A 288,358-nucleotide genomic window follows, 5' to 3' on the forward strand; every position below is an offset into this window, starting at 1 on the left:
GGGGGGAGGGAGACCCATGACATTCCCAACCCATACATTCGCCCCCTCGACTCAAGCTCACTCGGACAAAAGCCTCGCACAAATTACACCGTGAAGGCCCAATGGCCATGTCTATGCACAAATCAAGTACATGAGCGAGTCAGGCGCACTGAATTGAAAATATATAGAACGCTCATACTCCGTGAAAAGTGAAGCTACAATATTTTTGAAAAATTTCATTGGTTGCTTGGACCAATGGATCATTTACATATCTGGAGACGGCAGCATGTAAAAACCGTTTGAATATTTGCAATACAGTTTGATCCAGAGGTAAGTGGTATGGTCTTGCTGGTTGGTGGACACGATATGTGTAAGGGAAATTATTTTGGTGTCCTGTATCTGGTCGTGCTAGTTGGTGAACACGGTACATTTAAGGGAAATGATTTTCTGTCATTCTTCTGAGTGGTTGCTTCTCCTTCCCCGTATTTTTGTTCATTTTATTGTTTTTTTCCACTCTCTTGAGTTGTGGGCCTTCCTTGAGTGGTATTACATTTATCATCATCATCATTGGAATGTCTGTTGTAAAGATATGGACATCAAGTCCGTATCTTGACGCAGAGAGCATCAAGCACCATCTTTTTATACCAGGCAACGACAACGGCAATGCACTAACGCAGACCTCGTTCCCCCCTCCCCCTCCCCCCTGTTCCCCTCCCCTCCCTCCTCTTCCCCCTCCCCCTCCTCCTCCCCCCCCTTCCCCCGCCACCTCTCCCCCCTCCCCCCTCCCCCTCCTCTCTCCCCCCCCCCGTTCCCCTCCCCTCCTTTTCCCCGTCCCCTCCTCCTCCCCCCGCCCGGCAATGCCGGGGTACTTCTGCTAGTATATATATATATATATATATATATATATATATATATATATATATATATATTGTTGCGGTTTTGAATAAAGGTTAATTTCCCCTCTTAGTTATTTACACCACAACATGTAGCCTCGCGATAGTTCAGTTATTTCTTAGTAAATGTAAGCGTAGTCCTTTCCTGTGTTTAGTTTTGCGTTGAGTAGGCTAGTGAAATTAGGTGTCCTTTTGGCGCTTTGGTTTGGTTTTGACGCTGAAATACCATGCGGCAGGCCTGAACAAGTCGACCGAGGCTGAAGGAAGGCGGGGCAGGAGGAGTAGGAGTGGCCGGTAAGCACGAGCCGCCAATCAGGGCTCGAGGGAAGTGGCTTACCACTGCGGCAGGAGGCGGGGTTTGGAACATTTGAGTCAGTCTGGGCGGAGCCATATAACCCTGCTCTGAGCCCCTCCCCCCCCCCCCCCCCCCAACTTCAGACGGCAGGAGATGGCAGAGAGTTCGAGTCGATTCTCAGTTGGGTTAAGCACCGGAGGAGGATCGAGAACGCGGCAGATCAGTACGTACGAGATCGAAGAGAACGAACGGCACGAGACGGCAGAACGAATTAAATTGCCTTGTTGGAGACGAACTTTGCCCTGTTCCCCGTGCTCTGTGCAGTATTAATCGCACGCTGTAAAGACGAACCACGCCGGGCCAGAGACGCACAATTTCCTCCTGCCTGCCTTCGCCTGGATACATGCCGTGACCGCCAGAGGGCGCCACCACGAGTGAGCTGTTCCCGGTGTGACCGAAACAGGCGCGCTTGGTGCAATGAACTCCTCTTCCTCCATCTCCCCGTGTATGTGAGTGGGCCCATTGTCTGGGCTTAAGTTAAGACTGACTAAGTTCTGCCCTGTGTCCCTTTACTCATACCAATCATTGTGCATAGTGTAAATAAATCCTGTTCTTTCTTCTGATTTGGCCGTCCTGTCCATCATTGGCTTCGCATGGTACAAATAAAAACCGCTCAATCAGGTTCCAATAGAAAAGTAACAGCACGAGTCACGTGATACGCATTCCGCTCGGGCGTACTCAATTAAGCGTGGACTCATGCGAGGCTCGATCCCCGCTTCCGCTGCGACGTGGGGTACCAAAGGTACGTGCGAAGTTGTCCTGAAACCCTCTTCCACATTTGCCCGGAAGTGGCGACTCGGTCTCGCCGGACCCGGAGACCCAAGGGGGGGGGGGGGCCTTAATCTCCCCTTTGTAACAGGAACGGGGCTTCGTGGAGATCCGGAACAATTTGGTGTCAGTGGAGTGGGATTAGAACCCTAAATTAGCACGCGTCACGTGCTCGAAAATTACGAAGCGAACGAAATTTAGTTTTAAAAGCCATATTTCTTTTCGTACCATGGCTTACCAAGGCGGTCAAATACCGGTGGGGGGTAATGGAAGATGAAATAGAAGAAGAATTAATGACCCAGGACCCACAGGAGGAGTTGGTAGACAAAGGGAGAATTGATGAGGGTGCGGTAGCTGGCGAAGAAAATGGCAATGCCTCACACGTGGCAGCAGCAGCCAAGCCCGCTGTGCAAGCCGCGTGTAACGTTGAGCTGCTCTTGGCCCAAATAAAAGCATCCCTGGAGATGCAGGGGGGCAAATCCACCCAGGAAAGGAAAGAAATGAGGGATGAAATAAAAGAATCCAGGGGTGATGTGGAAAAAATGAAAGTAGCGTCGAGAAAGGACATTTTAAAAATGGGGGAGGACATCGGGCGCAGGTTGAGCGAGGAAGTAGCAGTGGTACGCGACGGGGTGAAGCGATACGAGGAACGCGTGGGGAGCGAGCTTGAGCAAAAGACAGCCAAGTTGACCGGGGCTATGGGGGTCGCGGCGCAGGGTGTAGAAGAGCCGATGATCGGCGAATTGGACAAATAAATTCTGGGGGTGCCGGCGAGGGTTGAGTTGGAAAAGAAAATTTCATGGGCGCCGGCAATCGCCGAAGAAAAAGAAATAATTGGGGCCGAAGAGACGGTAGAAACAGAAAATAAATCACGGGAGGATATGGAGCATGAACAAAGTCTGTATTTGCACCGTGATGCCGGGCTTGCTAACTCAATGGAAAGTTTGCAGGTGCAGCCGGGAAGGAGGTCCCTGAGGTGGGTTGCGAAAATGGCACGAATGTGTTTGGCGTGAACGGGTTTTCAGCTCGCTTGCGACAAAGGCGAGACCGGGCGTCCACGGTTGGCCCATTGTGCGGTGTACGAGTGAGGGTGGCACAATTTGCGAAGGGCCCATATTGCGGTGTATGAGGGCGACTGTTACGGAGGGTGAGAGCGAGTCCGTACCCGAGTGTGTGGAGGAAAAATGCACACCTGGGTGTGTAAAAAAGAGTGTGTTACGGAGTGTGTAACGAGGGAGTGCGCACCTGGGGGTGTGGAAGAAGAGTGTGTGATGGCCAAGTGTGTTATGGAGTGTGTAATGGGAGAGTGCACACCCGAGAGTGTAGAAAAAGAGTGTGCAAGGGCCGAGTGCATAGAAGAAAAGTGTGCACCAGAAGGCACACCGGACTGTGTGCGAGAAAAGTGTGCACCAGGGTGTGCGATGATGGGGTGCGTGAAAGGTGCGAGTGCGCCTGGGTGGTGTGCACCAGAGTGTACGAGTACGGAGTACGAGAGGGAATGCACACCGGACTGTGTGCGGGAAAAGTGTGTACTGAAGTGTGTGAAAGGCATGAGTGCGCCTAGGTGTGCAGGTACGAGTACGGAGTGTGAGGGAGAATGCACAGCAGAGAATGTCGAAGGAGAGTGTGCAGTAACGGAGTGTGTGGAATGCGCGGGGGCGCCTGGGTGTGCGAGTGCAGAGTGGGTCGTGGGTGGTGAGGACGCGGCTCAAGCATCGACACCGACCGGGGGGGGGGGGGTAGCGCCTAGCGGAACGGGCAGCAGACGCGAGCCCCCGGTGAGTTGTGTGCAGCAGGGACTGGAGGGAATCCGTGCTGTGTCAGTCTCACAAGGACCGGCATGCACGATTCTTACTGGGCCCCGCACTGTATGGTTGGTGCCGTGCCATGGTGGCAAAGGCGATCGGCGAGGTTCAAGGGGAGGTGGGAGTTTTCGGAGCTGCGCACCCTATCAGGTGCGGTGCTCCGACCGTGGCCGGTTGGGTCACCATGCGTGGGACCGAGTGGCCCCGTGCCGGGATGGAGCCCTGCACCTCGACCCATTCAATCCTCCCCCCTTGGATCAAAAATGCCGGACGGACCCCATACAGGCGACCAACCACCCGCATGGATTGCTCGGCCCTTCACGGTCGGGCCGTCACAAGATACATCTACTTGGAGAGGCTCGTAGCGCAGCGAACTGCGAGAGTAGTGTACCCCACGTGGGGGAATGGTAGTGTCACCATTCCTCGCACAACATGGCCCATGAGCATTAGTTTAGGGTGATGGAAGTGATAGGAACATGGGGCTGCCAGCAATGGTTGCCTCCAAGGGGCACCGAAGCTAGCCGAGGGAGGGCTAGGATAATTGTTCGGGATTTAGAAGACCTTCGGGACAAAAGATTTAAGTAGTGACACCTGGACTGTAGAGGGGATGTAGAGAGTTTAGGTGGTTGATAAAGAAAAAAGGGAGTGCATAGTGTAAAGGAACGATGAGGGAAGCACGAGAGTACGGGAAAGTAGTCAGCTAGGTGATGCTGTGTGTGTGTGAGGAATTGAGCAAGACAAGTGGAATTGTGTTTGAGGTGTATGAGCACAAGAGGTGTGCAAGATATTTGGTGTGTGAAAGTAGTGGTGTGCAAGATATTTGGTGTGTGGATGTAATTGGTCTGGAATGATTGGTGAGGAGTGCATGGTGCGAAGGACTGAATGGGGGGAGAGTGGAGCCCATTCACGGAAGCCCGGGGTGGGTAGTGTAAAGCCAGGTAGAGGGCATAGGCAAATTGTATGGATATTGACACCTGTGGTGCGTGTAGTGGAAATAATCCGACATATCACGTGCCTTCGACACGGTCTGGCACCCCGCTCTGCTCACCAAACTCTCCTCCTTTGGTATCCATGGAAATCTCCACGCATGGCTGGCGGACTTCCTGTCTAGTCGTCGTCAACGTGTGGCCCTGAATGGGTTTCTCTCATCTCCTCTTCCTGTTCAGGCTGGAGTTCCCCAAGGCAGTGTTCTGGGCCCCGTGCTTTTTCTGGTCTTCATCAATGATCTCTCTGACTCTCTTGAAAATCCTCTCTATCTCTTTGCTGATGACTCCACTCTCTGCCGCTCCATTCCTCTTCCCTCAGATCAGCAGTCTGCAGCCTCATCAATCTCTGAAGACTTGGACAAAATCACAGACTGGTCAAACAAGTGGAACATGTCTTTCAATCCTGACAAATCTCACACTCTTACTATGTCTCTCCGAAAAGATCGACTGGACAACCCTCCCATCTACTTTCTCAACAATCCTCTCAAAGAAGTTCTGTCGCTCAAGCTTTTGGGTCTCACTATCTGCCATGATCTTTCTTGGGAAAACCAAATTTCCAAGCTGGCCTCCAAAGCCAGTCGCCGACTGGGCATCCTCCGTCATGCGAAGTCCTTCCTCGGCACACCTGAGCTCCTCACCACATACAAGGCTTTCATCCGCAGCTCAATGGAATACTGTTCTCCCCTATGGGCCGGTGCTCCTGCCTCACACCTAGCTCGGCTTCACGCTGTTGAAACCAAAGCTTTCAGAATTATTGGAATCTCCTGCGATGAAGCTATCTCTGAGGGCCTTTCACTCACTCACCGCAGGCAGGTAGGTGGTCTTTCTGTCTTCTACCGACTCCTCTCCGGCCTTGCACCCCCAGCTCTCTCTGTGCTCTGTCCCCCAAATATTCCTACAGGTCGCACAAGATCTGCCAGCAACCCTCTGATGGTTAAACTGCCGAAATCTCGGCGCTCTGCTCACCTTCACTCTTTCATTCCTCTTTTCTCCCGCCTCTGGAACAAACTCCCCCACTCCCTTCAATCCCACTCCTCCCTCCAGGTCTTTAAAACAGCTGTTCACCACCATCTCTTATCTTCCCCCATCCAAAACCTTGATCTTTTCTACCCCCGCTAATTCACCCCAGATCCACCTTGTTTGAAATTCCAACTTCTTTCCTGGAAGTCCTGGCAGTGTCCATATGTTTTATACCTCTCCCACCGCCCCCTTCCCATGCCCCCCCCCCCCCCCAAAGCCCTCGCCCTCTCTCAGATCTCTCGATGTCTCCATGTCTCTCTGTCCCTGCTCTCAAATGTTGTGTTTGTGTCCTTCCCCCTCTCTCCCCATCTTGTCTACCGCACCCGATGTTATATGTTTTATGTGTCAGTTTGTCTTTCTGTGTGATTAATGTTCGCTCTTTCACGAGCCTCGATCTTGTATACAAAAAAAAAGAAAAAAAAGAAAAAAGTGTTTTTGTTGGATGCATGAGTCAGTGACATGGCTGGGTGTGTGGCTTAATTGGTGCGTATAGTTATTGGGGCACTCCGCCACTGGAAGTTTGTCAGCCAGGTGAGGCCGCTGGTAGGCCTTGGGAGACGGTTAGTTGTAGTGTTGAGTGGGGCCCAAGGATCCAAGGAAAGGACCCGGGTTGCCCGAAGCCATGGTGGGCACAGAGGGGGTAAGCGCCAGGGAGGACCTTCCCCAGTTAGGTAGTCGCGGGAGCAGGTAAGCTCGGGTGGCGGCTTCAGTGGCGGAGGTGCGCAGGTAGTTGGACCTGCTAGTGGAGCCACACGACCCAGCCCCAATATTGTGCGAGGGCACAGTGAGAAAATTTGCGGGAGTGATACCCAAATTCGTAGGGCACCACAGAGTGGGCAATGGGAATTCGGGTTCTTAGAACCACATAGTTTAAATAGGCCGATTGGCAGGGTACGACCCCGGGTAGTTTAAAAGTAGATGCTAGTCTTGTAGTTAGGAAGAGAAACCCCTTCGCACCATCCACAGCCAGTCACCGAGGAGGACGAGCTCCACACCAAGGCTCTGTGAACCGTTTGAGTTGTAAGACGCATCACGACGTAATGTGACATTGTGTTTGTTCCATTCCTTCCTTCTTGGGAGGGATTGGGAGACAAATTTGGAATTCGAGGAGGATATGGGAGACAAGACGTAGAGACGGATTGTAAATACAAGAGGGGCGAGGGTAGTGTAGCCAACGGTGGGGGGTACGGACGGATAGGGACGAGCCTGCTCTGCTCGCTCTTCCGCATTCCTTGTGCCGCATTACCTTGTTTTCTATGTGCCACTGTGTTCTTTCCGCTTTGCTTGTTGTGCCTTGTCTCTCCCTCCGCCCCAGGACCATTTTGGAGGCTGAACTGTGCAGCACCTTGCTGCCATATCCTTTTGCTGCACCTTTGTTGCACCTGTGCAGCACTTTGCTGCCACAAACCTCTTGCTTCACCTTGTCACACTTAATGGACAACAAACCTTGTGGCCTTGTACCTCTTCTGTGCAGCATTTTGCTGCAAAATCATCTTGCACCTTCGGACCACTTGTTTGAGTGGCATTAATGCCACGTAGTCGGACCATATGAGAACGGCCCTGCGGGCAAAATAAAAACATTTTTGTGCATTTTTTATTGTGTGCTAGGCATAAGAAGATGTGCAAGTTTAGATGGCCCTGAAGTTTAAAATGGCCTGTATGCCGGTCAGGGGGCCAGCCGGTTCGATATATGCACACAGAAGAAGCAAGATGCAAGAAGCAAGCAGCAAGTGCCATTTTTGATTGTGTTTTTGCTGTGTTTTCTCTCCCCTCCAATCTTCTCTTCCAAAAAGAACAGGTCCTGGGTCATAGAATTGTAAATAAAGTTTAGTGATGTGCTTGTAAATACAAGAATGCTGCCCACCGGCTATGTGTTTAGTTTGAAAATTCCGGAAATACTCGGGTAGCTACCTAACAGAGACTGTTAGGTAGCTGCTCTACACAATAGGAGGGACATATTTAGTTCTAAAACTGTCGCACACTCGGGTCATAGTAAATGCTAGGGGGAAGCACACCTATGTGTCACATTTAAAAGTAAGGTTAATTTTGCATGTCACTCTCTACCGGTCGTTTCATTGGTGGTTTCAACTAGGGGACGAGTCTGACGAGGGAGGGGTGTAGTGTTGCGGTTTTGAATAAAGGTTAATTTCCCCTCTTAGATAGTTACACCACAACATGTAGCCTCGCGATAGTTCAGTTATTTCTTTGTAAATGTAAGCGTCGTCCTTTCCTGTGTTTAGTTTTGCGTTGAGTAGGCGAGTGGACTTAGGTGCCCTTATGGCACTTTGGTTTGGTTTTGGTGCGGCAGGCCTGAACAAGTCGACCGAGGCCGAAGGAAGGCGTGGCAGGAGGAGTAGGAGTGGCCGGTAAGCACAAGTCGCCAATCAGGGCTCGAGGGGAGTGGCCTACCACTGCGGCAGGCGGCGGAGTTTGGAACATTCGAGTCGGGCTGGGGCGGAGCCATATAACCCTTCTCCGAGCCCTCCCCCCCACCCCCACCTCAGACGGCAGGAGACGGCAGAGAGTTTGAGTCGGTTCTTAGTTGAGTTCAGCACGGGAGGAGGATCGAGAACGCGGCAGATCAGTACGTACGAGATCGAGAGAACGAACGGCATGAGAAGGCAGAACGAATTGAATTGCCTCGTTGTACATGAACTTTGCCCTGTTCCCCATGCTCTGCGCAGTATCAATCGCGCGCTGTAAAGGATGACCCGTGCCGGGCCACAGACGCGTGATTTCCTCCTGCCTGCATTCGCCTGGATACGTGCCGTGACCGCCAGAGGGCGACACCACAAGTGAGCTGTTCCCGGAGCGACCGAAGCAGGCGCGCTTGGCGCGCGAACTCCTCTTCCTCCATATCCCCGTGTATGTGAGTGGGCCCATTGTCTGGGCTTTAGTTAAGACTGACTAAGCTCTGCCCTGTGTCTCTTTCCTTCTACCAATCATTGTGCATAGTGTAAATAAATCCTGTTCTTTCTTCTGATTTGGCCATCCTGTCTTTTCCATCATTGGCTTTGCATGGTACGAATAAAACCGCTCAATCCGGTTCAAATAGAAAAGTAACAGCACGAGTCACGTGATACGCATTCCACTCGGGCATACTCAATTAAGCGTGGCTCGTGCGAGGCTCGATCCCCGCTTCCGCTGCGGCGTGGGTACCAAAGGTACGTGCGAAGTTGTCCCGAAACCCTTTTCCACGTTTGCCCGGAAGTGGCGACTCGGTCTCGCGGACCCGAAGACCCAAGGGGGGGAAAAAGGGGCTTAATCTCACCTTTGTAATGGGAACGGGCTTCGGGAGATGCGCAACTATATATATATATATATATATATATATATATATATATATATATATATATATATATATATATATATATATATATATATATATATATATATATATATATATATATATATATATATATTGTTGCGGATATGGGATTTGCATCCATCCATATCCGCTTGTAAATATTCCCCTATTTCCTCAATACTTCCCAACTATCCCCAATCCCCCATTCCCTAGTCCCATTTTCTGTAAACAACACTCTGTAGACCCGACCTCCCCCTATTTCCCCCATTAAATGTTGCATCCAGGTCCACCGCATCTCACGTAGACAACTCTAGGACATCTTGCTAGTTATTCTTAGTCTATGTCAGTTAAGGATTCGTTTCCATTAATTCTGACCCTTCGTTGCACCAGAATGTGATTGTATGGCAACGTTAGGAAGTTTAGGACCTCCCAATACCTCCCCGCAGGTCTTCCTCACGGTTCAGAAACAACAACAACAACAACGGCGGTGGCGTGCACAGGGAGTGTGCGTCCTCACTCCGGCTTGGTTGGTAGGGGGTGTTGGGAGGGCATGAGGCCTTCCCAGCGAGCCGCCATCGAACATGTGCTCGACGGGGTTACCAAATAGGGGCTCCCTGTCAGCTCCTCGTCAAGGGCGGAGCCCCGTAACCCCCGCACCCAAAGGAAGCGGCGGACCGGTCCCATCTGGGGCGGAGCCAACCAGCCGAGGGCGTGTCACTCCCCGCTGAGCATGCGCAGGAAGAGGGAGGTGACGTCAGATGCGCGCTGAGCTTGGAGAAAGAAAGACGCCACCTCCGAGCGCTGTGAGGCCTCCCTGCATCTCTTGGACCGTGCTTGATCCTGTCCCTGAGCCAAGGTGCACCTTGTGCTATCGACTGCCTGTCCCTTCCTGCCATCAATCCCTGTGTAAGTCAGCCTAGTTCCGTTTGTCTGTGGTCTGTCTGGGATAAGATAAGATTGTATTTAAGTGCCCATCTCTTCTGTGTCTTTTACCTCACTCTACCTTGTAATCTACCCCTTTTCTCCACCACTAATTATACCCTCCTCCGGAGGTCTTGAGAACTGTACCACTTGCGTCGTTTCATTTATCCCAGTCGTTGTGTCCTTTCCAATCATTGATTTAGCGTAGCGCGATTTGGCCAACGTTCGGGTGGAATCGGGTGAGTTGGGGAAGAATCGGGGGAACTGTTAGGTCGCGGCAATACCACCGCTCGGTAAATAACATCTATTCCGCGATCCGTAACAATTGGTGTCGAGGAGTGAGATACGAGGCCCGAAGCGCGCTTAACGCGCTCAAAATTACAAGCAGTTGGAAATTGTTTTGTTTTAAAAGGAAAAGCCGAATTTTGAAAGTCGCGCTATGGCAGATCAAGATGGCTGGATTCTTGTAGAGGAGAGTGAGGCAGGGTCGATCCAGGACCAAATTGAGGGACAACAGGAGAGCAAAGCAGTGAGGGCGGCAGGTTCGCAAAATGGCGTCCTCACGCACGAGGTTTCAGGCGCACAAGATGGCGTCCTCGCGCACGTGGGTGTAGCGGCACCAAATTTTGCCGCGCCCGTGACCGTAGCAGTACCAAATTGCGCTGCGCCCGTGGTCGCGGCAGCCGAGCCAGAGATGCCAGAGTACATGCGAGTCTTTATGATTCAAATGATGGCAAAAATGGATGCTCAGGGGGAGCGATTGGAGGGCCAAATGGGTGTAATGGGGAATCGGATGGATGCTCAGAGTGAGCAAATGAGGGCTGATAGTGAGCAAATAAGGGCTGATAGTGAGCGATTGGGGGGCAGAATGGGGGGCAAAATGGGAGAAATGGGGGAACGGTTAGAACAAAGGATGGGGTCCAATAGCGAGAAATTGAGGGATGACATGGGAAACCAGATCGGGGGTTTAAGGAATGACATGCGGGCCCAGATAGGAGGGTTAGGGAGTAGAATAGAGGGATTAGACAATAGATTAGGGGAAATACAGGAGGGGTTAACGGGGGTAGAAAACAGAATGGCCGCTCAAGAGAATCAAATGGAAGGGATGAAAAAGCGGTTAACGGGGGTAGAAAACAGAATGGCCGCTCAAGCGAATCAAATGGAAGGGATGAAAAAGGGGTTAGAGGGGTTAGAAAACAGTATGGAAGGCAAATTGAGGGACATGAGGGACCAAGCGGAAAGGGAAGTTTAAAAAATGGGGCAGCAGATAGAGGGGGTCAGAATGGGTGTAGAAACTAAATTGGATGCTCACAGGGAGGAAATGGAGCAGATGAGGGTGGCATCTGGGCAGGAGATGCAAGTGATGGGAGAGGAGATCAGAAGAGGTGTGAGTGAGGAGGTCGGAGGAGTGCGCGAGGAGGTGAGGCACTGTAAGGAGCGCATGGAGAAGGAGGTGAGAAAGGGGACTGTAAAATTGCAAGGTGGTATAGAGGAGTTGACGCTGGGAGTAGAACAACTGACAGTGGGACAAAAGGAGTTGGGGGACCAGGTAAAGAAGAACACAGCGGTAATAGAGGGTTTAAAATCGACACAGAAGGAGATGAAAAAGGACGTAGGGGTAATTAAAAAAGAGTGTCAGATGGTACATGAGGACCTGACGAGGAAAATGAACAAGGTGGTAGAGGTGATGGAGGTTAAAGAGCGGGAGGTGCGGGAGCACATAGAAAAAAATAAGGTGGAGTTAGAGGAAGAACTTAAGGGGGCGCACGAGGAGATGAGGGAGGTGAAGCAGAAATTAGAAGAAGTGGAAGAAGGGGTGAGCGAAATTAAGAAGCGACGGAGAGAGGATAAGAAAGAGATAAAGGAGGAAGTAAAAGAATTGGTCCAAAGTCTGTGTTCGGATCGTGATGATGTGCTCATTAACCGGATGAGGGATTCGCAGGTGATGGAGGAGAAGCGAAGAGAAAGAGGACCCGGTGTAAGTGGTGACCAATATGGTCGTGCGTATGATGCGCCAGGTGATTTAATAAGCTTGGGGGTCGAGATGGACCCGGATGTTCGTGAGAGGCCAAGAGTGAGGTGCATGGCTGGTCCGGAGGGTATGGAACGAGGGTGCGAGCGAGAGGGTCCGGTGATTGGAGAGGTGCGAGGTGTGAGTGAGCAAGGTTGTGGTGGTATGGAATGGGTAGCGGGTTGCGGAAGTGTGACCCATGCATCGACACCAACAGGGGTAGTTTTTAGAGGGACAGGGTAGGCACGGGAGCCCCTTGGGGGTAATGTACTGTGGGGGCCCGGCCGGTTCGGCCCCGCGCTGACCCCGCAAGGGGCGACGCATGGGGTCCGGCAGGCGAGCAACGACTCACATACGAGGTGGTCCCACAAGGTCCCACTCACGCCGTATGACAGTGGGTAAGGGTGGCATCCCTGCCACCATTCCCATGAAGGGGGCAAAGGAGCACTAGATTAGGGGGTGTATGGCAGTGAAAACTAGCCCGGGTGGGTTAGGATATTGTGTGTAGGGATCTAGCGAAGATGACATTAGGTAACGTTAAGGTTTAGATAGTGACTGCTACCTGTAGTGGGGACGCAGGTAGTTTAGTGTGGATGATAATGACGAGGGAGCACAATAGTTTAAAGGGACGACTGGGAAGCGCAAGTTTCAGAGGGGAGTAGTTAGATGAGATGATGCTGTGTGAGAACTGGACAGGTGTGTGGAGCAGTGTATGAGTAGTGAGTGTTGTGGATCAGCGCAAATGCGCTTGGGGGAGAGAAGGGTGCAGGCGGCACCAAGTATGAGAGCACAGGTGTGCAAGTACAGGTGTGTGGAATACATGGAGTATTGGAATGAGTGGTGTGGAGAGAGTTGGAGTAAGTGGTACGGAGTGGTGTGCATGGTGCGAAGGTGTGGATGGGGGAAGAGTGGACCCCTTTTCACGAGTACCCGGGGAGGGTAGTTTAAAGAATAGTTAGAAGGTATAGGTAAATTGTGGTTGGATATTGGCATTTGTGGTGCGGATGCAGAATGGTATTGTGGATGGGTGCATTGGTGTGGTGAAATTGGCTGGTCGTGTGGCTTGTTAGTATGAGTGTGAATGGTTGGGCACTCCGCCACTGTTAGATGTCGGCCAGGTGAGGCCGCAGGTGGGCTCTGGGAGCCGTTAGTGTCAGTGGGTGCCTGAGGATCCCGGGTGTGGATCGGGCAGGCCGTGCCAGAGAGGGCACTGAGGGGGTGAGAGTGCGAGAGGGCCTTCCCCAGTTAGTTAGGTTAGGGTGAGGAGCAGGTGAGCTCGGTAGGCAACAACAGTGGTGGAGGTGTGCAGGTGGGCGGACCAGCTGGGAGCGTCACACGACCCAGCCACCGAAATTGTGCGGGGGCACCGAGTGATGAATCGGGGGAGTGAGACCCCAACTTGAGAAGCACCACAGTTTGGTCAATGGGAATTGGTTTTTAGAACCCATAGTGTAAGTGGGCCAATGGTTTGGCAGGAGAAAGACCCCGGGTAATGTAAAGTTGTTAAAGTCATTTCGGAAATAGTTAGGATTGATGAACCTGTCGCACCATACGCAGCCACTTACCTGAGGTGATGATGATGACTCCACACCTGTGTTCCTTTGTTCTGTGTTGCAGGAAAGGAGAATTGCTGTGTGGATTTGTGAGACGCATCATGACGTGGATGAGACATTGGGGTGATTCCATCTCTCCCTCCTTAGGAGGGACTGATGATGAGTTGGTGATGGCAAATTTTGATGTTGAGTTGGAGATGGCAAATTTTGATGAGAGTTGTAAATGGCAAATTTGATTGGTTAGGAGGGAGAGAAGACGAATTTGGTTTATGGGAGGAACGGGGAAGACAGTAGGGACGTTTGTTGATGTGTAAAGTAGATGTTTATGGGTAGTGTTGTGTTTTGTGGATACAGTAAGGGGTAAGGGAGGGGCAATGTAGGTTACCTGGTGGGGGGGGGGGGCGTACGGTAGGAACGTACCTGTCTCACCTGGTTCCCATGTGCCCCCATTGTGCATTATCTTGAATTGCGTGCACTTTTGCGCCCTTACCACCTTACTCACTTGTCTTCTTTTGTCTCCCACCTCCGAGGATCTGGCTTTGGGGCAGAGAGAGAGGAGAGAGAGGTGCTGGCTCTGCAGTTGTGGGCCTGTACTTCTGCTGCTTGCTGCCTGGATCGATACACCATATGGACCGCAATTTTTGTGGCCGCCCACCATGGACCGCAGTTCTTTTGCGGGCAAGCACCACCCATGGATGGACCTCTGGGTCAACGTGACACCTATGCCATACAGGTGAACCACTTTTTGTTGGCCCCCCTGACGGCCACAATTCAGAAATGGACGCGGTTGGCGACTTTCTTTATTTCTAAAGAAGCCAGAAGGCCAAGTGCACTCCATGAAGGCAAGACCAGCGGCAGAACATCGGCCGGCTGCGACACCACCGGTGACCATGGAAACTTGATTGTGCATTTATTATTGAACACTTTATTGGTGCACCGGATGGTGCTGACTGTGCATAATGGGGTGGTGCTTTTGGTGCTTGGACGGGGTGCTCTGCACATTATTAAAGGCCGTAGGGCCACAGGGCACTCGTGGGTTGGTGTATCGATGCTGGCATGCGTGCTCTCCCTATGCATAACATCTGCATGTGTTCCTAAAAGAACAGGTCCTGGATCGTAGTGTAAATATCAGTCTTGTATAAATGATGCTCCCTACCGGCTGTATGTTTAGTTTGAGGATGCTTTCCGCGATTCGGTTATCCTGTGGGTGTGTTTCTGTTAGGAGAAGGGTGCAACGTCGCAGGGGGACATATTTACTCATTTGTGAACATCTGTAAAACTGTCGCACTCAGGGTTGAGTTAATAGTAGAGGGAACTACATCTGAGTGCCACACTAACGTAGGTAAAAATTTATCGGGTTGGGACGCCCCGAGGTAGAGAAGGGTGCAATGTTGCGGATATGGGATTTGCATCCATCCATATCCGCTTGTAAATATTCCCCTATTTCCTCAATACTTCCCAACTATCCCCAATCCCCCATGCCCTAGTCCCATTTTCTGTAAATAACACTCTGTAGACCCGACCTCCCCCTATTTCCCCCATTAAATGTCGCATCCAGGTCCACCGCATCTCACGTAGACAACTATAGGACATCTTGCTAGTTATTCTTAGTCTATGTCAGTTAAGGATTCGTTTCCATTAATTCTGACCCTTCGTTGCACCAGAATGTGATTGTATGGCACCGTTAGGAAGTTTAGAACCTCCCAATACCTCCCCGCAGCTCTTCCTCACGGTTCAGAAACAACAACAACAACAACGGCGGCGGCGTGCACAGGGAGTGCGCGTCCTCACTCCGGCTTGGTTGGTAGGGGGTGTTGGGAGGGTATGAGGCCTTCCCAGCTAGCCGCCATCGAACATGTGCTCGACGGGGTTACCAAATAGGGGCTCCCTGTCAGCTCCTCGTCAAGGGCGGAGCCCGGTAACCCCCGCACCCAATGGAAGCGGCGGACCGGTCCCATCTGGGGCGGAGCCAACCAGCCGAGGGCGTGTCACTCCCCGCTGAGCATGCGCAGGAAGAGGGAGGTGACGTCAGATGCGCGCTGAGCTTGGAGAAAGAAAGACGCCACCTCCGAGCGCTGTGAGGCCTCCCTGCATCTCTTGGACCGTGCTTGATCCTGTCCCTGAGCCAAGGTGCACCTTGTGCTATCGACTGCCTGTCCCTTCCTGCCATCAATCCCTGTGTAAGTCAGCCTAGTTCCGTTTGTCTGTGGTCTGTCTGGGATAAGATAAGATTGTATTTAAGTGCCCATCTCTTCTGTGTCTTTTACCTCACTCTACCTTGTAATCTACCCCTTTTCTCCACCACTAATTATACCCTCCTCCGGAGGTCTTGAGAACTGTACCCCTTGCGTCGTTTCATTTATCCCAGTCGTTGTGTCCTTTCCAATCATTGATTTAGCGTAGCGCGATTTGGCCAACGTTCGGGTGGAATCGGGTGAGTTGGGGAAGAATCGGGGGAACTGTTAGGTCGCGGCAATACCACCGCTCGGTAAATAACATCTAATCCGCGATCCGTAACAATATATATATATATATATATATATATACAGACTTGGCATTTAATATGGAATATTTTTTTTTTCTTGACTTGGGTTTACTTTCTTAACTCAGTATATCAATCTAGTGAGTTTCTTTTACACTTTGGTGATTTATTTGTTGAAAGAACCATGTCACTGATTGTATGTCGCAGCAAGAAGTCAACAACAGGATTATATCACAGGTGGCGTGGCAAAATGTACGGACAAGTGCATTTGATGATTGGCTTCACAGTCGGGTATACAAGGGTTGTTGCGTTCTGTATTAGTGGAAAACAACTGTTGCACATCTCCAAAAGTTATTGCCGCTTCCTCTGGAGATGGTCTGTCAAATTGACAATGCTGTTTGTCATGGAGTGGTGGCTTTACGAAATTACGGCATGAAACAGCGTGCTATTGCTCGGGAGTATGGCATCACTCAAGGTCAGGTGTCAAAGATCCTGAAACGAAATGCTCAGATGGGTGTCCCTACTCCAATACCGAGGCCAGGACGTCCCCGCAGAACCACAAGGAGGGATGATCGCCAGCTGCACCGGTTAGTCCGCAATGGCCGTACCAAGTCAGCTAATCGGCTTAGGGCTGAGTGGCAGCAACTGACAAATGTGCCTGTATCCAGAAGGCTAGTCAACAAACGACTGGTTCAAGCAGGCTATCGTGCCAGGCGTCCCCTGAGAAAGCCACGCCTGACCAGACAACACCGCCAGCGCCGATTGCAGTGGGCCAGAGAGCACCGACAATGGCAGCCAGGACACTGGAATCACGCGATCTTCAGTGACGAGTCTAGATTTCTGGTCTATCGTCAAGATGGTCGCGTCCGAGTGTGCAGACAAGTGCATGAAGCCTACAACAAAGATTGTATAGTGCCAAGAGTCCAAGCTGGAGGTGGTGGGGTGACCGTTTGGGCTGCTTTTCATGCAGGGGGCAAAACTGACCTGGTTGTTCTGAATGGAAACCTGAACCAGTTCAAGCACAGGGCCATTCTGGAAGAAACATTGCTTCCATTTGCTCGTGCAGCCTTTCGAGGAAACGTTGTCTTCCAAGATGACAATGCACGGCCTCATCGTGCTCGCATGATCCAACACTTTATTGCTGACCGTGGTGTAGAGCTTATGGAGTGGCCTGCCATGTCCCCGGATATGAATCCGATAGAGAACTTGTGGGCAGAATTAACGCGTCAAATCGACCACTTGGACCCGCAGCCGACATCTGTGCGTGAATTGCAGCAGGCTATTGTCACTGCATGGCAAGCGATTCCTGTCCAAACCTTGGCAAATCTCATGAACAGCATGCCTCAACGTGTACATGCTCTCCTGAATGCTCGTGGGGGTTACACGAAGTACTGAACATTAATTTTACTGTCCGTAATCCCAGTCGTAATTTAACTTTTGTTTTTGTTCAAAAACTTTTTGGCTAATGTGCAAAATAAAGAGATACTTCTGGAAAACGTACAGAAGTTCAACACAATGCTGTCCATGAATTGAGTTCGATATCAGTTTACATCACTTTCAAGGATCAATTTATTTGTTTCGAAATGTCAAATGTGGTTTTTGTTTCTTTTAAAGGTCACATTACCAAAATCTAGAATAATTTCAACATAATTCCAATGAACTTTTGGTTCTAAGACATCTTGAAAAGTAATTTCACCCCTACACAAAAATATGCCATATTAAATGCCAAATCTGTATATATTGTTACAGACGCGGCTTTAGATGTTATATTGACCGAGCGGTGGTGTATTTAACCGCGTCCGAACAGTTACTCCCCGATTAGAACCCGATTCCACCCGACGTTGACCAGATCGCCCCACAGATATTCAATCGGGAAATCTCTAAAGCGACCGAAAGAGAATGAAAAAGAAGAAGAAGAAGAATACGGAGGAAGAACAGATTTATTATACACACACAGCAATGGATGGAAGAAGCAGTAACACAGCGAATCGTTAACTTACACTATTCATTTTTACTTAACCCCAAGACAACGAGCAGGACAGGACGTTCACACTTACACAGGGGATAATGCAGGCAGGTAGGGCTTGAGGTGGATTGCTTGAGAGGGAGGCAAAGTCGGGAGGCCGCAGCTCGCAATTCCTCGCGGTTTTGGCGGGAAACTCCTTCGTCGCGTATCCGCTGCGGTAGACGCCACGCGCTGGTTCGGCACACCTGCTCCTCTTCTTATGGTGGAGCCGTCTCCCTCCTTTCAGCGCGTCTCTCCAAAGCTGGTTTCCTTGCCGAGTACCTCTCCTCTTTGGCTTGGAGCGTTTCGCATCTCACCGATCCTCCTGGTGCAGTCTCTTTGCTCATCTCCCAAGGCCTCTCTCAAAGCAGTCCCTTACAGTCGCTTTTATCACCTCGGGCGAAATCAAGCCGCCGGCTCCGAGGGCACGCCTACCGGGTCGCTCACCGCGGTGCTGATTGGCTGCTAGGGCTGGTTCACTCCTTCCCTCTTATGACGAGGTGGAGACACGCCTTTCTTCTCCGACTCAAAGCACATGGGCAATGGCGGTTGAAGAAAACCGCCCAAAATGCGGAAGGCAATTGGAAAGGAGGTTTTGGGGAAATTGGAAGGGCCTACGCTTATTTTGTTTGATACAATGCAAAGTCAATCTAGTGGGAAACACATATTTAGCCTACATGGAATAAGGAAATACACTATTTAAAAGATATATCGTGACCTGCGTGTAAGTTTCATGGAATTAACTAGGACGACGGCTGCGACCATTATTTACATTACGAGGATGTTACCATACTTTTGTAACGTTCACATTGTAACGTTTCCACATTCGTTACACTTCCTCCAAAACCGTTACACTTCTCAAATTCGTTACACACTTCTCAAAATCGTTACACTGCACCCTCCTTTCTTCAGGCCCGTACTCGGGCCTACTAAACTTTAACTTAGTGTGACACGTAGGTGTAATTCCCTCTACAATTAACCTGACCCTGAGTGTGACAATCTTAAAACACAAATAAGTATGTCCCCCTATTGCATTGCACCCTGTCTAACAGACTCAAGCCCACAGCTAACCGAATTACGGAATTATTCTCAAACTATACATTTACGGTGGGGAGCATTATTTACAATGACGTGATTTCTTATTTACAACGCAACCCCGGACCTGTGTTTTTTTCTTGTTTTTTTCTTTTTAGGGAACAAGAGAAAGAAATTCCTGTTGGGAGGGAGGAGACAGCACGCATTGCATCGATGCACCAGTACCAATACCACCAAAGCACCAAAAGCACCACAAAGCACCAAAAGCACCATCCGGTGCGCAGTCACCATGGTTCATAATAAACACAACAAAACAACTGGTGGTGGTCTTCTCTTTCTCTGCTGGGCCGATGTTCTTCCCGACGTCTTCTGGCTTCATGCGGCCTAGTTGGAAATAATAAAAAGCACAACTTGTGTCCATTTTTATTTAGGGCCTCAGGGGCCAACTAAGGGTGGTCCACCTGTTTGGCATAGGTGCCACCTTACCGAGGTCCGCAAGCAAGATTCCCTGGCCACTATGGCCGGTCTCCAACAGAGGTGCCCTGCCCCAGAACCTGGGGTCCATCAAGTGGTACTTGGCCGCAGAACAGCGGTCCATACAGTGGTACATCAACGCAATGCATGCTGGTTCTGGGAATCTCGGGCGCACAATGGCCACCTCACGCACGCTCCCATCGGCACCCAATGGCGCACAGGTCATGTGGGAGACAAAAGAAAGACAATTGAGCGAGGGGTAAGGTCACAAGGGTACACGTCAATAAGGCAATGCAAGGTGAAATGCGTACGGAGGGCGAAGTGAGAAAGCTCGTCCCTACCGTACGTCACCCCCCTGTCACCTACCCTACTCTTGCCCTTACCCCATATGTACAAAATCTACACATTACCAATTCGTCACTACTGTCACGTCTTCCTCATATTTCCCCTATACCAAATTCGTCACCACAATCCCTCTACCTCAAAATTTGCCATCACCAATTCATCATCAATCCTCATAAGGAGGGAGAGATGGAATTACGCACAATGTCACACCCACGTCATGATGCGTCTCACAATCCAAACATTTGCATCATAAAAAATAATCAAAACATGGCATGGTGTGGAGTACCTGTCACCTCAGGTGAGTGGATGCAGATGGTGCGAGGAGATCCTTCATCCTAACTATTTTCTAAATGACTTTAACACACTTTACACTACCCCGGGGTCTTTCCCTGCCAATCCATTGGCCAACTTACACTATGGGTTCTAAAAACCAATTCCCATTGACCAAACTGTGGTGCTTCTCAATTTGGGGTCTCACTCCCCCGATTCATCTCCCGGTGCTCTCGCACCATTTCTGGGCTGCGACGTCTAGCTCTCCCAACAGGTCTACCCACCTGCACACCTCCACCACTGTAGTTGCCACCCGAGCTTACCCAGCTCCTCACCCTAACCTAACTAACTGGGGACAGCCCCTCTACTGGCTCTGTCACCCCATGGTGCCCTCTGGCACTGGGCTACCCGGGTCCGTCCTCCGGATCCTCGGGCCCCATCCACAACAACTACTACCGGCTCCCAGAGCCCACCTGCGGTCTCACCTGGCCGACATCCTCACAGTGGTGGAGTGCCCAAACCAACTACACACACTAACAGGCTACACGCCCAGCCATTTCCACAACACTAATGCACCCATCCAAATACCATTCTTTCACCTCGCACCACAGATGCCAATATCCAACCACAATTTACCTGTACCCTCTACCTAACACTTACACTACCCGCCCCGGGTATCCGTGATGGGGGTCCACTCTTCCCCCATTCACACCTTCGCACCATCCACTCCACTCCACAATTTCCACCATTCTCACTCCACGACCATCCCTTCCACTACTCCAGATATTCCACACTACCATTTATTCCACACAGCCACATACACCTGTTGTTGCACACCTGTGCCCTCACACCTGGTGCCACCTGCACCCTCCTTTCTTCCTGGACCATTTGGTCAACACAACACGCAATCACCACTACTCCCTCATACACTGCTCCACACACCTGTTCAGTTGCACACCTGTGCAATCACACCTGTTCCATTCTCACCTGTTCAATCCTCACACACACGGCATCATCTCAGCTAACTACTCCCCTCTGAAACTTGCGCTTCCCAGTCGTCCCTTTAAACTATTGCGCTCCCACGTCATTATAATCCACACTAATCTACCTGCGTCGCCACTACAGGTATCAGTCACTAACTAAACTTAACGTTACCTAATGTCATCTTCGCTAGATCCCTACAATTATCCAAGCCCTCCCTGGCTCGGTTGTCATAGCCACCCCATAAACTATTGAGCATTTGCCCCCACGTCTGTGAGGGATGGTGGATTTGCCATCCCACCACATCGGGGGTCTCTCACTATCAATTTTGTTCGTCCAGATTCCAACCAATTCAAAAATTTTCCATTTACTGCCAATTCTACCCACTATTACAAATTTCGTATCGAATCACTACCATTATCACTATCACCCGTCTACTTATTACATCCTCTCGGTGCGCCAATTCATGTCTACAGCCCGGCTTTGTACAGCCGAGCAATGAACGCGGATTCTTTTGTGCCGGCGGCTGGATGCGTCCCGCATTCGGGGCAGGGGCGGGGGCTTACCCGGGCCGAGATCCCACGCACCACCTCGGCGTGGAGCCATCCAATCTCCCGATCTCGACCTGCCGGCACGTCTCAACAAAACGTGGTCGCCATAACGACCCTTCCTATCCAGCTGCCCGCTCCGCCTAGTGGAGCCCGGATGCGGCCGTTCCAAGCGAGGCACAGCGTGGATCGCGTACGGCGGTTCTTTCGAAACCGCCGTGGTTCGGATCCCCGCTGGTCCTCGCGGCACGCGAAGCTGCCCGACGCGCACCGAGGGCCCGATTCGGCTATAAGTCGCCCTAACCGCTAAACCGGTTACCGTCGACGCTTCACCTGGACGCTTACATGCATACGCTACCCCTTTCTTGCTCATACATGCAGCTGTTCCCATTCTCCTCGTACCTTTCCTTACACACCTCGGTACACTCATTCCGCTCACAGCCTTGGTCACACACCTGACCACCGACCACCTTGGCACACATTCGTCGCTCGCACACCTCACCAATACACCTCTTCGCGCCCCTTTCTCGGTCACCTCCTTTGTGACAATCACAGGTGTGCTCTCACCCGCACACCCAACCGCGTGCCTCACGACCAATTCCAGCGTACATTCCCACTCACGCTCTACCATTCCAGGTGTGCATCCTTCCATTCCAGGTGTACATCCTCGCTCACCTGCCATAACCAACTCACGCTCCGTGTTATTCTCACTACTTCCACCTCCATTCTCGACAGCGCACTCACCCTTCCTCTCGACAGCGCACTCTTTTCTCATGCACCCGTCCGTTACACACCTCTCTTGCGCATCCTCTCGCGCACACTTTTTCGTTACTTCCTCCGTAACACTCACCACACCGCGCTTCCCTGTGCTCCCTCGCACACGCGCTACGACCGACTCACTCCTGACGGCACACTCATTCCTTGGCGTGCACTTTTTCCTCACACACCCCATGGTCGGACATTCTCGCACACCTCTTTTTTCGCACACCAGACCTGTCGCACACTTCACCAACGGCCTTTCACGAACACCCGGATCCAAAGCAACCCCCAAGCCGACTGAAGCTTTCCTCACATCATATACATTGCCACTCACCTCCGTACTTCGTCGTCGCACCTCCTCTGCCACCTGCAAACTTTTTATTTGGTTAGTGAGCACCTCATCATGATTTGAACACAGACCTTGTACATATTCCATTACCTCCTCCTGGATTTCTCTCTTAGTTTCTGTCCGTCCCTTCTTAATTTCACTCACCTCTTCTTCCACTTCCTCTAGTTTTTGTTTAACCTCTTTTATTTCTCGGTGCGTCTCCTCAAGTTCGTCCTCTAGGGCTACCGTGACCGTCTCTATGTGCATCCTCACCTGCCGGTCCTTTGTCTCCATTATCTCTGTCACCTCGTCCACCCTCATTGTCAGTTCCTCCCGTACCATCTGACATTGCCTCTGTGTCGCTATCAAGTCATTTTTAATTTCTTTTTGTGTCGCCTTTAACCCTCCGAGTACTGCAGTGTTCCTTTGAACCTGCTCCACTAACTTCGTTTGTCCCTCTGTCAGCTGTTCCACCTCCTCCGTCAGATCTTCTATTCCCCCTTGTAACTTAGCCGTATTATTTCTCACCTCTTTCTCCATACGCTTCTCCCCTCGCTTTACCGCCTCGCGTAGCCCCGAAACCTCCTCACTTACCCCTCGTCGTATTTCCTCCATCTCTTTTGTAGATGCCACCCTCATCTGTCCCAATTCATCCCTCTGAGCATCCAGTTTGGTTTCTACCCCGATTTTCACCTCCTCTATCTGCTCTCCCATTTGTTTGATTTCCCTGGCAGATTGTTCCCCTATTTCCCGCAATTTGTCCTCCATCCTATTTTCTAACCCCATTAACCCATTTTTCACCCCCTCTGACTGATTCTCCTGGGCAGCCATTCTGTTTTCCACCCCCGTTAACCCATTCTTTACCTCTTTTATCCCGTTGTCTAACCCCTCAAAATTATTGTCTAACTTCCCAAATTTCTTGTCTAACTCCTCAAAATTATTGTCTAACTTCTCACCGGTACCCCTCGCTTCGTCCCTCATTACCCCCATTTGGTTTCCCATTACCCCCATTTGCTCACTCTTAGCCCTCGCTTCGTCCCTCATTACCCCCATTTGGCCCTCCAATCGCTCACCCAATCGCTCACAGTTAGCCCTCCTTTCGTCCCTCATTTGCTCACTATGAGCATCCATTTTTGCCATCAATTGGTCCATGAAGGCTTGCATTTGGGCCACCGTTGGTAGTACCAAGGGTGCGGCCGCAGCTGCCCCAACCTCGTGCGCAAGAGCGCCATTTTGTGCGTCTGAAACCTCCGCAACCACATTGCCATTTTTCTCCTCCCTTTCCTCCACATACATTTCCCCGAGATCCTGGGTCGATTCCACCCTGTCTATCTCTCCCACCGACATCCAATCGCCTTGATTGTCCATGGCGCGATCTCAAAATTCGGGTTTTGCTTTATAAAACAAAATAAATTTCGGCAGCTTGTAATTTTGAGCGCGTTAAGCGCGCTTCGGGTCCGATCTCCCTCCTCGACACCAATTGTTACTCTAATAGTACAATTGGTGTTCCAAAATTTGGGCCTAACAAATTTAGTCCCAGGTCCGAATCCAACTCCTCGACACCAAATGTTACAGACGCGGCTTTAGATGTTATATTGACCGAGCGGTGGTGTATTTAACCGCGTCCGAACAGTTACTCCCCGATTAGAACCCGATTCCACCCGACGTTGACCAGATCGCCCCACAGATATTCAATCGGGAAATCTCTAAAGCGACCGAAAGAGAATGAAAAAGAAGAAGAAGAAGAATACGGAGGAAGAACAGATTTATTATACACACACAGCAATGGATGGAAGAAGCAGTAACACAGCGAATCGTTAACTTACACTATTCATTTTTACTTAACCCCAAGACAACGAGCAGGACAGGACGTTCACACTTACACAGGGGATAATGCAGGCAGGTAGGGCTTGAGGTGGATTGCTTGAGAGGGAGGCAAAGTCGGGAGGCCGCAGCTCGCAATTCCTCGCGGTTTTGGCGGGAAACCCCTTCGTCGCGTATCCGCTGCGGTAGACGCCACGCGCTGGTTCGGCACACCTGCTCCTCTTCTTATGGTGGAGCCGTCTCCCTCCTTTCAGCGCGTCTCTCCAAAGCTGGTTTCCTTGCCGAGTACCTCTCCTCTTTGGCTTGGAGCGTTTCGCATCTCACCGATCCTCCTGGTGCAGTCTCTTTGCTCATCTCCCAAGGCCTCTCTCAAAGCAGTCCCTTACAGTCGCTTTTATCACCTCGGGCGAAATCAAGCCGCCGGCTCCGAGGGCACGCCTACCGGGTCGCTCACCGCGGTGCTGATTGGCTGCTAGGGCTGGTTCACTCCTTCCCTCTTATGACGAGGTGGAGACACGCCTTTCTTCTCCGACTCAAAGCACATGGGCAATGGCGGTTGAAGAAAACCGCCCAAAATGCAGAAGGCAATTGGAAAGGAGGTTTTGGGGAAATTGGAAGGGCCTACGCTTATTTTGTTTGATACAATGCAAAGTCAATCTAGTCAGGAACCTTTTTGACTGGGAGAGCCATAAAAGCCAAATATTTCTAAATATATTTCATTGAGAGCCATATAGTATTTTTAACGTATAATAAATTAAATATGTCTTACTTTTAATGCGACTTCTGGTGCTGCATGGTTTTGCTGATGGCCTTGTAGTCTGGTTCATACGTGGTGAGGTTGAGCTTCATGCAGGTGTTGAGGCTTCCATCAGTTAAACGTGAGCGTAGGTTGGTCTTAATGTTCCTCATATGCGAGAATGACTGCTCACATGCATATGTAGAGCCAAACATGGTCAATACGGCAATACTCACACGCTGCATTGTGTGGTATGTCACAGGAAGCTCGTCCTGTGACACATCTTCTTCAAAACTTCTTCAAAACTTTATCTTCAAAACTAATTTCTGTTTACTTTAAAATGACACAGTATTATTAAGAAATATCACAAGTATTTTAAAATCAGTTCCAAACTGATTTTTTTTTTTTTTTTCCAACTCAAAATTGTCTGGGAGCCATATGCCGTCACCGGAAGAGCCATATATGGCTCGCGAGCCATAGGTTCCCGACCGCTGGTGGGAAACACATATTTAGCCTACATGGAATAAGGAAATACACTATTTAAAAGATATATCGTGACCTGCGTGTAAGTTTCATGGAATTAACTAGGACGACGGCTGCGACCATTATTTACATTACGAGGATGTTACCATACTTTTGTAACGTTCACATTGTAACGTTTCCACATTCGTTACACTTCCTCCAAAACCGTTACACTTCTCAAATTCGTTACACACTTCTCAAAATCGTTACACTATATATAGATATCTTTATATATATATATATATATATATATATATATATATATATATATATATATATATATATATATATATATATATATATATATATATACAGTATATATATATATATGTATATATATATATATATATACATATATATATATATATATATATATATATATATATTGTTACGGATACGGAGTACGGCTCTTCCCCCTTAGCAAGGGGTGGTTAGTCCCTTGTCTTGTTAAGCTGACCGTCTCCGCTCCTGGCACTTGTAACGCTATCCCGCGGGATGGAACGGATCAGGGTTATGGGTCCAGGGTTTATCCCGAATACCTTTATCCGTCCCTCCGCAGACTAGGGAGACAAGTACCGCTTGAACCCCGGTTTGGATGGTCTAGTTGCCGAGCGGTTTTTAGCAACCCGATGTTCGAGTCATTCGCCTTCACTAAACCCGATCCTGAACGTTGGCCGAATCGCACCACGCACACTCAATATTGAAACCACTAAAGCGACCGAACGAGAATCAAGAAGAAGTACGGAGGAATAACAGGATTTATTAAGTATTTACACAAGCCAAAGCAAAAAGAGCAGTCAAGGTTATATACAGGGAAATGGAAGGAGCAGGAGACACAGTGAAATCATGAGCTTACCTATTAACAGTCTTAATTAATAAACCCCAGCATAACATGTACGACAGACGAACATTCACACTTACACGGGGGAATGCAGGCAGGAATGAATGGCTTGGGGTGGATGGCTTTGAGTAGCAAGGAAGGTTCAGCGGGGACTGGGCACGGTCGGGCCGGAAGGCACCGCCGTCAAAAAGCCGAGCCGCGGTCGTGCAAACTCCCGCGGTTTCAAACTGCACGGGCGAAGTTCCTTTTTCCGCACTGCTGCGTCGCGCGCTCCTTGCGTTTCCTCGGTCCGCCTTTCCTGCAGCGCGGCACGTATCACTGCTGCTTGGACTCATCTGCTCATCTCCAGTGCATCTCTGGTGGGGGCGTCTCCCGCGGGTTATATAAGCCCCACCCTTGAACCTTTGCGAACCTCCCAGATTGTTTTCTCTCCGCCCTCTCAAGCCAAATCCCTTATACTTGGTTGGTTGTTCGGGGCTGGCTCACTCCTCCCCTCTATGACGAGGTGGAGACACGCCTTTCTTCTTCCAACCGACCGCGTGCTCAATGGAGTCCATTTGCAGTGAAAACCATCCAAACCTGACACTTTGCAGATGGGACCTACTCTTATTTAATTCGGTGCAATGAAGAGTCAAACTATTGGGAAACAGTCTTAAACTACATAGAATAAGGGAATAACTATTTAAAAGGATAATTGGTGCCCTGCATGTAGGTTTATGGAATTAACTAAGAGGACAAGCTTCGACCTTTCTTTACATTACGGAGGGTGACATTTCCACACAACAAAACCATAATTCTCACATTCTTTACACTTTCTCAAATTCGTTACAATATATATATATATATTTACATATATATATATATATATATATATATATATATATATATATATATATATATATATGTATATATATATATATATATATATATATGTATATATATATATATGTATATATATATATATATATATATATATATATATATATATATATATATATATATATATACAGTCACGTGAAAAAGTAATAACACCCCATGTAAAGTTTGGACTTTTTCAACATATTTAAACATACAGCTATTTGATCTTCATTTCAACAATATTGATAGATAAAGGTGATATAATACAACAAATATCATGAAACATTTACATTTTGTAGTCCATTGTATAATTTAAATGAACATAAATGCAAATTTCTCATGTGGAAAAAGTAAGTACACCCTTGGCTCTAATAGGTGGTATTGCTCCCTTTGGCAGAAACAACCTCAAGTCGGCATTTCTTATAACTGTCTACCAGTCTCTGACATCGACTGGGAGAAATTTTTGCCCACTCCTCCATGCAGAATTCTTTCAGCTGTGCGATGTTTGAGGGGTTTCTTACATGCACAGCTCGTTTCAAATCCCCCCACAACATCTCGATGGGATTTAGATCCGGGATTTGACTTGGCCATTCCAGAACACTCCATTTCTTTCTTTTCAGCCATTCCTTGGTGGATTTACTGGTTTATTTAGGGTCATTGTCATGTTGCAAGATCCACCTTCGGTTGAGCTTCAACTTTCTGACAGATGGCCTCACATTATCCTCAAGCACCCTCTGGTATAATGAAGAATTCATAGTGGATTATATGATGGTGAGCTGCCCAGGCCCTGATGCAGCAAAGCTGCCCCAAACCATAATATTGTTGCGGAGATGAGGACTGTATTTTTTTGATTGTGTGCTGTATTATTATTATTATTGTTTATTCTGCGCCCCCCTACCTCCGGAGCTGTGTAAAGGTGAAAGGGCATCCCATAATTAGTCCACAAGCATACACATCAGCCAAATAATAGAATACCCCTGTTTGATAGTTATCTCTTATTCTGTGTTTTAGAGTAAGGCTGTGTCTCCCATTAATTGAAGTACTCCATTGCACCAGTGAAAGAGAATAGATCCCCTTTCATTCCCATCCCCAAAATCTCCATTCCCTTTTACATCCCCTCTGGTGATTGCCAACCCTCGATTGCCAATTACCTCCCCTCCAATAACCGCCATTGACCACGAGGCAGGGTCGGAGAAGAAAGGCGTGTCTCCACCTCGTCGTAGAGGGGAAGAGGGGCGTGCCCGCCCGTCGTCATCAAGGGCGGAGCGAGAGGGTCGCGTGACCAACCAGGGCCGAGGTGAGCACACCGATGGGCGTGTCAGGAAGGCCGGTGGCTTGATCGCTGGAGGCGCTATAAAAGGCGGGCACGCAAGAAGCAAGTGAGAGAGTCGTGAGGAGTCAGTCAGTGGAGTCGGTGGTCAGTTGGTTGCGTTGGTTGCGGTGAGGAGTCGGTGGTGGTGGTCAGTTGGTTGCGTTGGTTGCGGTGAGGAGTCGGTGGTAAAGAGTGAGTGGACCAAGAAAGAGTTGAGGGTTTGGACCAGACGAGTCGGACAAGGCCTGGCAAAGCACGCGACGTCCACAGCAGCCACAACAGCAGCTTGGGGGCCTGAACGGTGGTTTGGAGCAGGGCCGTGAAGGAACGGCGGCTGCTAAACGCGCCGGTTGTGCTGCAGGACCCCCTGGGACCTTCCTCTCCCTCCAGCCATCCATCTCCTGCCTTTCCACCCTTCTTGTAGTACATGAGTTTGTTTTGTTTGTTCTGTCCCTGGGTTAATTAAGTCTGTATAAGCTAATAATTGCACTGTGTCTCTGATTCTTCTGTATATTATTTTATTATCTTTCCTTCTCCTTGGTTACTTTGAGCATGTAAATAGTAGGAATAAATTTAGTAGTATTTCCAACCTTTTTGTCTTCTTCTTCTTCTTCACATCCGTGTCGCCTTTGTCTTTTCCCTATTGAATAGCTGCGGTGCGATCCGGCCAACGTTTGGGTGGAATCGGGTGAGTCGGGGATCCTGTAACGGTCGCGGTTGGACCATCCGCTCGGCCCATCATAACATCTAAAACCGCGTCTGTAACAATTGGTTGTCAGGAGTTGGGTTTCGGACCTGGGACTAAATTTGTTAGGCCCAAATTTTGGAACACCAATTGTGTTATTACAGTAACAATTGGTTGTCAGGAGTTGGATTCGGACCTGTGACTAAATTTGTTAGGCCCAAATTTTGGAACACCAATTGTGTTATTACAGTAACAATTGGTGTCTGGGAGTGAGATTCGGGGCCCGAACCAAATTTTTAAAACATCTAAAAAAAAAAAAATTTGGTCAAAATTTGGAGCGGCCCAAATTTGTTTTGTTTTACAAAACCTGAACTTTGAAATCGCGCCATGGCTGGTCAAGGCGACGGGATGCCGGTGGGAGAGATAGACGGGGTGGAATCGACCCAGGACCTAGGGGAAATGTATGTGGATGGAAAAGAGGAGGAGAACATTGGCAATGTGGTTGAGGGGGTATCAGGCGCACAAAATGGCGCTCTCGCGCACGAGGTTTCAGGCGCGCAAAAAGGCGCCTCGCACGAGCGCGCGGTAGCCGAGCCCGCTGTATCAGCGGGCTTTAACATGCAGCCGTTTGACATGCAGCAGTTCATGGCACGGTTTAGCGAATACATGGCAGAGTCGAAGTGCGACAACGAAAAAAGAGCCAGGGAAATGGAGAAAATGGAAAACAGAATGGGGGAGCGACTAGGAAATCAAATCGGGGAATTAGACAAGAAATTTGAGGGGTTAGACAATGGGATAGAAGGGATGAAACATGGGTTAACGGGGGTGGAAAATAGAATGGCTGCCCAGGAGAATCAGATAGAGGGGATGAAAAATGGGTTAATGGGGTTAGAAAATAGGATGGAGGACAAATTGCGGGAAATAGGGGAGCAATCCGCCCGAGAAATTAAACAAATGGGAGAGCAGATAGAGGAGGTAAAAATCGGGGTAGAAACCAAATTGGATGCTCAGAGGGATGAATTGGGACAGATGAGGGTGGCATCTACAAAGGAGATGGAGGAGATGAAAGAGGAGATACGACGAGGTGTGAGTGAGGAGGTTTCGGGGCTACGCGAGGAGGTAAAGCGAGGTGAGAAGTGTATGGAGAAAGAGGTGAGAAATAATACGGCTAGGTTACAGGGGGGAATAGAGGGTCTGACGGAGGAGGTGGAACAGCTGACAGAGGGACAAAAAGAACTAGTGGAGCAGGTTCAAAAGAACACTGCGGTACTAGGAGGGTTAAAGGCGACACAAAAAGAAATTAAAAACGAATTAATAGCGACACAGAGGCAATGTCAGATGGAACGTGAGGAACTGACAATGAGGGTGGACGAGGTGACAGAGATAATGGAGACGAAGGACCGAGAGGTGAGGATGCACATAGAGACGGTCACGGTAGCCTTAGAGGACGAACTTGAGGAGACGCACCGGGAAATAAAAGAGGTGAAACAAAAATTAGAGGAAGTGGAAGAAGAGGTGAGTGAAATTAAGAAGAGATGGACAGAAACTAAAAGAGAAATCCAGGAGGAGGTGATGGAATATGTGCAAGGTCGGTGCTCAACTCATAATGTGATGCTCACTAACCAAATAAAGAGTTTGCAGGTGGCAAAGGAGGTGTGGAGACGAGGTACGGAGGTGAGTGGCAATGTATATGATGTGAGGAAAGTTTCAGTCGGCTTGGGGATTGGTTTGGATCCGGGTGTTCATGAGAGGCCGTTGGTGAAGTGTGTGACAGGTCTGGTGTGCGAAAAAAGAGGTGTGCGAGAATGTCCGACCATGGGGTGTGTGAGGAAAAAGTGCACGCCGAGGAGTGAGTGTGCCGTCGAGAGTGAGTCAGTCGTAGCGCGTGTGCGAGGGAGCACATGGAAGCGCGGTGTGGCGAGTGTTACGGAGGAAGTAACGAAAGAGTGTGCGCAAGAGGATGCGCGAGAAAGGTGTGTAACGGACAGGTGCATGGGGAAAGAGTGCGCTGTCAAGAGTGAGGGAGAATGCACGCCTGTGGTGAGCGTTACAGAGGATGTAACGGGAGAGTGTGCGCAAGAGTGTGCGCGAGAAAGGTGTGCAACGGACGGGTGCATGAGGAAAGAGGGTGCTGTCGAGAGTAAGGGTGAGTGCGCGACCGAGAGTGGAGGTGAGAGTAGTGAGAGTGACACGGAGCGTGAGTTGGTTATGACAGGTGAGCGAGGATGCACACCTGGAATGGTAGAGCGTGTGTGGGAATGCACACTTGAGTTGGTCGTGAGGCACGTGGTTGGGTGTGCGGGTGAGAGCACACCTGTGGTTGTCACAGAGGAGGTGACCGAGGAAGGGGCGCGAAGAGGTGTGTTGGTGAGGTGTGCGACCAACGAATGTGTGCCAAAGTGTTCGGTGGTCAGGTGTGTGACCAAGGCTGTGAGTGGAATGAGTGTACCGAGGTGTGTAAGGAAAGGTACGAGGAGCATGGGAACAGCTGGAGGTATGAGCAAGAAAGGGGTAGCGTATGCATGTAAGCATGCAGGTGAAGCATCGACGGTAACCGGGTTAGAGGTTAGAACGACTTATAGCCGAATCGGGCCCTCGGTGCGCGTCGGGCAGCTTCGCGTGCCGCGAGAACCAGCGGGGATCCGAGCCGCGGCGGGTTCGGAAGGACCGCCGTACGCGATCCACGCTGGGCCTCGCTTGGAACGGCCGCGTCCGTGCTCCACTAGGCGGAGCGGGCAGCCCGATAGGAAGGGTCGTCATGGCGACCACTTTCTATTGAGACGTGCCGGCAGGTCGAGATCGGGACATTGGATGGCTCCACGCCGAGGTGGTGCGTGGGATCTCGGCCCGGGTAAGCCCCCGTCCCTGCCCCGAATGCGGGACGTATCCAGCCGCTGGCACAAAACGACCCGCGTTCATTGCTCGGCTGTACGAAGCCGGGCTGTAGACGTGAATTGGCGCACCGAGAGGATGTAATAAGTAGACGGGTGATGAGGATAGTGGTTTGGACTCAAAATTAGAAAAAGGTGAAATTTGTTGATTGGTACGGTGATTGGCAGATGATTGGCAAAATTTTTGATGTGTTGAAATTTGATGTGCAAAATTGGTAGTGAGAGACCCCCGATGTGGTGGGATGGCAAATCCACCATCCCTCACAGACGTGGGGCAAATGCGCTATAGTTTATGGGGTTGATGGCAGTGAAAACTAGCCCGGGTGGGTTAGGATATATATGTATCGTGTGTAGGGATCTAGCGAAGATGACATTAGGTAACGTTAAGGTTTAGTTAGTGACTGATACCTGTAGTGGGGATGCAGGTAGTTTAGTGTGGATGATAATGACGTGGGAGCGCAATAGTTTAAAGGGACGACTGGGAAGCGCAAGTTTCAGAGGGGAGTAGTTAGCTGAGATGATGCCGTGTGTGAGGATTGAACAGGTGTGATTGCACAGGTGTGCAACTGAACAGGTGTGTGGAGCAGTGTATGAGTGAGTGATGGTGATGTGTGTTGTGTTGACCAACTGGTCCAGGAAGAAAGGAGGGTGCAGGTGGCACCAGGTGTGAGGGCACAGGTGTGCAACAACAGGTGTATGTGGCTGTGTGGAATAAATGGTAGTGTGGAATAAATGGAGTATTGGAATGGATGGTCGTGGAGTGAGTATGGTGGAAATTGTGGAGTGGAGTGGATGGTGCGAAGGTGTGAATGGGGGAAGAGTGGACCCCCATCACGGATACCCGGGGCGGGTAGTGTAAGTGTTAGGTAGAGGGTACAGGTAAATTGTGGTTGGATATTGGCATCTGTGGTGCGGGTGAAAGAATGTCTTTGGATGGGTGCATTAGTGTTGTGGAAATGGCTGGGCGTGTAGCCTGTTAGTGTGTGTAGTTGGTTTGGGCACTCCACCACTGTGAGGATGTCGGCCAGGTGAGGCCGCAGGTGGGCTCTGGGAGCCGGTAGTAGTTGTTGTGGATGGGGCCCGAGGATCCGGAGGACGGACCCGGGTAGCCCAGTGCCAGAGGGCACCGAGGGGGGTGACAGAGCCAGGAGGGGCTGTCCCCAGTTAGTTAGGTTAGGGTGAGGAGCTAGGTAAGCTCGGGTGGCAACTGCAGTGGTGGAGGTGTGCAGGTGGGTAGACCTGCTGGGAGAGCTACACGTCGCAGCCCAGAAATTGTGCGAGGGCACCGGGAGATGAATCGGGGGAGTGAGACCCCAAATTGAGAAGCACCACAGTTTGGTCAATGGGAATTGGTTTTTAGAACCCATAGTGTAAGTTGGCCAATGGATTGGCAGGGAAAGACCCCGGGTAGTGTAAAGTGTGTTAAAATCATTTGGAGGATAGTTAGGATGAAGGATCTCCTCGCACCATCTGCATCCACTCACCTGAGGTGACAGGTACTCCACACCATGCCATGTTTTGATTATTTTTTACTGTGCAAATGTTTGGATTGTGAGACGCATCATGACGTGGGTGTGACATTGTGCGTAATTCCATCTCTCCCTCCTTATGAGGATTGATGATGAATTGGGTGATGGCAAATTTTGGTTAGAGGGATTGTGGTGACGAATTTGTTATAGGAGAAATATGGGGAAGACGTGACAGTAGCGACGGATTGGTAATGTGTAGATTTTGTACATATGGGGTAAGGGCAAGGGTAGTGTAGGTAACAGGGAGGTGACGTACGGTAGGGACGAGCTTTCTCACTTCGCCCTCCGTACGCATTTCGCCTTGCATTGCCTTATTGATGTGTACCCTTGTGACCTTACCCCTCGCTCAATTGTCTCTTTTTTGTCTCCCACATGACCTGTGCGCCATTGGGTGCCGAGGGGAGCGTGCGTGAGTCCTCCATTGTGCGCCCGGAATTCCCAGAACCAGCTGTCTGCATCGATGCACCACATTATGGACCACAGGTCTGTGGCCAAGCACCACTTATGGACCCCATGGGTTGGGGCATGGCCCCTCTGCTGGAACCGGCCAGGAGGGCCCGACATCTTGCTGGCGGACCTGGGCCACAGGGCACCGATGCCCCACAGGTGAACCACACGTAGTCGGCCCTGTGGGCCATAAATAAAATAAAATAAAAAGAACACATTGGGTGCAAGTTTTAATACAAATAGGCCGCCAGTAAGAACATGAAAGAAAGACAACATCTGGAAGAACAAATAATAATAATAACCAGCAGAGGGAGCTGAAGAGCAAGAGATCACCTGCAGGGTTAGGGGTTGTTGGTTTTATTTTCTTGAACAATGGTGACTGCACCGATTGGTGCTTGAGGGTGCTTGTATTGGTGCGTTTTTGGGTGCTTTAATGGTGCATTGATGCAGAGCAGACTGTCTCCCCCCCAGAGAGAACAATCACAGGTCCTGGGTTAGTTTTGTAAATAAAAATAGCGTCATTGTAAATAATGCTTCCCACCGTCAGTGTGTAGTTTGAAGACCATTCCGCAATTTGGTTAACTGTGGGCGTAAGTCTGTTAGGCAGGGTGCAATGGAGCAGCGGGACACATTTATTTATGTTTTAAAACTGTCGCACTCAGGGTCAGGTTAAAAGTAGAGGGAACTACACCTACGTGTCACACTAAATAAAAGTTGTAGGCCCGGGACGTGCCTAAGAGGAGGAGGGTGCAGTGTTGCAGAGATGAGGACTGTATTTTTTTGATTGTGTGCTGTATTATTATTATTATTGTTTATTCTGCGCCCCCCTACCTCCGGAGCTGTGTAAAGGTGAAAGGGCATCCCATAATTAGTCCACAAGCATACACATCAGCCAAATAATAGAATACCCCTGTTTGATAGTTATCTCTTATTCTGTGTTTTAGAGTAAGGCTGTGTCTCCCATTAATTGAAGTACTCCATTGCACCAGTGAAAGAGAATAGATCCCCTTTCATTCCCATCCCCAAAATCTCCATTCCCTTTTACATCCCCTCTGGTGATTGCCAACCCTCGATTGCCAATTACCTCCCCTCCAATAACCGCCATTGACCACGAGGCAGGGTCGGAGAAGAAAGGCGTGTCTCCACCTCGTCATAGAGGGGAAGAGGGGCGTGCCCGCCCGTCGTCATCAAGGGCGGAGCGAGAGGGTCGCGTGACCAACCAGGGCCGAGGTGAGCACACCGATGGGCGTGTCAGGAAGGCCGGCGGCTTGATCGCTGGAGGCGCTATAAAAGGCGCGCACGCAAGAAGCAAGTGAGAGAGTCGTGAGGAGTCAGTCAGTGGAGTCGGTGGTCAGTTGGTTGCGTTGGTTGCGGTGAGGAGTCGGTGGTGGTGGTCAGTTGGTTGCGTTGGTTGCGGTGAGGAGTCGGTGGTAAAGAGTGAGTGGACCAAGAAAGAGTTGAGGGTTTGGACCAGACGAGTCGGACAAGGCCTGGCAAAGCACGCGACGTCCACAGCAGCCACAACAGCAGCTTGGGGGCCTGAACGGCGGTTTGGAGCAGGGCCGTGAAGGAACGGCGGCTGCTAAACGCGCCGGTTGTGCTGCAGGACCCCCTGGGACCTTCCTCTCCCTCCAGCCATCCACCTCCTGCCTTTCCACCCTTCTTGTAGTACATGAGTTTGTTTTGTTTGTTCTGTCCCTGGGTTAATTAAGTCTGTATAAGCTAATAATTGCACTGTGTCTCTGATTCTTCTGTATATTATTTTATTATCTTTCCTTCTCCTTGGTTACTTTGAGCATGTAAATAGTAGGAATAAATTTAGTAGTATTTCCAACCTTTTTGTCTTCTTCTTCTTCTTCACATCCGTGTCGCCTTTGTCTTTTCCCTATTGAATAGCTGCGGTGCGATCCGGCCAACGTTTGGGTGGAATCGGGTGAGTCGGGGATCCTGTAACGGTCGCGGTTGGACCATCCGCTCGGCCCATCATAACATCTAAAACCACGTCTGTAACAATATTTCCACCACCATGCTTACAGTTGATATCAGGTTCTTGTGGTCAAATGCTGTCTTTGGTTTTTACCAAACATGTCTTCTGGTATTGTGGCCAAACAGCTTTACCTTTGACTCATCTGCCCAGAGCACATTGTTCCAGAAGTGCTGGTCTTTGCCTAGGTGTTCATTGGCAAACTTTAGGCTTGCCCTGATGTTCTTTCTGGACAGCAAAGGTTTCCTCCTGGCACACCTCCCATGTAGATCAAATTTGTGCAGCCTCTTTCTAATGGTAGACTCGTGCACTTTGACATCAACAGTGGCAAGAGCTACCTGTAGGTCCCGTGATGACATTCTGGGGTTCTTAGAGACTTCTTTCAGCATCTTGCGGTCTGCTCTCGGGCTGAACTTGCTGGGGCGGTCTGGCCTGAACAAGTTGGCAGTTGTTAGGAATCTTCTCCACTTGTAGATGATCTTCCGGACAGTTGAATGATTGATTTCACATTGTTTGGAGATCTTTTAAAACCCTTCCCAGACTCGTAGGCATCTATAACCTTCTTTCTGAAGGCCTCAGAGAGCTCTTTTTATCTAGGCATGGTGACGCCACACACTTCAACAACAAAGAGCAAACCAAACTAAATGTCTGAGGTTTACATTAGACAAGTTCCTCGAAGATCCTCTCTAACGATGTTCTAATCATTTGCACCTGAGCTGGTGCACCTGATTCTAATTTTAGGTATTTGAAGTAGTGATAAATGTAGGGGTGTACTTACTTTTTCCACATGCGAAATTTGCATTTATGTTTATTTAAATTATACAATGGACTCCAAAATGTAAATGTTTCATGATATTTGTTATATTATATCACCTTTATCTGTCAATATTGGTGAAATGAAGATCAAATAGCTGTATGTTGAAATATGTTGAAAAAGTCAAAACTTTACATGGGGTGTACTTACTTTTTCACGTGACTGTATATATATATACGTACTACACAAAAGAATTTAAGGGTCAAAAGAAATTTTTTGATAATTTTTGTAAGTCTGTCTTTTTAAGCCAGATAGGGTTAGAATATCCCCCTTTGGGTTGTCATTTGGACTATAGACATCACATTATTATGGGACATGCAATCATTGCACTTATCTTTAGAAACTTTTTAAGTTAACCCAGATTTCCTTTTCATGGATTTGAAGGACGAACTTAGTCAGACTAAACTGACAAACTGCCTCGAAACACCCATTGTGACACCTCATGCACCATTTGCACGTGTTTTGCATGAGTGTCATTCCATGCATGCCAATTTTAGCAATAAAATGGCTGAGCATTTTCCATTCATCATCACTTGAAATTTGAAGATGGTTCGACGACAACTAAGCATCCAAGACAGGGGAAGGGCCATTGGCTGGCTGCAAGATGGACAAACTCAGAGAACTGTGGCTCAGCGTCTAAATGTAAGCCAAGGCGTTATTGGCAGACCCTGGCAGAGGTTCAGGACAACTAATACTGTTCAGAATCGCCCCCGTTCTGGAAGACCCCGATCAACAACAGCACGAGAAGACCGCTTCCTGATAACGGCATTGCGACAGCGCTTTGTGACTGCATGGCATCTTCGGGATCAGCTCAGAGCTGCCAGAGACACCAACGTGTCCGACCAGACCAAGAGGAATCGTTTGCAAGACCGAGGTTTGCGATGCCGGCATCCTGCAGTCCGACCACCGCTACTTGACCGTCACAGAAGGGCTCACCGAGATTGGTGCAGATGTCATATCCAGCGGAACCGTGGTCAGTGGGCAGAGACAATGTTCACAGATGAGTCACGCTTCTCGCTCCAGTTCAATGATGGCCGGGCTCGTGTTTATCATCGTCAAGGAGAGAGATTTGCTGATCTCAACGTTGCTCAACGTCTACCATTTGGAGGAGGAAGGGTGATGGTGTGGCCGTGTGGGCAGGGATATCCATGAACCACAGAACCCCTCTGTACGTCGTCAATGGAAATTTGACTGGTCAGCGTTATCTCAATGAGATTGTTCAACCTCTGGTAATTCCACTTCTGCAGTGGATTAGACCAGGAGCTTGGTTCCAGGACGACAACGCAAGACCGCATCGTGCCAGGGTGGTGACCGACTTCCTGCAGCAGCAGAACGTTCAGCACATGGATTGGCTTGCATATTCACCCGACTTGTCACCCATTGAGCATGCGTGGGATCAACTAGGGCGGCGAGTTTGATCACATCACGTCCCTGCCGTCAACCTCTGGCAACTGGCTCAGCGATTCGTCACAGAATGGCAAGCGATCCCTCAACGTTATTTTCAAAGCCTGATGAACAGCATGCGCCAACGTTGTCAAGAATGTGTGAATGCTAACGGTGGCTACACCAGTTACTGGAGCTTCTGCGACTTGTGTGAACATCATTTTGGGGGGTGCATTACTTTTTTTCATCAGGGTAATAAACTAGTGTCTCATCAAGAGTTTTTGTTTTGTGTTTTCTGTTCTTGAGCCATCAAATAATTATTTTGTCATTAGTCGTCACCATTTTAGCTCGTTAGCTTATATTTATATGCACAAATATTTTTGACCCTTAACCTCTTTTGAGTAGTATAGATGACGGGTTGTCCCCCCCTTTGGAACTCAAGAAGAGGCACCTTCGAAGCAGCAAGTGAGGTTTAATGAAAAATCTAGCAAACACAATATTGTGGAGCACGTCTTGAAATCGCAAGGCCTTGCCACACCAGACCATGCAAGTCCAAGCTGCCCTAAAAACTCAGCAAAATACAATTTGTTATATACATGTAATAACAGAAAAAACGCTGCGCTGCAGTGTGACCTCAGACAAAAGAGATTAAGTTTAAAGGCACAGATATGTGAAAATACGATAGTTCCAGGCTATTCCTCCCAACAACCTGCGCTTTCAAGGACCAGGGATGCATTCCCATAATAAAGTTCAATGGTATTTACTTTTGGCAGTAAAATACATACAAATCAAAGGAACAAATCAAAGGATACATCTTACATCATCTCCTGTTTGAGGTTAACTTACAACTATTCCCATAACTTTCTTCCTTTAGAAGAGGTTGAAAAACGTCTCCAAGGTTGGATTTGACCGAGCCGTGAAACAACATGTTTTGCAGTTCAATCTAGCTTTTTTGAAGCAAGCAAAAGAAAGACAATTATATATATATTTCTCAGGTGCCCTGGGTCACGTGGTGCCCCCCATGGCCCCCCATGCCCTTCCCCCGACATATTTCTCCCTTTTGTCTTTACGACAACTCTTCGGAAAGACAACGTATTACCCCAACGGGTCAGCATCCCCCTCAGTCACATGCCAGGCGTGCCATGCGTCACGCATGCTCAGAGAGGAATACCGGCCCCTAATTGTGGCCGTCTGACATCAACACATGAATTGTTAGCCATAATTCGCGACGAAGACTCCTGGTTAGAAGATAGCTGCCGCCCGGCCGGGTTCTGAATCCACCCTCGCACCAGCGTAAGTGCAACCCAGTCGCCAGACAGATTAGGGGCCCTCCTTATGCAGGTGCGATCCTCGCGAATCAGGGCAAACGATACACATCCAATGCCATCAAGCCTGGCACATGTGATTGTTCTGTGGGAGAGAGGGTGGCACATCCATCATCACAAATCTCCTTCTCATTGCCTGAATCAGCGTCAGTATCCGTGGTGTTGGGTGCCTTAAGCTGAAACGACCCCAAATTGCTTACTACAGGTGGTGCAGGTGGTGGTGTAAGTGGTGGTGAAGGTGGTTCTCCCGGATATCCCGGATATTTGTTTGCCATTCACTCCTCACTACTTGCATAATAGCAATAGCTCTTAAAGGAACCTACACTACTTAAATCATGGGTAAAAGAATCCCAATCCCAATGAAGTGAACTAAAATCATAATCGTCATCAGAATCCCACGCATCAGCAGGTTCGTTGATTTCAAGCCAGGAATCGTAGACCTCTAAAGCCACATCCTCTTGCCACGAAACGTCTAGGCCGTCGACGATCCAGTCATGGGTGTCCGAATCTTGCCATGAGACGATAGAGTTGGCCGGTTATCCTGTGAAACATTTTCTCACACACACCATGATCAAATTCCTAGCCCCCCAATTATGATCAGTCAATGGAGAAACTCACTACATTTTCTCCATCCTGCTTTGTTGTCTTCCTATGTGCAACCATCATTTTTTGTAAACACATATTTGTAAACATCATCTCGTATTGCTTACATCCCAGAAGTGTCTCAAAATCTGAAGCACAATTTTCCTATACATCTCATCTCACCTGTGTAAGAAAATTATTTACATTGACCCATATCACTATTTACATTATTAGCAGCTCGTAGTTAAATATCAAAATACATCAACTGGTATTCTTCCTTTGATAACCTCTCCCTTATGAGCAATAATTCAATTGCCCAACGTACCTGGTGGAGTTTTGTTCACCTGGTCTGCAGAGCTGTGATCCAATCTGCACCAGCACCCAATCACCTCTTCGATTGGGGTCATCCTGCCTGTAGCAATCTAACGCAACGTTATTAAACGAAATTCACAACTTTACATTCATTGGTCCCCCCAGTGCAAGCCAACCCCTTGTATCACCTTCTTATCACAAAAACAACAGTCCATAACTAACCACTTTCCTTTATTTCCTGCCTTTACCATCAACTTTTTCCAACCTTCTCCCTTTTCTCAGCAAATCCTGCAGATTCACTTGTCATTGACAAATAATTCATCTGATCCGACTTTCCTTTATCATCTTTGCATTTCCAACAACCTTCTTCAACACGTCCTCCCGAACCCCTTTTCTTCAGACTCAACCCACATCAATACAATGTCCCCTTCCAGGCGCGTCTGTCTAGCCACTCACAAATTGTCCACAAGACAAAATCACCATATTTCACACTTCAGCTCCCAAGAGCTCAATTTTGAACAGGGGTAAAACTAGCAATACTCAATTACCTTCTGCCAAGCAAGAGGCCAGAGCAGTATCACTCCCTCTTCCCTCTGCCCATCATAACTGGCAGACAGACAATGGCGAGCCACAAGCCCCAACCCTACTAGGCTCCAGCTCCCATCCAAAGGATACAAACTCCCTCAGACTGGCATAATCTCTTTGCCAGCTTACGTACGAACCAAGACTGTAAACAAATAGTTTCCAATAAAAATTGTCACCCTATTTGGCAGAATTCAATTCAGCTCTCCACCACTCTTGTGTCGAGTGGTGCCCCAAACTGACATTGCACGAACCCTTTCAATACCTGTCTAAACCTACTGCCATTTAACTACTTCCCAAATGACGGTACCCCATACACTATTCTGGCACAAAATTGTTGCATCCCAAAGATGCCACGATTATTTTAACAAACCCATTTTCCTAATCCACCTTTTCAATTTTCATTTCACTTTAAAGTCAATCCAATGTCCTCTAATATCTCTTAGCATCACATGCACCTGTTGTAGGCACCTGTTTTAGCCTCTGGCCCAATAGCTGCCCAATATTATGAATATTCCCAATATCCCAATAAACAAATAATAAAAAGAAAATAACCTGATCTATTTATTGAAATAGATCGAATTCTCATGTTGGTCAATGTTCTCACCCACTGTGACTCACTCCATCAATCCTGCCATCCCAACCATTTTTCCAACGAAGATGACGTCACTATTTCACACCTTTCCTCCCTTGAACAGCTGGTGGTCCTCCAAGAGATGCATTCCGATGTAAATCACTTTAAAGTGCCTAATTGGCCCTCCCTGGAATCGCACCTTTAACATTACTGGCATTGCCCTCTCCTGGATCAAATCGTATCTCTGACAGACACAAAGTCATCTCCATCAAAACTGCAAATCCTCCACTTCTCCCCTCTATCCTGACAATCTGCATCACTGAAATAAATCCTGGCTTCAAATCAACTTTCTCAAACTTAACTATGATAAATCTGAAATAATCGTATCATCTTCCTTCGAACTCAGAGCACACCGACACAGTATACATCAAACATTGGATTCATATTTCCACCGAACTCCACCACTCTGTTAAATTTAAACATGCCCAATGGGCAATCCACTCTGCTCAGGGCTGCAAAATGCTGGATTCTAACCTTCCCAAACACAGCTCTTGTCCACCAGGCTGCAAAAATCAAAGCATTTTCAGTCCCCCTTTTTCCCATACACTAGCCAGTGTCAGCCAGCCAAACATAAACAAAGAGGTTCCAGCGAGCTGTGACCTCCATAACTCTAAAAAAATCCACTGGCACTTTTAAAACAAACTTTCCCAGTCACTTACTAAAATAAAGTGCAGCTCTTGTCCGTAGATATACGTTAACCAAGATTACATGAGACTTGACAACAATAGTACTGCCCCGTGGAGCAAGGCACCAGAGACGACTCCCCTCTCCTTCGACAAATACACTAGACAGATCACAAAGACACGAAACAGCCTTCTTTCACCTGAAAAACATCGCCCATCTCCGTCAATCCCTCTCCTCCTGTGAAACTGTAACCTTCAACCACACGTGCCAGCCACACCTCCACCATGAACAACACCATTTACACCACCTTCCAACCACTGCAGGTGCACCTGAGCTCCGTGGCACACCCGCAACTCCCTCAAAATCAGTGTTCAGAAACATGACTCCATGGACGGCCAGAAAATCAGACAGACATGGTCACACACACACACAGGGATAGACACAGGTGGGTTATCGCCTGCATTCTGTACAAACTCCCTATTCCTGCCCATAAGTCGGCCCATCAAGTGTATCCCCTTTCACGAAACCGTTTCCTCCGATCTGGTTATTCAGAATTAATTTTCACCTTACATCATATAAATAATATCATTCCAATACTCATATATACACAAGTGGCCAGTTCTCAACCGCATTGCCTAACGCCTGCAGGCAATGTAGGAAACCCCTTGTCAACTGTCAATCACACATCAATGACACACATCCATCCGCATTGCTTAACGCCTGCAGGCAATGTAGGAAACCCCTTGTCAACTGTCAATCACACGTCAATGACACACATCCATCCGCATTGCCCAATGCCTGCAGGCAATGTAGGGAACCCCTTGTCAATCATTCACACGTCAATGCGTCGGCCAAATACACACAATAAACACAGATACACACTTCAATGACAGATCATTCGTTCCCTTATACACACATACCATGTGACTGACACTTCATTCTCCATACAATACACCATAGGTTCATGCACATGGGATTATTCTTAATCTTGTTCTCATGCACACTCATGCACACTTTGTACAATCTTGTTCTCATTATTTCAAGAACCTCTCCAATCCATCCTACCTGTGAACTTACCTGGCCCCTTGCTGTGAGCCCATCCATCCCCTTCAGGCTCACCTGTCCTGTTGGTTTCTACCTGGATTTCTTTCTTCCTGTGCTTTATCTGCTTCTTCCTCTGCTCTTGAAGTCTCAGCACTTCTCCTGCCTACCAGGTTTCTCCTACCTGGTACCTGCGCTCTTCTGAATCCAGTTTAATTTATCCTTCTCCCAAAAATCACATAAGGTTCCTATTTCCAAATATAAAAATCACCGATATCTCCCTCGAAATGCAAAACAAAACAATCCCAAAATCCCAACTCTGGCATCCCACAGCCCTCCTTGGAAGCATGCTCCACAATGCAGCACCACTTCCACTCAGCACACAACATACATGTGCTCACCACAACACATCACTCCAAGCCATCTCATCACTCACGTTGTTCACAAAGGTGCAACCACCACTCCTGGCTGCATCATTTACTTTTCATGTCTCACTGTTTTCAATCATAGTCTCTGGCTTGTTATAATCCTCCCACGCCTGCCTCGGTCACCCGAATGCGTCCATGCTGTGCACAGCATGGAATATCCGCATTCCCGTCTTGCCTTTGTCCCCGCCTCGCGGTTCACCGTGGTTACCCCGTTGCCACGGCGACCTGCCTGCACGTGTCGGCTCGCGTGTTCACAGCTGGATTCCACACACCTCGTACATTATAATCCTCTGTTATTTCTCCTAACACTTGCTGCCTATAGCATATATTGTCAGAACTCCCTCCTTTGGGTGAAAACGTACTGGATGTGCATGCCTTAGATCCTGGAACAGGACAAAGAAGGCCTTAGGGGTGGGGATTTATCAGATACACACATCCAGTGCGTAGCTTAACTTACTTATCCAAGCCCATGCCAGGGTCTAGTCTTTATACCTATGACCTATTCCTATCCTTATTATTATCCTTATTCTTATCCTTATTTTTATCCTTATCCTTATCCTTATCCACCCACGCCTGGGTCTAGTCTTCTCCCCACGCCGGGGTCTAGGTACCTCCTCCCACGCCGGGGACCTGAGGGCTATCCCTCGAGGGCTATCCCTCCTAACCTAGGGCGCCCTCCTTGCTCGATTCATTAATCCAATGGTTGCTGCTTCAATTTGGTTCGAGATACATGCTCAAGTACAGTCGATAGAGGTTCCACACATCCAAAGGGAGGGAAGAGGCTTTAAATTTGGGTGTGCAAATATGCTTACCTCAGACCAAATGGTGCCAGCGCTGGCTTTTTGCCTCCCCCCCCCCGACCTGAGGAGCGTGCCCCCCCCCTGGACATGCACCTGGATGATCCCACTCCTGACACCAGATGACGGGTTGTCCCCCCCTTTGGAACTCAAGAAGAGGCACCTTCGAAGCAGCAAGTGAGGTTTAATGAAAAATCGAGCAAACACAATATTATGGAGCACGTCTTGAAATTGCAAGGCCTTGCCACACCAGACCATGCAAGTCCAAGCCGCCCTAAAAACTCAGCAAAATACAATTTGTTATATACATGTAATAACAGAAAAAACGCTGCGCTGCAGTGTGACCTCAGACAAGAGAGATTAAGTTTAAAGGCACAGATGTGTGAAAATAAGATAGTTCCAGGCTATTCCTCCCAACAACCTGGGCTTTCAAGGACCAGGGATGCATTCCCATAATAAAGTTCAATGGTATTTACTTTTGGCAGTAAAACACATACAAATCAAAGGAACAAATCAAAGGATACATCTTACATCATCCCCTGTTCGAGGTTAACTTACAACTATTCCCATAACTTTCTTCCTTTAGAAGAGGTTGAAAAACGTCTCCAAGGTTGGATTTGACCGAGCCGTGAAACAACACGTTTTGCAGTTCAATCTAGCTTTTTTGAAGCAAGCAAAAGAAAGACAATTATATATATATTTCTCAGGTGCCCTGGGTCATGTGGTGCCCCCCATGGCCCCCCATGCCCTGCCCCCGACATATATATATATATATATATATATATATATATATATATATGTATATATATATATATATATATATATATATATATATATATATACACAGTCATACCCTGTTTTACGCCATTTCGACCTACGTCAAATCCGACTTTACGCCACTCTTCTAGAGTAAATTTCAGTTCAGCGAACGTCATTATGTGCGACTTTACATCACTCCTACGGACGTGAAAAAAATTAAACAATTTAAACAATTGGATGTTTTAACGTTTTAACGATCGTTGATCGTTGTTTCAACATTGATGTTTTAACGATCGAAACAATTTAAAATACAATAAAAAGTACATTAAAAATATTTTTAAAATGTACGTACAGTATACACGTAGCTGCTGGTTCTCATTCAAAACAAAGGCGACGCCATATGCATTTTGTCCTGTGCTGCGGTCGCGTGCTTGCTTTGCCTTTCGCTGGTATTTTTGTGATTATTCCTTTACTGTGTAAAGGTTCCTTTACTGTGTAAAACAACCAATGTAACGTGGCAACGGCGAAACATGACGATGCCGGCTCGGACGTACAGTATACGTTTGTATATATATATAGGCAGGACCCAGTACCTCCAATGATGGGGGCTCATAGTGCGAGAGGACTGGGGGGTGATATTAGGAGATAGTGTCCGATGTAGAGGGATGGTAGCTCTACCATCCCTCACGTTGGGGCAAAGGAGCAATAGATTTATGGGGTTTGGCAGTGTGAACTAGCCGAGGGCGGGCTAGGATATTGTTAGGGATTTAGAAGGACGACAATAGGAGACCGAGATTTAAGTAGAGACATTGATACAGGTGGAGGGGACGTAGTCAGATTAGAAGGATGTTAATGACGAGGGAAGTGTTTAGTATAAGGGAAGACAGGGAAAGCACACGTATTAGAGGGAAGTAGTTAGTTAGATGATGGTGTGTGTGTGTAATTGTGGGTGCCTCTTGGGCTTGGTGAAATGAGGCATTGATCGAGAATGGTTGTGTGTGTGAGAATCTGGTTATCGTTGAAGTTGGTGAAATGAGGCAATGGTCTGGGATGACCGGAGAAAGTGTACGAGTGGTGTATTGAGGACAGGTGTAATGGTGTTGATTGATTGAATTGCATGGGGTGCAAGTGGACAAATGGAGAGAATACTTGGTGTGTGGGAATAAATGGTGTGTGGAGTGAGTAGTGTGGATTGAGCGGTGTGGCGTGCATGGTGTGAAGGAGTGGATGGGGGAGGATGGACCCCTTCATGAATACCCAGGGAGGGTAGTTTAAAGTTAGGTAGAGGGAGTAGGTAAATTGTTTGGAAATTGACATCTGTGGTGCAGGGAGTAGCAAGTTGTTGCTTTGAGGGGTGCATGAGTGAGTGGAATGGCTGGGCGTTTGGGCTTAATTAGTGAGTATGGTTAAATGGGCACTCCGCCACCGGTAGTCTGTTGGCCAGGTGAGGCCGCAGGTAGGCTCTGGGAGCCAGGTAGCGTTCAGTGTAGAGTTCAGTGGGGCCTGAGGACCCTAAGAGAGGACCCGGGTAGCCCAATGCCAGAGAAGGCATCAGAGGGGTGAGAGAGCCAGGAGGGCCTTCACCGAGTTAGGGTAGTTGAAGGAGCTAGGCAAGCTCGGGTGGCGACTTCAGTGGCGGAGGTGCGCAGGTAAGTAGGACCTGCTGGTAGAGCCACACGACCCAGCCCCAAAATTGTGCGAAGGCACAGATAGAAAAAAGGGGGGAGTGAGACCCCAAATTTGGTAGGGCACCACAGGGTGGGTCAATGGGAATTGGTTTTTAGAACCACATAGTGTAAAAGAGGCCAATTGATTGGCAGGGCAGGACCCCGGGTAGTTTAAAGAGTTAATGTCAATGAGAAGGATAGTTAGGATGAAATCTCTTCGCACCATCCACATCCACTCACCAAGGTGACAGGACTCCACACCCGGTTTTGCAGATGATTTGGAATGAAAGACGCATCATGACGTGGGTGAGACATTGTGTTTATTCCATCTCTTCCTTCTTGGGAGGGATTGGAAATGAATTTGGCATAAAGGGGGATAGAAGAGACAAGACGGTAGAGACGGAATTTGTAAAGTGTAAATACGGGGGTAGTGTAGGTTGACATGGGGGGGGGGGGGGGGGTGACGAACGGCTAGGGACGAGCTTTCTCCGCTCGCCTCCCCGCGCCCCTCATGTTGCATTACCTTGTTTTGACGTGTACCCTTGCGCCCTTTCCCCCGCTAACCTCTGCTTTGTCTTTCCTCCCCACCCATGGATCCATATCCTTTGTTGAGGGGAGTGTGCAGGAACCCTGAGCTGTGTGGCTGCACTTTTGTCATAGATACCAAGTAGATAGCCTTGATGCATATCCTTGTAAAGAACCGATCGACGTGTGCATATGCACATGTGCATGGATTTGCAAATGCCTGCCTGTACGTCGTCGTTTCTGCGTATATCGCATCGTCCAAAAATAAAGAAGCAAGCAACTTCGGCCGCTCGAGGAAAGACGGGGCACGCCTACGACTCGGAGGCGAGCGTCAATCCCCGGGGCGGCCAGGTTCACGGAACCCTGAACTCGTTCGTTCGTCACAGACGACAGGACACGACCACCGGTGAAACTGCTCGGACACGTTGGGTAAAGCACGCCGTGGTGAAGCGGGCCGCAGAGCCACTCGGCACACAAGCCAGCTCACGGTCGACACGTCCATGCCAGTCACCCCGTTCGAGGAGAAGACCCGACCGATAGAAAACAACGGAGGGCCTCCCGACGGGGAGCGGCAAAGATTCAGGGCGAAGCCGCAGCCTCCTCCAGTTATTTACTCTAGTTTTATGAATTACGGTGTTTGTCTTCATTTTAAGGCATTTTTAAGACATTACTCCCGGTTTACGTCAAAAACCGCGTTACGTCATGGCTTATGGAACCAATTAATGACGTAGGCCGGGGTATTACTGTATATATATATATATATATATATATATATATATATATATATATATATATATATATATATATATATATATTTACGGTTTTTAGAACCTTCACTTTGTACATTTTAGTAAATGTTCCCTTATAAATGATTCCCTGTAAATATCCCCATTATTTGGCTTTATTAAAGATCGCACCCTAGTCAGTCCATGTACAACACGTATAGCACCAAAGGACCTCTCTATAGTTATTTCATTATTATGTGTTTCAGTTAAGGATCTGTTCCCAATAGTTGAATCTGCGTTGCATTAATCAAATAAGATAGGCCCCTTCAATTTCCCCAATCATCGCTCCCTCTCTTCAAAGTGCAGAGAGAGCGGTAGGGCAGCGTTCGCTGCCCCTTGTCTTGATTCGATTGCTTGCCCCAGCCTCCATTGAACATGCGGTCTCAGGCCGAGGAAAAAGGGGGCGGGGCACAAGAACAAGGTGTGGCACGTCAACTCACCATCAGAGGTGGAGCCAGCGAGCCCTTGCCGGCCAACCAGGGCCGAGGTGAGCCGACCGGTAGGCGTGTCATCGGAGCCGGCGGCTTGATACGACAACGGCCAATAAAACGGTTGCGAGGGACTGCTTCGACAGATGAGTGAGAGGGATGAGTGCGTCGACAGATCAAAGAGAGGAGAGCATATATTCATGTTGTCAGACCGCGTGAAACTAATACGTGCAGCTGCCGCCGGGTTTCGCCTAAAGCCCGGAGCGTGGACCGGAGCGTGGACTGGAGCGGACCTCGACGCTGCGCAACGGCCTGGACCTTCCTGCCCTGCCGTCTGCCTGGACCTTCTCCTCCTTCCAGCCTTTCCTTCCTGCCATTCCCTGTTCATGTAAGTCCGTTTGTTTGTCCGGGGTTGTAAGTAAGACTGTAAAGTTAAGCTTGCCCTGTGTCCTTTTGCTCTTCTTCTTCTGTATCTTCTTTGCCTTTCATTTCCTCTTCATTTCGTGTAAATAATTAATAAATACCTGTTATTCCTTTACTTTGGTTTCTTCTTCCCCCGATCGCTTTTGTCCTGTCTCCAATTGAGTACCTGTGGCACGATTCGCCCAACGTTCGGAGTCGGGTTTCGTCCTTTGTTAACGGCTCGAGCTGCGGATTGCCAAACCGCTCGGCAATCTTCCATCTTGTCTGTGGCTCGAGCAGAAGTAGCGCCCTGCTTTGTGGCGAGGTTGGCGAAGGTATCTGGGACTCCATTGACCAGTCACCCTGGTCAAACTCACCCCCCGCAAAGGAGCGCGATACTTTCTAGGACTCGGACGGCCAGTGTGATAGACGAGGGGATTAAACCCCCCTCACCGAGATCCGCAACCTCACGAGTGCCGAAACCGAGATCCGCAACAATTGGTGTCGAGGAGTTGGGATTTTGACCCGAACCAAATTTTTAAAACATCTGAGAAATTTGGTCAAAATTTGTAGCGGCTGAAATTTTTATTAACACCACCAAATTTAAATTGTGCCATGGATGATCAAGGCGATCGGGTGCCAGTAGGGGAGAATGAGGAGGTAGAGGCGACCCAGGACCCCAGGGAGGCAGTGGGAATAGTGGAAGAGGAGAGCAATGAGGATTCGGTAGAGGGGGTTGCAGGCACACAAGATGGCGGCGCCTCGCACGTGGTCGGGGCAGCCGAGCCTGAAATACCAGGCTACATGCGATTTTTTATGGACCGATTAATGGCAAAAATGGACACCAAGGGGGATAGAGCCACCCGGGAAAGGAAAGAATTGAGAAACCAGATACAAAAATGTGGGGAGAGCATACAAAAATGTGGGGAGAGCATGGATCGCATGTTGAGCGGGAAAAGCACACAGGTATGCGATGAGGTAACGCGGCTTGAGGAGCGCAAGAAAATCGAGTTGGAGCAAGGCACAGGTAACTGGATGGGTATAGAGATCGCGACCCGGGGTATGGAAAACCTGGCGACCGCCGAAGTAGAGAATTTTATTTTATTAGAACAGGCGGCCGTCAAGGAAAAAGAAAGTGACAAAGAAACCGAACAAATAGTCGAAATTGAAATTGGAAAGACGACGGAGGTAGCCCAGGAATGGAAGGGAGAGGTGGATAATGCACAAAGTCTGGATTCGCATTGTGATGTTGTGCTTATTAACCAAATGGAAAGTTTGCAGGTGGTGTTGGAGCGAGGAGGAAGAAGCACCCAGGTGAGTAAGGTGGTATATGGTGCTAAGAGGTTTGGCGGGAAGGTGTTTGACGCAAAAAGAATTTTCGCGCGCTTGGGGTCGCGACAGCACCCGGGCGCTAGTGAAAGGTCCGTGGTGAGATGTAAGAGTGTGAATGAATGCACGACAGAGTATAGGAGTGATACCGAGTGCGAGCGAGAATGCACGTCGGAGTGTATGTGTGATGAGAGTGACACGGAGAGTGAGATGGGTGAGGAGCGGGTGCGAGGAGGCACACCTGAGTTGGTTGTGGCGCGTGTGCGGGAGGGCACATCGGAGCACGTGAGTGGGTATGTGCAGGAGTGCACACCCGTGGTGAGTGTTACGGAGGACGTAACGGAGGAGAGGTGTGGAATGGAGGTGTGCGTGATAATAGAGTGTGCGAGGAGAATGGGTGCGCAAGAATGTGCGCGAGAGTGTGTGGTGAGCGTTATGAGTAGACCTGAGTATGGAGTGAAAGAGAACGCACAAGCAAGTACAATAACGAAGTGTATGGAGACACCTGGATGTGTGAGGAGGAAAAGGAACGAGTGGTGTGAGCATGTATGGGGAGCATTGATGTTAAACGGGACAGCGTTCGGACCACCATATAGCCGACGCAAGCTCCCGGTCCGTGCCGGGCGGTGTGGGCTGCGGGAGCCGGCGGGGATCGGTGTCACGTCGCTCCTGTTCGGAGCATCGTGCACGATTCGGGCCGGGCCCTGCCCCGCACGGTCGAGTCCGCGCTTTGCCGGGCAAGGCCACCGGCCCGGTTTGAGGGGAGGTAGGAGGGGTCGGAACGCGCCCCCTTGTGGTGGCGGCGTTCCACCCGGGCAAGGCTGGCCCACCACGCATGGGAGTGAAAGGCCCCGCGTAGGGATGGTGCTTTGAACCTTGGCCCAACCAAACCTCCTCCCCTGAACCGAATGCCGGACGGACCCAACCTGCAGGCGACCAAACCACCCGTATGCATTGCGCGGCTTTGCGAAGCCGAGCTTTGAAAATGCATTGACGTACCGAGAGGCTCATAGTTCAATGGACGATTGATGGTGGCCATGAAATTGATAGTGTTATTGTTTGAAATTGATAGGGAATTGGCTTGGAATTACTAGTGATTCGAAATTGGGGATAGTGAACATGATTGGCAAATTTGATGGGCAAAAATGATTGGCAGTAATGATTGGCAAAAATTGGATGGGCAAAATTGATAATGGGAGATGCCTGATGTGGAGGGATGGCAACTCTGCCATCCCTCCCATCCTACCAGGGCACATGAGCATTAGTTTATGGGGTGGCTGTGCAAACTAGCCCGGGAGGGTTAGGATAAATTGATATGAATTTCGAAAAAAATTGACAATAGGTAACGTTAGATTTAAGTAGTGACTTTTTGTACAGGTAGTCAGGGACGTAGAGAGGTTAGAATGGTTGTTAACGACGTGGTATGTGCAATAGTGTAAGGGATGACTGGGGATGCACTAAATTAGAGGGAAACCAGGTAGCCAGATGATGCAGTTGTGTTTGTAGTGAGAGTGATGAAATGAGGAAATGGTATAAAAGTGCACGGTAGTGCTGGTTATGAAATGAGGCAATGCTCGTGAACGATGTGTGTGTGTGAAAGTGAATGAGCAGAGCATTGTGGACATGTGAGTAATTGTGATTGTGCATTGAGTTGAGTGTATTGCATTGAATGAATGAGCCTGGGAGGAAAGGAGGGTGCAAGTGCCACCAGGTGTGCAGGTGACACCAGGTGTGTGGGCACAGGTGTGCAAGCGAAGCACAGGTGTATGGAAAATGGTTGTGTGGAATAGCTCGTATGGAGTAGATGGTCTGGAGTGAATGGAGCATGGAATGTGATGGAATGGAGTATGGAATGGATGGTGTGGGGTGAGTAGTGTGGAATACGTGGAGTGGAGTGGTTGGTACGAAAGGAGTGGATGGGGAATATGGACCCCTTCACGAATACCTGGGGAGGGTAGTTTAAAAGTAGAGTAGATAGAGGGAGTAGGTAAATTGTGGTTGGATATTGGCATCTGTGGTGTGGGTAGTTGCACAGGAGTGTTGTGATTGGTGCATGAGTAAAGTGGAATGGCTGGGCGTGTGGCCTGTTAGTGAGTGTGATTGGTTGAGCACTCCGCCACTGTTAGGATGTCGGCCAGGTGAGGCCGCAGGTAGGCTCTGGCAGCCAGTAGAGTTGTTCAATGGGGCCCGAGGATCCAGAAGACAGACCCGGGTAGCCCGTCGCCAGAGAGGGCGGTAGTGGGGTGAGAGCACCAGAGGGCCTTCCCCAGGTAGGTTAGGGTAATGAGCAGGTAAGCTCGGAGAAAACTGCAGTGGCAGAGGTGTGCAGGTGAGCGGACCTGCTGGGAGTGCCACACGACCCAGCCCGGAAATTGTGCGAAGGTACAGGGTGAAGAATCGGGGGAGTGAGACCCCAAATTGGTCAGCACCACAGTTTGGTCAATGGGGGTTCAGTTCTTAGAACCACATAGTGTAAGATGGCCAATGGTTTGGCAGGGAAAGACCCTGGGTAGAGTAAAAGTGTTAAAGTCATTTAGAAGTATATTTGGATTGAAATCTCTTCGCACAATCTGCATCCACTCACCTGAGGTGATGACAGGACTCCACACCAATGATTTGTGCAAATGTTTGGAATGGTGAGACTCATCATGACGTAAGTGTGACATTGTGCTGTAATTCCATCTCTTCCTCCTTAGGAGGGATTGATGAGGAATTGGAATTGGGGGCAAATTTGGATTAGAGGGATTGGTAACCAATTTGGATTCGGGGAGATATGGGGAAGACAGGACAATAGAGATGGAATTGGTAAATGTGTAGAATTTTGTAAATACAGGGTAAGGGCAATGGTAGGGTAGGTGACAGGGGGGGTGACGTACAGTAGGGACGAACTTTCTCCGCTCGCTCCCATGCGCACCTCACCTTGCATTACCTTGTTAATGTGTACCCTTGCGACCTTGCCCCGATGCTTGCTGTGTCCTTCCTTCCCCACACACAGCTTGTTCTTTTGGGTCCGGGGGGAGTGCGCAGGTAGCCGCAGTTGTGTGCCCGAACCGCCGCTGCAGCCTGCCTGGACCGATACACCACCTTATGGACCGCACGACTTGCGGCCTAGCACCACCATATGGACCACGGTTCTGTGGCTAAGCACCACACTTATGGACCCCACGTGTTGGGGCCTGGCCCCTCTGCTGGGACCGGCCATGGTGGCCAGAGAAAAGTTTGCTTGCGGACCACGGTAAGGTGGCCCCTTTGCCATACAGGTGGACCACCCTTAGTTGGCCCCTGTTGGCCATAAATAAAAAATTGGATGCGTTGTCTGCCTTTTTATTATCCTCAAATAGGCCACAAGCAAAGAAGAGTCAACATCAAGAACAACAACATCAAGAAACATCGGCCAGCAGAGCGGGAGAAACAAGACAAGGTCATCAGTTTGTTTATTATTGAAATGTGATGACATGTGTGAAATGAGCACTGGATGGTGCTTTTCGTGCTTTTGGTGCTTATTGGTGCTTTGGTGCTTTGGTGATTTGTAATGCTCCTGTGCTCGGGGATGCACTGCAATATCAATTATGCATCCCCAGGCATGTGGGTATGGTGTATCGGTGCAGTGCAGTGTGCTCCTTCATCTTTCAAAAGATTTTTTTTTTGTCTCCCAAAATGACAGGTCCTGGGTTCGCATTGTAAATACCAATTAGTGTCTTGTAAATAATGCTCCCCACCGGCTAAATGTATAGTTTGAAGACCATTCCGCAATTCGGTTAGTCTGTGGGCATGAGTCTGTTAGGTAGGATGCAACGTAGCAGGCGGGATATACTTAGTTGTTTTAAAACGGTCACACTCAGGGTAAGGTTAATAGTAGAGGGTTACTACACCTGAGTGTCACATTAAGTAAAGTTATTTTGGGCCGGGACAGCCCTGGCGGAGAGACGGGTGCTGTGTTACGGTTTTTAGAAACTTCACTTTGTAAATTTTAGTAAATGTTCCCTTATAAATGATCCCCTGTAAATATCCCCATTATTTGGCTTTATTAAAAATCGCACCCTAGTTAGTCCATGTACAACACGTAGAGCACCCACCATAGGACCTCTCTGTCGTTATTTCATTACTATTTGTTTCAGTTAAGGATCTGTTCCCAATAGTTGAATCTGCGTTGCATTAATCAAATAAGATAGGCCCCTTCAATTTCCCCAATCATCGCTCCCTCTCTTCAACGTGCAGAGAGAGCAGTAGGGCAGCGTTCGTTGCCCCTTGTCTTGATTTGATTGCTTGCCCCAGCCGCCATTGAACATGCGGTCTCAGGCCGAGGAAAAAGGGGGCGGGACACAAGAACAAGGTGTGGCACGTCAACTCACCATCAGAGGTGGAGCCAGCGAGCCGTTGCCGGCCAACCAGGGCCGAGGTGAACCGACCGGTAGGCGTGTCATCGGAGCCGGTGGCTTGATAACTCAACGGACAATAAAAGTGGTTGCGAGGGACTGCTTCGACAGATGAGTGAGAGGGATGAGTGCGCCGACAGATGAAAGAGAGGAGAGCTGAGTGCGAAGGTCCGAGGTGCGAGAGGAGAAGACGCTGAGTGTGGGTCCGTTGGCCACGACAATCTCGCATATATTCACGTTGTCAGACCGCGTGAAACTAATGCGTGCAGCTGCCGTCGGGTTTCGCCTAAAGCCCGGAGCGTGGACTGGAGTGTGGACTGGAGCGGTCCTCGACGCTGAGCATCGGCCCAGACCTTCCTGCCCTGCCGTCTGCCTGGACCTTTTCCTCCTTCCAGCCATTCCTTCCTGCCATTCCCTGTTCATGTAAGTCCGTTTGTTTGTCTGGGGTTGTAAGTAAGACTGTATAGTTAAGCTTGCCCTGTGTCCTTTTGCTCTTCTTCTTCTTCTGTATATTCTTTGCCTTTCGTTTCCTCTGCATTTCGTGTAAATAATTAATAAATACCTGTTATTCCTTTACTTTGGTTTCTTCTTCCCCCGAACGCTTTTGTCCTGTCTCCAATTGAGTACCTGTGGCACGATTCGGCCAACATTCGGAGTCGGGTTTAGTCCTTTGTTGACGGCTCGAGCTGCGGATTTCTAAACCGCTCGGCAATCTTCCATCTTGTCCGTGGCTCGAGCAGAAGTAGCGCCCTGCTTTGCGGCGAGGTTGGCGAAGGTATCTGGGACTCCATTGATCAGTCACCCTGGTCAACCTCACCCGCGCAAGGGAGCGTGATACCTTCTAGGACTCGGACAGCCAATGTGATAGAAGAGGGGATTAAACCCCCCTCGGTAAGGGGAGTGCCGAAACCGAGATCCGTAACAATATATATATTTTGAGCTTGATTGGACAATATTTCGAGATTGGAGATCTCGCGAGATCTTGTCGGGGCGGTCACGGTTTTTCGAAGCTGTTCCACGATCTTCACGCACGCTCGAAGTTAAGTAATTGTCACATTTGTATTTTTGTCGAAACTGTATTTATCTTACGTGTGTATACCTTTTGCGTGTCCCTTGGAGGATTATCGGTGGTCATCTTTCATACCTGTAAAAAATAGTCGAGTATTTCTTGCCACGCGGCCTAGTTGTTGAAGCTTCCGACCTTGAGGCTTGGTTCTCTCCGGGCATCCAAAGCGGTTATTTTTTCATTCGTGTGTTTGTCAAATTTCAACTCATTATTTTATCGTCCATGCATTATTGTTTGTTTATAGTTAGTTTTGGTTTGAATTTCCTGTAACTCGTAATTAATTAATAGTGTTCTGCTTCTCGTGTGCGGCCTTGTACTTCCGTCGGTGTTTGTTAACTTAAGTCCCCTACATCGTGTTTTGCTTGGCTCTTACTTTTTTCCCTTCTACCCCGAACATAATACTCTTTGTCTAACGTTTTAAATCCCCACTCCCCCCCCCCCCAAAAAACAAACAAAAACAAACAAAAAACATTTATTTTCCTTTCTCCACGTGTGCTGTTGTCTCATCCTGTACTTTCTGTCCAGGTGTGCTGTTCGCCCCGCCCCCATTATCTCCTTGCCATCCACCTTTTGCCCTGTTCACGTGACCCGTGGTGGTCCCTCTCGGCTCTCCCCCCGTTGGTATTTTGTGCATATAAGATTGTTCACGGTTCTGTTTAAATATTATTTAAATATGTTTTACCTTTCCCCTTCAGTGTTTAATTCAGTGGTATATTACAACAAGCTGTTTTTCTTCCTATTTAAAAGGCTTTTCTCAATTTCCTCTCCAACTCATTCCACGTCAAAAAAAAAGAAATTCAATCTCTTATACGTCTCCCTCACTACATGGTCTAAATTCTCATTCATTCCACCCCTCCTCCATCGTTCTGAATCGGATTGCTAACTTGAAAATCACAACAAACCCAATTTGTTACCAATGTTCGTCTTTCATTAATCATCCACTTCCTAAACTCCCCTCTTGCCCCTCCCCTCCAAATCCCCCCCCTTGCACCTACACTCCTAAACTCCCCCCTTGCCCCTCCACTCCTAAACTCCCCCCTTGCCCCTCCACTCCTGAACTCCCCCCTTGCCCTTCCCCTCCTAAACTCCCCCCTTGCCCCTCCCCTCCAAATCCCCCCCCTTGCCCCTACACTCCTAAACTCCCCCCTTGCCCCTCCACTCCTAAACTCCCCTCTTGCCCCTCCCATCCTAAACTCCCCCTCACTCCTCCCCTTCAAAACTCCCCCCCAACCCCTCCCATTCAAATCTCCCCCCATAACATTCCTCTCCAATTCTCCCTCCTCCCCCCTCCTCCTGAAAGCTGCCTTATCATCACTTCATCTCCCTTCTATCTCATACCTCCACCCCCCCCCACCCTTCTACTTTCCTCTGCCCCCCCTCAACCAACCCCTCACTGTGCCTCATCCCTTCACCATCAAACCTTTCATCCTCCTCATCCTTCCCTTTCTTGGAACTCTTCTGTAATCTCCGACACACTATCAACTGCTCTCCCTACCTCCCCCTCTCATCCTTCATCTTACCCTACTCCTCCCCTCCCCTGTCCTGTACCCAATGCCCCCCCCCCCTCTCTCTTCATTAACGGTATGGACCTCAAACATCCGCGGCCTTCGCTCAAACCTGACTGATCTCTCCATACAGGTTGCTTCTGACAATCCAGACTTGATCTGCTTAACAGAGACTTTCCTCCTTCAAGATGTCCCTGATTCCTTAATATCTCTTCCTGGTTACTCCCTCCTCCGGTATGATAGACCTGAGCCTCGTCCTGGTGGTGGGGTGGCTATCTTTATCAAAAACTCTCTTCCTCACTCTCCTTGCACTGCCCTCCCGCCCCCTCACCCCCAGGAGTACCTCTGGCTACGGCTTCCTCTCCGCTCCCACCTTCTGTTCATATGTGTTCTGTACCGTCCTCCAAACAGTGATGACTCCATTTACATTTCACTGTCTGACAACATGGACCAACTTCTATCCACTCATCCCAACTCTCTCTTCCTCATATGTGGTGACTTCAACTGTTATCATCCCAGCTGGTTGGATGTGGGTTCCTCTCTCACCAGTCATGGCACCTCAGCAAAGGACTTCTGTGACTCACTGGGTGGGATTGACACAATCTGTCAATTTCCAGACCCGGATCTCAGCCAATGGAGTATCTTCTCTTCTAGACTTGGTTATGACAAACTTCCCTGCTAATGTCTGCTGCTCTTCTTCTGCTCCAATCGGTTCTTCTGATCATGTGCTTGTCAAAGTGGACAACTCTCTGGCCATTCTCAGAGAGCCTCCTCAGCGTCGGCGAGTCTGGCATTTCACTCAGGCCGACTGGGACGGTCTTCAAGCAGCAATCAATCGTCTGGATTGGTCTCCCATCTCCACTGCCTCTGACATCAATTCTTCCTGGGAATTCTTCCAAAGCAAACTGCTCTCTCTCATGCACAGATTTATCCCATCTCGTCTGCAGTTGTCTTACCCTTCCTCCCGTCCATAGTACACTGAATCTTGTGGTGAGGCAGTTGCCCTGAAACAACTTGCCTTTGCCTCTTGAAAGGCTAATCCACCTGAAGGCAATCTCAGTTCCTTCCACCAAGCTCGGAACAAGTGTGTGTCTATCCTCAGGAGTGCCAGGAAGCACTATCTCTCCACACTCAAGAATGAACTCTCAAACCTGTCTCCTTCCTCCAAATCCTGGTGGCATCTGGTCAAATCCGTTTCTGGTGTTTGTTCCTCCTCCATCCCCTCCCTTACCTCAAATGGCCACACTGTTGACATCGCATGTGACAAAGCCGAATGCCTCAACTCTGTGTTTGCATCAAAGTCTTTAGTCCCAAACCCATCTCTCTCTGTTCCCACCTTTCCCAGTCGAACCCAACTGCTCCAGGACTCTGTGTCCTTCTCTCCTGACAAGGTGGAGAAGTTTTTATCAATCCTCGACTCTGATTCTGCAACTGGACCAGACGGCATCAGCCCACAGGTCCTAAAATCCTGCTCTGTCGCTCTATCTCACCCTCTCTCTGTTCTTTTCACCCTATCTTTTGCTCAAGGTCATCTGCCAGCATCCTGGAAATCAGCAAACATTACTGCTTTACACAAAAAAGGTGCAAAAACAGATCCTTGTAACTACAGACCAATCCGCCTAGTCCCAATTATCAGCAAAGTCATGGAATGCATCATTGCTTCGGATATGAAATCTTTACTCTTCTCCAATGGCTTGATCTCTGATCATCAATTTGGTTTCAGACCAGGTCACTCTACTCTGGACATGCTGCTTCTGCTGTCTCAACGGTGGATGGAGGTCCTCAATGCCAAACAGGAAATCAGAGCTGTCTCCCTTAACATATCACGTGCCTTCGATACTGTCTGGCACCCAGCTCTGCTCACCAAACTCTCCTCCTATGGTATCCATGGAAATCTCCATGCATGGCTTGCGGACTTCCTCTCTGGTCGTAGTCAACGTGTGGCCCTGAATGGATTTCTCTCATCTCCCCTTCCTGTTCAGGCTGGAGTTCCCCAAGGCAGTGTCCTGGACCCTGTGCTTTTTCTGGTCTTTATCAATGATCTCTCCGACTGTCTGGAAAATCCTCTCTATCTCTTTGCTGATAACTCCACCCTCTGCCGCTCCATGCCTCTTCCCTCAGATCGGCAGTCTGCAGCCTCCTCACTCTCTGAAGACCTGGACAAAATCACAGACTGGTCAAACAAGTGGAACATGTCTTTCAATACTGACAAATCTCACACTCTTACTATGTCTCTCCGAAAAGATCGACTGGACAACCCTCCCATCTACTTTCTCATCAATCCTCTCCAAGAAGTTCTGTCGCTCAAGCTTTTGGGTCTCACTATCTGCCATGATCTTTCTTGGGAAAACCACATTTCCAAGCTGACCTCCAAAGCCAGTCGCCGACTGGGCATCCTCCATCGTGCGAAGTCCTTCCTAGGCACACCTGAGCTCCTCACCACATACAAGGCTTTCATCCGTAGCTCAATGGAATACTGTTCTCCCTTATGGACCGGTGCTCCTGCCTCACACCTAGCTCGGCTTCACGCTGTTGAAACCAAAGCTTTCAGAATCATTGGAATCTCCTGCGATGAAGCTATCTCTGAGGGCCTTTCACTCACTCATCGCAGGCATGTAGGTGGTCTTTCTGTCTTCTATCGACTCCTCTCCGGCCTTGCTCCCCCAGCTCTCTCTGTGCTCTGTCCCCCAAATATTCCTACAGGTCGCACAAGATCTGCCAGCAACCCTCTGATGGTTAAACTGCCAAAATCTCGGCTCTCTGCTCAACTTCACTCTTTCATTCCTCTTTTCTCCCGCCTCTGGAACAAACTCCCACACTCCCTTCAATCCCACTCCTCCCTCCAGGTCTTTAAAACAGCTGTTCACCACCATCTCTTATCTTCCCCCATCCAAAACCTTGATCTTTTCTACCCCCACTAATTCACCCCAGATCCACCTTGTTTGAAATTCCAACTTCTTTCCTGGAAGTCCTGGCAGTGTCCATATGTTTTATACCTCTCCCACCTCCCCTTCCCATGCCCCCCCCCCCCCAAAGCCCTCTCCCACCCACAGATCTCTCGATGTCTCCATGTCTCTCGGTCCCTGCTCTCAAATGTTGTGTTTGTGTCCTTCCCCCTCTCTCCCCATCTTGTCTACCGCTCCCGATGTTATATGTTTTATGTGTCGGTTTGTCTTTCTGTGTGATTAATGTTTGCTCTTTCACGAGCCTCGATCTTATGTAGAAAAAAAAAAAATTTTTTTTACAGGTTGCTCAAAATGTTGACAAATTTTAATGAATAATAAGAAACAGAATTTTTAGCATCATACATCAATTCATAGATAATTATATATGTTCAATTACTCAAATTATTTATTATTGTAATTGTTGTTGTTTGTTTGTAAACTAATAAATAATTATGTACAATGTACCATTGTACAATGTACATGTATGTTCAATTGTTCATTGCTCATTGTTCAATGTTCATTCATATAGTCAAATTAAGATTAAAAACAAAACAGTAGATTAAACATTCATGTCTTAGTTTGACAATAAATCATTTATCGGAAAAAATAAATAATCGCTCAGAAAATATAAAACAAATCTATCAGAACAATTAAAACAAAGTAAACATCAGAATACACATAATTTGAATGATTTTACATAACATTGTTTTCAGAAACTTGTGTTTCAAAACATTGCCTACTTCTGTGACAAGATGGCTTTGGTTGACACTGGAAAGTTTTCACGATGAAGTTTCACAACTCTCAACACAAATTGCTTCTTAATTGAATTAAAGTGTCAATCATTTTTCATTGGTTATGACTTTTGGCCAAACATTTTGAGTTGGTTTTCAAAATGTTAAAAGTAACGAGGTTTGAGTATCATTAAAAGTTGGAAAAACATGGGAAAATTGAATTTGGACTAAATTGGAAAAAGGGATTATGCATGTTGTCATCTAATTGGTTTAAAAGTGAATTTTTTTTTTTAAGGGAGCATTGACATACTTAAGTGGAAATCAGAAGATTGTGTTAATCAACTTGATTTGTAAAAATTTGATAGAAGAAGATGAACCATTTTGATTTTTGATTTCTGCTTTGAGTGGAAGTTAATTTGGTTGAAGAATGTGATAAATTTCAGATTGTAAAATCAATGTGGAATCCGAATATTAATGTCAATGTGAAGATACCTTGAAAAATGAGCAAGGTGGTACGTTGAAAAAGGAAGGGTCCAAATATCTGTATAATACATATGTGCTTAACATCTGGTGATTCTTCAACAGGGAACGCAATTACCTGGCCTCCACAAAGGTGTTTTGGCTTTGGAGACGAGGGACCGATAAGTGGTTCTCAGCCTATCGGTGGTGATTTATCTGCCTGATAAATCTGGGCATTGGCTGGTGTAATGGCTATAGAAAATGGAGGTGTTCCTGGAGTCAGCTGCAATCGTCAATTGAAAGCTGGAGAGACTCTTCCTGGAATCACCAGTGAAGAACGACTGTAATACCAATCTCAAAAGACGCAACATCCATGCTACGGTGTACAAGGTGGAATAAACCCCAGCAGATTTTATTTATAGTACACACAGTGGATAGTGCATTCAGGTGTACGCAGAAGTGCAGATCATAGTAGTTTACCTAGTACATTGTGTGGGTATTGTGTTATTCATACAGGCATTATGGGAAAGAGGGCCTGTAAGGGTAGAAAAGGTGAACCAGATATTCCACAAAAAGGTATTGTACATATTATATGTACAACCATTATGGTATAGAGGCCATTCAAAATGTTGAGAACTGGTATTTGTGGACAAAAGGACATGCCAAGGAGTTTCCAAGAAACGGGACATTTGAACGAAGCCTATTGGAGACATTAGGACAATAATTGGAAGCCAGGAAGAGACAGAATCTAACGGTAGACTGGCTGGAATTCCATCATTGGGATGTTGAGTCCAGGAAGTGGGAACAGCAGGAAAGGATAATGGACCTAGAACTTAAAACTAAAGGGGATACAGGATACATTGGAGGAGATACATGCGCAAATGCATTTGAACGTAGGAATGAAAGTGACATTTGCCCCACCCAATTCTAATGTCTCCCCAAATAGAAAGGTACAGAGAATCTTCTCATGATTAAGCGACACATCAGAGATCTGATCGGAAAAGTAAAGATAGAAGAAAAAAGGTGGAAAGAACAAAGGATGATTATGTCGGTATTTTAAGTGTGGAGACATGGGACACTGGAGACGACAATGTCCGTATTCCAACAGGAGACGATTTGGCAGGTAAAACCAAGATCAAGGGTACCAGTGCTCACTTGCACCTCAGAAAATGACCAGGTCTCCATTGCTGCAGACCCCAAATGATGATTGGCCTCAACCGACTAGATAACTAGACCAAGATGAGACTTTTGCACACCCAATCATGCGCTCTACAACCAACTCAGGTGTGCCTCCTCGCACACCCTCCTCATTCGACTCACACTCCTGGTCACACTCACTCCTACTTCCACACTCTGTATCGCTCTCACTCTTCAACGCACACTTTTTCCTTACACGCGTGCCATTTCCACTCACACATCGCACCACGGACCTCCCACAAACGCCTGCGGTACGCTGGGATCCCAAGCGCGCAAAAATTCTTTTTGCGCTGAACACCTTCCTGCAAAACCTCTTCGCACCATATATCACCCGGCTCACCTTGGCGCTTCTTCTTCCTACCCCGCTACAACACCTGCAAACTTTCATTGGGGTTAATGAGTACAGCATTATGATGTGGATCCAAACTTTGTACAATTCCCATCTCTTCCCTCCGCGAGTGCTCTTCTAAGTCCGTCTCTTCCGCCCCAATTTCCACTATTGGTTCGATTTGCATTAATCCTTTCTCTTTATTAAGCCCGACGACCGCTGGCATGCTTACAATTTTTCCTACTTCAGCGGTTGCCGGCTTCCACATAACCCGGGTCGCGATCTCTACCCCGGTCCACGTGACTTTGCTTTGCTCACCCTCACTCAACCTGCGCTTCTCGAGTCGCGTTACCTCGTTGCGCACAAATGCGACCTCCTCGCCCAACCTGCGGTTAACCTCCCTCTCAACTTCCCTCGTCACATACAGGGCTTGCCCCCTCGCTAGCCCCTCGTTGATTTCTCCCATCTGGCCACCCACGTCCTCCAACTGGCCCCCTAATTTGTTTTCTACCCCTCCAAATTCATTCCTCAACTCTCCAATTTGGCTTCCCAATTCATTTCTCAATCCGCCAATTTGCTTGCCCAATTGCTCCCCCATTTTGTTCATTTCCCATTTCGATTCTGTCATGCACGCCCTGATTTGTGCCATAAGCAGGTTCATATCTATTGGAGCCGCGGGCTCGACTGCTGCGGCCATGTGCGAGGCGCCGCCATTTTGTGCGCCTGAGACCACGTGCGAGATGCCGCCATTTTGCGTGCCTGCAACCCCCTCTACCCCACCTTCTTCAACCTCCTCCTCCATTACTCCCAATTGTTCCCTGGGGTCCCGGGTTGCCTCCAACCCTTCTTCTATCCCCTCATTCTCCCCCACCGGCATCCGATCGCCTTGATCATCCATGGCACGATTTACTTTGGATGTTCAATAAAAATTTCGACCGCTCAAAATTTTGACCAAATTTTTCAAGATGGATTTTAAAATTTGGTTCGGGCTTCAAATCCCACTCCCGGACACCAATTGTTGTGGATCCAGGGGTCGGCACTCCCCTTACCAAGGGGGAGTTAATCCCCTTGTCTTTTACACTGGGCGAGCCCCCAGCCCTGGAAACTATAACGCTCTTTTGCGGGGTTGAGATTGGCCAGAGTGATTGGTCAAGGTGGGCTCCCAAATACCTTTGCCAATCTCTCCACAAAACAGGGAGATAATTTCCGCTCGAACCACGGACACATGGAAATTGCCGAGCGGTTTAGCAATCCGCGATTTGAGCCGTTAGCAATCGACAAACCCGATTCAGAGCGATTGGCCAAATCGTGCCACCGGTACTCAATTGGGGAAAACACGAAAGTGATCAGATGAGAAGAAACCAAGGGGTAAAGAAAGAACAAAGATGATTTATTATACACAAGAATGAAGAGGAAATGAAAGGCAAGAGTATACAAGAAGAGGAAATGAAAGGACACAGGGCAAGCTTGCACTATACAGTCTTACTTAACACACCCAGGACAGAACAAACACACTTACACGGGAGGATGGGATGGCAGGGATGGTAGGAAGCGAAGGGTCCAGGTAGCGTTCAGCCGATGGGAAGCCGTCCAGGCTTCGGCCCCAATCCACGCTCCAGCTCTGTGGCGAAAACCTCGGCAGGCAGCTCCACGTATCGTTGGCCACGAGAGGACTTTACTTATAGCGGGGAGGAAATGCTTCGGCATACGTAATAGCTGGATCTTCCACGGAGCGCGCGCCCAACCAGTTCGTGCAACAACCACAAAGGACTCCTCGCTTCTCCGACTCTAATTATTCGGGCTCCCTCACTCATCTCTTGAAGTAGTCCCACGCGTCCGCTTATATTGGCCGCTCGCGTATTAAGCCGCCTGCTTTTAGGATACGCCCACCGGTGAGCTCTTGTCATACACTTGTCTGCGCACTCGGACGCGGCCATATTGACGATAGACCAGAAATCTAGACTTGTCACTGAAGATCACGTGATTCCAGTGTCCTGGCTGCCATTGACGGTGCCCTCTGGCCCACTGCAATTGGTGCTGGCGGTGTTGTCTGGTCAGACGTGGCTTTCTCAGGGGACGCCTGGCACGATAGCCTGGTTGAACCAGTCGTTGGTTGACTAGCCTTCTGGATACAGGCACATTTGTCAGTTGCTGCCACTCAGCCCTAAGCCGATTAGCTGACTTGGTACGGCCATTGCGGATTAACCGGTGCAGCTGGTGATCATCCTTGGAGACTTTTCCCGGATTGTTTTTTTTTTTCATCGTTCTGTTTGGATATTGTTGGAATATGTTTAAACCGCAGCCGTGATGCTGACGCCTCCCCCCCCACCCCCAGAATTTACATGTTTTAAACGTTTCCCAGTGTGTACCCTGGTCAGAATAGGTACACCGTATCCCTGCGTGTCGTAAGAGACGACTAAGAGGGTTGGCGTCAGGAAGGGCATCCGGCCATAAAAACATTGCCTCAAAAAGAGAACCATGACAATCACAAGTACATATGGGCAGGGTGCAGCCCGAAGTGGAGATCGGTTTCTGAGGTTTGGGACATGGAATGTGGGGACAATGACAGGGAGATCAGGAGAAGTGGTGGAAGTATTGGTCAGAAGAAGAGTGGACATATGTTGTGTGCAAGAGACGAGATGGAAGGGAAGTGGTGTGAGAATGGTGAAGGGTAGGCAGGGACAGAAATACAAGTTTGTGTGGCAAGGGTGCCCGGAGGGCGTGAATGGTGTTGGTGTCCTGTTTTCTGAGGAGTTTGTAGACAGTGTGGTGAGTGTGACTAGAGTGAGCGATAGGTTGATGATGGTGAAAATGATGATTGGAAAGCTCTTGGTGAACGTCATCTCGGGATATGCTCCGCAGGTTGGTCGAAGCGATGAAGAGAAGGACAAGTTCTGGTGTGCGATAGAGAAGCTGATGGAAAACGTGAAAGATGAGGAAGTTGTTGTGGTGGGAGGAGACCTGAATGGACATGTGGGAAGGAGTATGGATGGTTTTGAGGGAGTTCATGGGGGTTACGGATATGGTGTGAGAAATGGAGAAGGTGAAAGGATTTTGGAGTTTGCTGATGGAGCTGATTTGTTGATTTGTAATACTCAGTTCCAGAAAGAGGACAATAAGCTTGTTACATACACGTCAGATGGGTCGACGACAACCGTTGACTACCTGATGGTGCGTCGGCGAGATAGGGGGCACCTCCGGGACACAAAGGTGATCCCGGGGGAGGAGGCTGTTTCACAGCACCACTTGGTTGTCTGCGACATAAGGGTGAAAGGTGCGAGGAGAGCTCGGCGGGTGAAGTACCAACCGAGAATGAAGGTGTGGAGGTTGAAAGAGGTGACAGTAAGGGAGGCATTAAAAGAGAGGCTGAGTAGGGTAGAGGATGATGTGGTTGAGCTTGAAAGTGGTTGGATGTCAATGAAAGCTAGTCTGTTGGGAGCCGTTGGTGAGGTATGTGGATGGACAAAAGGACCACCGAGGCACTCGGAAACATGGTGGTGGGATGTTGAGGTTGGAAAGAGGATTGACGAGAAGAGGAAGAAGTTCAAAGAGTGGCAGAAGGCGAAGGGTACGGGAGCAGAAACAGCAGAGCATGAAAGTTATAAGGCAGCCAGGAAGGCTGCAAAGAAAGAGGTAGCAAAGGCGCAGGAGGCGTGTAGGAAAATGTTCGGAGAACGCTTGGATTCGGAAGAGGGTCAGAAAGCAGTATTCAGGATTGCAAAGCAGATAGCGAAAGAGAGGTGTGATGTAATGGGGGTGAGTTGCTTGAAGGATGAAGTGGGACAAATCGTTGTCGACCCAGATGGAATTAAAGGAAGATGGAAAAGATATATGGAAATGCTGTTGAATACAGAGAATGAATGGGATGGCAACATAGAGAGTAACCCAGTTTTAGGACCGGCAGAGAAGATAACTGAGAAGGAAGTTGAGGAAGCGATAAAAGCAATGAAGAGTGGAAAAGCGGGAGGGCCGACGGGAGTTGTGGGAGATATGTTGAAGGCAGCAGGAAGTTGGGGTGTGAAGAGAATGACAGAGATCTGTAATTTGGTGGTGAAAGAAGGCCGAATTCCAGTGGATTGGGAACTGAGTACCCTCTTCCCTCTATACAAGGGGAAAGGTGACCCTCTGGAGTGTGGCTCGTACCGAGCGATAAAGTTATTGGAGCATGGAATGAAGGTATTGGAAAGGGTGTTGGAGAGTAGGATAAGGAAGAAAGTGAAGATCGACGAAATGCAGTTTGGATTTATGCCAGGAAGAGGAACGACAGATGCGCTTTTCATTGTGAGGCAGTTGCAGGAGAAGTACATGAATAAGAGGAAGAAGTTGTTTTTTGGGTTTGTTGATCTGGAGAAAGCATTCGATAGGGTTCCACGCAAAGTATTGACATGGGCATTGAGGAAGTTAGGAGTGGAGGAATGGTTGATCAGAGTAGTGATGGCAATGTACAAAAGAGCACGCACAGCTGTAAGGACGAAGGACGGGAACAGTGGTGAGTTTGAGGTGAAGGTGGGAGTGCATCAGGGGTCGGTACTAAGTCGACTACTATTTGTAGCTGTGATGGAGGTGCTGGCTCAGACCGTAAAGGAGGGTTTACCGTGGGAGTTGTTGTATGCAGATGATCTGGTGTTGATTGCGGAAAGTATGGATGGACTGAAGGAAAAGATGAACAAGTGGAAGGAATGTAAGGAGACAAAAGGTCTGAAGGTGAATATCGGAAAGACAAAGGTGATGGCAAGTGGTAAAGCATGTGGTGAGGTGGAAAGAACTGGGAAGTGGCCGTGTGCTGTGTGTAGGAAGGGTGTCGGAGTGAACTCCATTCAATGTACAATGTGTGCTGAGTGGGTTCATCAAAAATGTAGTGGTCTGAGAGGGTCATTAACCAGTGTGGCAGCTACATTCAAATGTAAGGTGTGCACAGAGGGAGCTGAAGATGGAGGAAATGTTGAGTTGGATCTTGGAGACGGCGTGAAGCTGGAAGGTGTGAAAACATTTTGCTACCTCGGAGACATGCTGAATGGAGAAGGTGGATCAGACTCGGCAACGGTTGCTCGAGTGAGATGTGCATGGAAGAAGTTTCGGGAACTGAGTGGCGTGCTGATGAGGAGGAGAGTGTCGCTGAAGCTGAAGGGAAAGGTGTATGCTGCATGTGTGAGAAGTGTTATGATTTATGGGAGCGAGACATGGGTAATGAACGTAGAGCAGCAACGAAGGCTGGAAAGGGTGGAAATGCGAATGGTTCGATGGATGTGCGGAGTATCGTTGAGAGAGAGGAAGACAAATGATGAATTGCGAAAGATGATGGGAATATTGCCTGTGATTGATGCTGTGAAGAGGAACAGGTTGAGATGGTTTGGTCATGTATTGAGGAAGGATGAAAGTGACTGGTTGAGAAGAGTGATGGAAGTTAATGTAGAAGGAAGTAGAGGACGGGGGAAGACCGAGAAAGACTTGGCAAAAGATGGTGGAAGAAGAAATGCGGGCAAGGGGGTTAACAAGGAGAGATGCAGAAAATAGGGCAAAATGGAGAAGATTGTCATGGGGACCGCAAGGCTAACCCCCGCTCTAGCAGGGAACATAGCATTAAAATGCATGTTGTGTTGTTGTTGTTGGTGATCATCCCTCCTTGTGGTTCTGCAGGGACGTCCTGACTTCGGTATTGGAGTAGGGACACCCCTCTGAGCATTTCGTTTCAGGATCTTTGACACCTGACCTTGAGTGATGCCATACTGCCGAGCAATAGCATGCTGTTTCATGCCGGAATTTCGTAAAGCCGCCACTAAATGACAAACAGCATTGTCGAGTTGACGGACCATCTCCAGGGGAAGCGGCAATAACTTTTATAGATGTGCAGCAGTTGTTTTCCACTAATACAGAACGCAACAACCCTTATATACCCGATTGTGAAACCAATCGTCAAATGTACCTGTCCGTACATTTTGTCACGCCACCTGTGATATAATCCTGTTATTGACTTCTTGCTGCGACAGACAATCAGTGACATGGTTCTTTTAACAAAGAAATCTCCGAAGCGTAAAAGAAACTCACCAGATTGATATACCGAGTTCAGAAAGTAAACCCAAGTCAGGAAAAAAAAAATTCCATATTAAATGCCAAGTCTGCATATAAATGTTAATATATATATATTTATAAACAGGAATCAAATTCCTGTGAGGGGCTAAGTGTGCAAAAATTCTTACAACACGGGGCTCGAACCACGGACCTCCATTGATTACGCGTCAACAGCCCAATGCACAATTGAGCCAGCCGTAATCTCCTCAGAACTTTTCCACACTTAACACTGCGAGCTTTATAATGGCCGATGTCTTACATGCCTGCAGAGCAGACCCCGAATGTGAGCGTAAGTATATGTATGCATATGTATATATGCAGAAGTTCATTGAAGATTAACTCAATTTTTATAAACAGGAATTAAATTCCTGCGAGGGGCTAAGTGTGAAAAAATTCTGACTCAACACGGGGCTCCAACCACGGACCTCCATTGATTACGCGTCAACAGTCCACTGCGCTATTGAGCCAGCCGTAATCTCCTCAGAACTTTTCCACACTTAACACTGCGAGCTTCATAATGGCTGATGTCTTACGTGCCTGCTCGCAGACCCCAAATGTGAGCATATGTATATGTATGCGTATGTATGTGTGTGTATGCAGAAGTGCATTAAAGATTAACTCAATTTTTATAAACAGGAATCAAATTCCTGCGAGGGGCTAAGTGTGAAAAACTTCTGACAACACGGGGCTCCAACCACGGACCTCCATTGATTATGCGTCAACAGCCCACTGCGCTATTGAGCCAGCCGTAATCTCCTCAGAACTCGAAAATTCTATAATACTATATAAATAGGAATTTTTATTAATCTACTCTGAAGAGTAAAGCCGGCCCCATGTAGTGGAGTGGGGACCAAAAGGAGGGACTGGACTATGATTTGCTATCGGAGACGAAAAATGAATGATTCTGAAACGAGCAAAAAGAGTTGAGCTATTATGAGTTTTTAGGCTATGATACCAAATCACGGGCCAGTCCCTCCTTTTGGTCCCTACTCATGATATCTCAAAAAGATGTGGATGAGCTGTGACAAAACGAGGTGGATGAGTTGGTTCAGTGACAAGAACAAACAAACCCATTAGATTTTGATTCAGGTATGGATCCAGATCCGACCTGTCAGTGAGATACAAAATGTAAACTGTTCAGCCTGGCAGAGGTGTGCTCTCTACCGAGTGATGTTATAGTTGCCATTGGAACTGCCATTTTAACTTAAATTTGTATATTTAAATTGAAATACTGAAAAAACACTAAACCATTGCATGAATTATAAATGGTCCCTATGGATGGTCCCTGACATGCATCATGTGTGAGGAGATTTGTCCCCACTACCCTATTGGAGGAGAAGTGCTAGACGCTAAGCATATCCATACAGTGTGAAAGAAAGAAAGGGTGGCTTTTTGATATGACAAATGGTGATATGTATGTTTCGTTTGGGGTAGCTAGTTTAAGGGCTTAACCACCATTTGTATAAGTGTGTGTGTTCAAATTTAGTTGTCTTTGTACCGCCACGAGGGAATGGTTTTGTTTAATTAAGTAGTAGATAAGGGAAGACATCCTGTTCCTCTATTACAAGTCTGTGATCCGGGGACTCCTTTTCGCTCACACCTACCTGGAGTGAGGTTTTGGGGGTTGGGGGTAGGTGTCGGGTGGAAGGGGAGATTAATCCCAGCCAACTACACGGATGTCCTATGCTGCCAACGCACTCAAAGAAACTGACTCCCAACTGCACAAACCAAATGCACCAAACACGTGGCCTCATGGCATGCCCCTTTAGTTACATCTGCTTGCTTGCATGGCCCTGCGTTGGATAGTTTAGACTCATAGGAGAGTATATATCAACACTGGACCAGTGCACTCTATTCTCACTGAAACATTGGACATGGAAAACGGTTCTGCATTGCAAGTGGTCAGAATGTTGACTGCTGATCACGAGATAGCTTAACTTGATATTTTCAGGAAGCAACTGTACCTTTTCCTTGGTCATTTTGTCTTGAAGATCAATGTATGTTGTGCTGCACTCATGGAGTTGTCATTAATTATATGGTTCAAGTTTTATTTCAGAATATTTATTGCTGTGAAAGATAAACTAATTTGCTAACCCATCATCAACAACCCTCTTACACTGTATTTGGAGGTGTTTTAAGTTTTATTCATACCATTCACCTTGCATTTAATAAAATCCAAAAGCATGAATCTTCAGATATTCAATTAAAAATACCGTGCTAAAGTACACAGCACGAGTTGAATTGAAGCGACAATGCACCTGTTAAAATAGGTTTTAAAATCACAGTAAAGAAAATGCGATAAAATACTACCAAACATTCATTCCATACGAACAACCCATAGATACGAACAACCTTACATTTCCATTAAATACATTTCCCTGAAATACCTTTAAGCAATGACTTTTGACATACAAGAGGTAATAAGGCTTATTGCAAATTCCTGAGTTGCAAATATTCATGAATAAAATCACTCAATCCCTGATTATTTAATGATGCCGATCTACATCAGTGATGTGTGCATAGTAACCAAGAACCATATCACCTGTAGGTTGCTTCGGGACTTTGGCATGCCAAACCGTCGTGTTTCTTTACAAACACAATTGGAATTCCGAACTGGACATTTCACTTTGCCTCCATACAATTCCACAATAAATTTTTTATTCATATTCTTTGCTTGAGTTTTTACATTCAGTAGAACAACAAACCCTGGATTTGTGTTTATTCTTATCTTTGCTACAATTACCTCGATTTTTGTTCTCGTGATGGATACTTGTCCTGCAGGGAAAGTTTGATCATGTTAGCCATGTTAAAGCACTTCTTGGAACCCAATCGGAAAATCTGGTGTTTTGGAAACATAACCAGTTGGCAGTCCCTGTGATTAGTTCACAAGTTGGTCTATCGGGCCGAAATAGAGTAGAGGAAAGCCTCTGGGCTTGTAGCAGCAATATGTAGATATTTCATGCACCAAATATTGAGCTTGTGAAGTCGAATACACTTTGATATGTGTTTGAAATTAAAGTTGTGTGTCTTATGATTGTTTGTGGTCAAATTGCAAAATGGAGCGGTAACTCAAATTTGGTGTTCACGCATAGATACATACATGCAGCGGACAATTCTTACACCGTGAGCATATCATCATTCTTGGGATTGTGTGAACAGGTGTTTTCCCAGGCAAATTCTTACTGTAAGCTCCTGAGTATGATGATGTTTGAGGTATCCATTTCATTCCTACTCTCATTTTGAATGTACTAACCAAAATTAATTTTGGGCCCGAATTCATGTCAGTGTTTGGACACATGGTTCATTGTCACTTTGAAATTTAATAAGATAGGTATAATAGTAAAGCATAATTATAAGAGTTTTGGTGATGATAGATGTTCATTGTAACTCATTCTTGAATATTCACCAAAGCATACATGTCAATCTGTTCTTAAATGCCAAATTTTTTAGGGCTTGAGTTTTGAAACCAATATTGTTGAGAACTTGTCGGAAGGAATTGTACCTCCTTTGCATTGAGGGATTTTTTAGTTGACTTTCATGTCCTATTTTCACATAGTCGCAGGAAGCAACTTGCAGTTCACCAAGCCCATCGATGAAGAATTCTGCAGCAGCCACGCAAAACAAAATGCATGCAATTAGTGCATAATATAACAATTGTGGAGGGACTTTTACACATCTTAGAAATAATTTCAAATATTTCTGCATTTGTTTGTGATTGTATCATGGCCGAATCATTAGCACCTCGAGGCCCCCAGGTTGTGGGTGTAGATACTTCAGAATCTGCGCTTAGCACCTAGAGGCCTTATGCTACTGAATGTTGGCCTTGAAGGCCATTTTGAGACCACCATCGACCACTATAAAGTGTATATTGGGACGTGCGGTCAAGCAGTGCTTCCACCGGCTCACAGGCAAAATGTTACAACTATAAGGCCAATAACTCTAAAGCTTTCAAACATCCAACTCCTCCCGAAAGCAGTGTTGGGTAACCTTTCCCCCGCCCCTAGTATTCAATGAATTATGGATGAAGCTGCTCTCGTTCAATGCAAGAAGAGATCATTTGAATGACAGGGGTACAAAATGTAGGTTCCAGCAATTTCAATAACTCAGAGCCCAACTCAGTTGGTTACCAAACCAGGCATGCTGCGAGAGAAATTCTAACAAAGAAAAATAAATAAGTTTATTTTAAAAGCTCATTTTGACCAAAAAATTCTAAAAGTAAACAAGTCAAGAACCCAATGACCATTCTGACAGAACTACAGAGATTCCTTGGTTGAGATGGGAGAACCTCCCCGAAGGACAACAGTCTCTGCAGCAATTCACAAATCTCAGGTTTATGAGAGAGTTGTCAGACGGAAATCACTCCTGAGAAAAAGGCACATGACAGCATGCCTGGAGTTTACAAAAAGGCAAGTGAGAGAATCTGAATGAATGCATAAGACAAAAGATGCGGTGGTCTGAAGGGACGAAAATTGAACTCTTTGGCCTGAATGCAAAGCGCTTTGTGTGGCGGACACCGAGCACGGCTCACCAGCCATCTAATACCACCCCTACCGCGAAGCGAAATGGCAACGATTTACGTTCCAACAGGACAATGACTCCAATCATATCGCCAAAGCAACACTGGAATGGCTTCAGAACAAGAATGTGAAAGTGTGGCCCAGGCAGTGTGTGGCCCAGGTAAAGCTCAGACTTGAATTCCATTGACAATCCGTGGAAAGACGTGAAAGACGTCTGTGAACAGCAAAGACGTGATTGCTGTTCACAGACGATCTCAATCCAACTTGACCGAGCTTAAGCAAATCTGCAAGAAAGAATGGGAGAAACTCCCCAAATCCAGATGTGCGAATTTCTAAAAAAATATATCAGTTTGAACATTATGCGGTATTATGTGTACATCAGTGACCAAAAAATTCTGAATTTCATCCATTTTAAATTCAGGCTGTAACACAACATAATGTGAAAAAAGTGAAGGGATGTGAATACTTTCTGAAGGCACTACCTAGCCGGACCTCGCCTCTGAACCGCTGCCCTCCTGACAGCACCAGTACCATCCTGATGAGATTGGGACACTCTGGTCATCAACCAGCAGCACTGCCCAGGCTGACTGCTGGACCTACTAATTAAGCCTGTTATCATAATCAGACACTAACCTAGACTGTTATCATCATCATATGAGTGTGCACACACCCGCACCGCTCTTTCTACACTACCTCCACTCCTCCCCCTGCCTGCTCCTCTCCTTCCACATCCAACTCCTCTCCACCACCCTCGAGGCACTCATCCCTGTGGGGTTTCAGTTTCAGGTGTGGGGTTTCAGTCCACCACACTCACTCCCTCTTCTCTTTCTCCCCTCCCCCAACCCCACCCCACTCCCTCCATATTTTCTTCCTCCTCCCAACCCTCACACTCCCCTTCCTTTTTTCCACGCTCTCGTTAATACATTAAAATCGTGCCTATTCAGCTTACAACAAGTAAATGCTTTTCACAAGAATCACTCAGTTCAAAAGCTAATCAGTTGAACCCTCAGCACACTCGTGCAAATATGCTCCTCGACTCTCACGATCGGTCCTCCCGCTAGTTGGTTGGGTGCCCCGCAGTGAAAAAAGGGATCAGCTCGGATACGTGCCGACAATATTATACAACATGTGGAGAAACAAGGGATTCGGACAATATAATACAACATGTGGAGAAACAAGGGATTGGGACAATATAATACAACATGTGGAGAAACAAGGGATTGTCTCTGGTACATGCCAAAGGCATGAGGACCATGTAGAGAAACTCCGACTTCGTTCCTCAAGCAAATTTACCAACACCTTCCTCTTCTCCCGGATCCGCAACTCCCATGGTGTATACATTATCACCCTTAAACCAGGTAGACAGTTGATAGCATTGTACCTGTGTGTGCGATTCGGCTGAGCTGTGGATCAAAGCCGACAGCACGGACACGGTCTGTCTTGGCCATGAAGAAGTTGACTACAACATCGGTGATAACGCAGCCAGGGAATCCTTGAAGATCATGGTAGTAACCTTGCAGTCGTTTCACACAGAAGCCATCTTCTATTTCTGGTGATACTTTCAATTTGCGTCGGAAAGTATTGCCTGTAACTGATCCGCCAACCTGCAGGTACCACAGATCAATACAAGTTAGTCCAAACATGACAGCGGAATATTTCATCAATGTGTTTATCCAGATGCCACAGTGTATTGGCATAGGTCTTGGCTACAAGTTATTTTCAAGTTATATGCAACAGATGCCAAAACATCCTGTTGTAGGAGTCCCACAGCAGCATCAATTGAGGTCCATAACAGGGTAGTTGTTCATGGTAGCACGCTTTGAGCTGTTACAGTGCAGCTATAGAACCCATGACCTAAGGAGGAACAAGATCACAAGGCCTTATATAATAATCAAAAGATGTAATGTTCGTCTGAGTCGGTCTGAAGCTCTGCCAGACCATATGTGGCATCAGAAAAACGTTATTTCGTGTATTTTATCATTAATGGATGTTAAGGAATACATTTGTACCATCAAATAATATTTATAATCAACGTAAGCACCCAAAACCCAAAATGGTGAAAATACCTTTTCAGGTGTGGGGTGCAGGAGCTCTGCTCGTCATTTATTTTTTCAACTTTATTCGGCTCATTGTTCGCTCAGCTGGAATGTCGTTCCGGGAAGCTTATCTGATGGTGCGTTGTCAGTCCGAAAACACTTGCAACTTCTCTGAAACTGCTGATGGGATTGTGACCATTCTTGGCTAAAATGATATTTCCGATGTTGAAACTCAAGTTTGTTCACTGCATTTAATAAATCTGGATCAAACGGGGTCTACCGGTGGTCAACATGGGCCCAGGTTTTAACCTCTAAAATACGCATTTGCTTTCTTCTCAAACTGCACATGCAATTCTGATGAAACGTGACCACAACCTTCATCATCCATGACATACGCAAGTTTGTTGACGGCAATATAACAGTTGTGGTTTAAGGACATCTGCGGGGGATGGGTGAGGGGTTGGGTTCCCCCCTCCCACCAAAATATATTTTTTATGGGGTTAAAGTCTTATGATTATGTTAATATGATTATATATTCTGCCCTGTCTCATAGTCCATTGAAATTGGTTTAAATACTGTGATACCTTTTTTAATCAATTAAGTCAGTGTGGTATACTGCTTTGTTCTACCAGGTGATCGTTTTTGATCGAAAGCTGAGTCGATCACCCAGGGGCATTGCTCCTATTTTTTTTTAAATATGGTGCCACTAGTGTGTCATACTTAGCTGGTGTTCTGAGTTTGAATGTTTTGTATGGTGCAATTTTGTGTTGCTCTGTGCTGAGAATTTCCATGTTTAGGCGATGTGCAGATTTAAATGTGGGATGATTCTCAACAGATATTTCATTTTCAATATCCTTTGGTTGAATAAGCAAAATGTCAAAATATAATCAGATGTATTTGCAGCTGTAAGCGTGTCATCCTGAAGTCATCATTGCAAAGATTAAGAATACCAGTTCCTGAAAAACCTTCAGTGAGATTTTATGGGCAGATGGCATTCCTGTTAATCTCGAGTTTAGGCCACATGTCATATAGGTGAAGGACGTCACAGTAGCGAATACCAAACACAAACTTCTTCAGCAAGTCAATAACCTCAGGGCTTCTTGTTAATTCATGAAGCATCAGCGAAAGCTTAGTCTTGCAAAAACTTAGTCCAGAGAAAGTTTAGTCCAGCAAAAGCTTCGTCTCGAGAATGCTTAGTCGAGACTCCAGAGAATACTTTGTCCAGAAAAAGCTTAGTCGATTGAAAGCTTAGTCTAGCAAAAGCTTAGTCGAGAGAAAGCTTAGTCGAGAGAAAGCTTAGTCAAGAGAAAGCCTAGTCGAGAGAAAGCTTAGTCGAGAGAAAGCATAGTCGAGAGAAAGCCTAGTCTCGAGAAACCTTATTCTGGAGAAAGCTTAGTCGAGAGAAAGCTTATTCTAGAGAAAGCTTAGTCAAGTGAAAGCTTAGTCGAGATAAAGCTTATTCTAGAGAAAGCTTATTCTAGAGAAAGCTTAGTCGAAAGAAAGCTTAGTCAAGAGAAAGCTTAGTCTCAATAAAGCTTAGTCGAGAGAAAGCTTAGTCGAGAGAAAGCATGGCCGAGAGAAAGCCTAGTCTCGAGAAAGCTTATTGTGGAGAAAGCTTATTCTGGAAAAAAAAGTTTAGTCTGGAGAAAGCTTAGTCTAGAGAAAGCTTAGTCCAGCAAAAGCTTATTCTAGAGAAAGTTTAGTCTGGCAAAAGCTTAGTCTAGCGAACGCTTTGTCGAGAAAAAGCTTAGTCTAGACAAAGCTTGGTCTAGTGAGCTTAGTCGAAAGAAAGCTTAGTCGAGAGAAAGCTTAGTCGAGAGAAAGCTTAGTCGAGAGAAAGCTTAGTCGAGAGAAAGCTTATTCTAGAGAAAGCTAAGTCGAGAGAAAGCTTAGTCAAGAGAAAGCTTAGTGGAGAGAAAGCTTAGTCAATGGAAAGCTTAGTCGAGAGAAAGCTTAGTCGAGAGAACGCTTATTCTAGAGAAAGCTTTGTCGAAAGAAAGCTTAGTCTTGAGAAAGCTTAGTCGAGAGAAAGCTTTGTCGAGAGAAAGCATGGTCGAGAGAAAGCCGAGTCTCGAGAAAGCTTATTCTGGAGAAAGCTTAGTCTCGAGAAAGCTTAGTCCAGCAAAAGCTTATTCTAGAGAAAGCTTAGTCTGGCAAAAGCTTAGTCAAGAGAAAGCTTAGTCTAGGCAAAGCTTGGTCTAGTGAGCTTAGTCGAAAGAAAGCTTAGTCGAGAGAAAGCTTAGTCGAGAGAAAGCTTATTCGAGATAAAGCTTAGTCGAGAGAAAGCTTAGTCGAGAGAAAGCTTAGTGGAGAGAAAGCTTAGTCAATTGAATGCTTAGTCGAGAGAAAGCTTCGTCAATGGAAAGCTTAGTCTAGAGAAAGCGTAGTCTAGACTCTAGAGAAAGCTTAGTCAAGAGAAAGGTTAGTCCAGCAAAAACTTAATCTAGAGAAAGCTTAGTCTAGAGAAAGCTTAGTCCAGAGAAAGCTTCGTCAAGCAAAAGCTGAGTCTAGAGAAAGCTTAGCCTAGAGAAAGCTTAGTCAAGAGAAAGCTTAGTTGAGAGAAAGCTTAGTCAAGAGAAAGCTTCGTCTCGAGAAAGCTTAGTCGAGAGAAAGCATTGTCGAGAGAAAGCCTCGTCTCGAGAAAGCTTATTCTGGAGAAAGCTTAGTCCAGCAAAAGCTTAGTATAGAGAAAGCTTAGTCGAGAGAAAGCTCAGTCTAGAGGAAGCTTAGTCTAGAGAAAGCTTAGTCCAGCAAAGGCTTCATCGAGAGAAAGCTTAGTCTAGAGAAAGCTTCATCCAGCAAAAGCTTAGTCTTGAGAAAGCTTAGTCTAGAGAAAGCTTAGTTTAGAGAAAGCTTAGTCTGGAGAAAGCTTAGTCTCGAGAAAGCTTAGTCGAGAGAAAGCTTAGTCGAGAGAAAGCTTAGTCGAGAGAAAGCTTATTCTAGAGAAAGCTAAGTCGAGAGAAAGCTTAGTCAAGAGAAAGCTTAGTGGAGAGAAAGCTTAGTCAATGGAAAGCTTAGTCGAGAGAAAGCTTAGTCGAGAGAACGCTTATTCTAGAGAAAGCTTTGTCGAAAGAAAGCTTAGTCTTGAGAAAGCTTAGTCGAGAGAAAGCTTTGTCGAGAGAAAGCATGGTCGAGAGAAAGCCGAGTCTCGAGAAAGCTTATTCTGGAGAAAGCTTAGTCTCGAGAAAGCTTAGTCCAGCAAAAGCTTATTCTAGAGAAAGCTTAGTCTGGCAAAAGCTTAGTCAAGAGAAAGCTTAGTCTAGGCAAAGCTTGGTCTAGTGAGCTTAGTCGAAAGAAAGCTTAGTCGAGAGAAAGCTTAGTCGAGAGAAAGCTTATTCGAGATAAAGCTTAGTCGAGAGAAAGCTTAGTCGAGAGAAAGCTTAGTGGAGAGAAAGCTTAGTCAATTGAATGCTTAGTCGAGAGAAAGCTTCGTCAATGGAAAGCTTAGTCTAGAGAAAGCGTAGTCTAGACTCTAGAGAAAGCTTAGTCAAGAGAAAGGTTAGTCCAGCAAAAACTTAATCTAGAGAAAGCTTAGTCTAGAGAAAGCTTAGTCCAGAGAAAGCTTCGTCAAGCAAAAGCTGAGTCTAGAGAAAGCTTAGCCTAGAGAAAGCTTAGTCAAGAGAAAGCTTAGTTGAGAGAAAGCTTAGTCAAGAGAAAGCTTCGTCTCGAGAAAGCTTAGTCGAGAGAAAGCATTGTCGAGAGAAAGCCTCGTCTCGAGAAAGCTTATTCTGGAGAAAGCTTAGTCCAGCAAAAGCTTAGTATAGAGAAAGCTTAGTCGAGAGAAAGCTCAGTCTAGAGGAAGCTTAGTCTAGAGAAAGCTTAGTCCAGCAAAGGCTTCATCGAGAGAAAGCTTAGTCTAGAGAAAGCTTCATCCAGCAAAAGCTTAGTCTTGAGAAAGCTTAGTCTAGAGAAAGCTTAGTTTAGAGAAAGCTTAGTCTGGAGAAAGCTTAGTCTCGAGAAAGCTTAGTCGAGAGAAAACTTAGTCTCGAGAATGCTTAGTCCAGCAAAAGCTTAGTCTTAGTTTGGGTTTGAACGATCACTTCTGAATGGTGAACTTTATCACCCTTCTTCTGAACTTTATTACACTTCTTCTGAAATTTATTACTATTCTTCTTCTGAACGTATCACGTTCTTGAACGATCACGACAATAGGCTGTACAAAGGCATGTGTCCAGGAAATAGGAAAAGTTTGGCTTTTTAAACAAATGAGCAAGCACGGGAGCAGGTTCTGAAGCAAACTCCTTCAAGACACGAGGAGAAATGCCATCTTATCCGTATGTGTTTCCTAAGTCCAGAGAAAGAAGTATTTTTTGACTGCATGAAAAGAGATTGGTAGGGAAGGGCATAGGATTGGTAAAGGGTGCATCAGAGGGAGATGGAATGTTCGAGTCATCCAGTGCGGAATTAGAGGAAAAAAGAGAACCGAAAAGAGTTGCTTTATCAGACGGAGAAACATTAACAGTATCATTGAAATGGAACAGCGAAGGAAAGGTAGAGCAATAGAAGTTGTTGGAGATACTTTTAGCAAAGGACCAGAAAGATATATTAGTGGAAGAGGATGAGAGGTTGTCACATTTCTTTTGGATAAAGGAATGCTTTGCCTCACAAATAACATATCTGCAATGACTTCTGGTAGATGTGGAAGCTGAATGGGAGTCGGAGGAAGACGACTTTTCCCATGTCCGATATGCCACATCTCTTGTACGAATGGCTGCAGAGCAGGAATTATTGAACCAATAGTTTGTAGGAGAGATAGACTTGAAAGGGAAGGGGATATAAGCCTCCATTCCTGCAACAATAACTTCAGCTATACGTTCAGTGGAGATAGAGGCATCGCCAGAGGAGAGGCAGTAGTCTTTCCAGGGCAAATCAGAAAATAAGTTTTGTAAACCAGTTCAATTAACGCTAATGAACTGCCAATACTGGCCTTTAGTCAGAGCAGTTGGAGAGGAGTGGTGGTAAGTAAAATGATGGTCACAAGATTGTGATCAGAAGAACCAATTGGAGGTGAAATTGTGTAGCTGTAACGCAAAGGATTGGAGGTGAAGAACAAATCCAAAGTATTGGAAGAGTGGTCACGACGATCTGGGATATGGGTAGGTTGAGTGATAATTTGTTCCAAATCACTGAGAATCGAAAATGTAAGAGCTTCAACTCCCCAAACATCCGTGCGGGAAGATTTCAAACACTCCCTGTCGTGTGTACATTGAAGTCTCCTAAATAGAGTAATTCTGCTTGAGGGTGTTCGGTTGCTCATGGCAAAGTCAAAAAAGTCAAAGAAAGCTATAAAGTTGTAGAATTGGGGGAGCAGTAAGTGAAACAGAGAAAATAAGAAAAAGAGCAATCAGAGATTGCAAACCCTCGCCTGGATGTATTTTCAGTGGTTTTTAAGGCTTTTGTGTTGAAACAAATATGGCGGCCAAACCACGTAACCAATGACGTCATCATTATTTTTTTTCTAGACTAATTTATTCCTAGATTATGCTCAATAAATTTCATCTTAATCGGATGAAGTTTTGTACTTATAGAATTATGACGTCATAATGGAGGCACCTATGACATCATCATTAACATATTTTATTCCCCATGGAGAGTTCTTTACAATGAGCCATGTCTCAATTTTTCCTCTGCAGCACTTTCGGAGATATAGAGGTGCAAAGTTTTTCGGTTTTTCCAAGATGGCGGCCGAACCACGTGACCGATGACGTCATTATTCTTTTTTTTCTCCATCAGTTTATGCCTACATGATGCGAAAGAAATTTCATCTTGATAGGATGAAGTTTTGTACTTGTCGAATTATAACATCATAATGGAGGAACCTATGACATCATCATTAACATATTTTATTCCCCATGGAGAGTTCTTTACAATGAGCCATGTCTCAATTTTTTCTATTCAGCGCTTTCCAAGATATAGAGGTGCAAATTTTTTCGATTTTTCCAAGATGGCGGCAGAACCATGTGACCTACGACGTCATAATTATCATTAAAAAAATTCTACAGGTGGAGTTGCACCTATGGTGAAAATTTCCTGTCAATTGGACCAACGTTTGCAGAGAAAATCATATTTATTCTGTGCAGACAAACAGACAGACAAACAGACAAACAGACAAACAAGAAGACGTCATGCAGAGCACGATACTTGCAAAATCCACCCCACCCCCAAGAAAAAAAAATTGCCATTGACAGCAAATTGTCCATGTCATCAAGATTAAAATTGACAATCATGATCAAAGCTCGGGTCAACAGGAAGAAAAGTGATGATTTTTCAGATGAAAAATGATTTTGTAAGGTTGACCTTGAGTTGACCTTTGACCTTTTGACCTCAAAAATGTTTAGTTTCCCTATTTAGTGACTCAATGTGCAAATGCTGTTCAATTTTCAAGTCAATCGGATGAAAATTGAGGATTTAAAAAACTTGGCCTATGTTGACCTTTTGGCCTATGTTGACCTCAAAAATAGTTGGTGATTGAAATCAGTGACCATATTTGTAAATCCTCTTAGAATTTCAAGTCAATCAAATGAAAATTGGTGATTTTAGAAATTCGGCCTATGTTGACCTTTTGTCCGATGTTCACCTAAAATATAATGTGTGATTGAATTCAGCGACCAGATATGCAAGTCATCTTCAAATTTCAAGTCAATCGGATGAAAATTGAGCATTTTAGAAATTTGGCCTATGTTGACCTTTTGGCCTATGTTGACCTCAAACATACTTGGTGGTTGAATTCAGAGACCAGATGTGCAAGTCCTCTTCAAATTTCAAGTCAATCGGATGAAAATTGAGGATTTTAGAAATTTGGCAAAGTTGGTGACATTTGGCCTATGTTGACCTTTTGACCTTTTGACCCCAAAAACAATAGGCTTCTCAATTGGGACGCCCCATACAACCTGATGAAGTTTCGTGACGATCGGTTTCGAATTGTGACCTGTAGGCCGGTGACAAACAAACAGACAAACAGACAGACAGACAGACAGACAGAATGACGCACTAGACCAGGGGCGGGCAACCTTTTCAGAGTGAGGGCCAGATGAGACTTTTGGAAGGAGATCGCGGGCCGGAGTGAAAAACGAAATCTCAGAATTACTATATTTTGTTTACATGAATAGATTGTACAAAAATTGCATTGAACACTCTACAAATCAATGAGACTGCTGGTGCTGTTTGCCATGAAGAAGTATTTCCATGTCTGGCTCGATGGTTGAGGTAGACAACAGAAGAATGTCATTGAGGTGGCGGTCCGAGAGTTGGGAGCGAAGGTGAGACTTCGTGTACTTCATTTTCGAGAAGAGCTGTTCACAGCAGTAGGTGACGAAATCTCGGAAGACGAATTGTACAGATGAATGTATTTATTTTGCGCGCACGTGGCCAACGCTGAATATGACACAGTTTCACCGTAAAACTGAAATACAGGAAATGAATCAGTCTGCATACTTTTTTTTTTAAAGAGTTCGTTTTCCTTTTAAACAAAAGTTCGTCAATTTCGTTTTCCTTTTAAACAAAAGTTCGTCAATTTCTTTTTTCTTTTACAAACAGAAAGTTCGTTATATATTTTTTTTCTTTACAAATAGAAAGTTCGTTATATTTTTATTTTTACAAATAAAAAGGGAGAATAAAATTATTTAAACGCAGCAAATGAAAGATAATAACATGTTCTAACAAACAAAACAAAGCAAATTGAAAGAAAGTGAAAATTGAAATAGGTTTAGAGAACTCTGCGTCGCTTACCTCTTTGTTGCAAGTTATTTGTCCCAGACACCAACGTTTGTCGCAAGCTGACTGAATCGGAAGGACGTCCGTATCACATGCCGGCTGATTTGAAAAGACCGCCTATCAGCAAGCAGGCGGTGTCTAGGCAAGACAGTTCCCCGTGCGCATGTCTTCCGGAAGAGGACGGTGCTGAAGACAAAATGTCCCTTTCTTGAATTCAGACCGGCTAAATATAAACTCTTACATTTACAAATGATATGAGTTTTACTGGGAGGTCCGCGGGCCGGATTGCAATAATAAAGCCTAGCAGGGTGGCGGGCCGGACGCTAAGCCTTCGCGGGCCGGATGTGGCCCGCGGGCCGGGGGTTGCCCGCCCCTGCACTAGACCAACCAATACACTTGAAAATTCTTCGATTTTCACAAGTAACAAACAGACAGACAGGAGTGAAAACATAACCTCATAGAAACAACGTGGAATGGACTCAACACCTACACCGCCCAGATACACGGTTGATGGGGGATTGTGGAGGGGCGGGGAAGGGAGTGATATGTGGGGATGATGGTTGATTGGGGATCGTGGTGGAGTGCTAGAGGGGGTATGTAGGGTGGTGGGGAGGAGTGGAAGGAGTGGTTGTGGGGAAGTGTGGGTGTTTAAGATAACTGCCTTATTCGTCAGGCCTGTGCTGTGGCGTACTCTCTCGAGATCTCACTCAATCCCACTCGAGTCACAAGAGCAAATATATTATTTCACAAAACACGGAACCAAACACATGCATGGAACAGGAGAAGCATTATATTATATCTCCTATTTTTCAAAATGAAAATCAATTTAAAGATCAAGTTTCTCTGGATGTCCGTGTGGGATGGTGGTAGCTATTGTGGGGGTGATGGTTGATGGAGGATTGTGGAGGGATGGTGGAAGGGAGGGGGGTAAGAGTTGACGGGTGGCAGTTGATGGGAGATTGTGGGGGGATGGTGGAGAGGAGGGGGGGGGGAGGAGTTGTCGGGTGGTCGTGGGTATTGCTAGCTAGGGTGGCAGTTCATGGGGGATTGTGGGAGTGGGGCAGTAGAGGGGAGGGGAAGGAGTTGTCGGGTGGTCGTGGGTATTATTAGCTCGGGTGGCAGTTGATGGGGGATTGTGGTGGAGATGGTGGAGGGGAATGGGGGAGGAGTTGTGGGGTGGTCATGGGTATTGCTAGCTAGGGTGGCAGTTCATGGGGGATTGTGGGAGTGGGGTGGTAGAGGGGAGGGGAAGGAGTTGAAGGGTGGTTGTGGGTATTATTACCTAGGATGGCAGTTGATGGGGGATTGTTGGGGTGAGAGGGTGGTGGAGGAGGGGGGAGCTGTAGGGTGGCCGTGAGTTGTTAGCTAGGGTGGCAGTTGATGGGGGATTGTTGGGGTGGGAGGGTGGTGGAGAAGGGGGGAGTTGTAGGGTGGCCATTAGTATTGTTAGCTAGGATGCTATACCCACCTTCGGTGGTGGAGGTAAACAGTGATGGTGGAGCGACAAATCCTAAGACAGATGACGTCAAAGTTTGGAGATTCAAGGTCCACAGGGTGGACAGTAGGTGTGTTGATGTTGGAGTAGATACAGTACATACTCCTGTGAAGTGGAATCATGAGTGGAGGTTGTAGTTTGAAATGTAAAAGGAGTTAACAAGACCATCATGTGACAATTGGCTCTCTGAGAAAAGCAACATATTAGGAGAGGTACTTGCTCGATGATGTTCCACTGAGGAAAGATTCGAAGAAAGACCACAAATGTTGGTGAAATGAATTTGAAAAAGAGTCACGTTGATTCAACAGGCAAGGGTTTTGTGAGGGACTGACACTGCTATTGCCTGAACACATCATCCCTCCCCTTCCCTCCTACCTCCCCCCCCCCCCCCCCACACCCCCACCACGTTGGCAACAGAGACAAGCAGGTCACCCGAGGTTCTTCATACCCAATAATGCCTGGAACTGGGGGCTAATAACTTTTCGCATTTTTTCATATTCAATTGGACGTTCTGAAGAAATAAGCGGAAAGAGAAGTAAAAGAGAGAATATAAAAGTGAGGAGTGAAAAATGAGTAAGAAAAGGGCAAGAGATGATTCCAGTGAGTGTAAGATGATTCCAGGCACCAAATTAATGCTCCTAAGTCAGAACGGTAGTACTACCCTGAGCGATTGCTGTCTACAACCTACTACATAAAAAAACGGTCCAACCATATGGATGTTTTTTTAGGAGACACCATCTCCTTACCGGATGGCCGTTGGCTCCCGAAGGGATATCAATCGCCCTTTAACAGGTATTGTTTTTAGTCCTACAGGGTTTCAGAGTCACTCTCCCCACTGGCAAGCTTGTGAGGGTAGTCAGTTTAGTCGCCGACTACCCGACCATGTGGCAAGTAGCACTGGGTTACATGTTACCAGTGGCATTCAAGAGACTGACCTGACATAAAGTGTTGTTGAAGAACTTGCCACATTCTCTTCAAGAGCCATGTCCACATTGGCTGGAGTCTCTCTGCCTTTTCTCAGCTATTTTTCTTTCTTTCCTTCTTAAAGTTTGTTGAAGCTTCCGTTTACTTGCGAATTTGGACTTGTATACCTTGTGAAAGAGCGTGCCATCTTCCCAACTAATGCTGTCAAAAACATCACATTATCTATGAAATCCCCTCCAATCCAGTAGTTTTTTTTTCATGTCATTCCCCCGATCTCATGGGGACTTGCTCCTATCACTTTTGCACCCTCTATTGTAATGGATACAGACATTGTCTGGCTCATTGTCCTCACGTTTTCTCTTCCTATCCTTCTGCACTGGCAGAGGCTTTACTGGTATGGACCAGTAGCTCTGGTATGGCCGGCGAGGTTTCGTTTATTCGCAGCTCTCCACGCTCTCCATCGAAATCGAAGTTAAGTAATTGTTCCCATTTGTATTTTCGTAATAACTGTATTTATTTTATGGTGTATGTACGTATATTGTGTCCCGAGGAAGATTTTCGGTGCAAATCTTTCATACCTGTATAGAAAATCGTGTTAATTCGTGTCGTGTCTTTTGAGGCCTTGTACAGTGTACTACCTTGAGGCTTTGTTTTTCTCAGTGGTCCATCGTTTGTGCTCCAATAACTTTCGTTCTCTGCTTTTCCCAGGCTTTTCACCCCATAGCCTACTTCCTCGTTTAAAATCTCAACTAAAAAAAAACAAAAAAACAAAAAAAAACATTTCCTTCTCTGTTCTTAATCTTTGTTCTCATTCGTTTATTCATTCGTTCGTTCTTCGACCACGTGTTTCTCCCCCATTTCCCCAGATAGTTTTCACTGTTAGTAACCTCACAATGTTTACACTTTCCCCTCAAGTTCTGTATTCTGTCGTATATTATAACACCTTTTTCTTCTTCTTCTTTAAAAGGCTGCTTTCGAATTGCTCACCAAATCTATTCATCCCAAAAAAAAATTCCATCTCTTACAGTGCCTTTTTTCTACATTCCCTAAACTCTCCTGCACTCCATCCTCCATTCAGCGTCCTCAAACGTATTTTTGACTCGAAGGTCACAAGAAACTCATTTTGCAATAAATGTTCATTTCCCATTAATCGTACACTTTCTAAAATCCAATCTCACCCCTCCCCTCCAAATCTTCCCCATAACCCCTCCCCTCCAAATCTTCCCCATCACCCCTCCCCTCCAAATCCTCCCCATCACCCATCACTTTCAAATCTTCCCCCTTTCCCCTCCCCTCCTAATCCTCCCCATCACCCATCCCTTTCAAATCTCCCCCCTTGCCCCCTCCCTCCTAAACTACCCCCTCACCCCTCCCCTCCAAAACTCACCCTCGCCCCTCCCCTCCTAGACTCCTCCCTCACCCCTCCCCTCCAAATCTCCCCCATATCCCATCCCTTTCAAATCCATCCTCTTGTGCCTTCCCTCCTAAACCTCCCCCTCGCCCCTCCCCTTCAAATCTCCCCACCCTCATTTCTTCTCAATTTCCCCCCTCTCACACCCCTCCTCAAAGCGTCCTCCCCGCTTCTTCCCCCTTCCAACTCTCACCTCCATCTCCCCCAACCTTCAGCCTCGCTCTTCCCCCTCCTCAAATAACAACTCATTGTGCCTCACACAATCACCATCAAGACACACCTTCAACAGCTCTCCCTACCTCTTCCACCTCTTCCACATATTACCCTACCCCTCCTCCCCCCTGTTCTGTATCCGATGCTCCCCCTTCCTCTTCATGAACGGTATGGACCTCAAACATCCGGGGCCTTCGTTCAAACTTAACTGATCTCTCCATACAGGTTGCTTCTGTCAAACCAGACGTGATCTGCTTAACAGAAACTTTCCTCCTTCATGATGTCTCTGATTCCTTAGTATCTCTCCCGGGTTACTCCCTCCTCCGGTATGATAGACCTGAGCCTCGTCCTGGAGGTGGGGTTGCTATCTTTATCAAAAACTCTCTTCCTCACTCGCCCTGCACTGCACTCTCTCCACGTCACCCCCAGGAATACCTATGGCTACGGCTTCCCCTTCGCTCCCACCTCTTGTTCATATGTGTGTTGTACCGTCCACCAAACAGTGATGACTCCATCTACATCTCGCTGTCTGATAATATGGACCAACTTCTATCTACTCATCCCAACTCTCTCTTCCTCATATGTGGTGATTTCAATTGTCACCATGCCAGTTGGCTGGGTGTGGGTACCTCTCTCACCAGCCATGGCTCCTCAGCAAAGGACTTCTGCGACTCACTGGGTCTGACACAATCTGTCAATTTCCCGACCCAGATCTCAGTCAACGGAGCATCTTCTCTTCTGGACTTGGTTATGACTAACTTCCCTGAAAATGTCTGCTGCTCTTCTTCTGCTCCAATCGGATCATCTGATCATGTGCTTGTTAAAGTGGACATCTCTCTGACCATTCTCAGGGAGCCTGCTCAGCATCGACGAGTCTGGCATTTCACTCAGGCCAACTGGCACGGTCTTCAAGCAGCCATCAATCATCTGGACTGGTCTCCCATCTCTACCACCTCTGACGTCAACTCATCCTGGGAATTCTTCCAAAGTAAATTGCTCTCTCTCATGCACAGATTTATCCCATCTCATCTTCAGCTGTCATACCCTTCCTCCCGTCCATGGTACACGGATTCTTGTGGTGAGGCTGTTGCCAAGAACAACTTGCCTTCGTCTCCTGGAAAGCAAATCCAACGGAAGGAAATCTCATTTCCTTTCACAAAGCCCGAAACAAGTGTGTGTCCACCCTCAGGAGAGCCAGGAAACAATATCTCTCCGTTCTCAAGACCGAACTCTCTTATCTGTCTCCCTCTTCCAAATCCTGGTGGCGTCTGGTCAATTCTGTTTCTGGTGTTTGTTCCCCCTCCATCCCCTCCCTTACCTCAAACGGCTACACAGCTGACTCAGCACGTGAAAAAGCTGAATGCCTCAACTCTGTGTTTGCCTCTAAATCTTGTGTCCCAAACGCATCCCTCTCTGTATCCACCATACCCAGTCGTACCCAGCTGCTCCTGGACTCCGTGTCCTTTCCTCCTGACAAGGTGGAAAAGTTTCTGTCAACCCTCGACTCTGATTCTGCAACTGGACCTGACGGCATCAGCCCACGGGTCCTAAAATCCTGTTCTTCCGCTCTTTCACTCCCTCTCTCTGTTCTCTTCACCCTCTCTTTTGCTCAAGGTCTACTGCCATCTGCTTGGAAATCAGCCAACATCACCAATTTGCACAAAAAAGGTGCAAAAGCAGATCCTAGCAACTACAGACCAATCAGCCTTCTCCCAATTATCAGCAAAGTCATGGAATCCATCATTGCTTCGGATATGAAATCTTTCCTCTTCTCCAATGGCTTGATCTCTGATCATCAATTTGGTTTCAGACCAGGTCACTCTACTCTGGACATGCTGCTTCTGCTGTCTCAACAATGGATGGAGGTCCTCAATGCCAAACAGGAAATTAGAGCTGTCTCCCTCGACATATCACGTGCCTTCGATACGGTCTGGCACCCCACTCTGCTCACCAAACTCTCCTCCTTTGGTATCCATGGAAATCTCCACGCATGGCTGGCGGACTTCCTCTCTAGTCGTCGTCAACGTGTGGCCCTGAATGGGTTTCTCTCATCTCTTCCTGTTCAGGCTGGAGTTCCCCCAAGGCAGTGTTCTGGGCCCTGTGCTTTTTCTGGTCTTCATCAATGATATCTCTGACTCTCTTGAAAATCCTCTCTATCTCTTTGCTGATGACTCCACTCTCTGCCGCTCCATTCCTCATCCCTCAGATCGGCAGTCTGCAGCCTCCTCACTCTCTGCAGACCTGGACAAAATCACAGACTGGGCAAACAAGTGGAACATGTCTTTCAATCCTGACAAATCTCACTCTTACGATGTCTCTCCGAAAAGATCGACTGGACAACCCTCCCATCTACTTTCTGAATAATCCTCTCCAAGAAGTTCTGTCACTCATGCTTTTGGGTCTCACTATCTGCCATGATCTTTCCTGGGAAAACCACATTTCCAAGCTGGCCTCCAAAGCCAGTCGCCGACTGGGCATCCTCCGTCGTGCGAAGTCCTTCCTTGGCACACCTGAGCTCCTCACCACATACAAGGCTTTCATCCGCAGCTCAATGGAGTACTGCTCTCCCCTCTGGGCTGGTGCTCCTGCCTCACACCTAGCTCGTCTTCACGCTGTTGAAACCAAAGCGTTCAGAATCATTGGAATCTCCCGCGATGACGCTATCTCCGAGGGCCTTTCACTTAATCACCGCAGGCAGGTTGGTGGTCTTTCCGTCTTCTACTGACTCCTCTCCGACCTTGCTCCCCCAGCTCTCTCTGGGCTCTGTCCCCCAAATATTCCTGCAGGTCGCACAAGATCTGCCTGCAACCCTCTTATGGTTAAATTGCCAAAATCAAGTCTCTCTGCTCACCTTCACTCCTTCATTCCTCTTTTCTCCCACCTCTGGAACAAACTCCCTCACTCTCTTCAATCCCACTCCTCCCTCCAGGTCTTTAAAACGGCTGTTCACCACCATCTCTTATCTTCCCCAATCCAAAACCTTGATCTTTTCTACCCCCGCTAATTTCACCCCAAATCCACTTTTTTGAGGTGACTTTTGACCTCTTTCCTGGAAGTCCTTGGTGTCCTTGCGTTTTCTACGAATCCTGCCTCCCCCCAGGCCCTCTCCCTCCAAAAACATCTCCCGATGTCCCTGCTCTCAAATGTTGTGTTTGTGTGCTTCCTCCCCTTCTCTCCCCATCTTGTCGACCGCTCCCCTTTTTATATACTTTGTTTGCTTGTTTGTTTGATTTGTTTGTTTGATAAATGTTAGCTCTTTCACGAGCCTCGACTCTGTATACAAAAAAACAAAAACAAAAAAAATGGACATTGTTAACACATCACATACTTCCATCAATAATTCCCATATTAAGCATAATAGAGGTCTTCTAAAAATGTATTCTTCAAATGAAATGTGGAAATATCAAAAAGTCTGCACAATCATTCCCCAGGGAATGAAAAATGATGGCAAAATTACAATATTATATTACTAGCAAAGGTAACCATCAATGACGTTGGTTCGTAGGTGTCTGACCTGAAAGGAGCAATTTCTTTTGGAGTGTGTATTGATAGAAATGGGAATTCAGTGTAAATATTCAGTGAGCATATATCACAATGGGTGTAGCTGGTAATCTCGACAACCTCATTCCATTATATTGGCGAAGATTTCCAATCCATGCTTGTGTACATCTGAAGTACTGCTCGTGAGTGAAGGTGATATTATGAAAGCTCAGCTGGGAAACAGGTTTAGGCATGTTTTGGGCCTTCAACCTGATGGAAGATCACCAAAGTTTTTTCCATACCAACCGACCACCTCCAGGCACCGATCCCTCTCCAAATTGTTTATTCACCTCCTGACCCTCCCTCTCTCTCTATACTCCCCATGGCTTTGCTTTCCGCAATTTCCCACCGCATTTAATTTTGGTTTCCCACTTAATGATCGATAGCTCAGTAGATTCAGTTTCACTTTTCAACATCAGTTTCGCTTTTCAACATCAGTTGCATTTAGATTTGTCAATGTAACTTGTGATGCATCGCGAATAGTTCACAGAAAAGATCATCAAAATCGATTTTGAGAAGAGTTTTTTTCGAATTTTCTAAGAGGTATAAAGTGTTTTTAAGGTCATAAAGGGGAATAAAGTGTTTAAATAATCAAGGCTCTTAAAAGCGCCAAGTGGGGTCTAAAGGTGTAAAGGGTATAAAAGGGGTCGAATGGCTTTAAAGGGTTTAAAGGGGTCCAAGGGGTGTAAAGGATCAAAAGAGGTATAAAGGTGTTCGAAGGGGTGTAAATGGTCTGAGGGGTCTTAATGGGTTTAGGGGGTGTAAAGGTTTAAAGGTGTATAAAGGGTATAAAGGGCCAAAGGGGTCTAAGGGTGTAAAAGGTCTAAAGAGGTTGAAGGGTGTACAGGATTGATCACCTCCGAAGGGAATATATATATTGTAACGATTTTGAGAAGTGTGTAACGATTTTGAGAAGTGTGTAACGAATTTGAGAAGTGTAACGGTTTTTGAGAAGTGTAACAATTTTGGAGGAAGTGTAACGAATGTGAAAACGTTACAATGTGAACGTTACAAAAGGTACGGTAACACCCTGTTAATGTAAATAATGGTCGCAGTCAGCGCCCTAGTTAATTGCATGAAATATACACGCAGGTCACGATATATCTTTTAAATAGTGTATTTCCTTATTCCATGTAGGCTAAGTATGTGTTTTCCCACTAGATTGACTTTGCATTGTATCAAACAAAATAAGCGTAGGCCCTTCCAATTTCCCCAAAACCTCCCTTCCAATTGCCTTCCGCATTTTGGCTGGTTTTCTTCAAACCACCATTGGCCACGAGGTAAGGTTGGGGAAGAAAGGCGGGTCCCCACCTCGTCAGAGAGGGGAGGAGTGATCCAGCCCCACTCGACCAACCATGAACAAGGGGTTTGGCTTGAGAGGGCGGGGAGAGAACGTTTGGGGGAGGTTCGCAAAGGTTGAGGGGCGGGGCCTATATAACCCACGGCGGGGGTGTTCCCGGAGGAGATGCACTTTGAGTTGAGACAAGGAGGGACGAAACAGAGCTGGGTCATCAGAGCAAGAGCGCGTGAGGAGGAGAGAACCCGTCACGCCAGACCCCCCCCCCCCCCCCCACCAGCGCATCGGCTCCACCAAGCAGCTCCGACCCGTGATCCCGCGCACACGACAGGCCCGGGGGCATCAGCGGCCGTCGAGGTCCAGCCCGACGTCCCATGCGGGATCAAGCTCCAGCCAGCTCCGTGCCGCCCCCCCCCCCCCCTCCAGCCACACACCTCCTTCCAGCAATCCACTCTGCAATTCCCCGCGTGAGTCAGTGTCTTTGTTTGTTCTGTCCTGGGAATAAGTTAAGTCTGTATAACTATAAGCTAGTATTTGCACTGTGTCACCTGCGTCTTATGTGTTGTAAATAAACCTTGATTGCTCCGTTTTGCTTGTGTAAATAATAAATCCCATTACTCGTCTGTACGTCTTCTCGTTTTATTCCTTTTTTCCTCTTTGCATTCGTCGCCTTTGTCTTTTCCCTATTGACTAGCTGTGGTGCGACCCGGCCAACGTTTGGGTGGAATCGGGTGAGTCGGGGATCCTGTTAGGTCGCGGTTAAATACCAAACCGCTCGGTAACTAACATCCTAAACCGCGATCTGTAACAATTGGTGTCAGGAGTGGGATTCGGACCTGGGACTAAATTTGTTAGGCCCAAATTTTGGAACACCAATTGTACTATTAGAGTAACAATTGGTGTCGAGGAGGGAGATCGGACCCGAAATCGGACCCGAAGCGCGCTTAACACGCTCAAAATTACAAGCTGCCGAAATTTATTTTGTTTTATAAAGCAAAACCCGAATTTTGAGATCGCGCCATGGACAATCAAGGCGATTGGATGTCGGTGGGAGAGATAGACAGGGTGGAATCGACCCAGGACCTCGGGGAAATGTATGTGGAGGAAAGGGTGGAGGAGAGTAAAGAAGGTGTGGTTGAGGGGGTATCAGGCGCACGAAATGGCGTCCTCGCGCACGTGGGTGTAGCGGCACCAAATTTAGCCGCGGCCGTGGTCGCGGTAGCCGAACCCGAGATGCCAATGAATTGGAACCTGTTTATGAAACAGATGATGGCCTTTATGGTAAAAACAGACGATAATTTCAAAGGGATGGAAAACAGGATGGGAAACCAAATGGGGGTAATGAGGGACGAAGCGAGGGGTACCGGTGAGAAGGTAGACAAAAATTTTGAGGGGTTAGACAACGGGATAAAAGAGGTAAAGAATGGGTTAACGGGGGTGGAAAACAGAATGGCTGCCCAGGAGAATCAGTTAGAGGGGGTGAAAAATGGGTTAATGGGGTTAGAAAATAGGATGGAGGACAAATTGTGGGAAATAGGGGAACAATCTGCCAGGGAAATCAAACAAATGGGAGAGCAAATAGAGGAGGTGAAAATCGGGGTAGAAACCAAACTGGATGCTCAGAGGGATGAATTGGGACAGATGAGGGTGGCATCTACAAAAGAGATGGAGGAAATACGACGAGGGGTAAGTGAGGAGGTTTCGGGGCTGCGCGAGGAGGTAAAGCGAGGTGAGAGGCGTATGGAGAAAGAGGTGAGAAATAATACGGCTAAGTTACAAGGGGGAATAGAAGATCTGACGAAGGGAGTAGAACAGCTGACAGTCGGACAAAGGGAACTAGCGGACCAAGTGGAAAAGAACACTGCAATCATCGGGGGTTTAAAAGCGACACAAAAGGACATTAAAAACGAATTAATAGCGACACAAAAGGAATGTCAGATGGTACATGAGGGGTTGACGAAGAAGTTGGAGGAGGTGACAGAAGTGATGGAGACGAAGGACCGAGAGGTGAGGACGCACATCGAAACGGTTAAGGTGGCGTTAGAGGAAGAAATAGAGGGGGCGCACCGGGAGATGAAGGAGGTAAAGGAAAAATTAGAGGAGGTGGAAGAGGGGGTGAGCGAAATTAAGAAGAGACGGAGGGAAACTAAAAGGGAGATAAAGGAGGAAGTCATGGAATATGTACAAGGTCTGTGTTCAAATCATGATGAGGTGCTCACTAACCAAATAAAAAGTTTGCAGGTGGCAGAGGAGGTGCGACGACGAAGTACGGAGGTGAGTGGCAATGTATATGATGTGAGGGGAGATTCAGTCGGCTTGGGGGGTGGTGTAGACCCGGGTGTTCGTGAGGGACCAATGGTAAGATGTATGACTGGTCCGGAGTGGATGGACAGGGGAGGTGTGCAAGGAGGTTTGGCTATGGGGAGTGAGGGGGGTGCTGGTGAGCAAGGGTGTGGGGGTATGGAGTGGGTAGCGGGTTGCGGAGGGGCGACCCAGGCATCGACACCAGGAGGAGTAGTGTTTGGAGGGACGGGGGACGCGCGGGAGCCCCCCGGGAATAACGTACTGTGGGAGCCCGAACGGGTTGGTCCCGCGTTGATCCCGCAAGGAGTGACGCGCGGGGTCCGACCTTCGGGCGCCCACAAGGTCCCACTCGCGCCGTATGACGGCAAGAGTGATTTGAGGGCGTAGCTGGCGCAGTTTGAGTACGTGTGTAAAGACAACGGTTAGAATCCGGACGAAGGTGGAGTACACCTGGTGGGGGCACTGCGCGGTGCGGCGGCGGAGGTGCTGACGGCTTTACCACCGGGTGCTCTCACCCTGCCAGCTCTCCGTGCGGCATTAATTAATCGGTTCGGCATTGAGCAGCAAAGCGAGCTTGTTAAAGCCCAACTTGCGCAGCGAAAACGCAAGCCCCAGGAGACCATCGGGGAACTTGCTCACGATATTCGCCGCGCGGTCGGGATTGCACACGCGGACATGGCAGCGAGTTCCCAGGAAAGCCTGGCGCTGGATCACTTTATTCAGGCCCTTCCGGATCTGGAGCTCCGGCAACAGCTCGCCATGTGGCGCCCGCAAACCATGAGTCAGGCGGCCGACGCTGCAGCCCGTTGGGAAGCAGCGAGGCCCCTGACCCGGGGAGGCGAGCGCCACGCAGTGGCGTTGCGTCAGATGGGGCCCGTGATGGGGGGCGGCCCCCCAAGGGGGCCCGCCCCCGACGGGGGCCCTGACCTGGAAAGCATGGTCCGGAGGTTAGTGGATCGGCGCCTGGCGGGACCTGGACCATGGCAGGCGGCCCCAGCGGTGGCACCCGGTAGTCCCCGACAGAGTACCCCAATTCGGACATACAGGGGGGGGGGAATTTGGAATACCGGAGGCAAGCACCTTACCAGGTGAGGTGCTATAATTGTGCTCGGATGGGTCACCGTGCATGGGAGTGTCGAGCTCCGCGCCGGGACGTTTCCCACCAACCGATGCCCTCAACTCCGCCCCGTATAGATCGGCCTAGCCGACCTCAGACACCCCCCCGCCAGGACCCGGGAAACTAGAGCGTGCCGGGCATGCAGGGCGGTGTTCGGCAGTAGGGATGGGGAGAAGCCCTCGTTGACGCGACAGGTCATTTATTGTGGCCGAATTGGGACGGGTAGTTTGACAATTCGGTGCAAAATTGCCGGCGTGGGGGTAGACGCCGTGGTGGACACGGGAGCCAGCGCCACGATCATCAGCCCCGTGGTCCTTAATTCGAGTGCAGACGGCTGGGGTAAAATCCAGCGTCTGGAAAATCATAGTTTGCAGTTGGCTACCGGGGCAACGGCTCCGATCATAGGGCGTGGTTTTGTGACCCTCAAGTTGGGATCGGTAAAGGAAGAGATAGAGGTTTGGGTGGCGGAGGTGTGCGACCCGTGCTTAATAGGGTTGGATTTGTTGACTGCCAGCGGTTGTAAAATCGACTTGAGTCGGGGGATCCTGCGATGGGGAGTGGAAGAGCTACCATTGGAGGGGGTGAGCACGGCCGAGAGGGTGGAGCTGGAGGCTCCTGAGGCCGTGACCATCCCTCCGGGGGCCGAGGCCATCGTGCCGGCCCGATGGTCAGCTCGCCCGACATGGCAGGAATCCTGCGGCCTGGTCGAACCGGTGGCAGCGCTATCCATACCGGGTTTAATCGTGGGCCGTACCCTTGTAAAAACGGACGGGCCGGTGGTGGCCGTCCGAGTAATTAATAGTAGCACAGAACCACGCACTATAGTAAGGGGCACGAAGGTAGCTGGCTGCACCCCAGTTAGAGAAGTCGCGTCAGTGAGGGGCGAGAACGTCCAGCCGAGCCGGCCCCAGGGGGAGCCTTCAATAAGTAGTAGGAATTGGCCCGATCCCATTTGCGAGATGGTAAATCGTAGTAGTGTAGAGTTGGGAGGTACCCAGAGGGAGGCCTTACACAAACTGGTTGGGTCCCATTTGGACCTCTTCTCCCTGTCCACCGAGGATATTGGACGTACGGGCCTGGTGAAACATCAGATCCACACCGGTGAGGCCCGGCCTATTCGTCAGGCCGCCCGACGGCTCCCTTGGAGCAAGAGGGCGGAAGCTGACGAGCAGGTTGAAAAAATGCTTGACGCAGGTGTGATCGAGCCCTCGGGAAGTCCTTGGATGTCACCTGTTGTGCTGGTCAAAAAGAAGGATGGGACCACGCGGTTCTGCGTGGACTATCGCCAGCTGAACAACGTGACACTCAAGGACTCGTATCCCCTGCCAAGAATTGACGATACCCTCGATGCCGTTGCGGGCTCAAATTGGTTCTCGACTTTGGACCTCAAGAGTGGGTATTGGCAGGTGGAAATGGATAGGGCAGGGAAGGAGAAAACGGCATTTTCCACAGGTAAGGGACTGTATCAGTTTACTGTGATGCCGTTTGGTTTGTGTAACGCCCCCGCCACCTTTGAAAGATTGATGGAGCATGTACTAGGCGGCATGCCATGGCAATCATGCCTGGTGTACCTGGATGACGTCCTAGTACATGCCAAAACGTTCCCCCAGGCAGTAGCTAATTTGGACCAGGTGTTCGGGTGCCTCAGACAGGCAGGGTTGAAGCTGAACCCGAGTAAGTGCACTTTGTTTGCAAGAGAGGTGGCCTATCTAGGTCACGTGATCCGCCGCGAGGGGGTAAAAACGGACCCAGACAAAATTAAAGCGGTAGAGGAGTGGCCCGCACCACGTACCATCAAGGAGGTGCGGGGATTTTTGGGACTCTGCTCCTACTACCGGCGCTTTGTGGCGAAATTTGCGGAGTTGGCCCGTCCCCTCCACCGGCTTACGGAGAAGGGGACGCGATTTAATTGGACACGGGAGTGCCACGAGGCCTTCCAAAAATTGAAGGGGTGTCTAACATCCGCACCCCTTCTAGCTTACCCCACTAGTGACGGGACATTTACCCTGGACACGGATGCGAGCCAGGAATGATTGGGCGCAGTTTTGTCTCAGACACAGGAGGGCGTGGAGAGAGTGATTGGTTACTATAGTCGGGCCTTAAGTAGGCCCGAGCGAAATTATTGCGTCACTCGCAAAGAGTTATTGGCCATGCTGGCTGCCATGAACCATTTCCACCCGTACCTGTACGGGCGGAAATTTTTGGTTAGAACTGACCATTCCTCCTTGCAATGGCTCCTTCGGTTCAAGGAACCGGAGGGCCAAATTGCAAGGTGGTTGGAAAAGTTGCAGCAGTACGATTTTGATGTGGCCCATAGGGCCGGGAAGGCCCATGGTAATGCGGACGCACTCTCTCGGCGTCCTTGTCTGGGCGAAAACTGTAAATTTTGTGCGAGACACGAGGAGAGAGAGCAATTGGGCGATTCCGCCCCGATTCTCGTCGTCCGGGCAACCCGGGTGAGAGGGCCAATTTTGCCACTAACCGCGGACGAGGAATTTGGAGAGTTGGCTTGGAGCACGGCCCAGCAGGAGGATCCTGTTCTGGGGCCGGTGTTCCAATGGGTCAAATTGGGGCAAAGACCAAAGGGGGAAGAGGTCACCCCCCTCGGGGCGCAAACAAAGGCGTATTGGGCTCAGTGGCAGACCCTGGAATTGAAAGGTAACATCTTGTATCGCAAATGGGTGGAGGTTCCCTCTGATAGAACTTCCTGGCTGGTGATAGTCCCTGACAAATTCAAGAACGTCATATTGCAACAGGTGCATGGTACCCGCTCCGGCGGCCATTTGGGCAGGACAAAGACAATATCTCGGGTCCGCCGGAGGTTCTATTGGGTGAATATGGGGCGCGACATACAGGACTGGTGTCGGAGATGCGACGCCTGTTCTGCCAAAAAGGGACCAGCACGGAGGATGAGGGCCCCCCTTCAATTACATCAGGTGGGGGCCCCCCTTGAGCGGGTGGCTATGGATATTCTAGGACCGCTGCCCCGCACCCGCCAAGGTAATAAGTATATCCTCGTTGTAATGGACTATTTCACCAAGTGGCCGGAGGCCTATGCCCTCCCAAACCAAGAAGCAGGGGTGGTAGCACAGGCCTTCGTAGAAGGATTTGTATGTCGGCACGGGATTCCACAGGAGCTGCACACCGATCAGGGTCGAAATTTTGAAAGCCAATTGTTAAAAGATGTGTGCAGACTCCTGTCAATTCGAAAAACCAGGACCACGCCCTTGCGGCCACAATCTGACGGGATGGTGGAAAGGTTCAATCGAACATTGATCCAACAACTGGCATTGTTCACCACCACCCGTCAGGATGACTGGGACGAACATCTCCCGTACCTGTTGATGGCCTACCGAACTAGCCAGCACGGGGCCACCGCATGCAGTCCAGCGTTGCTTATGTATGGGCGGGAGTTACGGGCTCCCGCCGACTTGCTATGCGGTCCCGTGCCAGACACCACGGACACACCGCCGAGGGAGGGTTACGCACGTCACCTGGAGGAAGGCATGGAGCGGGTCCATGCCTTCGCCCGCCGCCAGCTCCAGCTGGCGGGGGCCAAGATGAAGCGCAGGTATGACGACCGGAGCCAGGGGAGTCAATACGCTCCGGGGATGAAGATTTGGTTCTTTAATCCCCGGAGGCGGAAGGGAAGGTGCCCAAAACTCACCTCCCCCTGGCAAGGCCCGGGAGTCGTCCTGTCGCAAATCTGTGACGTGGTCATTAAGATCAAAATGGGGCCACGGACCCCCCCTCGGATCGTCCATGCCGACCGGATAAGACCCTATGCCGGCGAGCAGGCGCCCTCATGGATCGCCTCGGCTCTAGATGCCGAGGCAGGGCCCAGTACCTCTTGCGACGGGGGCTCGTAGCGTCAGAGGACTGGGGGGATGGTAGTGAGATGCCCCGCGGTGGTGGGAGGGCAACGCTGTCATCCCTCACAGACGTGGGGCAAATGCGCAATAGCTTATGGGGTGTATGGCAGTGAAAACTAGCCCGGGTGGGTTAGGTTATATTGTAGGGATCTAGCGAAGATGACATTAGGTGACGTTAAGTTAGTTAGTGACTGATACCTGTAGTGGGGACGCAGGTAGATTAGTGTGGATTATAATGACGTGGGAGCGCAATAGTTTAAAAGGACGACTGGGAAGCGCAAGTTTCAGAGGGGAGTAGTTAGCTGAGATGATGCCGTGTGTGTGAGGATTGAACAGGTGAGAATGGAACAGGTGTGATTGCACAGGTGTGCAACTGAACAGGTGAATGGAGCAGTGTATGAGGGAGTAGTGGTGATTGCGTGTTGTGCTGACCAAATGGTCCAGGAAGAAAGGAGGGTGCAGGTGGCACCAGGTATGATTGCACAGGTGTGCAACGACAGGTGAATGGAGGACAGGTGTGTGGAATAAATGGTTGTATGGAATAAATGGTATGGAGTAGTGGAATGGATGGTCGTGGAGTGAGAATGGTGGAAATTGTGGAGTGGAGTGGATGGTGCGAAGGTGTGAATGGGGGAAGAGTGGACCCCCATCACGGATACCCGGGGCGGGTAGTGTAAGTGTTAGGTAGAGGGTACAGGTAAATTGTGGTTGGATATTGGCATCTGTGGTGCGGGTGACAGAATGGTATGTGGATGGGTGCGTTGGTGTTGTGGAAATGGCTGGGCGTGTAGCCTGTTAGTGTGAGTAGTTGGTTTGGGCACTCCACCACTGTGAGGATGTCGGCCAGGTGAGGCCGCAGGTGGGCTCTGGGAGCCGGTAGTAGTTGTTGTGAATGGGGCCCGAGGATCCGGAGGACGGACCCGGGTAGCCCAGTGCCAGAGGGCACCATGGGGTGACAGAGCCAGGAGAGGGGCTGTCCCCAGGTAGTTAGGTTAGGGTGAGGAGCTAGGTAAGCTCGGGTGGCAACTACAGTGGTGGAGGTGTGCAGGTGGGTAGACCTGTTGGGAGAGGTACACGTCGCAGCCCAGAAATTGTGCTAGAGCACCGGGAGATGAATCGGGGGAGTGAGACCCCAAATTGAGGAGCACCACAGTTTGGCCAATGGGAATTGGTTATTAGAACCCATAGTGTAAGTTGGCCAATGGATTGGCAGGGAAAGACCCCGGGTAGTGTAAAGTGTGTTAAAGTCATTTAGAGGATAGTTAGGATGAAGGATCTCCTCGCACCATCTGCATCCACTCACCTGAGGTGACAGGTACTCCACACCATGCCATGTTTTGATTATTTTTTATGATGCAAATGTTTGGATTGTGAGACGCATCATGACGTGGGTGTGACATTGTGCGTAATTCCATCTCTCCCTCCTTATGAGGATTGATGATGAATTGGTGATGGCAAATTTTGAAGTAAAGGGATTGTGGAGACGAATTTGGTATAGGGGAAATATGGGGAAGACGTGACAGTAGTGACGAATTTGTAAATGTGTAGATTTTTTGTACATATGGGGTGAGAACAAGGGTAGGGTAGGTGACAGGGGGGTGACGTACGGTAGGGACGAGCTTTCTCACTTCGGCCTCCGTACGCATTTCACCTTGCATTGCCTTATTGACGTGTACCGTGACGTGTATTGACGGGGGTTCGGTTGCGAGAGGACGCTGGCGTTGCATATTCGCCGCTTCTCCGACTGGATGGATGTACAGGGTCTGCTTCTACCTTTCTGACCTGACATCTCACACCTGTCCTGCCTTTTCACACCCGCACGTGCCGCGTGTTCTCCGGCTGGATAACGGAATCTGCTTTTGATGGTACGGAATACGGAATTCGAAAGGCCCGCTCCCGTTGATTGTGGCCGTGGCCTTGTTTGCCGGTGGCCTTGTGGCCTTGTTTGCCGCTGTGGTCTTGATTAGCGGCTGCAGTCGTTTGCCGCTGCGTTTGCCGCTGCGTTTGCCGCTGCGTTTGCCGCTTTGCCTCCTCGACCTTGGCCTCGTACTCGTCCCTTCGCTCCTGCCTGGCATGGCTCTGAAGTACTCCGCCGCAAGGCTTCTTCTGCTCAATACCCGCTCCACCCCATCATGCATCTCTGCCATCAAATCAAATGGACTCCTCCGACGACCCAGGTACATTCACCGTGGCTCCGGTCGCAAGTTTGTTTATTTGCAATCAGGTCACTCCATCCCCGTCCTCTGGTCGGCTCAGCGCACTCTCACTCTTCGTCCCAGCGCACCTGGTCACAGCAACCCACACGATCGCACCTCTTGCCTACGAACCCTGGCTAAATCACCTGAATTCATCCCTGCTGTTCAAAACAACATCAAGCTCACCCTGTTCAACACCCGGTCCCTCAACAATAAATGCCTCATCCTGAACGAATACATCCTGGATAACAAACTGGACTTTCTCTGTCTCACCGAAACCTGGCAACAACCTCTGGACTACTACACACTCAACCTCACCACACCCAATGGATATTCCTACGTCAATAAACCACGCTCGGAGGGCCGAGGTGGTGGAATTGCCGTTATCCACCGTCAAGACATCAAGACCAACCTCATCTCCATCTCATCTGCTCCATCATTTGAACACCTGGCTTTAAAACTCTCTGGTCACACGCAGTCAGTCATGGCTGTCGTCTACCGCCCTCCCAAACCACACCCATCATTCCTGTCTGACTTCTCCTACTTTCTGACCCAGCTATGTTCCCTCTCCCCCTCAATCCTCCTCCTTGGTGATTTCAATATCCACATGGACTCCACTGACTCCACAATAACCACTGACTTCACTGATTTACTCACCTGCTTTAACCTCACTCAACATGTCGACTTTCCTACCCATATCCGTGGTCACATTTTGGACCTTGTCTGCTCCACTGGATTAAATTTGCACCATCTCTATGGCTCCGACCTCACCCTCTCTGACCACTTAGCCATCACTCTGACCATCAACATCCCCGCCCCAACACCAAGGCATTATCGCACAATCAACTTCCGTAAGCTAAACGCTCTTTCACCTACCTCATTCTCATCCACCCTCTCTGAAAAAATGTCCACTTCTCCCTTCATTGACCTCCACACCCCTTCCGACCTCACTGACTACTACAACCACACTCTCTCCTCCTGCCTTGACCAGCTTGCGCCTGTAAAAACCAAAACAGTTTCTTTCACCCATTCTGCTCCCTGGTTTACCCCTGAACTCCACCTGATGAAAACTCGTGCTCGCCAACTTGAAAGACTCCGCAATAAAACGGGTCTCACAGTTCACTCCCAAGCCTACAAGGACCACATACAACACTACAAAGATGCCCTCTCCCGCGCCCGCTCTGCCTACTACTCTCAAATTATCCACTCTGGCTCCGGAAACCCAAAAGCACTCTTCTCGACAATAAACAAACTCCTCCGCCCCCTGAACACCACCACCCAGTCATTCACAGTAGACAACTGCATCTCCTTCCTCTCTTTCTTCCAACGCAAAATTGACAACATCTACAACAGCTTGACCACCGCCGCACCCGCTCCCCCTCCAACCACCTGCCCCCCCTTGTCCTGCCATCCCCTGTCTCGGTTCTCCCCAATCTCTCCTACTGACCTCTCTGAACTCCTCATAGGAATGAAAACTGCCACCTGCACTCTTGACCCCATCCCCTCCAGCTTTGTCAAAGCCTCCCTCCCTGCTCTCTCTCCACTTATCATTGCAACAATAAACTCCTCCCTGTCTACAGGCATCGTCCCACCTTCCCTCAAAATTGCTGCTGTTACCCCCATTCTAAAAAAACCTGGTCTAAACCCTGACACCCTAAACAACTTCAGACCCATCTCCAACCTACCCTTTCTGTCAAAAGTTTTGGAACGCGCTGTAGCCACTCAACTCAAACATCATCTCTCTGCCAATAACTTGTATGAAACATTCCAATCCGGATTCCGCTCCAACCACAGTACTGAAACTGCTCTCCTCAAAATCACCAACGACCTTCTCCTCTCCTCTGACGCTGGCAACCTCAACATTCTCGTCCTCCTCGACCTCAGCGCTGCCTTTGACACCATCGATCACACTATCCTCCTCACCCGACTTGAATCCACCTTTAACGTCACCGGCACTGCCCTCTCTTGGATTAAATCATACCTCTCTGACAGATGCCAGTTCATCTCCATCAATAACTGCAAATCCCCCACTGCTCCCCTCCCCCAAGGTGTCCCCCAAGGTTCAGTTCTTGGCCCCCTCCTCTTCATCCTTTACCTGTCCCCGCTCGGTCACTTAATCCGCCGTCATGGTCTCCAATTCCACTGCTTCGCCGATGACATCCAGCTTTTCATCTCCACCAAGTCCGTCTCCACCGACACCCACTCTATCCTGACAAACTGCATCACTGAAATAAAATCCTGGCTTCAAATCAACTTCCTCAAGCTTAACTGTGATAAATCTGAAATAATCATCATTGGCCCAAAAACGCTCACAAAATCCACCCATAACTTTGCCCTCAACATCGACGGTATCCCAGTATCCACCTCCCCTCACATCCGGAATCTTGGCGTCATCTTTGACCAAACCCTTTCCTTCGACAAATACACTAAACAGATCACAAAGTCAGCCTTCTTTCACCTGAAAAACATTGCCCGTCTCCACTCATCCCTCTCCTCCACGGCTGCAGAAACCCTCATCCACGCCTTCATCACCTCCCGTCTGGACTACTGCAATAGCCTCCTCTATGGTTCACCCTCAAAAATCACCAATAAACTCCAATACATTCAGAACTCCGCTGCCCGTCTACTCACTCATTCCCGGACCCGTGACCACATCACCCCCGTCCTTTACAAGCTTCACTGGCTCCCCATCCCCCAGAGAATCCAGTACAAAATCCTCCTCTTGACATACAAAGCCCTCCATAACCTGGCCCCATCCTACCTGGCTGACCTCCTCTCCAGACACACTCCCACCCGCAACCTCCGCTCTGCTGGTACCAACCTCCTGACCCCCTCCATCCGGACCAAATTCAGATCCTGGGGGGACAGGGCCTTCTCCATCGCTGCTCCCACCCTCTGGAACTCACTACCTCACACCATCAGAGACTCCTCCTCACTCACCACATTCAAAACATCACTAAAGACCCACCTGTTCAACGCTGCATTCAACATTCAACCCACAGCATTTAACCCCTGACTATCTCTTCTCCTTCTCCCTCCTTTTGCTTTAAATATTTCCCTATTGATTCTTGTCTTGTCTTTTTGATTCTTGTCTTATATATATGCCGTATATCGCTGCTGTTTGTTTTCTTGATTCTTGTCTTTTTGCAATTGTTGTTTTCATGTATTGTTATGCATTATGTTTTCCACTCTGTCAAAGCGCCTTTGGGCTTCTGGAAAAGCGCTATACAAAATAAATGAATTATTATTATTATTATTACCCTTGTGACCTTACCCCTCGCTCAATTGTCTTTCTTTTGTCTCCCACATGACCTGTGCGCCATTGGGCGCCGATGGGAGCGTGCGTGAGGTGGCCATTGTGCGCCCGAGATTCCCAGAACCAGCATGCATTGCGTTGATGTACCACTTTATGGACCGCTGTTCTGCGGCCAAGTACCACTTGATGGACCCCAGGTTCTGGGGCAGGGCACCTCTGTTGGAGACCGGCCATAGTGGCCAGGGAATCTTGCTTGCGGACCTCGGTAAGGTGGCACCTATGCCAAACAGGTGGACCACCCTTAGTTGGCCCCTGAGGCCCTAAATAAAAATGGACACAAGTTGTGCTTTTTATTATTTCCAACTAGGCCGCATGAAGCCAGAAGACGTCGGGAAGAACATCGGCCCAGCAGAGAAAGAGAAGACCACCACCAGTTGTTTTGTTGTGTTTATTATGAGCCATGGTGACTGCGCACTGGATGGTGCTTTTGGGTGCTTTGTGGTGCTTTGTGGTGTTTGGTGCTTTTGGGTGCTTTGATGGTATTGGTACTGGTGCATCGATGCAATGCGTGCTGTCTCCTCCCTCCCAACAGGAATTTCTTTCTCTTGTTCCCTAAAAAAAAACAAAAAAAAAAAACACAGGTCCTGGGTTGCGTTGTAAATAAGAAATCACGTCATTGTAAATAATGCTCCCCACCGTAAATGTATAGGTTGAGAATAATTCCGTAATTCGGTTAGCTGTGGGCTTGAGTCTGTTAGACAGGATGCAATGCAATAGGGGGACATACTTATTTGTGTTTTAAAATTGTCACACTCAGGGTCAGGTTAATTGTAGAGGGAATTACACCTACGTGTCACACTAAGTTAAAGTTTAATAGGCCCGAGGACGGACCTGAAGAAAGGGGGGTGCAGTGTAACGATTTTGAGAAGTGTGTAACGATTTTGAGAAGTGTGTAACGAATTTGAGAAGTGTAACGGTTTTTGAGAAGTGTAACAATTTTGGAGGAAGTGTAACGAATGTGATAACGTTACAATGTGAACGTTACAAAAGGTACGGTACACCCTGTTAATGTAAATAATGGTCGCAGTCAGCGCCCTAGTTAATTGCATGAAATATACACGCAGGTCACGATATATCTTTTAAATAGTGTATTTCCTTATTCCATGTAGGCTAAGTATGTGTTTTCCCACTAGATTGACTTTGCATTGTATCAAACAAAATAAGCGTAGGCCCTTCCAATTTCCCCAAAACCTCCCTTCCAATTGCCTTCCGCATTTTGGCTGGTTTTCTTCAAACCACCATTGGCCACGAGGTAAGGTTGGGGAAGAAAGGCGGGTCCCCACCTCGTCAGAGAGGGGAGGAGTGATCCAGCCCCACTCGACCAACCATGAACAAGGGGTTTGGCTTGAGAGGGCGGGGAGAGAACGTTTGGGGGAGGTTCGCAAAGGTTGAGGGGCGGGGCCTATATAACCCATGGCGGGGGTGTTCCCGGAGGAGATGCACTTTGAGTTGAGACAAGGAGGGACGAAACAGAGCTGGGTCATCAGAGCAAGAGCGCGTGAGGAGGAGAGAACCGGTCACGCCAGACCCCCCCCCACCAGCGCATCGGCTCCACCAAGCAGCTCCGACCCATGATCCCGCGCACACGACAGGCCCGGGGGCATCAGCGGCCGTCGAGGTCCAGCCCGACGTCCCGTGCGGGATCAAGCTCCAGCCAGCTCCGTGCCGCCCCCCCCCCCCCTCCAGCCACACACCTCCTTCCAGCAATCCACTCTGCAATTCCCCGCGTGAGTCAGTGTCTTTGTTTGTTCTGTCCTGGGAATAAGTTAAGTCTGTATAACTATAAGCTAGTATTTGCACTGTGTCACCTGCGTCTTAAGTGTTGTAAATAAACCTTGATTGCTCCGTTTTGCTTGTGTAAATAATAAATCCCATTACTCGTCTGTACGTCTTCTCGTTTTATTCCTTTTTTCCTCTTTGCATTCGTCGCCTTTGTCTTTTCCCTATTGACTAGCTGTGGTGCGACCCGGCCAACGTTTGGGTGGAATCGGGTGAGTCGGGGATCCTGTTAGGTCGCGGTTAAATACCAAACCGCTCGGTAACTAACATCCTAAACCGCGATCTGTAACAATATATATATATACAGACTTGGCATTTAATATGGAATATTTTTTTTGTGGGGGTGAACTTACTTTTCAAGATGACTTAGAACCAAAAGTTCATTGGAATTATGTTGAAATTATTCTAGATTTTGTTAATGTGACCTTTAAATATAACAAAAACCACATTTGACATTTCAAAGCAAATAATTTGATCCTTGAAAGTGATGTAAACTGATATTGAACTCAATTCACGGACAGTACTGTGTTAAACTTCTGTACGTTTTCCAGAAATATCTCTTTATTTTGCACATTAGCCAAAAAAATTTTTAACAAAAGCTAAATTACGACTGGGATTACGGACAGTAAAATTACAGTTCAGTACTTCGTGTAACCCCCACGAGCATTCAGGAGAGCACGTACACGTCGAGGCATGCTTTTCACGAGATTTGCCAAGGTTTGGACAGGAATCGCTTGCCATGCAGTGACAATAGCCTGCTGCAATTCACGCACAGAGGTCGGCTGCTGGTCCAAGTTGTCGATTTGACGCGTTAATTCTGCCCACAAGTTCTCTATCGGATTCATATCCGGGGACATGGCAGGCCACTCCATATGCTCTACACCACAGTCAGCAAGAAAGTGTTGGATCATGCGAGCACGATGAGGCCGTGCATTGTCATCTTGGAAGACAAAGTTTCCTCGAAAGGCTGCACGAGCAAATGGAAGCAATGTTTCTTCCAGAATGACCCTGTACCTGAACTGGTTCAGGTTTCCATTCAGAACAACCACGTCAGTTTTGCCCCGTGCATGAAAAGCAGCCGAAACGGTCACCCCACCACCTCCAGCTTTGGACTCTAGGCACTATACAATCTTCGTTGTGGGCTTCATGCACTTGTCTGCGCACTCGGATGCGGCCATCTTGACGATAGACCAGAAATCTAGACTCGTCACTGAAGGTCACGTGATTCCAGTGTCCTGGCTGCCATTGACGGTGCTCTCTGGCCCACTGCAATCGGCGCTGGCTGTGTTGTCTGGTCAGGCGTGGCTTTCTCAGGGGACGCCTGGCACGATAGCCTGCTTGAACCAGTCGTTGGTTGACTAGCCTTCTGGATACAGGCACATTTGTCAGTTGCTGCCACTCAGCCCTAAGCCGATTAGCTGACTTGGTACGGCCATTGCAGACTAACCGGTGCAGCTGGCGATCATCTCTCCTTGTGGTTCTGCGTGGACGTCCTGGCCTCGGTATTGGAGTAGGGACACCCCTCTGAGCATTTCGTTTCAGGATCTTTGACACCTGACCTTGAGTGATGCCATACTGCCGAGCAATAGCACGCTGTTTCATGCCAGAATTTCGTAAAGCCACCACTCCATGACAAACAGCATTGTCAAGTTGACGGGCCATCTCCAGAGGAAGCCGCAATAACTTTTGTAGACGTGCAGCAGTTGTTTTCCACTAATACAGAACGCAACAACCCTTATATACCCGATTGTGAAGCCAATCGTCAAATGTACCTGTCCTTACATTTTGTCACGCTACCTGTGATATAATCCTGTTATTGACTTCTTGCTGCGAAAGACAATCAGTGACATGGTTCTTTCAACAAAGACATCACCGAAGTGTAAAATAAACTCACCAGATTGATATACTGAGTTCAGAAAGTAAAACCAAGTCAAGAAAAAAAAATAATTCCATATCAAATGCCAAGTCTGTACATATATATTCTTCCACGCCTGACCAGACAACACCGCCAGCGCCGATTGCAGTGGGCCAGAGAGCAGTCAATGGCAGCCAGGACACTGGAATCACGTGATCTTCAGTGACGAGTCTAGATTTCTGGTCTATCATCAAGCTGGCCACGTCCGAGTGCGCAGACAAGTGCATGAAGCCTACAACAAGGATTGTTTCGTGCCAAGAGTCCAAGCTGGAGGTGGTGGGGTGACCGTTTGGGCTGCTTTTCATGCAGGGGGCAAAACTGACCTGGTTGTTCTGAATGGAAACCTGAACCAGTTCAAGCACAGGGCCATTCTGGAAGAAACATTGCTTCCATTTGCTTGTGCAGCCTTTCGAGGAAACTTTGTCTTCCAAGATGACAATGCATGGCCTCATCGTGCTCGCATGATCCAACACTTTCTTGCTGACCGTGGTGTAGAGCATATGGAGTGGCCTGCCATGTCCCCGGATATGAATCCGATAGAGAACTTGTGGGCAGAATTAACGCTTCAGATCGACCACTTGGTCCAGCAGCCGACCTCTGTGCGTGAATTGCAGCAGGCTGTTGTCACTGCATGGCTAGCGATTCCTGTCCAAACCTTGGCAAATCTCGTGAACAGCATGCCTCAACGTGTACGTGCTCTCCTGAATGCTCATGGGGGTTACACGAAGTACTGAACTGTAATTTTACTGTCCGTAATCCCAGTCGTAATTTAACTTTTGTTTTTGTTAAAAAAAAATTGGGCTAATGTGCAAAATAAAGAGATACTTCTGGAAAACGTACAGAAGTTTAACACAGTACTGTCCATGAATTGAGTTCGATATCAGTTTACATCACGTTCAAGGATCAATTTATTTGTTTCAAAATGTCAAATGTGGTTTTTCTTTCTTTTAAAGGTCACATTAACAAAATCTAGAATAATTTCAACATAATTCCAATGAACTTTTGGTTCTAAGACATCTTGAAAAGTAAGTTCACCCCCACAAAAAAAATATTCCATATTAAATGCCATGTCTGTATATATATATATATATATATATATATATATATATATATATATATATATATATATATATATATATATATATACATACATATATATATATATATATATATATATATATATATATATATGTATATATATATATATATATATATATATATATGTATATACAGTCACATATATACAGTCACGTGAAAAAGTAAGTACACCCCATGTAAAGTTTTGACTTTTTCAACATATTTCAACATACAGCTATTTGATCTTCATTTCAACAATATTGAAAGATAAATGTGATATAATATAACAAATATCATGAAACATTTACAATTTGTAGTCCATTGTATAATTTAAACAAACATAAATGCAAATCTCGCATGTGGAAAAAGTAAGTACACCCCTGGCTCTAATAGGTGGTATTGCCCCCTTTGGCAGAAACAACCTCAAGTAGGCGTTTCTTATAACTGTCTACCAGTCTCTGACATCGACTGGGAGAAATTTTTGCCCACTCCCCCATGCAGAATTCTTTCAGCTGTGCGATGTTTGATGGGTTTATTGCATGCACAGCTCGTATCAAATCCCCCCACAACATCTCGATGGGATTTAGATCCGGGCTTTGACTTGGCCATTCCAGAACCCTCCATTTCTTTCTTTTCAGCCATTCCTTGTAGTCAGGGCCCTTAGGCATATTTTGGTTCAAATTCTTCCAAAAGCATCAAATTTGGCGCAGATGTTGCCCATGCCATACTCTTTCGATTTTTGACAGGCGCCAAGGGCGGTATGATCCGGGGACCATACCGGTCCATCCCGCCATGTCACCTGACCTATGACATCATAATTAGGATATGCATCCAATCACATGGCATACTATAAGTGGTCAAAGATCAAAATGAATCGATCGAAAAATGAAGGCAGGGATCCATTTTTAAGGTTTTCATAAAATCCAATATGGCCGCCAGGTCACATGACCAATGACGTCATATTTATGACATGTATACAATCATGTATACATGAACCCGGATCATGATCGCACAAAAATTAAACACAAGGATATGGCATACAGTTCATAAAACATCAAAATTCCATACCTTTGTAATTAGACTGATGAACTGCATATGCCTGAAAATGAGGAAATAGACATGTAAATATTTCCTCTAATTGTCAAAAATAAGGTCAGAGTTCGATTACCCAACCCAGAAACATAAAATGGTGAACCTCGTGTAATTCTTGACAAAAAACTCAAAAACCGACATGTTTGACTCAAAATGACCTTTAAGATGACCTTGAGGGTTGACCTTGACCTCAAATCATCAAAATAACATCATAATTGGATTCCTCGACCTGGAAAACCCCTGAAAAGTGGTATCATACATGATTCCAACCGTTTTGGTTATTTGACTGATTTTCCTCTAATCCGGGTGGCAGCCATTTACTATTTCGCCAATATGGGGCCCCCGGGGGGGGGGGGGTGCCCGTCTTGGCGCCCGTCAAAAATCGAAAGAGTATGGCATGGGCAACACCTGGGCCAAATTTGGTGCTTTTGGAAGAATTTGAACCAAACGGCCCCAAAATATCCCAAAGGGCCCTGACTATTGGTGGATTTACTGGTATGTTTCGGGTCATTGTCATGTTGCAAGGTCCACCTTCTGTTGAGCTTCAACTTTCCAACAGATGGCCTCACATTATTCTCAAGCACCTATTAGGGTTCTCAAGCATTATCTATATAATAATAGCATAAGGACTCGACTTTGTTATCCCTTTTACGCCGCACCCAGTGACCCGATGCCCACGGCACTAATGGATTTACGATCTACGAACCGTGCTCTTTGTTTATCACGTACAGCCATACTCGAAAAAAATCTGAATTAGCTGACGTTGGGGCCCAAAAGCATCCGATTAACTGCCGATATGACGCCATCTTACGACGCCATCGTACAGGCGTCTGCTAGGCGAAGGCGAAGCAAGCCATCCTGCTGATTGGACAGGCGAAGGCGACAGCAAGCCGTCCACTGAGTGGACAATCCCAGAGTGGTGCTATGCCGATTCCTATTATGAATCCATTCATTTTTCAAAAGTATATCGTAGCATTGTCATTTAAGTAGATTGCAATAAATACGTTGTTCATATATGCACTCTTCATTCTCATCTTTCTTCCTCACTCTTACTCGGACAAGCAAATCCCCTATGCCATCCATAATGGTACACTCTATCCATACACCACATCCTCCCTTCCGTGGATGTTCCACGGGTTTCGGCTAGTTCTCATTATTCTTAGAGACTTCTTTCATCATCTTGCGGTCTGCTCTCGGGCTGAACTTGCTGGGGCGGCCTGGCCTGAACAAGTTGGCAGTTGTTTGGAATCTTCTCCACTTGTCGATGATCTTCCGGACAGTCGAATGATTGATTTCAAATTGTTGGAGATCTTTTTAAATCCCTTCCCAGACTCATAGGCATCTACAACCTTCTTTCTGAAGGCCTCAGAGAGCTCTTTTGATCTAGGCATAGTGATGCCGCACACTTCAACAACAAAGAGCAAACCAAACTAAATGTCTGAGGTTTAAATAAGACAGGTTCCTCCAAGATCCTCTCGAACGATGTTCTCATCTTTTGCACCTGAGCTGGTGCACCTGATTCTAATTTTAGGTATTTGAGTTGGTGATAAATGTAGGGGTGTACTTACTTTTTCCACATGCGAAATTTGCATTTATGTTTGTTTAAATTATACAATGGACTACAAAATGTAAATGTTTCATGATACTTGTTATATTATATCACATTTATCTATCAATATTAATATATTCTTGATATATTATATTAATATATATTAATATATATTATATTAATATATTAATATAATATATTGTTAGGGTTTTGAGAACCCTGCACTTGTAAATAGTTGTAAATATACCCTTTGTAAATAATTATTTTTGTAAATACCTCCATTTCTTGTAAAGGTCAAAGGTCGTCCCCTAGTTAGTCCACATTGCAACACGTAGCGAATCATCGGCCCTCTTCGTAGTTATTTCATTATTGTGTGTTCCAGGTAAGGCTGTGTTTCCAATAGTTGACTCTACGTTGCATCAATCAAATAAGATAGGCCCCCTTCGACTTCCCCAATCATCTCTTTAAAGTGCAAGTTAGGCGGCGTTCGCTGCCGTTGCATTGGGCTGTTTTGTTGGCATCACACCACCAAAACTCCATTACGCATGAGGCCAAGAACGGAGAAGAAGGGGGGAGGAGCCGCCGGATCACGGGCGTGGCACCAACTCATCATCAAAGGTGGAGTCAGAGAGCCCTTACCAACCAACCAGCGCCGAGGTGAGCCAACCGGTAGGCGTGCCCTCGTAGCCCGTGGTTTGATTTCCGGGAGGGCAATAAAAGAAGGAGTGAGGGACTGCTTACACAAATGAGTGAGGGAGCACGAACTGAGAAGTTGAGTTGGAGTAAGAGAGTGGAGGGAGAGAGGAGCGAACATCGAACATTCATTCTTGGCGCGAACATCCTGCGGCGTGTGAGAGTCGGCACGCTCGTGGGCGATACCAACCGCGTTGCCTGCCCTGTTTTTTCGCCACTGAACCGGAGCGTGGACGTTCAAGCGGGACCTTGACGTCGTGCCGCGATCCCCGGACCTCCCTGCCCGCCCGCTCTATGGACCGTCTGCCCCTCTCATCCCTCCAGCCATTCCTGCCTGCAATCCCCATTCGTGTACGTGTGTTTGTGCTGTCTGTATTGTCCTGGGTATAAGTAAGACTGTTTAAGGATTTGCGCTGTGTCTTCTTCTTCTTCATATTACTTTCGTTCCTGCTCTTCCTTTGGTTTGTGGTAAATAATTAATAAACCCCTGTTCCTCCTTATTGCTTTGGTTTCATTCTCGTCCGATCATCTTTGTCTTTTCCCAATTGAGTACCTGTGGCGCGATTTTGGCCGGACCGCTTTTAACCGCGTTTAGTCTTTGGTTAACGGCCGCGTCGCAGCTCGCTTCGCTCGGCGCAATCCATCCATTACGCTGCTGCCCGGGCGGGAGTATTTCCTCGCTTACCGGAAGGCGCTGGTACTTAGGTCATAGGAAGAATTGGCCTACTACCCTATTCAGCGCTGACCGGGAGTGGCGAGATACCCCCAGGACCGGTCGGACGGCCAGCTTAACAGGACAAGGGAATTAACCCCCCCTTGCTAACGGGAGTGCCGTCCCCCGGATCCGTAACAATATATTATATTATTTAATATATATATATTAGGGTCATATTAATATATATTAATATATTCAATATTAATATATTCAATATCAATATATTGTCTTTTTTTGGGGCAATGTTTTTTTTTTTCCTTTTTTTTTATTGTTTTTTTTTTAAACATTGCCTCAAAAAGAGAACCATGACAATTACAACTACATATGGGCAGGGTACAGCCCGAAGTGGAGATCGGTTTCTGAGGTTTGGGACGTGGAATTTAGGGACAATGACAGGGAGATCAGGAGAAGTGGTGGAAGTATTGGTCAGAAGAAGAGTGGACATATGTTGTGTGCAAGAGACGAGCTGGAAGGGAAGTGGTGTGCGAATGGTGAAGGGTAGGCAGGGACAGAAATACAAGTTTGTGTGGCAAGGGTGCCTGGAGGGCGTGAATGGTGTTGGTGTCCTGTTTTCTGAGGAGTTTGTAGACAGTGTGGTGAGTGTGACTAGAGTGAGTGATAGGTTGATGATGGTGAAAATGATGATTGGAAAGCTCTTGGTGAACGTCATCTCGGAATATGCTCCGCAAGTTGGTCAGAGCGATGAAGAGCAGGACAAGTTCTGGTGTGCGATAGAGAAGCTGATGGAAAACGTGAAAGATGAGGAAGTTGTTGTGGTAGGGGGAGACCTAAATGGACTTGGACATGTGGGAAAGAGTATGGGTGGTTTTGAGGGAGTTCATGGGGTTTACGGATATGGTGTTAGAAATGGAGAAGGTGAAAGGATTTTGGAGTTTGCTGATGGAGCTGATTTGTTGATTTGTAATACTCAGTTCCAGAAAGAGGATAATAAGCTTGTTACATACACGTCAGGTGGGTCAACGACAACCGTTGACTACCTGATGGTGCGTAGGTGAGATAGGGGGCACCTCCAGGACACAAAGGTGATCCCGGGGGAGGAGGCTGTTTCACAGCACCACTTGGTTGTCTGCGACATAAGGGTGAAAGGTGCGAGGAGAGCTCGGCGGGTGAAGTACCAACCGAGAATGAAGGTGTGGAGGTTGAAAGAGGTGACAGTAAGGGAGGCATTAAAAGAGAAGCTGAGTAGGGTAGAAGATGATGTGGTTGAGCTTGAAAGTGGTTGGATGTCAATGAAAGCTAGTCTGTTGGGAGCCGTTGGTGAGGTATGTGGATGGATAAAAGGACCACCGAGGCACTCGGAAACATGGTGGTGGGATGATGAAGTTGGAAAGAGGATTGACGAGAAGAGGAAGAAGTTCAAGGAGTGGCAGAGGGCGAAGGGTACGGGAGCAGAAACAGCAGAGCATGAAAGTTACATGGCAGCCAAGAAGGCTGCAAAGAAAGAGGTAGCAAAGGCGCAGGAGGCATTCAGGAAAATGTTCGGAGAACGCTTGGATTCGGAAGAGGGTCAGAGAGCAGTATTCAGGATTGCAAAGCAGATAGCGAAAGAGAGGTGTGATGTGATGTGGGTGAGTTGCTTGAAGGATGAAGTGGGACAAATCGTTGTCGACCCAGATGGAATTAAAGGAAGATGGAAAAGATATATGGAAATGCTGTTGAATACAGAGAATGAATGGGATGGCAACATAGAGAGTAACCCAGTTTTAGGACCGGCAGAGAAGATAACTGAGAAGGAAGTTGAGGAAGCGATAAAAGCAATGAAGAGTAGAAAAGCGGGAGGGCTGACGGGAGTTGTGGGAGATATGTTGAAGGCAGCAGGAAGTTGGGGTGTGAAGAGAATGACAGAGATCTGTAATGTGGTGGTGAAGGAAGGCCGCATTCCAGTGGATTGGGAACTGAGTACCCTCGTCCCTCTATACAAGGGGAAAGGTGACCCTCTGGAGTGTGGCTAGTACCGAGCGATAAAGTTATTGGAGCATGGAATGAAGGTATTGGAAAGGGTGTTGGAGTGGAGGATAAGTAAGAAAGTGAAGATTGACGAAATGCAGTTTGGATTTATGCCAGGAAGAGGAGCGACAGACGCACTTTTTATTGTAAGGCAGTTGCAGGAGAAGTAGATGGAGAAGAGGAAGAAGTTGTTTCTTGGGTTTGTTGATCTGGAGAAAGCATTCGATAGGGTTACACGCAAAGTAGTGACATGGCCATTGAGGAAGTTAGGAGTGGAGGAATGGTTGATCAGAGTGGTAATGCCAACGTACGAAAGAGCGTGCACAGCTGTTCCCTGGACGAAGGACGGGAACAGTGGTGAGTTTGAGGTAAAGATGGGAGTGCATCAGGGGGTCGGTACTAAGTCCACTACTATTTGTAGCTGTGATGGAGGTGCTGGCTCGGAACGTAAAGGAGGGTTTGCCGTGGGAGTTGTTGTATGCAGATGATCTGGTGTTGATTGCGGAAAGTATGGTTGGACTGAACGAAAAGATGAACACGTGGAAGGAATGTATGGAGACAAAAGGTCTGAAGATGAATATCGGAAAGACGAAGGTGATGGCAAGTGGTAAAGCATGTGGTGAGGTGGAAAGAACTGGGAAGTGGCCCTGTGCTGTGTGCAGGAAGGGTGTCGGAGTGAACTCCATTCAATGTACAATGTGCGCTGAGTGGGTTCATCAAAAATGTAGTGGTCTGAGAGGGTCATTAACCAGTGTGGCAGCTACATTCAAGTGTAAGGTGTGCACAGAGGGAGCTGCAGATGGAGGAGATGTTGAGTTGGATCTATATATTTATTTATTTATTTATGAGTAGAGCCCGTTCAAATTCTCATGTACCTTATTTGGTATTTGACGGGATTATTAATCCCTTTAAATGAGGTCAGAAAATTTGAGTCATACATCAGCCTCACTGTAAACTGGGACATGAAACCCAACTACTCAGCACTCTACCAACTGAGAACTGAGCTATCTCGCCCAATAGTGATGTCCTCCCAAATAGGAATAGATATCTGTTTCATGAAAGGTAAATGTTCAACGTTTTTTGAAATATCACGTACACAAAAGTACATATATGGATGATCGGTCAGTCGGATGGAGTTCATTTTCATGTCGCCCGTCTCCGACCTTGTCAGAGGGGCAGGGGACAAAAAGGACTCACTGATAGGTGGCCTGCTGGATTGTTGTTGAATGCTTTCCTTGATTGTGTTAATATTGTGTTGGTGTGCTTTATTAGGCATCATCCGTCTTTCCATTTAGATCCCTTGTAAATACGGAATTGGGCATATTTGAACATACAAGTCAAGGAGCTTTTCTCTGCTTAATCATTCTTGTGGTTTTAAGGGGTAACCCTATCAAAGCCTGTAAACACAACGATAAATGTCACACTTGGGTAAACAAAACAAAGATGAACGAGACTGTGTCCTCACCAAGTCCATTGTAGTCTCTTCCAATACGGTGATGAACTTTTCCAATTTGGTGTCCTTTGTGAATATAAAGTCATCATCCACCCACAAGAGGTACTTGGTGGTTACTTGTGAAACAGCCAGGTTCCTCCCAGCAAACCAACCCTGTATGGTAGATTTTATAATTATTATTATGAATTATTATTGTTATTATTATTATTATTAACAGTGCAGCATAAACACCAACACAGCACATACACCATTTGATAAGACCCTCTCATAGACTTCAATCACCACATGTTTACAATCACCCATCCTTACCCCAGCTATACTGCTATGTCCTCCCAATATCCCTGAACTACTCTATTCCAAATGCTTCACAGGTACCTATGTAATTGCACATTTGATCTATCTACCGTTTCTGCTGCTGCTACCATCCCAGAGAGACGATTCCATGTATTAGCTCCTCTCCAAGTGAAAGACCCCAGCCGGACTAAAATATATTAATTATTCGACTGTGGCTCTGTATCTGGTCACTCTTCACTCTGCTGAAAAACGTTTCCCCTCATTTTGTCGATACCCTTCATTGTCTTAAACATCTCCATCAGATCTCTTCGTAAACACCTCCTTTCCAATATATAAAGGCAGGTCTCCTTCAGCTGTTTCTCACAGTTTATCTAGCTCGGCCCAGAATAAATCTCGTCGCTGAACCCTCTCTATCGGGGCTATGTCCTTCCTTTGATGGGGTGACCAAAACTGTCGTTAATATTCCAGATTAAGTATCACTACATTCCTGTACACTATGACCATGACCTCTTTGGATTTATAATTTACGAGCAAGTGGCCTATGCCCGCACGGGATTATAAACGGGGTCGCGATGAAGCCGGAAAAATGCAAATGGCGTCTTCTGTCATCGAGCCTAGGCTCAAGGAAGAGCTAGTACACTGAACAGATCAGGACGAAACATACAAAAACATCCGTACATGGAGAGGGAAATTCCCAAGAAGGAAAAACTGGAAAATTAGGAGGCATTTGGGTGGGATTAACGAGGGTAGAAAAGATCATGGTTTTGGATTGGCGACGATCTTAGATGGGGGTGAACAGCTGGCTTGAAGACCTGGAGGGAAAAATAAGATTGAAGAGGATGTGGAAGTTCATTCCACAGGCAGGAAAAAGAGAAACAAAGGAGGCACAAATTCAAAACTTTTTTTTTTTTCAATATATGTAGCTTTTAGAATCCTTGGGTCTGTAATAAAAATTTGCTTTGGTGTCAAAGCCAGAGACTAATTTCAAATTAATAGTATAAATATCTCAGACAACCTAAACCCGATTAGCTTTACCTATAGCTACCTGCCCCTGTGCTGTAAATGCTTACCCCATGTATATATTACTACACTTACATCCTTCTTCTGTGTCATGCACGCAAAAACTGCCCCTTGCATCATGTTGTCCCGATTTTTACTTGCCGGAAAAGATTCCGGCAAGTATGTTGATCGGTTGGTTTGTCTGTTTGTCTGTTTCTCTGTTTGTTATGTGCCGGAAAAGATTCCGGCAAGTATGTTGATCGGTTGGTTTGTCTGTTTGTCTGTCTGTCTGTCTGTCTGTTTGTTTGTCTGTTCGCAGTACTACGTCTACACCGTTGCACGTATAATCGCCAAACTTTACACACATATTGTCTTGCCCTGAAATAGACTGTGCCCAATTGATGACGTCATTGGTCACGTGGTTCGGCCGCCAATTTGGAAAAACCAAAAAACTTTGCACCTCTATATCTCCGAAAGTGCTGAAGAGAAAAAATTGAGACATGGCTCATTGTAAAGAACTCTCATTCTCATTGTAAAGAAGAAAATATGTTAATGATGATGTCATAGGTGCCTCCATTATGACGTCATAATTCGCCAAGTACAAAACTTCATCCGATCAAGATGAAATTTCTTGAGCATCATCAAGGAATAAATTAGTTTATAAAACAAATAATGATGACGTCATCGGTCACGTGGTTCGACCACCATATTTGTCCAAAATGGCCGATAAAAAGTACATTCCGGCAAGTCCTCGGTCTCTGATTTTTAGAGACTGATTTTTCTGTTTGTCTGATTGTCTGTTTGATACGTGCCGGAAAGATTCCGGCAAATATGTTGTTCAGTTGGTTTGTCTGTTGGTCTGTCTGTCTGTCTGTCTGTCTGTCTGTTTGTTCGCAGTACTACGTCTACACCGTTGCACGTAGAATCGCCAAACTTTACACACATATTGTCTTGCCCTGGAATAGACTGTGCCCAATTGATGACGTCAATGGTCACGTGGTTCGGCCGCCATCTTGGAAAAACAGAAAAGCTCTTTGCACCTCAATATCTCTGAAAGTGCTGCATAGAAAAAATTGAGACATGGCTCATTGTAAAGAACTCTACATGGGGAATAAAATATGTTAATGATGATGTCATAGGTGCCTCCATTATGACGTCATAATTCGACAAGTACAAAACTTCATCCGATCAAGATGAAATTTCTTGAGCATAATCTGGGAATAAATTAGTTTCGAAAACAAATAATAATGATGTCATCAGACACGTGGTCTGGCCGCCATATTTGTCCAACATGGCCGATAAAAAAGTACATTCCAGCAAGTCCTCGGTCTCTGACCGATTTTTCATCTGTCTGTCCTTCCGTCTGTTTGTGCGCAGCACTACATCTACATCGTTGCACCGAGAATCGCCAAACTTTACACACATATTTGTCTTGCCCTGGAATAGACTGTGGCAAATTTTTAACTCTCTGGGCCCAAGGCCTACATTATGACGTCATAATTTGATGAGTCAACAAGTACAAAACTTCATCCAATCAAGATGCAATTTCTTGAGCGACATGACGACCTAAACTGGTGGAGAAAAAAATAATGATAACGTCATCGGTCACGTGGTTCGGGCGCCATCTTGGAAAAAGCAAAAAACTTTGCACCTCTATATCTCCGAAAGTGCTGAATAGAAAAAATTGAGACATGGCTCATTGTAAAGAACTCTCCATGGGGAATATAATGTTAATGATGTAATTGGTGCCTCCATTATGATGTCATAATTTGACAAGTACAAAACTTCATCCGATCAAGATGCAATTTATTGAGTGCCATGTCGGCATAAACTGGTGGAGAAAAAAAAAAAATGATGACATCATCGGTCACGTGGTTCGTCCGCCATCTTGGAAAAACGGAAAAAATTGCACCTCTGTATCTCCAAAACTGCTGAATATAAAAAATTGAGACATGGCTCATTGCAAAGAACTCTACAAGGGGAATAAAATATGTTAATGATGATGTCATAAGTGCCTCCATTATGATGTCATAATTCGACAAGTACAAAACTTCAACCGATCAAGATGAAATTTCTTGAGCATCATCACGGAATAAATTAGTTTAGAAAACAAATAATGACGTTATCGGTCATGTGGCTCAGACACCATGTTTGTCCAAAATGGCCGATAAAAAAGTGCATTCTGGCAAGTCCTCGGTCTCTGACCGATTTTTCATCTGTCTGTCTGTTTGTTCGGAGTACTACGTCTACACCATTGCACATAGAATCGCCAAACTTTACACACATATTTGTCTTGACCTGGAATAGACTCTGCCCAATTTTTAACTCTCTCGGCCCAAGGCCTCCATTATGATATCATAATTTGATAATTCGACAAAAACAAAATTTCACCCAATCAAGATGCAATTTCTTAAGCGACATGACGGCATAAACTGGTGGAGAAAAAAAATAAATGATGACGTCATCGGTCACGTGGTTCGGCCGCCATCTTGGAAAAACCAAAAAACTTTGCACCTCTATATCTCCGAAAGTGCTGAATAGAAAAAATTGAGACATGGCTCATTGTAAAGAACTCTCCATGGGGAATAAAATATGTTAATGATGATGTTGTTGGTGCCTCCATTGTGACGTCATAATTCGACAAGGACAAAATTTCATCTGATCAAGATTCGATTTCTTGAGCATCGTCAAGGAATAAATTAGTTTAGAAAACAAATAATGACGTCATTGGTCTCATGGTTCGGCCGCCATCTTGGATAAACGGAAAAACTTTGCACCTCTATATCTCTGAAAGTGCTGTATAGCAAAAATTGAAACATGGCTCATTCTAAAGAACTCTCCATGTGGAATAAAATATGTTAATGATGATGGTATAGGCGACTCCATTATGACATCACAATTCGACAAATACAAAACTTCATCCGATCAAGATGAAATTTCTTGAGCATAATCTGGGAATAAATTAGTTTCAAAAACAAATAATAATGATGTCATCAGACACGTGGTCTGGCCGCCATATTTGTCCAACATGGCCGATAAAAATGTACATTCCAGCAAGTCCTCGGTCTGACTGATTTTTCATCTGTCTGTCTTTCCGTCTGTTTGTGCGCAGCACTACATCTACATCGTTGCACTGAGAATCGCCAAACTTTACACACATATTTGTCTTGCCCTGGAATAGACTGTGGCAAATTTTTAACTCTCTGGGCCCAAGGCCTACATTATGACGTCATAATTTGATGATTCAACAAGTACAAAACTTCATCCAATCAAGATGCAATTTCTTGAGCGACATGACGACCTAAACTGGTGGAGAAAAAAATAATGATAACGTCATCGGTCACGTGGTTCGGGCGCCATCTTGGAAAAAGCAAAAAACTTTGCACCTCTATATCTCCGAAAGTGCTGAATAGAAAAAATTGAGACATGGCTCATTGTAAAGAACTCTCCATGGGGAATATAATGTTAATGATGTAATTGGTGCCTCCATTATGATGTCATAATTTGACAAGTACAAAACTTCATCCGATCAAGATGCAATTTATTGAGCGCCATGTCGGCATAAACTGGTGGAGAAAAAAAAAATGATGACATCATCGGTCACGTGGTTCGGCCGCCATCTTGGAAAAACGGAAAAAATTGCACCTCTGTATCTCCAAAACTGCTGAATATAAAAAATTGAGACATGGCTCATTGCAAAGAACTCTCCAAGGGGAATAAAATATGTTAATGATGATGTCATAAGTGCCTCCATTATGATGTCATAATTCGACAAGTACAAAACTTCAACCGATCAAGATGAAATTTCTTGAGCATCACCAAGGAATAAATTAGTTTAGAAAACAAATAATGACGTTATCGGTCACGTGGCTCGGACACCATGTTTGTCCAAAATGGCCGATAAAAAAGTACATTCAGGCAAGTCCTTGGTCTCTGACCGATTTTTCATCTGTTTGTCTGTCTGTCTGTTTGTTCGCAGTACTACGTCTACACCGTTGCACGTAGAATCGCAAAACTTTACACACATATTTGTCTTGCCCTGGAATAGACTGTGCCCAATTTTTAACTCCCTCGGCCCAAGGCCTCCATTATGACGTTATAATTTGATAATTCGACAAGAACAAAACCCCATCCAATCAAGATGAAATTTCTTGAGCGACATCATGGCATAAACTGGTGGAGAAAACAAAGAAGAATGATGATGTCATCGGTCACGTGGTTCGGCCGCCATTTTGGAAAAACCGAAAAACTTTGCACCTCTATATCTCCGAATGTGCTGAATAGACAAAATTGAGACATGGCTCATTGTAAAGAACTCTCCATGGGGAACAAAATATGTTAATGATGACGTCATTGGTGCCTCCATTATGATGTCATAATTCGACAAGTACAAGACTTCATCCGATCAAGATGCAATTTATTGAGCACCATGTCGGCATAAACTGGTGGAGAAAAAAAATAATGATGACGTCATCGGTCACGTGGTTCGGCCGCCATCTTGGGAAAACAGAAAAACTCTTTGCACCTCAATATCTCTGAAAGTGCTGCATAGAAAAAATTGAGACATGGCTCATTGTAAAGAACTCTACATGGGGAATAAAATATGTTAATGATGATGTCATAGGTGCCTCCATTATGACGTCATAATTCGACAAGTACAAAACTTCATCCGATCAAGATGAAATTTCTTGAGCATCATCAAGGAATAAATTAGTTTAGAAAACAAATAATGATGACATCATTGGTCACGTGGTTCATCCGCCATATTTGTCCAAAATGGCCAATAAAAAAGTACATTCCGTCAAGTCCTCGGTCTCTGAACGATTTTTCATCTTATTGTTACCCATCCCAGGCCTAGTTGAATGGCCTTGAGGTAATCACACTCACCTCTCCACTGTTTATCCAAGTTTGAATCTCAATTCAGGTAGAAACTGTCATCCTGGTATTTCCAAGGCAGGGCGAGCTATCCATGTTTGTGCTATCCTCTTGGAAATGCATACCATCTAGTCCTGGAGCTTTATCTTCTTTTATCTTTCCTCGCTGTTTATTCACTTCCTCTACTCCTCCTTGGAGCTCCTCAAACTGCCCTTCCTCACCTCCTATATAGATTTTTCTGGTGATCTGACTGTGTTATTTAAATGTTCATAAGAAAAATAACTCTTCATGATGTAACAAGAAATGGAATGAATGAAGACAAAAACAGACAATAGAGGAGGGAAAGAAAGTTGCATTCAAGTAAGAGGGCTGGTGAGGAAGGGTGAATAGTGGTAGAACAGTCACATTGTACGTCGGGATGGCGGATGGCAGGAGATGGAAATGTACCATGAAATTGAAGCCCTGGAGAGAAAGGGTCAGGTGGCTCCAAAATAGGAGAAAATCACAAAAGAGTGGAGGCGGGCAGTCGGCCTTGATTGTGGGTGTTGTTGTTGTTGTTATTGTTCTTGCCGTTTGCATAGCCACAGACAATTTTCTCGAACAAGCTGGCGGCACGGAGACAGCCGATCGATCACCAAGGAGCGACACAGTCTGGAGACCCATACATCCAGGAAGGTGTATCCCCGCATTCACGAAGTCAGGGCCATGACAGAGATAGAGAGAAGAGACAAGAGGAAAAGGGCCGGTCCATGGGGACTGCTCGGCACTCTGACTACACTGTCGAATCCGGGCAGCAGGGAAGAATGTGGAAGATTTGGCCCCTGACTTGCGTTGGGGGAGAGAGGAGTTGTGGTACAACCACCGTGAAGAGGCATCCTTGATAGTTGCTGATTGTTAGTTTAAGTGGGTTGTAATAACTGGAGGAACAAATGTTTCATGGAAGGAACTGGGGAGGATCAGAGGGCTGCGAGCACAGAGGGTGCAAACCAGAGGAGAGGGATTAAAAATGGCACATGATGGCTGCACAGTCCTATATGAAGACCTACTTGGTGGTCGAAACATTAGACAAGAGCATAAATTGCTTGTTCAGCAATTGTAAGAGGAGGTGGTCCACTCATTTTAAAGTATGGAGTTCTCAACTGCAGCCAGTATTTTGTGAATAATTTTTTTTCCTTCTCAATAATCATTTGTTGCAAAATCGAAGATTCCCAAGTATCTTGCTTGGTCTGGTCTGTTATTCTGACATCTGTTTCGGCTGCTGTTTGGTCTGTTTTTCTGTGAATCGCCAACAGATCACATTTTTACTCTGACCACCACAAAACTTAATCATCTGGATAGAGATAGTGAGAAAGAAGCTGGAAACCTATTTGTTTTGATGTAAATAGATCAAAAGATCAAGGTCACAAATCGTCACTTTTCATTTGATTGACTTGATATCCATATACACTACACAGTGTAATTACCTCCGCCACTTAAGGTAGGCAGAGGTTATGTTTTCACCATTGTCTGTCTGTTTGTAAACAGGGTATCTCAAAAAGTTGTGGATGTATTCAGACACATTTGGTGGAGAGGTTGGCGATGTGACAAGGACGAAATTATTTGATTTTGGTGAAGATTTGATCCGGATCCGGCTACTATAATTTTTAAGTTATTCTTCACCATTGGGAGATGGGGAAAAAACGATATACAGCATAATATTTCAAATAGTTGTGGATGAGTTATGACAAAAACAGCTGGATAAGTTGGTTATGTGCCAAGAACAAGAGCTTCGATGATTTTGGTTCAGGTCAGAATCTGGATCCGACCTGTCAGTTGTATGCAAAACAAACTGAGCCTTGCAGAGGTGTGCGCTCTACTGGGGGCTTTTTTTTTTTCTTCTTTTTTTTTGTATACAAGATCGAGGCTCGTGAAAGAGCTGACATTAATCACACAAAAAGACAAATCGACACAAAAACACAAAAAACAAGGGGAGCGGCAGACAAGATGGGGAGAGAGGGGGAAGGACACAAACACAACATTTGAGAGCAGGGACATCGGGAGGACTTGGGGGGAGGTGGGAGAGGAATAAAACATATGAACACTGCAAGGACTCTGGGGTGAATTACCGGGGGTAGAAAAGATCAAGGTTTTCGATGGGGGAAGATAAGAGATGGTGGTGAACAGCTGTTTTAAAGACCTGGAGGGAGGAGTGGGATTGAAGGGAGTGGGGGAGTTTGTTCCAGAGGCGGGAGAAAAGGGGAATGAAAGAGTGAAGGTGAGCAGAGAGCCTAGACTTTGGCAGTTTAACCATAAGAGGGTTGCAGGCAGATCTTGTGCGACCTGAAGGAATATTGGGGGGACATAGCACAGAGAGAGCTGGGGGAGCAAGGCCGGAGAGGAGTCGGTAGAAGACAGAAAGACCACCAACCTGCCTGCGGTGAGTGAGTGAAAGGCCCTCGGAGTTGACTTCATCGCAGGAGATTTTTCTGGTTGTTGGTGTGTGTTTGGCAGGTTCTTCATTGACAAAGGCTGCAGAAATTGCTAACATGTCATGAGGAACTGTCTCGAAGGTGATGTCAGTCAGAAAAAGAAAAAAAACATCATCATCAAATAGCAACAGTGGGCGGAAGTGCATACTTGAGAAGAGTGATGCAAGGGCATTATTCTGGACAGAGGCGAAACAGAAGAGCAATAGCAGATAAACTGTATGCAGAGGTAAACGTGGGTCCTGGGTATCCTGTGTCATCAAAAACGGTCAGAAGTGAACTTCACATGGCAGGATACCATAGCCGGGCTGTTCTGCACAAACCACTTATAACACCTGGTAACGCCCGTTTGTGGGTTCATTAGTGCAAAGAGTATAGGCAATGGACTGCCGAGCAGCAGAGGAATATGATATGACCTGATGAATCATCCTTCACCATGTTCTTGATGAAAGGACTGATGACGACAGCACAGGAAACTCAACGAGTGCCTTGTTCCAACAGTAAAAAGTTCTGGCAGTTCCATAATGATGTGAATCATGTTTTCCTGGCATGGCCTGGGTCCACTCATTCCACTACAAGGCAAGGTTGTTGCAGCGTGCTATTTTACCTTCTTGAGTGGTCATCTGCATCCCACAATGCAGAATTTCTTTCCTGATGGGAGGGGTGTGTTTTAGGACATCAAGGCTCCAGTCCACATGCAACTTGTTGTCACCAGTTGGGTTGAGGAGCACAAGGACTAAGTTACTGATATTCCATGGCCCTCACAATCGCCGAATCACTATCCCATATACCATAGCATTATAGAGCATTTGTGGGACTGTTTGGAGAGGTGCCCAAGACAGCAGTTTCCAACTCTATAAAACCGTGAATTGGTGGCCTTCCTTGTGGAGGAATGGTGCCACATTCCTGTAGAACGGTTCTATTCCAATGTTGTCTCAATATAAAATCGTATTCATGCCGCCCTGGGTGCATGTGGTGGTCCAATATCCAACTAAGTGACATTCTGTTGTTGTTTCCATGTTTTGTCCATTACCTGTATATTCTGGAAATAAAACTGAAAAACATGGGAGGACAGTGAACCTGCATCGAGGTGAAGCCTCGGTCAACCCATGTGAGTATGTCGATTAATTACATACAGTTTGAACATAAGTTGGACCTTGAGTACATATACTACTCAAAAGAAGTTAAGGGTCAAAAATATTTGTGCATATAAATATAAGCTAATGAGCTAAAATGGTGGCGACCATTTGAACTATTAGACCTTTCTATTAGACCTTTCTATGTTAGACCCCTTTTGAACTATTAGACCTTTCAAGATATTTAGACCTTTTAAGATCATTTAGATCCCTTATACTCCTGACGACCTTTAGACCACTTGGATCCCTTAACCCTTGGACATTTTAGATCCATTACACTCTCTTTGGATACTTTACACCCCCTTAGACTCCTTAGGCCCTTTACACCTGCAACTACTGTTTGGACCATACCCTTTAGACCCCTTAGAACTTTTGGACCATTTTAGGCCGTTTGGATCTTTTGAGGCCCCTTGAGATCCTCTTAGACACCGCAGACCCTGTAGACACACCTGCACAAACATCTAGAGAGTCCTCTTGCAATATACAGACCATACTTTTTCAGCAAGTAATGAACAACCCCCACCCACCTGGAGGAAGGGTACTCTGCTCGGTTTAACAGAAATTGCATATTGGGTCATTGCATTGGTTTGCCAATAAAAACCTAGAAGCAGATTGTTTTTGAGATCAAAAGTTCAAGATCGCATAAAATCATAAATTTTCATCTGATTGACGAAATAATTGAACAGGGTTTGCATATTGGGTCAATTAAGCTAATTGTTTGAGGTCAAAAGGATCTCAAGATCACATAAAATAATCAAATTTCATCCTATTAACTGAAATTTGAACAGGATTTGCATAATGGGTCACAGACCTGCTTCAACATGTCAACGGTTTCCATGACACCAATTTCACCGCCATTATAATGAAATGGGCATTTTTGAAAATGTATTGTTACCAAACCTCAATAATTATTCAATATATCAAAATGAAACGAACACAGCTTAATTGTACGTACAGTGCATTCAGAAAGTATTCAGACCCCTTCACTTTTTCACATTTTGTTATGCAGCAGCGGATCCAGGGGGTGGGGGGGGTGCAGGGGGTGTGCACCCCCCCTTCGATCCAGGAGGAGGGTGCAGGGGGTGCGCACCCCCACCCTCCTCTGCAACGCAACGGCATGGATGTGCTGGAGGCATACTCTATGTTTGACGACAACAAGGACGCGCTCACTCAACTACGGTCAAATGCTGAAACTGAATTCTCTCTGTGGTTCGATCACGCTAAGACCATGATAGAATCTGTAGGAGGTGATGTCACAATGCCGAGAGTTGTACAACGACAAATCCATCGTCCAAACTCTGCGGCCAATACTCCCTTGCTCTTCGGCCTCAGAAACATGTGCATTCCATTTCTCGACCACCTCAGCCAGGAAATGGACACCCGATTCTGTGCTGAAAATCTGGAAGGTGGTGATCTGTTTCTGCTGATGCCATCTGCAATAATCGCCGATACCTGCGACATTCCAGCCCGACATCAGAAGCTGTTGCGTTGGAAAAACGACATGGAACATCCCGCAGGACTGATAAATGAGCCTAGAGACTGGCAGATGTTTTGGAGAAGGAAGCCCAACAACACGCTTCCAGGCACATTCATGGATTGTTTCTGCGCAGTAGATGGAGACGAATTTCCATCCATCAAAGTCCTACTCCATATTGGATGCACCCTCCCTGTCGGCTCCTGTGAGGCCGAACGCTCATTTTGCCTGCGTCGTCTGAAGACCGACCTGAGAAATTGCATGGGAGAAAGTCGGATGGCATCTCTGGCCCTCATGAACATACACCATGACGTCACCATATCCCCACATGATGTATGTGACATTTTCTTTCAGAAACAAAAGCGCCGTCTGTTCCAAAATAGCATAATGTACGATTAATAAAATAATTCACATTCCGCTGTCCTATCTGATCTCTTTTGTGGGGAGAACCCCCCGCCTTGAGCTTCACAACCTCGGCGCATGGCGGTGCCGGGCTTTGCCCAGCACACAGTCTGTCATCGCCATCATTTCACACTATGGGAGTGCTCAGGTCTTTCATAACTACGAGTGAGCCCGTTGGTCCAAATGGACCAAATTTTCATCGGCTTTCATGGCCTTGCAGCACACCTGCCTGTTACACTGCTACAGTGTTTGAGTTGGAATAAATGCTTTGTAAAATATTATCATTGTTTTTGTTATTTATTTAGTAATGAGAATGGCATGCCATAGAAGTACCTATTAAGCTGCTCTATACACCTTAACATGGCGTGCGTTTAGAAACACGGGAATTCTTCTGGATTATTTGTAGTTAATTAGCCGAATTAACGCAGGAGATCATAACAATCATTTCGCGAGAACTACACAAATCAGAAATTCCATGTCAGAAAGCTTCAGTAGAACTACACAAAAAACATGCCGCACGCATGCACACCACAGACACACACACACACACACACACACACACACACACACACACACACACACACACACACACACACACACACACACACACACACACATACACACACACACACACACGCACGCACACACACACACACACACACACACACCACAGACAGACGAACACACACGCACACACCTAGAAAATTCATCAATTTATAGCAGAAGGAACAGCTGGGCAAGTCGTTTCACCAGTTCCTCTATCTGACCATTGGTCATTGCGAATCTGTTGAACTGTTGGAGCAGGGAAGAACACAAGGAACTGCAGAAACTTCCAAGAATGCACGAAATGGCGTTTCTGACGATAATTTTTTTTTAATTTCCTGGGGGAGGACCCCCAGAACACCCTTCACCTCCCCCCCCCAGCCCAATAGTGTCATGCACCCCCCCCCTCCCCCGTCTTGAAATTCCTGGATCCGCCACTGTTATGTTGCAGCCTTATGCTGAAATCGTTTAAAATCATTTTTTCCCTCATCAATCGACACTCGACAGGATTGTGTCCAGGCACAGATCTGGGGAAGCCTACAAAAAAAATTCTGCTGCATTGAAGGTTCCCAAGAGTGCAGTGGCCTCCATAATTCTTAAATGGAAGAAGTTTGGAACAACGAGGACTCTTCCTGGAGCTGGCCACCCGGCCAAACTGAGCAATCGGGGGCGAAGGGCCTTGGTAAGAGAGGTGACCAAGAACCCGATGGTCACTCTGGCTGAGCTCCAGAGATCCTGTGTGGAGATGGAAGAAACTTCCAGAAGGACAACCATCACTGCAACACTACACCTATCTGGGCTTTACGGCAGAGTGGGCAGACGGAAGCCAAACAGTTCAATCTTGGTTTCATCAGACCACAGAATCTTGTTTCACACAGTCTGAGAGCCCTTTAGGTGCTTTTCTGCAAAGCCAAGCGGCTTTGTAGACTCTACAACTCTGTGCCTCGATACAATCCTGTCTCTGAGCTCTGCAGGCAATTCCATCGACCTCATGGCTTGGTTTTTGCTCTGATATGCATTGTCAGCTGTGAGCCCTTATATAGACAGGTGTGTGCCTTTCCAAATCATGTCCAATCAATTGAATTTACCACTGGTGGACTCCAATCAAGGTGTAGAAACATCTCAAAGATCATCAAGAGAAATGGGAGGCACCTGAGCTAAGTTTCAAGTGTCATAGCAAAGGGTATGAATACTTATGGCAATGTGATATTTCAGTTTTTTATTTTTAATAAATTTGCAAAACTTTCTAAAATCCTGTTTTCTCTTTGTCATTATGGGGTATTGAGTGGAGATTGATGAGGGAAAAAATGAATTTAAACGATTTCAGCATAAGGCTGCAACATAACAAAATGTGCAAGAAGTGAAGGGGTCTGAATACTTTCTGAATGCACTGTATGTGTCGTATATGTGAGGAAAATTTGGTTAAATTTTGTCAAAGGTCATGGCCAATTGAAACATGTAAAACACCTATTCGGCCACATTCAGAAAATATGTAAACCACATTTGCTTTGCATAACATTATATCATGTAAAACACTTGCTCGGTCAAATTTCGAAATCATCAAATTCCTGTTTCCATTGTTTATCTGGATTTCACAAGTATAATGCTATGGACGACATCTTTCTTGTTTATTCGTTCAATTTTTGTTTGATTGTGGGTTTGGCTTTAATTTTTTCAAAAATTGACTCGAGACCTGTTCATTATAATGACACCAACGGACACCAACTTACATATAATTCAATAATGCTTGCCTATGTTAACCAGTCATTTGTTATGTAAACTACTTTCACATACAATCACTTATTTTAATAATGTTTGCATAAACACATCCAATCTTCCCAATCAACACCGACTCGTCCCCTCTTCTCTCTTCTGATCTTACACATCTCCCCCCCCCCCCCCTCTCCACACCCATGCACCCACCTCTTTTGCCCACACCCCACTGTCATTCACCCCCCCCCCCTGCCCATTTCTGACAGTTATATACGAGGGGATGGTGCCCTTCATTGAAAAAAATTCAATTGTTCCCAAGTAGCTTGCTCAAAAGTGTTTGATAAATCTTCACTTTATTTTCTGTCCAACAAAAACCTACATTTGAATGTATTGCACAGTATATACAGATAGTTCTACAAGAGGTGCAGAAGTGATAAATTGCAAAACACACCACGCCAAAAGGCATCTTGTAATGATCCACTTTCCAACCCGTGATGTTCTGCCATGGTTCGCTGTCATCCGCCACCACGATTCGTACGTCAGTGTAAAATTTCCGTACACTCGCAATAAGTTTCTGCACCTTTTCATAGCGAAGGAAAGTCTTGGTTATGATCGTCACCAACTCGCTGATATTGCCTTCAAGAGAAGTGATTATGACATGGATTAATGGGTCAAGTGATGACAGAGAAAATGTCAAGCTGTACATTTGTGATGCGATACACAATGGGAAAGAAATGATGGCACGATTTACACTTCAAGACATACTTCGTTCAAATACAATGTGTACACACGCTGAAACAAACCAATTATCTCAACGGATTAAGAGCATGAAGCTGTTGAAAATTGAAGTACAGCAGGTTAAGTTGAGCAAGAACTCCTCTTACGCTGGTGCAGAAATTCAGGATGCTCAGCAAATTGCCAGGAGGGAGGAAGTTATATGGGTGGAAGAGGGGGAGGTTGGTGTTTGTTGGATCTTACCCTGACTTTTCTGACACGGGCATTTTGCTCCACCTTACTTTAATCCTTTCCTCAAATATCCTTTCCTCCTTTATATCCTTTCCTCAAATATATATATACATATCCTTTCCTCAAAACGCAAAGGACTATTTTGCTAAACAGTGCCTTCAGAACATATTCATACCCCTAGACTTTTTCACATTTTCTTGTGTTACAGCCTGAATTTGAAATGGATTAAGTTTAAATTTTTTTCACCGATCTACACAAAATACCCCAGGATGCCAAAGTCAAAATAGTTTTTTTTACAAATCTTTACAAATAAATTGAAAATGAAATACAGAATATCTAATTTACATAATTATTCCACTCCTGAGTCAAGACTTTGTAGAAGCGCCTTTGTCAGTGATTACAGCTTTGAGACTTCTTGGGATTGTCTGTATCAGCTTTGCACATTTGGATTTGGGGAGTTTCTCCCATTCTTTCTTGCAGATCTGCTCAAGCCCTGTCAAGTTGAATGGGGAGCTTCAGTGAACAGCAATCTTCAAGTCTTTCCACAGATTCTCAATGGTATTCAAGTCTGGGCTTTGGCTGGGCCACTGAAGGACTTTCACGTTCTGTTCTGAAGCCATTCCAGTGTTGCTTCGGCTGTATGATTGGGGTCATTGTCCTGTTGGAATGTAAATCTTCACCACAGTCTAAGGCCCTTTGCACTCTGAAGCAGGATCTCCTCAAAGATTTGCCTGTATTCTGCTCTAAAGTTTAAGTATTTTTCCATTCGTGTGTTTGTCAAATTTCCACTCGTTATTTTATTGTTTATGTGTTTTGTGTGTTTATAGTTAGTTTTGGTTTGTAATAAGTGTAACTTGTAATTAATTAATCGTTTTCTGATCGCTCCGTGTGTGCGGCCTTGTAACGTGAGGCTTCCTCCGTCGATGTTTTGTTAATTTACGTTCTTTCCTTCGCTGTATTGCTTGTCTCTTAGATTATTCGCGTCACCCCCAAACTTCCCCAAACATCTACTCTTGGCCTGACGTTTTAAATCCCCCCCCCCCCCAAACAAACATTTCTTTCCTTTTCTCCAGGTGTGCTGTTGCCTCATCATGTGCTTCTGTCCACGTGCTTCTCTCCACGTGCTTCTATCCACGTGCTTCTCTCCACATGCCTCTCTCCACATGCCTCTCTCCATGTGCGCTGTCTTGTCCCGCCCCATTTATCTTCTTGTCTTCCACCTTTTGCCCTGTTCACGTGACACGTGGTTGTCCCTCTAGGCTCCCTCTACCCGTCGGTATTTTGTGAATATAAGATTGTTTTGCACAGTTTTGTTTCAATATGTTTAAACTATCCCCTGCAATGTTTTATTCAGTGGTATATTACAACACGCTGTTTTTCTTCCTGTTTCAAAGGCTTTTTTCAATTTTCTCTTCAATTCATCCCACTTCAAAAAAAGATTCAATCTCTTACAATTCTTCCTTCCGATATGCTCCAAACTCACCTTCATTCCACCCCTCCTATATCGTTTTTAAACGGATCTCTGACTTGAAAATCACAGAAAACCCACTTTGTTTTAAATGTACGATTTTCATTAATCACCCACTTTCTATACTCCCCCCTCACACCTCCCATCCTAAACTCCCTCCTCCCCCCTCCCATTCAATTCTCCCCCCTCACTCCTCCTCTCATAAACTCCCCCCTCGCAACTCCCCTACAAATCGCCCCCCTTGTCCCTTCCTTCCTAAACTCCCCCCTCACCCCTCCCCTCCAAATCTCCTACTTTACCCCTCCCCTTTAAATCTCCCCCAACCCCTCCCCTTCAAATCTCCCCCCAACCCCTCCCATTCAAAACTCCCCCCTCACCCCTCCCCTTCAAAACTCCCCCCAACCCCTCCCATTCAAATCTCCCCCCCAACCACTCCCCTTTAAATCCCCCCCTTACCATCCCTCTCCAATTCTCCCCCCTCCCCCCTCCTCCTCAAAGCTGCCGCCTCCCCACTTCGTCTCACTTCTATCTCATTCCTCCACCTCCTCCAACCTTGTACTTTCCCCTGCCCCCTCAAACAACCCCTCACTGTGCCTCATCCCATCACCATCAAACCTTTCGTCCTCCTCATCCTTCCCTCTCTTGTAACTCTTCTGTAATCTCTGACACACTATCAACTGCTCTCCCTACATTCCCCTCTCATCCTTCATCTGACCCTACCCCTCCACTCCCCTCTCCTGCACCCGATGCTCCCCTCCCTCTTCATTAACGGTATGGACCTCAAACATCCGTGGCCTTCGCTTAAACCGCTCAACCATTCAGGTTGCTTCTGACAATCCAGACTTGATCTGCTTAACAGAAACTTTCCTCCTTCAAGATGTCTCTGATTCCTTAATATCTCTTCCTGGTTACTCCCTCCTCTGGTATGATAGACCTGAGCCTTGTCCTGTTGGTGGGGTTGCTATCTTTATCAAAAACTCTCTTCCTCACTCTCCTTGCACTGCCCTCTCTCCACCTCACCCCCAGGAGTACCTCTGGCTACGGCTTCCTCTCCGCTCCCATCTTTTGTTCATATGTGTTCTGTACCGTCCTCCAAACAGTGATGACTCCATTTACATTTCACTGTCTGAAAACATGGACAAACTTCTATCCACTCATCCCAACTCTCTCTTACTCATATGGTGCGACTTCAACTGTCATCATGCCATCTGGTGGGTGTGGTTTCATCTCTCACCAGCCATGGCACCTCAGCAAAGGACTTCTGCGACTCATTGGGACTGACACAATCTGTCAATTTCCTGACCCGGATCTCAGTCAATGGAGTATCTTCTCTTCTAGAATTGGTTATGACAAACTTCCCTGCAAATGTCTGCAGCTCTTCTTCTGCTCCAATCAGTTCTTCTGATCATGTGCTTGTTCAAGTGGATATCTCTTTGGCCATTCTCTGAGAGCCACTTCAGCGTTGACGAGTCTGGCATTTCACTCAGGCCGACTGGCACGGTCTTCAAGCAGCCATCAATCATCTGGACTGGTCTCCCATCTCTACTGCCTCTGACATCAACTCTTCCTGGGAATTCTTCCAAAGTAAACTGCTCTCTCTCATGCACAGATTTATCCCATCTTGTCTTCAGTTGTCTTACCCTTCCTCCCGTCCATGGTACACTGAATCTTGTGGTGAGGCAGTTGCCCTGAAACAACTTGCCTTTGCCTCTTGGAAGGCTAATGCAACTGAAAGCAATCTCAGTTCCTTCCACGAAGCTCAGAACAAGTGTGTGTCTACCCTCAGGAGTGCCAGGAAGCATGATCTCTCCACACTCAAGTATGAACTCTCAAACCTGTCTCCTTTCTCCAAATCCTGGTGGTGTCTGGTCAAATCTGTTTCAGGTGTTAGTTCCCCCTCCCTCCCCTCCCTTACCTCAAACGGCTACACAGCTGTCACCGCACGTGAAAAAGCCGAACGCCTCATCTCTGTGTTTGCCTCAAAATATTGTGTCCCAAACCCATCTCTCTCTGTACCCACCTTACCCAGTCGAACCCAGAAGCTCCTGGATTCTGTGTCCTTCTCTCCTGACAAGGTGGATAAGTTTTTGTCAAACCTCGTCTCTGATTCTGCAACTGGACCAGATGGCATCAGCCCACGGGTCCTAAAATCCTGCTCTTCCACTCTATCTCACCCTCTCTCTGTTTTCTTCGCCCTCTCTTTTGCTCAAGGTCATCTGCCACCATCTCGGAAATCAGCAAATAGTACCGCTTTACACAAAAAAGATGCAAAAACAGATCCTTGCAACTACAGACCAATCAGCCTTCTCCCAATTATCAGCAAAATTCATGGAATCCATCATTGCTTCAAATAACAAATCCTTCCTCTTCTCCAATGGCGTGATCACTGATCATCAATTTGGATTCAGAGCAGGTCATTCTACTCTGAACATGCTGCTTCTCCTGTCTCAACAATGGATGGAGTTGCACAATGCCAATCAGGAAATCAGAGCTGTCTCCCTTGACATATCACGTTCCTTCCATACGGCATGGCACCCCGCTCTGCTCACCAAACTCTCCTCCTATGGTATCCATGGAAATCTCCACGCATGGCTTGCAGACTTCTTCTCTGGTTGTAGTCAACGTGTGGCCCTGAATGGATTTATCTCATCTCCCCTTCCTGTTCAGGCTGGAGTTCCCCAAGGCAGTGTTCTGAGCCCTGTGACTTCTTGGTCTTCATCAATGATTTCTCCAACTCTCTGGAATATTCTCTCGATCTCTTTCCTGATGACTCAACTCTCTGCCGCTCCATTCCTCATCCCTCAGATCGGCAGTCTGCAGCCTCCTCCCTCTCTGCAGACCTGGACAAAATCACAGACTGGTCATACAAGTGGAACATGTCTTTCAATCCTGAGAAATCTCACACTCTTGCTATTTCTCTCTGAAAAGACCGACTGGACAACCTTCCCATCTACTTTCTAAACAATCCTCTCCAAGAAGTTCTGTCACTCAAGCTTTTGGTTCTTTAAAACAGCTGTTCACTACCATCTCTTATCTTCCCCCATCCAAAACCTCAATCTTTTCTACCCCCACTAATTCACTCCAGATCCACTTTTTTGAAATACCAACTTATTTCCTGGAAGTCCTTGCAGTGTCCAGGTGTTTTATACTTCTCCCACCACCCTCCCCCCCCCCCCCTTCACAAGCCTCCTCCCCCCAAGCCCTCTCCCTCCACAGATCTCCCGATGTCCCTGCTCTCAAATGTTGTGTTTGTGTGCTTCCTCCTCACTCCCTATCTTGTCTACTCCTCCCCTTATTATATGTTTTATGTGTCTGTTTGATTTTTTTTGTGTGATTAATGTTACCTCTTTCACGAGCCTCGATCTTGTATACAAAAAAATCCCTACAAGTCCCTCAGTCCCTGATGCTGAAAAGCATCCCAATAGCATGATGCTGCCACCACTATGTTTCACGGTAGGGATAGTGTTAGAATACGTGTGATGAGCTGTGCTCGGTTTCCACCAGTTGTAGTACTTTGCATTCAGGCCATCGAGTTCCATTTTCGGCTCATTAGACCACATATTTTTGATGAATTTTTTTTGGACTTCCGACTGTTAGTCTTCGTTTTGTATGCAGCCAGTGAAGGTGAAGCCTATACTTTCGTGATAAATGTTTGATTAAATCTGGATAATGGATTTTAGACATTGTGTGTTTGCTGTGCAAGGAAAGAGATAAAATGTTTGTGTCAGGGTGAAAATGGATAGTTGTCATCTCTGGACCAATCAGATACAGCCATGGCCAAGAGTTTGCTGTGTAAATGCATCATGTGATCTCGCTGAAATAGGCCATGGGAGATATGCTTGCTTGTACAAAATTGGCAAAGAGCCACTTCACTGCCGCTGGCCAGAACTGTGCTTTTGTGCTGAGCTTGTGAAACGGGTTTTCATCTGTGGTTTGACCTTGTGCAAACAATGTGGAGCAAAGGGACCTTACATTGGCTTTTTAGTTCTTATCTTATGCTCCAGCTTTCTCTTTGCCTTCCTTTCTTGTAAACAACTTGAGTATGCATTCAATGCTGTCGTTAGTGGGATTCAGAGATATGATTGTCTAAGGGTCAAACTTTTCTCTCCATACATATGTAATTAATAAATAGTCCTTTGCCTATCAAGTGTTGTCAGTCATTTTTGATACAGGAGGACAGATTTCCACATTTGAAAAGGTATTGAAATGTACAAAAGGCGAATGAAGTTGTTTTCGCCAGATAAGAACAGATAGTCTCCGGGAGGCGCCATGCGGAAAAAACATCATGTCTGCATTCTTTTTCCTCTTCTTTATGGCCTGTGTGTAATGTTGAACAGATGATTTGCTATCCACGGGCACCCGCCTGACTAGGACCTTTTTTTGGACCCATCATTCCTCCTTTTGACTTCTCAAGACTTCAGAAGAATTTCCTTTGTCTCAACCACTATAAAATAATTGAATTCAACAGTTGGGCAGAAGATTTTCTGGAACATTTGTGTTTAATCCGTGGTTGTGTTTGCCGGCATAGTGTATTGTTAAACTTTGTTATATTCTTTGTATAATCAGTTAAATCTTCTCCAGATAATAAATCTTTGAAAATTGTTACTAGTGTGTGGACATTCAATTGGTGTATAGCTCCGACACATCCTTATTGCTCTACCTGAGGTTCTGCAGGTTGTTGAGCATAAATAGTAAAGAAAATTAATTCATATTTGCAAATCAGAATCTCATTTAGAATGTTAAAAAATCACAATTGTAATAAACTGTTGCCTTGGAATAATAAACCACAGACACAATCAAAGGAAAATAACCATCGAATGTACATTTTGTTAGGTTGTGGATTTTGGAGTTACCTGTCCCAGAATTGTGGAGCGTCGGAAGCCGAGGATGTTGCACTCGGATGAGAAACTCAACAATTTGACCTCCGTACTCCAACTTGACTAAAGGGAGATGAGAGGACAGAGAATTATTTTGATCATGATGGATGGCCTTTATGTTTAAAGAAGTACATTATGGAGAAGAATACACACCCTTTGGTTGTTTTCACAAACTTCTGTGTTTGTGTGATCTCTTCATTTTTACTAAAGTAAAATGTTTTGTTTTTCCACACAAACCATTCCATGTTTTTGATACTTAGAAATGTTTCTCACATGCAATCTAGACTGTTACATGTATTATTTTCAGATAATCTTCAAGTCAAATCCATTATTAAATGTTGATTTGCCTTAAACGTTATCAGAGTGTGCTGGCACTCTCTGTGTAGGCACGATGCAGAAAAAAAACTGTCGGTCCCATCCGCTCCATACAAAACTAAATTTGGAGGCTACCTATGTGAGCCGACCTCATACCTGTTCTGATGAGCTGATTGTCTAGGCAATGGGTGAAATGGCATTGGGATTTGTGGATATACAGAAGGCCAATGGCACTGTCCCGAGAAAGATGGAGATGGCGACACTGAGATGGATGGGTGTGCTAGAAGCAGAAGTAAGTTTGGTGGGAGGGATGTATAAGGGAACAACGGGAAAAGTTTTGGTTGGTCCTGGGAACATATTCTGGGGCGGATATTATATGTGGACAAACTGGTTGTTGTGGTGAAGAGAGAGTGGGAGATGCAGGAAGTACTGGGGGAGTGGAAGGAGGCATTTGAGAAACTTGAGCTGAGAATGTGCAGGGAGAAGACTGGGGTGATGTAAGTCGGCAGCAGAGAAATTAAATGAATATCAGGTTCGAGGAGAAGGAGATCGGACAAGGAAATCGGTTTGAGTATCCGGGTGAAACAGTGACCGGAGACGGTAAGTCAGAGGAGGATTTCGGTGGGTGCGAATGTGTGGAGGAGGGTGGAGGGTGTATTGGCAGACAGAAAGATTTTAAGGAGATTAAAAGGAAAGGTTTTGATGTCATGTATAACGCCGGCCTACCTTTATGGTCTGGAGATGGTGGCATTGATAGGGAGACTTTGGTCCGGTGAGCTTATACGATCGAGCAGTGTCCATGGGTCAGTCAGTCAGTGATTCAGTGAGTCTGTAAACACTTCAGTCATTATTGCTTGAACCAAACCTACAATTTTGATTAAACTTGGCAACAAGCTTCATATCTGATGCCAAATAAAGGTGTATTGACCATGTCAAAATCTGCACTCATTAAGGGGGTCTAGAGGGGTATTTTGACCACACACCCCCTCAAAACAGGTATTTGCTCTCTTCTCTGAAACTACACACACGATTTTGATGAAAATTGGCCACAGGTTCATATCTGATGCCTAATGACAGTGTATTGACCGCTTAAAAATATGCGCTCATTAAAGCCCCTGTCACACATAGGCGGATTTGTCGGTGACTACTGGCGACTGAAAAAATCGCCACCACCCGCCGACAATCGTAATGAAACCGTAATGGACGGTCTTCTGTAGTCGTGGTTATCCTCCCCAGGTCTGCTGCAGTCGGCAAGAGCCGCAAAGGGGCCAAATATTTTTTTAAATGTTTAAAAACGGCGCGCTCAGTCGTCCTCAAAAAGAATCCACCATGCTGTCATGATCGAACCGCCATGCTGTCGTCGGTATCCGTAATAAGACCGTAAAGCGGCCGCAACCCAGTCGCTCATAGTCTTCCGCAATCGCCCCAGCATCGCCCCACCAGCTAGCATGGCAGAGATGCGAATGCCATACGGCCTTCCTGCGGCATCTTCCCGACTACGGGCCGACACTGTTGCGGCTGCATATCGAGTACAGAAGAACTGTCACGTCTCCCCTGCGGCTATGGGAGACTGACGACGACAGCAGTATAGTAAGGGCATTTTATGAGATATTTCACAAATCTGTTAACTAAATTGTTACCAAAAAGTTTCTTCACCAATATGTTTGTAAAGGTGTGTAATAACATGTGTTAAAATGTTGAAGTTCAACTCCCGTGGGAAACCCAGAAAAAAAGCTGTTGAATTCGGGTACCGAAAAATTATTTTCGAGAATTTTTATTTTTTTTTAATCGGCCCTTAAGTAACTTATGAGGGGTCAAATAAGGGTTTTTCATGATTCTGAGTTGATTGTTAACATTTATATTTTCACTTTTACATTTACACACAAAGTAGCTTTTATTTCACATACATATATAATACTCAAGAGTTATTTCTCATTCACAATGTCAGAAGTTTCAACAGTCATTGTCTATGTCTTCTTCAGACTCAACAACATCATGACTGCAGTTTCTGCATGTAATGCCATTACAGACTCCACAGGCCGAGATGCACGTGACCCCATTCTTCTTGCAGCTGCATCGCCGGTTGCTGCAATCTCCATGACAATTACAGCTCGTGAACTGCAATAGCTCCTCAGGAGCCGTGGGGTCCAGTGTTGGAACTGGTCATTAGGGTCTCCTTCAATAACTGGGAGGAACTCGATCTGTGTGCCCTGCTTTGCATCATTAGCATGGATTCTCTTCATCCAGCCATTCCAGTTGGAGTGTGGGAACTCAGGATCGTTGGCTTTGATCACCCACCCCGCTGCCCAGAGTGTGTCACCTGGAGTGAGGAGTGGCTGATCATGAGCCAGGGAGGAGGAAAGCTTAGCGAGGGGGAGAAACATGATCGCGTTCGTTCCTATCTGTTTCCTGTTCGTAAATGGAATAATCTTTACTTCAGTTCCTCTCAGGATCTTAGCTTTGTCGAGTGCCTTCAACTTCACCCGGGGGAAAGCTGCTGTTGTCTGTGGATCTGGCAATGGTGGTGCCGGAGAGGTGACTTCGATCCAACCCATTGAGTGAAAGGGAGTGTTTCCATGAATAGAGACAATGTTTAAATCTATATTGTCTCCAACAAACTGAGTGACTGCATTGTTTGTTTCCCCAACCTCCATAAAGACCACCTGATCATTACTTGACAATTCACTTTCACTGGCTGGCACTTTGGCTGTCATCACTGATTGATCCTCAAGCGCAGCATCAACCGCAACCTCATCATTGATCTGTTCATCGGTTTCCTCCACAATGATGTCAAGAGTGCCAGAAGTATCTGGAACATCATCTCCACTCCTACTATTAAGGAAGCAGTATTTGTAGTTTTGTGTCTCCGTGTAAGACTCAGTGTATCCCAGCCGGTGGAACTTGTTGAGCATCCATTTTGACCCAAATCTATGATCAAGTTGTATGGCAAGCCCCATTTGGTGTGGCAATACTCCAGACCGAGGTCGACAGGCCTTAATAAAATTCTGCCCCCAAACGGCAACTCTTTCGTCTGTCTTGACAATCGGTCTCAAGAACATCTGAAGGCTTGCAGGAACAAGTGTCAGCTGACTATCGATGTCAGTCATACTGTGTGTGGTGGGGTATGACTTTGGACCTAAATCAATCAAGGCAATATCATTGGATATGAACTTGAGTGCCGTCTTTATGATCTGAGTCTTCTCATCTCCATGGTCAAGATTAGCATGATGGGCTCGCAGAATATTGTCGGTGCCATCTTTGAGACAGAGTACATCTGCCCTTCTGTCCTGTGTTGTGAAATACAAGGTGTCTTCTTATTTCTCTAGAAGTTTTATCTTTAGCCAATGCTTTGAATAAGAAAGGCTCTTCTCTGGTGACTGATCAAACTCCTGCAGCTTTTCATGGACTTGGTCCATGTTCATTACCCCATGCTCTAATTCTGAGTCTAACCATTCGCAGAATTCAATAAAAACTGCCTCTCGCTCCTCATCAATACTCCTCTGTCCTCTCTTCCTTTTTCCTTCCTCATCAGTCTTGGACAAACTGTCACCTCTCGCAAACATAAGTTTGCATCGCAAATGGTACAGTGTTTCTTCTGCTACCAAGTCGTTGATCCCTTCCAGGCGTCCAGTGACTTCAGTGCCCCAGTCATCCCCGCGACTCTGTGCTGTCTTCAGCAAGCTTGCCTTCAGTGTATCTGCAGTCAAATTATCTGGCACTCTGTATTTCTTTCTAGTTTGTGCTGGATTATTTTTGTAGAGCTGGGCTGGTTGGTTGCAAAGAATGCATACATCCTTATACAGGAGGTCAACTGACTGTGATCTTCTAGAACTGCAGCCAGTTGATGAACTGAACTCACAAGTAGTGCGTCTTCTCTTCAACTTTGATGACTCTTTCTCTGCCTTTGATGCTTGAGCTGACTTCTTGGTGGTTGCAACAAAGTTGTTGTACAGATCATTTTTACACTTCTGGTGGTACCTCAGTTTTCCTTCCTTTTGAGCCTCCTTCATAAGTTCCACAACAGTAACATTTTCGACAGTTTCTGCTTGTTTCAATAAAGTTGAGTATCCCTTTGGAGTTGCCTGTATGAGCCTTTCAGCTGGTGTATCCGAGCGTGCACAGATGAAGCAATTGAGCACAGGTGGAGTAACGTCTTCATCCATATTGCTAGACTCCATGTCCTGCAAAGTAGAAAATGAGATATATTTAGAAATTATTTTTCCACAAAGCAGTGTCTGTGGTGAAATATAAATGTTAACAATCAACTCAGAATCATGAAAAACCCTTATTTGACCCCTCATAAGTTACTTAAGGGCCGATTTTAAATAAAAAAAATTCTCGAAAATAATTTTTCGGTACCCGATTTCAACAGCTTTTTTTCTGAGTTTCCCACGGGAGTTGACTTTCAACATTTTAACACATGTTATTACACACCTTTACAAACATATTGGTGAAGAAATTTTTTGGTAACAATTTAGTTAACAGATTTTCATATGTTTCCCTTACTAGTAGGACTAGTGGCGGCCGAGTTACGGCCATTGGCGACAGAGCTACGACTGCCTGGCGACTGCATTACGACATACCACGATTTTCTGGCCAGGTATAAATAGGGATGGACATTTCAGCTCACTGCAGTATGTTCTATGGTCAAGGTCTACCAAGGGTCTCTCTACCAACATCTATCATGGATGATGAACATAGGATGAAGCTGGTCCTTCTGAATGACTTGGCAGCACTGGACCAAGATATTGCTGTGAATACCACCAGGAAAGGATCTTCAACTACCGCTTGTCTAGAGCAAGGCGCGTCGTGGAAAACGCTTTTGGGATCCTATCCAACCGGTTCCGCTGTCTACTCACAACCATGGCCCAGACACCAGAGACAATCGACAGTATCATCCTGGCCACCGTTTGTCTCCACAACCTTATGCGTCTGCATTATCCAGCTCAGCAGAACGAGGTGATGGACCATGAAGACAATGACCACAACGTCATCCCAGGCTCCTGGAGGGAAGGTATGCAGCTGGCCGACATGGAAGAACGAGGGGTTAGAGGGAACGTGCACACCCGTGTAGCCAAGGACCAGAGGAACTACCTCAAGACCTACTACAACTCCCCTGCCGGCTCCATTCCATGGCAAGACAGGATGGTGTGAGGGTCTCCGTGGAGTGAGGTCCTGTGGTGCCGACAAGGATATGGCTTTATTGTTTGGACTTGGGACTTTTGGGAACTTTATTTTTGGGACTTTGGTCCTTTGGAAACTTTATTTATGGGACTTGGGACCAGTGGAAATAATTTGTTGGACTTTATTTCCATTCTCTCTCCCTGCAGAAAAGTTTGATTATTACATTATAATGATATATCTTTATGAACTTTCATATTGTACATCAAACATCTTTATGCTTCATGTCATACATCATTGAAATGAATAAAGTGAAATGTAAAATAGAGAAATAAAGATTAAAAAAAAAAATGCAAAATAGAAACACTGTAACGGTAGCTTTAGCCGTCTGATGAGTGCCTGTAGCGAGGACGAAACAGTGATTTTTGAAATTTATATTTAATACAAACAAATTTATTTGTTCATATTAAATACAAATTTGTTCATAGCACAAGTATCCAATAATGAATCACAATGTTCATAGCACAAGTATCCAATAGCACAGCACAAGTATCCAATAGCACAAACATCCACAAGTAATCACTAATGTGTCAATCATCCTGACTGCCAGAGTCATCGTCATCGTCAGCTGGTGGCAGGTTCAGTGTAGACATCGTCTCTTGATGTGTGAATCATGTGTGAATGATTGTGTGATCAGTAGACTACGGATTTTTATGTTAAGAAAATAGGCCTTTTATGTTTTGAAAAGCGGAAATATATTTTTTTTATGTGAAAAAATCCCGAAATATTTTTTTCCCCCGTTTTATTCATTTTTTATTATTACCAAGTTTTTCAGAAATCAGTCAAAAAAAGAACAAAAAATGGTAAGCTTTTTCCTGCACAACATTAAGCACTCTGGGCTAGTAAACAGGTAAAAAATGACGTTCAGGTACCTTTATTGCAACCGCATTGTTTGATAAGTAGAGGACGAGAAGAAATTGACAAGACCCTTTTAGGAACGGTTAAAGTAGGTGTTTGAAATCATTATCTTGGTAATGTTCTCCTTGGTGAGGCGGTGTCGGCGGTCGGTGAGGACGTTTCTGTAGACGGAGAAGGACCTTTCCACGTCGACGCTGACGATGGGGCAGTACCTCAAGAGGGGGATGTCAGCAAGCTTGACTCCAGCCGGCACACCAACCTCAGATCCGTGCTGATCTCCATCCAGGATCAAAGCCACTGTCCTCAGCACACCAATGTCGGGATTGCGCTGCAGCACCGCCTTGAACTTGGTGAGCAGGATCTCCTTACGGCAGCCTCGGATCTTTCCGAGCTCCTCCTTGGCCTGATCAAGGAGCTGGAAGGCCTTGGCCAGCTCCATGCCGGCCTCCTCCAGCTGCTTAAGGATCTTCGGGATGAACGACACGTGGGCATTTAAGAAGACGAAACTGAGCTTGATGTCCGCCTTTCCGAACAGGTCCTTGGCACTCCGGATTGCCATCGCGTCGTCATCGTTCAGCTGGTCCACAATGTCCTTGACGGCCTCGAAGTGCTCGGCGTAAAACACCGCGGCGTCGATCCATGTCCCCCACCGAGTCAGAATGGGCTCCGGGGGGAGAGAAAGATTGGGCTGCTGCTCCTTCCAAAAGACAACATGCAACGGGGCTTTGACAAACACCTTCTTCGTCGTGGCAATCAGGTCGTTGACGTCCTTGAACATTTCTCGGACTGTCTCACAGACACGGTGGAGCGCGTGGGCAACGCAAGTCACATGCAGCAAGTCCGGGAAGAAATCCTTCAGGGCATGGCCGGCCTTGATTATATAGGCCGCGGCGTCGCTGACGAGGACCTTGAGGCACTCCGGCTTGAAATCAGGCCAAAGATAGCGCAGCGTGTCATTGACTGCACGCACAATCTCCCCGGAGTTGGTCTTCTCCAGAAACATGCACTGGACGAGGTGGGGACGAAAGTACCCCTCCTTGGACAAGCGTCCCGCGATGATGTTGGCCACATATCGACCTGCCGAATCGGTCGTCTCATCGACGGACAGCCAGATGGGCTGCTGTCCGAGGTCGGCACGGATCCCCGCCAAGGCCTCGCCGTAGCACTTGTCGAGGTAGTGCTTTCGAATCCAGCTTTCATCGGGGATCTGGAGAGTGATGTGCTTCTCCAGGAACGACCGGAGGGCAGGGTTTTCCAATTTCGACCATGGGATGCCAGCGGCCAGCATGGCCTGGCACAGCTCCTGAGCCACGACGTCGCACTTGTGCCTCTTTCCGCCACCAAAGTCCTCCATGGTGGCTTGCGTGACCGTCCTCTTCTTCTTCAAGGCCAAGTTGCTCTTGTGGCGGTCTCCTCGGACATGCTGGGCCAGCTCAGACTTCTGCTTCGCCCGGAAAGTCTTTTCACAAGCTCGACAGAAAGCCGTGTCACTCGACACGTACTTGAAGGTGGCCCCATCGCCGCCAGCGTTGAATTCCTTCAGCCACTTGTCACGAAGAGCAGCACTCATCTTGATAGGAGACTTGTTCAGACTTTGTGTACACTCTCTCACTGTAGTACACCGCCTCACTGCTGTACACGCTGGGGACGCAACGCACGCAAGTGGACGCAACGTTTTGTTTTTGAGATCGATCGCAGTTAAAAATTTCGATCGCAGTTACAAATTTCGATCGCAGTTTAAAATTTCGAAAAATTCCCTAATTTTTTTAGCGTTGCCAGACATTTTCGACCAAAAAGGGCATTTTTTTATTTTTCCCGAAAAAGGGCGAAATTCTTTTTTTCTCCGAAAATAGCAAAATAATTTTTTTGCGCGCAAAAAAGCCGTTTTATGTGAAAAAATATTTTTTATTTTTTCACATAAAAATCCGATGTGCAGTTATGAGGTTAGTTAGTTACACAATACCGAAAATTCGGTGAAAAATGAAATGAAAAAAAGAAAAAAAGAAAAAGAAAAAAAAACAATGAAAAATGAAAAATCGAGCTCCGTGGAGCTAGACACATGACATTGGCCGAACCAAATATCGAAACCCCAGTCAGCTACCACCAAATCCCTCAGAGAAGATGTAGCTTGAACTCGATTACCACCCAAAAAGACATCTTTTTCGGGCGTGGCTCCGCCCACAATGGGTTCAATATGCCCACTCTTGGCAGGACACAACTAGATCATGATAACAACCTCCCACCCAAGTTTCATCAAGATCGGATGATATCATCGGGTAGTTATGCTGCAGACAGACAGACACACAGACACACAAACACACAGACAGACGCACACACATGACGAATAGAGTGGTCACTTGATAACTCGTGAACCAACAAGTACAAAAAGTTTTAATTAAAACAAAAGCCGCGTCGATGTTACACAATGCCTAGATGCAGCTGTGCCTATAACGTCGATGTTATAGGCACAGGACATTCCTATTGATTCGATTACTTGATGTTATTTTTGTGCAAAGTGAAAATATATCTCGGCAATTTCCCGTGTGTGGCGACGAATTTTTAATATATCTCGGCATTTTCCCGTCTGTTATTTCAGGCGTGTATGACTGACCATGCCGCGATTTAAAAAATATATATCTCGGCAATTTCCCGTGTGTGGTGACATGTGAACAAAGCTATGCTCCTCTCTCCACATTATTGTGACGACGTATAAATTAAATATTTCATCGTGACGATTGTCATCAAATGGACGAATTTTTAATATATCTCAGCATTTTCCCGTCTGTTATTTCGGGCGGTGTTTGACTGAGCATGCCGCGATTTAAACAAAATATATATATCTCGGCATTTTCCCGTCTCTTATTTCGGGCGGTGTATGACTGACCATGGTGCGATTAAAAATATATATATCTCAATGGACTTGAAGTTACAGGCCTTTGAGAATTCATTTCGTTCTATAAAGGGCAACTTTCATCGGATTTTCTTCTCGTTTTTTTTCAACCGAGTCTAAAACTATGTTAGCAACTGTGAAAAATGAAATGATATATCGAATTTGATTTAAAATAAAACTGTGTGAGAGAGGAAGACACCACGGGCCTACAAAACAGGCCTCAAAGCTATGCGAGTTAATAAAATGGTGGATATTTGTTTATATGAAGGCTCTCCCAGAATGGGTGGAGCTATGGTTCCCAGAATGGGTGGAGCTTTGAGGTTTTGTCTTCTCTGCAAGAACAAGAAGAACAAGAAGAACAACAACAACAACAGCAGTGGGCACTCTATGAGCAGCGTCTGCAACGCGGCTAAAAATGGGAAAATTCGCGAATTTGACTTGTACCACACATTGACTTATACACCAAAAAGTACGGTAGTATACATTCACATTGGCCAAGCTTGAGCCTCTGCAAAAACAAACTAGAATGGCACTGGGTAGAGAGCATACCTCAGCCAGGCTGAACAGTTTGTTTTATATACCACTGATAGGCCGGATCTGGATTCGGTCGGACCTAAACCAAAATCGAATCGGCTTGTTCTTGTCACCTAACCAACTCATGTGCCTAGTTTTGTTATAATCCATCCACAACTTTTTGAAATATCATGCTATATATCGTCTTTGACCCTATCACTCAATGATGAAGAATCACGAAAAAATTTAAAACTATCATATCCGGATCCGTATTCACACCTTCACCAAAATCGAACTGATTGGTCCTTGTTACACACACAACCTGTACACCAAGTTTCATCCGAATCTATCTGTAACTTTTTGAGATATCGTGCTATATATCAGTTTAGGGCCGATCACTCAATGGTGAAGAATCACTTGAAAAATTATCGGATCCAGATCCGAATCCCGATCTTCACCAAAATCTAATCATTTCGTCCTTGTCACATGCCCAACCTCTCCACCAAATTTCTTCCATCACAACTTTTAAAGATATCCTGTTCACAAATAAACAAACAGACAGACAGATGAAAAATCGGTCAGAGCCCGAGGACTTGCCGGAATGTACTTTTTCATTGGCCATTTTGGACAAATATGGCGGCCGAACCACGTGAATGATGGCGTCATCATTATTCTTTTTCGAGAGTAATTTATTCCTAAATATGATGCTCAAGAAATTTCATCTTGATCGGATGAAGTTTTGTACTTGTCGAATTATGACGTCATAATGGAGGCACCTATGATATCATCATTAACATGTGTTATTCCCCATGGAGAGTTCTTTACAATGAGCCATGTCTCAATTTTTTCTATTCAGCACTTTCGGAGATATAGAGGTGCAAATTTTATGGGTTTTTCCAAAATGGCGGCCGAACCAAGTGACCGATGACGTCATCATTATTATTTTTTCTCCACCAGTTATGCCGACATGGCGCTCAAGAAATTTCATCTTCATCGGATGAAGTTTTGTACTTGTCGAATTATGACGTCATAATGGAGGAACCAATGACATCATCATTAACATATTTTATTCCCCATGGAGAGTTCTTTACAATGAGCCATGTCTCAATTTTTTCTATTCAGCACTTTCGGAGATATAGACGTGCAAACTTTTTCGGTTTTTCCAAGATGGCGGCCGAACCACGTGACCGATGACGTCATAAATTGGGCACAGTCTATTCCAGGGCAAGACAAATATGTGTGCAAAGATTGGCGATTCTACGTGCAATGGTGTAGACGTAGTGCTGCGCACAGACAGACAGACAGACAGATGAAAAATCGGTCAGAGACCGAGGACTTGCCGGAATGTACTTTTTTATTGGCCATTTTGGACAAATATGGTGGCCAAACCACGTGACCGATGACATCATCATTATTCTTTTTCTAAAGTAATTTATTCCTTAATGATGCTCAAGAAATTTCATCTTAATCGGATGAAGTTTTGTACTTGTCGAATTATGACGTCATAATGGCGGCACCACTGACATCATCATTAACATATTATATTCCCCATGGAGAGTTCTTTACAATGAGCCATGTCTCAATTTTTTCTATTCAGCACTTTCAGAGATATAGATGTGCAAATTTTTTCGGTTTTTCCAAAATGGCGGCCGAACCACATGACCGATGACGTCATCATTTTTTTTTCTCCACCAGTTTATGCCTTCATGTCGCTCAAGAAATTGCATCTTGATTGGATGAAGTTTTGTACTTGTCGAATTCTCAAATTATGACGTCATAATGGAGGCATTGGGCCGAGAGAGTTAAAAATTGGGCACAGTCTATTCCAGCGCAAGACAAATATGTGTGTAAAGTTTGGCGATTCAATGTGCAACGATGTAGACGTAGTGCTGCGCACAGACAGACAGACAGATGAAAAATCGGTCAGAGACCGAGGACTTGCCGGAATTTCTTTTTATCGGTCATTTAGGACAAATATAGCGGTTGAACCACGTGACCGATGACGTCATCATAAACATATTTTATTCCCCATGGAGAGTTCTTTACAATGAGCCATGTCTCAATTTTTTCTGTTCAGCACTTTCAGAGATATATAGGTGCAAATCTTTTCGGTTTTTCAAAGATGGCGGCCGAACCACGTGACTGATGACGTCATCATTAACATATTCTATTCCCCATGGAGAGTTCTTTACAATGAGCCATGTCTTCATTTTTTATGTTCAGCACTTTCGGAGATATAGAGGTGCAAAATTTTTCGGTTTTTCAAATATGGCGGCCGAACCACGTGACCGATGACGTAATCAATTGGCACAGTCTATTCCAGGGCAAGATAAATACGTGTGCAAAGTTTGGCGATTATACGTGCAACGGTGTAGACGTAGTGCTGCAAACAGACAGGCAAACAGATAAAGAGACAGACAGACAGACAGACAGACAGACAAACGAACAGATCAACATACTTGCCGGAATCTTTTTCGGCATGTCACAAGAAAGGACATCAGTCAGTAGCCCGACAGGTATAACAAAAATTGAGAGAACCTCGACCTTTGACATATATAGTCAAATAACATCGACAATCCGAAAGACCGTCCCTTTGGCATTATTTTTGCCTGTCACTGCGTCTCGCTACACCAAATATTAAGCATGATAGAGCACAAAATGTATTTTATTCAAATGACGATACTGTCACCCTGACTTTTGAACTATATAGTCCAAGACATTGACAGCCTCAAGTATGTCCTTCTGCTCCTCTGGTAAAGTTTGATGAAGACAGTTGGAAGCGATTGTGAGTGTCGGGCAGATGCGAAATAAGAAGTTGCGAATGCTTTCAGCTATCTTCGTCAACCTTTACCAGAGGTTTCTGAAGGACAAAAGTGAGTTAGCCTGACAGGTATGACGGAAATCGATATTAATGATAAATTATAATCAATGAAAAACTATGATATCAATAAAAATGTATTTTGTCCAAATATCAGCTTCTGAGCTCTAAAGATGCCTGAAATTTTGCCCAGACGAGAAAGAAAATAAATGATTGAATCATTAACTATGCAATTTAAATAAATAAATAATAATTGTAAAATAATTAATTTATTAATCAATTGCCCAATGACATAACTAAAGCACCACTGTTTTATTTGAATCTGTAACTTTTTGAAAATTAAGTAATTCATCACATAATTAAGTAACTGCTCGATTAATTGATTGATCACTAAATCAAAAATACCCTTTACAACCAAATCACATGGTCACTGTCATGTCCAATTAATTAGCATTCCTTGCTCAAAAGGTGCTTGAGATATTGCCCAGATGAGAAAGGAAATAAACAAGTACTTAATAAATCGATAATAAATCAATTAACTGATTAATCAAAAAATGAAAAATGGCGTTCTTGCCAAAGCACTGTCTTGTTCACTATTGTGCCCAGATTTCAGCTTCCTCGGTCAAAGGATGCCTGAGATATCACAAAGACAAATGAGAGAAACTTGGCCTTTGAGCTTGACCTATATAGTCAAAAACATTGACAGCCTCACCTTTGTCCTTTGGAATCCTTCTGTAAAGTCTGACGAAGATAGCTGAAAGTGTTCGTGAGTTATCGCACTCACAAACAAACAAACAAACATACAAACGAAACAGACTGACATACAGTGCATTCAGAAAGTATTCAGACCCCTTCACTTTTTTCACATTTTGTTATGTTGCAGCCTTATGCTGAAATCGTTCAAATTCATTTTTTCCCTCATCAATCTACACTCAATACCCCATAATGACAAAGACAAAACAGGCTTTTAGAAAGTTTTGCAGATTTCTTAAAAATAAAAAACTGAAATATCACATTTACATAAGTATTCACACCCTTTGCTATGACACTTGAAATTTAGCTCAGGTTTCTCCCATTTCTCTTGATCATCTTTGAGATGTTTCTACGCCTTGATTGGAGTCCACCTGTGGTAAATTCAATTAATTGGACATGATTTGGAAAGGCACACACCTGTCTTTTAAGGTCTCACAGCTGACAATGCATATCAGAGCAAAAACCAAGGCATGAGGTCGAAGGAACTGCCTGTAGAGCTCAGAGACAGGATTGTGTCGAGGCACATATCTGGGGAAGCCTACAAAAAATTTCTGCTGCATTGAAGGTTCGCAATAGCACAGTGGCCTCCATAATTCTTAAATGGAAGAAGTTTGGAACAACCAGGACTCTTCGTAGAGCTGGCCGCCCAGCCAAACTGAGCAATCGGGGGAGAAGGGCCTTGGTAAGAGAGGTGACCAAGAACCCGATGGTCACTCTGGCTGAGCTTCCGAGATCCTGTGTGGAGATGGGAGAAACTTCCAGAAGGACAACCATCACTGCAACACTCCACCGATCTGGGCTTTATGGCAGGGTGGTCAGACGGAAGCCTCTCCTCAGTGAAAGACACATGAAAGCCCGCTTGGAGTTTGTAAAAAAAAAAAGCATCTAAAGGACCCTCAGACTGTGAGAAACAAGATTCTGTGAACGAGATTCAAACCTCAAACATACTTCGTGGTTGAATTCAGTGACCAGATATGCAAGTCCTCTTCAAATTTCAAGTCAATCGGATGAAAATTGAGGATTTTAGAAATTTGGCCTATGTTGAACTTTTGGCCTATGTTGACCTCAAAAACAGTAGGCTTCTTGTTTTGACCAACTCTACCATTTGGTGAAGTTTCGTGAAGATCGGTTGAAAATTGTGACCTGTAGGCCGGTGATAGTAGGGCGGCGAAGTGGAAAAAAGAGGCCCAGATAACATTTTAAAATCATTTCATATTAGAGGCTGGCATCTACCATGCATAGTTAGGCCATGGGGTGGTGCTTTGGAACAGGGTGGATGCCACCCCACATGTTTCCGAAAAGATTCTTAAATTAACCCTTTACCCAAAAAACACAATTTGGAAAATAGTTCAAAATGTGGGGTGGAGGTTTACATGATTGGTCATTACTAATTAACCAATATCGTCACAAAGAAGCAAATGACCACTTATCTTATAGCCACTTAGCTATAAGTTCATAGTAACAAATTTTCAATTTTTTTTGTATACAAGATCGAGGCTCGTGAAAGAGCTAACATTAATCACACAAAAAGACAAACCGACACACAAAACACAAAAAACAAGGGGAGCGGCAGACAAGATGGGGAGAGAGGGGGAAGGACACAAAAGAGAGGGGGAAGAGGGGGAAGGACACAAACACAACATTTGAGAGCAGGGACATCGGGAGGACTTGGGGGGAGGTGGGAGAGGAATCATCAGGTGATTATTAAGGGCACCAGGGTCCAAAATGTCATGTGACCCTTAAAACCCCTAAATTTAGGGTGCTGCTTAGTTTGAACCCCCAGAATAAATATTAACATTCAATATAGATCTTTAAAACAAATATTTGTTTTAAAGTATATATATGTGGGCAGTTTTTGAAGCAAGTCGTATTACTCAGTCTTAAAAGGGGTATGAATTAAAGAGGGTCAAAGTTGGCCCCTTTTTCACAAAAATCAAAAAAATCGGAATTTCGGGTTTGTCAACTTTATTTTCAGCAAGGATCACATGGATACCACAGTTCATAATTAGTTTGCATATTTGGGCCCTATGAGATGAGGATGTAAGTGGATACAGGGGGTCTGGGGGGGGAAAGGGAGGAATTTGGACCCCTTTTAAACCTAAATTATGTGTAAGGGGGCTACCGCAACTTGTCATCATTACATTGCTGCAACAATTTATTCAAGGGCAATAAAATAATAAATTCTCCCCTAAAAGTGTTGCTTTCAGTTTGCTGTTGCATCTTGAGGGCATCTTTGCTGTTGAGTTCACTGAAAGTGCATTGCTGTCATTCCATCTTTCAAAGCATTTTATCTCATTTACATGACTTTTATGGAGACAATTGCGAGGTAAGGTGGTTTATTAAATCTTTTTCTTCACTCACATAATGAGCTTTAGATATACAATGCCATAATAACAGAAAAGAAATCAGAAACTTGTGCATGAGCCATGATGCAATAGTCTCTGTGAGTTGAGGGGTCATCTAATTAGATGTAAATACAGAACTAAGTGAAGTGCAATTAAGGTAACTATCACAATGAAGATGCACCATATGGATATCTTATGTATCTGTTCATTATCATAGAAGTCATTGCCATAAAGACAGATGTCTTCAGGATGCATCATGGATTACATAGCACATATACAGAGTGGCCAAGGCATGTGGAGGATTAGTTGGGATCACAAGGATTGATTCTGCGAGGGACAAATGGTGTTTAACTCGGAATGAAAAATCTGCCATATCTGATGCCACATTTAAAATGTTTAACATGGATATTGATGATATAAACAGTGACTGGGGACACCAAGGAGCTGGACCTGCTCGACTAGAACGTGACGAATCTGATACAAAGAAGTTGGTCCATGAACTGGAGCGCTTCCAAGTCTTTGACAGTTTGTCCAATTAACTTGTTGTCATCACCACATCAGATGTGGCACCTGATGATACAGCCAGCGCTCTAATCAATGCAGAATCCATGGGAGAGAAGGCCTTGGAGGAGTTTGTCACAGCACGACTCAAGGAAAAGTCAGAGGACTTTTATTCAAAAATGAAGCGCCATAAACCAAAAACTCTAGAGAGCATGTACCATGTCAATGTTCGAGATGGTGGAGGTAAAGAGAAGACAATAAAGGCTGACAGAGATCTTCTAAGAAGACTATTAGTTGCATTTCAGGGTGATCGGGAAATCGACATGAAGAGCATTTTAATAATAACAAGTACAAAAAGTTTTAATTAAAACAAAAGCCGCGTCGATGTTACACAATGCCTAGATGCAGCTGTGCCTATAACGTCGATGTTATAGGCACAGGACATTCCTATTGATTCGATTACTTGATGTTATTTTTGTGCAAAGTGAAAATATATCGCGGCAATTTCCCATATGTGGCGACGAATTTTTAATATATCTCGGCAATTTCCCGTGTGTGGCGACACGTGAACGAAGCTATCTCCTCTCTCCACATTATTGTGACGACGTATAAATTAAATATTTCATCGTGACGATTGTCATCAAATGGACGAATTTTTAATATATCTCGGCATTTTCCCGTCTGTTATTTCGGGCGGTGTATGACTGACCATGTCGCGATTTAAAAAAAAAAAATCTCAATGGACTTGAAGTTACAGGCCTTTGAGAATTCATTTCGTTCTATAAAGGGCAACTTTCATCGGATTTTCTTCCCGTTTTTTTTCATCCGAGTCTAAAACTATGTTAGCGACTGTGAAAAATGAAATGATATATCGAATTTGATTTGAAATAAAACTGTGTGAGAGAGGAAGACACCACGGGCCTACAAAACAGGCCTCAAAGCTATGCGAGTTAATAAAATGGTGGATATTTGTTTATATGAAGCCTCTCCCACAATGGGTGGAGCTATGGTTCCCAGAGTGGGTGGAGCTTTGAGGTTTTGTCTTCTCTGCAAGAACAAGAAGAAGAAGAACAAGAAGAACAACAACAACAACAACAGCAGAGGGCACTCTATGACCAGCGTCTTATGACGCGGCTAATAATAATAATACATTTATGTTATATAGCGCTTTTCAAGAAGCCCATTTTAGAACATGAATTGAGTCCAGTCCCACTTTCCCTTGCATCTACCAATTTCAAATTAAATAAGGGCAATAAGGCAGACCTAGCTACACTACTGATTGAGTATGTGGATGTAAAAAGTGAGATTCCAAAGAGTGACAATAAGTTCTGTGTAGTAATGGATGGACCAGCACTCATTCAGGCAACTGGAAAACCAGATGGTGCAAAGACATTTGGAGACTTGGCGGACACATTCGTAACCAAGGTATTGAACAATTACAGTGCCACATGTTGTAGAGTAGATGTTTTATTTGACAGATACAATGACTTGTCTATCAAAAGCGGCACAAGAGAACAGCGGACGGGTTCAATTCGACCAATCAGGCGGCGTATCGACAATAGAGCAGTGAAACTGCCCCAAAACTGGAGACAATATATCAGCCAATCTGCCAACAAGGAAAACCTGGCTTCTTTCCTCAGCAACGAGCTGAGGGCCCAGTCTGGCAGGGTTCCTCAAAATGGAGAACTGGTCATAGCAGGGGGATTTGAGAACGTGATGGAGACATTCACCACTGGTGAGAGGGACATATCCCATTTACGTGCAAACCATGAAGAAGCGGACACTCGTATTCTGCTCCATGCGAAAGATGCTTTAGAACAATGCTTTGAAAAAATCATTATTAACTGTAAAGTCACCGACGTCTTGGTGATGGCCACAGAATTGTTGACAGGGTCCACTTCGGAAACTTGGATGAGAGCAGGAACACTAGAAAACCCAAAAAATAATTCCAGTTCACTTAGAAAAATATTCCACTTGATAGATATTCCATCAGAAGTGAAGCAGAACCTGATCCCATTCCATGCCCTCACAGGGTGCGATTCCACGAGCCAGTTCTCAGGGAAAGGTAAAAAGAGTGCCTGGAATGTCTTCCTGCAACACCCATCTTTGCTTAGTGGCTTGGGAGAGCACGAACTCTCTGAAATGACATTTGGTGAAGTTGAAAAGTTTGTGTGCATTTTGTATACAGGGAATGATAACATGGAACATATCAATGAAGTGAGACCCCACTTATTCGTCAAGGGAAGAAAGTCGCTTGAATCCCTCCCTCCTAAGGATGCCCTTAAACATCATGTTGAACGAGAAAATTATCAAAGTTGTGTCTGGAGGCAAGCACTTGAACCCACACAAGTGCTCCCTGATCCAATAACTAGAGGCTGGAAAAAGGAAGGGAACACATTGAAGCCAATCCCAACGACACTGGATTCTGTACCAGAGAAATGCCGGCAACTCGTTACATGACAATGCCGAGGTGGTTGTATAGGTCGATGTGGATGTGCTGCTAATGGTATACCTTGTATTGCTAGCTGTTTCTGTCGTGGAGTGTGTCACGACCCAAACAATCATGTGGATGAGGACAGCGACTAGTTATTCATGTCGTAGTACTTCTTGCACATTCATGTAGGCCAGTACCTACAAATGCCTAACCTTTGACCACTAAACTAAAGTACAGGTACTGCAGAGTGCTGCTGGCCAATGTTAGACATCAAAGAGTCAATTTTGGACCCTTCAATTCTACTATCTAATCATTTTAATCATAGTTAATTATTCTGTGTTGATATAATGCACTAATTTCACAATACATGTATGTACTTGTCAGATCCTATCAATGCATTTGACTAAAATTAAGTAATTTAGGATTAAATGGGTCCAAATTCCTCCCTTTTCCCCCCCAGACCCCCTGTATCCACTTACATCCTCATCTCATAGGGCCCAAATATGCAAACTAATTATGAACTGTGGTATCCATGTGATCCTTGCTGAAAATAAAGTTGACAAACCCGAAATTCTGTTTTTTTTCGCTTTTTGTGAAAAAGGGGCCAAATTTGACCCTCTTTAATTCATACCCCTTTTAAGACTGAGTAATACGACTTTTTTCAGAAACTGCCCACATATATCTACTTTAAAACAAATATTGTTTGAAAGATCTATATTGAATGTTAATATTTATTCTGAGGGGTTTAAACTAAGCAGTACCCTAAATTTAGGGGTTTTAAGGGTCACATGACATTTTGGACCCTGGTGCCCTTCATAATCAACTGATTGACAAGGTGTCACCAACAACTTATAGCTAATGTTTGTAGCTACAAGATAGCTGGTCATTTGTTTCTTTGTGACTATTGTTTAATTAGTAATAACCAATCATGTAAACCTCCACACCACATTTTCGACTATTTCCCCAATTGTGTTTTTTGGGAAAAGGGTTAATTTAAGACCCTTTTCGGAAAAATGTGGGGTGGCATCCACCTTGGTCCAAAGCACCACCTCATGGCCTAACTATCCATGGTGGACGCCAGCTTCTAATATGATATGATTTTTAAAATGTCATTTTCTGGTTTTGCCTCCCTACTAGACAAACAAACAGACAAACAGACAAACAGACAGACAGACAGAACCACAAACTCAACCGACCAATATACTTGAAAAATCTTCGATTTTGCAAATAACAAGATATGTCGTGCAGAGCGCGATACTTGTGAAATCCGTGAAGTAAGTTGTTGGCCTATGATGACCTCAAAAATAATTGGTGCTTGAATTTAGTGACCTGGTATACAAATCCTCTTTAAAATGTCAAGTCAATCGAATGAAAATTGAGGATTTTAGAAATCTGGCTTTTGTTGACCTTTTGGCCTACGTAGACCTATTGACCTTTTGACCCCAAAAACAACAGCCTTCTTGTTTATGTCAACACACCCAACTTGTCAGACAAGTTTCGTCCAAATCCATCCATAACTTTTTGAGATATCCTGCTATGTATCGTTTTTGGCCCTATCTCCCAATGGTGAAGAATCACTTTATAATTATGTTAGCCGGATCCGAAGCCGGATCTTTCTTCAAAATCTAATCATTTCGTGCTTGTCACATATGCTATGTTCTCTGCCAAATTTCGTCCGAATACGTCCACAACTTTTTGAGATATTTTGTTCTCAAACGAACAGACAGACAGATAAACGGACAGACAGACAGCGCTGAAAACATAACCTCCATCCACCTTTGGTGGCGGAGGTAACAAAACCAAAAGAAAATCTAACTTTGTCATACATCATTTCAAAAGTCCTGCATTATGCTACCAATTATGGTATAAGTCTTTGTGCCAGATATCCTTTGACATAATAATATTGTTACAAAAGTAACATCATGTGCTGCCTTCCCTGAAAAGCAGAAGGGTTGTTCTTGTTTTCACACGTCCAGCTGCTTGCTTTGAGGATATATTATGGACAACCAGTTGATCTATATATATAACAACGAAAAATACGTTCCGTCCGTTCGTCTGTGAAGCTGTCAGTGAGGTGGTAAGGCGATGAAGCCATCCGTCAAGACATGTGACAATATCTCTTTTGATTACGTACTTTTGGAATGTGCCTTCGACCCTTTAGACAACCTTTTAGAAAGATAACAAAGACCCAAAAGACCCTGAAAACCATTAAAAACCCAAAAGACCCATAAGAACCATTATACCCCAAGATCCTGAAGTTGGTGTTGGCTTAGCGGTTAGGTTGGAGAGACTCTAGCCTGGTGTTGGCTTCGTGGTTAGGGCACTAGCTTGGGATCCAGGGATCCTGAGTTCGAATCCTGGTCAATTGCTGAATTGAACACCAGGGTGGTTGACTCAGCCTGTTCATCCTTCTGAGGTCGGCAAATTGAGTACCAGAGTACCAGCTTGCTGGGATGAATGATACAGTGTTTACCCCGATTTAGAATAGGTACACCGTATCCCTGCACATCGTAAGAGGCAACTAAGGGTTGGCGTCAGGAAGGGCATCCAGCCATAAAAAAAACATTGCTTTCAAGCAGGGCCCTATGAGATCATGTGGTCTGCAAGGCCAACCCCCACTCTAGCAGGGAAAAATGGCCTTAAAACGATCATTCATATATTCAATTTATCCTGAAGACACTTAAGATCACTTTTACCTTTATGACCCATTCAATACTTTAGACACCTTCAGATACCTTCAGCCTTTCGATCTTTTATACCCTTTAGACCTTTACACCCCTTAAATCACTTCAGCCAACTCAGACCTTCACACCATTTAGACCCCTTACACCTTTCAGAAATATTAGACAGCTTGGACCCTTGACCATGAAGTGCTTTACACCACCTAGACCTTTTTTGATTACAAATAAATTACAAATAAATAATATCACCAATATTACAAATAAATTTTAACAAAAAGAAATGTATGTATTATGATTGGTGTAAATCATGACAACAGCAACTCAGGTACAGTAATTATCCTCAGTTAAAACAAGCCCGTGCCTCTGTAATGACTCATGGTGAGGTGAGCATGACGAGCCAATCCACGCTCATAAATAAACAAGCATTCTGAGTATTGCGTTGCAATACATGTCCCCTACCGGCAGTCTGTCGTCCGGAAAACTGTTGGGGAAATTACCATGGGTCATTTACTCACAGGTTCTGAATCGTTCCCAATCGCTAATTACCTCAGGACGGGCTCACCTGTGATTCGCACTCGTTACTTCGATTTATACACCTTGCAGACAGGTCAGCAGAAGCACGATAAAATAAGTTGTTCATAAAGAACCTTTCGAGTCGCTAAATATCAGTAATTTATTATATTTTCCAGTTCACGATCAATGATCGATGTGTATATATATATGTTGTTCGGCATGGCTCCGCCCCTCCCCAAAGTGCATGCTGTGCCGTGCTTTTGACTTTCGCAGACGAGGCTGAGGGCACATGGTGCGGCTAGAGGAGAACTCTAGAATAAACAAGAGATATGCATTTTTAAAATATTTTCGTTTAATTAACGATATCAGCCAAACCACGTGCCCTATCGCAAATTCCAAAAAGACATTTTAGTATACTGACATGCTGAACAGATCTGTGAAGTTTCCCTTCGATTGGATCAAAAATGAGGTAGCGGCTCGGTTTTAAAGGTTCATGCTTAAAAACGTCATAACTCTAAAACCATGTGACGCATGACGTCATGCTCACTGACTTTTTTGTTCATCATGGGTATGCGATTCTGCCTGCAAAGTTTGGCCTCGATCTGTTCAGCCGTTGCAGAGAAAAGGGGGTTTTCGCGTTTTCACGAAAAACAATATGGCAGCCGAACCACGTGACCTGTGGCGTCATAATTACCATTAAAATATTGTAGAGACCGAGTCCCCCCTAAGGTGAAAATTTGATCTCAATCGGTCCTATTATTGCAGAGAAAATCTTTTTTAAAGGAAATTAAAACTTAAAAAGGCACTGAGTTAAGGATCATCAGAATTATCAGAATTCCCAAAGTTCAAAGTGCCATAACTTTGTCAAAAATGATCGAAACGTCGTGAAGTTCGAACTCGATCTGTAACTTATCAAAAGGAAACCATGTGCCAAGTTTGAAATCATCAGCATTAAGAGTTTAGAAAAAAAGTCCGGAAAACTGTTCTTTGCGTGACAGACTGACGGACGGACAGACTGACAGACGGAGGGACGGCGTACAAACCTATAGTTCCCTCCGGTGTACACCGGTAGAGGACTAATAAAACGAACATCGAATGCAATACGTCACCAAGAGGTGCTTCATTATGGAGCACAACATCTTTCTGAGAGGAAGTTAAATTAATCTGCTGTCCTACCCTCATCGGATATCAATGATACCCTGGTATTTTTACAAGAGTATCGTTCTACAATGCCTACTGTCACCAAACTCCAAAATATTTGTGTACATTCAGTGTAATGTTGATGACCTTGATTCAAAAACACATCTTCTTCTTCCAACAACAATGCCACTCATTTTGAACCTCAATCAGCACATCAGATGGTTCATTCACTGCTTAATTTTATTCTGTTTTTAGCTTTATTTATATTGGGAAAATGCATTTTCCACAACTCAGGAATTACCCTGTTCACTATCTCCAAGCAGGTAGTGGGTGTTTGTGTAGCTGATGAACTTCATCTGCATATTAATGGCAATAGGATTTCGACTTGCGACCACGAGGCGTTTCGTTCCCAGCCCTTCTGTCTGCACATCTTCAACCTCCATAGCCGTGTTCAGGGTTCCATGCTCACAACGCAGGGTCACCTGAAAGAGAACAGAAAAATGGTGTCCTGTTATCAGACAATGTTATTCTTTTTGTTGAAGTGCATTTTTTATTATGATTTTTTTCCCCCTTTTTTTTCTTTTGTATACAACATCGAGGCTCGTGTCAGAGCTAACATTATTCACAAAGAAACAAACGGACACATAAAACATATTGTAACGGGTTTGAGAAGGGTAACAATTTTGAGAAAGTGTAACGAATGTGAAAAGTATGGTTTTGTTGTGTGTAACTGACCCTCGTAATGTAAAGAATGGTCGCAGCTCGTCCTCTTAGTTAATTCCATAAACCTACACACAGGACACGATATATCCTTTTAAATAGTTAGTCCCTTATTCTCTGTGTAGGCTAAGGATGTGTTTCCCACTAGTTTGACTCTTCATTGCACCGAATTAAATAAGAGTAGGCCCTCCGACGCCTCATGGCAGCTTCCAAGTGCCAGGTTTGCACTTTGCTGCAATTGGCTCTTTAGGCACTTTGCTGCATTTTCAGCTGCCGTCCACTTTGCTGCATTTGACTCCATTACGCACGAGGTAACGCCGAAGAAGAAAGGCGGGTCTCCACCTCGTCATAGAGGGGAGGAGTAAGGCGGCCCCACTCATCCAACCCAGAATGAGGGGTTTGGCTTGAGAGGGCGGAGAGAGAACGTTTGGGGGGAGGTTCACAAAGGGTGAAGGGCGGGGCCTATATAACCCGCCGCGGGACGCTCCCAGAAGAGATGAGCTTTTACGAGATGAGCTTTTACGGAGATGGGTCCAGGAGATGCGCTGGAGACGAGCAGGTGTGACCGAGCCGCCGTGAAACGTGCCGTGCTGCAGGAAAAGCGGACCGGGGCAACGCAAGGAGTGCACGAGGCAGCAGTACAGAGAAAGGAACTTCGCCGCGCCGTTTGGGACCAAAGCTCGGCTTCTTGACGGCAGTGCCTTCTGGCCCGACCGTGCCCAGTACCCGATGAACCTTCCGTGCCTCTAAAAAGCCACCCATCTCCAAGCCATTCCTTCCGACCTGCATTTCCCCGTGTAAGTGTGATCGTCCGTCTGTCTTTAACGTTGTCCTGGGGTTTAGTAATTAAGCTTGTATAGGTAAGCTAAAGATTTCACTGTGTGTCTGCTCCTTCCATTTTCTGTATATAACCAACTGCTCTCTTTGCTTTGGCTTGTGTAAATAATTAATAAAACCTGTTATTCCTCCGTACGTCTTCTTCTTCTTCCTCTTTACATTCGGTCGCTTTAGAGGTTTCCAAATTGAATAGCTGTGGCGCGAAACGGCCAACGTCTGGGTGAATCGGGTGAATCGGGTGAATCGGGGAAACTGTTAGGTCGCGGTGCCTTCGCTCGGCAAACAACATCCTTAACCGCGTACCGTAACAATATAACAAAGGAAACGGGACACAAGATTGGGAGAGAGAGGTGTGGAAGTGGCATTAATTATTTGCGTACTTAATTTGTGAACTGAGTGACTTTCTTGAGCCTCAACCGCTTGCTGCAAACACTTGAGTTTTAATTGTTTGGTTAAGCTTCATTAATATATTGTTGCGCTTTTGCCATAATGGCAAACCCCCTATGGTTAATTGCATGACAACATGTAGCCTGCAGTAGTTAGTTATTTCTTATTGAATGTAAAGATTAGCCCTTTCCCTTTGTGTAATAATCAAGACCAAATATGCGTTGAGAGTGGGTAGGATTTCAAACCTTCGTGTGATTAAAGGAGCACATTTAGATGTGCAAGAAGGCGGGGCCAAAGGAGCAGGCCCACGTGACCAAGCCGGATCGGGAACATCAGCAGCAAGTGACCGAGGGGGTGGTGAAACCTCCCCGAATGAAAGGGGGAAGGAAAACTGAAACCTTCCTGGGAGAAGGAAGGATTGAAGGCCAGCATGCGACCAACCTCAGCCAATGGGAGGCTGTGGAACATTTTGGGGGCATGGCCGGGTCTGCTAAAACACCCGTCCAGCGCATTTTCATTCTCTTGCTTTGGGATTTTGCTGTGCCACGACCTCCTGCGATGGACTCTCTTGCTTTTGGCTCCACCAGACAACACTGCTCTGCCCCTTGTGCTCTTCCCCGGACCCTCTTGCCTTTGTCCTTCGACGACGCCTCTTGCTTGTTCAACCTGCGCTGAAGTTTGTCCGTGCCGACTTCGAGGCGGCGGTTCATCCTTCGTACCTGACCTCGTCCAGGCTGTACATGAGGACAGAACTGCACACACCACGTGGCCACTTTGGAGTCAGTCCCTGCGAAGCACCATCGGTACCAATAACCAGAGTGTTATTCCCTGAGTGAGTGTGAGAGTGTGAAGGCGCCAGTGGGGTTTATTATTTCGTAAGGAATTGATAAGCTGCATCTTTGTCTGTTTCTCTGTGCCTTCAAAATAAAAGGCTGTACATTTCGTTGTTACATTCCAACCTGTTCGGGTATGTCTTTTCTCCATTGCCTAGCATCATCCGAGACCGAATTTGGCGGTTTGAATCAGGTCCATAAATCACCTAAGGCAACGCCGCTTTCCACACCGTGCAAATCCGCTTGGCAGGCAATTGAATAAGGTGTGTGAAAGCGAGGGTTTTATCCCCGGTTTCTTCGGTCACATGTCTTGAAGGTATTTGGGATATTTGGACCAGCAAACTCTTCGGCGCGTGGCTGGGAGATTGGCGATCGGAATTGCTTAGCAATCCATCAATCACGAGTCTAGTCGCTCGCGGTCGGCGGCCTCAGTGGAACCGGAGTTCGTGGGTAAATGGGGCATAAACCCCCCTTAGTATGTCGATGAACCCGGCATCTGCAACAAAATTGGTGTCAGGAGTTTGGGATAGTTGGACCTGGAGTGCACTTTATGTATTGCGAAATTACGAGCATGTGGAAATTTAGTTTAAAACAAATTAAAAATCAAAATTAAATTCGGGTAATGGCTGGCCAAAACGAGCAGGTTCCGGTGGGTATAGAAAATGTAGAGCATGAGGATGAATTAATGGCTCAGGACACAAACAAACAGATTGACTTTGGAGTTAATCACGGCACCACAGGGAGTGAAGACAATGGCGGCGCTTCGCACGCGGGGCCAGTGGCGGAGGCCGAACCCGCAGTGAAAGCGGGTTTTATAAACATGCAGTTGTTCATGACTCAAATCATGGCATGCTTGGAAGAGTCAAGATGGGAAATGAAGAAAACGAGATGTTAAATGAACAAAATGGGTGATCGAATGGGTGATCAGATGGACACCATGAGGGAGGAATCAAGCTGCGGTATGAGGAGGGTGGGCGAGGCAGTCGCGGGTGTGCGTGATGAGGTAAAGTGGTGTGAGATGCGCGTCCAGCGAGAGCTGAAGGACAGCACGGCCAAACTGAATGAGGGATTAGAAGGATTGACGTGGGAGATAGAAAAGCTGACGGTAGGACAACAGGAATGAAGGAAACAGGTGAGTAAGAATACCGATGTTATCGGGGAGTTAAAGTCAGCGCAGGAGGAATTAAAATGGGAAGTGGTAACAACCAAGAGGGAATGTAAAATGGTGCACGAGGGACTAACTTCGAGGGTGGATGACGTAATAGAGACTATGGGAACGAAGGAACGAGAAATTAGGACACAAATAGAGACGAAGAAGGGTAACCTTGGAAGGGGAGATTTCGGAGGCGCATCGGGAGATAATGGGGGTTAAGGAAAAAATGGCGGATATGGAGAATTATGTTCGTAATATTGAAAAGAGACGAAGTGAAACGGGAAATGAAATGCGGGAGGAATTGCAGGAATGTATGCAAGGTTGGTGCTCGCATCGTGATGAGGAACTTGCTAATCAAATAAAAAGATTACAGGTTAATGAAGAGAGCCTGACGAAGATGGGTCCCGAGGTGAGTGGCGATGATTTCGGGTCCCGAGGTGAGTGGCGATGATTTCGGGAATGTGTTTGGTGCGATCGGGTGTTCAGCTAGCCTGGGAGAAAGGCCAGACTCGGGAGTTCGTGCAGGGCCAAGTGTGAGGGGTAAGAATGGAACGGAGGGTGTGGAGAGAGTGTGCGCACTGGTGTGTGCGAGTAAGGAATGGGGTGCGAGGGGTAATCCGCCGTCTCAGGCATCGACACCGACCGGGATAGGGGTCAGTGGGATGAATAGGGGACGTGAGCCCCCGATGAGTGGTGCACCATGGGGACCGGAGGGGGTCGGTGCTGCGTCGGTCTCGCAAGGACCGGTGTGCGGGATTCGTGCTCCGGCATCCGCACGGTGTTGCTGGCGCCGTACCACGGCAAGAGCGATTGGCAGGGTTCGAGGGGAAATTCGGAGTTTCGGAGGAACGCCCCTCATCATTACCAGGTGAGGTTTTATACCCGTGTCCGGTTGGGTCATCGTGCGTGGGACCGCAGGGCCCCGCGCAGGGATGGACCCCGGCACCTGGGACCTCCAACTCCACCCCCCTCGGATCGCCAATGCCGGCCGAATAACACCCTATACAGGCGAGCAGGCACCCTCATGGATTACTTCGGCTTTAGAGGCCGAGGCATGACCGATTGCCTCCATGGATGGGGGCTCATAGTGTAGAAGACTGGGGGAGTATTGTACCCCCCATGTGGGGGTATGGTGGTGCGACCATTCTCCACGATGGGAGGCCCATGAGCACTAGTTTAGGGGGATAGCATTGTTAGGCCCATGGAGGAGCCAGCAATGGTTGCTCCATGGGGGCACCGAAGCACTAGCTGAGGGAGGGCTAGGATAATGATTAGGGATCTAGAGAGACCATAGGGACAGAGATTTAACTAGTAAACATGAACAGTAGTGGGGACATGGAGAGTTTAGTGGTTGTAAAAAAAAAAAAGGTGTGCATAGTTTAAAGGGGCGACGAGGGACGCACGAGTTATAGGGGAAATTAGTTAGATGAATGATGCAGTGTGTGAGTGTGAATTGAATTGGGTTGTGATGTGCAAATAATTGGTGTGAAAATAAATGGTGTGGAATACATGGTGTGGAATGCATGGTGCGAAGGATTGAATGGGGGGGTGTGGAACCCATTCACAGAGGCCCGGGTGGGTAGTTCAAAGTTAGATAGAGGGTGCAGGTAAATTACATGGATATTGACACCTGTGGTGCTGAATGTAGAAATTGTTTTTTTTTGTGAGGTGCATGAGACAGTGGAATGGCTTGGCGTGTGGCTTAATTGGTAGTAATAGTTATTGGGGCATTCCGTCACTGGTAGCTCATCACCCAGGTAAGGCCGCAGGTAGGCTCAGGGAGCCAATTAGGTTAGTGTGAGTGGGGCCCGAGGATCCAGGGAAGGGACTCGGGTTGCCCGAATGCCAAGGTGGGCATCAGGGGGTAAGCACCAGGGAGGGCCTTCCCAAGATAGAATAGGGTGAGAGCAGGCAAGCTTGGGAGGCAGCTCCAGTGAACGGAGGGGTGCAGGTCGGTAGACCTGCTGGTAGAGCCACACGACCCAGCCCCAAAATTGTGTGAGGGCACAGGTAGGAAATTTGTGGGGATAGACCCAAATTCGGAGGGCACCACAGTGTGGGCAATGTGAATTCGGGTTCTTAGAACCACATAGTTTAAAGAAGGCCGATTGGCAGGGTACAAATCCAGGGAGATTAAATGTGTAATGATGTTAGTGTAGTTAGGATTTTGTGAAGACCCCTTCGCACCATCCACAACCATCCACAAGGTGATGGATTTCACACCACGGGACTCAATGTTTGATTGGTAAGATGCATCACGACGTGAGTACGAAACATTGTGTGTTCATTCTGCCTTGCCTTCCTGAGAGAACCTAGGGGGAGTAGGCGACAAATTTGGAATAAAGAGTGGACGTGGGAGACAAGACATAGAGATGAATTGTAAATACAAGGAGGGCTATGGTTGTGTAGTTAACGGTGGGGGCACGTACGCGTAGGGCCAGGCTCGAGTTGACTCTACCGGCGTTCCTCTCACCCGCTTGTCATACCTGTATTTTGCGTTGCCACCATGTCCTTTACTTTTTTTTGCCCGTTGCGTCTTCCCTTCCTTCCCGATCCAGGACCATCAAGAAGACTAACCTTGCTGTCGCAGCATCTTGCTGCCAAACATCCATCCATCCATCACCTTATGGACCACTGGCTTTGTGGCCACACCCATCACCATTGTTACACCTCCTGGCTGCCCCATCATTTTGCTACATGGACCACATGTTGGGTGGCACTGATGTTACACATGGATCACCTGTTGAGTGGCATTGACGCCACACATTTGGACCACTTGTCAAGTGGCCCCACTCACGAAATAAAAAAAGTGATCCATGTGTGCAATTATGAAGATTTAGATGGCCCTGATCTTGAAATGTCCTGCATGCCGGTCAGGGCCAGCCGGTTTTTGTTAGCCCGCCTACCAAGGCAAGAAGCCAGAAGATGACGCCAGCAAAAAAGGTCTCCAAGTTTTATTCCTCAAGTCCAGGTCCTGGGTCATAGTTTTTGGTAAATAAATGGTGTTTTAGTGTAAAATGTAAAAATGTTGCCCACCGGTTATGTGTTTAGTTTCAAAATTGCGGCAATACGTGAACAGTATAAGGTTGTGGGTGTGAATCTGTTGGGTAGTTTCTCAACGCATTAGGAGGGACATATTTAGTTTTAAAATGTACATTTAAATGTTTAACAAAAAAATAAAAGAGATGTCGCACACATTGGGATTAGACTTTAAAATGTTAGGGGAATCACATCTATGTGTCACACTAATAGTAATGTTTAAATGAATGCTAGCTCACCCCAGCCGCTCCATGTGGATGACTCTGGTCGAGTCTCGGTGAGAGGAGGGGTTAGTGTTGCGGTTTTGCGATAAATGCAAACCCCCTATTGTTAATTGCACGACAACATGTAGCCTGCAGTAGTTATTTCTTGTTGAATGTAAAGATTAGCCCTTCCCTTTGTGTAATAATCAAGACCAAATATGCGTTGAGAGTAGGTAGGATTTCAAACCTTCGTGTGATTAAAGGAGAACATTTAGATGTGCAAAGAGGTGGGGCAAAAGGAACAGGCCCACGTGACCAAGGACGGTTCGGGAACACCACCAGCAAGCATGCGACCAACCTCAGCCAATGGGAGGCTGTGGAACATTTTCGGGGCGTGGGCGGGTCTGATAAAACCCCCGTCCAGCGCATTTCCATTCTCTTGTTTTGGGATTTTGCTGCGCCACGACCTCCTGCTCTGGACTCTCTTGCGTTTGGCTCCACAAGACGACACTGCTCTGCCCTTTGTGATCTTGCCCGGACCCTTTTGCCTTTGTCCTTCGACGACGCCTCTTGCTTGTTCAACCTGCGCTGAAGTTCGTCCGTGCCGACTTTGAGGCGGCGGTTCGTCCTTTGGACCTGACCTCATCCAGGCTGCACGTCCGGATCGAGGATCGAACTGCGCACACCAGACCACGTGGCCACTTTGGAGTCGGTCCCTGTGAAGCACCATCGGTACCAATAACCAGAGTGTTATTCCCTGAGTGAGTGTAAGAGTGTGAAGGCGCCAGTGGAGTTTATTATTAGGTAAGGAATTGATAAGCTGCATCTTTGTCTGTTTCTCTGTGCCTTCAAAATAAAAAGCTGTACATTTCGTTGTTACATTCCAACCTGTTCGGATACGTCTTTTCTCCATTGGCATAGCATCATCCGAGACCGAATTTGGCAGTTTGAATCAGGTCCACAAATCACGTAAGGTAATGCCGCTTTCCACACCGTGCAAATCCACTCGGCACGCAATTGAATAAGGTGTGTGAAAGCGACGGTTCTATCCCCGGTTTCTTCGGTCACGTGTCTTGAAGGTATTTGGGATATTTGGACCGGCAAACTCTTCGGCATGTGGCTGGGAGATTGGCGATCAAAATTGCTTAGCAATCCGTCAATCACTAGTCTAGTCGCTCGTGGTCGGCAGCCTCAGTGGAACCAGAGTTCGTGGGGAAACGGGGCATAACCCCCCCCCCCCCCCCTTAGTACGTCAATGAACCCAGCATCCGCAACAATATGTAGATCAGCATAAATTGTTTCTTTATAAGGCCCACCAAATATAAAGCACATAAACCCCCCCCCCCCCCCCTTAGTACGTCAACGAACCCGGCATTCGCAACAATATGTAGATCAGCATAAATTGTTTCTTTATAAGGCCCACCAAATATAAACATTTCTTTTACTGAGAGGTTTGGACTGAAAGTCGTAAATCAGGCTGCGTCTGCAGGCAAACTTGTTTCCCGGGCAACCTGCCTGCACGTGTTGTGAGCTCCCTTATCAGCTTTGCAATTAGAGACAAGTACTAAAGAATAAGTTTTCTTCCAATCAATATCTGTATAACAAATAAATGTACTATTTATATAATACATATACAGACTTGGCATTTAATATGGAATTTTTTTTTTTTCTTGACTTGGGTTTACTTTCTTAACTCAGTATATCAATCTGGTGAGTTTCTTTTACACTTTGGTGATTTATTTGTTAAAAGAACCATGTCACTGATTGTCTTTCGCAGCAAGAAGTCAACAACAGGATTATATCACAGGTGGCGTGGCAAAATGTACGGACAGGTGCATTTGATGATTGGCTTCACAGTCGGGTATACAAGGGTTGTTGCGTTCTGTATTAGTGGAAAACAACTGCTGCACGTCTCCAAAAGTTATTGCCGCATCCTCTGGAGATGGTCCGTCAACTCGACAATGCTGTTTGTCATGGAGTGGTGGCTTTACGAAATTACGGCATGAAACAGCGTGCTATTGCTCGGCAGTATAGCATCACTCAAGGTCAGGTGTCAAAGATCCTGAAACGATATGCTCAGAGGGGTGTCCCTACTCCAATACCGAGGCCAGGACGTCCCCGCAGAACCACAAGGAGGGATGATCACCAGCTGCACCCGTTAGTCCACAATGGCCGTACCAAGTCAGCTAATCGGCTTAGGGCTGAGTGGCAGCAACTGACAAATGTGCCTGTATCCAGAAGGCTAGTCAACGAACGACTGGTTCAAGCAGGCTATCATGCCAGGCGTCCCCTGAGAAAGCCACGCTTGACCAGACAACACCGCCAGCGCCGATTGCAGTGGGCCAGAGAGCACCATCAATGACAGCCAGGACACTGGAATCACGTGATCTTCAGTGACAAGTCTAGATTTCTGGTCTATCGTCAAGATGGCCACGTCTGAGGGCGCAGACAAGTGCATGAAGCCTACAACGAAGATTGTATAGTGCCAGGAGTCCAGGCTGGAGGTGGTGGGGTGACCGTTTGGGCTGCTTTTCATGCAGGGGGCAAAACTGACCTGGTTGTTCTGAATGGAAACCTGAACCAGTTCAAGTACAGGGCCATTCTGTAAGAAACATTGCTTCCATTTGCTAGTGCAGCCTTTCGAGGAAACTTTGTCTTGCAAGATGACAATGCACGGCCTCATCGTGCTCGCATGATCCAACACTTTCTTGCTGACCATGGTGTAGAGCATATGGAGTGGCCTGCCATGTCACCGGATATGAATCCGATAGAGAACTTGTGGGCAGAATTAACGCGTCAAATCGACCACTTGGACCAGCAGCCGACCTCTGTGCGTGAATTGCAGCAGGCTATTGTCACTGCATGGCAAGCGATTCCTGTCCAAACCTTGGCAAATCTCGTGAACAGCATGCCTCAACATGTACGTGCTCTCCTGAATGCTCGTGGGGGTTACACGAAGTACTGAACAGTAATTTTACTGTCCGTAATCCCAGTCGTAATTTAACTTTTGTTTTTGTTAAAAAATTTTTGGCTAATGTGCAAAATAAAGAGATACTTCTGGAAAACGTACAGAAGTTTAACACAGTACTGTCCATGAATTGAGTTCGATATCAGTTTACATCACTTTCAAGGATCAATTTATTTGTTTCGAAATGTCAAATGTGGTTTTTTTTGTTTTTTTTTTTTTGTTTTTTTTGTATACAAGATCGAGGCTCGTGAAAGAGCGAACATTAATCACACAGAAAGACAAACAGACACATAAAACAAATAACATCGGGAGCGGTAGACAAGATGGGGAGAGAGGGGGAAGGACACAAACACAACATTTGAGAGCAGGGACCGAGAGACATGGAGACATCGAGAGATCTGTGGGAGGGAGAGGGCTTTGGGGGGGAGGCATGTGAAGGGGGGGAGGCATGTGAAGGGGGGGGGGGGTGGGAGAGGTATAAACATATGGACACTGCCAGGATTTCCAGGAAATAAGTTGGAATTTCAAACAAGGTGGATCTGGGGTGAATTAGTGGGGGTAGAAAAGATCAAGGTTATGGATGGGGGAAGATAAGAGATGGTGGTGAACAGCTGTTTTAAACAGCTTGTTTCTTTTAAAGGTCACATTAACAAAATCTAGAATAATTTCAACATAATTCCAATGAACTTTTGGTTCTAAGACTTCTAGAAAAGTAAGTTCACCCCCACAAAAAAAATATTCCATATTAAATGCCCAGTCTGTATATTAATCATTGTATTCAACAAAATAAGCTATGTATTCAGATTCCAACATACTGTATACATAAGTTTGGGAAAAGTTTCCTGCAGTTTGTAACTCTTGAAAATCTTTCTTATCTTGGATAAGTGAAGGCCAAATCAGTGTTGCACGACGTGTCCACACCTGGCGAGCCGATAATTAAAAGTTTCACAAAACATACTTTGTTTGTTCAAAAAACTTCTCCTATGATTTCATATTACTTTTCATGGATTTATACTTTAACTCGTATCCTCAATGATTTAAACAATAGAACAAAACTCTTTAATTGTTAGTAAGTCTGTGTAAGTAAGTCTGTATAAGTTTCAATGGAATACTGCTCTCCCCTCTGGGCTGGTGCTCCTGCCTCACACCTAGCTCGTCTTCACGCTGTTGAAACCAAAGCGTTCAGGATCATTGGAATCTCCCGCGATGAAGCAAACTCCAAGGGCCTTTCACTCACTCACCGTAGACGAGGTTGGTGGTCTTTCCGTTTTCTACCGACTCCTCTCTGGCCTTGCCCCCCCCCAGCTCTCTCTGGGCTCTGTCCCCCAAATATTCCTACAGGTCGCACAAGATCTGCCTGCAACCCTCTTATGGTTAAACTGCCAAATCAAGACTCTATGCTCACCTTCATTTCTTCATTCCTCTTTTCTCCCGCCTCTGGAACAACACTCGCTCACTCTCTTCAATCCCACTCCACCTTCCAGGTCTTTAAAACAGCTGTTCACCACCATCTCTTGTCTTCCCCCATCCAAAACCTTGATATTTTCTACCCCCGCTAATTTCACCCCAAATCCACTTTTTTGAAATACCAACTTCTGTCCTGGAAGTCCTTGGTGTCCTTGTGTTTTATACTTCTCCCACCCGCCCCCCCCCCCTTCCCATGCCTCCTCCCCCCAAGCCCTCTCCCTCCCACACATCTCCCTGCTCTCAAATGTTGTGTTTGAAATGTTGTGTGTTTGTTGTCACCCTTCACTCGCCATCTTGTTTTCCGCTCCCTCTTTTTATATATTTTGTTTTGTCTGGTTGATTTGTTTGTGAAATACAGATTTGGCATTTAATATGGAATATTTTTTTTGTGGGGATGAACTTACTTTTCCAGATGTCTTAGAACCAAAAGTTCATTGGAATTATGTTGAAATTATTCTAGATTTTGTTAATGTGACCTTTAAAAGAAGCAAAAACCACATTTGACATTTCAAAACAAATAAATTGATCCTTGAAAGTGATATAAACTGATATCGAACTCAATTCATGGACAGTACTGTGTTAAACTTCTGTACGTTTTCCAGAAGTATCTCTTTATTTTGCACATTAGCCAAATTTTTTAGCTCTTCAACTTCTCTTCTACTCAACCAGTTCCCAACACTCCTGACTGATCCATGGTTTTGTCCCCTGTTTTTGTAACCCAGCACTTCTTTTGCCGTTTCCTTATTGAATTCAAAACGATTGAGATTATTATCATAAGCTTTGCATTGATTTGTCCTGAAAGCATGAATATTTTTATACAGCTGATATGTACACTGATAATTAGAAAGTAATAAAGGTGTCATTTACAGAGTATTTACCATACTTGGAGGACAAATCCGACCCAAATAAACCACAGATAATTCCATAAAACCCACAACAAGTATGTGTCAACTCTCCAGAGAGGCCACAAACACATCTAGCTGGTTGACCTCAAAGCTGAACTTTCAACATGTCTCCTTCCTCAAAGACCTGGTGGCACCTTGTCAAGTCTGTATTTGGTAAAGGCTCATCCTACACCCCTTCCATACTTCAAAAGGCACCAAAGCCTACTCTGCTTTTGAGAAGGCCAAATTTCTCAATTCTGTGTTTGCTTCCAAATCTGATGAGCCCACCCGCCTCACTCCCTATACTTACCCTGCCCACTTTCACCCAACTTCTCCTGGATACTGTCTTTCTCACCTGAGAAGACAGAAGATTCTGGCAGTGCTCAACTCCAATTCTACAACAGCCCCAGGTGGTACGTGTCCTAAAAACCTGCTCTGCTGATCTTGCACATTCTCTTTCTGCTCAGTTCACACCATCATTTGCCCTAAGTCACCTTTTGTTCCATGGAAATCAGTGAACGTTAATGCGTTAACGGAGGTGATGCATTGGTACATACAGACAGTAATGTTCTTACGTTGTGCAAGTCTGTTGACTTTTTCTGGAGAGATAATCCTGCAGAGAAATGGAAAAAAAAATGAAACCATAATGAGTATGCAGTGTTTAAAATCAATTTGATCAATGCAATTTCTTTTTCACAACATCAGCAATAAATAAAATGGAAACTTGTTTTCCGCTGCTGTGCGGAGTTCCTGTATTTCTTAGCTATAGCAAGTTGAACTATTGTTAGTAGTAAATATGAAGTACATCCTGTATAATCGTCTGATTTTGGGGATGAAAAAATTGCAAACAAGTCATTTTTGGGGGCAGATGTCAAGGATATACAAGAATGGCATCACTGTGGTCACAACCTGTGGCACAAAATATTTACCTCCGCCACCAAAGGTGGATGGAGGTTATATTTTCACCCCCTGTCTGTCTGTCTGTCTGTTTCTTTGTCTGTCCGTTTGTGAACAAAATATCTCAAAAAGTTGTGGACGGATTCGGACGAAATTTGGCAGAGATGTAACGTATGTGACAAGGACTAAATTATTAGATTTTGGTGAAGATCCGGAATCGGATCCGGCTACTAGAATTTTTAAAATGATTCTTCACCATTGGGAGATAGGGCCAAAAACGTTGCAGTGCATTCAGAAAGTATTCAGACCCCTTCACTCTTTTCACATTTTGTTATGTTGCAGCCTTATGCTGAAATCGTTTAAATTCATTTTTTTCCCTCATCAATCTACACTCAATGCCCCATAATGACAAAGAGAAAACAGGATTTTAGAATGTTTGCAAATTTAATAAAAAGAAAAAACTGAAATATCACATTTACATAAGTATTCATACCCTTTGCTATGACACTTGAAAACTTCACCATCTATCCTGTCTCTGAGCTCTGCAGGCAGTTCCTTCGACCTCATGGCTTGGTTTTTGCTCTGATATGCATTGTCAGCTGTGAGACCTTATATAGACAGGTGTGTGCCTTTCCAAATCATGTCTCTGAGCTCTGCAGGCAGTTCCTTCGACCTCATGGCTTGGTTTTTGCTCTGATATGCATTGTCAGCTGTGAGACCTTATATAGACAGGTGTGTGCCTTTCCAAATCATGTCCAGTTAATTGGATTTACCATAGGTGGACACCAATCAAGGTGTAGAAACATCTCAAAGATGATCAAGAGAAATGGGAGAAACCTGAGCTAAATTTCAAGTGTCATAGCAAAGGGTATGAATACTTATGTCAATGTGATATTTCAGTTTTTTCTTTTTAATAAATTTGCAAAACTTTCTAAAATCCTGTTTTCTCTGTGTCATTATGGGGTATTGAGTGTGGATTGATGAGGGAAAAAATGAATTTAAACGATTTCAGCATGAGGCTGCAACATAACAAAATGTGAAGGGGTCTGAATACTTTCTGAATGCACTGTACATAGCAGGATATCTCAAAAAGTTGTGGACGGATTTAGACGAAACTTGGTGGACCGGTTGGATGTCTGACAAGGACAAATACATTCGATTTTGGTAAAGACCTTAATATGGATTCGGATATGAGAATAATTTATTTTTATTAAGTGATTCTTCACCATTGGGAGATAGGGCTAAAACCAACATAGAGCAGGATATCTCAAAAAGTTATGGATGGATTTGCACGAAACTTGTTGGACATGTTGTGTTTGTGACAAGGAAGAATCGATTCAATTTTGGTGAAGATCCGGATCAGGATTCAGCTAGTAGAAAATTTTCAGTGATTCTTCACCATTGAGTGGTATGGTCAAAAATGATATCTCAAAAGGTTGTGGACGGATTTGGACGAAACTTGGTGAGTAGGTTGTTTGTGTGTGAAAAGGAGTATAATCGTTTCGATTTTGGTGAAGATCTGAATATGAATTCGGCTACAAGAGTTATTAAATTTTAAAGTTCACCATTGAGAGATCGGGTGAAAAGCGATATATAACATGACATTTAAAAAAGTTATGGACGAGTTATGAATAATCTTGGTGGACAAGTTGGTTCGGTGACAATAACAAGCCGATTCGATTTTGGTTCAGGTCCGAATCCAGATCGGGCCTATCAGTGGGATACAAAACGTAAACTCTTCACCAGGCAGATGTATGTCCCTACTGAGTGCCGTTCTAGTTACACTCGCCAGAGGAGAGGGTATTGCATTTGAGTCCGTTTATTACTTGGCAAAAAAAAGAAACAAAAAAATTGCAAGTATGTTGATCACTCCGGTTTCTGTGTTTGTGTGTTTGTTACTTGGCAAAAAAAACATTTTTTTTTTTGCAAGTATCTTGATCAGTCCGGTTTGTGTGTGTGTTTGTTTGTTTGTTTGTTACTTGGCCAAAAAAAACCAAAAAAATTTTGCAATATGTTAATCAGTCCGGTTTGTGTGTTTGTTACTTGGTAAAAAAAAAAATTTTTGCAAGTATGTTGATCACTCCGGTTTGTGTGTGTGTTTGTTGGTGTGTTTGTCTGTCTGCTAAGATATACTTGCCTACAGGTCACAATTTTTAACCGATCTTCACGAAACTTCAACAAATGGTAGAGTTCGTGTTCCGACAAAATCTATTTTTGAGTTTTTTGATTTAATTTTTTTTCAAATTTCTAAAATCCTCAATTTTCATCCGATTGATTTGAAATTTGAATGGGATTTTCATATCGGCTAACTGAATTCACCCACCAACTATTTTTGAGATCAGCACAAGCTAAAAGGTCAACGGAGGCCAAAAGTCAACCACTATTTTTTCGAATATAAACAATCCTCAATTTCCATCAGATTTACTTGAAATTTGAATAGGATTTACATATCAGCATACTTAAACCAACCACCATCTATTTTTTACGTCAACATAGGCCAAAACGTCAACGTAGGCCAAATTTCTAAAATTATCAATTTTCATCCGATTAATTTAAACTTTGAAGACAATTTGCATATCAGGTCACTGAATTCAACCACTAATTATTTATGAGGTCAAAAGGATGCTTTACTGAGTGCCATTCTACTTTGTTCTGTTTTGCCAAGTGTCACTCTATGATTGATTTTTCATTAGTTGGCAAAAAAGATTTTTTTTTTTTTTTTTGCGAGTATGTTGATCACTCCGGTTTGTTGTGTGTGTGTGTGTGTGTGTGTGTGTGTGTGTGTGTGTGTGTGTGTGTGTGTGTGTGTGTGTGTGTGTGTGTGTGTGTGTGTGTGTGTGTGTGTGTGTGTGTGTGTGTCCGCTCACTTATACTTTCCTACGGGGTCACAATTTTAAACCGATCTTCACGAAACTTCACCAAATGGTAGAGTTCGTGGTCCGACAAAATCCTAAATGTATTTGAGGTCAAAAGGTCAAAAGGTCAACATCGGCCAAAGGTCAACCACTTTTTTCTAATTTCTAATATCCTCAATTTTCATCCGATTGACTTGAAATTTGAATAGCATTTTCATATCAGCCAACTGAATTCAACTACCAACTATTTTTGAGATCAACATAGGCCAAAAGGTCAACATAGGCCAAAGGTCAAACACTTTTTACGAATTCCTAAAACCTCAATTTTCATCCGATTGACGTGAAATTTGAATAGGATTTACATGTCGGCAAACTGAATTCAAGCAACAACTATTTTTGAGATCAGCATCGGCCAAAAGGTCAACATAGGCCAAAGGTCAACCACTTTTTTTTAATTTCTAAAATCCTCAATTTTCATCCGATTGACTTGAAATCTGAAGAGGATTTACATATCGGCAAACTGAATTCAAGCACCAACTATTTTTGAGATCAGCATAGGCCAAAAGGTCAACATAGGCCAAAAGGTCAACAACAATTTTAATTTTTCTAAAATTCTCCATTTTCATCTGATTGACTTCGAATTTGAATGGGATTTTCATATCAGCGAACTGAATTCAACCAGCAAATATTTTTGAGATCAGCTTCGGCCAAAAGGTCAACATAGGCCAAAGCTCAACCACTTTTTTCATATTTCTAAAATCCTCAATTTTCATCCGATTGACTTGAAATTTGAATAGGATTTTCATTTCAGCTAAATGAATTCAACCACCAACTATTTTTGAGATCAGCATAAGCCAAAAGGTCAACATAGGCCAAAGGTCAACAACAATTTCAAATTTCTCAAATCCTCAATTTTAATCCGATTGACTTGAAGTTTGAATAGGATTTACACATCGGTAAACTCAATTCAACCACCAACTTTTTTTGAGATCAGCATGGCTAAAGAGTCAACATAGGCCAAAGGCAAACAACAATTTCAAATTTCTAAAATCCTCAATTTTCATCCAATTTCCTTGAAATTTGAAAAGGATTTACATATCAGCAAACTGAATTCAACCAGCAAATATTTTTGAGATCAGCTTCGGCCAAAAGGTCAACATAGACCAAACCTCAATCACATTTTTAATATTTCTAAAATCCTCAATTTTCATCCGATTGATTTGAAATTTGAATAGGATTTTCATATCAGCTAACTGAATTCAACCACCAACTATTTTTGAGATGAACATCGGTCATAAGGTCAACAAAGGCCAAAGGTCAACCACTTTTTTAATATTTCTAAAATCCTCAATTTTCATCCGATTGACTTGAAATATGAATACTATTTACATATCGGCGAACTGAAGTCAACCACCAACTATTTTTGAGGTCAACATTGGCCAAAAGGTCAACATAGGCCAAAGGTCAACCAGGTTTTTCAAATTCTAATATCCTCAATTTTCATCTGATTGACTTGAAATTTGAAAAGTATTTACATATCGGCAAACTGAATTCAACCACCGACTATTTTTGAGATCAGCATGGGCCAGAGGTCAACCACGTTTTTCCAATTTCTAAAATCCTCAATTTTCATCCGATTGACTTGGAATTCGAATCGGATTTTCATATCAGCAAACTGAATTCAACCACCAACTATTTTTGAGATCAACATCGGCCAAAAGGTCAATGTAGGCCAAAGGTCAACCTATTTTTTCTAATTTCTAAAATCCTCAATTTTCATCCGATTAACTTGAAATTTGAATGGGATTTTTATATCAGCTAACTGAATTAAACCATAAACCATTTTTGAGATCAGCATAGGCCAAAAGGTCAACATAGGCCAAAGGTCTACCAATTTTTTTTTTTTTTTATAAAATCCTCAATTTTCATCCGATTGACTTGAAAAATGAATGGGATTTCCAAATCAGGTAACTGAATTCAACCAACAGCTATTTTTGAGGTCAACATAAGTCACAAGGTCAACATCGGCTAAATGTCAACCGCTTTTAAAAATTTTTTATAAAATCCTTAATTTTCATCCGATTGACTTGAAATATGAATAGTATTTGCATATCAGCTTAGTGAAACCAACCACTAACTATTTTGAGGTCAACATAGGCCAAAAGGTCTTTCGGATGATTTTGGACTTTCGGAAACGTCACAATCATGAGCCTGTAACCATCAATGGTGATAAGGTAGAAATTGTTAACAAATTTAAATACCTGGGTACCTTTATTGATAACAAGCTAACTTTTGATTGAAATACTGATGCTGTGTACAAGAAATCAATGCAAAGATTGTATCTTCTCAGGAAGTTGAATTCATTTCGTGTTAGCTCTTGTGTGATGTGGATGTTAACAAAACAAGATGTGGATGTTAACTGGAAGTTTCATCAAGATCGGTTTAAAATTGTGACCTGTAGGCAAGTATAAGTGAGCGGACAGACAAACACACAAACACACAAACCGGAGTGACCAACATACTTGTCAAAAAAAATTTTTTGGCCAAGTAACAAATACGCAAACCGGATGATGAACATACTTGAATTTTTTTCTTTTGCCAAGTATCAAACAGAGAGAATAACAAACGCAACCAACCAATATACTCGAAAAATCTTTGATTTTGCAAGTAACAAACATGTATACAAATTTACTTTTACAGTATAGATTATATAACTCAGATAAACAATAGTTAAATACAAGGAGGCAGGGTTAATTAAACAAAGATGTAAAAGGATAAGGGAGTTCAAACTTCATTTGTATATCTCAAATCAAAAAGAAAAATAAAGACACCGGGCCAATATCTAAAATGTTTATTTAATATTATAAATGTCAACATTAATATTACCACAAAAATGCCAAAATATATAGTGAAAGCAATTGTTTTTCGCACATTAGCTTGTGATCCTGCAGTACTCTTTAAAAAGAGGTTATTGTGTGCGGGTGCCCTGGCCAAAAGTTAGTTTCCTGATCTGATCTACATGGAGAATACTGCATCAGAGGCAATATTCCGATCCCCAGTTGTGATGCAACCAGCAGTCAGGTTCTGCACACAAACTGTAACTGATGCCAAACTCTCTCGGACACCTCCAATTACTTTGTATAGTTCATGCTACATCATATCATCATATGGTATATGTGGTCATGCAATTCGCTTTTTCAGTCTCACCAGGAATGAGGATCGTTCCCAGCGGGTGGACAAGTACACCCTGGGTTGGGTACGAAAGTGGAAAGTTGGCTTGTGCAACCACCAGTTTGTGTTCGAGCAGAGAGAACCTTTCAGGATGGACACACAATCGTTTTACATTAAACATAGGAAAAAAGAATGGAAAACAGCTCATCATTTTTAGAATGCACAGGGTGAGTCATTATCCCACGACACGGTTTTAGCTGATTGTACAAGATTTGTTTATATCATGTATTTACACCATTTTTTTTTCAGAAAATACAAATACTACATACACCAAGATGGCAGACACCAGCATTTGGCATTCACAATGCAGTTGACACCATTGCACATGGTACTGGTTGGTTTTCACACCGCACGTAGAAAAACATTATCTTGTGCCGTGACAACGGTGGACGTCATGCGGATGCACTCCATGCCTAAGGAGGTATTGTAACTGTTGTATTACTGTAATATGTTATTATTACTCCAATTATTATGTATTACTGTTATCACTGTAATATGTTATGACTCCTGGGGCTTATGTCTCAACCTAGTAGATGTTATAAGCAAATCTTGTATCAGCAGCTAAAACCGTGTCCTGGGCCTGGGGCTTATTACAACAGGTCAATTTTGACAAAAAGATAACCATGGATAACCAAAAAGATAACCATAATTTTTTTGTAAATGGGCGGCGGCGTCACACATGTTCACTCCAGGTATTTTGATGTGTTGAATCCAAATCAAGTGCATGCCAGACACGATTTTGCGATTTTAACCCTCGAAGTCTAAATTATAATTCAAAATGGTGGCCAGTTGCAATACAAAATACATAAATTACACCCCTCAATAGTTGTTTTGCTCACACAATAGTAAAATCTCCAAAGACCTGTGTTGGTCATTTATGAACGTTCATTTCAATATTTGGTATTTCTAAAATATTAAAAATAGCATAATATGCACATTTGCAACCTGGTGTTGGCTTAGTGGTTAGGGTACCGGCTTGGGATCCGAGGATCCTGAGTTCAAATCCGGGTCGATCGTTGAATTAACGCCTTGGGCGGTTGGTTGAACTCAGCCTGTCATCCTTGAGAGGTTGGCAAATTGAGTACCAGCTTGCTGGGATGAATGTGTCGGCGTATGCCCCGGCTTAGAATAGGTATACTGTATCCTTGCGTGTCGTAAGAGGCGACTAAAGGGCTGGCATCAGGAAGGGCATCCGGCCATAAAAAAACATTGCCTCAAAAATGCAACCATAATGATTGCCATGGGGCCCTCAAGGCCAACCCCCGCTCCAGCAGGGAAAATGGCCTTAAAAAGGGATAATGTGCACATTTGCACAATGTTTGGGTTACATTAACCCTGATAAGTTTCATCAGTTTGGTTGTACTTAAGTCCAAGAATATACTGATGTTCATTTTCAGTATGTTGGATTGGGGGATTGCACACTGCCATGATTTTTTTTGGGTGTTCTGTGTTGCCTCATGCAGGACTCAATGTTATGCAAGTGATGGACCGAGTGTGGTGTCCTCCGGGACAAAGGTTCTCAGCAATCTATGGCAGGTAAAGGTTATGCTCGTGCTATAAGAGCTCACAAACGTGCACTACAAGCTCTTTGGGAGATACTGCTTTCCCGTTTATATGGCGATTTGGAAAGTTTTTATTCAGATTTGAAAACGGAGATAAGTTATTTGACACATAACCACAATTAGATACAATTGCTAAACTGATCGAAAAAATGGCAACGAAGAAAACACATGGGATTATCGAATAATTTGGAGAAAAATGAAGACAGAGAATCCAAATACCCAATTTTGGTGGCAATACAAAAAATATATAGGGTAACCATTTTGAATTCAGGATTAGAGGGTTAAAAAAAATCGAATCCGGCATACACTTGATTTGAAATCAGCATACTTTAAAATATAACGTCAGCATGAATGCAAGGCGTTAACACGAAATGCCCCACCATCCTTTTCTCGTGCCTTTTATTTCCAAATCTGACCCTATATGACACACCCTGTGGAATGTAAAAAATACAATAAAAAATGAGAGCCTTGAGGGTTGAAATGTACAGTTTAGTGAAGCAAGAGTTACTTGTTCAACCATGTCTAAACCACTTTGTGTCAACAGACATTGACTGTCAAATCTCACATTACAGTCATATAATAATCTGAAAATACATATTGTTTGAAGACATTGAGAATATAACATCAGATTTTTTTTTTTATTTTTTTTTATTTTTTTTTTTTTTTGTATACAAGATCGAGGCTCGTGAAAGAGCGAACATTAATCACACAGAAAGACAAACCGACACATAAAACATAACATAGGGAGCGGTAGACAAGATGGGGAGAGAGGGGGAAGGACACAAACACAACATTTGAGAGCAGGGACCGAGAGACATGGAGACATCGAGAGATCTGAGAGAGGGTGAGGGCTTTGGGGGGGGGGGGGCGTGGGAAGGGGGCAGTGGGAGAGGTATAAAACATATGGACACTGCCAGGACTTCCAGGAAAGAAGTTGGAATTTCAAACAAGGTGGATCTGGGGTGAATTAGCGGGGGTAGAAAAGATCAAGGTTTTGGATGGGGGAAGATAAGAGATGGTGGTGAACAGCTGTTTTAAAGACCTGGAGGGAGGAGTGGGATTGAAGGGAGTGAGGGAGTTTGTTCCAGAGGCGGGAGAAAAGAGGAATGAAAGAGTGAAGGTGAGCGGAGAGCCGAGATTTCGGCAGTTTAACCATCAGAGGGTTGCTGGCAGATCTTGTGCGACCTGTAGGAATATTTGGGGGACAGAGCACAGAGAGAGCTGGGGGTGCAAGGCCGGAGAGGAGTCGGTAGAAGACAGAAAGACCACCTACCTGCCTGCGGTGAGTGAGTGAAAGGCCCTCAGAGATAGCTTCATCGCGGGAGATTCCAATAATTCTGAAAGCTTTGGTTTCAACAGCGTGAAGCCGAGCTAGGTGTGAGGCAGGAGCACCGGCCCATAGGGGAGAACAGTATTCCATTGAGCTGCGGATGAAAGCCTTGTATGTGGTGAGGAGCTCAGGTGTGCCGAGGAAGGACTTCGCACGACGGAGGATGCCCAGTCGGCGACTGGCTTTGGAGGCCAGCTTGGAAATGTGGTTTTCCCAAGAAAGATCATGGCAGATAGTGAGACCCAAAATCTTGAGCGACAGAACTTCTTGGAGAGGATTGTTGAGAAAGTAGATGGGAGGGTTGTCCAGTCGATCTTTTCGGAGAGACATAGTAAGAGTGTGAGATTTGTCAGGATTGAAAGACATGTTCCACTTGTTTGACCAGTCTGTGATTTTGTCCAGGTCTTCAGAGAGCGAGGAGGCAGCAGACTGCCGGTCTGAGGGAAGAGGAATGGAGCGGCAGAGAGTGGAGTCATCAGCAAAGAGATAGAGAGGATTTTCGAGAGAGTCAGAGAGATCATTGATGAAGACCAGAAAAAGCACGGGGCCCAGAACACTGCCTTGGGGAACTCCAGCCTGAACAGGAAGAGGAGATGAGAGAAACCCATTCAGGGCCACACGTTGACGACGACTAGAGAGGAAGTCCGCCAGCCATGCGTGGAGATTTCCATGGATACCAAAGGAGGAGAGTTTGGTGAGCAGAGCGGGGTGCCAGACCGTGTCGAAGGCACGTGATATGTCGAGGGAGACAGCTCTAATTTCCTGTTTGGCATTGAGGACCTCCATCCATTGTTGAGACAGCAGAAGCAGCATGTCCAGAGTAGAGTGACCTGGTCTGAAACCAAATTGATGATCAGAGATCAAGCCATTGGAGAAGAGGAAAGATTTCATATCAGAAGCAATGATGGATTCCATGACTTTGCTGATAATTGGGAGAAGGCTGATTGGTCTGTAGTTGCTAGGATCTGTTTTTGCACCTTTTTTGTGCAAAGCGGTGATGTTGGCTGATTTCCAAGCAGATGGCAGTTGACCTTGAGCAAAAGAGAGGGTGAAGAGAACAGAGAGAGGGTGAGATAGAGCAGCAGAGCAGGATTTTAGGACCCGTGGGCTGATGCCGTCGGGTCCAGTTGCAGAATCAGAGTCGAGGGTTGACAGAAACTTTTCCACCTTGTCAGGAGGAAAGGACACGGAGTCCAGAAGCAGCAGGGTACGACTGGGTATGGTGGGTACAGAGAGGGATGGGTTTGGGACACAAGATTTAGAGGCAAACACAGAGTTGAGGCATTCAGCTTTTTCACGTGCAGAGTCAGCTGTGTAGCCGTTTGAGGTAAGGGAGGGGATGGAGGGGGAACAAACACCAGAAACGGATTTGACCAGACGCCACCAGGATTTGGAAGAGGGAGACAGATAAGAGAGTTCGGTCTTGAGAACGGAGAGATATTGTTTCCTGGCTCTCCTGAGGGTGGACACACACTTGTTTCGGGCTTTGTGAAAGGAAATGAGATTTCCTTCCGTTGGATTTGCTTTCCAGGAGACGAAGGCAAGTTGTTTCTGGGCAACAGCCTCACCACAAGATTCTGTGTACCATGGACGGGAGGAAGGGTATGACAACTGAAGACGAGATGGGATAAATCTGTGCATGAGAGAGAGCAATTTACTTTGGAAGAATTCCCAGGATGAGTTGATGTCAGAGGTGGTAGAGATGGGAGACCAGTCCAGATGATTGATGGCTGCTTGAAGACCGTGCCAGTTGGCCTGAGTGAAATGCCAGACTCGTCGACGCTGAGCAGGCTCCCTGAGGATGGTCAGAGAGATGTCCACTTTAACAAGGACATGATCAGATGATCCGATCGGAGCAGAAGAAGAGCAGCAGACATTTTCAGGGAAGTTAGTCATAACCAAGTCCAGAAGAGAAGATGTTCCGTTGACTGAGATCCGGGTCGGGAAATTGACAGATTGTGTCAGTCCCAGTGAGTCGCAGAAGTCCTTTGCTGAGGAGCCATGGCTGGTGAGAGAGGTACCCACACCCAGCCAACTGGCATGATGACAGTTGAAATCACCACATATGAGGAAGAGAGAGTTGGGATGAGTAGATAGAAGTTGGTCCATATCATCAGACAGCGAGATGTAGATGGAGTCATCACTGTTTGGTGGACGGTACAACACACATATGAACAAGAGGTGGGAGCGAAGGGGAAGCCGTAGCCAGAGGTATTCCTGGGGGTGAGGTGGAGAGAGTGCAGTGCAGGGCGAGTGAGGAAGAGAGTTTTTGATAAAGATAGCAACCCCGCCTCCAGGACGAGGCTCAGGTCTATCATACCGGAGGAGGGAGTAGCCCGGGAGAGATACTATGGAATCAGAGACATCATAAAGGAGGAAAGTTTCTGTTAAGCAGATCACGTCTGGTTTGACAGAAGCAACCTGTATGGAGAGATCGGTTAAGTTTGAACGAAGGCCCCGGATGTTTGAGGTCCATACCGTTAATGAAGAGGAAGGGGGAGCATCAGATACAGAACAGGGGGGAGGAGGGGTAGGGTAAGATGTGGAAGAGGTGGAAGAGGTAGGGAGAGCTGTTGAAGGTGTGTCAGAGATTTCAGAATAGCTCGGAGAAAGGGAAGGATGGGGCGGACAAAAGGTTTGATGGTGATTGGGTGAGCCACAATGAGGTGTTATTTGAGGAGGGGGAAGAGCGAGGCAGAAGGTTGGGGGATATGGAGGTGAGAGTTTGAAGGGGGAAGAAGCGGGGAGGACGCTTTGAGGAGGGGGAGTGAGAGGGGGGAAATTGAGAAGCAATGAGGGTGGGGAGATTTGAAGGGGAGGGGTGAGGGGGGAGTTTGGGAGGGAAGGGACAAGGGGAGGGATTTGAAAGGGATGGGATATGGGGGAGATTTGGAGGGGAGGGGTGAGGCAGGAGTCTAGGAGGGGAGGGGCGAGGGGGCGTCTTGGCGGGGAGGGGTGAGGGGGTAGTTTAGGAGGGAGGGGGCAAGGGGGGAGATTTGAAAGGGATGGGTGATGGGGAAGATTTGGAGGGGAGGGGTGATGGGGAAGATTTGGAGGGGAGGGGTTATGGGGAAGATTTGGAGGGGAGGGGTGAGATTGGATTTTTGAAAGTGTACGATTTATGGGAAACGAACATTTATTGCAAAATGAGTTTCTTGTGACCTTCGAGTTAAAAATACGTTTAAGGACGCTGGATGGAGGATGGAGTGCAGGAGAGTTTAGGGAATGTAGAAAAAAGGCACTATAGGAGATGGATATTTTTTTTGGGATGAATTGATTTGGTGAGCAAGTCGAAAGCAGCCTTTTAAAGAAGAAGAAGAAAAAGGTGTTATAAAATATGACGGAATACATAACTTCAGGGGAAAGTGTAAACATTGAAGGTTAATGAGTGAAAACTATCTGGGGAAATGGGGGAGAAACACGTGGTCGAAGAACGAACGAACGAATAAGAATGAATAAACGAATGAGAACAGAGAAGGAAATGTTTTTTTTTTTTTTGTTTGTTTTTTGTTTTTTTTTGAGTTGAGATTTACACAAGGAATTTGGCTCTGGGTGAAAAGACTGGGAATACAGAGAACGAAAGTTATTGGATCACAAACGACGGACCACTGAGAGAAAAACAAAGCCTCAAGGTTGTACAGTGCACACTGTACAAGGCCTTGCTCGCGACACGGCAAACAGACGATCAATTTATGAAAGATAAACACCGAGAAACAACCAAAGTTGCACACAATAACTTCACACACCGAAACTTCACACACCGATAAATTTAATAACTGAGAGTAAGAACATCTGGTGCTGGCAGGATAGTCTTGGTCCTTGAGGTATGCAAAGTTACCTCTGAGCCGTCGAGCTTAGGTTTGAATCTCAGCCCAACTACAAACTGTCATTCTGCAGTCTCACAGGCAGGGCAAGGCATAATTGTGTGTGCCATCCCTCTGATGGACGTTAAACTGAGAGTCCCATCTGCTGGAATTAGTTGGTGGACATGAAAGATCCGACGGTGTCTTTCGCGAAGAGTAGGCGAGCTCTCGCCAGCACGCTCAACAAATTCTAAATTCCAGCCCGAGCGGACAGTGGGTGTTGCATCAGGGGCAAAGCTGAGACCTCTGCCAATGATGCTACTCACAGCCTTTTGCTACGTACAAAAGAAGAAGAAGAAGAAGAGGAGGAAGAAGAAGAAAGGAAGCACACCTGGCTCGGTACTGATGGAACTGGTGTTCCCGTCTGTTCAATGCTCCTTTGTCATCGGCAAGCAGGTGACGTTGTGGTTTGCTTTGGCAGGTGCATGAATTTCCATGAGGAAGCAATCTAGAGAAAGATTATGGGAGAGAACAAGATTGAAAGATAGCATATAAAAAGCACCAATGCCAATAAAGGATATAGACCCATTAGATGGACATTTGAGCATTTTAGTCAGGCTTATATTAGAGTGCTGGGATTCTAGGGTCCTAGGATATATTAGAGTGCTGGGGGCTGGCTTGGGATTCTAGGATCCTGAGTTAAAATCCTGTTTAGTCGTTAAATTAACACCGGGTGTGGTTGACTCAGCCTGTCATCCTTTCGAGTACAGCAAAATAAGTACCAGCTTACTGGGATGAATGAGCCATTCGTGTGTCCAGCGTAGAAGTGACAACCTTACCAGGAATGTGCCCAATAGTCAAGGAATTGCTTCGGAAGCCATAGGCCTATGCATCTGATGATGCGGGAGTGGACATTATCATCTTTATATTGAAACGAGAAAGAGCAATCAGAATTTGCAAATCCTCGCCAAGACTTGTTTTGTGTGACAAATACATGGAAGGATTTACTGAATGAAAGGTCATTGATTGCAAATGAAAGGTCGGTTTGGTCTAAAGATGGGTCGACACGAAGTGCACATTTGTACAATGTAAACCAACAAAAACAGATAACATAAAAATTGACCTTGAAACAACAATACTTCGGATTAATTACAATTTGATATATATATATATGTATTATTTTTTATCATTTACAGAATGTGATTGGTGGCCAAATGTGGAGATTTTTTCCAGTCTCCACATGTATACCACACACATTAGGCCAATAAAGATGTTTACTATTCATAAAATGGTTTCATTAAACACACAGGGAAATGATGCATGGAATAAAACACAAATGATCCATATTAATGCTGTTATTATTAACTTTCAGCAATATATATACTGGTGATGAGACTTCAAATAATGGAAAATTTAGTGCTACGGTTATGGGGACAATAATGGCGAATGCCAAAAACTCATTTCAGTATAAAGCACACTGGTCGTCATTTTACATCAAGTCCATATGAATTATAAGTACAGCAGATTTTAAATTATGCTAATACATGTCATACTGGTGAAACTACCAAAATAAAGACTCTCCCCTCACCTTCGCTCTTTCATTCCTCTTTTTTCCCGCCTCTGGAACAAACTCCCACGCTCTCTTCAATCCCACTCCTCCCTCCAGGTCTTCAAAACAGCTGTTCACCTCCATCACATATCTTTCCCCCATCCAAAATCTGGATCTTTTCTTTCCCCGATAATCCACCCCAAACCCACCTTCAAATTCCATTTTCTTTCCTGAAAGTCCCTGTCATGTCCTTCTTGTTTATCCCGTGTACCCTGCCCCAGCCCTCTCTCTTCCACTGATCTCCTGATGTCCCTGTTCCCTACTATTGTTGTGCTTCCCTCTCTCTCGCCCTCTGTGTCCCTCTCCCTTTATTATATGTTCTATGTGTTAGCTCTTATATGAGCCTCGACTAAGTGTACAAAAAAATGGGTGCTGCTGAAGCAGTTTCTTGGAAAGGGTAATACCGGGTGGTTTGCCATTGCCTTCCCAGCGTTTTGTCCATGCTCTGCTGTTTTAAATGCTGAGCATCAAGCAAGGAAGCAGCACGCACCATTTTAAAAGTCTTTGATGTGACTAACATTACTAAATTTGTGATTTTAAACAGGAATGCGTTTCAGGGCTTGTGCCAACATTTAATCAACATTCAGATAACCTTCAGATTTGACAATCTCGGAAATTCTATACGTTGCTGTGCTCGCCCAGGCCTGCTAGCTGCAATTCAGGATATACAAGTGGCAAGGCAACAAAGCGAATGAAAGATGTATAAAAGAGAGAAACAGCGATAAAAGACAAAGGAGAACAACAAAGGACCTAGCCTTCAGCAGTTTTTCCACGAATCTCAAACGCTGCAACAGGTAAAAGGTATCTGAGATCTGGTACACAGCAGCAGCAGGGAAGCAGAGTCCACACAGCATAAAGATATGGCATAAACATAATCAAATAACTTACCAATTGATAATGTTTAACCTCATTAACAAAAAAAGAACACAGACACACCCTAACAACCAAGAGAAGAACATGCACAGAAATGGGAGAGGGCACACCTACTATACATGGATGATTTAAAGCTCTTCACACCGAATGACGAAAAATTGACAGAAAAAACTAACACTAGTAAAACGGTTTTCCGAGGACATTCAAATGGAATTTGGACTATACAAGTGCACCAAGTACACATTTGTGCATGGTAAACCAACAAAAACAGACAACATAAAAATTGACCTTGACACAACAACACAGCAGTAAGAAAACGAAGCATCATACAAATACCCCGGAGGAGAAGAAGGCCAACAAATATGTCACAAACAAATGCACCAAACAATCACCAAAGAATATTGTCAAGTCCACTGCCGATAAAAAACAGCCTTGGAAGGATATCCGGTCGGTCTTACCGGTCAAGACGGTCAAGACGGTCAAGCTGAAAATTTGCTGTACTTTTTGGCACGCATCGGACAAAAGGCAACAGGGTGCTTACCTGCACGGAGCTCATGGGGATTTTACTCGAACCCACAAACACAGAAACGAGACAAGAAAAATCAACAATACAACAAATGAAATGCAACAACTAATGGTTTAATAAAAATAAATGCAATACGAAAATGGTGAAATGAAAGGTGAGGTAAATCTACTATCCTAATTGAGGTACCTCCACATACAGACACAAAAATAGACAGGGGAGTGATTAAAGAAAATAAAAGAAAATCCACCCTTTTTGCCAGCATGCAGCTCTGGTCTAGATAAACACTATGGTGGGGTCGGTCGACGAGAGGACCGCGCGTCGAAGCACCCAAACAATGGTGCCGGTCAATTGCGCCAGCACACCGAGCCGTGCAGCAGGCAGCCAAACGTCTCCTGCTCAATCCCGGGCCAGCTAGCACAACACAGTCTCACACAGCGCCACTATCACCTCCTCCTCATGATCGCAAAAGTCCACACAAGCTCCACAAAGTCTTCCCCACGCTCGCACATGAGCCAGGAACAGCCAAGCCAGGGACAAACGACAAAGAGCGAATGCCCCATCCAACAGCCAGAACGAGAGAGAGACTGATTCTTCTTCCTCCGTTCTCCAAGTCTCTCGATGACGTCACCCCGACAAATCATGCACTTCGGGGGCAGGGCCTCACTGCCCTCTTGGCCACCCACCGATTCTCCACCTCTACTGGGTGGGGCTTAGTTGCCGATTACGATTTTTGTGAGGTGGGGTTTATTGTGTATTGTAATGTCTGGGTACTGTCGACATTTATGCCAGTAGTTGTGGTTTAATGGAGGACTCGTTGTTATCGTTGTTGTTGTGATTGTAAAGATGTGGGTTTTTATGGCCGGCTCGTTATAATTGTAAGAACACAGGGTAAATCACAGGAGGAAATCACGTACTGGGGAGACTAATCATAAACGCTACCTAATTAGCATGTCTTCACCCCGTGTGAAGAACACATCAACTACCTTAAGCTCACAGTTTTTCTACTTACATACATGAGATGGGCTTTCTACTCGCCCATGGTCTATGCTAATACTACACAATCCTATCTCCACTATGGCATGTCATCACCTACCCCCACAAACGTAACAGCCCACTGTACGTCCTGCCGGGGAGGGTCTCCGCACCATCCAGGCTCTCTCGGCCTCAGGCTCCCATAGCCTCTACCGGGTTGCCAGGGCTCTCCATACCTGCTGGTCGCCCAGCAAATGGAGCTAACAACCAAAGACACACACACACACACACACACACACACACACACACCTCATTTTTTTTATTACGGCATCAGTCCACGGGTCCTAAAATCCTGTTCTTCCGTTCTCTTCACCCTCTCTTTTGCTCAAGGTCATCTTCCATCTGCTTGGAAATCTGCCAACATCACCGCTTTGCACAAAAAAGGTGCAAAAATAAATCCCAGCAACTACAGACCAATCAACCTTCTCCTAATTATCAGCAAAGTCATGGAATCCATCATTGCTTCAGATATGAAATCTTTCCTCTTCTCCAATGGCTTGATCTCTGATCATCAATTGGGTTTCAGACCTGGTCACTCTACTCTGGACATGCTGCTTCTGCTTTCTCAACAATGGATGGAGGTCCTCAATGCCAAACAGGAAATTAGAGCAGTCTCCCTTGACATATCACGTGACTTTGATACGGTCTGGCACCCCGCTCTGCTCACCAAACTCTCCTCTTTTGGTATCCATGGAAATCTACACGCATGGCTGGCGGACTTCCTCTCTAGTCGTAGTCAATGTGTGGCCCTGAATGGGTTTCTCTCATCTCCTCTTCCTGTTCAGGCTGGAGTTCCCCAAGGCAGTGTTCTGGGCCCTGTGCTTTTTCTGGTCTTCATCAATGATCTCTCTGACTCTCTTGAAAATCCTCTCTATCTCTTTGCTGATGACTCTACTCTCTGTCGCTCCATTCTTCATCCCTCAGATTGGCAGTCTGCAGCCTCCTCACTCTCTGCAGACCTGGACAAAATCACAGACTGGGCAAACAAGTGGAACATGTCTTTCAATCCTGACAAATCTCACACTCTTACGATGTCTCTCCAAAAAGACCGACTGGACAACCCTCCCATCCACTTTCTGAATAATCCTCTCCGAGAAGTTCTGTCACTCAAGCTTTTGGGTCTCACTATCTGCCATGATCTTTCCTGGGAAAACCACATTTCAAATCTGGCCTCCAAAGCCAGTCGCCGACTGGGCATCCTCCGTCGTGCGAAGTCCTTCCTTGGTACACCTGAGCTCCTCACCACATACAAGGCTTTCATCCGCAGCACAATGGAATACTGCTCTCCCCTCTGGGCTGGTGCTCCTGCCTCACACCTGGCTCGTCTTCACGCTGTTGAAACCAAAGCATTCAGTATCATTGGAATCTCCCGCGATGAAGCTAACTCCAAGGGCCTCTCACTCATTCACCGCAGGCAGGTTGGTGGTCTTTCCGTCTTCTACCGACTCCTCTCTGGCCTTGCCCCCCCCCCCCCCCCAGCTCTCTCTGGGCTCTGTCCCACAAATATTCCTGCAGGTCGCACAAGATCTGCCTGCCTGCAACCCTCTTATGGTTAAATTGCCAAAATCAAGACTCTCTGCTCACCTTCACTCCTTCATTCCTCTTTTCTCCCGCCTCTGGAACAAACTCCCTCACTCTCTTCAATCCCACTCCACCCTCCAGGTCTTTAAAACAGCTGTTCATCACCATCTCTTATCTTCCCCCATCCAAAACCTTGATCTTTTCTTCCCCAGCTAATTTCACCCCAAATCCACTTTTTTGAAATACCAACTTCTGTCCTGGAAGTCCTTGGTGTCCTTGTGTTTTATACTTCTCCCTCCGCCCCCCCCCCCCCCTTCCCACACCTCCTCCCCCCAAGCCCTCTCCTTCCACACATCTCCCTGCTCTCAAATGTGTGTTTGTGTGCTTCCCCTTCTCTCCCAATCTTGTCTACCGCTCCCTCTTTTTATATATTTTGTTTGTCTGGCTGATTTGTTTGTGAAGTAAATGTTAGCTCTTTCACGAGCCTCGATTCAGTATACAAAAACAAACAAACAAACAAAAAAACAGTATCGGCTATTCCTAAAACATAATATTATAACTTAAAGGAATGCTGCACATGATGTTAATTTCACATCACCCGGCATTCAACCTCATTTTCTTGTAAATCTCAAAATAGTTCTTTTACCTCAAGTAAGAACCTCAACTTGCAAGCAGTTAATGTTTTTATTAATAACACACAACACATCACAAACAACACACAATTATTGATGTTACCACCAACTAATATAGCGACGCACAAATGTTGGACAATTATGAGATCCAATAATAAATGTGTGAAAATGGTGGGACACCTTGTTGAAGGACTTCGATCAATGAAAGATATACCAGTCAACAGAAAGACCAAGAAGTTGAACTTTAAGTCCGCTCTGGGGAACATCCAACACTTACTTCATCACGTCCTCTCTGGGCGATTGTCGAGGTTCGTTGAAAATCCCTTGCTCATCCAGGTGATGATCCACACTCTGCTTATGGTAAGAAAATGACTCCACCAGATGCGGGAAGAATCCTGATGATCCGATTCTCCAGAAGAGGAACGTCACGGCAAATATGATGGATATAGCTGCAAGAGGAAATAATCTTTGGAACTTTACGTTGTGCATTGCTCACTGCTCGTGGTAACTTCCAACTCCTCCAACTCGTTCGAAAAACGCGTCCAAGGTCCAATTGTGTCAAGGCACAGACGCATTCGCACTTGTTTTCAGACGTACTCATATACAATGTTGAATGATAGGTGTGTTCGTTGTGATGAAAACGCCCTCTTTATTCGATTCTCAGAAAAACGATTGGTGGAATCCAGGTGCATCCAGGTGGAGTTTGAAGGTTCTCAGGTGAAACCATAAAACGCCGGCCCCTTTTTGTCGAAGAATAGGTAACCAGCATTAATCACCTTGTGATGAAACATAAACATTCAGATCAATTCCCAAAGGCGAATCCTGGTGGGGTTTCATGAGTCTCAGGTGAAACTATCACACGCGGCCGCTTTTTGTCAAACAACAGGTAACCAGCATTAACCATTTTATAATGAAACATAAACATTCGGATTAATTACAATTCTATATATATACACTAGTTTGGCTCGGCTCGCCTCACCTAGAGTCCCTTTATACAGAGAGTAAAGACATGACGATCCGGAAAAATACGGTCACGTGACTCAGGGAGCCATTTTGGAGCCAAATTCGCGTTCGCTTAACTTCTCGCGTTCGCGTGTTATGCAAGTACAATCGATTCGACTACCTACGGAAGCCTTAGTTCACTGAAAATGCCGGGTTGTTGTGCATTTGGATGCACAAATAGACATGACGAGGGTTTCAAGATGTACAGATTCCCTTCGGATCCCAATCGACGTAAAATATGGGAGAATAAAGTGAGCCGAGTGGGCTGGAAGCCGGCTTCGTCTTCAAAGCTTTGCGAGCTAGGTCAAGTTACTGTTCAGTCCCGTTCAGAAAGTAAAGTGAATTATTTAACTTTCACCTTGTAGCGACAACAAGTAATTCCCGCAACAAGTAGTCAATAGCTGTCATTGTATCATAGTGAAAACCGTAAATTTTTTTGTTTGGAAACATTGGATACTTTGCTTGACAGTACATTGTACTGTATTTTCTATATTTCTATTTCGAAAAAGAACGTTCAGTTCACAATATGCCAACAGTTTGATAATAGCTAGTATTAGGAATCATTTCTAGAGAATGGTTATGAATGGTTATGTTGTAAATTCAACAGGGCTGGACAAGAAGAAGAAGTCTCTGTTTGGCATTATTGTGTATTCGTGCATGCATCTCTTATTGTGTATTCGTGCATGCATCTCTTATTGTGTATTCGTGCATGCATCTCTTATTGTGTATTCGTGCATGCATCTTTTATTGTGTATTCGTGCATGCATCTTAAGGAATAGCTTGCCCATGTAGCATATCCACTTACCCTGTATTTGGTCTTGCCATTTCTTTTTTTCAGGGGAACACAAAAGTTCTCAAAAAATTCCACATAATGCAATGAAAGTTTTAATGATTGTAAAGATAAAAAGCAGGAAGTTGCTATTCATATTGGGGTCTCAACCCTCACAAGACCTCTAATTTGTATCGTTCTTCAAAATGGTAGAGATAAATGCTAAAAAAAAAAATCATCACATATTGCAATTTTGACAGCTGGACTACGTTTCATTTATTCTGATTGTACCTGGATCTGTTGCTGAATGTGGTTAACTGATGAAAAGAAAGCTGAAAAGGTTAATTTACAGTATGTGTACATTGACCGAGAGCCTGTGTGTGTGTGTGTGTGTGTGTGTGTGTGTGTGTGTGTGTGTGTGTGTGTGTGTGTGTGTGTGTGTGTGTGTGGATATGTGTGTGTGTGTGTGTGTGTGTGTGTCTGTGTGTGTGGATGTGTGTGTGTGTGTGTGTGTGTGTGTGTGTGTGTGTGTGTGTGTGTGTGTGTGTGTGTGTGTGTGTGTGTGTGTCTGTGTGTGTGGATATGTGTGTGTGTGTGTGTGTGTGTGTTTATCCCGTGTGTGTGCATGTGTGTTTTAATGTGTTGATGTTTGTGTGTATGTTTGAGTTTATTGGCTCTGAAAACGCATTAAATTTGTTACAGTTTGATAATGTTTACATTAAATTCATTTCTTTCAGACAAAACACACGTGCGTTTTAATGCCCCCCCCCCTCTCCCCCCCCCCCCCCCCCCCCCGCTTTTCCTATCCTCTTAATCGAAGAGGTTAAAGATTATTTTAGGTTACAAGACTACTTTGTCACATAGTATGTTCAAATTCTCTCCAGGCATCGTGAGTAACCCAAATTATTATTGCCAACATCGCGATAATGAGGATTCAGAAATCACCCATTTTGTCACTTCTCATCAACCGCTCATTTTTTCAGACAAACTAATATCCCATTATAGGCAATCTGGAACATAATGGAGCTAATACTCATAGACCGACATCTCGATACAATAAAATAAATAAATAAAAACATTCACCGTACTCCCTAACCCGCCCCGTGTTTGTGCAGTGGTGCATTGCATTATACACGCATAGCTCATAGTGCACTGTGCATGTGCCGGTTCAGTGGTTCCGCACAATTGGCTCCAAAATGGCGGCGTATTCTCAGTTGTCGTTACTCTCTGTATAAATGGACTCTCGCCTCACCACGCGTCGTTAATGAGGAACGAGCTTATTTTAGCTGAGAATAATGACTGTACCTGAGTTGCTGTGTTGTCATGAGTTACACCAATCATGATACAATTATTTTGCACAATTTTATTTGTAGTGTTTGTGGTATTACATTTTTATAAGCAATTTAATTTGAAGATTTAGGCTGAAAAAAAAAACAATTCAAAAAAGAACCCCTCAGCATATACATCGGGGAGGGGTAGGTGCAGACTGGAAGTTTGGAACAATTACACCTCACCACCTGGTAATGAAAAAAACCTCAACAGCACGAAATTCAAAACACCTCCCCACCACATAATTCAAAACACCTCACCACCACATAATTAAAAAGACCTCACCACCACGTAATTAAGAACACCTCACCACCACGTAAATCAAAACACCTCACCACCACAAAATTAAAAACACCTCACCACCACAAAATTTAAAACACCTCACCACCACAAAATTCGAAACACTTCACCACCACGTAATTAAAAAGACCTCACCACCACGTAATTAAAAAGACCTCACCACCACGTAATTAAAAACACCTCACCACCACGTAAATCAAAACACCTCACCACCACAAAATTAAAAAGACCTCACCACCACGTAATTAAAAACACCTCACCACCACGTAAATCAAAACACCTCACCACCACAAAATTAAAAACACCTCACCACCACAAAATTTAAAACACCTCACCACCACAAAATTCGAAACACTTCACCACCACGTAATTCAAAACACCTCATCACCACGTAATTCAAAACACCTCACCACCATGTAATTCAAAACACCTCACCACCACGTAATTCAAAACACCTCACCACCACGTCATTCAAAACACCTCACCACCACGTAATTCAAAACACCTCACCACCACGTAATTCAAAATACCTCACTACCACATCATTCAGAACACCTCACCACCACGTAATTCAAAACACCTCACCACCATGTAGTTCAAAACACCTCACCACCACATAGTTCAAAACATCTCGCCACCACATAATTCAAAACACCTCACCACCAAATAAATCAAAACACCTCACCACCAAATAATTCAAAACACCTCACCACCACGTAATTCAAAACACCTCACCACCACGTAATTCAACACCTCACCACCACATAATTCAAAACACCTCACCACCACATAATTCCAAACACCTTACCGCCACATAATTCAAAACACCTCACCACCACGTAATTCAACACCTCACCACCACATAATTCAAAACAACTCACCACCACGTAATTCAAAACATGTCACCACCACATAATTTGAAACACCTCACCACCACGTAAACTGTGTGGTGGTCCACACAGTGAGGAGCCTGGCTGAGGGGACAAGGCCACAGGGAGAACATAACATGGCTGCGGTGACATATCACGGCTGGAACGCAAGCAGGGAAAATGTCATTTATGGCCTTGGATTGCCCGGCGAGAGGTTTGGGAGGATGTGCGGGGCCAATACTTAGTATTTGTAAAGAGAAGCTGCGAGATATATGGGTACCCCCAAATTATTGCTACCACATACGCACCTAGTGAGATTACAGAAAGGAAAGCTTTCTTTGCGTCTGTGATTAATGTGTGTGTATCGGGGGTGATTTTAACTGTACCTTTGAACCTGTAATAGACAGGAACTCGGCAAAACCTCATCCTGAATCATGTATTGATTTATCCCTTTTACTTTCTCGGGTTGGTTTGCTGGATGTATGGAGGGTACTTTCCCCCAATTAACCTCAGTTTACCTGGAGCCGCATTACCAGAGGAAGAGTGTCCTTTGTGAGACTCGACCGATGGTATATAAACTCACCTTTTAGAAACGCTATAATCTCTCCGGATTATTTTCCGTCAATATTCTCAGACCATCATTTAGTAACCATGGGGTTTCTTTTTCCTCAGTCAATAAATAAAAGTGCATACTGGAAATTTAATACCAGTCTTCTAGAAGATGGTCGATTTAAAGAAGCTTTCTAAGTTTTCTGGGCTAATCAAATTCTAAGAAAGCCCGCTTTTTCTTCAGTAAATCTTTGGTGGGACAATACGAAAACCAAGATTCGGGTGTTTTGTCAACAGGTTAGAGCAAACATTACAAACTAGAGGGGTCACCCTTGGGAATCCCACGGGCATGGACAAGTGTGACATTTGGACATCTTCATTTTGTTGCTGCACATTCAGTTTTACAAAATGGTTACTGGCAATTTATCAGATGCACAAATGATGTAATCTACACAATGTATTTACTTCTGATAACATGTGAATGCATGTGCGTGCACATGGGAAATACAGTTTGAAATGTGTCATTCCATCTCATGTAAAATGTGACTTCAAGAGCTCAAATCCTCTCCCTCCCCGCCCCCATCACACACACACAGACACACACACACACACACAGACACACACACCTCGTTTTTTCATTTCTGTTCCTCACAATGCTGTCTCTCTCTTATTCACAGACACACACATACATACACATACATCCACACACACACACACACACACACACACACACACACACACACACACATATATATATATATATATATATATATATTGTTGCGGATCCGGGGGTCGGCGCTCCCCTTACCAAGGGGGGGGGGGGGGGTTAATCCCCCTATCTTTTAAACTGGCCGATCCCCCAGCCCTGGAAGTTACAACGCTCCTCCATGGGCGAGATTGGCCATGGTGATTGGTCAAGATGGAGTCCCAAATACCCGTGTGCCAATCCCTCCGCGAAGCAGGGAAATAACTCCCGCTTGAACCACGGACAGGTGGAAATTGCCGAGCGGTTAGCAATCCACGATTCGAGCCGTTAGCAAAAAAACTAACCCGTTTCTGAGCGGTTCTAATCATGCCACGTATACTCAATTGAGAAACCACTAAAACGATCGGATGGAGAGGAAACCAAAAGGTATGAAAGAACAAATATAATTTATTAATTATGTACAGGAAACCCAAGAAAGAGGAAACGAAAGAAGGGCATGTGCAATGGAAGGGAGAAGCAGCAGACACAGGGCAATCCTTAATCAGTCTTAATTAACACGCCCAGGACAACACAAACAGACTTACACGAAAGGAGTAATGGTGGCAGGGAGGGAAGGTCCAAGCAGAAAGATGGCGTGGGCCCCGGCTCCAATCCACGCTCCAGCTCAGTCCACGCTCCGGCTCCGATCCACGCTCCAGCTCGCGGCGAAGCCCAGCAGGTCCCGCTGCTCGTATAGCGTTGGGACGCGAGCGGATCTTATTTGGCGGGGTTCATAAAGCGGGGAGGGTAGCTGGCTTTGTCTTCCTCGTCAGAAGCACGCCCTCTCCCACAGCTCTCGTAAAGCAGCACGACCTTTCCCTCCTTGTACTCTCTCATAGCTCTCTCTCCTCCCACTCTCCGTGCGTGCCTTCTCTCCCAAATCAACTGTGTAAGGGCCTGCGCTTGCGCTTATATCGGGCGCGTATCAAGCCGCGTCACGCCCAACAGTGAGCTCACCTCGGCCCTGGTTGGTCGCGAGGGCTCCCGGACTCCACCCTTAACAGGGCTACGCCTCCCTCCGATAACTCCTCCCCCTTCTTTACCAAGCTGGAGCACATGGGCAATGGAGTCTTGGGGGATAGAAAACCACTCTCTGCCGAAGATTTCAAGAGCAGCTTTGGGGCCTAATCTTATTTGATTTTTTTTTTTGTTTGTTTGTTTTTTTGTATACTGAATCGAGGCTCGTGAAAGAGCTGACAACTGCGAGGGAAAGACAGCACAGGGACCACGAGGGAAAGACAGTACAGGGGGACCACGAGTGAAAGACAGTACAGGGGGACCATGAGGGAAAGACAGCACAGGGGGACCACGAGGGAAAGACAGCACAGGGGGACCACGAGGGAAAGACAGTACAGGGGGACCACAAGGGAAAGACAGCACAGGGGGACCACGAGGGAAAGACAGCACAGGGGGACCACGAGGGAAAGACAGCACAGGGGGACCACGAGGGAAAGACAGCACAGGGGGACCACGAGGGAAAGACAGCACAAGGGGACCACGAGGGAAAGACAGCACAGGGGGACCACTATGGAAAGACAGTACAGGGGGACCACGAAGGAAAGACAGCACAGGGGGACCACGAGGGAAAGACAGTACAGTGGGACTGTGAGGGAATGACAGTGCAGGGGGACCACGAGGGAAAGACTGCAGGGGGACCGCGAGGGAAAGACAGTACAGGGGGACCGCGAGGGAATGACAGCACAGAGGGACCACGAGGGAAAGACAGCACAGGGCGACCACGAGGGAAAGACACCACAGGGGAACCACGAGAGAAAGACAGCACAGGGGGACCACGAGGGAAAGACAGCACAGGGGGACCATGAGGGAAAGACAGCACAGGGGGACCGCGAGGGAAAGACAGCCCAGGGGGACCGCGAGGGAAAGACAGGACAGGGGGACCACGAGGGAAAGACAGTACAGGGGGACCACGAGGGAAAGACAGCCCAGGGGGACCGCGAGGGAAAGACAGGACAGGGGGACTGCGAGGGAAAGACAGCACAGGGGGACCGCGAGGGAAAGACAGTACAGGGAGACCGCGAGGGAAAGACAGTACAGGGGGACCGCGAGGGAAAGACAGTACAGGGGGACCACGAGGGAAAGACAACTTTGAGATGTTTCTCCACCTTGATTGGAGTACACCTGTGGCAAACTCAATTGATTGGACATGATTTTGAAAGGCACACACCCGTCTATATAAGGTCTCACAGCCGACAATGCACACCAGAGCAAAATCCAAGCCATGATTAATACAACGCAGAGTCAAACTATTGGAAACAGAGCCTTGACTAAAACACACACTAATGAAATAACTGAAGACGTTCTTAAGGTGACCTACGTGTTGCAATATGGACTAACTAGCGTGCGACCTTTGACCTTCACAAGATGGGAATATTTACAGGGAATTATTTACAAGTATTTACAAGTGAAGCATTCTCAAAACCTCAACAGTGCACCCTCCTTTCCTCCAGGCACGTCGCGTGCCAACAAAACTTTAACTTAATGTGACACTCAGGTGTAGTAACCCTCTACTTTTAACCTCACCCTGAGTGCGACAGTTTTAATAATTAAATATGTCCCGCCTGCTGCGTTGCATTCTACCTAACAGATTCACACCCACAGACTAACCGATTTGCAGAATTGTTTTGAAACTAAACATAGAGCCGGTGGGGAGCATTATTTACAAAGACACTATTTTGCTTATTTACACTCGAACCCAGGACCTGACTTTTGGGATGACAAAAGCAGAAATTTTGAGAAGAGGAAAGGCATGCACTGCACTGCACCGGTACACCATACCCACATGCACAGAAATGCATAATCAGTCATACAAAATGCACCAAAAGCACCCCAAAGCACCAGAAAGCACCACAATCAGCACCATCCAGTGCACAGTCATACATTTCAATAGTTAATCAAATGGCGTCTTCTCAGCTGGGCCGATGGCTGCTGGGCCGATGTTTCTTGGCGTCTTCTTGCTTGCTGCCTATTTGAAAATAAAAGGGCACAAACCGTGTCCACTTTTTTTTTTTTTATTACGGCCAGCAGGGGCCAACTAAGGTGGTCCACCTGCTTGGCATAGGTTCCACCTTGACCGTGGTCCACAAGCAAGATGCTGCTGGCAGCAATGGCCCGCTTCCAGCAGAGGTGCCAGGCCCCAATACGTGGGGTCCTTATATGGTGGGCTCGGCCACAGCGTGTGGTCCATAGGTGGTGTACCGGTCCAGGCAGGCAAGCAGCGAGGGTGTGGGCACACAACTAGGACGCCTGCACACTTTCCCCTCGGTACCCAAAGACCACGGTCCATGGGTGGGGTAGGAAGACAAAGCAGAGTTAGCGATGGGTAAGGGCGCAAGGGTACACACAATAACAAGGCAATGTGGCATGAAGGGCGCGGGAGAACAAGCTAAGAAAGCTCGTCCCTAACGTTCGTCACCCCCCCCCCCCTCCCCCATGTCACCTAAACTACCCCTTGCCCCTCCCCATATCTACACCATTTACAAATCCGTCGCTACGTCCTGTCTTCCCCATATCTCCCCTAATTCCAGATTCGTCATCAATCCCAATTTCTCATCAATCCCTCCTAAGCCAAATTTGTCATCAATCCCTCCTAAGGCGGAAGAGATGGAATGCAAACACAATGTCACCCCCACGTCATGATGTGTCTTTCATTCCAAATGTCTGCACAAAAATGTGGTGTGGAGTTTGGTCACCTTGGTAAGTGGATGCGGATGGTGCGAAGAGATTTTCATCCTAGCTATCTTCTAAATGACATTACCACACTTTACACTACCCGTGGTCCTTCCCTGCAAAACCATTGGCCATCTTACTCTATGCGGTTCTAAAAACCAATTCCCATTGAACATACTGTGGCGCTCACCAATTTGGGGTCTCACTCCCCCGATTCTACTCCCTGTGCCCTCGCACAATTTCAGGGCTGGGTCGTGTGGCTTCCCTAGCAGGTCTAACTTACCTGTGCACCTCCGCCGCTGCAGTTACCTCCCGAGCTTACCTGCTCCTCACCCTAACCTACCTGGGGAAAGGCCCTCTGGCTCTCTCACCCCCTACCGCCCTCTCTGGCGTCGGGCTACCCGGGTCCTTCCCTGGATCCTCGGGCCCCATTGAACTCTAACTCTACCTGGCTCCCAGAGCCTGCCTGTGGCCTCACCTGGCCGACAGACTAACAGTGGTGGAGTGCCCAACCAACCATTCTCACTAACAGGCCACACGCCCAGCCAATTTCATCTCACTAATGCACCCAACACAACACCTCTGTGCAACTACCCGCACCACAGATGCCAATATCCAACCACAATTTACCTACTCCCTCTACCTACTTTTAAACTACCCTCCCCGGGTACTCGTGAAGGGGTCCATCCTTCCCCCATCCACTCTTTCGCACCATACACTCCACTCCACGTATTCCACACTCCCACTCCACACCATCCATTCCAGACCACTCACTCCAGACCACCTATTTCATCCAACCATTCTCACTTGCCACCATGCAAGTCAATCCTCAGTGTACAATCACACACATCCACTATACTCTGCTCAAGCACTTTCTACACACACACCTCTCTCGAGAGCATTGCATCATTTCAACATGCTCACTACAAAGAACTTACATTCCAATTCCTCATTTCATCACTCTCACTACAAACACACTGTATCATCTAATCTAACTACTGCTCTTCTATTACTCGTGCTTCCCCCAGTCATCCCTTATACTATGCACTCCCTCGTCATTATTATCCATCTAATCTCTCTACGTCCCCTCTACCGGTATCATGTCGCTACTTAAATCTAAAGTTACCTATTGTCATCTCTAAATCCCTAATCATTATCCCAACCCTCCCGGGCTAGTTTGTACAGCCACCCCATAAACCTATAGCTCCTCTGCCCCAAAATGTGAGGTGAATGGTAAACCTACCATTCGCTATCACTATCACTACTACCATCAGTCCACTACACTACGAGCCTCGGTGCGGGAAATACATTTCCATAGCTCGACTTCGGAAAGTCGGCTATCTGTGCGGATGGTCAGTCTCCTGTAGGTTGGGTTCATCCGGCATCGATTCTGGGGAGGAGGCATACTCGGTCGGAGATTCCAAGTTCCATCTCGGCGCGGAGCCTTGCGGTCTCCGGCCCGATGACCCAACCTCACCTGGTCGGAACACCGCGCCCCGCCAGGGGGCGAAGGTCTGACCCGGCCTTTCTCCCCCAAAACCATGCCGCTCGCCGCTACGACGCGGCCCCGACCATACAGAGCGGAGCCCGGCCCGAATTGTGCATGGTGCTCCGTGCAGGAGCGACGCGACTATGACCCCGGCCGGCTCCCGCAACACACAAAGAACATCATGCCCCAAGCGCTCGCGTCGGCTATACGTCGGCCGAAACGCTGCCCGGTCAACGTCAATGCTCCCCTCGCATGCTCACATCCACACGCGACTCTTCCCATACTCACACATCCAGGTGTCTCCATACACTCCATGCATTCCATGCATTCCTCTCGCGCACATTCTTGCGCATCCATTCCACCATTCGCACACTCTGTTACACACCACTCGCTGTTTGCACACCTCTCCCCCGTTACGTACTCTGTAACACTCACGGGTGTGCCCCCTCTTGCACACCCGCTCAGCGCACACCTACCCATGGGTGTGCAATCCCTTATCACACACCCAATCACGCGCTCCACAACCAACTCAGGTGTGCATTCTTTGTCACTCGCCACAACCCACTCACACTCCATGTCACACTCTGTACACTCGGTTTCACACATACACTCTGTATCACACATCGTTCCACTCTCCTTCCTCACACGTGCGCCATTTCTTCTCACACCACTCACAAGGGACCTTCCACAAACGCCCGGGTGCTGTCTCGATCCCAAGCGCGCGAAATGAATTTTTCCAAAAAATCTCTTAGCCCCATATACAGCACGGCTCACCTTCGGGATTCTTCTTCTCCGCTCCAACACCTGCAAACTTTCATTGCGGTTAATAAGTACAGCATCACGATGTGGATTTAGACTTTGAGTACATTCCATTCCTTCCTCCCGCGAGTGCTTTTCTACGTCCGTTGTTTCTCCAATTTCCACCATTGCTTCGATTTGATTTCTTTTTTCTTTAATTTCAATGTCTTTTCCCGCGACGACCGCTGGCGCTAATAAAATTTTCTCTACTTCGGCGGTCGCCGGCTTCCCCATACCCCGGGTCGCGATTTCTACCCCGGTCCACGTGACTTTGCCTTGCTCACCCTTGCTCACCCCGCGCTTCTCAAGCCACGTTACCTCGTCGCGTACAAATGCGACCTCCTCGCCCAACCTGTGGTTTCTCTCCCACTCCAACTCCTTTGTCTCATACCGGGCTTGCCCTTTCACCAACCCCTCATTAATTTCTCGGGCTTGACCATTTATGTCCTCCAATTTGCCCCCTAATCTGCTTCCGAATCCCTCCAATTTGCTTCCTGACCCCCCAAATTTATTTTCTAATCCTCCCAATTTACTTCCTAACCCCTCAATTTGATTGCCCAATTGCTCCCCCATTCTATTTTCCATATTATTTATTTCCTGGGTGGTTTTATCACTGTTACGCCTTGCTTCGTCCCTTAATTCTCTCATTTCCTCCCTCCTTTTATCATTGTCACACTTTGACTCTGCCATGTATTCGCTGAATCGTGCCATAAACTGCTGCAGGTCAAAGGCCGCTGGTACAGCGTGTTCGGCTCTCGCCGCCATGTGCGAGATGCCGCCATTTTGTGCACCTGCAACCCCCACTACCGCATCCTCATTGCCTTCCTCCTCCATTTCTCCCAATTTTCCCTGGGGTCCTGGGTCGATTCTAAACCTTCTTCATCTACCCGCACCGGCATCCAATCGCCTTGATTATCCATGGCACGATTTAAAATTTAGATGTTACAATAAAATTTTGGGCCCTCGAAATTTTGTCAAAAATGTTTTTCCAGATATAATAAAATTAGGTTCGGGTCCCAAATCCCACTCCCTGACACCAATTGTTGCGGCCAATATGCAAAGTTGGTGTCCAAAATTTGGTCTACTAAATTTGGTCCCAGGTTCTAAATCCCAACTCCTGACTACCAATTGTTGTGGATTCGGGGGTCGGCGCTCCCCTTACCAAGGGGGGGGGTTAATCCCCTTGTCTTTTAAACTGGCCGATCCCCCAGCCCTGGAAGTTACAACGCTCCTCCGCGGGCGAGATTGGCCAGGGTGATTGGTCAAGATGGAGTCCCAAATACCCATGTGCCAATCCCTCCGCGAAGCAGGGAAATAACTCCCGCTCGAACCACGGACAGGTGGAAATTGCCGAGCGGTTTAGCAATCCGCGATTCGAGCCGTTAGCAAAAAAACTAACCCGATTCTGAGCGGTTCTAATCGTGCCACGTATACTCAATTGAGAAACCACTAAAACGATCGGATGGAGAGGAAACCAAAAGGTAGGAAAGAACAAATATGATTTATTAATTATGTACAGGAAACCCAAGAAAGAGGAAACGAAAGAAGGGCATGTACAATGGAAGGGAGAAGCAGCAGACACAGGGCAATCCTGAAACAGTCTTAATTAACACGCCCAGGATAACACAAACAGATTTACACGGAAGGAGTAATGGTGGCAGGGAGGGAAGGTCCAAGCAGAAAGATGGCGTGGGCCCCGGCTCCTATCCACGCTCCAGCTCGGTCCACGCTCCGGCTCCGATCCACGCTCCAGCTCGCGGTGAAGCCCGGCAGGTACCGCTGCTCGTATAGCGTTGGGACGCGAGCGGATCTTATTTGGCGGGGTTCATAAAGCGGGGAGGGTAGCTGGCTTTGTCTTCCTCGTCAGAAGCACGCCCTCTCCCGCAGCTCTCTTAAAGCAGCACGACCTTTCCCTCCTTGTACTCTCTCGTAGCTCTCTCTCCTCCCACTCTACGTGCATGCCCTCTCTCCCAACTCAACTGTGTAAGGGCCCGCGCTTGCGCTTATATCGGGTGCGTACAAATCAAGCCGCGCCACGCCCAACAGTGAGCTCACCTCGGCCCTGGTTGGTTGCGAGGGCTCCCGGACTCCGCCCTTAACAGGGCTACGCCTCGATCCGATAACTCCTCCCCCTTCTTTACCAAGCTGGAACACACGGGCAATGGAGTCTTTGGGGATAAAAAAAACCACTCTCCGCCGAAGTTTTCAAGAGCAGCTTTGGGGCCTAATCTTATTTGATTAATACAATGCAGAGTCAAACTATTGGAAACAGAGCCTTGACTAAAACACATACTCATGAAATAACTGAAGAAGTTCTTAAGGTGACCTACGTGTTGCAATATGGACTAACTAGGGTGCAACCTTTGACCTTCACAAGATGGGAATATTTACAGGGAAATATTTACAAGTATTTACAAGTGAAGGGTTCTCAAAACCTCAACAACATATATATATATACATATATATATATATATATATATATATATATATATATATATATATATATATATATATATATATATATATTGTTACGGACACGACTTATTAGGATGTTATGAAGGGCCGAGCGGAATGGCCGCCGTGTTCGCACAGTTTACCCGATTCCACTCGAACGTTGACTAAGTCGCGCTATGCTAAATCAATGATGGAAAGGACACAACGGCTGGGTTAAATGACACGACACCAGGGGTACAGTTCTCAAGACCTCCGGAGGAGGATATAATATGGGTTATGCAGAACGTTTAGATTACACGGCACAGAGGTACAGCACAGAAAGATGGGCACTTATACACGGTCTTATCTTAGCCCCGACAGACCACAGACAAACGGGACAAGACTGACTCACACGGGGATTGATGGCAGGGGAGGGCAGGCAGTCGATGGCTCAAGGTGCACCTTGGCTCAGGGGCAGAATCGACTCGGTCCGGTCCAGAGATGCGGGAGGTATCTTTCAGTGCTAGGAGGTGGCGTCCTTTCTTCTTCGTAGCTGAGGCGCATCTGACGTCACCTCCGTCTTCCTGCGCATGTCCAGCGGGGAGTGACACGCCCTCGGCTCGTTAGCTCCGCCCCAGATGGAATCGGTCCGCCGCTTCTTATTGGGTGCGGGGGGTTACCGGGCTCCGCCCTTGACGAGGAGCTGACAGTGAGCCCCTGCGTGGTAACCCCGTCGGAGCACATGGTCAATGGCGGCTAACCAAGCCGGAGTGAGGACGCGCACTCCCCGCGCCGCTGTTGTTGTTGTTGGTGTTGTTGTTTCATGAGGAAGAGATGCGAGGAGGTATTGGGAGGTCCTAAACTTACTAACGGTGCCATACAATCACATTCTGGTGCAACGAAGAGTCAGAATTAATGGAAACGAGTCCTTAACTGACATAGACTAAGAATAACTAGCAAGATGTCCTATAGTTGTCTACGTGAGATGCGGTGAACCTGGGCACGACATTTAATGGGGGAAAAAGGGGAAGGTCGGGGCTACAGAGTGTTGTTTACAGACAATGGGACTAGGGAATGGGGGATTGGGGATAGTTGGGGAGTATTGGGGAAATAGGGGAATATTTACAAGCGGATATGGATGGAGGCCAAATCCCATATCCGCAACATTGCACCCTTCTCTACCTCGGGGCGTCCCGACCCGATAAATTTTTACCTACTTTAGTGTGGCACTCAGATGTAGTTCCCTCTACTATTAACTCTACCCTGAGTGCGACAGTTTTACAGATATTCACAAATGAGTAAATATGTCCCCCTGCGACGTTGCACCCTTCTCCTAACAGAAACACACCCACAGGATAACCGAATCGCGGAAAGAATTCTCAAACTAAACATACAGCCGGTAGGGAGCATTATTTACCCAAGACTACACTGATATTTACACTACGATCCAGGACCTGTTTTTGGAGGAACACATGCAGATGTTATGCATAGAGAGAGAGCACACATGCCAGCATCGATACACCAACCCACGAGTGCCCTGTGGCCTTACGGCCTTTAATAATGTGCAGAGCACCCCATCCAAGCACCAAAAGCACCACCCCATCATGTACAGTCAGCACCATCCGGTGCACCAATAAAGTGTTCATAGCCACCGGTGGTGTCGCAGCCGGCCAATGTTCTGCCGCTGGTCTTGCCTTCCTGAAGTGCTTGGCCTTCTAGCTTCCTTAGAAAATAAAGAAAGGCGCCAACCGCGTCCATTTCTGTATTGTGGCCGTCAGGGGGCCAACTAAAAGTGGTTCACCTGTATGGCATAGGTGCCACGTTGACCCATAGGTCCATCAACGGGTGGTGCTTGCCCGCAAGAGAACTGCGGTCCATGGTGGGCGGCCACAAAATTTGCGGTCCATATGGTGTATCGATCCAGGCAGCAAGCAGCGAAAGTGCAGGCCCACAACTGCGGAGCCAGCACCTCTCACTCCTCTCTCTCTGCCCCAAAGCCAGATCCTCAGAGGTGGGAGACAAAATAAGAAGACAAGTGAGTAAGGTGGTAAGGGCGCAAAAGTGCACGCAATACAAGGTAATGCACACTGGGGGCACATGGGAACCAGGTGAGACAGGTACGTTCCTACCGTACGCCCCCCCCCCCCCCCACCAGGTAACCTACATTGCCCCTCCCTTACCCCTTACTGTATCCACAAAACACAACACTACCCATAAACATCTACTTTACAAATCAACAAACGTCCCTACTGTCTTCCCCGTTCCTCCCATAAACCAAATTCGTCTTCTCTCCCTCCTAACCAATCAAATTTGCCATTTCCAACTCTCATCAAAATTTGCCATCTCCAACTTAACATCAAAATTTGCCATCACCAATTCATCATCAGTCCCTCCTAAGGAGGGAGAGATGGAATCACCCCAATGTCTCATCCACGTCGTGATGCGTCTCACCACTCCAACCAGCAATTCTCATTTCCTGCAACACAGAACAAAGGAACACAGGTGTGGAGTCATCATCATCACCTCAGGTAAGTGGCTGCGTATGGTGCGACAGGTTCATCAATCCTAACTATGTCCTAAATGACTTTAACAAATTTACATTACCCGGGGTCTTTCTCCTGCCAAACCATTGGCCCTCTTACACTATGGGTTCTAAAAACCAATTCCCATTGACCAAACTGTGGTGCTTTTCAATTTGGGGTCTCACTCCCCCGATTCATCTCCCGGTGCCCTCGCACAATTTCTGGGCTGTGACGTGTAGCTCTCCCAGCAGGTCTACCCACCTGCACACCTCCACCACTGTAGTTGCCACCCGAGCTTACCTGCTCCTCACCCTAACCTATCTACCTGGGGAAGGCCCTCTGGCGCTCTCCCCACTCGGTGCCCTCTCTGGCACTGGGCTGCCCGATCCACACCCGGGATCCTCAGGCACCCACTGACACTAACGGCTCCCAGAGCCCACCTGCGGCCTCACCTGGCCGACATCCTCACAGTGGTGGAGTGCCCAACCAACTACACACACTAACAGGCTACACGCCCAGCCATTTCCACAACACTAATGCACCCATCCACAATACCATTCTGCAACCGCACCACAAATGCCAATATCCAACCACAATTTACCTATACCCTCTACCTAACACTTACACTACCCGCCCCGGGTACTCGTGAAAGGGGTCCACTCTTCCCCCATCCACACCTTCGCACCATGCACACCACTCCGTACCACTTACTCCAACTCTCTCCACACCCCTGTACTTGCACACCTGTGCTGTCACACCTGGTGCCACCTGCACCCTTCTCTCCCCAAGTGCATTCGCGCTGATCCACAACACTCACTACTCATACACTGCTCCACACACCTGTCCAGCTCTCACACAGCATCATCTCATCTAACTACTCCCCTCTGAAACTTGCGCTTCCCAGTCGTCCCTTTAAACTATTGCGCTCCCTCGTCATTATCATCCATACTAATCTACCTGCGTCCCCACTACAGGTATCAGTCACTATCTAAACCTTAACGTTACCTAATGTCATCTTCTAGGTCCCTACACACAATATAACCTAACCCACCCGGGCTAGTTTTCACTGCCATACACCCCATAAACTATAGCTCCTTTGCCCCACCATGGGAAGGGTGGCAGGGATGCCACCCTTACCCACCGGGCCCATCGCTCACTACCAATTTTGCACATCAAATTTCAACAAATCAAAAATTTGCCACTCACTACCCATCATCTGCCAATCATTACTGCCAATCCTTTGCCAATCATCAAATTTTGTTTTTCTAATTTTGGGTCCAAAACACTAACCTCATCACACAGTCTACTCACTAATGCCTCTCGGTGCGGCAATTCCTGTCCAAAGCCCGGCTTCATACAGCCAAGCCATGAATGCGGGTTGTTTGGTGCCAGCGGCTGGACACGTCCCGCATTCGGTGCAGGGAAGGAGGTTTACCCGGGCCGATATCCCACGCACCATCTCGGCACGGAGCAATCCCATGGCCCGATCTCGACCTGCCGGAATGCCTCAACAAAAAGTGGTCGCCATGACGACCCTTCCTATCGGGCTTCCCGCTCCGCCTAGTGGAGCACGGACGCGGCCGTTCAAAGCGAGGCCCGGCACGCACCGAGGGCCCGATTCGGCTATAAGTCGTTCTAACCTCTAACCCGGTTACCGTCGATGCTTCACCTGCATGGTTACATGCATACGCTACCCCTTTCTTGCTCATACATGCAGCCGTTTTCATGCTCCTCGTCGTACCTTCTCTAACACACCCAGGTACACTCATTCCACTCCCAGCCTTGGTCACACACCTGACCACCGAACACTTTGGCACACATTCGTCGGTCGCACACCTCACCAACACACCTCTTCGCGCCCCTTCCTCGGTCACCTCCTCTGTGACAATCACAGGTGTGCCCTCACTCGCACACCCAACCACGTGCCTCACTACCAATTCCAGCGTGCATTCCCTCACACGCTCTACCATTCCAGGTGTGCATCCTTCCATTCCAGGTGTACATCCTCGCTCACCTGTCACAACCAACTCACGCTCCGTGTCACTCTCACTAATTTCACCTCCACTCTTGACAGCGCACTCACCCTTACTCTTGACAGCGCACTCTTTCCTCATGCACCCGTCCGTTACACACCTCTCTCGCGCACACTCTTGCGCACACTCTCCCGTCACACCCTCTGTAACACTCACCACAGGCGTGCATTCTTCCTTGCCTTTGACAGCGCACTCTTTCCCCATGCACCTGTCCGTCACACACCTTTCTCGCGCACCTCCTTTTTCGCACACCAGACCTGTCGCACACTTCACCAACGGCCTCTCACGAACACCCGGGTCCATCTCGACCCCCAAGCTTATTAAATCACCTGGCGCATCATATGCACGACCATATTGGTCACCACTTACACCGGGTCCTCTTCCTCTTCGCTTCTCCTCCATCACCTGCGAATCCCTCATCCGGTTAATGAGCACATCATCACGATCCAAACACAGACTTTGGACCAATTCTTTTACTTCATCCTTTATCTCTTTCTTATTCTCTCTCCGTCGCTTCTTAATTTCGCTCACCCCTTCTTCCACTTCTTCTAATTTCTGCTTTACCTCTTTTATTTCCCGGTACGTCTCCCCAAGTTCGTCCTCTAAGGCTACCTTGACCGTTTCCATGTGCGTCCTCACCTGCCGGTCCTTTGTCTCCATTACCTCTGTCACCTCGTCCAACCTCGTTGTCAGTCCCTCATGTACCATCTGACATTCCCTCTTCGTCGCTATCAAGTCGTCTTTTAGTTCTTTCTGTGTCGCTTTTAACCCTCCTAATACCGCAGTGTTCCTTTGAACCTGCTCCGTTAGTCCTTTTTGTCCCTCCGTCAGCTGTTCCACCTCCTGCGTCAGGTCCTCTATGCCCCCTTGTAACTTTACAGTCCCCTTTCTCACCTCCTTCTCCATGTGCTCCTTACAGTGCCTCACCTCCTCGCGCACTCCTCCGACCTCCTCTCACCCCTCTTCTGATCTCTTCTCCCATCACTTGCATCTCCTGCCCAGATGCCACCCTCATCTGCTCCATTTCCTCCCTGTGAGCATCCAGTTTAGTTTCTACCCCCATTCTGACCCCCTCTATCTGCTGCCCCATTTGGTTAACTTCCCTTTCCGCTTGGTCCCTCATGTCCCTCAATTTGCCTTCCATACTGTTTTCTAACCCCTCTAACCCCTTTTGCATCCCTTCCATTTGATTCTCTTGAGCGGCCATTCTGTTTTCTACCCCCGTTAACCCATTCTTTACCTCTTTTATCCCATTGTCTAACCCCTCACCGGTACCCCTCGCTTCGTCCCTCATTACCCCCATTTGGCCCTCCAATCGCTCACCCTGAGCTACCATCCGGTTCCCCATTACCCCCATTTGGCCCTCCAATCGCTCACTCTGAGCATCCATCCGGTTCCCCATTACCCCCATCATTCTGCTTTCCATTTCTTCGCTATTCTTGTCCATAAGGGCCTTCATTTGTATAAAAAAAAGGTTCAAATCTACCAGTGGCGCTACTACGGTCGCGGGCGCGGTCGCCGTGGCCATGTGCGAGGCGCCATTTTGCGCGCCCGTAACCTCGTGCGCGACGACGCTATTTTGCGAGCCTGCCACCCTCACTGCTTCGCTCTCCTCTTGTCCCTCAATTTGGTCCTGGATCGAACCTGCCTCACTCTCCTCTACCGGAACCCAGCCGTCTTGATCTGCCATAGCGCGACTTTCAAAATTCGGGTTTTTATTTTGTTTGTAAAACACAATCAAATTTCGCCGTTATAATTTCGAGCGCGTCAAACGCGCTCCGGGACCGATCCCACTTCCCGACACCAATTGTTACGGACACGACTTATTAGGATGTTATGAAGGGCCGAGCGGAATGGCCGCCGTGTTCGCACAGTTTACCCGATTCCACTCGAACGTTGACTAAGTCGCGCTATGCTAAATCAATGATGGAAAGGACACAACGGCTGGGTTAAATGACACGACACCAGGGGTACAGTTCTCAAGACCTCCGGAGGAGGATATAATATGGGTTATGCAGAACGTTTAGATTACACGGCACAGAGGTACAGCACAGAAAGATGGGCACTTATACACGGTCTTATCTTATCCCCGACAGACCACAGACAAACGGGACAAGACTGACTCACACGGGGATTGATGGCAGGGGAGGGCAGGCAGTCGATGGCTCAAGGTGCACCTTGGCTCAGGGGCAGAATCGACTCGGTCCGGTCCAGAGATGCGGGAGGTATCTCTCAGCGCTAGGAGGTGGCGACCTTTCTTCTTCGTAGCTGAGGCGCATCTGACGTCACCTCCGTCTTCCTGCGCATGTCCAGCGGGGAGTGACACGCCCTCGGCTCGTTAGCTCCGCCCCAGATGGAATCGGTCCGCCGCTTCTTATTGGGTGCGGGGGGTTACCGGGCTCCGCCCTTGACAAGGAGCTGACAGTGAGCCCCTGCGTGGTAACCCCGTCGGAGCACATGGTCAATGGCGGCTAACCAAGCCGGAGTGAGGACGCGCACTCCCCGTGCCGCTGTTGTTGTTGTTGGTGTTGTTGTTTCATGAGGAAGAGATGCGGGGAGGTATTGGGAGGTCCTAAACTTACTAACGGTGCCATACAATCACATTCTGGTGCAACGAAGAGTCAGAATTAATGGAAACGAGTCCTTAACTGACATAGACTAAGAATAACTAGCAAGATGTCCTATAGTTGTCTACGTGAGATGCGGTGAACCTGGGCACGACATTTAATGGGGGAAAAAGGGGAAGGTCGGGGCTACAGAGTGTTGTTTACAGACAATGGGACTAGGGAATGGGGGATTGGGGATAGTTGGGGAGTATTGGGGAAATAGGGGAATATTTACAAGCGGATATGGATGGAGGCCAAATCCCATATCCGCAACAATATATATACATATATATATATTTATATATATATTGTTGCGGATCTCCCGAAGCCCGTTCCCGTTACAAAGGAGGGGTTAAACCCCTTTTTTCCCCCTGGGTCTTCGGGTCCGCGAGGCCGAATCGCCACTTCCGGAGCAAACGTGAAAAAGGGTATCGGGACAACTTCGCACGTACCTTTAACCCACGCTGCCACGAAAGCGGGGACCGAACCTCGCACAAGCCACGCTTAATCGTGTACGCCCGAGCGGTATGCGTTTCACGTGACTCATGCTGTTACTTTTATGGAACCTGATTCGAGCAGTTCTATTCATACCATGCGAAGCCAATGGATGGAAGTGACGAGAACGGTCAAATCAGACGAATAACACGATTTATTATTATTTAGACAATGTACAATGATTCGCAGAAGGAAAGGGGACACAGAGCAGATGCTTAACAATGTTAACTTATTAGGGCCCACTCACTCACACGGGGAAAAGAAGACAAGAAGTTCGCGCGCCAAGCACGCTTTGCCGTCTGACGCCCGGGGCAGCTCACCCGGCGTGGCTCTCTGAGGTTCACGGCACGTATGCAGGCGAAGGCAGGCAGGAGGAGATCGCGTGTCTGTGGCCCGGCACGGGTCGTCCTCTCGAGCGCACGATTAACACAGCGCAAAGCGCAGGGCACGGGGAAAGTTCGTGTACAATCTTGATCACCACAATTCAACGCACTCGTTCAATGGCGTGGTTCTCGTGCGTGCTCAAGCTCAACTCAACCTACTCTCACAGGGAACTGTAACTCAGCACTTAAACTCACGATACTCTCCGGCTCTGACCAAGGTGCACAGGACTCTCACTGAGAACTCTCCGAACTCATCTCTTCTCAGAACTCATCTGCTTCTGAGGTGGGGGGGTTCGGAGCAGGGTTTTATGGCCCCGCCCCAGAGTCTCACTCGAATGTTCCAAACCCCGCCTCTGGTCATCGTGGTTAGCCACTCCCCTCTAACCCTGATTGGCGGCTCGTTCTTACCGGCCACTCCCTCCTGCAGCGCCTCCCTTCGGCCCCGCCAGACTTGTTCAGGCCTGCCACGTGGCATTTCAGCACCAAAATAACATCTAAGCTCACTGGCCTACTCAACGCAAAACTAAACACAGGAAAGGACTCTGCTTACATTCACGAATAAATAACTGAACTATCGTGAGGCTTCATGTTGTGGTGCATCTACCTACGAGAGGGAATTAACCTTTATTCCAAAACCACAACACTACACCCCTTTCTCGTCAGACTCGTCCCGAGTCGAAACCACCAATGGAACGACCGGGAGAGTCTGACATGCAAAATTAACCTTACTTTTAAATGTGACACATAGGTGTGGTTCCCCCTAGCATTTAATCTGACCCATGTGTGTGACAGTTTTAGCACTAGATATGTCCCTCCTATTATGTTGAGCAGCTACCTAACAGTTTCACGCCCACAACTACCCGAGTATTTCCGGAATTTCAAACTAAACACATAGCCGGTGGGCAGCATTCTTATATTTACAAGCACGTATATTTACAATTCTATGACCCAGGACCTGTTCTTTTTGGAAGAGAAGATTGGAGGGGAGAGAAAACACAGCAAAAACACAATCATAAATGGCACTTGCTGCTTGCTTCTTGCATCTTGCTTGTTGCTTCTTCCGTGTGCGTCTATCAAACCGGCTGGCCCCCCTGACCGGCATGCAGGCCATTTGAAGCATCTAGGCCAACTAACTTGCAGAACTTCTCATCCCTAGCACACAATAATAAAATGCACAAAAATGCTTTTAATTGGCCAGCAGGGCTGTTCTCACGTGGTCCAACTGCATGGCATTAATGCCACTCAAACAAGTGGTCCGAAGTTGCAAGATGATTTTACAGCAAGATGCTGCACAGCAGAGGTGCAAGGCCACAAGGCTTGTGGTCCATGAGTGACAAGGTGCAGCAAGAGGTGTTGTGGCAGCAAAGTGCTGCACAGGTCAGCTGCACTGGTGCAACAAGGGTGCAGCAAAAGGACATGGCAGCAAGAAGCTGCACAGTTCGTCTGCACAGATGTAGCAAAGACAGGGCAGCAAGGTGCAGAAAGGATGTTGCACAGGTCGATGGTGCTGCACAGTTCAGCCTCCAAAATGGTCCTGGGGCGGGGGGAGAGACAAGGCACAACAAGCAAGCGGAAAAGACGCAATGGCACACAGAAAAACAAGGTGGTGCGGCCGAGGGACGCGGAAGAGCGAGCAGAGCAGGCGCGTCCCTAACCATCTAGTTACCCCACCGTTGGGTACACTACCCTATCCCCCCTTGTATTTACAATCCGTCACTACGTCTTGTCTCCCATATCCCCCTCTAATTCTGAATTCGTCTCCCAATCCCTCCCAATAAGGAAGGGATGGAACAAACACAATGTCACCCTTACGTCGTCATGCGTCTCACAACTCAAACGGTTCACAGAGCCTTGGTGTGGAGCTCCCCTCCTCGGTGGATGGCTGTGGATGGTGCGAAGGGATTTCTCATCCGAACTACTCGAATAACATTACACTTTTAAACTACCCGGGGTCGTACCCTGCAAATCGGCCTCTTTAAACTATGTGGTTCTAAGAACCAGAATTCCCATTGCCCACACTGTGGCGCCCTCTGAATTTGGGTCTCACCCCCACAAATTTTCACTCGTGCCCTCTCACAATTTCGGCGCTGGGTCGTGTGGCTCCACTAGCAGGTCCAACTACCTGCACACCTCCGCCACTGAAGCCGCAACCTGAGCTTACCTGCTCCTCACGACTACCCTAACTGGGGAAGGCCCTTCCTGGCACTTACCCCCTGATGCCCACCTTGGCATTGGGCAACCCAGGTCCTCTCCTGGGATCCTTGGGCCCCACTCGACAACTAACCTAACCGGCTCCTAGAGCCTACCTATGGCCTCACCCGGCTGACAAACTACCAGTGGAGGAGTGCCCCAATAACTATACCCACCAATTACGCAACACGCCCAGCCATATCACTGACTCATGCACCCCGCAAAACACTATTTGCAACTACCCGCACCACAGGTGTCAATATCCATAAAATTTACCTACGCCCTCTACCTAGCTTTACACTACCCCCCCCCCCCCCCCGGGCTTTCGCGAATGGGTTCCACTCCTCTCCCATTCAATCCTCCGCACCATGCATTCCACACCTTTTATTCCCACACCAAGCATTCCACACTACTTATCTTGCACACCATTTATCTCACACACCTTTTGTGCTCAAACACCTCTTTCCATACACCTCAACACAATTCCATTTGTCTCAACACAATTCCTCACACACACAGCATCATCTATCTAACTACTTCCCCTATAACTCATGCTTCCCCGTCGTCACTTTACACTATGCACTCCCTGTTCTTTATCATCCACCTAACCTCTCTATGTCCCCTCTATAGGTCAGGTGTCACTACTTAAATCTTTTGTCTCTACAGTCTTCTAGATCCCTAACATTATCCTAGCCCTCCCTCGGCTAGCTTCGGTGCCCCATGGAGGCAACCATTGCTGGCACCTCCATGTGCCTATCACTGCCATCCCTCTAAACTAATGCTCATGGGCCCCGCCCGTGTGAGGAATGGTGACACTACCTACCATTCCCGCACGTGGGGGACACTACTCTCACCAGTCCTCTATGCTACGAGGCTCTCCAAGTGGATGTATGTGGTCATGGCTCGGCCTCGAAGGGCCGAGCGATCCATGCGGGTGGTTGGTCACCTCTAGGTGGTGTCCGTCCGGCATTTTCGATCCAAGGGGGGAGGTATGGATGGGCCGAGGTGCAGGGCTCCATCCCTGCACGGGGCCTTGCGGTCCCACGCATGGTGACCCAGCCGGCCACGGTCGGAGCACCGCACCCGTCAGGGTGTGCGGCTCCGAAAACTCCTACCTCCCCTTGAACCTCGCCGATCGCCTTTGCCGCCACGGTACGGCACCAACCATACAGTGCGGGGGCCGGAGGCACAAATTGTGCATGCCGGTCCTTGTGAGACCAACGCAGCATGGATTCCCTCCGGTTCCTGCAGCACACAACTCACCGGGGGCTCGCATCTGATACCCATCCCGCTAGGCGCTGCCCCGGTCGGTGTCGATGCTTCAGCTCGTCCTCACCACTCGCGACCCACTCCACACTCGCACACCCAGGCACACCCGAGCCTCTCACACATCCCGTTATGCACTCTTTTTTTTACACACTCAGGTGTGCACTTTTCCTCCACACACTCCTTTACCGCAAACCAGGTGCACACGCGCCCCCCCCCCCCACACACTTCCTTGTGCATTCTCGCTCACACTCCTCGGCCATCGCACACTCTTTTTCCACACCCCCAGGTGCGCACTCTCCTGTTACACACTCCGTAACACACTCTTTCTGCACTCAGTCCGGTATGCATTCTCCCTCACACTCTGTAACACACTCGGCCATCGCACACTCTTTTTCCACACCCCCAGGTGCACACTCACCCGTTACACACTCCGTAACACACTCGGCCATCGCACACTCTTTTTCCACACCCCCAGGTGTGCACTCCCGCTCATACTCCGGTGTGCATTCTCCCTCATGCTCCGTACTCGTACACTCTGGTGCACAACACCCAGGCGCACTTGCACCTTTCACGCACCACATCATCGCACTCCCTGGCACACATTCTTTCTCCACGCACTCCTCTCATACACATTCCGTAACACACTCGTGCTCCACACACTCGGGTATGGACTCTCTCTCACACTCCGCACCGGTTGCCCTCGTACACCGCACAATGGGCCCTCCGCAATTTGTGCCACCCTCACTCGTACACCGCACAATGGGACCATCACAAACGCCCGGGTCTCGCCTTTGTCCCAAGCGCGCCGAAAACCCGTTCGCGCCAAACACATTCGCGCCATTATTTCTCACCTTGGGGTCCTCCTTCCCCGGCTTCTTCGCCAGCACATGTAAACTTTTATTGGGGTCAGCAAGCACGGCATCACGGTGCAAATACACACTTTGTTCATGCTCCATAACTTCCCGTGATTTATTTTCTGTTTCTCCCGTGTCTTCAGCCCCAATTGTTTCTTTTTCTACCATGACGATTGTCGGCGCCCCTAAAATTTCTTTTTCTAACTCAACCCTCACCGGCGCCCCCAAAATTTCCTTTTCCAATGTGACGATCATCGGCCCCTCGACACCCCGTGTCGCGAATCCCATAGCCCCGGTCAATTGGGCTGTGCCCCACTCTACCTCACTCCCCATGCGTTCCCCGCACTGCTTCACCTCGTCGCGTACCACCGCGAACTTCCCGCTCAACCTGGGCCCAATGTCCTCCCCTGCCTTTTTTATGTCCCTCTTTGATTTTGCGCTCCTCTTCTGCAGATCGCACCTGGATTCCTCTCTCTGGATATCCATTTTGTTTTCCAACCCTTTTTTCATTTCTTCCAATTCCCGGGTGGATTTGTCCCCCATTTCTTTCATTTCCCGTCTTCATTTGTCCGCCTCCATTTTCATGGATGCTTGTATTTGAGCTAAAAGTAGTTCGAGGCTAATCCTGGCTTGCACAGCGGGCCCGGCTTCCGCTGCCACGTGCGAAGCGCCGCCATTTCCTTCGCCAGCTGCCGCACCCTCATCTGCATCCTCCTCTATCAACTGTTCCTGTCAGTCCTGGGTCATTAACTCCTCTTCTTCTACTACAACCGGCATTTGACCGCCTTGGCCAGCCATGGTACGAATTTAATTTTGATTTTAAAAGAACTAAATTTCGTCCACTCGTAATTTCGAGCACGTGAAGTGCACTCAAGGTCGAATTATCTCATTACGCCCAGACACCAATTTGTTGCGGCCAATTTGTACAAAAAACATTTTCAGGGTTCAAATCCCACTCCTGACACCAAATAGTTGTGGATCTCCTGAAGCCCATTCCCATTACAAAGGGGGGGTTAAACCCCTTTTTCCCCCCTGGGTCTTTGGGTCCGCGAGGCCGAATCACCACTTCCGGAGCAAACATGATAAAGGGTATCGGGACAACTTTGCACGTACCTTTAACCCACGCTGCCACAAAAGCGGGGCCCGAACCTCGCACAAGCCACGCTTAATCGAGTACACCCGAGCGGTATGCGTATCACGTGACTCGTGCTGTTACCATGATGGAACCCGATTCGAGCGGTTCTATTTGTACCATGCGAAGCCAATGGTTGGAAGGGACGAGAACGGTCAAATCAGAGGAATAACACGATTTCTTATTTTTTACACAATGTACAATGATTCGCAGAAGGAAAGGGGACACAGAGCAGATGCTTAACAATGTTAACTTAATGCCCAGACAAAGGGCCCGCTCACTCACACGGGGAAAAGAAGAGAAGAAGTTCGCGTGCCAAGCGTGCTTTGCAGTCTGTCACCCTGGGGCAGCTCGCCCGGCGTGGCTCTCTGATGTTCACGGCACATATGCAGGCGAAGGCAGGCAGGAGGAGATCGCGCGTCAGTGGACCGGCATGGGTTGTCTTCTTGAGCGCGCGATTAACACAGCGCAGAGCGCAGGGCACGGGGAAAGTTCCTGTACAATCTCGATCACCGCAATTCAACGCACTCGTTCTGCGGCGTGGTTTTCGTGCGTGCTCAAGCTCAACTCAACTCACTCTCACAGGGAACTGTACCTCAGCACTTGAACTCACGATACTCTCCGGCTCTGACCGAGGTGCACACGACTCTCACTGAGAACTCTCCGAACTCATCTCTTCTCTGAACTCATCTGCTTCTGTGGTGGGGGGGGGGGGGGGGGGTTCGGAGCAGGGTTGAATGGCCCCGCCCTAGAGTCTCACTCGATTGCTCCAAACCCCGCCTCTGATCGTCGTGGTTAGCCACTCCCCTCAAACCCTGATTGGCGGCTCGTTCTTACCAGCCACTCCCTCCTGCAGCGCCTCCCTTCGGCCCCGTCAGACTTGTTCAGGCCTGCCACGTGGCATTTCAGCGCCAAAGGAACACCTCAGCTCCCTGGCCTACTCAACGCAAAACTAAACACAGGAAAGGACTACGCTTACATTCACGAAGAAATAACTGAACTATCACGAGGCTTCATATTGTGGTGCGTCTACCTACGAGGGGGAATTAACCTTTATTCCAAAACCACAACATATATATATATATACAGACTTGGCATTTAATATGGAATATTTTTTTTTCTTGACTTGGGTTTACTTTCTTAACTCAGTATATCAATCTGGTGAGTTTCTTTTACACTTTGGTGATTTATTTGTTAAAAGAACCATGTCACTGATTGTCTGTCGCAGCAAGAAGTCAACAACAGGATTATATCACAGGAGGCGTGGCAAAATGTACGGACAGGTGCATTTGACGATTGGCTTCACAGTCGGGTATACAAGGGTTGTTGCGTTCTGTATTAGTGGAAAACAACTGCTGCACGTCTCCAAAAGTTATTGCCGCTTCTTCTGGAGATGGTCCGTCAACTCGACAATGCTGTTTGTCATGGAGTGGTGGCTTTACGAAATTATGGCATGAAACAGCGTGCTATTGCTCGGCAGTATGGCATCACTCAAGGTCAGGTGTCAAAGATCCTGAAACGAAATGCTCAGAGGGGTGTCCCTACTCCAATACTGAGGCCAGGACGTCCCTGCCGAACCACAAGGAGGGATGATCGCCAGCTGCACCGGTTATTCCACAATGGCCGTACCAAGTCAGCTAATCGGCTTAGGGATGAGTGGCAGCAACTGATAAATGTGCCTGTATCCAGAAGGTTAGTCAACCAACGACTGGTTCAAGCAGGCTATCGTGCCAGTCGTCCCCTGAGAAAGCCACGCCTGACCAGACAACACCGCCAGCGCCGATTGCAGTGGGCCAGAGAGCACCGTCAATGGCAGCCAGGACACTGGAATCACGTGATCTTCAGTGACGAGTCTAGATTTCTGGTCTATCGTCAAGATGGCTGTGTCCGAGTGCGCAGACAAATGCATGAAGCCTACAACAAAGATTGTATAGTGCCAAGAGTCCAAGCTGGACGTGGTGGGGTGACCGTTTGGGCTGCTTTTCATGCAGGGGGCAAAACTGACCTGGTTGTACTGAATGGAAACCTGAACAAGTTCAAGTACAGGGCCATTCTGGAAGAAACATTGCTTCCATTTGCTCGTGCAGCCTTTCGAGGAAACTTTGTCTTCCAAGATGACAATGCACGGCCTCATCGTGCTCGCATGATCCAACACTTTCTTGCTGACCGTGGTGTAGAGCACATGGAGTGGCCTGCCATGTCCCCAGATATGAATCCGACAGAGAACTTGTGGGCAGAATTAACGCGTCAAATCGACCACTTGGACCAGCAGCCGACCTCTGTGCGTGAATTGCAGCAGGCTATTGTCACTGCATGGCAAGCGATTCCTGTCCAAACCTTGGCAAATCTCGTGAACAGCATGCCTCAACGTGTACGTGCTCTCCTGAATGCTCGTGGGGGTTACACGAAGTACTGAACTGTAATTTTACTGTCCGTAATCTCAGTCGTAATTTAACTTTTGTTTTTGTTAAAAAAAAAAAATTTGGCTAATGTGCAAAATAAAGAGATACTTCTGCAAAACGTACAGAAGTTTAACACAGTACTGTCCGTGAATTGAGTTCGATATCAGTTTACCTCACTTTCAAGGATCAATTTATTTGTTTTGAAATGTCAAATGTAGTTTTTGTTTCTTTTAAAGGTCACATTAACAAAATCTAGAATAATTTCAACATAATTCCAATGAACTTTTGGTTCTAAGACATCTTGAAAAGTAAGTTCACCCACACAGAAAAAATATTCCATATTAAATGCCAAGTCTGTATATATATATATATGTATATATATATATATATGTATATATATATATATATATATATATATATATATATATATATATATATATATATATATATTGTTGTGGTTTTTAGTTTTGTACAGTCAGTATAATAAAGGTTAAAATTTCCCCCTCATAGTTAGTCACACAAGCAACATGTAGCCTCACGATAGTATAGTTATCTCTTAGTATTTGTGAGCTTAGTCCTTTTCCTATGTTAGTTCTGCGTTGAGTAGAGTCAGGAGAATAGGTCCTACTTCTACTAACTCTCCAGCCTCCCTAGCCTCATGCCCCTTTGCGCTGACTTTGGTTCTTTTTGGGTGAATTAACACGAGGCAGTCCTAGGACGGTCGGGGCGGAGCCGAATGAGGGGCGGCAGAGGAGCTGACGGTAAGCACGAGCCGCCAACCAGGGCTCAGAGGGTGTGGCGGCAGCACTGCGTCACAGGGCGTGGTTGGAAGGTTCGAGAGGGTTCAAAAAGGTTCGGGGCGTATCTATATAACCCATCGCGCAAAGCCCCCAGGAGGACTGGCGCGGGAGGACTGGCTGATGAACTGAAGCATTGATGAAAGGACTCATTGACGAGCAGGAATTGAGAGGTACGCGGGTGAAGAAAGACGCGCATGAACCGGAATACGTGCTATTATAAAGTGACGCTCAGTTGAGCTGGAGGCCGAGCCGCATACAGTGCATTAAATCACACCAGTGATAACGGCTGTGTAACCGCCAGCCTCGCTGAGAGACGCGCATTTTCCTTTCTACCTCATCGGCTGCCCTTTTGTTCATGAGGCGCACTACGGGGACCCTTCCACCACCTGCTCGCCTTCTTCGCGGGACGTGCTGGGACCGTGGAGAGCCGGACGGGGCCGTTCCTGGACAACCACATCGACGCGTCTGGGCGGAACATCAACCCATCTGCAATTCCCTGTGTGAGTGTGACAGGCCCGAGTCTGGGCAGTAAGATAAGACTGTTTAAGTTCTGCTCTGTGTCTCTGCATCCCGATCATTGTGCATACGTGTGGGAATAATAATTAAACCTGTGTTCTTCCTTTTCCATTCGATCGTTCCTGTGATTTCCTCATTGGCTAAGCGTGGTACGAATAGAACCGCTCGAATCGGGTTCCACTACCTAAAACTGCACGGACCACGTGGTACTCAATCCGCTCGGTGTACCCAGATCACACGTGGCTCGTGCGAGGCTTACTTTCCTCGCTTCGGTGGCGGCGCAGGGATTTAGGTACGAAGCGAGACTTGGTCCCGAAACCCTACCTTGTGTTTTGCCCAGAAGAGGCGTTTCAAGTCTCTCGGTTCCGCCAAGCCCAGAAAGAACAAGGGGATTAATCCCCCCCTTGGTAAGGGGAAGAAGGGCGGTGGAAAACCGTAACAATATATATATATATACAGTACGTATCAAAAAAAAGGTAATCCGAATTCAAGGGGTTAATATGCAAAGGTTATTTATTTTGACAATTTACATTTGGTTTAATAATTAAGAGGAGATCCTCAGCTTTCCATTGATACCTTCCATGCATCATTGCTGTCACACATGACCGAGTACATGTTCATTGAAAATGGCAAGTTCAAATCGCATTTTTACAATTATGGCTAATCGATGCAAGTCAGGATAATTGGTGCAAAATGAACGTCAGATGTGAACTTTTCTCAGGAATGATTGGCCTTTATGCATCCACACCTTCAACATGTCCACCTCCCCTTTCAACACAAAGCTCACAGCAGCGGAGCATGCCCTGAACTGCTCGTCTCACCATAGCCGGGTCATTGCGCAAAGCATCCACTTCATGTTGAATACAGCCCTGCAATTCGTCAAGATCACGGGGAGGAGTTACGAACACCTTGTTCTTTAAAGGTCCCCAAAGGAAATAATCACATGGTGTGAGGTCAGGTGATCTTGGCAGCCATTCCACTGCATGGTTGAGGGTGATGACTCGGTCTCCAAAGAGTTCCCTCAGTCAATCTCGGACAGCGATAAGACGATATGCTCGGGCGCCGTCTTGGGCCCACCAGATATATCTGAAGACACCACGAACCTGTCGCTCAAAGTTCTCCTCCAGCGGTAAAACTTCATCATTGATCATCTGCAGATACCTGTTACCATTGACATTCCTTTGAAATAAAAATGGTCCGATCACCTGACCACTTCTACAACGTCCCAACCAAACAGTCCACTTTTGTCGATTCATGTTGGTGTCAAAATTAAATTCTGGGGGTTGTCCTGTCGGTGCATATTCAAGAACATTATGGGTATTGATCTTGCCGTCCATGGTGAAAGCAGGTTCGTCGCCGATAACAAGATACCGCAGGAAATTGACATCTGCTTCGCAACGTGCTATCAACCATCTGGCAAGCACCAGCCTCCTCGCAAAATCCCCTGGCGTAAGTTGATGCCAGATGTGAATCCGATATGGATGTTGGTGGAGGTTCAGTCTTATGATTTGGTTGAATGTTATTGAAGGCAATCCCGTCCCATTTCGTCTTGCGCCGGTATCCCTAGGATGCTCCAAAACTTGCTGCCTTACTGCTGCAATGTTCATTTCCAATCGCCCAGTGCGCCTTGTCAGGGAACTTTTACTGAACCCTGATCTAAGGAAATCACTCAAGACGAATCTCAGATTCAAGGAGCTCCGAGATTTATTCCGAAGTTAGAGGGAAAACTTGTTACACAAAATTGAACTAAGATATAACGCGACGCTTGGTTGAAGAAATATTCTCCCTTCCCGTCTTGCTTCCTCTGATGACCAGTTCCAGTTTCTCCCTCGGAGCATGGTGCTTAAGTAGCAAGGAGCTCCTTTGATGTGGTGTAATTGCAATTCAGAGATCAACACAGAACTCACCGGCTGGCGCCAAAACCCATCTGCTCTTCATTATCAGTCACGCAAGGCATACCATAGGTCACTTATCCCCGCTTATGTCAACCTTCTCTGTCCTACACAATTCCACTCTCTGACTAATGCCTCCACCTTTGGCTTAAGTGAATACTCGAACCTGGTGTTCTCCATCTATGGGTCAAGGAAACTATTTGCAGATGTTGCCTCATCAGTTCGGTTCCAAGGCTTTGCCAAACTGCACAGTAAAACACATTCCATCTTTTAACAATGGGTCAAAACTTCGTTTCTCCACGTTCTTGCATGCTATAAGAAAAAGTTTATTTTGACATACATTTTAATCATTTGCATACCTCACCGACCCTAATAATCATAGAAATCTCCCACAATCCCTCAATTTTTATTTTGGTTCAACTAACAATTTCATCAACTTCCTATTAAATATTCTAACCATCAATTTGGTAATCCAATTTTTTTTCATACATAAGGCATACACCGTCATCCTGAAAGAATCTGATCACAAAACATTTCTTTGTTCATTGACTCTTTCCATATTGATAATGCAATTCATTTCATTTGCATAAAGCATACAACACTTCACCTTTACCACAAACAATTTCAATTCACCATTAAAAATAATAAGGCATCTGCAACATTTGGTAATACATTTTGCTTCAAACAAATATTGACTTTGTGTTTGAAAAGAAGAGAAGAGGCCGATCACTTGTTTGACATTCAAGTATGAAACATTTTCTTCTGGTGTCTTCATAGCACCTACACTATTTTGCGTAGGATTTTCCGCTGTTGTGATAGCTGGGCGGAGTCACAAACTGACCCTGCTCTGCATGTAGCATCCTTGCCACTCTTGCTGTGAGCCATAGTAGATGTAGATTTGAACAAGGCCTTCATCCAGTTGTAGTCGACTTGCCTCCTCACTCATCATGAGCATGGAGCAAGTGTTGATGTGATGTTGGTTGACCAGCAAGATGTGGAACAGAGATGCCAGATGCATCCACAACGATGTTAGGACCATGGTGTTCAAGTTGTCCATGGTTCCTACCAGGAGCCTCCAGCAGAATCGTGCACAGCTGTTGTGGAAGAAAAGCACAGCCATCCACTTACAGCTCCACGCTGGCTCTCCAGATGTTTGTGGAGTAATGACACATGTCACCGCATCCAGTAGAAATCGCAGGCAAGATGTCGCCGTCCTGCAATTGCTGACTTGATGAATGTTTGAGGAATTTGAACAAAAATAAGTGATCGCCTTTCTTCCATATGTTGCAGTGTGATCCAGGCAAATGGTCACATAAATTTTTCTTGGTGAAAGTAAGCATCCGTCTCCAATTTTTACAAAGGAGAATATCTTCATCATTCTTTAAGAAGGAGGGTGTATGCCAAGATTAACTTCATTTTAAGCCACAAATTTTCTTTCTCGAACTTCTTCCCAATTCCGTTAGCACTCCCTTTGAGATGTGATCTGGTCTTATCCTTTTACTCAGCCACATCTGAATCTGCTTTCCACACACACTGAATCAGATAGAGTACATCTTAACATGAACTCACCATATTTTAACTAATCATGTATTTCTTATAACAGGTCACATTCAACAATTTGTTGTTTTCCTTAAAACATTCAAAAAAGTTATATTCATTTATATGCTTCACACAAATAATATTCAAATCAGGTATGTATTTTCCTACTAAACTAAGAATAGCATTTAAAATTGCTTTCAAATCAATATAGTTTGAAAAATTAAACTCATGCAGTTATTTTAACACTACTCAAAGAAAATAAATGCATTAATAAATGAATGTATATGATTAAAATCACAAACAGGAATGTCTAATTCCCAACAAATTATGCTTAACAAACAAACTATGCATAATGTATCATTATCATAGTCCTCCTGCACTTTTTTTTTTTTTTTTTTTAAATCAAAGAGCTATGAGTTCACTGATCTTGTAAAACTGACACAATTCATAACATTTTCGTTATGCCATTATCTTAACTCTACTGTACTCATTTGCAACATTACTTGATTCAATCTTTTAATCTCGATATTCATATCATCATAAAAGTCTTTCTATTTTGGGTCCATATTTGTTTCTATCCTTATCAACTCCCTAAGGTTTATCAATTTGTTCCAAAATACCGCAACCAAAGGTTTTAGCCAAAGCTCTACCAAACTATTTCCAATTTGAACTCAAAATGCTAGTGAAACAATGATTCGAAGAATTAACTTCAAAGGGTCAACAAATTCATTTTATAAACAGATCTAATTTTTTTCCCAATAGTTTTTCTTACCAAATGTCATATTATAATACTTTAATAAACCTTCGAAAAATGTTTCCCATATTAATAAATTCCCTTTTCACTTTACAAATAGCCATCTGTAAATTAGATATTGAATTACAATTTTCTCTCAATTCGTTTGGCCTAAATGTCCACAGAAGTGGCTACCAACAAGCAGTACCGTTTTTATCTACCAAGCAAGTATTCGTCCACATAAGACCTCTACCAAAATTTTGTTTTAAAAACAAATCTGGGATTTCTGATTATATGGATGCACACCCTCAGGGCCTTTCAGGCTGCTGTTAACAATCCACTATGATAAATTAATTCCTTTACCCACAATCAAATAATTAATACAAATTGAGGATATTATCCCTGTCACATTCATTTATAGATTCATTATGTTGGATCTAATTTTTTGGTCCCACTGCTGTAAGGAAGAACAATAGCTCTTATAAGTCTTAATTTACCCAGCATCTAAGAATTGTTTCCTATCCATTCCCATCTGTTAACCAGTGACTTTGTTTAAACTCCAAAACTTAATTTGATGAATCCCATGTGTACAGCCACCACTTATTGAAACCCCTACTTTTTATGTTGTAGAAAATATCCAAGTAAGTGTTTTTACGCCCCCTTAACTATCTCTAATCTTTTTATATGCAACTAGTGCGTACTACTGACACCAGTATGCCAATATAAGTGTGCCAGATTAACAAATATGTTGCAGGTACACGTAACATCGCGTTATGAGTGTGAATGCCATAACAGCGCGTTCATGTCTGCCCCTTGGTTTAAGATTCACAATGCATCCCGTTTTTAGAAACGCACAATAGATCAATTCAGCCAGATTTTCTTTACTATTTTTTTCTATATCATCTATGCCAAATACATATCCATACATACAGCACAATTTATATGCTGATAAAATTCAAGTATATATATATATATATCAAAAATCCGTGAGCAGAGTACTCTGGTAAATCAGTATAAGACCTCCTCCAAATTTGGCTAATTTTGTACTCCCACATTTTTTTTATGAAGCTCATATCCATAAATAGCTTTTATTCTCATATAAATTCTATCAAAAATGGAATCCCAAAATTACTCACAATTATTCTTTACTATTAATTAATGGCTGCTCATAACTCAGCACATCAAATCTTTATATTCCATCTCCCTTGACAAAAGAGATAATTTTCATAATGAAATTATATTTCTATTTTATTTTACGGATTCTCTGGATATCCGATCCCATCCACATGAAACTATCCATTTCCAGGCAAGCACATTGTCGGTTTCAACAATCTTGTAAGATTGACACACAAAAAAACCAAGAACACAAACATTGACCCCAAAAAATACACACACATGCATTATGTATATTTGTTTGCGTTGGAACCATTATTTGCAGACCAAGATGGGTGTCAATTTTATTTCAACTTCATAAAATTTGTCCTTTAATTTTAGAAACGTTAATACACAAATAGACAAAAAAGTTTATTCTTAGAAAACCCCTATAATGTCACATTGAAATTACCCTTTCGGTTCCCACAATAATTTATCCAAATTTGACAACACACCCATTTACATGTCAGTCGACCACTGACCTATCAATTATGCAAAACAATAGTCCAAAATTCCCACCTGATCATCATGTGACTCTTGTCACTTGGTTTCCAAAAAATTTGCAAAGCAATTGTTCCAAACTTTGTAAATTCAAAACTTGTTTTGCCCAAAATGCTCCCTAAACCCACATTTATATTTGGCAAATATGAGACTTCCAGAATTAACTCTAATCCTGGATCTTTTAATTCTATGTTCCAAAAAGTATCCAATTTTGGCATTCGATCAAGTAATTATTAATTCGCTAACAAGCAAAAAATCATTCTTGCTCCGAAAACTTTTCAGACACAAGAAGCGTCGACAGTTATTCATGTTGGTCTAGTGATATAATCTGTTGAGGCCAGTCGTCATTTGGGATCTGCAGCAATGAAGGCCTAATCGTTATCTGAGGTACTGGTAAGCACTGGTACCCTTGATCTTGGTTTGCCCTATGAACTAATCTTCCTATTTGAATATGGACAACGTCGTCTCCAGTGTCCCAAATTTCCACACTTAAAACATCGGTTTCTGTCATTGCCTGGTCTGTCCACCTGTCCACTTGTATTGCTGGGCTGCATCTCTGGATCCCTGGGTTGCCACTGCGATCTCTGGTTATCTCCTGAAACATAAGAAAATTCTCTGTACTGTTCTTTTTGGGGAGACAAATGGGAATCAGATGGGACAACTGTCACTTTTATTCCTACATTCGAGGGCAGTTGTGCATTTATCTCCTCCAATGTATCCTGTATCCTTTTTAGTTTAAGTTCTAGGTCCGTTATCCGTTCTTGCTGTTCCCATTTCCTGGTTCAACATCCCAATGATGGAATGCAAGCCAGTCTACCATTAGATTCTGTCTTTTCCTAGCTTTCAATTCTTGTCCTAATCTCTCCAATCGACTTCGCTCAAATGTACCATGTCTTGGAAACTCCTTAGCATGTCCCTTTGTCCACAAATACCAATTTTCAACCTCCCTAATGGCCTCTACACCATAATGGTCGTACATATAATATGTACAAGTGCCTTTTTGTGGAATATATGGTTGTCCTTGTGTATTCTTACAGGCTCCATTCCCCATTCTGCCTGTATGTGAATAACACTCAGTATTCACTCAATGTACCAGGTAAATGACTAGGATCTGCACTTTGGAATACACTTGTATACACCTGTACTATGTGTACTATAAATAAAATCTACTGGGGTTTGTTCCACCTTTTATCAAAGTAGTGTTGGATGCGTTGTTGCCTAGCTTGTTCCTATAAGCTCCACTCGTACTTCCAGGAAGGATCTCTCCACCTGTTCAATCGTTGATTTCCAGAGAGTCTCTCTCATCTGTGGCTTTTCCACAACCCAATCTCACAGATCGGTATTGCAGATGAGCCAAATGGATCAGTATCAAATGGATGAATCCGCAGATATCCTGTTCTGTTGAAGGGGGAGTCACACAGAATAGTAACCGCATATATATCTCTATATATAGACTCACCACCTTGCTCAATTTCCAAGGTTTTCTTCACATTGATAATATCTCACAAATATATCAAAGCTTCTTTCTTGAGACCTCACTTACATCAATCAATCAATTTATCAATATTCATCAATAAATCAAATTAATCATTTAGATGACTCCATGCATAAGCCCTTCCCCAATGGTGTCAGAATAGCTTTCTTTGTTGACTGAGATCTATGATCATTGATCGTCACCTCTGACCCATACCTCATGTCAATTGACGAATCACTGTTCTGCCCGAAGGTCATATCTGACATATTTTTTCAATTTTGCCTGGTCATCACAAAATTCGACTTTTGCAACCACTAAAGGCAACTCATCCTTCATTCGTGAGACAGTCAGCCAAAATTGATCAGACAGATATGGAACAGTTCATTGGGAAAAAAATGTCTCAATTTGAATGGTACCCAAACCTCTTGACAATTAAAATTTTGTGAAACTCCTGAAATGTTCCACCAACAAATGACAATTAATTCATAATATTTGCCAATTTTAATCCAATCATGCTCAAATTTTGAAACTCTATTTAACTCTATTACTTGTAATGCACAATTGATCCTACTGGGCTTAAAAGCTGTCCTTGCAAAGTGCAATCATTTTACACCGAAAACTTCATGATCTCATTCCTGTCAATCATAACAATGTCATGATTTTAAAATCATTATCATAATCATACAATATTCATCCATTTGAAAAGACAAACATTTCCTGTATAAGCATTATATTTTTTACATCCACGTGGTATAATCAACAATTGTATAAATTACAACAATCAAGAAAAACAAAGAGAGAAAAAATGGATAGAAAAAAAAAACAGGAGAGAAAAAGTGAAAGGGTTTGAGAGGAGGGGGTGGGAGGGAGGGAAGGGGGGGAGGAAGGAAGAGGGGAGGGGGAGACAGGTAGAAGACAGGTAAGAGAGGTAAGAAGGAAGGGCAAGGGAAGAGAGGAGGAAAGAGGGGGGGAAAGAGGGTGGGGCGGAGGAGTAGGAGGAGGGATAGGAGGAGGGGTAGGATGAAACGGGGAAGGAGAAAGCTAGGGGGGAAGAGGATGGGACAATGGAGGAGGAGGGGTAGGGCAAGGGAGGAGTGAGGCTGGGGGGGAGGATGGGGCGAGGGGAAAGGAGTGCTTCCAATCTCCATACAACACACCAAGCTGGGACAAAGAAAGAGAGATGGGATGGATGGATGAAATGGGATGGAGAGATGTAAGGGATAGAGGGAGAGAGACAGGGAGGAGGAGGGGGAAAAAAACGTCGCTCGGAGAAAGACATCTGTATTTACATACCGAAAAACATTTGCTACTTAAAATTGAGGGGGAGAGGGGGCAGACAGAGAGGGAGAGATAGGAGGAAGAAAAAAAGATTAAGGGGAGAGAGAAGGGGAAAGATGGGTATGAGGGGAGATGAAAGGTGGGATGTGGGATGTGAATAGAAGGGGGAAGGATTGATAAAAGTGAGACAGGGGAAAAGAAGGAGAAAGAGAGAGAAGGAAAAAAAAAGAACAGGAGAGATGATCTCTAATAATACTGATGACAAAAGACAGGTGTGATAACACCTGTGTGACAGGTGTGATAACTTAATGTTATCACAAACATCACCTTGAATTAAAATGAATTAATGTAGCAATGAGCGGAGACAGACAGAGAGACTTAGTTATGAAGAAGGAAAAAAAATTATGGAATTTCAATTTTTATACCGACCGGGTAAAATTTAACTGTCATCCAACATGGCCACTGGAATAAAACCCTCAAAAAATGTATATTTTCCTAATCTGGATTCAGATATAGGGATGATTACAGGTCAAAGTGTCATAATACACAAAGAGCGGGGGAGGGGGGGCGTACGTGTACTATGATTGACGTACGTTTTGCCCGCACGTACCGTGTACGTGCTCCGCGTTGACACACGCACACACGATACACACCATTTAATAGAGAACATTAAATTATATCGCATAGAGTTATTTACTTATCAAAAAATATCTATATGTATATGTAGGTATCGTGCGTCTCATGCACGTTGAACGGGCATGTCAATCGTGCAAGGTTAGTGCGCCTATGTACGTGCCGCGGATACCTATGTACGTGCCGGTGCGTGCACGAAATGTCCCATCCGCGTCAAATGAACCGCGGAGCGATGATTCACGTGCGTTACCTGTGCTGATTCATGCTGCCTGCACTGATTTGTGCGACCCGCACGTACCATGTACGTGTGCTCAGCGCTTACCCACCCTTCGACCCGCGAAGCGGTCACTGAGCTTGACGGTACGTGCGAACACACTTTGCGTCCCTGTTTGAGCGTCACGGAGTGACGTCATGATACGTGCCGCGGATCATTTATGATAATTTATGCAGCACGATGGCCATCGCTATGTAAAATTGCATTTACTGGCGCAAAATAAGTCTATCAAAGTCGCGATGGATATCGTTGTTGGCTCACGGTTCTGGTCTACAAAAGGACATTTATTTTATAAAAATCGAACTAGCCGTTTCAGAGATATTAATAGTTTTGTGTTTGTACGAACGCACGTGAGCCCAGTTCAAATCCCTGTCATGCCATTGAATTAACACCCAGTGGGTTGACTCAGCCTGTCATCCTTTCAAGGTTAGCAAATTCATCCAGGTACATTCATTCATACAATGCCATGCACACATAATACTCTGCACATTCACTTTCACACATCACTCCAGACGGCTTTCCCAAACTCGTTCGTTTCACAAATTATGTACGCAAAACGCTGCGAAATGATAAAACTTCGAACCGAAACCCATCTACTTCGCATATTTCATACAGACTGACAGACAGACCTCACATGACTGCCGAAAAAAATGAATTGACGGTGCACTTCATAATTCATCTTCTGTCAGAACATCATAAGAGTCTAGTCTCCACTCGAATTGCAATAGTTCTGTGCAGATCTGACCAATCACGCACACGAACGTGCGTAAAATGCAGATGCGCATCAAAACCGCCCGCGTGGCTATCAAGCCACGCACATCCTGACTGATTAGTATACGTATTTACAAAAAGTCGTAAAAATATCGAATAGTCGCTAAAAAAAGAGAAAAAAAAGAATCCCTTTTATTGTTCCTGCCACAGCATCCGTCATTCTGTCCGCTCCTCTGCCATGACCGAATCGAAATAAAGGGAGCTCAACCATAAAACAGTGCATTTTAATACACATGTAATAGGAACTCAACGTAATTACGACTCGGCCACGAAAACGAGCAGCTTTCGCAGAACGTTACCTCAGCAACGTTAATCGTAACAAAAAATCGTAATCTATATATAAAATATGTATGTACAGTATACACCTCAGGTCGACCTTTATTTACATAATTATACAGTAGTACACCATATCAGTGGTTCTTCATGGAAGACGAGGGCACAGCACCCTTTCTAAAGACCAAAAAGGTCTTTAGTGGATATTTGTGACCAAAAAAAATTCCAGGGCACCCTTTCTATATGGAAATACATGCAACAGGACTTTCTGCACACCTTGAATGGAGCTACCCACCAGGTGTGCCTTGTGGATTTGCCCATTGACCACATTTTAAAATAAATATTAACAATAATTGAGCAGGTCCTTTATATCGTTCTGTAAAGACCAACAAGAGGCACGCTCACCTTGGACCTGGAATGGTCTTCTCGTCGAACTTCACATTTGATATCGCTGTAGGGCCACCAAACTGTCAGGGAACTTTTACTGAACCCTGATCTAAGGAAATCACTCAAGAGGAATCTCAGATTCAAGGAGCTCCGAGATTTATTCCGAAGTTAGAGGGAAAACTTGTTACACAAAATCGAACGAAGATATAACGCGACGCTTGGTTGAAGAAATCTTCTCCCTTCCCATCTTGCTTCCTCTGATGACCAGTTCCAGTTTCTCCCTCGGAGCATGGTGCTTAAGTAGCAAGGAGCTCCTTTGATGTGGTGTAATTGCAATTCAGAGATCAACACAGAACTCACCGGCTGGCGCCAAAACCCATCTGCTCTTCATTATCAGTCACTCAAGGCATACCATAGGTCACTTATCCCCGCTTATGTCAACCTTCTCTGTCCTAAACAATTCCACTCTCTGACTAATGCCTCCACCTTTGGCTTAAGTGAACACTCGAGCCTGGTGTTCTCCATCTATGGGTCAAGGAAACTATTTGCAGATGTTGCCTCATCAGTTCGGTTCCAAGGCTTTGCCAAACTGCACAGTAAAACACATTCCATCTTTTAACAATGGGTCAAAACTTCGGTTTTCCACGTTCTTGCATGCTACAAGAACAAAGTTTTTATTGACATACATTTTAATCATTTGCATACCTCACCGACCCTAATAATCATAGAAATCTCCCACAGCCTCCTACCAGAATTCTTCTTGTTGCGGTTGAGGCTAGTGCAGGTCCTCTGGAAAACCGGACCAGTGCTCTGCCATCTGAGCTCTCTGGGCGACCCTGACTGAGCATGCAATTTTCCCACATATGATTGCTTCTCTCTTTCCGCCAATGCTTCAGGGGCACTCGCTGCCAACCATAGGAGCATCAAAGGCCTGAACACGAGAGGGTCTTCCTCCAATGGAGGGAAGAAATCCATGTCCGTTATTACAAACTTCACTAGGGGCGTAGAAACACAATTATATTAATGAACAGGATTATAATTAATTAAGTGACATGTGTGGGAAAATTACATGCCCAGTGTGCCCAGACATAAACCACACTTTAAGATGGCAAGTGGTATAACCTGGTGTCAAGGAGCCTCTAATGAGAAGAAACATATTTACTACATGTCAAAATTCAGGAAAATTTATTGTTACTCTATTTTTATGTTTCCGACAATCTGCGATTATGCATAGCAACATTTAAACAGCGAGATATGTTGGCCTATTAGCCAGGCTAAAAAGTTACTTTTTTAGCCCTTTTATGACTGAGAGCAAGTCACGTGCCTGAATGTTATCTGGCCACAAATAATTGCCAATATTTTCACACAAACATATTTTCTTTGGGCTTAACATGGTTCGTTCCCTTGCATATTCAGTAAACCATTGAGACAGGAATGGTGCCATCTCGGAAAAGTACCTTGAAATGCAAGGTGCAATTAAATAATAGATTATGACAAGTCAGGAGACGACGATGGTTCACGAGCGAGCGGCATTCAATGACAAAGGACGGACTATAACCAAAACAGGCCCGGACAGGCCAGGCCCGGAAATGTCAAAACGAAGGTTACTGACCTTGAAATGAGATAGAAAATAATGTATAATCAGTTATGAGGATAGTTAGATACACAATACCGAAAATTCTGTGAAAAATGAAATGAAAAAAATAATAATAATAAAAAATGAAAAATCGAGCTCCGTGGGGCTAGACACATGACATTGGCCTAACCAAATATCGAAACCCCTGTCAGATTCCACCAAACCCCTCAGAGAAGATGTAGCTTGAACTCGATTACCCCCTAAAAAGACATCTTTTTCGGGCGTGGCTCCGCCCACAATGGGCGCAATACGCCCACTCTGGGCAGGACACAACTAGATCAAGATATCAACCTCCCACCCAAGTTTCATCAAGATCGGATGATATCATCGGGTAGTTATGCTGCGGACAGACAGACACACAGACACAGACACAGACACACACACAGACAGACGCACACACATGACGAATATAGTGGTCACTTGATAACTCGTGAACCAATTATGCGATGTACTGGGTGGATGAAGATGAAAAAAATGGAAAATGGTGGAAGAGTGTCATGACATTAAGAAGGGAGTATTGCTGGAATGTCAAAATGGAGCGTGACATGAATCATGTGATGTGAACATTGCACACATTCATGAGCCGTGAAACTATTAATGGGGATATCTCCACAGATACTTTGCACCACCATCCAGAAGCAATAGAGTATGCAATTACTACACGGATATCCACACATTCACGTTAACACCAATCCTAGGCAGCACCGTTTCAGCTTCAACAGCTATTTCAGAAAGACAAAAATGGTTCCCAGGAAGCTCATGGCAATGACCATAAAATCTCAGAGAGACGTTGAATGCAAGGATGTCAGTCATAAAAAAACATTTACTTGGAAAAGAAAGAAGCCAAGGCAGAGATGAATGTTAAAATATACAGAGAACGTTAGAAAACAAGTTTTTCCCACATGTGGAACCAACTTCCACATTCTCTTCAATCTCATTCGTCCCTCCAAGTCTGCAAGACGGCTGTCACCACCATCTCGTATCGTCCCCAATCCAAAAGCATGATCTCCCTGTGTACCTTGTGACCCCATTAACTCTCCCCAAGCCCACCTTTTTCCAAGTTTCCAGTTTTTCTTTCCTGCGAGTTTGCTTCTGCGTCCATCTTTTTCCTCCCCTCTCCCTCATACCTTATTTTTCCAAGTCTCCCTCTACGTTCTTCAACCCTGCTGTTGGTGTTTCTTCACATGTTCTCACAATATGAATGTCGACGTTGTATATGTTGTCTTGTGTGTTTGTAAGTGTGTCCATGTGTGTGAAATGTGTGTGTGGCAGCTCCCCTATGAGCCTTACTTAGATCCTGTTTAAAAAAAAACGCAGTCCCTTCACATTGTTGGCATAATACGTGTGTTAACAACAGGAAGGATTGTTTTTAAACTCGTTTTATGAAAGGAACAATGGATGGAGACCAGAGTGAGGAGATGGAGGGTGAGTTTTAACAAAAGAAGTGGAGAGTGGTGGAAAGGGGAGAAACAACAGAAGCATGAAGAAAGTAAACGAGTTTGACAAATGCTTGGCAACTTAGAATTAGAACTCTGTAATTCGAACCGTGTTAATCTCAAGCAGAAAGAAAATCAAACTTGCACACTGTGCAAGCCGGTTTTGTGGTTATAAAAACAAGCTCGAGTTACGTCAAGAATAGTGACCTGCATGTTAGAATGCAGGATTGCCTTACAATTTCACAAAAAAAAAAGGATTCTTATTTCCTTATGCACAATGAACCGTGAATTTTTGCAACTTGAGAGTTTTCTTGTGGCCTTTGCATGTGCTGTGCAGGCAGAGGTGCCAGGAGGACCCAACCTGTGACTACGACATGTGCTTGGATGCCAACGTCATACTTACAAACCCGGACACACTGCGCCTGGTCATAGAACAGAACCGGTTGGTGAGTGGTTTGATGCACAGTCTTTTTTTTTTTTTTTTGTATACAAGATCGAGGCTCGTGAAAGAGCGAACATTAATCACACAGAAAGACAAACCGACACATAAAACATATAACATCGGGAGCGGTAGACAAGATGGGGAGAGAGGGGGAAGGACACAAACACAACATTTGAGAGCAGGGACCGAGAGACATGGAGACATCGAGAGATCTGAGAGAGGGCGAGGGCTTTGGGGGGGGGGGGCATGGGAAGGGGGCGGTGGGAGAGGTATAAAACATACAGAGAAGGAAATGTTTTTTTTTTTGTTTTTTTTTTTTTGAGTTGAGATTTACACAAGGAAGTAGGCTATGGGTGAAAAGACTGGGAATACAGAGAACGAAAGTTATTGGATCACAAACGACGGACCGCTGAGAGAAAAACAAAGCCTCAAGGTTGTACAGTGCACACTGTACAAGGCCTCAAGACACGACACGAATTAACACGATTTTCAATACAGGTATGAAAGATTTGCACCGAAAAATCTTCGTCGGGACACAATATACGTACAACACCATAAATAAATACAGTTTTAACGAAAATACAAATGGGAACAATCACTTAACTTCGATTTCAAATCGTTCGCGACGCGGCAAAGGCCTTGCTCGCGACACGGCAAACAGACGATCAATTTATGAAAGATAAACACCGAGAAACAACCAAAGTTGCACACAATAACTTCACACACCGAAAGATAAATACAGTTTCGACAAAATACAATTGTGAACAGACTTAACTTCGAAAAACGTGGAGACCGTGTGGAGCTTCGAAAATCCCTCCCACCGTCTCCGAGATCTCGCGAGAGGTCTTAAAAATATCCTTCGAACATTACGAGGCTAAATATTAACGTCTCAGGAAGTTACATACCCTTTTTGTGGTTGATTTTATACGCATTATATAGAGAGTAAAAGCACTACTGTATTATAAATGCCCAAAATGGTACAACACTGTGAATGATTAATAGGTCAATCTCATTAAAGCATTTTTTTAAATGAATTGTAATTTAAATGTGATGAATGCATAGAATTGGACTCGAGGTTTTAAATGGATGTCGGAGCTTTATCATTGCAGCAAGGTGGTGATCCCACTTGTGAGCCGAGCTGGAAAACTGTGGTCCAACTTCTGGGGTGCTTTGAGTCCGCAGGGCTACTATGCACGATCTGAGGACTATGTGGATCTTGTAACAAGAAAGAGGGTGTACGTCATTAAAAAAAACAAAAATTGTTGTGCATATCCTATTGAAGGTAGATCGGGTTTCAGAGTGGACCGAGCATAAATCTGAACACTTCCCAATTATTCCCTAATCTGGTACCTTAGGGAATTGATATGATGCAGTCTGTTGACCGTGTGCTATATTGACGTTTTTATGTCATTTGCTGTGAAATGTTTCAATCTTTAAACAAAAATGAATACATACATGCATATGTCTGTGTATGTATGTATGTATATATATATATATATATATATATATATATATATATATATATATATATATTGATTGATTGATATATATATATATTGATTGATATATATATATATTGATTGATATATATATATATTGATTGATATATATATATACAGTCATCCCTCGCTATATCGCGGTTCACTTTTCGCGGATTCGGTACATCACGGTTTTTTCTCGCTAGTATATGTAAAATTATATCGCGGATTTTTCGCTATATCGCGGGATTTTGCGGTATAAATGTATTTTTATATACTATTATTTTAAATATTTTTGTGGTAAAATAAGCATTTTCTAGCCTAAAAAATTAAAAAACGTAAAGAAATAAGAAAAATACAGTATTTAAAACATATTACAAGAAATAAAATACTGTACATAGTGTACAGTAGAAGGGTAGACAAAGAGTCGTGCGTATGGAAAACGCCAGTACATTCATCATCGTCATCACCTTCATCGTCATCAGTACTGCACAGCTAATTCATCATCATCTTCATCACGCAAGTTGTAGTATTGAAGAGCCGGGGCTCTTGCTTGATACGGACGAAATGACGGGCAAGACACAAACTCGTCCGAGAAGATATTTATTCTCAAAACCAACTCGGGAACACTGAAAAGCCCATTTATCGGGCTGCATTATAAAGCACAACCAGAAACCGAAAGCCACGCCTCTCAAGCGTGGCGTGCTTCGGTGAATCGGTGGTCACGTGATCAACAGGTGTAGCTGATTATACCCGCAAAGCGCGGCACGCTTTAGCGGTCACGTGACCAGCCACTCTCGCGCCGGGAATCCCCGCCGGTGACGTCACCGGCTGGAGCAAGGAGATTCTGATGCTGGTCTTGCTTGGGGAACCCATGGGTAGCTACAGTATCTTCAATGGTGAGTACCCATTAGAATTTTATATGTTGTTAAAATTACGTATGTTTAAGAGTGTAAAAAGTGTTTAAGAGTATAGAAGTGTTTATAAGAGTATGGGAAAGGTTAATAAGAGTGTGGGGAGTTCATAATGCTTTAAAAAATATATATAAAAAATATATATATATGGTCGCTACTTCGCGGATTTTCGTTTATCGCGGGGGGTTCTGGAACGTAACCCCCGCGATAAACGAGGGTTCACTGTATATATATATATATATATATATATATATATATATATATATATATATATATATATATTGATATATTGATATATTGATATATATATTGATATATATATTGATATATATATTGATATATATATATATATATATATATATATATATATATATATATCTATATATATATATATATATATATATATATATTGATATTGATATTGATATGTATATATATAAATATATATATATATATATATATATATATATATATATATATATATATATATATACATATATATATATATTGTGGCGGACACAAAAGCACTGACGTGGTGACATCACCCCGCACACCAAGTGGGGGTGTGGGCCACGCCAGGGAGAGAGGCGTGGCCTCACGATATACACGGGGCGCGCAGCCCTGAGCAGCTCAGTGTTACAGTGAGCTCTTGAAATAAAGACTCTTACAAATTGCCGCGTTGTCCGCTTCCTTCTTGCTTACAAGTAGCGCGCATAACACCGCGCTTTATTGGTGACCTCGACGTTGGATCTGCCGTAGCGATCCTTCCAAACACGACGCCATTGCCATGGCCAACAACGCGATGTCGGTTAAACTTCCCGAATTTTGGGAGGCCCAGGCCGAGGTTTGGTTCGTCCAAGCCGAAGCTCAGTTTCAGCTTCGGCGCCTCACTGGCGACGACACGCACTACTGCCACGTCATCGCCTCCATCAGGCCCGGCACGGCCGCTCAAGTTGTGTCCGTCCTTCGCCACCCACCGGACGGCCACAAGTACGAGGCACTCAAGCGGCTGCTCCTAGCCACGTTCGGCCTCATGGAGGACGTACGGGACGACCGCCTCCTGGATCTCACCGAGCTCGGTGACACGTGCCCGTCGGTCCGAATGGACCATCTGCTGTCGCTGTTGGCGACGAAGCCCCTGGTTCTCTATTCCGGGCGCTTTTCCATCACCAACTTCTAGAACAGGTATGCCTCGCGTTGGCCGGGACCGTGTTAACGGAACCCCGAGCATTGGCCGCCGAGGCGGACAGGTACTTTGTGGCTTCGGACACGCGGGCGAGAGTCGGTGCGGCCGTCACGGATCTCGAGGCTGATGCTGCTGCCCACCTGGTGGATCCCGAGGCCGATGCTGATTCACAGCATCAGTTTACACAGCATACACAGCATGCTGATACGCACCTCGTGGCCGCCGCCACGCCCCACCCACCACCGCGGCGGAAACCGCCACTGCGGGGAAAACCGCCGGCTCCACCAGCCTGGCGGAGCCAGTCGCACTCCTCCAGCTCCACCACCTGGTGCTGGTTCCACGCCAAGTTCGGCCACGAGGCTCGACAGTGTCATCCGCCATGCTCCTTCAACAGGTCGGGAAACGCCCGGGCCGGCGCTCGATAGTGGCAATGAGCGCCGGCCGTTCGAGCAGCCTGCTGTTCATAACGGACACCTTATCCGGGCGCCGTTACCTGTGCGACACGGGAGCGCAGGTGAGTGTCGTTCCTGCCGGTACGTCGGACAAGCACACCGCGGGTGGGTGCCCCGCGCTGCTTGCCGCGAACGGGACGCCCATCCGTACGTACGGAAAACGCTGCCTCTCTCTGCGGTTCGGAGGGCAGGTTTTCCGATGGTCGTTCGTCACCACCGACGTGCCCATGGCATTGCTTGGCGTGGACTTCCTGTGCGCAAATGGGCTCCTGGTCGACGTAAAGCACAGACGTCTTGTCCAGGCCGAGACGTTCAGCTCGCTCGCTTGTGCGCTGCCCGGCTCGTCGAGCAGCTCACTGAGCGGCTCACCGAGCAGCTTGCCAAGCAGCTTACCGAATGGTTCGGTTCCGGCCACGTTGATCTGTACGCTTCCGGCAGCGGAAGAATTCACCCGCCTCCTCGCCGGCATCCCGGCCCTCATGCGGCCCACCTTCTCGGCAGGGGCCGTCAAGCACGGGGTGGCCCATCACATCCCCACCGTCGGGCCACCGGTCTACGCCCGGGCACGCCGCCTCGAGCCGACGAAGCTGGCGGTAGCCAAAGCGGAGTTCGCTACCCTGGAGCGACTCGGCATCGTTCGGTGCTCGGAGAGTGCTTGTGCGTCGCCGCTGCACATCGTGCCGAAGCCCGGCGGGGGATGGCGACCGTGCGGGGACTATCGCCGTCTCAATGACGCCACCACCCCCGACCGCTACCCCGTCCCCCACATTCAGGACTTTTCCGCCCGTTTGGCAGGCATGTCCTTCTTCTCGAAGGTGGACCTCATACGCGGCTACCATCAGGTCCCCGTCAGGCCGGAGGACGTCCCGAAGACGGCGGTCATTACGCCGTTCGGACTCTTCGAATTCCTGCGGATGCCCTTCGGTCTGAAGAATGCGGCTCAGGCGTTCCAGCGGCTGATGGACAGCGTCCTGCGCGACTTGGATTTTGTATACGTCTACCTGGACGATATCGTCGTCGCCAGCGCGTCCCGCGAAGAGCACCTACAACACCTCCGCACGCTCTTCGAACGCCTGGGCCAGCATGGCCTGATTGTGAACCCCACAAAGTGCCGGTTCGGCGTCGCCGACATCGATTTTCTGGGGCACCGCGTCACCAGGCACGGAGCCGTCCCCCTGCTGGCCAAGGTGGAGGCGGTGAAGGGGTTTCCGCGCCCCCGCACGATCAGGGGGCTGCAGGAGTTCCTAGGCATGGTGAACTTTTACCATCGGTTCCTGCCCCGTATCGCCCAGCTCCTGCGCCCCCTGCACGAAGCTCTCCGAGGTAAGCCGGGCAAAGGCGACGTTACCTGGACCGAGCAGATGGACGCGGCATTCACGGGCGCGAAGCTTGCCTTGGCTAATGCCACCATGCTCGCGCACCCGGTGCCCGATGCACCGATCGCCCTCACCACCGACGCCTCGGACTACGCGGTGGGTGCGGTGCACAAGCAATGGGTGCGTGGAGCTTGGCAACCGCTGGCGTTCTTTAGCCGGCAGCTTCGCCCGCCTGAACGCCGTTAGAGTACCTTCGACCGCGAGTTGCTCGGGCTTCACTTGGCAGTCAGACACTTCCGCCATCTGCTCGAGGGCCGTGCGTTCACGGCCTTTGTCGACCACAAGCCGCTGGTCTTCACGATGGGCAAGGTCACCGAGCCATGGTCGGCCCGACAGCAGCGTCAACTCTAGCCGTGTCTGAGTACACGACGGACATCCGGCACGTCGCAGGGAAGGACAACTCGGTGGCGGATTGCCTTTCCAGGGCCGTCGCCCACGCAGTCCACCTCGGCATTGACTATGCCCGGATGGCAGCGGACCAGGCCGCTGACCCCGACGTCCAGGCCTTGCGGACCACCGTCACGAGCCTCCGCGTCACCCAGGTGCCGTTCGACGGCGCGGGCGTGGCCCTCTTGTGTGACGTCTCCCTCGGGCGGCCTCGCCCCATCGTGCCCGCGGGCTGGCAGTGCCAGGTGTTTGACGCCATCCACGGCCTGTCCCACCCGGGCACGAGGGCCTCCCAGAGGTTGATCGCTGACAAATTCGTCTGGCATGGCCTCCGGAAGGCTGTCCGCGGCTGGGCCAGGACGTGCCTCGCGTGCCAGCGCGCCAAGGTGCACCGGCACACCCAGGCCTCATTGGCCCCGTTTACGGTGCCGGAACGCCGGTTTGACCACATCCACGTGGACCTGGTGGGACCTCTGCCCGCCTCGCGGGGTTTCAGCCACGTCCTCACCATGGTGGACCGCACCACCCGGTGGCCGGAGGCCGTGCCCTTGGCGTCGACGACGGCGGCGGACGTCATGCAGGCGTTCATCACCACCTGGGTCGCCCGGTTCGGTGCCCCCTCAGACATCTCGTCCGACCGCGGCCCCCAGTTCACCTCGGAGCTCTGAGGGGCGGTCATGCGGGGGCTCGGGGTCCGGCTGCACCGAACCACGGCCTACCACCCCCGGGCTAACGGCCTGTGCGAGCGATTTCACCACTCATTGAAGGCCGCGCTCGGGGTCACCCTCCGCGATGGCGGCTGGGTCGACAGGCTCCCCTGGGTCCTGCTGGGCCTCCGGACGGCGCCCAAGGAGGACCTGCGCGCATCCGCGGCGGAGTTGGTCTTCGGGCAACCGCTGCGGGTGCCGGGCGAGTTCCTCCCCGACTCCACGGCACCATGGTCCGCGGCACAGCAGCGCTCCGCTCTGCAGGAGACTGCCCAGAGGTTCGCCCCAGTGCCAACGGCACGCCACGGGCACCCACCGACGCACATCGCCCCGGAGCTTCGCACGGCGGAGTACGTCTTCATCCGCCACGATGCCCACTGGACACCACTGCGGCCCCCGTACGACGGGCCTTTCCGTGTGCTGGAGACCGGGGTGAAGCACTTCACCCTGGACATCGGCGGTACTCCTGACCGCGTTTCTGTGGACCGCCTCAAGCCGGCCCACCTCGACGTGGACCATCCACCGGCAGTGGCCCGACCCCCGCGTCGGGGCCGCCCCCCTGCGGGCGGTCCCCCGGCACCGCCCAGCCCCGCCGCCACGCCGCCCCCCGGTCCTGCAGCCGGAGGCATCCCAGATGGCATCCCTGCAACCCAGACGCCGCCAGTCGCCAGGGGGCGCTTCGGCCAGGTCATCCGTTTGCCCCGCAAACTGACCCTTCATGTGCGCGGGGATTCTGGGGGGGCGCGTGTGGCGGACACGAAAGCACTGACGTGGTGACATCACCCCGCACACCAAGTGGGGGTGGGCCACGCCAGGAAGAGAGGCGTGGCCTCACGATATACACGGGGCGCGCAGCCCTGAGCAGCTCAGTGTTACAGTGAGCTCTTGAAATAAAGACTCTTACAAATTGCCGCGTTGTCCGCTTCCTCCTTGCTTACAAGTAGCGCGCGTAACACCGCGCTTTTATATATATATATATATATATATATATATATATATATATATATATATATATATATATATATATATATATATATATATATATATATATATATATATATATATATATATATATATATATATATATACTGTATTGATATATTGATATATATATATATATATATTGATATATATATATATATTGATATATATATATATATTGATGTATATATATATATTGATATATATTTATATTTATACAGACTTGGCATTTAATATGGAATATTTTTTTTCTTGACTTGGGTTTACTTTCTTAACTCAGTATATCAATCTGGTGAGTTTCTTTTACACTTTGGTGATTTATTTGTTAAAAGAACCATGTCACTGATTGTCTGTTGCAGCGAGAAGTCAACAACAGGATTATATCACAGGTGGCGTGGCAAAATGTACGGACAGGTGCATTTGATGATTGGCTTCACAGACGGGTATACAAGGGTTGTTGCATTCTGTATTAGTGGAAAACAACTGCTGCACGTCTCCAAAAGTTATTGCCGCTTCCTCTAGAGATGGTCCGTCAACTCGACAATGCTGTTTGTCATGGAGTGGTGGCTTTACGAAATTACGGCATGAAACAGCGTGCTATTGCTCGGCAGTATGGCATCACTCAAGGTCGGGTGTCAGAGATCCTGAAACGAAATGCTCAGAGGGGTGTCCCTACTCCAATACCGAGGCCAGGACGTCCCCTCAGAACCACAAGGAGGGATGAACGCAAGCTGCACCGGTTAGTCCGCAATGGCCGTACCAAGACAGCTAATCGGCTTAGGGCTGAGTGGCAGCAACTGACAAATGTGCCTGTATCCAGAAGGCTAGTCAACCAACGACTGGTTCAACCAGGCTATCGTGCCAGGCGTCCCCTGAGAAAGCCACGCCTGACCAGGCAACACCGCCAGCGCCGATTGCAGTGGGCCAGAGAGCACCGTCAATGGCAGCCAGGACACTGGAATCACATGATCTTCTGTGACGAGTCTAGATTTCTGGTCTATCGTCAAGATGGCCGCGTCCGAGTGCGCAGACAAGTGCATGAAGCCTATTACAAAGATTGTATATTGCCAAGAGTCCAAGCTGGAGGTGGTGGGGTGACCGTTTGGGCTGCTTTTCATGCAGGAGGCAAAACTGACCTTGTTGTTCTGAATGGAAACCTGAACCAGTTCAAGTACAGGGCCATTCTGGAAAAAAACATTGCTTCCATTTGCTCATGCAGCCTTTCAAGGAAACTTTGTCTTCCAAGATGACAATGCACGGCCTCATCGTGCTCGCATGATCCAACACTTTCTTGCTGACCGTGGTGTAGAGCATATGGAGTGGCCTGCCATGTCCCCGGATATGAATCCGATAGAGAACTTGGGAGCAGAATCAAATCGACCACTTGGACCAGCAGCCGACCTCTGTGCGTGCATTGCAGCAGGCTATTGTCACTGCATGGCAAGCGTTTGCTGGCCAAACCTTGGCAAGTCTCATGACCAGCATGCCTCAACATGTACGTGCTCTCCTGAATGCTCATGGGGGTTACACAAAGTACTGAACTGTAATTTTACTGTCCGTAATCCCAGTCGTAATTTAACTTTTGTTTTTGTTAAAAAAAATGTGGCTAATGTGCAAAATAAAGAGATACTTATGGAAAATGTACAGAAGTTAAACACAGTACTGTCCATGAATTGAGTTCGATGTCAGTTTACATCACTTTCAAGGATCAATTTATTTGTTTCGAAATGTCAAATGTGGTTTTTGTTTCCTTTGAAGGTCACATTAACAAATCTAGAATAATTTCAAAATAATTCCAATGAACTTTTGGTTCTAAGACATCTTGAAAAGTAAGTTCACCCCCACAAAAAAAAAATTCCATATTAAATGCCAAGTCTGTATATTGATATATATATATATGTCGGTCACTGAGTTTGTTGTTGTACAAACCTCTGTTGTAAGCTGAAGTATAACTGTTATTTGTAGTTAATAAGAGAAGTTTGCTTCGCCATTATATTTCAAATGAGAATGCACGCTTCCTTTCACGTGCTCAATGCAAGTCTGTTAAAACCTCTCTTTCGCTTTGAACATGTTTTACGAGCCGCGGCCAGGAATGCGGGGCAATGTGTGAACTATAACCTCTGACCATCCCTATACGTTGGATACATGAGTTTGTTATACATAAACCTTTCCCTGGTAGACTAATATAATCACTCATTGAATTTCGTATGATAAATGCTTGATTTTCACTGTTGTGGATTAAATCTAATGAGAATGCTCGTCCCACCGCTGAAACCGAATCCAAAGCCTGGGACTCCTCAAACGGCTTCCAGCACATTTATGGTCCAGTTGTGACTGGGAATGTAAACTCCTTCGCGTGAAATACAGCTTTTGGTCGTCCTTGAGTTCTGAAGGGACATCTGGCCCGCGGGATAACAGCTCTTGCTTCACTCCCCTGAGGCAACAGGAACGGACGTCGGTGGGGAGGAATCCGGCCCAGAAAGGGATGCCGGTGGGGGAACATTAGCCCATTTTCCTTTGTCCTCGCACACTTTCAGCAGAGATTCCCAGATTAAGTAATTCCTATATAAACGGACCTGAATTCGCATATTCCCTAGGAGGGCTAACGTAGCACACTGTCCGTTCGTGCAGTATATGTCGGCTTTTCTCCACAGCTGTGTACCTGGTGGATTAATAAACTCTTGTCACTCTTTCCTTGTGGTGGAAACCTACTTCCCCTCCCGACATTAAATGGTACCAGGAGTGGGGTCAGCAGTGAGAGGAGGAGAAGAGCGGACTCTGCACGACGGAGAGAGGTCGCCTGGGGCCGGCAGGCACGCTGATTTGCTTTAAGGTGAGAATTTTTTTTATCAAAGGGTTATTCTCCAAATTCGAACCTCTCTCTCTCGGGCGGGCTTTGTCCGCTCCCTCGTCATCTACCCTGCCTGCACCTCGAACGAAATTGTAAGTAAAGGCTGTTTTGGCTTCAGAATGACAGGTGATTGTTGATCCACCAGGATAACGTTAAGAATAGATCTAGCAAAGGGTAACGCTAAGGGTAACGTTATAGTTAGCAAGGAGAGGGGGAAAAGTGAGGTCGGACAGCCATAGGCTGCACCAGTGACCAATAACTTTCCAGGAAGGACCAGCTCAGAGACAAGATGGGGTATGCCATTGCATGCCAGGGAAAGAATGGGCTGCGGCTAACGTAGAAGACCCAAGGAACATGGCCAGGAAAAAGGAAATGCGCAGGTACCAGGTAGGCTTGACAAGAGGGTAGTGGCATCTACGAGGTCAAGCCAGGAAGCTCTAGATAAAACTCTAGACAAGTGGGCAGGAAAGGTGCTGAAACTTTAGGGGCAGAGGAAGTAAGCAGCAGGAATCCAGGTAGAAACAAACCAGGACCAGGTGAACAGGAGAAAAATAAATAGGCTCACAGCAAGGGGCCAGCTAAACACAGGTAGGAAGGACGGAAGTGGTTTTTTTAATATTGAAAATTGAAGCATTACAGCTGTAGTTATTGAAGCTACAAGGACAGAGGACAATTAAGTAAACAGTTAAGCAAGCAAATCAGTGGCTGATGCCGCTGGTCCAGGATCCGGACCAAGACCCCTTGGTAGGGGAGGTAGTTACCATACCAAACCCCTCCCCTCCAAGACCTGAGCTCTGTCCCCGGGCTCCAGGCAACACCCCCCCCCCCCCCCGCCCCACCCTTTTCACCCAAACTCGCCCTGTCCATCCCGTCCCAAAAATCCCCTTTTTCCTTGAATGGAGTGAGACGTAATCTGAACGAATGGGGATTGTTGCACAAGATATTGAACAAGATTGTACAAAGGGACGCGTGTGCATGAATTTATGCAGTACTGTATGTGGTTAGTGACAAGTTGGTCGGATAAAAGGAAACGCATGAAATACGAGCCGGTTTGTCAGTCACGTGGTATGATTCGAAATACGTTGCATAGGGAGACATGGGAGTGGCTGTTGGAGGTGCATGGTTGGAGTTGATCCGGTGTTCGCGCGACATCTGAGAGACTCACTGGTATACGAATGAATGAATGAATGTATATAGGGATATTAAAATTTGCATGGAAGCACGAAAGTGCGCACCGAACCAAAAAACGGCATGACGTCATCACGTTGAATTGGTTGCGTCAGGTCGATCGGCGATCTCATATTTGAATTTAAATCGGATTTTTGTCATGTGTATTTGACGTGTGTATTGTGTGTATTGTGTGTATTCGTCATTGACGTGTGTATTTGGCCAACTTATGTCTGTATGAAATATGCAAAGCAGATGGGTTTCGGTGTGAAGTTTTGCAAATTGGCTGCTTGCCGTGTGGGAATCCTTGCCGGGAATGTCGATTTTAGTGTCTATCCGAGGGTCCTGGTGATGTTCGTTTAATTGAGTCTGGATTTTCATTTGTTTGAGACGAGAGGTGAATGAATGGTTTGGCGGCAGTGTTTGGGTCGGTTTGGCGGTTTTATTGTCGGTGTGGTGCGAGCCTGTGGTTCCTGCCGTGCGGCTCCTTGGAAGTTTGGGTATAGAGTTATTGTGCCATTCGGGCTGGAGCCGAGCGAGCCGCGAGTCACGTGTGCACTGTATGGGGGGCCCTCGGTTTGGGGCGGTTGTTGTTGGATGGATTGGTCGGGTGCCGCTGCTAATTGGCTGCGGTCTTGGAGTCGTGGATTCTTTGTTTTCCATCTTCATGGAATTTGGAATTTGTTGAATTAAATTCAGAATACGGAATTTGCTCAGAGTGCCGGCGATAACCTGCCTACTCTCAAAAAAGGATGTGCCCCGCACGGTGGGAGGACCCTGAATGGTTGACAAAGGGTTTCTTGAATTGCCTGCAGAAATTATGCAATCAACGATTATATTGTGTATTGGCAACTTGTGTATTGTATATGTGGATCGTATGGGTATATCCCTGAGGCAGCTCACCTTTAGGAGGATGTTATGTCACGTGGGATGTCATTGACTGCATTTTGGGTTAGAGGTGAGAGCAAGCGCTCCGCATTTCAATTGAAGATCATCGGAGGTGGCTTGTGTTGGCGGGAGTTTGCGGGTTTAATCCAGGGACCTCCAGGGACTCCCCCACCAAATGCGTCTGTCTGCAAACAAGACGGCTATAGGGTTTAACATTTATTGGTTTTGATATCAGTTGGAGGGATGTGCGGAGCGAGCACAGGTGCGAAAGATGTGCACCAGGTAGAGAGTGTGCTGCATGGTAGAGCATGCCTCCCAAGAAAGGCTGTGGGGTTTTGGCAGGAGTTCCTGGGCGGATTGTTGGCGGTTATTTGATTCATAGGGTGTTGCAATGTGGAGCCTCAATGATGGCCGTTCATCTGTCCGGATGTGGAGTTCTTGCAGAGGCAAGACGTCGGCCGGACTTGTATTATTTATAACATGAAAGCGCCTGTTACCCCAATTTGAGGTTTGTTACCACACCTTTCTTCGTTTGAAGTTTGACCTTTGAAGTTTGTTTGACCTTTGTTTGAGATACGCATGGGAATGATTTGGGATGGGAATGAGGTCAGAGTTAATTCGCTAACCTTGGAAGGACGACAGGCTGAGTCAATCTACTGGGTGTTAATTTAACGACATGACAGGGACTTAAATCAGGGAAAAAAGGAAATATATTGTTGGTTAAAACTGAAATTGTGTACGTAATTAGTGAACAGAAGAATATTGATTTCTGAAATTTGTTGTTGTTGTTGTCGTTGTGGTTGACATCTTATTAGGTGTTTCAGGGGACTCAGGAAATAAACAGATTTCCGGTGCCGACCGGAAAGCGTCCGTTACAGTATGCTTTTAATTTAATTTAATCGTGCTGAGTACTGTGACGTGTATTAATGAGCTCTGGGGTTATTCATGTTACATGGAGGACATTCGGGAGGGTGCAAGGAGATGCAAGTAACATGGTCCAAGTCGTGGTATCGTGGTACCGTAGTTGGTACCCTCTTGAAGAGGGTGTGTGCCCAGGTGTATTGTGGGTTATCATAACTTGCCGATTATGGGGGCGCGCACCAAGTAGAGATCGGGCTGCATGATGGAGCATCCCCCCCCCCGAGAAGGGCCTTGACGGTGCTGTCCGTAGTGGAGGCCTTGTGTTAAAGTTGGAACGTGTTGTTAGGGATCCGGTGGCTGCACTGTGGGCATGATTGAGGTGTGGCTGGCACTCGTGTGGTTGTAGGTTGCAGTTGCGTGGGATGCAGTGAACATGCCCGACTTTGGGCTTTGTGAGGCTCCAGATAGAGGTTGGCATATAACTAATGTGGATTAGACTGTGCCTGTCTGGAGAGGTGATGTCCTTTGCTGGGGTTTGCGATACGCCTCTGTTATCTGTCTGTCTGTCTGTCTGTCTGATTGTAAGTCTGTGGTACAATTCCATGGAGGGTCAATTGAGTGCTTAGGTGTCATTGTATTTAACATCGGAATGCACCTTTTCTGAGGACCACCAGCTGTCCCATGGAGGTAAGGTGTGAAATATGGCAGTGTAAGCTCGCCGAGGGAGAGTTACCTGTAGTAGGGGACGTAGCAGATTAGTGGATTATAATGACGGGGGAGCGCAATAGTATAAGGGGCGACTGGGAAGCACAAGTCTCAGAAGGGAGTAGTCAGCTTAAATGATGCAGTGTGTGGGAAGGAGGTGATGGAGCAGTGTATGAGTGAGTAATTGTGATTGTGAACAGTGTAGATGCAAGAGGAGATAGACAGGGACACAATGAGCTGCTTGGCGAGCCATTGAGGTGGATTGGATGTTTTATCGTTGTTGTCTTGGGAGTTCAGTTGTTTACATTGGCTGCATATTGTCCGGAGTGCTTTAATTTGCACAGGGAATGACAATTGGGATGACAATTGCATTCATTGAGTAAGTTACATGTTTTGTTTTGTGGATCTGGGGACAAGCTAGTTTGATGGGACCCTGGGGTCTTCTGTGTGTCTGTGTGTTAGTCTGTCTGTTACACTGGACTCTTGGATGGGTTTTTATGAGACGAATTTCAAACATAACACCAGTGAGAATCTATTTTGAGTGAATCACAGTGGGTGAGAAAAATTGACCAGACAGTAAGACATATGAGAACTATTTTATTTCCAATAAATAGACCAGGTTATTTTTATTATTTGTTTATTTGCGAAAATAAATAAATAACGGGGAGGTTAATGGTGGTTAATGGTGGTTTTTGGTGGTAATTCTAGTTGAAATTCTAGTTGAGACAATTAAAATGAGATATTGGGATATTGGGATCCATAGTAGATATTGGGCCAGAGGCTGAAACAGGTGCATGTGATGCTAGGGGAGGAATTAGAGAAAATTGGATCGAATTTAAAATCGGATATTGGATAAAATTGGATCCATTTGAAAGAAGTGGATTAGGAAATTGGTGAACAGGTGTTCCAGGTGTTCCCAGGGCATTCGTGGACCAGATGTTCCACCAGAAAAAAAAACCAAGTGTTCGTGGAGCACTTCACCCGCAAGAACGCACTGGAAAAGGTGGACGGGACCATTCCAGGTATTGCCAACTACACCAACCGCTGTCTTTTGCGAGGGCAAGACCTCCTGGATCCACGCCATGCACTGTAAGTTGGCTATCCAAGCACCAGACACGACACCACAGTAAGGATGTTTTTAGTAAGGATGTTTTTAGTTACAGGTGTAGTGCTACTGATAGCGGCAGCATCTATTGGTAGCGAGGTGAGGTGGGTATCGAGGGAAAAGGAGTGGGCGAGGCTGAGACAAAACCTCACCGTGACATGGGGACAGGAGATATCGTTACCATGCTTCGAGGAAAAATTGAACAAAGATTGGATAAATGTGGGTTGGGTGGCGTTGGAGGAAAACATATGGAAACCGGTACTGGATAAACAACTCGAGACCTCTGAGGTGGGACGAGTCCACATCAGAGAGTCTGCCAAACCAGGGTACACATGGGGAACCCCCGATTTTAGGCTACAGACACGCACACACCTAGAAAAAGGCACGACTATGCGGATTCAGTGTGAGGTCTGGATGCCTGGCGTGGCACATCAGAAACCCATATACACACCATGCGTCGAATACGTACTCACGCCGCACCCCCAGGACAAGGCCCCGGAGAAGGGTGAAAACACATATTGGAAGGTAGCAAGAGAGGTGGCGACAATTCAGAATAGGACTCACTGCTGGTCATGCATGCATTTCCCCCAAGCAGGCACCACAGGAATACACATGATAGTGCTACCTCTGTCCCTTAATGATCTTTGCTCACAAACTATCGATTCCCCATGTTTAGTCACCATGCTGGAAAGAGAAGGGGTTGGCAACAGCAAGAGTTGTAATCGGCAATTTAATTATCGCCCTTCAATGATTGCCCATGTGGCCGAGAGGCCTGCCCCCGTCTGGGCCAAACCGCAGAAAGGGATGGTCTGCCTCCAGGGTTCCGGCCACTTGCTTATGGGGGAATCAGAATGCGCCTACACTCTCTCCGGGAAGCTTGAAAGGGGGAGCGCTGGGATTACACTACGAATAATACTGCAAGATAAACACAACCACAACATAACGGCTATAACATTTTCTAGGGGGGTTAGTAGGATTAATGGGGCGACAAAGGGACTCCAGTGCTTATCCGCCCACCTCGTCCCACCCCATGGGACAATGTTTATATGCGGTGACAAGGCTTACCCCCTATTTACCAAATAATTGGGGTGCACATGTTATCTTGGTTCGGTCCTTCCTGACGTCGAGATACTGGACGAGCTAGATCCAAAGTCCCTGGACAGGCGACATAGGAGGTCAGTATGGAACGAAGATGGAACCACTAAACTACATGGAAGCATATGGGAAAAGGTGTTAGGTTTCTTCTTCCCAGGTGCGGGCACAGTCATGGATAGTTTCCGGATAGATAAATTGGCTTTGGCCCTAGAAAAGGTGGCAAACGACACCGCTACGGCTCATGATGTATTATTGGACACAGTAGTTCATATGCGCACAATGGTGATGCAGAATCGGGTGGCTTTGGACATGCTCCTGGCAGAGAAAGGAGGGGTATGCGGGATAGTAGAGGGGAAATGTTGCACAAGCATACCTGATCCATCCGAAGGGGTGTCAGCCGCAATAGTGAGATTAAGGAAAACTAGCCACGGTCTAACGATCGATCGGATTGCGCGTGAGAACTCTTATAAATTTAGCTGGCTCACTGACTGGTCCGGTGATGGACAGGCACCATAGTGAAGTGGCTATTGACCGCACTGGTAGTAATAATCGGGGTGGTGATCTGGGGGGCACTAATGAAATCTTTAGTCCTCCTCTGCGTGAGAAAGTACTTTACAGGATGGAAAACGAAGAAACCACCGACGACGACCATGGTCTTGACCACAGAGGCCGTCGACCTGAACGAGCCCTTCGACGAGGCCAATGTGACTGGCGCTTCAGAAGACTGTGTTGATTTGTTTGATAATTGTGATGATTTTGTTGTAAACCCCTTGCGGGAACTGGCTAATGCCTCTTATGTATTACTAGCTCACAGCTGCACACCTCCAATCGATCCAACTATGGACCTGACTGCGACGCTGGGTCTGGCAGCCAAGGGACCTGACATGGATATCCTGGATCCACAAGCTGATCATGCGTCCATGGAAGACTTTGTCATAAAGGAAGTCTCTCTCTTCACTTCGAATGTTTCGGATTTTAACGCTCTGTACCCTGACCAGGAACACGTAACACAAGATACTGACAATATTATGTATTCCTCAGAACAGCAGCACGTGCGAGGTCTCATGCGCATGAACGTCGATTAACTTCGAAGATCTGCAAGGACCGTGTCTGTGAAAGGTGGGGGCAGCCAGTTCCGCAGGGGAGGTGGCTGGCCCTCTGGTGGAGCACATCCTCATCCAGACCAGACGCCTTCGTTGTGGATCCGAAACGTTAATGGACCTTCATGTTCTGAACCCTCGGGTTCCAAGCACGCACAACATGACACGTCCCTCAAGTGCACGGGCGGGGCGCTATGGGCGCGTGGTATGCCCTTGGGAGACACCCACATTACACAATCCTCTTTCAATAAAGCCCGATGAGGCACGTTGTCTCTTGAGATACCTTGTCTCGATGAGACAATAGGAGGGTTAATGTCGGTCACTGAGTTTGTTGTTGTACAAACCTCTGTTGTTAGCTGAAGTATAACTGTTATTTGTAGTTAATAAGAGAAGTTTGCTTCGCCATTATATTTCAAATGAGAATGCACGCTTCCTTTCACATGCTAAATGCAAGTCTGTTAAAACCTCTCTTTCACTTTGAACATGTTTTACGAGCCGCGGCCAGGAATGCGGGGCAATGTGTGAACTATAACCTCTGACCATCCCTATACGTTGGATACATAAGTTTGGTATACATAAACCTTTCTCTGGTAGACTAATATAATCATTAATTGAATTTCGTATGATAAATGCTTGATTTTCACTGTTGTGGATTAAATCGAATGAGAATGCTCGTCCCACCGCTGAAACCGAATCCAAAGCCTGGGACTCCTCAAATGGCTTCCAGCACATTTATGGTCCAATTGTGACTGGGAATGTAAACTCCTTCGCGTGAAATACAGCTTTTGGTCGTCCTTGAGTTCTGAAGGGACATCTGGCCCGCGAGATAACAGCTCTTGCTTCACTCCCCTGAGGCAACAGGAACGGACGTCGGTGGGGAGGAATCCGGCCCAGAAAGGGATGCAGGTGGGGGAACATTAGCCCATTTTCCTTTGTCCTCGCACACTTTCAGCAGAGATTCCCAGATTAAGTAATTCCTATATAAACGGACCTGAATTCGCATATTCCCTAGGAGGGCTGACGTGGCACGCTGTCCGTTCGTGCAGTATATGTCGGCTTTTCTCCACAGCTGTGTACCTGGTGGATTAATAAACTCTTGTCACTCTTTCCTTGTGGTGGAAACCTACTTCCCCTCCCGACATATATATATATATATATATATATATATATATATATATATATATATATATATATATATATATATATATATATATATATATATATATATATATATATAGCTTTTGAGAGGTTTGAAGAGGATTGACGGATGTGGTTTGCCAGGTAAGTTGAAGGTATGGTGTTTGAAGTTTGGGTTGATGCCACGGGAATTGTGGCCATTGATGATGTATGATATTGCAATTGGGCATGTAGAGAGGATGGAGGTTGTGGTGAGTGGGTTTGTGAGGAAGTGGTTGGGAGTGCCACGCTGTTTGACGAACATTGCCTTTTATGGTCAGGGTGGAAAACTCCAGTTTCCCTTGACATCAATAACCGAGGAGTTTAAGGTGGTGAGGGTGCGGGAGTTCATGATGTTGCGGGATTCAAGTGATGCAGTGGTAAAGAATGCTCTCCCAGAGAAGAAGGGAAGTCGGAAGTGCAATGCAAGAGCAGAGGTGGACGAGATGGAGGAGCGGTTGCAACAGGAGGAGGTCATGGGGATGGCACAGCATGGGAAGCATGGCTTGGGGTGGATGGAGCATTGGAGCATGTGCGATGGGGAAAGGCATGTGTGAAAGAGAGGAGGTAGATAGTTGAGAGGGAGTTGAGAAGAAAGGAAGAGGAGGGGAGATATGTGAAAGCAGTCGGTCAGGCACAGCAAGGTGCTTGGACTAAGTGGGAAGGTGTGCGGGTGAGGATATTGAAGTGGCAAGAGATTTGGAGGATGGAGCCAATATTGTTGAATTTCCTGTTGCGGGCAACGTATGATGTGCTTCCGTCACCAGTAAACTTGAGATTGTGGGGGTTGTTGCAGGAGGAGAGATGTTATTTGTGTGGAGGTGTGGGAACGGTGCAGCACGGTACTTACTTTTTCCATATGCGAAATTTGCATTTATGTTTATTTAAATTATATAATGGACTACAAAATGTAAATGTTTCATGATATTTGTTGTATTATATCACCTTTATCTATCAATATTGTTTAACTGAAGATCAAATACCTGTATGTTGAAATATGTTGAAAAAGTCAAAACTTTACATGGGGTGTACTTACTTTTTCACGTGACTGTATATCAAACCGGATAGCCCCCGGACCAGCGTACAGGCCATTTTAAACTTCAGGGCCATCTCAACTTGCACAACTTCTTGTCCCTAGCACACATTCATAAAATGCACAAAAATGCTTTCTTTCTTCTTTTCCCTTGCCAGGCAGGGCCACTCCCACGTGGTCCAACTGCGTGGCATTAATGCCACTCAAACAAGTGGTCCGAAGTTGCAAGATGATTTTGCAGCAAGGTGCTGCACAGCAGAGGTGCAAGGCCACAAGGCTTGTGGTCCTTTGGTGGGATAACGGTGCAGCAAGAGGTTTGGCAGCAAAGTGCTGCACAGGTGCAACAAAGGTGAAACAAAGGTGCAGCAAAGGGATATGGCAGCAAGGTGCTGCACAGGTCAGCTGCACTGATGACACAAAGACAGGGCAGAAAGGTGCAGAAGGGATGCTGCACAGGTCGATGGTGCTGCACAGTTCGGCCTCCAAAATGGTCCTGGGGCGGGGGGAGAGACAAGACACAACAAGCAAAGAGGAAAGCACACAGCGGTACACAGAAAAACAAGGTTGTGCAGCGCGAGGTATGCGGAAGAGCGAGCATAGCAGGCTTGTTCCTAGCCGTCCGTACGCCCCACCGTTAGGCTACACTACCCTAGCCCCCCTTGTATTTACAATCCGTCTCCACGTCTTGTATCCCATATCCCCCTCTAATTCCGAATTCGTCTCCCAATCCCTCCCAAGAAGGAAGGGATGGAACAAACACAATGTTTCATTACGTCCTGATGCATCTCACAACTCAAACAGTTCACAGAGCCTTGCGATGTAGAGCTCGTCCTCTTCGGTAACTGGCTGTGGATGGTGCGAAGGGATTTCTCATCCTAACTACTCCAATAACATTTACTCATTTAAACTACCCGGGGTTGTACCCTGCTAATCGGCCTCATTAAACTATGTGGTTCTAAGAACCCGAATTCCCATTGCCCACTCTGTGGTGTCCTCTGAATTTGGGTCTCACTCCCACAATTTTTCACTCTTTGCCCTTGCACAATTTCGGGGCTGGGTCGTGTGGCTCCACTAGCAGGTCCAACTACCTGCGCACCTCCGCCACTGAAACCGCCACCCGAGCTTACCTGCTCCTCGCGACTACCCTAACTGGGGAAGGCCCTTCCTGGCACTTACCCCCTGATGCCCACCTTGGTATTGGGTAACCCGGGTCCTTCCCTTGGATCCTCAGGCCCCACTCACAAACTTCACTAACCGGCTCCCAGAGCCGACCTGCGGCCTCACCTGGCCGACAAACTACCAGTGGCGGAGTGCCCCAATAACCATATGCACCAATTAAGCCACACGCCCAACCATTCTACAGACTCATGCACCCTACAAAACACTTCGTTCTACTACCAGCACAACAGGTGTCAATATCCATACAATTTTGCCTATTCCCTCTACCTGGCTTTACACTACCCACCCGCAGGCATCCGTGAATGGGTTCCACCGCCCCCCATTCACTCCTTCGCACCATGCATTCCACACCTTTTATTCCACACCAAGCATTCCACACCACTTATCTCACACACCAAAAACACAATTCCATTTGTTCTCACATGCCATTTATCTCGCACACCACTTATTTCTCACACCACTACTTTCACACACCAAATATCTGGCACACCTTTTGTGCTCATACACCTCAAACACAATTCCACTTGTCTTACTCAATTCCTCACACACACAGCATCATCTAGCTGACTACTTCCCCTACGACTCGTGCTTCCCTCGTCGTCCTTTACACTATGCACTCCCTTTTTCTTTATCAACCACCTAAACTCTCTGCATCCCCTCCACAGTGCAGGTGTCACTACTTAAATCTTTTGTCCCTAAGGTCTTCTAAATCCATAACATTATCCTAGCCCTCCCTCGGCTAGCTTCGGTGCCCCGTGGAGGCAACCATTGCAGGCACACCCATGTGCCTATCACTGCCATCCCCCTAAACTAATGCTCATGAGCCCTGTCGTGTGATGAATGGTGACACTACCATTCCCCCACGTGGGGGTACACTAATCTCCACAGTCCGCTGCACTCTGAGCCTCTCCAAGTGGATGTACATTGTCACGGCTTGGCCTCGAAGGGCCAAGCGATCCATGTGGGTGGTTGGTCGCCTGTATGGGGTGTCCGTCCGGCATTTACGATCCGAGGGGGGAGGTATGGATGCTAGGGTGCTCCATCCCTGCACGGGGCCTCACGGTCCCACGCACGGTGACCCAACCAGCCATGGTCGGATCACCGCACCCGACAGGGCGCGCAACTCCGAAAACTCCTACCTCCCCTTGAACCTCGCCGCTTGCCTTTGCCGCCACGGCACGGCACCAACCATACAGTGCGGGGGCCGGTACGAATCGTGCACGCCGGTCCTTGTGAGACCGACGCGGCACAGATTCCCTCCGGTCCCTGCAGCACACAACTCACCGGGGGCTCGCATCTGCTATCCGTCCCGCTAATCACGACCCCGGTCGGTGTCGATGCTTGAGCCGCGTCCTCACCACTCGCGACCCACTCCGCACTCGCACACCCAGATGCCCCCGTGCCTTCCACACACTCCGTTACTGCACACTCTCTTTCCACATTCTCTGGTGTGCATTCTCCCTCACACTCCGTACTCGTACCTGCACACCAAGACGCACTCACGCCTTTCACACACTTCAGTACACACTTTTCTTTTACACACTCAGGTGTGCACTTTTCCTCCACACACTCCTTTACCGCACAACCAGGCACACACGCGCCCCCCACACACTTTGTTGTGCATTCTCGCTCACACTCCTCGGCCATCGCACACTATTTTTCCACACTCTCGGGTGTGCACTCCCCCTTTGCACACTCAATCGTCGCACGCCCTGGCGCACACTCTCTCTCGTACTTCGTAACACACTCTCTCGTACACCGCACAATGGACCTTCCGTGAAGGCCCGGGTCTCGCCTCTGTCCCTAGCGTGCCAAAAACCTGTTCGCGCCAAACACATTCGCGCCATTTTTTCAACTCACCTCAGGGACCTCCTTCTCCGCCAGCTCCTGCAAACTTTTTATTGAATTAGCAAGCCTGGCATCACGGTGCAAATACAGACTTTGCGCAGATTCCATTTCTTTCTCCCGCGATTTATTCTCTGGCTCTCCCGTCCCTTCAGCCCCATTTATTTCTTTTCCTATCACGACAATCGTCGGCGCCCATGAAATTTTCTTTTCCAACTCAACCCTCGCCGGCGTCCCCAGAATTTCTTTGTCCAATTCAGCGATCCTCGGCTCTTCTACACCCCGCGTCGTGATTTCCATAGCCCCGGTCAACTTGGCTGTCCTTTGCTCAAGCTCGCTCCCCACGCGTTCCTCACACTGCTTCACCCCGTCGCGTACCACTGCTACTCTCCCACTCAACCTGCACCCAATGTCCTCCCCTGCCTTTTTCATGTCCCTCTTTTCAGCTGCCCTCATTTTTTCCAATTCCCAGGTGGATTTGTCCCCCATTTCTCTCAATTGACCACCCATTTTGTTTTCCAATTTTTCCATGTTACACCTTGCTTCTTCCCCAATTTCTTTCAATTTATTCTCTTGGGTGTCCATTTTCCCATTTATTTTATTCATGTTATCATTTAGTCCCCACATTTCGTCATTTTGGGCATCCATTTTTTCCATTATTTGGGCCAGATATAACCCAATGTAGAGCCTGGTCCACATAGCGGGCCCGGCTGCCACCGCCACTTGTGAGGCGCCGCCATTTTCTTCGCCAGCTGCCGCACCCTTATCAATTTTCCCTTCGTCTACCAACTCCTCTTGTGGGTCCTGGGTCATCAATTCTTCTTCTTCTACCCCCACCGGCATTCGACCGCCTTGGCCAGCCATGGTACGAATATAATCTGGACTATAAAAGAACTAAATTTCGTCCGCACGTAATTTGGAGCACATGACGCGTGCTAATTTAGGGTTCTAATCCCACTCCTGACACCAAATTGTTGCGGATTCCCCAAAGCCCATTCCCGTTACAAAGGGGAGATTAAACCCCTTTTTACCCCCTTGGGTCTTCGGGTCCGTGAGACCAAGTTGCCACTTCCGGGCAAACGTGGAAAAGGGTTTCGGGACAACTTCACACGTACCTTTGGTACCCACGCCGCAGCGGAGGCGGGGATCGAGTCTCGCACGAGCCACGCTTAATCGAGTATGCCAGAGCAGAATGCGTATCACGTGACTCATGCTGTTACTTTTCTATTGGAACCCCATTGAGCGCTTTTATTCGTACCATGCGAAGCCAATGATGGAAAAGACAGGACGGTCGAATCAGAAGAAAGAACAGGGTTTATTTACACTATGTACAAGGATTGGTAGAAGGAAAGGGACACAGGGCAGAACTTAGTCAGTCTTAACTTATCCCCAGACAATGGGCCCACTCACATACACGGGGAGATGGAGGAAGAGGAGTTCGCGCCAAGCGCGCCTGCTACGGTCGCTCCGGGAACAGCTCACTCGTGGTGTCGCCCTCTGGCGGTCACGGCACGTATCCAGGCGAAGGCAGGCAGGAGGAAGTCGCGCGTCTGTGGCCCGGCGCGGGTCGTCCTTTACAGCGCGTGATTAATACTGCGCAGAGCGTGGGGAACAGGGCAAAGTTCATGTACAACGAGGCAATTCAATACGTTCTGCGTTCTCGTGCCATTCGTTCTATTGATCTCGTACGTACTGATCTGCCACGTTCTTGATCCTCCTTCAGTGCTCAACTCAACTCTCACTCCTGGGCTGATCTCATGCGCGTTCTTAACTCATCTGACCTCGGAACTGAACTCAGAACTCTTCTGAGGTGGGGGGGACTCGGAGCCGGGTTTTATGACCCCGCCCCAGAGGCTCACCCGAATGTTCCAAACCCCGCCTCTGCCGCAGTGGTAAGCCACTCTCCTCGAGCCCTGATTGGCGGCACGTGCTTACCGGCCACTCCCACTCCTCCTGCCCCGCCTTCCTTCGGCCTCGGTCGACTTGTTCAGGCCTGCCGCCTGGTATTTCAGCGCCAAAACCCAACCAAAGCGCCATAAGGACACCTAATTTCACTAGCCGACTCAACGCAAAACTAAACACAGGAAAGGATTATGCTTACATTTACAAATAAATAACTAAACTATCGCGGGGCTACATGTTGTGCTGTAACTAACTAAGAGGGGAAATTAACCTTTATTCAAAACCGCAACGTTATATATATATACAGACTTGGCATTTAATATGGAATATTTTTTTTGTGGGGGTGAACTTACTTTTCAAGATGTCTTAGAACCAAAAGTTCATTGGAATTATGTTGAAAGTATTCTAGATTTTGTTAATGTGACCTTTAAAAGAAACAAAAATCACATTAGACATTTCGTAACAAATAAATTGATCCCTGAAAGTGATGAAAAACTGATATCGAACTCAATTCATGAACAGTACTGTGTTAAACTTCTGTACGTTTTCCAGAAGTATCTCTTTATTTTGCACATTAGCCAAATTTATTTTTCACAAAAACAAAAGTTAAGGGTGTAGTACTGGTGAACAGGTGATTTTTTTTTTTTTTTTTCGCTGAACAGTTTCCTTATAGTCTTATAAACAAGCATCATGCTATTAGAGGTCATAGAAGTACCCCTAATTATTGAAAAATTCAAATTTCAATTCAATTCAATATAATATTTTGCATGAAATTTGTTATAACTTGGGAAATGCATCATTCTTTTGGGCTGAAATTTGGACAGGATATTCAGAATATCACTTCCTTTAAGGGTGTAGTACTGGTGAACTTTCCAATATGCCTCTTTTTTAAAAAAAAACTATGTTTTTATTGTTTAGATTCATACGTATTGTATAAACTCATTCAGTATTTCCTTTAAAATATCTAATGTTATCTTTACACGCAATTTACAAGAAATATAATATTTTGCATGAAATTTGTTATAACTTTAATTTGCATCATTCTTTTGGGCTGAAATTTGGACAGGATATTCAGAATATCACTTCCTTTAAAATGATGAAGGCTTTTGTTTATAGGAGTAGCCATTGTGGATTTATTGAAGGACAACCAAGTTTTATCTGGTAATTGGCATAATTAGCTAATTAGTGAACATTTGACATAATTTCACAAAATCCTCTCATCAGGTAGTAGAGTAGTAACACATGTATAATACATGTACCAAGTTTTGTGTGAAAAGAATGACAGGTGACACAGAAGATAGAAGTAGAAATGTGTTCTTTGTTTTTCCTTGTTTTTTATTGACGGTCTAATTTATGCAAATTATATGCATGTAATATGACAAAGAAGCGTTGAAACTGGTCTGAGTTAAAGCCAAGATTATATCTTTCAAGAAAAACTGAAATTAGATATTAACTTGACTTTGTTTTTGTGTAAAGGCCTCTCAAAGGTACCTTTGTAGTTTTCTCAATTTTTCACCAGTACTACACCCTTAAATTACGACTGGGATTACGGACAGTAAAATTACAGTTCAGTACCTCGTGTAACCCCCACGAGCATTCAGGAGAGCACATACACGTTGAAGCATGCTGTTCACGAGATTTGCCAAGGTTTGGACAGGAATCGCTTGCCATGCAGTTACAATAGCCTGCTGCAATTCACGCACAGAGGTAGGCTGCTGGTCCAGGTTGTCGATTTGATGCGTTAATTCTGCCCACAAGTTCTCTATCGGATTCATATCCGGGGACATGGCAGGCCACTCCATATGCTCTACACCACAGTCAGCAAGAAAGTGTTGGATCATGCGAGCACGATGAGGCCGTGCATTGTTATCCTGGAAGACAAAGTTTCCTCGAAAGGCTGCACGAGCAAATGGAAGCAATGTTTCTTCCAGAATGGCCCTGTACTTGAACTGGTTCAGGTTTCCATTCAGAACAACCAGGTCAGTTTTGCCCCCTGCATGAAAAGCAGCCCAAACGGTCACCCCACCACCTCCAGCTTGGACTCTTGGCACTACACAATCTTTGCTGTAGGCTTCATGCACTTGTCTGCGCACTCGGACGCGGCTATCTTGACGATAGACCAGAAATCTAGACTCGTCACTGAAGATCACGTGATTCCAGTGTCCTGGATGCCATTGACAGTGCTCTCTAGCCCACTGCAATCGGCGCTGGCGGTGTTGTCTGGTCAGGTGTGGCTTTCTCAGGGGATGCCTGGCACGATAGCCTGCTTGAACCAGTCGTTGGTTGACTAGCCTTCTGGATACAGGCACATTTGTCAGTTGCTGCCACTCAGCCCTAAGCCGATTAGCTGACTTGGTACAGCCATTGCGGACTAACTGGTGCAGCTGGCGATCATCCCTACTTGTGGTTCTGCGTGGACATCCTGGCCTCGGTATTGGAGTAGGGACACCCCTCTGAGCATTTCGTTTCAGGATCTTTGACACCTGACCTTAAGTGATGCCATACTGCCGAGCAATAGCATGCTGTTTCATGCCGTAATTTCGTAAAGCCACCACTCCATGACAAACAGCACAAACAGCATAACGTTTGGAGATGTGCAGCAGTTGTTTTCCACTAATACAGAACGCAACAACCCTTGTATACCCGACTGTGAAGCCAATCATCAAATGCACCTGTCCGTACATTTTGCCACACCACCTGTGATATAATCCTGTTGTTGACTTCTGGCTGCGACAGACAATCAGTGACATGGTTCTTTTAACAAATAAATCACAAAAGTGTAAAATAAACTCACCAGATTGATATACTGAGTTAAGAAAGTAAACCCAAGTAAAGAAAAATATATATTCCATGTTAAATGCCAAGTCTGTATATATATGCATGTATGTATGCATGTATGTATGCATGTATGTGTGTGTTTGTATAAATAAATAAATATATATGTACATTATATATATATATACATATATATATATATATATATATATATATATATATATATATATATATATATATATATATATGTCGGGAATCGAACCAGGTTCCACAACAATCAAAGAGTAACAAGCGTTTTATTGAAAGACCAATCACAGCTGTGGAGAGAGATCAAGCCACAAGCTCAAAACAAGCAGGGAAGGTGCAAGACACTCTCTGAAAGTAACTCGGCAAGGCGTTTCTTATATACATCCAAAGTGAGATACAAATCTCCGCTAATTCTGCAAGTTCAGCATTCTCACACCACACAAAGGGAGGGAAAGTGGACAAACAGCCCATACCCTTGTCCTATCTTGTTTGGCACACTGAGCCAAGGGAAAGTGCAGGAGAGACGTTGTAGCATTCCCAAGTTCTCTGAGTTAGTTCTTATCTACTGTGAGGATATTTCCCAGGCCTTTGCAGAAGCCTAGATATTACAAGGACACAGGGATTGCGAAATCTGTTTTCCACCGAGTGCAATTTTACCGAGGCACAAACTCTGTAAGTGTATCCATTGGCACATTCCAATGCCTTAACTGTTTGGCTGTAAAGACGAATTGAAAGCCATGTAAGGAAAAGCTTTGAAGCATAGCTAATTCTACATTTAATTGTGAAGCAAACATTAATTAGAAAAGTCAAAAGGCATCATTAAATGCATGATCTCCACACACACACACACACACACACACACACACACACACACACACACACACACACACACACACACACACACACACACACACACCTCGTTTTTTCATTTCTGTTCCTCACAATCCTGTCTCTCTCTTATTCACAACCACACACCCACATAAACATACATCCACACATATCCATGCACATGTATACATATATACACATATATATATACATACACACACATACATACATATTCATACATACAAACACACACATACACACATATATACACACACATACAGTCACGTGAAAAAGTAAGTACACCCCATGTTAAGTTTTGACTTTTTCAACATATTTCAACATACAGCTATTTGATCTTCATTTCAACAATATTGATAGATAAAGGTGATATAATATAACAAATATCATGAAACATTTACATATTGTAGTCCATTGTATAATTTAAATAAACATAAATGCAAATTTCGCATGTGGAAAAAGTAAGTACACCCCAACATTTATCACTACTTCAAATACCTAAAATTAGAATAAGGTACACCAGCTCAGGTGCAAATGATTAGAACATTGTTAGAGAGGATCTTGGAGGAACCTGTCTTATTTAAACCTCAGACATTTAGTGTGGTTTGCTCTTTGTTGTTGAAGTGTACGGCATCACCATGCCTAGATCAAAAGAGCTCTCTGAGGCCTTCAGAAAGAAGGTTATAGGTGCCTACGAATCTGGAAAGGGATTTAAAAAGATCTCCAAACAATTTGAAATCAATCATTCGACTGTCCGGAAGCTCATCTACAAGTGGAGAAGATTCCAAACAACTGCCAACTTGTTCAGGCCAGGCCGCCCCAGCAAGTTCAGCCCAAGAGCAGACCGCAAGATGCTGAAAGAAGTCTCTAAGAACCCCAGAATGTCATCACGGGACCTACAGGTAGCACTTGCCACTGTTGACGTCAAAGTGCACGAGTATACCATTAGAAAGAGGCTGCACAAATTTGAGCTACATGGGAGGTGTGCCAGGTGGAAACCTTTGCTGTCCAGAAAGAACATTTGGGCAAGACTAAAGTTTGCCAATGAACACCGAGGCAAAGACCCGCACTTCTGGAACAATGTTCTCTGGACAGATGAGTCAAACGTAACGCTATTTGGCCACAGTACCAGAAGACATGTTTGGCGAAAACCAAAGACAGCATTTGACCACAAGAACGTGATACCAACTGTAAAGCATGGTGGTGGAAATATTGTGGTTTGGGGCAGCTTTGCTGCATCAGGGCTTGGGCAGCTCACCATCAGAGAATCCACGATTAATTCTTCATTGTACCAGAGGGTGCTTGAGGATAATGTGAGGCCATCTGTCGGAAAGTTGAGCTCAACCGAAGGTGGACCTTGCAACATGACAATGACCCTAAAGATACCAGGAAAATCCACCAAGGAATGGCTGAAAAGAAACAAATGGAGGGTTCTGGAATGGCCAAGTCAAAGCCCGGATCTAAATACCATCGAGATGTTGTGGGGGGATTTGAAACGAGCTGTGCATGCAAGAAACCCCTCAAACATCGCACAGCTGAAAGAAATCTGCATGGAGGAGTGAGCAAAAATTTCTCCCAGTCGATGTCAGAGACTGGTAAACAGTTAGAAGAAACGCCTACTTGAGGTTGTTTCTGCCAAATGGGACAATACCACCTATTAGAGCCAAGGGTGTACTTACTTTTTCCACATGCGAAATTTGCATTTATGTTTATTTAACTTATACAATGGACTACAAAATGTAAATGTTCCATGATATTTGTTATATTATATCACCTTTATCTATCAATATTGTTGAAATGAAGATCAAATAGCTGTATGTTGAAATATGTTGAAAAAATCAAAACTTTACATGGGGTGTACTTACTTTTTCACGTGACTGTACATTATATATATATATATATATATATATATAGTGGATGATAAATGTTGTTCCTGGGACAGCCCCAAATCTCCATTCACTTACATGTAAATTTTCCTCTCACCATCACTTTTCTTCATTTTCCCTTAACACCTCTATTCCTTCCCCCCTTGGTCTTATGGGCCTTTTACTCTTACTATCAATGATCATTGTTGTTTAGTAGACCACTCAAACAATGATCCTACGAATATTTGCTCCCTCTCACCCCCCTTGAGGACCTATGATCCTTCTAACCTTATGGACCTCTGATCCTTCTTCTACTATTGACACTGAGCCTTATACATATCATCTGGCAGATCATCTAGTAGACCACTCAAACAATGATCCTACAAATATTTGTTTATGCGTAGGAAATAATTTAATTCTCCTACATCTCTCTTCACCATCTAATATATTAACAAAGTATATGTTTGAGTTTGGTTCTTTATCAAGATATTTTAACTGAGCTAAAATAAAATGATAAACCTCCCTCAATGTCCTTGTCTGAGCGCCTCCAGTGCCACACGCCATTTTTAAATTAAAGTATATATTTTCCTGATAATCATCAAAGTTTTCCATCCACTCAAAAAGATTTCCATCTTTTTCACCCAACTCACCAGTATTTAAATTAATTCTCTTGTTTGTTTTGTGAACTTTTTTACCAGTTGCCTTTTCAATAAGTCTTATTTGATATTTTTCACATTCATTATGTTTTCCATTTATGTACTGTAGAAGAATTCGTAGCTGAGAGACTCACAGGACTCCAATGACCGGACACAGGTTTACAAAAGGTCTGGTTTATTAACTGGTTATTCACTTCATTCCATTTACCAAATAATACCGCATAATATAATGGATCAGGTTAACTCTTTTCCAATGTCCTTCTCATTCGGCTGATGTTCCTCTGCCACTCCCGTTGGTCAGAGCTTCTGTTAGCAGCTTCTCTCGACTCCACGTTTGCTCTCGTTTATATGACATCAACTGGACTTAATCCCCTCTCCGCTAATGCCCCGAGGTCATGCATGTACCAAGTCCTGGTATCAGCTCGCTCCCCTCCTGTTGTGAGTTCCGTTTACCAAACGATAGGGGGGTGCTTCAGCCAGGGGCTGTGACCAGGTGGACAAGAGATTATCATGTTCGGGCGCATTCCTGACTCATTTACAAACTCGTCTTTCACAGAGTTTGCATGTAAAATGTATCTGCTTTGTTACCAGGTTAATTAATAAGTTACCAGTGCCAATTAATAAGTTACACTGAGTTACACTTCCACAATTCCCTCATCTTTTTGTTTTTTGTTTATATTAACCATTAATCTAAACATCAATATAAGTAAACAATCAATCACTACAAGTAAACATCATTACAAGTATAAGTAAATAATCAATCACTTTGGTAATCAAATTCCCTTGGGCATACACCGTCATCCTGCAAGAATCACAAAACATTTCGTTGGTCATTGACTCCTTCCATATCGTTCAATCTATTGCATTTGCATCACAAATATATTTTCAAAACAACACTTCACCATCACCAAGATACAACAATTTCACTTCATTTTCAAGTTTTGTAAAGCATCTGCACCATCTGGTAAAAAACGTTTGCCTCCACACAAATGTTGACTTTGTTTGAAAGGAAGGGCTGATCACTTGTGTTTGAATCCTGGTATGAAACATTTTCTCCTAATGTCTTCATAGCTCCTGCACTACTTCGTGTAGGATTTCGCTGTTGTGGTAACATTGCGGAGTCATAGACTGACCCTGCTCTCCTTGTAGCATTCTTGCCACTTTTTGCTGTAAACCATAGTAATTCCTGAACACGGCCTTCACCCAGTTGTAGTCGACTTGCCTCCTCCCTCATTGTGAGTGGGCAGCAAGTATTGGTGTGACGTTGATTGGCCAGCAAGATGTGGAACAGGGATGCCGGATGCATCCACAATGATGTTGGGACCATGGTGTTCAGGTCATTCATGGTCCTTACCAGGAGCAACCAGCAGAATCGTGCACAGCTGTTGTGACAAGGGCACAGCCGTTTTTGCAGCTCCATGCTGGTTCCCCGGATGTTGGTGAAGTAATAACATATGTCCCCGCATTTCACAGAGGTTGCAGGTAAAATGTCGTTGTCCTGCAACTTCTGATGTGGTGAATGTTCGAAGCCTTCGAACAAGAGTAAGTGATCGCCTTTCTTTCATATGTTGCAGTGTGATCCAGGCAAATGGTCACATAGATTTCCTTGGTGAAGGTAAGCATTCATCTCCTAGTTACATGGGAGAATGTCTTCATCATTCTTTGAGAAAGAGGGTGTATGCCACGGTTAACTTCATTTTTTAGCCACAAATTTTCTTTCTCGAACTTCTTCCCAATTCCGTTAGCAATCCCTCCAAAATGTGATCTCGTCTTATCCTTATGCTCAGTCACATCTGAATCTGCTTTCCGCACACACTGGATCAGATAGGGTACATCTTACCATGAAATCAGCATAATCATGTATATCTTCCGACAGTTTCACATTCAACAATTTGTTGTTTTTCCTTAACACAAACGTTATATTCATTTATATGCGTCACACAAATAATATTCAATCAGGTATGTATTTTATTACTAAACTAAGAATAGCATTGTATATGATTACAATCACAAACGGGAATACCTAATTCCCAACAACAATTTTTTCCAAACCAACAAATTAAACATAATGTATTATTACCATAATTCCTCTCCACTTTTTCTTTTCCCTCTTTTTCCTAACAGTGTGTCACTCGTGGTGATATGAGTTCACTGATATTGTAATTGACACAACTCATAACATTGTCGTTATGCCATTATCTTAATTCTACTGTTTCATTTGCAACATCACTTGATTTAATCTTTTAATCTCAGTATTTATGTCGCCATAAAAGTCTTCCTTTTCTGGTTCCACATTTCTTTCCTCATTTGTCACTTCATGCGTTATCATCGTGTTGTTGGTTACCTTATTCAAACACACCGTCACTAAGGCTTTCAAGCAAGCCACCACTAAAACAATTGCCAATATAACTACTAAACCAACAAACAAGTCTGCTACTCCTTGTATATATTCATACCTATGACATAGTTATATGTCGATGACATTTAACATTATATACCAAACTAACAAGCTTCCTAAAAGGTAAATAAAGAAAATCCCTTAATATGTAACATAATCAGATTATTTGTCTTGCCCTGATCCCCCTATCTCCCGGGGTTGAACTCAATCCCCTGATCATGAGTGTAGTTGTGATACATTTTTCACTCATGTTGTATTAATATCAGCAGGTAATTGTATGTCATGTAGGCAAATAAATGTCACTATCCCAAGTAGGAATATCACATGTTGAAAATGTAATGTTTATCAATGCAAGGGGTGTTAAAATGTAATTCAAATGACTGTAAATCACGACTATCATTTATCTACCACTGAATGTTCTGCTGGGCTGCTAGGTGCAGCCTCATTTTCTGTGGGATCGTCCACCTTAGCCCCATGTGCTTGTTTGCAATGAGGGGCATGAATCCAACTTTCTATTTTGGGTCCATATTTTTTCTATTCTTATCAATCTCCTATGGTTTATCATTTCGTTCCAAGATACCGCAACCAAAGGTTTTAACCAAAGCTCTACCAAACTATTTCCAATTTGAACAAAAAATGCCAGTGAAACAATGATTCGAAGAATTAACTTCAAGGGGTCAATGAATTTATTCTATAGCCAGATCTAATTTTCCCATCCAATAGTTTGCCTTGCCACATGTCATATTATAACACCTTAATAAACCTTCGAAAAATGTTTCCCATCTCAACAAATTTCCTTTTTTTTTTTCAAATAGCCATGTGTAACTTACGTATTTAACTACAATTTCCTCTCAATTTGTTTGGCCTAACTGGCCGCAAAAGTGGCTGCCAGCATGCAGTACCGTTTTTTATCTACCAAGGAAGTGTTCCACACAAGACCTCTACCAAAATGTTGTTTGTAAAAAACAAATCTGGGATTTCTGATTACATGGATGCACACTCTCAGGACATTTTCAGGCTGCTGTTAACAATCCACTACGATAACTTAATTCCTTTACCCACAATCAAATAATTAGTACAAATTGAGGATATTATCCCTATCACATTCTTTTATAGATTCATTATGTTGGATCTAATTTTTTTTCCCAATAATTTTCCACTGCTGTAAGGCGGAACAATAGCTCTCATAAGTCTTAGTAATATCGTACTTAATTTGCCCAGCAGCGAATAATTTATTTACTATCCTTTCTCATCTGTTAACCAGTGACTTTGTTTAAACTCCAGAACTGAAAACCCACAATAGTTCAAACCAGCAAAATTTTCTTTACTATTTTCCCATATCATCTATGCCTAAAACACATCCATACATACAGCACAATTTATATGCTGATAAAATTCAAGTTTATATATATAAAAATCCGTGAGTAGAGTACTCTGGGAAGTCAGTGTAAGACCTCTCCCAAATTTGGCTAATTTTGTACTCCCACATTTTTTGTACTCCCACATTGTGTACTCCCACATTGGAACTATCTATTTTCAGACAAGGCACACTGTCGGTGTCAACAATCTTGTAAGATTGATACACAAAAACACACACACACATGCATTATGCATATTTGTTTGCGTTGGAACCATTATTTACAGATCAGATGGGTGTCAATTTTATTTCAATTTCATAAAATTTGTCAATCAAATTAAAATGCTTATACACAAATAAACTAAAAGTCTATTCTTAGAAAACCCCTATGATGTCACATTGAAATTACCCTTTCAGTTCCCACCATAATTTATCCAAATTTGACTACACACCCATTTGCATGTCAGTCGACCACTGACCTATCAATCATGCGGAACACTAGTCCGACATTCCCACCTGATCATCATGTGACCCTTGTCCCTTGGTTTCAAAAATTTGCAAAGCAATTGTTCCAACTTTGTAAATTTAAAATTGTGTGCCCAACATAAAAGATCCAATTTCGGCATGTGATCAATTAATTACTAATTTGCTTACAAGCAAAAGAAAAAATGAATAATTCTTGCTCCGAAAACTTTTCAGACCCAAGAATCATCGACAGTTATTCATGTTTGTCCAGTAATCGAATCTGTTGAGGCCAATCATCATTTGGGATTTGCAGCAATGAAGGCCTAATCATTGTCTGAGGTATCGGTCAGCACTGGTACCCTTGATCTTGGTTTACCCTATTAACTTGTCTTCCTTTTGGTATACGGACATCCTCTTTTCCCATGTCCCATCCGTCCACACTTGAAACACCGGTTTCTGTCGTTGTCTGATCTGTGCACCTGTGCATTTGTATTGCTGGGCTGCATCTCTACATCCCTGAGTTGCCACTGCAATCTCTCGTTGTCTCCTGAAACACGAAAAAATTCTCTGTACCGTCCTTTTTGGGGAGACAACTGGAAATCAGATGGGACAACTGTCCCTTTCATTCCTAATTTCGAGGGCAGTTGTGCATTTGTCTCCTCCACTGTATCCTGTATCCTTTTTATTTTAAGTTCTAGATCCGTTATCCGTTCTTGCTGTTCCCGTTGTCTGGATTCACCATCCCAAAGATGGAATGCAAGCCAGTCTACCGTTAGATTCTGTCTCTTCCTGGCTTTCAATCTTTGTTCCAATCTTTCCAATCGACTTCGCTCAAATGTACCATCTCTTGGAAACTCCTCATCATGTCCATTTGTCCACAAATACCAATTCTCGACCTGCCTTATAGCTTCTGCACCATAATGGTCGTACATATGATGTGTACAAGTACCTTTTTGTGGAATCTCTGGTTGTCCTTGTGTATTCTTGCAGGCTCCATTTCCCATTCTGCCTTTTATCAAAGTAGCGTTGGATGTGTTGTAGTTTGTTCCTCTAAAGCTTCACTCGTACCTCCAGGAAGGGTCTCTCCACCTGTTCACACGGTGATTTCCAGAGAATCTCCCTCAGCTGTGGCTTTTGCACAATCCAATCTCACAGATCAGTATTTGCAGATGAGCCGGAGGGTCAGTATGAAATGGGTGAATCCTCAGGTGTCCGCTCTGTTGACGGGGAAATCACACAATGGTAACCGCACATATATATCTGTATATAAACTCACCACCTTGCTCAATTTTCCCAGGTTGTCTCCACATTGTTAATATCTCGCAAAGATATCAAAGCTTCTTTCTTGAGACCGCATTTTCATCAATCAAACAATCAATATATTCAATTCAATTTATTCAGTTCAATTTATTCAGTTAAATTTATTCAGTTAAATTCAGTCAATTAGATTCAATCAATTAACAATTCAATCAATTATTCAATTTCAATTAATTCATCAATATTCATCAATAAATCAAATTAATCATTTTGGATGACTCCTTGCATAAGCCCTTTCCCCAATGATGTCAGGACAGGTCCATCCATTGACTGAGATCGAATCTCATCGGTCGTCACCTCTGGTTCGTACCTCATGTTAATTGATGAATCACCGTCCTGTCCTAGGGTCATATCTGACATATTTCCCCATTTTGCCTGGTCTCCACAAATTTTCTTTGCAACCACTAAAGGCAACTCATCCTTCATTCGTGAGACAGCCAAAATGGATGGCAGATATTAAAGTTCTTTGGGAAAAATATCTCATCATTTTTCTTTTAATAGTACCCAAATCTCTTGGCAATATAAATTTCGTAAATCTCCTGAAATAAGACTGTAAAATTCCTTCAATCATGCTAAATTTGGAAACTCCATCGCTTGTAACACCCAATTTATCCCATAGGGCTTGAAAGTTCTTTCCCAAGTTCATGCAATCATTCTGCATTTGAACCCTATGATATCATTCATAATAATCATCATGATTTTATCGTCATGGTCCTATCATAATCATCTATTTAAAACGAACATTTCCTTTATCACCACAGCTATGTGGTATAATCAACAATAGAATAAAACTGTACATAGCAACAGGCTACCTCATGGCCACTTAGTATACCTATTGACAATAAGTCATAACAATATCGAATAATCATTGAACAATTCAAAAATCGCTTCCACTGCTCCAGCCGCAGCATTCGTCATTTTGTCTGCTCGTCCGCATGACCAAAACGAAATAAAGGGAGCTCAACCATTACACAGCACTTTTAATGGCGCATGCCATAGAAACTCAACGCAATTTCGACTCGGCCAGAAAACGAGCAAATTTTGCAGGATGTTAACTGGAATTAGTCGTGAAAATATATCCAAAATACTCAAAAAATAGACACCCACAAAAATAAACAACAAACCCAAACAAACCCAAGGTCGACCCTCTTACACAGTAAATTACATCATTTCAGCATCGTATTGATTGCTGAAATATTCCAGGGTTTATACACACCTTAAAAGAGGTATGCGTGGTGTTGCCCCCTCCCACGTTTATTCCAGGGTTTATACACACCTTAAAAGAGGTATGCGTGGTGTTGCCCCCTCCCACTTTTAATTCCTCATTAAATTCCTCATTAAATTACTTATTAAATTACTCATTAAATTACTCATTAAATTACTCATTAAATTACTCATTAAATTACTCATTAAATTACTTATTAAATTACTCATTAAATTACTCATTAAATTACTCATTAAATTACTCATTAAATTACTCATTAAATTACTTATTAAATTAACTTACATAGTTTCAGCATTGTATTGATTGCTGAAATATTCCAGGGTTTATACACACCTTAAAAGAGGTATGCGTGGTGTTGCCCCCTCCCACGTTTATTCCAGGGTTTATACACACCTTAAAAGAGGTATGCGTGGTGTTGCCCCCTCCCACTTTTAATTACTCATTACATCGTTTCCATTTAAAAAAACATCGCTTTTACTGCTCCAGTCGCAGCATTTGTCACTTTGTTTGCTCATCCGCATGACCAAAACGAAATAAAGGGAGCTCAACCATTACACAGCGCTTTTAATGGCGCATGCCATAGAAACTCAACGCAATTTCGACTCGGCCAGCAAACGAGCAAATTGTGCAGGATGTTAACTGGAATTAGTCGTGAAAAATATATCCAAAATACACAAAAATACACAAAAATACACCCCCACACAAATAAACAACATTTATTCCGTTCAACAGAACAAACATTTCCTCTATCATGACATGCATGTCTTCAAAATTATATGACCAAGAGAAAAAAGTAAAATTAATTAAAAACTGCGGGCAGTGATGATCCGGGGACCATACCGCTCCATCCTGATTGGACGAGTGCGTGCTAGAGTCGTTAACAACGACAGTCCAGATCCGATTGTTCAAAATTTCAACTCAATCGATCGAAAAATGAACGCAGGGATGCATTTTAAAGGTGCAGTGGCACTAACTGAGTTGCCACGAATATGGCCACGAAATTGCCAATATGGCCATCACAAAATATTTTCCTTAATCAATTGGCTCATAGCATAACCAATCTGTAAGTATTTCATCCGAAGATGTATTTCTGAGGACTTTTAATTAAATAAGTCATTTATAAATCAACGAGTTAATTTATTAAATGATTAATCAATAAATCAATATTTTCCTTGACAGCCACATCACTTGGTCAGTGTCATGTCCAAATATCAGCTTCCTTACTCAAAAGGTGCCTGAGTTAATGTAATGTAATTACTGTAATAAGATTACTGCAATTACTGTAATGATTACTGTAATTACTGTAATTACCGGAACTGTAATTACTGTAATTACCTCAGGTAATTACTGTAATGTAATTGCTGTAATTTAATAAGAAATGTAATTAATTAAATAAGTACTTCTATAATCGCTCATAATTAAATAACTCGTGAATTCTTATCCGGTTTATTTAACATTTGAGTGTCCCCAAAACGTTGGAGCAAAACGTTGCAACAACGAAAGTAAAACGTTGTAGCGACGTTGTGGAAACGTCAGCAAAACCCAACATTTGAATGTTCCCAAAACGTTGGAGCAAAACGTTGCAACAACGAAAGTGAAACGTTGTGGCGACGTTGTGGAAACGTTAGCACAACCCAACATTTGAATGTTCCCAAAACGTTGGAGCAAAACGTTGCAACAACGAAAGTAAAACGTTGTAGCGACGTTGTGGAAACGTTAGCAAAACCCAACATTTAAATGTTCACAAAACGTTGGAGCAAAACGTTGCAACAACGAAAGTGAAACGTTGTGGCGACGTTGTGGAAACGTCAGCAAAACCCAACATTTAAATGTTCACAAAACGTTGGAGCAAAACGTTGCAACAACGAAAGTGAAACGTTGTGGCGACGTTGTGGAAACGTCAGCAAAACCCAACATTTAAATGTTCACAAAACGTTGGAGCAAAACGTTGCAACAACGAAAGTGAAACGTTGTGGCGACGTTGTGGAAACGTCAGCAAAACCCAACATTTAAATGTTCACAAAACGTTGGAGCAAAACGTTGCAACAACGAAAGTGAAACGTTGTGGATTATCCCAATGGATAATCCCAATGAATCACAATGCAATCCCATTAAAATCCCATTAAAATCCCATATCTTGTCACCCTTTGCATTGTTGAAAGCAATTAATTCCATAACTCAATATTACCTCTATTTATATATACTAGGGCATGCCCGCACGTACGTGCTTGCCCGTACGTGCTTGCAAAAAAAAAAACATGCGTGCAAGCAACAACAAAAACTTTGAAACCACGTGGCAGTAACGACCACAGAACCCCCCTTCTATTTACATGCAATGGTTTGGTCCATTCGCAAAGCCAAAGCGAACGACCACAGAACCCCCCCTCTATTTACATGAAATGGTTTGGTCCATTCGCAAAGCCAAAGCAAACGGCTTGCGAGTACGGTGACCATACCTTGGGACCCACTTGTCCGGTTAATTTCAAACCTTGACAAATTTTCCATTCCTTCCCTTCCTGATCTTTCGATGTAGGGCTGGGTTCTTTTTTTAGGATCATGTTGCATCGAGCATTATTTTCCAAAACAGTGTGAACATTAAACCACACCAAAACCTCTGACACCCCACCATTAACACCTATTGTAAGCGTGCCGAATCAGTAAGCATCACCCCTTCTATGAGCCTCGACCAGAGGGTGGTTGTTACTCGCAAACACTCGTCGCTAGCTGTTCCATTGTCTGCCGATTCCCACTCTGCTGTTTTTGTCTCATAATCACCAAACAAGAACAGTACACATTTCCTGTAATTATTTCTCATAATCAGGATAAATTTGGAACAGCCCTTAAACTAACACCAAGCAGATCAATTTTTATATTTAGGTTGAGGTTTCACACAAACTGGTTAACTAAATAATACAGAATTATTTTTCGTTAAAAAAACAACAGCACTGGTTCCGTGTCACCCATGCTATTTATCTGGCAAATTTCGTCAAAAAAAACAACAGCACTGGTTCCGTGTCACCCATGCTATTTATCTGGCAAATTTCGTTAAAAAAAACAACAGCACTGGTTCCGTGTCACCCATGCTATTTATCTGGCAAATTTCGTTAAAAAAAACAACAGCACTGGTTCCGTGTCACCCATGCTATTTATCTGGCAAATTTCGTTAAAAAAAAAACAACAGCACTGGTTCCGTTTCCTGGAAGCGTCCTGCAAAACGCTTTGCTTCTCGCAAAACGTCCGCCAATGGGAAGTAAAGGGAGGGAAAAGGAGCGGGAGGAAGAGACAGGGTGCCGGAATGGACATGAGGGACAATGAGGGACAGTGAGGGAGTGTTGGTATGCAATTTTTATCCAATCGCCATCTTTCACAGTAATTCTGGACCGGCATGAGGTGGGATTGTCTGTCATGAATTTATTTGTTGATCGAACGAGTTTTAATTTTATTTGTCTAAATCCGACCAGTCGTTTCCAAAGATATAAGCCTTTTTGTCGCAATACCATAAATTGGAATGAGGTAAAAAATATATATATATAAATATAATTCTCTTTCCCGGTTCCCTGTCGCTCGCCGAGCGCCGAGCAAGTCGCTCGCTCGTCGAGCAAGTCGAGTGCTTTGAACAAGTGCAAAAAAAAAGAAGTACTTTATACGTGTACGGGTGGGTAAACGAGTGTACCGGCCTTACACGTCCTGGAAGCAAACGGTCGCAAGGTGCACGCTTGCTCCGTTTGCTCTCAAGTCACAGTAAGACCCTTAATGACCAGCGCAAAAATACGTATTTACAGAAATCATTTAGAGAAAACACGAATAAATAGAATCATTTAACACGTTTCATCCTTGTATCACCTATGGACAATCGCAAGTCCCACACAAATCCTCCATGTATATACAACATAACTATTCCCAAGTTCGTAAATCATACTGGACCAAAAACAAGACACACTTACCTTTTAAAGACTTGTTTGTGTCCAGTTGATGTCAGCGGTGCCTCCAAATTGTAGAAGAATTCGTAGCTGAGAGACTCACAGGACTCCAATGACTGGACACAGGTTTACAAAAGGTCTGGTTTATTAACTGGTTATTCACTTCATTCCATTTACCAAATAATACCGCATAATATAATGGATCAGGTTAACTCTTTTCCAATGTCCTTCTCGTTCGGCTGATGTTCCTCTGCCACTCCCGTTGGTCAGAGCTTCTGTTAGCAGCTTCTCTCGACTCCACGTTTGCTCTCGTTTATATGACATCAACTGGACTTAATCCACTCTCCGCTAATGCCCCGAGGTCATGCATGTACCAAGTCCTGGTATCAGCTCGCTCCCCTCCTGTTGTGAGTTCCGTTTACCAAACGATAGGGGGGTGCTTCAGCCAGGGGCTGTGACCAGGTGGACAAGAGATTATCATGTTCGGGCGCATTCCTGACTCATTTACAAACTCGTCTTTCACAGAGTTTGCATGTAAAATGTATCTGCTTTGTTACCAGGTTAATTAATAAGTTACCAGTGCCAATTAATAAGTTACACTGAGTTACACTTCCACAGTACCAAGGTTGATTACACCTCCACTCTTTAGTCTGGTTGATACTTGGTTCTATCATTTATATAATAGTAAAAAAAGGTGGCGGTAGCCCGTTAAAATGCCTAACCCCTTTTTAACTTATCACTTATATACTTATATAACCATAAGGGAGACTATCAAATCCATTTTCTAAAATAAACCCCTTATCATCAAAAGCCCCCAATGCTTTCTTATTCACCTCTTCTGAATATAATTGATGTTTATAACTTATTATTCCATTAATCTTTCTAAACTCTTCTTTCTTTGTTGTTAAACAGTTATAATAATCCTTAAAGTTTATTGTTTCTTTAATAACATTTTTCTTTACACCTTTTAACTTCTTATCAGTCTTTTCAACGTTATTCACAATGTATTTATAAGCATAAGCCTTGGACCTCAATCCCACAAATTCACTCATAACATTTCCTCCTAATTCATCCTTGAACTTTCCAATCACCTTTTTATTTTTAGAAGAGAACAACTCACTCTCTGGACTGTAATTACTTGTATCATAGATATTAATGTCCTTTTTCATGTCTGAATAAACATCATCAGTATTAATTTTCAAAATAAATCTATCTGTATCCATATAAAGTAGATTAACATCATTTTGATATTTCTTCCTCAAGTTATTATAAAAGTAATCATACATTAATGACTTTGATAAATCAAGAATTGATGTTCCAATATAAATAGGTTTGTCCATTTCAATACTCTCTTTAACCAAATGGATCGCACAAAAGTTCTCAGTAAAGACCTCGGCTCTTATAAAACTCGGTCTATTAATTAATTTTGATGCTTGTTCCCAAGATGTTGACAGTCTGATATTTTGTCTTTTCCTCACATTCTCCATCGTCTTACCAAAGACCGCATTATTCATCAATTTATAAAAGTCTTTCTCAAAATCTGTTTTTGACTTTGTTCTTCTTTGTGTATTAAAATCAATGTATTCCTTTAGCCAATGACTTTGATTGAACTTTAGAACCCTATGGATCTTCTCTACTCTTAGACCTTTTGATAAATATTGTCGCAAATTTCTTTGGTGTAGAACATAATTTTTCTTGTTATATAATGTAGTAAGTAATTTTTCTGTTGATTCACCTATATCAAACGATCGTTGATAATCACTCAACCATTCTTTCTTTGGACTTTCTTTCTCACAAGCAAATGGAAGATCTTTATGTTTGATATGAAGTTATTCAGGATATTTTAAATCGACCTCAAAATAATAACCAACCTTTGAATCATCCAATTCTTTTTGTGTAGAGATACATACATCTTGTAAAACCTTTTTGTAGTCTTTTTCCTTTACCCATCTAAGTTTTCCATAAGGAAGAGCCTGAGACATTGCCCAGCCATACAGGTTGTTCGCGTCATAGTACATCAAGTAAGAACTCTTTTTCGTTGAATCATAATTTGGAAGATATTTGTTATTTTCTTTTGCGTATCTACTCGAGCAGACTTGTGAAATTCCTCCTCTCTTTGCCTTTTCAATCATCAAAAGCATATCAACATCGGTTATCAAATCCAAAGCTTGTTTTGTCATTTTCAACATCGCACTCCAGGCCAATCCAGGTGCTGTGTAGTAGTGAGCAGGATCCAATCCATATCCAGTGCAACAAACAGATCTAAAGGCTTCAAATACATCAGCCAATAAAAGCACATCAGTTTTGAGATACAAATCGTGATACTCGCCAAGATTCTTGATGTTATATTTTTCCCAAACATTTTGTGCGTGTACATAATCTTTATCAGATATATGACTGTTGTTTAATTTGTTATATAAATTTTCTTTTGAAGGAAGTTGTGTTTCATTGAATCTCTCAAATGAGTCCATATAGTCATAGGGGTAAATTCCCTTTTGTGTTAGAAAATCTTTATCTGAAAAATACTCTGAAAGACATGGAAACTCTTTTAGATTTTGAACCAAATTAGCCAATGGACTTGCCATGAATTTAAATGTATCAAGAAATCTGATATGAGTAATAGGAGATGTGTGAATTGTTTGTTTTGAACTTCTCAGGAGGAGAGGGAGGAAAGGGAGCAAAGAGAGAGGGAGGAAAAATATAAAAAGATGGAAATCAGTGAGATTCGTAAAAGATTGAGTGTATTACAGCAAATAAATCAATCTCAACGCACCAAAGAGGAAAATAAAGAATTAACGACTCTTACTAAATGATTTTTAAAATGGTTGAGATGAGTTCAGCGAGGAGATTTACATGAAGAAGACAAAGGTCATATAGTTGATGATGTTGGTGTTATTGACTTTAGTTGGTTTTTATTTGTAAATAAATGGAGGAGAGAGTGAAGGCATTCCTAAGGATTCTTTATGTTTTAAAAATTAAGATAGAAATGTATATGTTGAAAACCAAAAAGGTTTTGATACTCTGTCGGACTTTTTCTGATAAATAAATATGAGTTATTGTCTCAAATGTAAAAAGAAAACTAAATCTAAAAATATCTCTTATGTTAAAGCTAAAAATAATAGAGTTTATCAAAAAGGAATATGTCAAGTGTGTGGCTCTAAAAAGTGCCAATTCATCTCTCCTAAAAGTGGAGGAGACATACAAAAGTTTCTGTCAGGAAGTAAATTTACAACAACTGGAATTCCGGGGGAATTACACCTTCCAGGGTATTCTTTCTGTGGTCCTGGAACAAACCTGGATAAAAGATTAGATGAGGCTGACAATCCTAAACCTTGGTCTAAACCTATAAATAGGGTTGATGAAGTGTGTATGAAGCATGATATTGCTTATGGGAATACCACTACATTGGATGAAAAACATGAAGCAGACAGAGAAATGTTGTATAATTTGTCCTTGATACAAAATCCTACATTGAGAGAGAAAGTTGATAGGTTTATTGTGAAAAAAATGATAAGTGTTAAATTGAAACTTGGTCTTGGTTATTCCCCAAAAAACTATTAAACTCCAATGATGTTATCAAGACTGAGGAGCTTTTGGCTAATGAATTACATAAACCTATAATCACAAAGTTTAAAAGAAGGAAAGTTTATTCTAAATACACTGACCACATATGGTCCGCTGATTTAATCGAACTAAATAATGATAAGGGATACAGGTATGCTTTAACCGTTATTGATTTGAGGAGTAGATTTGCCTGGGTTGTTCCTTTGAAAAACAAGAGAGGTGATACTTTAATGTTAGCCTTTAAGCTAATATTTGATAGGGATAAAAGGAAACCAAAGAAGTTATGGACTGATGAGGGAACAGAGTTCTATAACAATATATTTATGAAATTTCTAAAGGGGGAGGGTATTAAATTATACAGCACCTTTAATGAAGGAAAAGCAGTTGTTATTGAGTGTTTTAATCGTACTTTTAAAGAGAGACTATATAAAAAATTCACACAACTCGGTTCTCAAAAATGGGTGTATTTAATTCAGGATATTGTAGATAATTACAATAATACAGTTCATTCATCAACAAAATCAAAACCATCGGAAACATTTACAAAATTAGAATATGAAAAGGAGATTAATTTGAGAAAGCCCAAGTTTAAAGTTGGTGATATTGTAAGAATATACAAATGGAAAAGTCATTTTGAGAAAGGTTATACACAAAAATGGACTCGTGAATTATTTAAAATCATTGATGTAATGGATACAGTCCCTTGGACCTACAAGTTATATGATTTAAATGGAGAAGAAATCTTGGGTTCATTTTACTCGCAAGAATTACAAAAAACACAAGTAAGCAGCTAATACCCTTGAAATAATAAATAAATAAATAAAACGTAATGGGGATACGTTCTTGAGATCTGTGAACCCCAAACACAGAATCCCTCAACTTTTCAGTTGGGGCTTAACTTTTGTGTGTGTGTACAATGGGGATACGTTCTTGAGATCTGTGAACCCCAAACACAGAATCCCTCAACTTTTCAGTTGGGGCTTAACTTTTCTGTGTACAATGGGGATATGTTCTTGAGATCTGTGAACCCCAAACACAATCCCTCAACTTTTCAGTTGGGGCTTAACTTTTGTGTGTACAATCGGGATACGTTCTTGAGATCTGTGAACCCCAAACACAGAATCCCTCAACTTTTCAGTTGGGGCTTAACTTTTGTGTGTACAATGGGGATATGTTCTTGAGATCTGTGAACCCCAAACACAGAATCCCTCAACTTTCAGTTGTGGCTTAACTTTTGTGTGTGTGTATGTGTGAGTGAGTCATAATAATATACAAACCCTAACCCAACCCCATCCTTAACCCAACCCCATCCCTAACCCAACCCCATCCCTAACCCAACCCCATCCCTAACCCAACCCCATCCCAAACCCAAACCCATCCCTAACCCAACCCCATCCCTAACCCAACCCCATCTCTAACCCAACCCCATCCCTAACCCAACTCCAACCCTAGCCCAACCCCATCCCTAACCCAACCCCATCCATAACCCAACACCATCCCCAACCCAACCCCATCCCTAACCCAACCCCATCCCCAACCCAACCCCATCCCCAACCCAACCCCAACCCAACCCCATCCCCAACCCAACCCCATCCCTAACCCAACCCCATCCCTAACCCAACCCATCCCTAACCCTCACATTCAAAATCCCAACCCTAACCCAACCCCATCCCTAACCCAACCCCAACCCTCACATTCAAAATCCCACCCTAACCCAACCCCATCCCTAACCCAACCCCATCCCTAACCCTCACATTCAAAATCCCACCCTAACCCGAACATAATCTTTTTTTTTCTTCTTTTTTACATACGTATTTCATTTATTTATTTTTCTCTTCAGCCAATTCTGTCTTTCAAGGCTTTCAAGTTTGAAGAAGTAGAAATGGGAAGAAAGAATTTTCCAGCATTTTCTTCCTCGAACTTTCTTGATATTGCTTAAATCAAGCGTCATTAAACAAAGAACATTGTTCATTGCTTTAGAATGCAAAGAGTCTACCAGATGGACCCCACAGGTAGAGTCTCCAAAATAAAACCAACTTTCCAAGTTCCCAAGGTATAACCACATTCCTGTTGAGCCTCCAAGATAGGTATCACATTCCGAGTCATCAAAACAAAACCCCCATTCTGAGTCTCCAAAAATATAACCATCTTTCCAAGTCCCCAAGGTAGAACCACAATTTTCAGAAATATTGGGGGTTTCCGTGATAAGTCTCACATAGTATAACTGCGGACCATCAGGGAAAACTTCCCTTTCCCAATTTTTTGGGGTTTCTATGATGTGTCTCACATAGTATAACTGCGGACCATCAGGGAGAACTCTCCTTGCCCAATTTTTTAGGGTTTCTATGATGTGTCTCACATAGTATAACTGCGGACCATCAGGGAGAATTCCCGTTTCCCAATTTTTTAGGGTTTCTATGATGTGTCTCACATAGTATAACTGCGGACCATCAGGGAGAACTCTCCTTGCCCAATTTTTTAGGGTTTCTATGATGTGTCTCACATAGTATAACTGCGGACCATCAGGGAGAACCTTCCTTGCCCAATTTTTTAGGGTTTCTGTGATGTGTCTCACATAGTATAACTGCGGACCATCAGGGAGAATTCCCGTTTCACAATTTTTTAGGGTTTCTATGATGTGTCTCACATAGTATAACTGCGGACCATCAGGGAGAACTCCCCTTTCCCAATTTTCAGAAATTTGTGGGTCTCCAATGTATGACTTGTATTCTGGCTCATCAAGGTAGAACTTGTTCAGTGGGTTTTGTTTTGATAACTCACAACAAGTATCATCATGGTAAAACTCTTTTTCAGGATTTTGTGGATCTCCAAGGTATAACTCTTTGGCTGTGTCATCAAGGTAGAACTCGTTCTGGGGGTCTTGGTTGTTCAAAATGTCTTCAAACAAAAAAACAACTTCATCCCAAGTTGTGTTAAAAGCAGAATTTTCATTTCGTATCTCAGATACAATTTCCTGTGAAAGAAAATAACAATGTATTAATTTAATACAATCTTTTTATTTGTATAAATCAAGCTCTATGAATATTAAAATAAACTTTGTTAACTCTTACACGAGTCTCATCTAAAAAAAAATAAAAAAAATTAAATTAAATTAAAATAAATAATTAAATAAATAATTAATTAAATTAATAAATAAATAAATAAATAAACAAACTTACCTCCATTGATAAGAGGTTCGAGTCCAGTTCATCAATCTGAAGGTTGAGTTCTACACAAGTAGTAGGACTCCAAGGAATAGCAAAGTTATCCCATTCCATTTCGGCATAGTAGTCCATTCTCAAGTGAAGCAGAAAGCGTGTTTGAAAAAGCCTGCGTGGTCGGTGCCTTTTATAAGAAGGGCTGGGTGTGTGTCATTTCCTGTGGAAATTCCCTGGGCAAACCTGGGCGTGTCTTAACTGGAAATGATGTGATGGAAATTCCCTGAAAATGATGTAATGTATTATCTGGAAATGATACAATGCTGAAGAGTTTATAAAGTGGGTGGGACTTAACAAAGTGGGTGGGGCTTAGCAAAAGTGGGTGGGGGTTAGTAAAAAAAGTGGGCGTGGCTTAACAAAAAAGTGGGCGGGCTTGCCAAAAAGTGGACGAAGCCTACCAAAAGGTGTGTGGCACTGAAGATGCTCAGACACGGACATTGAGGGAGGTTTATCATTTTATTTTAGCTCAGTTAAAATATCTTGATAAAGA

General features: G+C 45.7%; 1 protein-coding gene across 5 annotated transcripts; it reads right to left on the bottom strand.

Annotated features, from left to right (window-relative positions):
• Nucleotides 1-71,576: 71,576 nt before the first annotated feature.
• LOC137430255 (beta-1,4 N-acetylgalactosaminyltransferase 1-like) lies at nucleotides 71,577-194,931 on the bottom strand. Of its 5 annotated transcripts, XR_013623859.1 has the most exons (11): nucleotides 194,532-194,862; nucleotides 188,453-188,569; nucleotides 181,343-181,449; nucleotides 174,959-174,996; nucleotides 162,194-162,374; nucleotides 138,927-139,013; nucleotides 132,091-132,275; nucleotides 117,751-117,891; nucleotides 111,337-111,367; nucleotides 75,446-75,668; nucleotides 71,581-73,149 (listed from the first exon to the last, which is right to left on the bottom strand). XR_013623859.1 is itself a non-coding variant. In XM_078780463.1 (10 exons), the coding sequence occupies exons 1-10, from the start codon at nucleotides 194,741-194,743 to the stop codon at nucleotides 72,950-72,952; spliced, it is 1,491 nt and encodes a 496-aa protein (XP_078636589.1). In that variant the 5' UTR covers nucleotides 194,744-194,878; the 3' UTR covers nucleotides 71,577-72,949. The 5 variants fall into 5 exon arrangements, 4 of the variants coding, with proteins under 4 accessions (XP_078636589.1, XP_078636591.1, XP_078636592.1 ...); XM_078780463.1 differs by lacking the exon at nucleotides 111,337-111,367 and having other exon boundaries at nucleotides 71,577-73,149; nucleotides 194,532-194,878; XM_078780465.1 differs by lacking the exons at nucleotides 111,337-111,367; nucleotides 194,532-194,862 and adding an exon at nucleotides 189,650-189,843 and having other exon boundaries at nucleotides 71,577-73,149.
• Nucleotides 194,932-288,358: the final 93,427 nt, after the last annotated feature.

This window comes from Myxine glutinosa, chromosome 6 (assembly GCF_964187855.1).
Source record: "Myxine glutinosa chromosome 6, kmMyxGlut1.1, whole genome shotgun sequence".
Taxonomy (NCBI): Eukaryota; Metazoa; Chordata; class Myxini; order Myxiniformes; family Myxinidae; genus Myxine; species Myxine glutinosa.

What these genes read in the sequence shown, in the direction of transcription:
- LOC137430255 (XM_078780463.1), bottom strand. Translation starts at nt 194,743, where the DNA reads ATGCACAACGTAAAGTTCCAAAGATTATTTCCTCTTGCAGCTATATCC. An exon ending in TTCCATCAGTACCGAGCCAG is followed by an intron (nt 181,450 to 188,452) that starts GTGTGCTTCCTT and finishes CCATCCTGAAAG; the next exon opens with GTTCTCTCTGCTCGAACACA. An exon ending in GGGAACGATCCTCATTCCTG is followed by an intron (nt 174,997 to 181,342) that starts GTGAGACTGAAA and finishes ATTTCTCTGCAG; the next exon opens with GATTATCTCTCCAGAAAAAG.